Source organism: Aptenodytes patagonicus, chromosome 11 (assembly GCF_965638725.1).
Source record: "Aptenodytes patagonicus chromosome 11, bAptPat1.pri.cur, whole genome shotgun sequence".
In the NCBI taxonomy this organism is placed as follows: Eukaryota; Metazoa; Chordata; class Aves; order Sphenisciformes; family Spheniscidae; genus Aptenodytes; species Aptenodytes patagonicus.
The window spans coordinates 1,927,083-2,201,842 of NC_134959.1; the positions used below are offsets into that span (position 1 = coordinate 1,927,083).

At 58.3% G+C, this 274,760-nt stretch overlaps 13 protein-coding genes across 27 annotated transcripts; 7 read left to right on the plus strand and 6 right to left on the minus strand.

The window, feature by feature from the left end:
- The first annotated feature begins 4,788 nt into the window (after positions 1-4,788).
- On the plus strand, positions 4,789-8,704 carry APRT (adenine phosphoribosyltransferase). Of its 2 annotated transcripts, XM_076348922.1 has the most exons (6): positions 4,789-4,868; positions 5,079-5,182; positions 6,079-6,212; positions 7,058-7,136; positions 7,280-7,370; positions 7,722-8,704. In XM_076348922.1, the coding sequence occupies exons 1-6, from the start codon at positions 4,789-4,791 to the stop codon at positions 7,732-7,734; spliced, it is 501 nt and encodes a 166-aa protein (XP_076205037.1). In that variant the 3' UTR covers positions 7,735-8,704. The 2 variants fall into 2 exon arrangements, with proteins under 2 accessions (XP_076205037.1, XP_076205036.1); XM_076348921.1 differs by having other exon boundaries at positions 7,280-8,704.
- A 1,694-nt stretch (positions 8,705-10,398) lies between these two features.
- Positions 10,399-15,115, minus strand: CDT1 (chromatin licensing and DNA replication factor 1). Of its 2 annotated transcripts, none has more exons than XM_076348803.1 (10): positions 14,742-15,115; positions 14,218-14,382; positions 13,899-14,125; positions 13,191-13,385; positions 12,935-13,080; positions 12,509-12,612; positions 12,031-12,219; positions 11,482-11,616; positions 11,191-11,392; positions 10,399-11,079 (listed from the first exon to the last, which is right to left on the minus strand). In XM_076348803.1, exons 1-10 carry the CDS (start codon positions 15,102-15,104, stop codon positions 10,916-10,918), a joined length of 1,890 nt encoding a protein of 629 aa, XP_076204918.1. In that variant the 5' UTR covers positions 15,105-15,115; the 3' UTR covers positions 10,399-10,915. The 2 variants fall into 2 exon arrangements, with proteins under 2 accessions (XP_076204918.1, XP_076204917.1); XM_076348802.1 differs by having other exon boundaries at positions 13,191-13,388.
- A 2,727-nt stretch (positions 15,116-17,842) lies between these two features.
- PIEZO1 (piezo type mechanosensitive ion channel component 1 (Er blood group)) lies at positions 17,843-42,954 on the plus strand. The gene is given in 54 exon segments (XM_076348923.1): positions 17,843-17,939; positions 25,208-25,303; positions 26,581-26,703; positions 27,096-27,138; positions 27,228-27,390; positions 28,444-28,582; positions 28,759-28,972; positions 29,218-29,383; positions 29,603-29,707; positions 29,819-29,903; positions 29,988-30,079; positions 30,164-30,424; positions 30,495-30,606; positions 30,751-30,929; positions 31,007-31,155; positions 31,353-31,532; positions 31,619-31,707; positions 32,093-32,250; positions 32,325-32,501; positions 32,640-32,765; positions 32,870-33,070; positions 33,156-33,360; positions 33,497-33,601; positions 34,325-34,478; positions 35,122-35,365; positions 35,512-35,608; positions 35,685-35,853; positions 35,937-36,026; positions 36,185-36,273; positions 36,468-36,539; positions 37,053-37,156; positions 37,232-37,337; positions 37,671-37,757; positions 37,855-38,027; positions 38,106-38,227; positions 38,324-38,346; positions 38,349-38,487; positions 38,563-38,821; positions 38,899-39,087; positions 39,352-39,646; positions 39,784-39,901; positions 39,990-40,137; positions 40,228-40,442; positions 40,578-40,736; positions 40,818-40,965; positions 41,067-41,124; positions 41,127-41,254; positions 41,347-41,439; positions 41,600-41,772; positions 41,872-41,994; positions 42,111-42,190; positions 42,312-42,428; positions 42,431-42,509; positions 42,647-42,954. Coding segments are annotated over 54 exon segments (7,533 nt in total). The 5' UTR covers positions 17,843-17,875; the 3' UTR covers positions 42,897-42,954.
- Positions 42,955-43,350: 396 nt separating this feature from the next.
- CTU2 (cytosolic thiouridylase subunit 2) lies at positions 43,351-47,817 on the minus strand. The gene is made up of 15 exons (XM_076348924.1): positions 47,738-47,817; positions 47,064-47,138; positions 46,372-46,450; positions 46,232-46,291; positions 46,098-46,158; positions 45,590-45,699; positions 45,221-45,501; positions 45,008-45,143; positions 44,737-44,868; positions 44,537-44,628; positions 44,355-44,446; positions 44,178-44,265; positions 44,027-44,093; positions 43,892-43,950; positions 43,351-43,803 (listed from the first exon to the last, which is right to left on the minus strand). Exons 1-15 carry the CDS (start codon positions 47,815-47,817, stop codon positions 43,740-43,742), a joined length of 1,476 nt encoding a protein of 491 aa, XP_076205039.1. The 3' UTR covers positions 43,351-43,739.
- A 107-nt stretch (positions 47,818-47,924) lies between these two features.
- On the plus strand, positions 47,925-56,846 carry RNF166 (ring finger protein 166). Of its 3 annotated transcripts, none has more exons than XM_076348928.1 (6): positions 47,925-48,097; positions 50,598-50,754; positions 51,675-51,787; positions 52,159-52,273; positions 52,884-52,991; positions 54,018-56,846. In XM_076348928.1, the coding sequence occupies exons 1-6, from the start codon at positions 47,925-47,927 to the stop codon at positions 54,081-54,083; spliced, it is 732 nt and encodes a 243-aa protein (XP_076205043.1). In that variant the 3' UTR covers positions 54,084-56,846. The 3 variants fall into 3 exon arrangements, with proteins under 3 accessions (XP_076205043.1, XP_076205045.1, XP_076205044.1); XM_076348930.1 differs by lacking the exon at positions 47,925-48,097 and adding an exon at positions 51,012-51,117 and having other exon boundaries at positions 50,685-50,754; XM_076348929.1 differs by lacking the exon at positions 47,925-48,097 and adding an exon at positions 51,009-51,117 and having other exon boundaries at positions 50,686-50,754.
- Positions 56,847-58,148: 1,302 nt separating this feature from the next.
- On the plus strand, positions 58,149-60,433 carry SNAI3 (snail family transcriptional repressor 3). The gene is made up of 3 exons (XM_076349193.1): positions 58,149-58,260; positions 58,961-59,338; positions 59,724-60,433. Exons 1-3 carry the CDS (start codon positions 58,182-58,184, stop codon positions 59,903-59,905), a joined length of 639 nt encoding a protein of 212 aa, XP_076205308.1. The 5' UTR covers positions 58,149-58,181; the 3' UTR covers positions 59,906-60,433.
- Positions 60,434-62,188: 1,755 nt separating this feature from the next.
- On the plus strand, positions 62,189-65,421 carry MVD (mevalonate diphosphate decarboxylase). The gene is given in 11 exon segments (XM_076348804.1): positions 62,189-62,294; positions 62,906-62,976; positions 63,087-63,201; positions 63,291-63,437; positions 63,519-63,718; positions 63,912-63,986; positions 64,195-64,333; positions 64,336-64,412; positions 64,507-64,622; positions 64,714-64,822; positions 65,141-65,421. Coding segments are annotated over 11 exon segments (1,200 nt in total). The 5' UTR covers positions 62,189-62,224; the 3' UTR covers positions 65,222-65,421.
- An 841-nt stretch (positions 65,422-66,262) lies between these two features.
- On the plus strand, positions 66,263-68,917 carry CYBA (cytochrome b-245 alpha chain). Of its 2 annotated transcripts, XM_076348786.1 has the most exons (7): positions 66,314-66,332; positions 66,363-66,433; positions 67,201-67,270; positions 67,496-67,570; positions 67,786-67,869; positions 67,945-68,026; positions 68,122-68,917. In XM_076348786.1, the coding sequence occupies exons 2-7, from the start codon at positions 66,376-66,378 to the stop codon at positions 68,302-68,304; spliced, it is 552 nt and encodes a 183-aa protein (XP_076204901.1). In that variant the 5' UTR covers positions 66,314-66,332; positions 66,363-66,375; the 3' UTR covers positions 68,305-68,917. The 2 variants fall into 2 exon arrangements, with proteins under 2 accessions (XP_076204900.1, XP_076204901.1); XM_076348785.1 differs by having other exon boundaries at positions 66,263-66,433.
- Positions 68,918-70,335: 1,418 nt separating this feature from the next.
- Positions 70,336-73,158, minus strand: IL17C (interleukin 17C). Its single transcript, XM_076349194.1, has 4 exons — positions 72,989-73,158; positions 72,822-72,930; positions 70,808-71,136; positions 70,336-70,585 (listed from the first exon to the last, which is right to left on the minus strand). Exons 1-4 carry the CDS (start codon positions 73,156-73,158, stop codon positions 70,336-70,338), a joined length of 858 nt encoding a protein of 285 aa, XP_076205309.1.
- Positions 73,159-75,129: 1,971 nt separating this feature from the next.
- ZC3H18 (zinc finger CCCH-type containing 18) lies at positions 75,130-124,697 on the minus strand. Of its 8 annotated transcripts, none has more exons than XM_076348938.1 (19): positions 124,621-124,697; positions 115,536-116,140; positions 112,080-112,164; positions 109,199-109,347; positions 108,785-108,877; positions 107,978-108,135; positions 106,309-106,341; positions 104,599-104,716; positions 103,104-103,402; positions 91,089-91,289; positions 89,907-90,032; positions 88,233-88,334; positions 86,297-86,440; positions 84,354-84,506; positions 82,076-82,230; positions 81,287-81,483; positions 79,997-80,093; positions 77,564-77,660; positions 75,130-75,416 (listed from the first exon to the last, which is right to left on the minus strand). In XM_076348938.1, the coding sequence occupies exons 2-19, from the start codon at positions 116,124-116,126 to the stop codon at positions 75,218-75,220; spliced, it is 2,997 nt and encodes a 998-aa protein (XP_076205053.1). In that variant the 5' UTR covers positions 116,127-116,140; positions 124,621-124,697; the 3' UTR covers positions 75,130-75,217. The 8 variants fall into 8 exon arrangements, with proteins under 8 accessions (XP_076205053.1, XP_076205052.1, XP_076205055.1 ...); XM_076348937.1 differs by having other exon boundaries at positions 82,070-82,230; XM_076348940.1 differs by having other exon boundaries at positions 82,070-82,194; positions 104,590-104,716.
- On the plus strand, positions 124,377-132,016 carry CIDEC (cell death inducing DFFA like effector c). 3 transcript variants are annotated; one of them, XM_076348946.1, is made up of 6 exons: positions 124,377-124,431; positions 130,485-130,557; positions 130,733-130,874; positions 130,994-131,143; positions 131,312-131,496; positions 131,626-132,016. In XM_076348946.1, exons 2-6 carry the CDS (start codon positions 130,508-130,510, stop codon positions 131,810-131,812), a joined length of 714 nt encoding a protein of 237 aa, XP_076205061.1. In that variant the 5' UTR covers positions 124,377-124,431; positions 130,485-130,507; the 3' UTR covers positions 131,813-132,016. The 3 variants fall into 3 exon arrangements, with proteins under 3 accessions (XP_076205061.1, XP_076205060.1, XP_076205058.1); XM_076348943.1 differs by lacking the exon at positions 124,377-124,431 and adding an exon at positions 130,370-130,400; XM_076348945.1 differs by lacking the exon at positions 124,377-124,431 and having other exon boundaries at positions 130,356-130,557.
- A 1,436-nt stretch (positions 132,017-133,452) lies between these two features.
- Positions 133,453-168,191, minus strand: ZFPM1 (zinc finger protein, FOG family member 1). The gene is given in 11 exon segments (XM_076348933.1): positions 133,453-135,864; positions 136,058-136,207; positions 136,354-136,449; positions 136,787-137,011; positions 137,143-137,324; positions 137,326-137,350; positions 138,309-138,411; positions 140,813-140,946; positions 150,720-150,809; positions 152,837-152,968; positions 168,109-168,191. Coding segments are annotated over 11 exon segments (3,402 nt in total). The 5' UTR covers positions 168,149-168,191; the 3' UTR covers positions 133,453-133,639.
- An 8,187-nt stretch (positions 168,192-176,378) lies between these two features.
- On the minus strand, positions 176,379-189,191 carry ZNF469 (zinc finger protein 469). Its single transcript, XM_076348932.1, has one exon. The coding sequence runs from the start codon at positions 189,189-189,191 to the stop codon at positions 176,379-176,381; it is 12,813 nt and encodes a 4,270-aa protein (XP_076205047.1).
- Positions 189,192-274,760: the final 85,569 nt, after the last annotated feature.

Sequence of the window (274,760 nt, forward strand, 5' to 3'; positions counted from 1 at the left end):
ATGTGAGTTTTTCATATGTTATCAGCAAGCGACACGGCGGTGCCTCTTAAATTAAACTTAGTTTTTAAGAACAGTTGTAAGGGAAGAACTGAAATCTCATTTTAGGTTCTTTCTTTTCCTTTGGAAACTGGCTATTTTAAACACGGAGAAAAGACTCCATTTGCCTGTTTTCTTTATATCTCCTTCCACCGTTTATAGTTTTGCTGTTGCTCAAAGTCTCGCTCGGATTATATAAATCCTAAATAAAGGTGGATCCCTAGCCAAAAGCCTGTGGTCTCTTAGGAGTGTAAAAAACCCTCTGCCATCCAACTTTTCAAGAGAGCCAATCTGGCAGCTGGCATGTGATTCTCTATGCCTTTTTCCCTCCTGGAGTCACTTAATACCCTTCTGGGCGATACGTATGTGGGTAGCACGATTCCCATCTGAAAGGGATCGGGGCTGAAAAGCCCGTCGGCCCATTCGCCAGCAGCGAGGAATGCGTGCCAAATCCATTAGTTCTGGATCGGACTCAAAATCCCCTCCCGGCTCGGCCAGGCTGGCCAGAGGAGAGAGGGGTTTTGTGTCTTCTTCGAGGGCCTGATCCAACCTGCTGCAGCGGGCAGGAGGTGCTGGGTTCGGCTCCGTGCAAACAAGGATGCTGTGGAAGGGCAGAGCCGGTTCGCGATGCTTTCGCCTCTTTTAGAGGGGACAAAGCTAGCTCATTATTCAGTATGGAGGCTTCAGTCCCGAGCCCAGGGAGCTGGCTGGGGAACTGCATTCTTCTGCTGTTGAAATAAGATATTTCAAATTTGTTTTTAAAAAAAATGGTTTTAAAGTGCATGCGTTTCTAAAGCTGAAATTGAAACGAAACGTTCCAGCAGATTTGAAAGGAAATTTTAGTTCTCATTTCCCCTTGTGGGGTATGTTGAAATTTTGAGCATTTTGTTCCACTTCACACTGAAGTTTTAAAATCCTTAACGGAACAGAAACTTCCATACTCAGCACAGCTCTTCTAATCGCCTGGTTAAGCTGATTAGAGTTAGCTCGCAAGCTAACTCCCAGTTACCCCCAGTTTTTATGTTCACAGGTTAATAATATCTCTCGTATCAGGATCTCAAAGCACTTTTAAATCACTGGTTACCTCTGTGTCCAAAATAGAGGCAAAGCCAGTGTCCCCCTGCTACAGTACGCTCTGGGGGGTCCAGATCCGAGGCCGTGGTTCCTCCGCCAGGCACAGAACAGCCCTAAACCTCTCCGAGCCGCAAGCGGATGTCAAGACACCTCCCCGGTGATATTCCAGAGCCGAAGTCCTTTGACATCACATTTGGAAATTGGTCCTAGGAAAATTCTTTTCAGATGGAAACTGCAGTAGAAGTCAGCACTGTTGTTTGAAAGGTTGAACAATTACAGGGAAAACTAATTTACTTTGGATATTAAAAACCAGTCTGTACCGGTAGGTGCAATTCATCTCCTTTGAAATGGAGGATTAATGAGGTGAAGTTCTGAGAGATCTGAGAAATGTTGCTTTTTAAACCTGAGCTGGCACGTGGCATAATTTCTGGCAGCTGAATCATTGGAAGTCCGATTTGGTGTAACCTTTATGCTCTTCCTGGCAGAACTGACGGCGTCTGAGAGGCCTGATCCTGCACCAGAGGAGGAGAGATCCCCCCAGCTGCTTCTTCACCCGGCTGCTGGACGCGAAGGGACCGGTGGGAGCCCTCGGCAGCTCGTCCTGGTGAGAGCTGCTGGTTTGCCTGGGGTCGGTTGGCATGAGGGGCCTGGGAACCTCGCTTAGCCTCAAGAAGAATGTGGTGGTGTCTTCTACTAGTAACAGTGGTGATTGTGTAGGAGGGTCACAAACAAGAAAAGTGCGGTGAAGACCCCAGCTTACGGCTCCTCCATTGATGAGAGGCAGAAGGCAGGGACGCCTGGTGTTTGCACTGCAGGCAGGCTGCAGAAGAGCCCTTTCCCAGCTCCTGCTTATTTCCATGGGTAGACAGATAAATTCCATCACTTCCATCCGCCAGGAAGAAGAGGCGTTGCTGGAATAGCTCATTGTCCGGTATCGTGGTTGGTAAGGTTACAAGAGAAACCCTTCCAGCTCATCTGAGGGAGTGAGGGTGTTGTGAAGCCCCTGTTCCAGTGGAAGGCTACGTGCTTCGTCCGTGTTTGCTTCACTGGAACAGCTGCTAGAGAGGATTTTTCTGGTGCCAAAGAGATGATCTGACTTCAGGGAAAATCTTAGTCTGTAAGGGAATGGTTGTGAAAGGAGGCATGCTGACCTCCTGTGCGGGCTGTCTCTGGCAATAGAGAGCTTAACAAGAAAGGGAGCAACCTTTGCACTGGCCTTCAGCTTGTCTCGGTTTGCACCTCAGGCAGACATCCATTAAACAGGTGTCTTTTGCTGTCTGTAGATGAATTAGGAAGAAAATAGAGCAGTGGAGGATTCAGTGTGCGGCAAATGATTCCCAAGGGTTTGCACCAAGCGCTGGGAACTCTGCAACGACACAGGCCGTGTCGGATGCTGGGATGCGGGCAGAATTGGGTGTCTCGCGAGCCATGCTGTGGATATGAGCCCGTCACGGCGAAGTTGGAGAGGAGACCAGCTTCCCCTCCTGTCGGCTGCTCCTCCTCTGCGAGAGCCACCTCTTGTAGCAGGGAGGACCCGCCGGGCTGTTGGGAGCGACTGGTCCAGCAAGAGTAGGAGAAAGCAGCTCTGCGTTCATTAGCAGGCTGCTGCAGCCCTGAGCACCCAGCCCACGGGATCCGCACCAAATCACTGCAAAATACCTGGATAGCTGCTGGCACGCTGGCACACACCTCGAAGACAGGCCCTAACGGCTGTCTGGAGGGCGTGGAGCTGAGCTATCCCCATCGCAGCTATCAGCAGCAAGCACTGAGCTCGGCCAGGGGTGTTGCATGCTAGAACTGCCTTTGCTTTGTGCAGCGGGTTATACCCAGACGCATTTGGACCAGATCCAAGTCGTATTTGCTAATGTAAGAGGAGATCTGTACTCATTCAGCAGTACGTCTCCTGCCCACAATGGATTTTGCACGGACAAATATCTATTCACCCATCAGGCGATGGGAGATAGGAGCTGTGTGAGAGTGCCCTGACCTGCCGTACGAATGAGTGACACCAATAGCTGCTGAGCTGTTAGTCCCGGACCGAAGGCGCTCAGACCGGCTGTGTTATCATCCCCCATGAGTGTAATCCAAACCAACGGTTTTAACAAACACAAAATGCGATTCCAGGAGTTCACAAGAGGTGACGAGGGACAGAAAAGCAGGGAATAGTTTAGTCCTAACAAACTTGCTATCTATGCAAGACGCTGGGCAGGGGTGAAGCGGGGTGGAAATGTAAGCCCTGGGCATGGGACCCCTTTCCGAAGTTGGCTGGGGCAAGGCAGGGTCCCAGGGCTCCATGAGCTGGGGAAATACGGCTCCACATGCTGCATGTACCAGAGCACTCTTCAGGGGGGAAACTGGGGCTCCATACACTGGGGTGCCAGGGCTTCGTGCAGTGGGGGCACCCAGCCTCTGTGCGGCAGGGTACGGAGCACTGTGCACTGCCACAATCGAGGTACGGGGGCTCCCTGCTTTGAGGTGCTGGGGTGCTGCGCACTGGAGACACCTGGGCTCCATGCTCCAGGATACTGGAGCTCCATGCTCCGGGGAGGTAGGGGTTCTGTGCGTTGGGGTACCAGAGCTCCATGCAACGGGGCGGGGGGGGATTGGGGCTCCATGCCCCAAGGTACTGGAGCTCTGTGCACCTGGGTGTTGGGGCTCCGTGCACTGGGGTATCGGAACTCCATGCACCAAGGGGATTGGGTCTCTGTGGCTTGGGGTGCCGGAGCTCCATGCACTGGGGGAGGTTGGGGCTCCATGCACCTGGGCACTGGGGCTCCATGTACTGGGGTATCGGAACTCCATGCACCGAGGGGATCGGGTCTCTGTGGCCCGGGGTGCCAGAGCTCCGTGCACCGGGAAGGGGGGTGGGGGGTGGGGTGTCGGGGCTCCGTGCCCCAAGGTGCCAGAGCTCTGGGCACTGGGGCTCCGTGCACTGGGGTATCGGAACTCCATGCACTGAGGGGATCAGGTCCCTGTGGCCCGGGATGCCGGAGCTCCATGCACCAGGGGAGCTTGGGGCTCCGTGCACTGGGGTATTGGAACTCTATGCACTGAGGGGATTGGGTCTCTGTGGCCTGGGGTGCTGGAGCTCCGTGCACCGGGGGAGGTTGGGGCTCTGTGCACTGGGGTATCAGAACTCCATGCACCGAGGGGACTGGGTCTCTGTGGCTCGGGGTGCCAGAGCTCCATGCAGTGTGTGGGGGGGGAAGGTGTTGGGGCTCCATGCCCCAAGGTGCTGGGGCTCCGTGAGCCTGGGCACTGGGGCTCCGTGCACCGAGGGGATCGGGTCTCTGTGGCCCGGGGTGCCGGAGCTCCGTGCACCGGGAAGGGGGGTGGGGGTGTGTGTCGGGGCTCCGTGCCCCAAGGTGCCAGAGCTCCGTGCACCTGGGCACTGGGGCTCCGTGCACTGGGGTATCGGAACTCCGTGCACCGAGGGGATCGGGTCCCTGCGGCCCGGGGTGCCGGCGCTCCGTGCACCGGGGGAGTCTGGGGCTCCGTGCACTGGGGTATCGGAACTCCGTGCACCGAGGGGATCGGGTCCCTGCGGCCCGGGGTGCCGGCGCTCCGTGCAGGCCGCACCCGGAGGCGGCGCCGGGCCGGCCCGGCGCAGCCGCCCCCCGCGGCGAGCTCCTCCCGCCCGCCCGGTGCCGCGCGGCGGCTGCGCAGAGCGGGGCCGCCATGAGCGAGGAGCGGCTGGGGAGGGTGCGCGACCGGGTGCGGTCCTTCCCCGACTTCCCGGTGCCCGGCGTGCTCTTCCGGTGCGGGCGGGGCCGGGGCCGGGCCGGGGATGGAGCAGAGCCCGGGGCTCGGACGGGGGGCTTGCTGCCAGCTCCTCTCCTCGCTGCCCATCCTTCCCCTTGCCTGCTCCTGGCAGCACATGGCGGGACCCGCTTCCCCTGGGCTTCGGAGCTCGGTCGGGAGCCAGACCGGCCCCCGGAGGTAGCTAACCGCACTCCCTCTCTTTGCAGCGATATCAGCCCCTTGCTGAAGGATCCTGCGGCTTTCGGGACTTTGATTGATCTTCTGGAAGATCATTTGAGGGCATCTTTCCCCAAAATCGACTTTATTGCAGGTGGGTGTTGGTTGAAACATCTCTGAGGCCGGTGCAGAGCGCCGTGTCCTCGGGCTGGAGGCGTGGGGAGGCTCCTCTGCTAATGGGGCAGGAAATACTGTAGCCCTTGGACATTACAATCACCCGAATGTTGGCCTCTATCGTACGGTAACACCGGGACAGGTTATACCCTTAACTTACTTCTGTAGTTTCCTGAAATACTGGGTTTGGATGTGGCAGGCGCCATCTGATGATACTTCAGTGCCAATTTCGTAATTCATTGCTTTCATCATGAAAAAAAGAGTCGGGGAGTACTGAAAGTCTGTCATAAAGTCTTACAGGCATGCCTGTAAGGTCTCGCACAGTCCCCACGGCAGGCAGACCCTGTTCCAGCATGTTTTCCTTCTCGGGGGGCCTTTTCAAGCCAACAGAAACAGCCTTTGTGGTGATAACGCGTTGCAACACACCTATGAAAGAGGCTGAGGATGGAAGTGCTTAGGAAGGCAGTGCTTGGGCTGGGCGATAGCCCAAAGTTCAAGGAGTCTAGACGAAACGTGGTCCAAGTGCCTCATGATAACTGAAGTCTGTCTCCCGGTGGTACAAAGTCCCTGGCTGTGTGGCTGAACTGATACCGGAGCTTAGCTGAGCTTATCTCGAAGAAGAAGAGCTAGAAGGGAGGCAAAACGGGCTGATGGGGGGACCGATGCGGTGCCCCGAAGCCTGTCAGCAGCACATCTTGGCGAACACAGGCAGTGCAGGAGTGCGGTGTGTGTTTTCAACCCATAGAAATGACTGTAAGAGCAAATTGCTTCTAGAGACCCCCCTAAACACGGGAGGATAAACCTGGGGTATCGTGCAAAGACACCCCCAGTCGAATGGCTCTGTTCTGAGTATTCGTGCTGCTCTGCTCCCCCCAGGCCTGGACTCCCGCGGCTTCCTCATAGGCCCCTCCCTGGCTCAGAGACTGGGGATCGGCTTCGTGCTGATACGGAAAAAGGGGAAGCTTCCCGGTCCGACCGAGTCGGTCTCCTACGCCCTTGAGTATGGCAAGGTAATACCTGGGGAGGAGAAGAGAGTTTCCAGGCTGGTTGATGGAGGGCCGGGGGGGTGTCAGCGAGGGGACGGGGTGATAAAACCAGCGGGGTGGTCCCCAAGCTGGGTTTCGCAGCCCACGGACACGTGGCTTGTGTCAGTGAGCCACACTGTGATTTTTGTGGGAGGTGATAAGACTTGGTGCTAAATTATTTTCTTTGGCTTGAATTCAGGGGCATGAACGTGGAGTGTGTTTCCCACTCTACCAGTAAGTGCTATAAGTAAATGCCTTTATTGCATGGCTTCAAAACGGAGTGCTCACCTCGTAACACCGCAGCTTCTCTGATTAAAGAGCAGAGGTGTAAGCCTAATAACACGCTACCGCTGGCAACTAACGGCAGCCAGGGACTGGCAGCTGAAACACCAAACCTAGGCGTTATTTATGAGGATTGTTTGGGCCAACCCCTGCATGGGACGAGTTCATCCGACACAGGACGTGCCTGTGACGGTTTGGATCTGGCTTGGCGGCGCTCTCAAGGCAGAGTGCTCCAGCCCAGTGCATTACAGGAGATTTTCCCCACTGGAGAACTGCTTCGGGATAAGGTTTCACCACGGGACCATAACTCACTTGATGAATGTTCAGGATCTTGACATGCCAGAGGGTTGGCCCAGCAATCGCCTAACCCGCTGTGTAGTTCTGTGGCACTCCCCTGTAGCTGGAGTATGTGTTTCGGGGGTTTTAGCTGCTGAGTGTTAAGGTTGATCTTGCTGAAGACTCGTCTGCATTCCACCATGTGTTAGCAGTTTGTGAAGTGTTTCCCCGTAAGGCGAGACTAAAATGAAGCTACTCTTTCCACCCTGCAGGCTGAACTTGAAATCCAGAGCGACGCCGTGGAACCGGGACAAAAAGTAGTTATTGTAGATGACTTGCTTGCAACTGGAGGTGAGAGAAGCAGATGGTGTTAGGGCACGCGTAACCCCCGTACGCATGCATTGGTGACAGCAGGAGTGGCCGTGGGGTTTGAAGCTTGCCTCGGCACTGCTCCTCGAGTGACAATGTTTCTGCTCAACCTCTGTGTCGTGCAGGTACCATGTGGGCGGCCTGCGAGCTGATGAAGAGGCTGAGGGCTGAAGTCCTGGAGTGCCTGGTGATCATAGAGTTAAAACTCCTGAAAGGGTCAGAAAAGCTCAAGTCCATCCCTTTCTACTCCCTGCTGCAGTATGACTGAGGAGGAGCCGGGAGAAGGGAATGCGCGCCCTGAGCCGTGCACAAGTTCGGGCTTTATTCAGTGACTCTTTATTGATGTCATGAGGGGGTGGGCAGGGGGGGAACCTACAATTTTGATCCTGGCCAGATGCTATACAATTGTAAGTCCTATTTATTTTTCCAAGCCACAGATTAAGGTGTGTCGAGTGTAAGGATCCTTTTTGGAGTTCATCCTTTTGGGAGGAAGGAACAGCCTGATTGTTTTGGGGGATGGAGACCAAAATGCAGCTTCACCGAGTCTTTTTTTTTTTTTTTTTTTAGGAGACCAAAGTGAAAATACTGCTGCTGAGGCAGGAGAGGTCTGATAGCATAGGGGGCCCAGCATTCCCTTTCGGTTGAGCCGTGCCTGGTCAGCCTCCTAGGAATGCGTTAACAGTTTGCCAAAGGAACACAGAAGATGGGCAAAAAGTGATTAGTTGTCTAAGGGATAAATCCCTCTGTATTTGACCTCAGAGGATGGTCTGGTTGCTCTCTGCTGTCGCTCACACCAGAATAGGTTGCTCTTAAATTAAGGCAGTGCTTGTTAAGGAGAATTAAGTGCCTGCCCAGCCCTGGGTCCTGAAATCGGGAGGCAGCCGCTGCCAACGCAATGGAGGTTGCTGGCGTAGATGAGCTCCAACGCTGTGTCAGCTTGCAGCTTGGCTCGTGGTCTCCTTCCCTTGAGGCTGTGGGAAGCCGTCTGCCTTCCCTTGGTCCAGGGTAGTTCTCAGCAGTGGATTTTGCAAAACTAGGGGCAACCTACATCGTGAGAAGTAGCTCACAGCTGGGCCACAGGCGGTGAGGAAGGGGGCCGTGCACGTGCTCAGGGGTTGTTCACCTGCCTTCTGTCCAGCAGCAGTGGCACCAGGGCTGGCAGCTTTTGTTTAGCACAAATTCCCCATCAGCTGCAACGTACCTGCCTCCCCTCTGCTGTGTTCTTATTGGGGCATTGGGACGTCGAAAGGACGATGCCAGTCTGGAGCTCATTCTTGTTGGTATGTTTGGTGTTAGATAAGGCCACAGGAAAGAAAGGAAAGGTGTTATGCTTGTAGCCGAGCTCCGGCAGTCTCACTCAGGTTGTGTGATGGATGACGGGGGGTTTGGAGATGCTCCCGTAGCGGGGTTCAGTTTGGTCACAGGAGTCGCTGAAACCCAGCGCGCCAAAACTTTCACATGCCTGAAAACATTAGGGACTGTGTCCCTGTCCTAGCAGGGGCTGAACTCACTGGTAAAATAAATGTTGACTTATTTTTATTTTTCCTGAACTGTCTCAGAGCTGTTCTTGCAGTAGCTGAAGCTGTTAATTACCCTTGTGATTGTCTTCCTCCAAACCCAGGCTGTCGGCGGACAGCAAGGCTGTGGCGTGAGCTCCCCCTTGCCACCCCCGAATGCTCGGAAGGAATCGCTTGCCAGGACTGAGCAGTTCAGGCATCTTTTCTCCGTGCCCGGCACCGACCTCTAGCTGGAGGGGGGTACCCAGGCTGGTCCTGCTGGGTTGCAGTGGAAGTGCCCAGTGCTCATGGGAGCGTAGACCAAGCCCCCGCAGCTCAGCTCACCTTCCCCACCCAGTGCGCGGGGATGCTGCACGCCCTGCCCTTACACTTGTAAGGGCTATTACGGCTATTTTTATCACCGTTTCCTGAAAAGCCACTTCAGTGCTGCTCACTTTGCGCTGAGAAACGCCGTTCCCCCAGGAGAAACCTACCCCAGGGCACTTGTTTTCACAGCCAGCCCCTGCACGGAGCCAAGGGAGGCAGCGCCTCGCACGCATACTTGGCACAAGGAGAGGGTCCCTGCTGCGAGGTAGAGAAGGGAAAAATTAGTTCCACCCCAAAGAGCTGTGGAAAGCAGCTGCACGCTGTGGCAGCGAGCGTAAGCCCTGCCAGTGCCAGAGCTGGCTGCGTGCGGGGCCAAGGGCTGACATCAGGGAACCCGGCGACGGTACCTTCACGTTGGCCGGGCTGCGAGCGACCGCTGATGTAATTTGCTCGTAGAGACCAAGGCTGTGCAGGGGTGGTTTCCAGGCAGGAGGAAGGGGTTTTTTTGTCCCAGGCAGCGTAACGGGAGCTTGCTGCAAGCTCCCCTGGGGCACGCGCGTGCCTGCCAGGCTGTGGAAACCAGCTCCTCTCTACTGCCGTGAGGTCCGTTCAGCACAGCCGATAGCCCAGTCCTGCGCGTCCCTCCAGCCTCCGGGCTGGGTTTAAACCCTCCTCCCTGGAAACAGGGCTACCTCCTGCCAGCAGTGCCGGCCAACTGGCCTGCACGACAGCAAGCAGGGTCCTGGAGGACGAAGAGGAGGAGGAGGAGGGCCTGCCTGCTCCCTCAGCAGCTCTACGGGGATCACCGAGATCCAGCCTCGGAGTCTGGTCCATCAGGTGGGGAAGCTTCCCTGGACCAGTGTGGTCCCCCACCCAGAGGGATGAAGGACAGTCACCTTTCCGTGCCAATCCTTGATGCCCCATGCTAAAACCAGCCGAGTTTGGCTCAGGAAGGGGTGCGAGGCGTGCCCGACGTGGCACTGGGCGGGGGGGCAGCTCCCACCTCCTCCCCTGCGCCCACGCTGCCCCTCCTGCAGCAAGCGCTGACCTGACCCGGGCGCTGGGCCAGGCCAGCACCTCTGCAGCAGTCAGCACCCTCTTTGTCCCTCCTTCCCAAGCCACTTCAGCCGAGGGACCCAGGCTTTCCCCTGGGAAAAAGCCCGCCTGCGCCCACCCCCGGCCCTGCCTGCTCCTGTCCCCGCGGGAGCTGCTCCACAGTCCCTATTTACAAAAGCTGCATTCAGTTCCCTGCAAACCCACGCTCACTTTTTCCAGTACGTCTTTCTCCAGGAGCTGGATGACGACCCAGCCCTTCCCTGCGTGTGCCGGCTGGCGCCAATTGCCATGGTGAACCGCGGTGCTAACGCGGCGCACAGACAGGCAGCTCACGGAGGAAGAGCGCTGGGTTAACACAAATCAGCTATATTTAAAACATTTAATACAAGTTATGTTTTGACAAGTCCTGTAGTAGTTTCCAGCAAGTGCTGGAGATGCTTTTCCCTCCCTTAAAAACAGAACGAGGCCCAGAGCTCCAAAAACATCAATTTGTGACTTCTTCTCTCAGTCCTTCCTGCCTGTCACCTTCTCACCCTGCCCAGTCCTGCCTCCACCCCACCAGGGCCCAGTTAATGGAAGAAACCTCCTGCATCAAACCTTCAGGAGAACACAGCAAAGCCAAGAAGAGGTTACTAGCTCCTCTTCACCGCTTGCATCGTCTCCCCAGGACCCAGAGACCGCCTGCCTTCAGCTCGAGGGTTAGGGCAGCTACAGTCCTCATGGACCCTGGCAGAGGAAACGGTTAAATGAAGGCGTTTTGCTCTTCCTCAGACATCCCCGAGGATGAGCCTCCCGTCAGCCCACACCAGATCCCGGAGCGCAGTTGGGATTTGCTACATTTAAAGGAGATTGCACTGGGGAATCCTCGACCCTTGGGGGGGCTCAGAGGGCTTCTGCCTCCTTTGCCGCCCTGGTGAGCCTCTCCGTGACGAGGCCGAGGTCCTTCCCTTTGTCCAGTTTGATGTAGGTGTCCGTCCTGACGGCGTGGATCCCCACCCAGTCGGGCAGCAGCTCTGCGAAGAGGCGCAAGTGTTTTTCCATCTCGCCTGTGAAAAGGAGCAGCAGCCGCCGGGTCAGAGCTCAGCTCCCCAGCCCCTTCCTCCTGCAAAGACGCTCCCGCGCCGGCGAGGACCCCCCCCCCCCCCCAGCTTTCCTACCGGGAGGCATCTGCACGTCGTAGCTGTCGGCCATGCGGGCACAAGCCACCTCCATGGTCAGCGCCTGCTTCTTCTCGGCCACGAAGACGTTGCGCAGGATGCGGGCCATGGCTGGCAGCCGCCCCAGCATGGCGAGCCGCTCCTCCTGCTGCGGTTCCCGCGTCATCAGCGCCTGCAGCTTCTGCGCCTCCTTTGCCCGGATCTTGGGGAGCAAAGAAGATGGGGTGAGACACAGGCAGGTCCGTCCCCCCGCCCCGGCACCGGCATTACGGCCAGGACCGAATTACTCACCCTCTCGAGCAGGGCCTGGGACACCCCTTTCAGAGCACTGGAGGTGCTGGCAGGGGACGGTACTTTGGAAGCCACCGGTTCCCCCGCACCGGCTTCAGCGGTTCTTAAGGCCAGGTTGGCAAGAGCTTTTTCCATCTGCTCATGTGGAAGAGGGAGGAGGAGTTGGGTTACAGCTGGGAGCCGCTTGCACTGGAGGAAGGAGAATTTTCCCCTCCGCCGCCCCCGCCGCCACCCTGCAGCCCAGCGCTCCCACCCCAGCGCGTCCGACCCATCCCTGCCTGCGCAGAGGACAGTTTGAGGTGCTTCATCTCCTCTCCCAGCCCCAAAGTCAGTACTGACGGCTCCTCTAACCTGAAATCAGTCCTATGCCACAACCTGCAGCGGTAACAGCCAGGCTTGCGTTCCCACCTGCCTACATCTTACAGTGCTCTGGGTCCTGTGGCTCTGAAACGATCCTTCCCGACCCCTATCCGATAACATCTTCCCAGAGAGACGGCTGGTTTGAGGTCTGCCAGCCACAGACGGAGCCAGACCCCGGTCCTGACTCACCTTGGGGGTCAGCATCCCCCGAGCCGTGCTCAGCACCTCCTGGGCCGTGGTGAGCCTGTCCTCCTGGGGCGGCCGCGGCAGCTCTGCCGGGCTGATGTCCGGCACTTCGTCCACGTTGAAGCGGGGATGCCAGCGGGTCAGCTTCTCCTCCGGCACCACCATGGGAGGGCTGAGGGCGGCCAGGAATGCCTGGAGACGGGGGAGAGCTGCGTCACGGCACCTGCGGGCCAGGTACAGGGGAGCTGGCCATTGCCAGCACGGCTTGGCAACACACGGCAGCTGGCTTGGAGGCAATTCAGACCCAGGAAAGATTCTGGCTGCCATCCTCCCCACCCACACCTGCCTGCCAAGAGCATCCCACAGGAACCAGCGATGTCCTTCAGCCTGGATGCCAGCCCGCTCCTTCTACCCGCTTCTCTAGAGAGTGACCAGAGCAACCCCAGACCCCAAAAGCAGAGGGTGCTGGGGGGGCCCTCACCTTGTGGTGCTGCTTGACGATGTTCACCAGGTTGCGGTTGAACTCCTTCCTGCGTTCCAGCAAGCGCGACGCCGACAAGTGCGGGCGACCGTCCGCTTTCTCCTCTGCCAGGAGACACACGAGCATCACCCGTGGCATCTTGGCAAAGCGCGGCAACGCCGCGACGGGGCCCAAACCTCAAGAGCCTCGGGAAGGAGAGGATCAGAGCCCCGCTGTGGGGCTGAGTCGCTGCCAGAATCGCTGCCCTATCATCCTCCCACTCGCCCCAAAAGTGGTTTTTTTCCCCCCACTTCCAACACACTCAGGCCCCCATGCGTCAGGTGATTATCTAATGGACCAAGCAGAGAGCACCCCTGGGGATTCAGGGATCCCAGCCAGGACCGAGCACGCCCCAGCTCTTGGGGGCCCCCCCTGAGTTGTACATACCTTCCCCCAGCACTGGCTCCAGCGTGAGCTGGTAGTCAGACTTCTTCACGCCGTTGCCGAAGGTGGGGATGTTCTTCTCCTGGCGCAGCCTGTACGAGGTGGGGTATACTGCCTTGATCTGCCCCACGTGCCGCTCCTCAAACTGCCTGCAACAGCACCCGGAGAGGTCAGGAACCCCAAGGGCTGACACCAGGGCACTGGCCCCGACAGCTTCAGCTGGGACCCTGAAATGGGCTGCCCGCTGCTGCCAACTTACTTGCGCATCATGTCCTGCACCCCCTGCTTGACCTTCGCGAAGGTGATGGTCTCGGCACGGTTGAAGAGCATCCCGGCAATGGTGTCCATGCTGCGGAACATCTCCGCCAGCACCTTGAACTTGTAGGGCAGCGTGAGCCCTGGAGGCAGGTCCTGCGCGAGGGTGTGGAACCGCTGGTACGCGGGGGGCTTCTCACTGCTGGGAAAGGAGAGGGGTCAGGGTTCCCCAGCACACAACAGCCACCGAGCATGGTGAACGTGGCGCTGGGACAGCCCCGAGGGTGCAGCCGGGGACCGAGACCGGCCAGGACGGGGGCCCCACTTGCCGACAGGGCTGACCTCAGAGCCTAGAAGCTGCGTGCCCGCCCCGGTTAGGGGAGACCCCCCTCCTACCCCCGTCCCCAAACCCTTCTCTGAGCAACCTGTGCCAGTACCTGGGTCACATCACCCATCCTGGGGACGTGGATGCCCCAACGCTCATGGCAGAGTCAGGGTGGCCTGGACCATGCTTGAGCACTTCAGAGAAGCCCTTTGCATGCAGCAGGGCCACTCCAGCGCTCCTGCAGAGCCCCCACACCCCCCTCACGAGGGTGGGAAGACCCCTGCAAAACTGTTACGGGGCTGAGCAGCAGAAGAGGGCTGTAGCAGTCACCGGGACACCCCGATTTCCCCTCCAATCTGGGGCTGCATCCCCGAAGCCGCTCCTCACCCGGCCTCTGCTGCAGGAGCTGCCACCCCGGTGTCCCCGGATGGCCCCGCTCCCAGAGTGGCTCCACTTCCCGCTTTCTTCTCACGGATCCGCAGCTCCAGTTGCCGCGCTTGCTCCAGACGGCTCCGCAGGTTGTGGCTGGCCCCGGCGGGGACGGGTGGCAGCTGGGCCAGCTGGGCCAGCGCCTTCACCCTCCGCAGGCGGCACCGCAGCCCGGCCAGGTCCTCCTGGGTGGGGAGGGAGCACACGGTCAGAGCAGGGCTCACACACCGGCAAGAAACACAAAAAATTGGAGCGAAAAGCCAGGCTTGTCCCATACCCGCTGCAGGCGCCTGGTTGTCTCCGGGGGGGCTGTGCCGGGCTGTGTCCCCCCATCCTGGCCCTGGCCGGGGGAGCGGGTGGTGCCGGCCAGGGGATCCGCTGCCAGGTCCAGCGAGGGCGGCGTCGGGGGCCGAGCAGTGGCTGGAGGCGAGGGGCTGGCGGCCTGCAAGAGAACAGAGGAGCCTCAGAGGCTGCCTGGGGATGTGCAGGGAGCCCACCCGCCGGGAACCCTCCCCGGTGGGCCCCCCCCCGGCCTTGCACTGGGAGGGGGCGGGGGGGGGGCATAGGGGGGGTCTGAACTAGGGGCAGGAGGCAAGCCCTTGGGGGGGGTCTGCATCAGGCAGAAGGAGGGGCAAGCCCTGGGGGGGTGTCTGCACTAGGGGAGGGGGTCAAGCCTTTGGGGGACACTGCTCCGGAGACGGTGCCCCAGTTTTACGGTTCCCCCCACCCACCCCCCTCAACCCCATTTCAGGGCCGCAGCCCGGGGGGAGCGGCGCATCCCCGACCCCGGCAGCTCCCTACCGCGGTCGGCGGCCCCGGCTCCGCATCCCGGTGCAGCTGCAGCCTCTTCCGCGCCGAATTCCCGCTCGGCTCCTCGGGCCGGGCCCCGGTCGGCGGCTCCGCTTCCATCTCACGGCGGCCCCGCTTCCTGCCCGCCAGTCCCCGCACCGCCGGGGAGCCGCCGCGGGCCGGGGTGCGCGGCGAGCCGGGCAGCGGCGGCGGGTGGGCGCTGAGCCCCGCCGGGGCACCATCCTCCTCCGCCTCCCGGTGCACCGGGGGCCCGGCAAGGGCGGCCTTGAGCCGGCGGCCGCCGTCGCGTTTGGCCGGGGCTCCGGTGACCGCCTTCGTGCGGCCGAAGAAGTCGGTGAGGCGGAGCTGGGCCATGGCGATGGCGGGGGCGGTGGCGGTCCCGGTCCCGGTCCCGGTGGCGGTCCCGGCGCGCCGACACGTGCGCCCGCTCCCGCGCGCGCCAAAGCCTCCGCTCTTGGCGGGAACCGGCGCGGCTGCAGCACCGCCCACCGGGGGCGGGGCGGGGTCACGTGGGGCGGAATTGGCGCCACGGGGCTCTTAAAGGCGCCGTGCCTCCCCGTAGCGGTGCTACACGTGGGGGCCGGGAGGGGGCTGTCCGGCTGCGGGGGATCAGACCCGTTCCGGGGAGGGGGGCTCCGACCTCGCCCGGTGCCGCAGCGCCCGGTTCGGGGGATCGGCTGGTGCACCGTGTGCCCCTGCCTGCCGCGGGGAGGGAGGCTGCCTGGCCCTCGGCTGGCGCAGGGGGCGGGGGGGGGCCGCAAGCTGGGGGCCCCTGAGCAGGGGCAGAGTGGGGCAAAAGCAGGGCAAGCGGCATCTGAAACGGCGCTGGCCCGGCCAGCCCCTGGGCTGGTGGTCACCCCTCTTATCTGCTCGCCCCAGCGCGCTTGGGGCCGGGGAGCTGCTTGTTTCCAGCTCGCACGGGGCCAAGCCCTGCCCAGCTCCCAGCGAGAGCTCTGCGGTGGCTGTAAGGTCCCTCGAGGGACGCTGCCACTGCTGCCTTCCCCCGCATCCGCCGGGCAGTGGCCGGTGCTCCGGCTAGGGACAGCCATGGGAACAAGGGGCTCCAGAGGCACCCGCAGCACCCCCTGCCCCGGCACCCCCCTGCCCCGTGGCGTGGCCGCGTGCTAATGGCCTTCCCGGACGTGGGAGAAGCTTGCTCGCCCACAAAACGCCTTGCCGGGCACTCAGGCCGTGCCCGCAGCACATTACGGGGCCGTGCCGTTCTCCAGCATCTCTCTTAAAGCCTGAGCAAGGCCGGCAAAATCCACTCAGGGCCGGATTCGGCTGCGCGAGGCAGGGCTCTGGGGTGCCGTTCCCCACGCCCATTTACTTCCACAGCCTCTATTCCCAGCCCGGCTGCGGTGCGGTGGGTGCTCAGGACCAGGCTGGGAGTGAGATGCCAGTGTGGGTGCCGTGCACCGCCCTTTCTTGGATCCATTCTCAGTGGGGGGATGCAGCCCGGGGCTTTTGCAGCGGTAATTTCCATCCCTGGGTCTCACAGACATGGTGTTAATGCAGAGCCTCACGGCTTGGCGTTGACAAGCGTTCTATTTCTGCGAGTGAATCCCTCTGGGTCCCAGCGATGAGGGTCGATGCGGCCGGGCAGAGGGGCCGAGTCCCTGCTCTGAGGATGCTCGGGGACGGTTTGGGCACCCACAGCCCATCCCGGCTCCCTCGAGGGGCTGTGCCCAACAAAACTCATCTGGACACATATGTTTGGGGGCCCTCGGGCCCATCCTGCCCACAGTTCGGGCGCTATGGTGTGGGCAGCGGTGTCTTGAGTGGCTGCAGCTCCTGTGGCACATCTGGGGTCTGGGTCTGTGACGGGGGGAAGAGCCCCCAGAGCGCTGAAGGGAGCCCAGGGAAGAGAGCGGAGCCCGCCGAGGTGGGGAGCAGGTCGGCAGCGTGTCAGCTGGATGCCAGTTTATTAAGTGTGTTCGGAAAACAAACGCGGGGAAGCCAAAGAATGCGGAGAATGTCATGGGCCGATGCTTCCTGTTAGGGGCTGGCGGTTACCAGCACTGCCCCGGGTGCTGCCCGCTGCCCTGCGGCCACCGGCCATGCTGCCCTCGCCACCGTCTGTGCCCAGCGCCTTCCCAGCCAGGGCTCAGCTCGGGCTGCGGCGCTGAACGTGGCACCCAGCTCCTGGGGTGCGTGACCGTGCACCCAGCTCCCCTCATCTGGGCACCCAACCCCCTGGGTGCGTGGCCGTGCATCTGGCTCCCCGGGGCGTGCAGCGCGCACCCAGCTCCGGGGACACAGGACCGCGCACCCAGCTCCGGGGACACAGGACCCAGCCCGCAGGGTTGCACGGCTGCTCCCGGGGGAGCATGCCCGAGCGCCCCGCTCCCGTGCAGCGCGGTGGCTGTGCGCAGCGGCTCTCTGCCCTGTGCCGCGTTGCTGCCCCGGCTGCAGGGCTCTGCGCGGGCATTACCGAGCCCCGGGCCTGAGCGGAGCACTCAGCCTCAATTAGCTCCGGCCTCTTTTTTTTTTTTTTTTTTACGAAGCAAACAGGAAACACATCAGCTTTTTTTTTTTAATTATTTTTTTATATATATATATATTTTTTTTTTCCCTCTGCCGCAAATACCCTTGCTGCCGGCGGCGGGAAGCGGGGGGGGGGGCTGCGGGATCCGGGCTCGGCCCCCTCCTCGCCCCGGTCGCAGCGCTCTGCTCCCGGGGCCGCCTCCTTTGCCGTCGGGGCTGAGACCGGCCAACTCGTGGCAGCGGTGGCGGGGCTGCAGCGCCGGCGGGCGGCGCTAGGCGGGGCGGGGCGGGCCGGGCCGGGCCGAGCCGAGCCGAGCCGGGCCGAGCCGAGCCGAGCCGAGCCGAGCCGAGCCGAGCCGAGCCGAGCCGGGCCGAGCCGAGCCGGGCCGGGCCGAGCCGGGCCGGGCCGTCCCGCCGAGGGGGGCGGGCGGCGCCGCTTATAAAGGCGGCTGGAGCGGGGCGGGGGAAAGCGCGTCCGTTGGCTGCGCTCCGGGACCGGCCAGCGGGGCCTGCCCAGCCCCGGCGGGGCGGAACGGCACGGCACGGCACGGCACAACTCGGCTCGGCTCGGCTCGGCTCGGCTCGGCTCGGCTCGGCTCGGCGGGGCATGGGCCGGCCCGCCGCCGCCGCCTGAAGGGATGGAGCGGCGGGCGCTGTACGCGGGGCTGTACTGGCTGCTGCTGCCGCTCGCCCTGCTCGCCGGTGAGTGCGGCCGCACCTGGGGCGGTGGTTTTGGGGCGGGGGGGGGGGGGGAAAGTGCTGGGGTGCGCTGTGTCCCCCACGCGTGAGCCGGGTCGCGGTGCTCCCCCACCTCGGGACGAGCCGCCGGCGGCCCCGGGGGAGGCGGGTGGGTCGGTGGCGGGACGCGCGGCTGGTAGCGGGAGGTCCCCCCCCCCGTCCTTGTCCGTCCGTCCGTCCCCCCTGCCGCAGTCCCACGGGGTCCAGCCTGCACGCCCCCCCCCCCCAGCCCCACGCGGGACCTAGCCCGCTCTCGGGAAACGCTGCAGCTTCTCTGGGTCGGGTGTGGGGACAGCGCTCCGGGTGTGCGTGTCGTGTTCCGTGTGTCGTGTCGTCCCGTGTGTGTCCCCCCCCGGGCACAGCCAGCGGGCACCCGCACCCCTGTCACCGGGCACCTTGGGGGCCGGTTGGAGCCAAAACCGTCCCGATTCAGACACTGCCATGTCACCCCGCTCGCTCCCCTGCCTCTTGCAAGGTGGGGGGCAAAGAGGGTGCCGGGACAGCCCAGCTCCTGGTGATGCTCGGAGGGCAGCCCGGGATGAGTGATGCTCGGGGGAGGCAGCTGGCACCCACCCCAGCTCCGTGTCCGGGGACCTTCCTGGTGCTGCGGCGGGGAGCGGGGCACCCAGCTCGGCTGCAGCAGCCTCTGCAGGGCCGTGGCTCCCAAGCTGCTCCCAGCCCGTTTTAAGCAACGCTTTGAAGGCAGATGCACCACCCACCGAGGCAACCGTCTGGCTACCGGCCTGGAAAATACCCGTGTCCTGGGACACGCGGAACAAGAATCGGCTCTTTGAACCCCGGCTGCCCGGGGGAGCCTGCTCAGGGACTCTCCGTTTACCTTGCATAGACGCAAAGGAAAAACCTCTCCATAAACAGGATTGTTCAACGGGCTCCTTGTGCCCGGGCACGGGCAGGGTCCGGCCGCCACCTCCGGGCTCGCGCCGCCCGTGCCGGGGGGCGTCCGCTGCCCGGGGAAGCGGTGACATGACTTTTGGGGTAGCATCACCTGGAGAGGGGGACGTTGCGCCTGACCGGAGCTGCGTCCAGCCCAGCAGCCCCTGTCCCGGCTGCGTTTCAGGGAGCCGGGCTGGGGTGCGCGGTGCTGGCCGTGCCGCTGGCGCGGGGTGAGCCTCACTGGCAGAGGAAGTCGGTGACTGTTGAAAAAGCTTCTCTTTTATTTGCTCTGGTTTGCTCGAGGAGTGACTCAGTGCATCGCGCAGGATGTGAGGAGGTTAATTATAACCCTGCCTACAAACGGGGCTGGGAAGGGAAGGTGGCCGGGCGCTGCTTGCACAAGGCCTCCCCGGCTGGCGGGGTGGCAGCCGCCACTCCGGGGCGCAGGAGCTGCCGGGCGCATCCCAAGCGTGCGTGGGGTGACACGTGGCCTCTGGGCGCGGCCTCACGCATGGGGCCCTCGTGCTCCAATTATGCCGATTTGGCCCCAAATCGTGCTCAGGCTTGCTCGCTCGCTCGCTTGCCCTGCTCTGGCATGGGATGTTGTGCTTGGGGACCCGCCGTCTCCCACGGCCGGTGGTGCCGGTGACGTTGGCGTTCCCCACCCGGTGAGCTCGTAGGTGGCTTGTTTAAATTTGGGGCCCCGTTTGGGCGGTGGCTGTCCTGGGAGAGCAGCTCCGTCCTGCTCCAGCTGCTTGTCAAAATAGCCATGCGAGTGACTCAGCGGGGTCCGGGGGACCCTGGGGCCTCGCACCCGCACCGAGGGGGGAAACTGAGGCACGGGGGGATGTGGCTCATCCTGCTGCACCTTGGGGGGGAGGGAGAGCCCCAGAGCACGACCTGCCTGTGGCCCTTCCTTCCCCAGCAATTAAGCTCTTCCCAAACGTCCGGAGGATGTTTGCTTGTGGCTCCCAGCCAGCTCGGGGTGGGTGGAGGTGCAGGAGCTGAGCCCCACGGCACGGCTCAGGGCAGCCCCCCGCTTCCCACAGGCTGGCACAGGCACGGACCCCCTACAGTGCAGCTCCCAGCTGTGCCATGGGCCGTATCCCCACCCGGCGCAGGGAGATGCCTCGGCTCTATCCTGCCTGGCGGGGATGCTGGGGTGCACGGAGCTGGTGGGGGGCACGGCCCGCCATGCCTTCCCACCAGTGCACATACCACACGTGGGGTGACTGGGGTGGGGGGACCAGGCAGCTCTGCGCCGGGACCCCCTGGCTGGGTGACGGTCCTGGCTGCGCCGGCTCCCAGCTCCAGCGCAGCTCCGTGGTGCTCGGGTAGAAGCGATGGGTGAGGGCAGCAGCCCCCCTCCCTGGGGCTGTGGTGCCCCCCAAACCGGGGGGCCTGACCTGGGGTGAGGCAAACACACGGCCCCTCCTGGCTGAGCCCCTCTGCCCGGCCAGGAGGCGATGGGGTGCCTGGGGGGTTCCGGCCGGCCCTGGGTGCCGCGGGGGACCGGTGCCCAGCTGGGTGCTGGCGAGCGCGTGGGCTGCAGCCAACTGCCTCCTGTGGTCAGGTGCTTTTTATAAAATGAAGGGAAATAAAAAAGAAGAGGAAAAAAAAATTAAAAAAAAAAGAAAAGCCACCACTGTCTCCAAGAGCAATAACTCCCATTTCCTCCCCAGGCGCACAGGGGGATGGGAGGTGCAGGGCCGGCTTGCCTGCAGCTTGCCCGGACACTGCCCGGGCCCGGGGTGCCCATCTCCCTGGGACTGAGCCTTTTGCAAAGCCCCCCGCACGGCCCCATTGGGGTGGGTGACGCTGTGGAGGCTCCCTGGGGGTGCAGTGGGTCCCCACGCTGCCCCCGGGGCTCACCCCCCTAGCTGGGGAACAGCTCTGGCTCCCGGAGGGGTTGCTGCAGGCTGGGCTTGCAGGGGCTTTGCCCGGGCACGGCCGGGTTTAACCCTTTGCCTCCTCTCCACGCCAGTCACAGCAGATCCTGGGGTGCCCATCGGGGCCGGGCGAGGAGGAGGGGGGGTGTTTGGAGACTGCTCGACGCTGCCGTATGGCAGATACTGTCACGGTCCCGAGCTGCGCCTGGCAAATATTATGGTGGATCCGGGAATGCCCCCGTGCGATGGGAACGTGGGTCCTCGTGTGCAAGCAGGAGATGTGCACGGGCAACCCGGTGCTGAGCCTGTGGCTCTGGGGGCCCCAAGGGCTGCTCCAGCCCCTCGGCATGGGCTGTCCCCGTCCTGGTGTGTGCCCGATGTAGGGTCTGCAGCCCTGGGGCTGTGGGTGCCGGGGAAAGGGGTGTCCCCAGGCACTGGGGTGGCAGCGAGCACCCATCCCCAAAGCCACTGCGTTCCCCGTCCCGTTGCACAAGCCGCTGGCTGGCCGCTGGGGTTTCCCAGGCTGGCGGCCATGGCACCCGCTGGCACCCGGCCCGGTGCCCTCCTGGGGCAGCTCCTGCAGCATCCCTGGGGAGCAAGGGCCGACCGCTGCCTCGGCGCTGGCAGGAGCGGGATTAACTTTCCACAAAAACAGGATACGGCGGGTGAACCGGCCGGGCTGCTCCCTCTTCCCGGAAAGAGGAGCCGGGGCTGGGGCTGGGAACGTGCCGGGGGCTGGCTCTGCCGGCCCGGGGGCTCGCTGCTTTGGGGCTGACTGGATTTTGGGATGGGGAGAGCCTCTGTGGCCGGGATTCATTAGCCTGCCTCTGGTTTGCAGCCAGTGGGTGCAGAGTGCAGGATCCTGGGTGCAAAGTGACACCCTGGGGACACTGTCTGGGTCCCCTAGGGACCCCAGTTGGGGGCTGTTAGCCAGGAGGCAGGACCCGGCTGCGGGGAAGTGGCTTGGCAGATCTGCCCAGCTCCAGCAGCAGGTAACGGGCCTGTGTGAAAACAGCAGGGTGGGCAGGGAGTTCAGGAGCTCTGCTAATTAATCCTGAGCGGCCGCAGGTCCCCGCAAAACCAGCGGCTGCGCTGGTGCCAATCGGTGTATGGGCTGTGCACGGGCACAGGGCGGACGGTGCTGCGGGGCCGGTGCATGGGGCTCCCCCATCGCCGGTGGGGTCCGGGGGGCCCCCTTTCCCCATGCAGTTGGGTATGGATCCGTCCCTGGGAGCCGCCTGGGCACGGGATGGTGCCTGGTTTGCAGGGAGGGGGCTGTACCAGACCCTGACCCTCTCCTGCAGCCGCCCTTCCCACGCTTCCCCGGCCCGATTGCAGTGCGAGGGACCCTGGGCCGGCTATCCCTGGCCCCCCTCATCCTTGCTGCTGGGTCCCTGGGGTCCCCGATGACCCCCTTCCCCTCCCATGGGGAGATCTCAAGGGGAGATTAAAGGCCGGCGTTAAGGAAACCCGGCACATCTCACCCAGCTCCCCGGCGCTGCGATTTATCCTCCTCCCGGCACATTAACATCGTTAATATTTCAAGTGCTGCTGGCTGCCAGCGCCGGCCGTGATGGCAGTGAACTCTCCGGCAGCATGAGAGCTGGGCTGGCTGCTCCTGCCTCCCCAGAGTCACGGGGCTGGGGAAGGGGGGGTTTGGGGTGCGGATCTGGGATAACCTTGCTGGGAGTACAAGGGGGATGCTCAGCGCGGGCCAGATCCTGCCCCGTGCATGCAGTGGAGGCGAGACCGCGGGGCATCGTGGGCCATGGGTGCCGCCTGCATGGGGAGGGGGACGGTGGGTGCCACGGTGCTGCACCCACCCACTCGCCTGGCTCCTCGCGGGATGATGGGGTGTGGGAGGGCGGGTTTCGCCGCGGGGCTGCTTTCCCTACCACCGCTCTCCCCACACGCCAAACTCGTTTTTCTCCCCATGCCGGCGCTTTCTCCGCTGTCAGCACCGTGGGGAACCGGTTTCCTCAGACTGTGCAGGACGGAGCACCCATGGCACTGCTGGCACAGCACGCCCCGGTGCAGCCGACCCTGCTGAGGAGGCGTGGGTGCAAAGCCGGGCACCGTGGGTGCTCCCAAACTGGGCTGCGCCGTGCCGGGGGGGCTGCTCCCTGCCGGGCACACCATCAGCATCTCCCCCCCCCCCCCCCCTTTTCATACTCGAGCCCTTAAAAGCTGGTTGAAGCCGGCAAGCACTGACCACCCTGCTGGGAGCTTTCCCGGTGATGCCTCGAGCTGGGGTGGAGAGGGAGCTGCTGGCCAGAGGGTCCCATGGGTGCTGGTTCAGCCCCAGAGTGCAGCGGGGTGCTCTGCGTTTGCAGGCAGCTGCTGCCAGCCCTTCCTGGTGTCACAGGTGACCCCGAGCCACCGCCACCGGGATGCCTGCTCTGTTCTGGCCCCTGCCTGGGAGTAGCGTCCCCAATCCTGGGGGGCTGGTGCCATAAAATACGCGGGTCACGCTGGTGCTCTGGGCACAGGTGGTCTCTGCAGCACGCGTGTGCTCCCCGGTGCCCAGCGATGCCTCTGGGTCTCCCCACGGTGCCCACAATCCCCGTCCTCCCGGCAGCTCTCGGGCAGACCCCAGCCCAGGCGTTGCCAGTGGGGCTCCGGCACAGCCGGTCCCCTCTGTGCCACCAGCACCCACGGGGTGGCCGCGGCTGGGAGGGGGGCTCACGCTGGGGCTTGTTCACCCGAGGGACACTGCCCTGGCGCAGGGGTGGGCAGCGGGGTCGGTGGCTGAGGGGGGGGGGCTGGCTGGCTCCCACGTAAGCCAGAGCGGTGGCTCGCTCCTCTCGGCCCCGTCACCGCTGGCGCGGGAAGGGGAATATTTGCTTCATGAGATCATGGTTTGCCGAAACGTAGCCAGTAGCCAGCAACACTCGGCAGCGTGCGGGGAGGTGACGCGTCCTGGGGTCACCACAGAGAGGCGGCTGGTGGGACGATGGTCCCGGTCCCCCCACCCTGGGCTCCCCGTGCCCCCCACCTGTGCTGGGGGGCTGCCTGCGCTCCCTGGGGGAGGGAGGCAGCTGGGGACCCTGCTGCGGGGCCAGGGACCGGCTTTAGCCGCGACGAGTGCTGCATGGGACGTGCCCCAGGCTGCCGGGTGCATTCCTGGGTGCCTCCTCTCCCACCACCCCTGCACCCTCTGAGAATCCCCTGCTGTCCACGGGGTGCTGGGCTGCTCACGGGGGGCTGCACCGGCTCCCCCCCGGCCACGCCGTCCCTAAATCCAGGATGCGCCATCCCATTGAAACCTTGTAAACACAGGAAGGGCCGTGCCCGGCTGGCGGTGCTGAGCACGTCCCCTGAGGCCCAGCCTGCCCCCACCTCGCCCCCTCAGCCCCACAGGGCTGCACACTCCCTGCCCTGGCCACGCAGAGCCGGGGTCCCCTCCCCGGGCTGCCCCAGAGGGATCCCCCCTACCCAGAGCAGGGTCCCCCCAGCCTGCTGGGGGGAGCGCAGGGACGTGTCCCTCGGGTTTGCAGGGGAGGGGACGGAGCAGGGGCACAGTTAAAAAGCGAAGCCGCCGTGCTGCGCAGCCCCCCCCCCCGTGACTCCCTTTGTCTCTGGCCAGGCACTGATTTGGTGGGTGTCTTGCAGCAGCCATGCCTACCACCGTGTCCTCACGGCTGGGCAGCCGCAGGGCTGCACCGTGGCTGGTCCCAGCTCGCGCCGGTGCATGTGCCGGTGTCTGTCACTGCTCGCCTGGCGTGTGCATGCAGCCGTCGGGAACGCTGTGTCCCCAGCCACGGTGGCAGCTGCCCTGGGATGTCCCCGTCCCCACCTGTGGCAGCTCCGCGGGGTGCTGGCTCAGCCCTGCTCCCTGCCCAGCTCCTCCGACGGTTTCACGCCTGCAAACAAGCTGTAATTTAGGTCTAAAAATAAGCAAGGGGGAAGGTGGTGAGCTGGTGGCGCGCCCGGAGCAGGGCTGGGTGCAGGTGAGAGGCTGTGCCAGCCCCGGGACGGCAGCGGGTGGGTGTCCCAGCCTGGTCGTAGGGGTCCCAGCCCGGCCTCGGGGTCCCTGCAAACCTCAGCACGGTCTTGCAGGAACGATGTGGAAACGCGGCAGATTTTGCTCATTGCTCTCGTCCCCCTGCCACCCCACACGTCTGGGACCTCCGGTGTGTCCTCCTTGCCGTGCCACCCACGCGGGTCACTGGGACTGACCCAGCCCAGTCTCCTGCCCGCATCCCTCTCTTCCCACCGGCATCTCTGGGGGGCTTGAGCCCCTGTCTGGGACTGCCCCTCATTTTGGGGTGCCTGTCATTTTGGGGTGTCCCTTGCCTCCTGCTTGGGCGTCCCTCACCCTGCAGGTCGGGGTGCCATCCTTGTGGATCCCTGGGGCGGGGGGATGCAGCCGGGAGCCTGGTGGGCTCCCGTGCTGCCCTCCCCGTGCCGCATCCCTGACGCTAACCCTGCCTGTACCTCTGCCCCCAGCCTGCCTCTTCCGCTTCAACGTCCTCTCCCTGGTGTACCTGCTCTTCCTGCTGCTCCTGCCCTGGTTCCCGGGGCCCACCCAGCGCTCCGCCGGAGGTAAGGGGCTCAGCCTGGGGCGCGGGGGACCGGGCAAGGCATGGCAGGCAGCAGGGTGGGCAGCGCGCAGGCAGCTCTGGCCGGGGAGAGCTGGGCAGCGCGGGGGCTGCCAGCCGCTCTCCGGCAGGTACCTGCCCTCCTTCCCCTGCGGTTTCCCCCCGGCCGGGAAGCGTGGCTCCGCGTGGCAGCCTCACTCCTGTTAATTATAGCCCGGCGCGGCTATTAATATGCCTCCAGCTACAAAACGGCCAGTTTTGAGCCCCAGCCTTATTAACCAGAAACCTCAGGGCTGGGCTGTGCCCGCCGGGTGGGCAGGGATGTACCACGAGCAGCCCCTCCGCCCTGCCCGGGCACGTGGGGCACGTTCCCCACGGTGGGCATGCACGGGGGGTGCAGGGGATGCATCACCCATGGTGGGTGCATGGGTGCATACCCCCCCCCCCCCGGCGGGTGCACGGGACATGTCCCCCCCCACGGTGGGCACCGGGTGCCCGTATCCCTGCTGTCTCCCTGCCCTCTTGTGCCAGGCTGAGCCATGCTGTAACACAAGCCGGCAGCGCCTGGCACGGCCGCAGCTAAAAGCTCTGCCCTCTGAATATTTCATGGGCTCGCACGGCCCCGGAGCCTGGGCGCTGCTGAGAGCCTTCGCGCGGATTTACAGGAAAAAACAAGCGGAGGGAGATTTTTTGGCCTGGGGCCGCCCCCCGGGCCGGCGCACAGCTGTGGTGGGCGCACAGCTGCCTGTCCCGTGGCCAGGAAAACGGGCGTGCGGCCCAGGGAGCCGGGTGGGATGGGGGCACGGCTGCAGCTGGTGGAAGGTCTGACGGGGCTCGCGGTGCAGGAAACCCCCTGGCACCCACCCACACCCCCCCCCCGGACATTCCACCGGGGATCGGGATGGGGATGGTGAGCTGCATCCCGATGAGGGTCCCGGTGCAGTGGGGCCAGGAAGCCCACGGTGCTAGCTAGGTGGGAGGGTGCTGCAGGGGCAAGGGGAGGGAGTGTGGTCCTGGGGCCCTGGCTCCCTGCGTTGCCCCGTGCCTCAGTTTCTCCAGTAGTGCAGCAGAAAGGATGCTCTTAGGCTCTGCTGGGTGCACGGTGAGACATGCAAGGTCCTGGTGGGACCGTGTCCCTGAGGCGGACCCCTGGCATCTCTGGGCACAGCCGCAGTGCACCCCTTCCCAGCTCTTCCCGGGGGTGCTGGGTCCCCGCTGGGGATGCTGGCGCATCCTGGGGTCACCTTGGGCGATGGGTAATGGGGTGCCCGTGTCTCGCAGGTCACACCAGCCGCCTCCTCAAAGCTCTGCTGGGGACCAGCATCCTCTTCCTCCTCGCCCACTTTGTTTTCCAAATATGCCTGTACACGCTGCCCATCCTGGACCAGCTGCTGGGGCCCAGCTGTGAGTACGGGGTGCCAGGGCAGCCTGCCATGGGTGTGCCCACGCCTGCCCTCGCCCTCCTGCACCTCTGCTCTCCCAGGCTTCACCCCCTCCCTGCGGTGCCCCAGGGCTGGACCCCCAAGATGGTGACATGCGGGTGCGGGGATCCCATCCTTCTGGGTGCTGGAGGGCTGCTGAGGCTCTGTGGGGTCCCAGCCACGTGCCCAGCACCGGGGGCATGCTGTGCCATGCCAGGGTGCCCGCTCGGTGGCTGCCGCACCGGGCACAGACCCTGTCCTGGGCCCCCGTGGACGTGGGGCGTTCTCCCCATGGGGAAGCTGCCTGCTCTGGGTGGGCTCGGAGCCTGCCCGCGCGGGGTCTGCCAAACTCAGTGCCCCCCTGCTTCCCCGCAGGCAGCACCTGGGAGGTCCTTGCCCGGCACATCGGGGTCACCAGGTAAGATTATCCCGGCAGTGTGGGGCTGGGGGCTGGCAGTGGCGGGGAGGGCACCCCTGAGCCCTCCCCTGCCCCACTCTCTCCCCCAGGCTGGACTTGAGAGACATCCCCAACTCGGTGCGTCTTGTGGCGCCCGACGTCGGCATCCTGCTGGTCTCGTCCCTCTGCCTGTGCCTGTGCCGCCGCCTTGTCCCCAAGACCGGCACTGCCACCCGCGGCCGGAGACCGGAGTCCCTGGAGCCCCTTGAGCAGGTGAGAGCCAACCCCGGCGCCGTCGGCAGCATCCCTCCCGCCAAGCCTCTGCCAGCCTCCCCGGGGCACGGCGGCCCGTCCCCGTCCTCTCCTCAGGGAGGGCAGCCTGGGACACGAGGGCTTGCAATGGGGGCGTCCCCAGTGGCCGGGGACCCAGGTTGGGGCAGTTTTGGCCACCCGGCTGAGCGGGCAGTGGTGGAGGGCTGGGTCATCATCACGGCACCTCGTACAGGCCGGGGTGACTCAGCCGCGGAGGAGTGCCCGTGTTTGCTCCCGCGTTGCCATAGGGATCCCGGCAAACAGCCCGACCCCACGGCACCGCTTGATGCGGGGCTGCCCACCGGCAAGGGGAGCGTGGTGCCCGCACCCCCAGGCTCCGGCTGGCACCGCCACACCAAAACCCCTGGGCTCAGGAAGGGCAGCGGGGCGGGCGATCATGGGACGCTGGCACCCAGCTTGAGCTCGCTGACAGGGTGCAGGGCTGGGTGCCGTGCCATGCCATGCTGTGCCATGCTAGCCCTGCCTGGCAGTGCCAGCGGGGCACCAGGACGCTGTGCTCGTGGCACCGGGGTCACCCAGGCAGACACAAGCCCAAGCCGATGGCACCCCCCAGCTCAGCAAACACCCCTTGGGGCTCAGCCCCATTTTGGGGTGCTCCCCACTGATCCGGGCTGTCCTGGTGGGTGCTCGCTTGCCTGCCCAGCTCCGGCCATGGCCGGGCTGTAACCAGAGTGCCGGCTGATGCAAATGCCTTTGCTGTGAGCGCGGGGCCAGCGCGGGAGGCAGCCTGGAAAAAAGCTCGGTGCTGGGAACCCGGGTGCCAGCGCCAAGAAAAACAGCCGCCTTTCGGAGGCGCTTTCCAAGCGGCTAATGAGATAAACACGGCCAGGTGCCGGGCTGCGCGCCCGCACAGCGCTGGGCAGGACGCCCCGGCCGTCCACCCGTGCTCTCCCTCAAGTGGGGAAACTGAGGCACAGCCAGGAGCAGCCTGGAGCTGGTGGGCTGCCCGGGGTCGGGCCACGGGGCTCCCGCTGCGCTCTGCTTGCCTGGCAGGGGGAAGAGGAGGACGTGGAGCGGCACGGCAGCACGGCCGACGCGGACACGCCGCTGAGCGCCAGGCTGCGGGTGACGGCTCACTGGCTGCTCTGGGCGGCCGGGAAGGGCCTGGCCATCCTGCTGCTGGCCTTGGCTGGTGGGTATGGGACGTGGGGGGCATGCAGTGAGCTGGGGGGGGGGTACCCGTGCTGCCAGAGGGGATGCTCGGTGCAGGGGGGGGAATGCGCAGCCCAGGGGGATGCTCGGCCGGGGGCTGCATGGCCAGAGGCTGCTCGGCCGCGCACTGACCGCCCGCGGGGCGCTACTCCCCAGGGATCACCCTGCCCTCCGCCTCCTCCAGCGTCTACTACCTGCTCTTCGTGGGGCTGTGCACGTGGTGGGCCTGCCACCTCCCCGCCAGCCGCCTGGCCTTCGACACCCTCTGCGTCCTCGTCGGCGTCTACGCCGGTGGCCACCTCCTCTGCCTCTATGCCTACCAAGCGCCCTTCGTCCAGGGGGTCTTCCCGCCCCCCACCATCTGGGCACGGTGAGTCCCCGGGGAGGGAGCCGTGCCGTGGGTCCCCATGCCACCCCGGTTGAGCGGCCAGCCCGGCACCCCGCATGGCCCCCATTCCACTGCCAGCTGCGGCGGGTCCCCGGGGGGGGGGGGTGGGGGCAGCTGGAGGCTGCCTGGTGAAGCTGTGTGCCGTGCCAGCGCCGGGACGGGACCCTGGCTGGCAGTGGGGGTCCCGGCTTGGGCGGGTGATAACGCCACCCGCTCTGTCCCTGCAGGGTGTTCGGCTTCAAGGATATCATCCTGTACCACAACTGCTCCTGGCCCAACGCCCTGGTGCTCAACACCGGCCACCCCTGGCCTGTCTACGCCAACCCCGGCATCCTGCTCCTGCTCTACTACACCATGGCCACCCTGGTGAAGCTGCGCCGGCTGGACGCCAGGGTGAGGGGCTGCAGGGCTGAGCTGGACCCCGTGCCGATGCCCGGCGTGCCCTGCTGCTCTGACTGCCCCAGCCTTGGCACCGGTGGTGCCCGGTGGAGGGGAGGTGGGGGGCAGTGGGGTGCCCGTGGCAGGGGGTTGCCTCAGCAGGGGGACGGGGCATGATCCTGCTCCCCTGGCGGCTGCAGTGGGGTGCCCTGAGCTGGCTCCTGCCCCTCGCAGAGAACCGTGGCGCTGGCACAGTCGCCGGTGCGGTGCCCGAAGAGGGAGCTGGTGGAGCTGGAGAGCTGGCCCAAGGACACTGATGGTGTGGCTGAGGACACCAAGGTGGGTTTGGGGAGGCTGTGCCTCGCAAGTGATGCCCGAGCTGGGGGGAGAATGGGCGGGGGGTGCTCTGGGGATGCCAGGGTGGGCTCTGAGCCCTCTCTGCCCCCCCAGCCCATGCTGTCCCCCAGCACCGGGAAGCCAAGCAGCGGCACCGAGAACTGCACCGTCCACGTCATGGGCAACTTGCCGCAGCCAGGTAAGCCCGTCCCCGCCGCCTCCCCCTCCCCAAGCCCTGTCCGCAGTCCGAGGGGCGGCTCACGGTCCCCCTCCCCGTGGCCAGGCAGGAGGCGTCCGGTGGAGCGACTGCCCCTGCACGCCCTGGGCCACGTTGTCATGAAACAGAGCTACGTCTGCGCCCTCATCGCCATGATGGTAAGGGGCTGGGGAGGGGACGGACACGGGGGGGCACCTCCCGGACTGAGCCCGGGTGAGCGGCCGCATCCTGCCTGCCCGCAGGTGTGGAGCATCACCTACCACAGCTGGCTGACCTTCGTGCTGCTGCTCTGGGCATGCCTCATCTGGACGGTGCGGAGCCGGCATCACTTCGCCATGCTCTGCTCGCCCTTCCTCCTCCTCTACGGCATCGCTCTCTGCAGCCTGCAGTACGTCTGGGGCATGGATCTGGCCCCCGAGCTGCCCACCCGCGTCGGCTTCATGAGCCTCGAGCAGCTGGGGCTGGTGCACCCCAAATATCCCTGTTTGGACCTGGGGGCCAAGGTAAGCCCGGTGTCCCCATCCCTGTCCCCACTGGGACCCAGCTGTCCCTGCTCACCGCCTGTCCCCGCAGCTCCTGCTCACCCTCACCTTCTGGCTGCTGCTGCGGCAGTTCGTTAAGGAGAAGCTGCTAACGAGGAGGTGCCCGGCCACCCCGCTCCTGGAGGTGACCGTCTCGGACACAGGTGACGGCTCCCGGCATCGCCCACCCGGCGGGACCCTGCGCCAGGCTGAGCACCCCTGGGGCGCGAGTGCCCGGAGGCAGGGAGCGGGGGGGACACACGCGTGCCCTCCGCCCGGCTGCCTGCAGCCCCCTCCCTGCCTTGCAGAGCCCAGCCGGCAGCGGGACGTGCTGAAGGCACTGGGGGTTCTGGTGCGGGATTTCTATGCCAAATACTGGATCTGCGTCTGCGCCGGTATGTTCATCGTGGTGAGCTTCGCCGGGCGCCTCGTTGTCTACAAGATCGTCTACATGTTCCTCTTCCTCCTCTGCCTCACCCTCTTCCAGGTAGGGGGGGATGGGGACCCCTCCCTGTCCCCATCTCCGTCCCCGGCGTGGCCCCACTGATGTCCCCATCCCCGCAGGTGTACTACAGCCTGTGGCGCAAGGTGCTGAAGGGCTTCTGGTGGCTGGTGGTGGCGTACACCATGCTGGTGCTCATCGCCGTCTACACCTTCCAGTTCGAGGACTTCCCCATGTACTGGAGGAACCTGACGGGCCTCACCGATGAGCAGTGAGTGTCCCCGACCCACCGCGGGGTCCCTGCCACCGCCAGCCCCGTGGTGGCACCAGGGCATGGCCAAGGGATGCATTGCACTTGGGGAAACTGAGGCACGGGGGGAGTTGGGGTTGAACCCCGACGTGCCGGCTTGATGCCCGCGCAGGGTGGGATGGATGCGGCCCCACGCTGACCCTCCCCTCCCTGCCCAGGCTGGGCGACCTGGGCCTGGAGCAGTTCAGCGTCTCCGAGCTCTTCTCCAGCACCCTCATCCCGGGCTTCTTCCTCCTGGCCTGCATCCTCCAGCTCCATTACTTCCACCGTCCGTTCATGCACATCACTGACCTGGAGCACATCCCCGCTGCCACCCCGCCACCCTGCCACATCCCCAGGTACGGCCCCGTGCCGGGGTGACCCCCCCCCCCCCCCCCCGCACCCCGAGCCCCTCCGTCCCCACGCTGAGCCTTCCTCCCCGCAGGCCCGAGGAGCTGCACGGGAGCCGGCTGCTGCGGGATGCGGCCGCTGCCGAGAGCGCTGGGACGGGTGACTCCGACACGGCATCACAGGGTACCGGGGGGGGGGGGGAACGGGGTGCTGGGAAGGGGCTGGGAGGGGACGGGGATGCATCGGGGTGTCCTTTAAGCCAGGATGGGGTAGGGGGATGCAGGGATGGATTGGGGCACCCTCCAAGCCAGAAAGGGGCTCAGAGGGTAGAGGGATGGATTGGGGTGTCCTCTGAGCCTGGGAGGGTACGGAGATGGATTGGGGTGTCCTCCAAGTGTGGGAGGGTATGGGAATGGGTTGGGGCATCCTCCAAGCCAGGAAGGGGCTGGAGGAGTGTAGGGATGGATTGGGGTTGTCCTCCAAGCACGGGAGGATACAGGGATGGATTTGGGTGTCTTCCAAGCCAGAGTGGCTGCGGGGGTGTCCGTGACAGTCCGTGTCCCCACAGTGCCCACCAAATGGGGGCTGGTGCTGGAGCGCCTGATAGTGCTGGGCTGGACCTTCTCGGACATGCTGACCCGCGGGCAGGTCTTCGTGGGGCGCCTGCTGGAGCTCCACATCCTCAAGCTGGTGGCTCTCTACACCGTCTGGGTGGCCCTGCAGGAGGTACCGACCCCAGGACCCCGGGGTGGCAGGGCTCGGCCGGGCACCCTGGGGTGCTGATGTGGCCGCTGCCCCAGGTATCGCTGATGAACTTCTTGCTGGTGCTGCTGTGGGCCTTCGCCATGCCCTACTGCCGCTTCCGCCACATGGCCTCCTGCCTCTCCACCGTCTGGACCTGCATCATCATCGTCTGCAAGATGCTCTACCAGCTCAAGATCGTCGACCCCCGCGAGTACTCCAGCAACTGCACCCAGGTGCCCGGGCGGCCGTGCCGGGGGGACACCCGGTTCTTGGGGCGCTTGTGGCAGCACAGGGGGGGTTCCCTGGCTGGAGGTGGGGGTCTGGTTGCAGGGGCGAGGGGCGCTGATGCCCGGTGGTGCTCCCCTTTGCAGCCCCAGCTCAATGGCACCAATCTGAGCCCAGAGGAACTGGGCAACTCCACCCTGTACCGCGGCCCCGTGGACCCCGCCAACTGGTTCGGCATCCGCAAGGGCTACCCCAACCTGGGCTACATCCAGGTGGGTGCGGGGACACCCCCGGTCCGTGGGGAACCACGTGGGGGAATGCTCGGCAGCGTGCCGCGGTCCTGAGCACCCCCTCACCCCCCCGCCCCCTCCCCCAGAACCACCTCCTGGTGCTGCTGCTGCTGGTGTTCGAGGCGGTGGTGTACCGGCGCCAGGAGTACTACCGCAAGCAGCACCAGCTGGTGGCCCCCGCCACCGAGACCATCTTTGAGGACGTCTCCCGCGAGCACCTCGACCACGGCCTCGGCAGCTGCGCCAAATACTTCCTCAACTACTTCTACTACAAGTTTGGCTTGGAGGTGGGGAACGAGCGCCGCAGGGGGGGGGGGGGGGTCCCACCGCTCGCAGCACCCCGGAGCTGAGCCTCTGCACCCCCCCTCCCAGGTCTGCTTCCTGATGACGGTGAACGTGATCGGGCAGCGGATGAACTTCATGGTGATTCTGCACGGCTGCTGGCTGGTCATCATCCTGACGCGGCGCCGGCGGGCGGCCATCGCCTGCCTCTGGCCCAAGTACTGCCTCTTCCTCGTCGTCTTCCTCCTCTACCAGTACCTGCTGTGCATGGGCATGCCGCCCGCCCTCTGCGTGGGTAAGGGGCAGGGGGGGGCAGGGGGGGCACCCGTCCTTTGCAGGGGTCAGGGAGATGGAGGTCCATGTGTGGGCAGGCTGCCTGCCCTGGGTAAGGGGCTGGGGGGCCGGCATCGAGCGTGCCCACCGCCCCCCAGACTATCCATGGCGCTGGAGCCGGGCCCTCCCCATCAACTCGGCGCTCATCAAGTGGCTCTACCTGCCCGACTTCTTTGTGGCCCCCAAATCCACCAACCTCATCAGTGAGTACCCCCCCCCCCCCGCAACCCTGGCAGCCCCCTGCCCACAGGGCACCCCAGCCCCCAGCAGGCTCCTGCCCATGGGGTGCCCCGTCCCCCCACTCCAGCCGCTGGCAGCCCCCCTGCCCATGGGGTGCCCCGGCCCCCGGCAGCCCCCTGCCCATGGGGGGCCCTGTCCCCCCGCTCCAGCCACTGGCAGCTGCCCCCCTGCCCATGGGGTGCCCCAGCCCCTGGCACCCCCCCTGCCCACAGGGCACCCCAGCCCCAGCCGTGGGGGTCCCATCCTGCCCCCCCCAGGAGGGTGAGCAGAGGGGAGATGGGAGGGCAGGCAGGAGCTGTGGGAGGAGCTAAAAGAGCCACACCCCCTTTGGGGTGGGGCTTGGCAGGTGCCCACACCCTTTGGGTGGTCCTGGGGAAGAGCCCTCCCCCTTTGGGAGGAGCTTGGTTGAGGTCCCACCCTTTTCTGGGGGAAGGAGGGGCCTGGGAAGAGCCACACCCTTGGGAGGAGCTTGAGGAAAGCCACACCCCCAGAGGAGGAGGAGTCTGGGGAGGACCCTGGCCCTTGGGGGGAGCTTAATGAAACCCACATCCCAGGGGAGGAGCGGCCTGGGGTGCCCCACCCCTTGGGGGGGGGGGTGTGCTTGGTGGGAGCCACGCCCCTTTTAGAGGAGGGGGCGTGGCCTACCAGAGGTGGGGGGGGCCCTGGGCTGAGCCATGTGCCCGCAGACGACTTCGTGCTGCTGCTGTGCGTGGCCCAGCAGTGGCGGGTGTTCGAGGCCGAGCGCACCGAGGAGTGGCTGCGGGCGGCCGGCGAGAACGCCGACCGGCTCGACCTGGCGCGGGACCCCCGCAACCCCACGCCCAACTTCATCCACTGCCGGTGGGCGCCCGCCGCCGCGCGGCACGGCACCGCAACCCGGGGTTGGGTTGGGCTGGGGCACCCAGGGCCATGGGGGTGGGACCCCCCCCCCGTGGGCTGGGGCTGCCGTGGGCTGGGGATGGGACTCCCCTCTGGGATGGGACACCCCCCCCCCGAGATGGGACCCTTTGGGGTGTGGACAGGATGGGACCCCCAGTCAGTGGGACCTGCTGGGCTGGGATTCCCTAGGATGGGGATGGGACCACACCAGCGCTGGGACCCCTTTGGGCCAGGGAAGCCCTCCCCACCATGCTGGGCTGGGACAGGACCCGCCCCCCCATGTCTGGAACAGGACCCCCTGCCACTAGGATGGTACCCCCCACGTCTGGGACAGGAGCACCCTGAGGCTGTGCTGGGACCCCTGAGGGAGATGCAGTGGTCCAGGAGAGCCCTGGTGATGGTGCAGGACCGCCATGGGCACTGGGACCCCGTAGACTGGGACAAAGCACTTTGTCCCCCAGGACAGGGCTGATGCGGGGACTTGGGACCATGCTGGTTTGGCTGGGGTGTGGGGTAGCACCTTGCTGCACACCAGACCCTGGTGGTGCCAAGCGTGGGTGCTGGGAGGGGACGGGGACCCTGCTCTGAGTGGCCCATCCCGCAGGTCGTACCTGGACATGGCGAAGGTGGTGGTCTTCCGCTACCTCTTCTGGTTCGTCCTGGTGGTGGTCTTCATCACTGGGGCCACCCGCATCAGCCTCTTTGGCCTCGGCTACCTGCTGGCCTGCTTCTACCTCCTCCTCTTCGGCACCGCCATGCTGCGCAAGCCGGCGCGGGCACGCCTCGTGCTCTGGGACTGCCTCATCCTCTACAACATCACCGTCATCATCTCCAAAAACATGCTGTCGGTGAGGGCTGCCGGTCCCCGGCCATGCAACGGCCCCTGGGCTGCTCCCTGGGGCCACCCACCCCCTGGGCATCCCCTGGGGAGGGGACGGGTGGCAGCACTGTCCCCCTCTCGCCAAACCCCGCGCTTTGCCCTCTCTCCCCGCAGCTCCTCTCCTGCGTCTTCGTGCAGCAGATGCAGAGCAACTTCTGCTGGGTGATCCAGCTCTTCAGCCTGGTCTGCACCGTCAAGGGCTACTACGACCGTGAGTTGCTGGCCTCGGGGGTCTGAGGGTGCGTGTTTGGGCTGCTGCCTGACCTGCCTGCGTCTCTGCCTGCCAGCCAAGGAGATGGGCAAGGACCAGGACTGCTCGCTGCCCGTGGAGGAGGCGGGCATCATCTGGGACAGCATCTGCTTCTTCTTCCTCCTGCTCCAGCGCCGCGTCTTCCTCAGCTACTACTTCTTGCACGTCATGCTGGACCTCCAGGCCTCTGCCCTGCAGGCCTCCAGGTGGGGCTGGGGTCCCGGAGGGTCCCCGCAGATGCCGGGGTGCGGGTGCCCCCCTCACCCTCTTGCCATCCCTGTCCCCGCAGGGGCGTCGCACTGTTCAAGGCCAGCATCCTGAAGAGCATGCGCTCCCACCGGCAAGCCGAGAAGAAGTCGCTGGCCCAGCTGAAGCGGCAGTGAGTGGGTTTTGGGGGGGCACCTGGGACCTTCTCCCCCCCCCCCCCCCCTCCCCGCAGCCACCAGCCTATTGGGGCACCCCTGTGTGGGTGGGATGGATGGGGGTGCCCCCGGGGGGCTTGGGGGAGCGAGCTCTGCAGCAGCCTCTGCCTGGCAGGATGGAGCGGATCCGAGCCAAGCAGGAGAAGTACCACCAGGAGCGGCTGCCCCGTGGCACCGGTGAGGGGCATGATGAGGCCAGGCCAGGTGAGAGCCGGGGGGTCCCTCCCGTCCCCCCCCTCCCCATCCCTCTCCGGGCACAGCAAGGTGACCGTGACCCCTCGCCGACGCCTGTCCCGGTGGAGCCCCATGGAGCATTGCGGTGAACTGCCCTCCCTGCCCCTTTGGCTCGCCCCCACGCCAGGGGTGGGCGCACTGAGCGTGGCCGTGCTGTTCCACAGCGCCCGGCAGCCCGGCGGACCCTTCCCGGCAGAGGGAGCGGTGGTGGCGGCCATGGTTAGACCACGCCGCAGGTACTGCCCCAGCACGGGGCCATAACGGCGCGCAGCCCCTCGGCAAGGTCCCTCCGCTGGGGACCGCTAACACCTGTGGGGAGCGGTGGTGACGGTGCTTTCGGCAAGGTGACGCCCTGCATGTCCCCCGTCCCCGTGCTTGGCCACAGGGCACTAACCAGGGCTTCTCCGCTTCCCAACACTAACGGGGTGTTGGACTGGGCGTACCGGGCTGAGTTTGGGGTTGCCAGCATCAGTTGCCTCTGAACCCTGGTGCCGAAGGGACCCCGCTTTGGGGACATGGGAGTTCAAGTCGTTGACCCTGATGTCCCCAACGGGGATCCCCACGGGTGTCCTCAGCACCGGGCCAGCAGCGCCATGCCAGGCAGAGAGCCCTGGGGAGATGGCAGCGGGGCCAGCCTGGGCACCGGCTGTGCTGTGCCACCCCGTGCTGTGCCACCAGGCACCAGCCGTGCTGTGACACCCTGTGCCATGGCACCGGCTGTGCCGTGACACCCCATGCCACCCCGACAGTGCTGCATTCGGGGGAATACTTCCTTTTTGAGTCGGACAGCGAGGAAGAGGAGGAGGCGGCAGCGTTGGAGGAGCCGCGGCCAGGCAGGCAGAGCGCCTTCCAGGTGAGCATGGCTGGGGGGGTGGGGGGGGTGCTGGTGGTGCCCGCGGGGTGCTGACGGCCCCTCTCCCCCTGCCAGCTCGCCTACCAGGCCTGGGTGACCAACACCAGGACAGCGCTGCGGCAGCAGCAGCAGGAGCAGGAGCAGGAGCAGGAGGAGCCACCCGCTGCCGAAGTCGCTGCAGGTGGGTCTGGCTTACCCCAAAATGGGGCTGAGGGGGCCGGGAGGGGACGCAGCCCTGCCCCGTGCCTGCTGTTTGCCCTGGCAGCGGTCAGCATCCCGTAATGGGGCATTGCCTCTGTGGGGTTCCCGGGGTGTGTGTGGACTCTCTGATGGCTACGATGGGGTTGGGCACAAGCCGTGCAGCTCTCCTTTGGCGCCTGCGCTGGTTTTTAAGCAGGACGGGGGGAACGGGGGATGGGGCAATGAGCGGGAGAGCCCCAATGGGGGCCAGAAACGATGTCCATCCCCCTCTGAGCCGGTGCTACCCTTTCCTGCGGGGGTCTGACCCTTGCAGGGGACAGCGGAAGGAGGGAGGAGGAATTGGAGGCGCCCGAAGAGGCCGAAGGCCAGGAGGAAGAGGAAGAGGAGGAGGAAGGCTCCGGTAGGTGGGCGGCAGGACCACAGCACAAGGGGGTGCTGGGGGGGGTTCTGAGCGGGCGTGAAGTGACACCCCCGCCCCCCCCCCTTTGCCCCAGCAGAGCGGGGCAACGTGCTGCAGCGGGCGCTGAACACCCTGCGGTTCCTGTGGGTGCTGTGCCAGGCCATGGTGGACGGGCTGACCCAGTGGCTGGACGCCTGCACCCGGGAGCACGCCGACATGTCCACCGTCCTGCGCCTCGAGAGATACGTCCTCACGTGCCGGCTGGCCACGGTGAGCCTGGGGGGGACACCAGGGCACGGGGCAGAGGGTGGCAGCCCCGCGGTGGCACTGACCCCCTGCTCGCTGCAGGGAGAGGACGTGCACCGCGGGGTCCTGGATGAGCTCTACCTGCTGCCGCCGGAGGAGCCCCCCGAGGAGCCAAGCCCGCGGGGGGCTGGGGGTGCGGACCCCCAAAACGGCGTCGCTTCCAGGCAGGTGCATAGATACCCCCCGAGGGGGCAGCCGGCAGCGTCACGGGCAGGGGCGGGCGGGCAGGGGGCTCACCCCTGTCCCCGTGCCATCCCCAGCGGGCACCGAGGAGCCACCCCTGACCCGGGGGATGCCCGCTGCCCACCGGCAGCCAGGAGCAGGTGACGACCTGGGGGTCCCGGGAGGACGTGGCCGGGTCTCGGGAGCTCCTGGCCCTACCCCAGAACCGGAGCCGGACGGCCAGCGAGCTCCTCCTGAGCAGGTACGGGGATGTGGGGGGTGGTGGGGCTGGGGCTGGGGGGCGGCGGGGCTGGCTCACCCCCCCTGCACCCCGCAGGCAACTGTACTTCCCCGAGCTGGAAGAGTCGGAGCAGTTTTATCGGTCCCACAACCGGTTCCTGAAGCTGCTGCTGGCCGGGTACCGCTGCGTGGCCGCCCACTCCGAGCTGCTCTGCTACTTCATCATCATCCTCAACAACATGGTGACCGCCTCCGTCATCTCCCTCTTCCTGCCCATCCTCGTCTTCCTCTGGGCCATGCTCTCCATCCCCCGGCCCAGCAAGCGCTTCTGGATGACAGCCATCATCTTCACCGAGGTGGGCAGGGGTGGCCGGGGAGGGGACGATGCAACCCAGCCTCCGGCTGCCACCCACTGACCCCAACGTCCCCGCAGGTGATGGTGGTGGTGAAATACCTCTTCCAGTTTGGGTTCTTCCCCTGGAACGGCTATGCCATGCTGGTGCGCAATGAGGGCAAGCCCTTCTTCCCACCCCGCATCCTGGGCTTGGAGAAGACCGACCGCTACATCAAGTATGACCTCATCCAGCTCCTGGCGCTCTTCTTCCATCGCTCCCTGCTGCTGGTGAGCCCCGGGGCACGGGCACCACCGCGGGCGTTGCCTGGGTGGGTGTCCCCGGGAGCTGGAGGTGCTCCTGGCGGCGATGGGGCCTCTGGAGAGCAGCCAGTGGGTGTTTGGTGGCTCTGCCTTGGTTTCCACCCAGGGCACCCATTGCTGGTCGGGTCCCTGGGGTGCAACAGGGAGCCGATGCTGCGGGATGGGGGGGTGAGGTGTGTGGGGTGGGGGGAGCATCAGGAACCCTGTCCCCCTGACCGTGCTCCTTCCCAGTCCTACGGGCTGTGGGACCACGAGGAGGAACCCTTCCCCAAGAAGAAGGCGGAGGCGGAGCGGGTGGAGGAGGAGGAGGAGGAGGAGAGGCAGGAGGAAACAGCGTCCCCGCCGCTGGCGGTGGGTGAGGAAGGGATGGAGGTGCTGGCAGAGCCGGGGGCACCGGGCACAGCTGTGGGGCCGGAGCCGGAGGGTGATGCCGTGGGGCAGGAAGAAGGGGCTGGGGCCACGCAGCTCCGCTTCAGGAGGAAGAGGCGGCGGGGGAAGAAGCAGCTGGAGGCGGCTCCGGAGGAAGGTGAATGCCGGTTCCCGGCCCTCGCGCCCTGGCAAGGGGCAAGGCTGGCGTCCCCCGGGGCGGAGGGGTGCTGGGGCCAGGCAGGATGTGGCCCCGCAGGACCCCGGGCTGTCACCCATGCTGTGCCTCACTCGCAGGAGAAGGGGGGGAGGAGGAGGAAGAGGAGGAGGAGGAGGAGGAAGAGGCAAAACAGAGCCACGCTCAGAAGAAGCTGAAGGCGTTTGGGCTGCGGGTCAAACTCTTCTTCCTCACCATGTGAGTGCCCCGTGGCACTGGTTGGGGTGGGGGATGCGGGGTGTAGCCCCCCCGGTCACCTGTCCCCTCTGTCCCCTGTCCCCTCCAGGGCGCAGAACATGTACCGGCCGGTGCGCGGGTTCTTCTGGGACATCCTGCACACCCAGCACCGGGCGGCAACCGACGTCTATGCCTTCATGTTCCTGGCCGACGTGGTCGACTTCATCATCATCATCTTCGGCTTCTGGGCCTTCGGGGTGAGCAGGGGGTTCCCGCAGGGCACTGACCGGCCGGCTCCCGCCACGGGGTCAGGCCGGGCCGTATCCTGACCTCTCCTGCATCCCCAGAAACACTCGGCGGCCGCTGACATCACCTCCTCGCTGTCGGATGACCAAGTGCCGGAGGCCTTCCTGGTCATGCTGCTCATCCAGTTCACCACCATGGTCATCGACCGCGCGCTCTACCTCCGTAAGACCGTGCTGGGCAAGCTCATCTTCCAGGTCATCCTGGTCTTCAGCATCCACCTCTGGATGTTCTTCATCCTGCCGGCTGTCACCGAAAGGTACCAAGCATCCCCTGAGGATGTCCCCAAGGGCACGGTGTGGTCCTAGGGTGGGCACCTTTGTGTCCCCAAGCCCACGTGGTGGCCCAGCCTGGCTGGGGAGGTGGCCAGAAGGGTGACACCTCCCTCCCGCAGGTTGTTCAGCCTCAACACGGTGGCCCAGCTGTGGTACTTCGTGAAGTGCATCTACTTCTCGCTGTCAGCCTACCAGATCCGCTGCGGCTACCCAACCCGTATCCTGGGCAACTTCCTCACCAAGAAATACAACCACCTCAACCTCTTCCTCTTCCAGGGGTACGGCATGGGGCCGCATGGACCCCCGGGCGCCCGGAGGGTGCTGTACTAGCCCGCTCTCCCCATCTCCCCCCCCCGCAGGTTTCGCCTCGTGCCCTTCCTGGTGGAGCTGCGGGCCGTCATGGACTGGGTCTGGACAGACACCACGCTGTCCCTCTCCAACTGGATGTGCGTGGAGGACATCTATGCCAACATCTTCATCATCAAGTGCAGCCGCGAGACAGAGAAGGTACGGCCCTGCTGTGCTGGGAAGGGCCCCCCAGTGAGCCCCTTGTTGCTTGGTGTCCCCCCGAGCCCACCTGGCACCGTGTACTGTCTCCCCCCTCCCAGAAATACCCCCAGCCCAAGGGGCAGAAGAAGAAGAAGATCGTGAAGTACGGCATGGGGGGCTCATCATCCTCTTCCTCGTGGCCATCATCTGGTTCCCGCTCCTCTTCATGTCGCTGGTGCGCTCCGTGGTGGGCGTTGTGAACCACCCCATCGACGTCACCGTCACCCTCAAGCTGGGGGGGTACGAGGTGAGGATGGGGGACGGGACGGGACATGCTGGGGTGCCCAGCCCGGACGCCGGGGTCCCCTGCCTGGCTGACGGCACCCCGTCCCCCCGCAGCCGCTGTTCACCATGAGCGCCCAGCAGCAATCCATCCAGCCCTTCACCCCCCAGGACTACGAAGCCCTCACCAACCAGTTTGAGAGGCAGCCGGTAAATCCTTCCCCCCCCCCCCCCCGCCCCCCCAAACCCTCCCCTGCTCCATCCTGCTGGGTGCCTGGGGGGGGGGGGGGGGGGGGGGGGGGGGCGCTGGCAGAGCCGGGGGTGCCTGGTGTCCTTGGGTGGGGGCTGAGCTGTGCCCCTCCGGCGCCAGGTGGCCATGCAGTTCATCACGCTGTACGGCTACGAGGACATCGTGACGGCCCGCATCGAGGGCAGCTCGGGCTCGCTCTGGAGCATCAGCCCCCCCAGCCGGGAGCAGATGCGACGGGAGCTGCAGAACGGCTCCTCCGACATCACCCTCCGCCTCACCTGGACCTTCCAGAGGTACCACCAGCACGGGCTGGGGGGGGGGGGGGGCAGCCCTGCCTGCACCCCCACACACCCCCACACACACTCAGCCTCTGCTGCCTGCTCTGCCCGCAGGGACCTGGGCAAGGGGGGGACGGTGGAGCACACCTTCGACAAGCACACCACCGACCTGCAGCCCGGCGCGCCCCAGCGTGTGGAGCTGGCCCAGCTGCTGCAGGGCACGCGCGACACCCCCGTGTGAGTGTCCCCGGTGAGGGGATTGGGGGGGGGGGGGGGGGGGCTGGACCTCCCCCCCACTCCCCGCTCGTCGGGACGGTGACCCCCATCCCCCCACTCACTCCGCTCTCTTGCAGGCAAGTGCCCAAACTCTTTCCCAAATACATCCGGGCACCCAACGGCCCCGAAGCCAACCCGGTCAAGCAGCTGCTGCCAGGTGGGTCCCACCATGTTCCCCCCCGTGTGCCCCCCTCCCCCCCCCCCCCCCCCCAAAAAATCAGTGTTGGGGGCACACCGGTGGCCGGGCTGTGCCCTGACGGTGCCACCTCCCCCGGCAGACGGGGAGGACAGCTACCTGGACGTGGAGGTGCAGCTGAAACGGGAACGCGTGGGCGCCGGCCGAGGGGGCGACAGCTTCTTGGAGTGGTGGGTGGTGAGGCTGAAGGAGGCCCCCCCCGCGACGGCAACATCCTCCCCATGGTCATCTTCAACGATAAAGTCAGCCCCCCCAGCCTGGGCTTCTTGGCTGGCTACGGGTACGTGGAGGGGGTGCGTGGGGCTGTGGGGGGCACCAACCACCCGGCTGCACCCCAAAAGCACCCGAAAGGGGTGCGAAGCGAAGTGGGGAGTGGGATATAGGATGTGTGTGTGTGTGTGTGTGTGTCCCTTGCAGGATCATGGGGCTGTACGTCTCCATCGTGCTGGTGATCGGGAAGTTCGTGCGGGGTTTCTTCAGCGAGATCTCGCACTCCATCATGTTCGAGGAGCTGCCCTGCGTGGACCGCATCCTGAAGCTGTGCCAGGACATCTTCCTGGTGCGGGAGACGGGCGAGCTGGAGCTGGAGGAGGAGCTCTACGCCAAGCTCATCTTCCTCTACCGCTCCCCCGAGACCATGATCAAGTGGACGCGGGAGAAGGAGTAAGGGGAAGGGGTTCTGGGCCCCCCCCACCTCCGCTCCTGGGGACATCACCACCAATGCCTTAACCAGCCCCCCCCCCCCCCAAGCTGGGGCCGTATCCTGCCGGGGGAGGCAGTGGGACACAGGGTGCTCAGCACTCGCTTTTAGGGAGGATGTTTTTCTTACATTGCTTTGAAGCCATCCGACCTGCGGAGACCACGTCATGCCTTCCCGGGGAGGGGGACAGGAGCCGCCCCCCCCCACCCGCTAGGCACCCCTGGCTGCCGGGCGGGGGGTGGGGGGGGGTGGCAGGAGCCAGCCCGTACCCCCTCCCTGCTCTCCCCAGCCCTGCTCCAGAACCAGGTTGAACTCAAAAGCAATAGCCCCCCAGCCCCAGGGTGGGGGGCCCTGGGTTGTAGCCCCCCCAGCCAGGGGGGGCAGCTGGCAGCCCCAGCCGGACTCTAGACACTTGTTGTGACTTTGGTTTTGTTGGTTTGGTTTTTTTTTTTTTAATTAATTCAAATGGTTTATTTATACAGTATCTAATAAAACAAAGCTGAAGCCTCCCTGGCTGACACCCGGCTGGGATAGGGAGAGGGGGGTGCAGGGTGGGACCGGGGACCTGCTGCGCCCCGGGGGGGGGTACCAGCACCCCTGGCCCCTACCTAATGGGGGCTGGGGGCTCTCCCTGCCCCCTGGCTGTAACCAAAATGGAGCGTAAAAGCAGCTGCCTGGGCGCCAGGAGTCCCCAGGGGCTCTGGTCCCCCGCCATCCTATGGGGCATCCCTGGAGGGGGGGGGGTGTCACCCAGCCCCGCCGGTGCCCCAGAGAGATGGGGGTCTGGGTCCCCTGCAGTTCCCAGCCCCTTCAGCTCTTGCTGGGTTCCTCGTCCTCCAGCGGGACCTCCCGGCTCTGCTGCTTCATCTGCACCCTGCGAGGGATGGACACAGCACGGACAGATGGACGCGGCATCGGGGGCCGAGCCAGCAAGGAGGGGAGGGGACCCCCGTCCCCCCTACCTGTGGATCCTGCGCTGGGCCTCGGCGCGCACATAGGGCGGCAGTGTGGCGAGGGGGCCCTGCAAGAGAGGGGCCGTGGGGATGGGGACCCCCATCCCCGAGGAGAGCCGCCCCGCTGTGCCCCGAAAGCCTTACCAGTTCCTTGAAGGTGAGGCGGCAGCTGTAGCACAGCAGCGGGATGAAGGCAGCTCTGCTCTCAGCCCTGCGGGGACAGGGACCCTCAGCGGTGCCGGTGCGGTGGCCCCGATGCCGGCACAGCATCCATCCCCCCTGCCCACACGCTCACCCTGCTGCCAGGGCGTCCTGGCAGCACCCGTCCCCCGCTGGCTCTGGCTCCTCCGTGATCAGCGTGGGCTCCAGGGCCAGCTCCTCCTCTGCAAAAGCCGAAGGGCAGGAGTACGACTGGGGGTGCATGACTGCCCCCCCCTAATCCCCCGTGCCCCCCACCGCCCACCCCACTCACCCCCGGCGATGTCCAGGGCGCACAGGCAGAGCAGGCAGCGCTGGGACTCACTGCTCGCCTTGGCCGGAGCCGGACTCAGCTTCTCACCCGTCCTGCAGCCAATGTGGGGGGGTGGGGGGGTGAGCGGGTGCACCTCGCTCACCCCCAAACCCTCCTCATCCCCTGTGCAGGGGATGCCATACCGGTAGACGGTGCTGATGGTGGAGGGGAAATCCTCCTGCAGCCCCAGGAGGAAGCGCTCCATCAGGCGGTGGATGCTGGGCTTCTCCCGGCGCTGGGGGAGCGAGCAGAGAGGGCAGGGGCGGGATGGGGGGGTCCCGTCCCCGCTGTGGGGACGCGGAGCTTGGGATCCCCCCCCCCGGGGGACAGGGGACACCCCTACCTTGGTGGGGAGGGGCGGCGCGATGACGGTGGGGACGTCGAAGAAGTGGTTGTAGAAGGCAATTTCCTTGGCCATGTACTCCCGCATGGGACGCACCACCATCACGTCACCGTGGCGGTTGTCCACGAAGCCCTGTGGGTGCGCAGGCTGCCGAGGGACCACGCCGCCACCAAGCCGCAGACAGCCGCCCCCCCCCCCCAGCATCGTATCACCCCTCTGGGCGAGGACAGCCAGACCCAGCTTGGCGACAGGGTGCCGGCAGGCTGCTCACCGTGTCGACAGCGAGGAAGGCGCCGCGACCCAGCGCCAGGTTGGTGAGGAGCTTGACGGCCACGCGGGTGCAGCTCTCGCCCGTCATCACCTTGGCGTAGCCCCTGGTCCGGGCCGTCTGCAGGATGAGGTGGGTCCTGGGGGACAAGGTGACACCGGCTCAGAGCCATCGCGCCATGCCCGGTGCCGGCGCCAGCCAGAATCGGCCCCTCACCGCAGCATCTGCAGCAGCTCCTCTCTCGCCGTCGGCGTCTCCACGGCCTCAAAGAGCCGCAGCAGCTCCTGGGTCCGGGCAGTGGCGGGCAGGTGGGGGGCAGCCGGGGACCCTGCCGGTGTGTCCTGGGTGCCCAGGCCAGGCAGCGAGGTGCCACCGTCCCCGTCCCCCTCCTGCCGCTGCTGCTGGATGAAGCCCTCCACAGCCTCCTTGTAGGAGGGGCCGGGCTCGCTGGATCCCCCCAGCCCCGGCCGCAGGATGGATGCGGGCAGCTCCAGCGCCTGAGGTGCAGAGATAGGTACCAGGGGGAAGCTGGGGGCGGCCAGGCATGTCCCCCAACCCCGGCATGTCCCCCCCTCACCCCCGTACCTGCTCCAGGTGGGCCAGGTGGTAGGGGAAGCCGGTCACCTGCAGCAGGGTCTTCATGTGGGCCAGGCTCTGCTCCCGCTGTGCCGCGCTCTGCCCGCGCACCGCTCCCTCTGCAAGGCAGGTGGGCAGCGCCGGGGCCACCACCACGGTGAGGAGGGGGCACCCCCCCCATCCCCAGGGTGAGGGGGACACCCCGGGGTGGGCAGCCCCCAGCCCTGGCACGGCGCAGATGGATCCTGCCCTGGGAGCAGGCAGCGGGGCAGGGAACAGGCAGCGGGGCCGGGATGGGGCAGGGAACAGGCAGCGGGGCCGGGATGGGGCAGGGAACAGGCAGCGGGGCCGGGATGGGGCAGGGAACAGGCAGCGGGGCAGGGATGGGGCAGGGAACAGGCAGCGGGGCAGGGATGGGGCAGGGAACAGGCAGCGGGGCAGGGAACAGGCAGCAGGGCAGGGAACAGGCAGCGGGGCAGGGAACAGGCAGCAAATGGGCAGCAGGGCTAATTCTTACCGTCAACGTAGATGAGGCCAGGGACAAAGCGGAGCCTCTTGGCCGTCTCCCGGCTGAGCCCCTGGCAGATGTGCAGGATGAGGGTGGTGGGTGAGCCATGTCCCCCCAGACCTCCCCATCGCCCCCATTCTCACCTCCTGGACCTGCCGGAGCATGGCGCTGGAGGCCGGCCCCCCTGACAGCGCCAGCAGCACCTGCGGGGACAGGAGGGACGGTCATCGGCCCTGGCGGTGCCACCCGGGTCCCCCCTGCGTCCATGTGTCCCCCCCAGCACCTTCTCTCCCGGGAAGATGACGCGGTTCTTGCCCAGCATCGCGCGGAACTTGTGCACGAAGTACTCGCGGAAGCAGCCGCTGTGGGGACGCGGGGGCACGGCCCTGAGCCACGGCATGTCCCATGGCCCCCAGCCCCCATGGCCCCGAGCCCCAGTGCCCCTGAGCCCCGCATCTCCAAGCCTCGATGCCCCTGAGACCCATGTCCCCAAGCCGCAATATTCCTGTGCCCTGCTGTCCCCAAGCCCCCTGTCTCTAAGCCCTGCTATCCCCAAGCCTTGATGTCCCTGAGACCCTATGTCCCCAAGACCTGATGTCCTCAAGACCTGCTGTCCCAGAGACCCGATGTCCCCAAGCCTTGATGTCCCAGAGACCCAACGTCCCCAAGCCCCGATGTCCCCAGGCCCCAATGTCCCCAAGCCTTGATGTCCCAGAGACCCTATGTCCCAGAGACCCTATGTCCCCAAGCTGCGATGTCCCCAGGCCCCGATGTCCCAGAGATCCAACGTCCCCAAGCCCCAATGTCCCAGAGACCCAATGTCCCCAAGCCCTGATGTCCCCAGGCCCCGATGTCCCAGAGACCCAGTGTCCCCGAGACCCCGATGTCCCCAGGCCCCGACGTCCCCAGGCCCCGACGTCCCCAAGCCCCGCGTCCCCGCACATTGCAGCCCCGGTCCCTGTCCCGGTCCCTCACCGGCAGAAGGCGTCCCCGAGGCGGATGACGAGGGCGGCAGAGCCCTGCCCGCACTTCACGCAGGGCCGGGGGTGGCTGCGGGGGCACGGGCGGTCACCGGGCTGAACCGGGGGGCACCGGTCCCCGGCGCACCCCAGGGGGCCGTACCGAGCAGGGGGGGGCGGCGATCCCGGTCCCCGGGGCAGCACCAGGGGGTACCGGGGACAGTACCGGGAGGGGTACCGAAGGCAGCACCGGGAGATACCGGGGAGGTATCGGAGGAGTACCGGGGCGGATACCGGGGGTAGCACCGGAGGGGGATTGGAGGCGGCAACGGGGAGCAGCACCAGAGGCAGCACCGGGGGGTACCGGAGGGATAACGGGGACAGCACCGGGGGGCAATACCGGGGTCAGCAGCAGAGGCAGCTCCGGGGGGTACCGGAGGGATAACGGGGACAGCACCGGGGGGCAATACCGGCGTCAGCAGCAGAGACAGCTCCGGGGGATACCGGGGACAGTACCGGGGGGCTACCGGGGCGGTACCGGGGGGGTTACCGAGGGTAGCACTGGGGGGGTACTGGGGAGGTGCCGGAAGCAGCACGGGGGGAATACCTAGGGGGTACCGGGGACAGTCCCGGGGACAGTCCCGGGAGCGACCCCGGGGGGACAGCCCGGGTCCCGGGTCGGGCTCCCACCTGAGTGCCGGGGCGCGGCGGCGCCGTGCCGGTGCCGCGTCCGCCCCGCACCCTCCGTCGTCCTCCGCCGCCTCGCACATGCCGGCCCCGTCCCGCTCCGCTCCGCTCCGTTCGCGGCGCGCGGCGATGACGCGACGGCGCGCGGTGACGTCAGGGCACCGCCCCCGCCGCCGCCGCCGCCGCCGCCATGTTCCGGAGCCTGCTGGTGGCGGCGGCGCAGCGGCCTCAGGCCCCGGGCGGGCCCCCCCGGCCGCCGCCCACCGCCGGCCCCGCCGCCGAGGCGCTGGAGGCGCAGTTCAGCTGCCCCATCTGCCTGGAGGTCTTCCACCGCGCCGTCGGCATCGCGGGCTGCGGACACACGTGAGCCGGGGCCCGGGGCGGCGGGGACCCCCGGCCTGTCCCAACCCCCGGGGCCGGGCCCGCCGCGCTCGCTGGGCGCCCCCTTTGCACCAGGACCCCTCCGGGTCCTCCGCCCTCCCAGCCCGGTACCGGGACCCCCATCCCAGCCTGGTACCGGGACCCCCATCCCATCCCATCCCTCCCAGCCCGGTACCGGGACCCCCATCCCATCCCATCCCTCCCAGCCCGGTACCGGGACCCCCATCCCATCCCATCCCATCCCTCCCAGCCCGGTACCGGGACCCCCATCCCATCCCATCCCTCTCAGCCCGGTACCGGGACCCCCATCCCATCCCTCTCAGCCAGGTACCGGGACCCCCATCCCATCCCTCCCAGCCCGGTACCGGGACCCCCATCCCATCCCTCCCAGCCCGGTACCGGGACCCCCATCCCATCCCATCCCATCCCATCCCATCCCTCTCAGCCTGGTACCGGGACCCTCATCCCATCCCATCCCTCTCAGCCTGGTACCGGGACCCCCATCCCATCCCTCCCAGCCCGGTACCGGGACCCCCATCCCATCCCATCCCTCTCAGCCTGGTACCGGGACCCCCATCCCATCCCATCCCTCCCAGCCCGGTACCGAGACCCCCATCCCATCCCATCCCTCCCAGCCCGGTACCGGGACCCCCATCCCATCCCATCCCTCCCAGCCCGGTACCGGGACCCCCATCCCATCCCATCCCTCCCAGCCCGGTACCGGGACCCCCATCCCATCCCATCCCTCCCAGCCCGGTACCGGGACCCCCATCCCATCCCATCCCTCCCAGCCCGGTACCGGGACCCCCATCCCATCCCATCCCATCCCTCCCAGCCCGGTACCGGGACCCCCATCCCATCCCATCCCTCCCAGCCCGGTACCGGGACCCCCATCCCATCCCATCCCATCCCTCCCAGCCCGGTACCGGGACCCCCATCCCATCCCTCCCAGCCCGGTACCGGGACCCCCATCCCATCCCTCCCAGCCCGGTACCGGGACCCCCATCCCAGCCTGGTACTGGGACCCCCATCCCATCCCTCCCAGCCCGGTACTGGGACCCCCGTCCCACCCCTCAGCTGACCCGTGGGCTCCCCACACCTCCCAGCCTGGTGCCGGCACCCCCATTGTTCCCCCTCCCTTCAGCCCGGTACCGGGAGCCTCCATCTCACTCCTTCCCAGCCCGGTACCAGCTCTCCCATTCCGCAGCCCACTACCGGGACTCCCAGCCCGGCCCCGGGACCCCCATCCCACCCCTGGGTGATGCTTGGCCTCCCTCCCTGCTGCTCGGCCCCGGGACCCCCGTCCCACCCCCAGCTGCTCCACCAGCACCGGGCACCTTGCCCCCATCCAAACCCCTTCCCCTCCTGGAGAGCTGGGCGCTGCCCCGTCTCTCCCCCTCCCATGTCCCCCAGCCTGGACCCAGCGTGTGGTGCACCCGAGGGTCCTTCCCCTGCTGACCACCCTGACCCCAGCCCCCTTCTCCCCCAGGCCTGGTTCCTGCCCCCGGGATCTCCCCCAGACTCTGCTCCCAGCACCCCGGGGGGTCTCGCCTGGGTGGAAATCCTGCCCCTGACCCCTCCCAGTTTGGGCCGCCCGTGGGTGCTGTGTCCTGGTCCCCGGGGAGAGGCTGCCCGGGGCGCTGCCACGGGGAGCTGGGGTCCGCTTGTCCTCCCAGCATTTCGGTGACACCTTGGTCCCCTTTCACGGCCGGTTTGTGGGACACCTTGGTCTCCCGTTGAGGCCGTGACTTTGCTTGATGCTCCAGCGCAGTCTCGCTCTTCCCCCCGGCCCCTCCAGCTCGTTTGGGGCTGGGGGCACTTCATGGAGGTGATGCCGGGGAGCTGGGGCAAGGGGCACTATGACTTTGCCCCCCTCCCCCCCCCCCGTGCCCGCTCCCAGCGCGGCGGCGTTTCATTCCCCTGTTCTGGGTGACGTGAGCTGGGTAGGCAGGCGGAGGGGACGGGGATGCTGTGACAATTGACTTTGTGGGGACCCAGCCGGTTTGCCTCGTGCCCGGGGGGCACCTTCCTCCGCTTCCTCTCCACTGCTTTGATTTCTCATCCGCGCTCCTGCAGGCGTAGGGACCTTGAAAGGAGGTGAGCCGGGCTCTAATGCCCTCGCTCGCTTTATTCCTGCGTGGCCTGGATGCTCGGCACCGGTTTTTGTTTGGCTCCGTTCAAATCCGCTCCCAGCCGTGGGTCTCGGAGCAGCGGCGTTGTCTGAGCCCCAGCTGCGCGTGGATGGAGTTCCTTCGGGGCTTGGGCTGTGCCTGGCCTCCCCACACCCTCTCCCAAGCTCCCAGTTCTGTCCAGTTCCTCCCGGTGGGGATGCTGATCCCTGGGTTTTGGGGGCTGCCCTGCAGCCTGGGGTGTACAGGAGTCCCCGAGAGCAACTGTGTCCCGGGGCTGAGCTCCCGTTTCCCCTCCATCTCCCGGGCTGGGCCAGCACCGGGCCGCTCGACGCTGCTCTCTGTGCCCCCAGGTTTTGCGGGGAGTGCCTGCAGCCCTGCCTCCAAGTGCCGTCCCCGCTCTGCCCGCTCTGCCGCATGCCCTTCGACCCCAAGAAGGTGGAGAAGGCTTCCAGCGTGGAGAAACAGCTTTCGTCCTACAAAGCTCCCTGCAGAGGCTGCAGCAAGAAGGTAAAGCTCGCGGAGGAAGGCTGCCTGTCCCCGTCCCGTGCGGGCATGGCTTCGTTCGGCCGCCGATCCCGCGGCTGTGGCGCTGGGGGAGGGAGGTCGCTTGCTTTCCGCAGTTGGGTTTGCAGGGTCCCCTGTTCAGCGGGTCCCCAAACTGCACCTGCGAGGTGTGGTGTCCCCTGCGTGTCACGGCTGCTGCCGACACGGCTCGGAGCTCTGCGGAGATGAAAGTGCTCTCTCCTCGCTGCCTTTGTCAGCAGACTGGAGCTATTATTAGACAGTGGGGACCTTCAAAAGCAGGCTGAGGTTTTCCTGCAACACAGGAGAGGCTGAGACAAACCAGCTCTGCTGCTGCTCCTAACGAGGGTAAGGATTTAAGTCTTGCTTAAGGTGCCGTGATCCCAACGGCCGCGGGGAAGCTGAACTGGCAGCGTGGCCTGGCCCAGCCCGGGGCGGTCTGGTCTGGGACGCTTCAGGGACTGGCTGTAAAGCCGCGATTCATGGCGCGTCTGCGCTGATCCGTTTTCTGGCTTCCGTTAACTTTGGGGATCTTCTTGTAACTCCCTGGCGGCGGCCCAGGAACGATCCCGTACGGTGTCAGAGCAGTCTGGGGTTTTCCGCCTGTCGGCAGTTCCTCTTTTGCAAAGGAAAATGGAGCTAGTGCAACAAAATGCAGCCTGGGTGGCTTGTGTGTGACCTCTGGGGACACGTGCAGCGAGCACGCAGCCCCAAACCTCTGTCCTGTGAGGAAGGACAGGCTGGTGCAGCGTTTTCACGCTGGTGTGGGTCATCCCGCACAGACCGGTGTTCGCTCTGACATCGGTTGACCAAAACTGCTCTCCCGAGCTGTAGCGGAGGCACCAGCGCTGTGTCTGGAAGGTGTCGCAGCCTCCGGGAACGTTTCTTCTCTCCTTGTTCTCCAGGTGACCCTCGCGAAAATGCGCTCTCACGTCTCATCCTGCGCGAAGGTGCAGGAGCAGATGGCCAACTGCCCCAAGTTCGTTCCAGTTGTCCCCACGTCCCAGCCTATTCCCAGGTACTGCCGCGTGTCAGGTAGGGAAAACCTGTCCCTCCTTGCAGGCTGCACCGGCACTCCCCTCCCTTACAAACCCTAAAATCCAAGCACGTGTTTTACTTTCCCCTGGGCGATCACAGGGAGAAACATCAGCACCTTCTCCCTCCTGGTATCTGCAGCCGCTGCACTGCCCTGTGTTTCAGAGCGCGGTGTGGGAGGAAGGACCGACCAAAACCAGGGTGGTTCAGCCTGCGGCTGGGGTGGGAACGGGCTGGTCTGGTTTCTGCTATGGGTGGGTATCGCAAAGCTGAGCGGGGGGTGGCTGGGTTAGTTTGGAAGGAGTCGATCCAGTCCCTTCCCAGGGGATCTGAGCTCGTCCTTGCTCTCTTTAGCAATATTCCCAATCGCTCGACGTTCGTGTGCCCGTACTGCGGGGCCCGGAACCTGGACCAGCAGGAGCTGGTGAAGCACTGCATGGAGAACCACCGCAACGACCCCAACAAAGTGGTGAGCGACCCCGGGGCGCTGGGACGGGCTGCTTCTGTGTGGTGTAGCTCCTGGAAATCCAAATACACCGTAGCTGATGCCGCACCCGAGGCCACCGGCACACAGAGCTGCTGCTGCACATAAAGTACAGCTGTATTTCCAGCTCATTTAGTTTGTTTTACATCCCTCTGACGGGAGGTGGGGACCTGCCTCTGTTTGCTTCGCTAGAGGCTCTCTGGAACGAGCTGCCTACATCCCCCTGTGCCTGTGACCCGGGTGGTGCAGGATTTCCTCTCCCCATCCCCGTTGGCTTGACCGAGGTGGGGAACTTGCAGGTCTGGCACCGTCTCGGAGGCGCTTGTGCATGAGCGGGTAACTTGTCAGCAGGCTAAAAGCAGCCTCGGCCACATGCTAGAGGCTCTGTGCACTGAGGGGTCTGCTTGGGGGAGGGTGGGGGGACCCCTATTTAGCATGTCCTCTGCGGGAAATCCTCTGTGAGAGAGGGGGGACCGCTACTCGCCTCTCCCTCGTGTTGTGGCTGCACCAGCCCCCTCCCCCCCCCGGGGGAGATGGAGGCGGAGGGGGTCTGTGCCCACGAGTTACGGTTCCCCTTTGTCCCTGCCCGCTGCAGGTGTGCCCGGTCTGCTCAGCCATGCCCTGGGGGGACCCCAGCTACAAAAGCGCCAACTTCCTCCAGCACCTCCTCCACAGGCACAAGTTCTCCTACGACACCTTCGTGGTGAGTACGGCCCTGAGCCGAAACGGAGTTGTCTTCCCCGCGTCCCGCCCCGAGCGGCTGGGAGATGAAACCAGCCCTTCCCTTCCCGTGCCAGGACCAGCCCGTCCCGCTGTGCAGCCCCTCGGGAGGGGAAGGGGACGGTTCCTCCTTCACGGGCTTTGCGGGAGGCACGTGGCACACGCGTAGCCCCACTCGGGAGACCCCCACGGGTGTAGGGCTGGGCTCCCCGCCTGCCCCGGAGGGTGCTCGGGCTGGTCGTCATCAGACACACCAGGAAAACGTCTCTGAAGGAGGAGAGGGAAATGTTACCGCTCTCCGCGAAGATGGGTTGTTTCCTCCGTGTGTTCCATTAAGCTCTTCCTCTGAGGAATTGTAACACAAAAGCCCTTTTCTTTGAGGCTTCACAAGTAGTGGGAGGGGAGCAGCCCAGCCTCGCCGCCTGGGGGGTCTGGCTGCTGCACGTGGGGGGCGTCCATGGCCCCCCTCTCAGGGGGTTGCTGACCCCTCCTGTGTGGGGGTAAGGGTGTGATCGCCCAGCCTTGGCTGCAGGGACCGAGGGGAGGTTTAGGTAGCGTCCTGCTTTTATTGCAAGGGCGCTAGATTTCAGGGAAAGGAACCTTCAATTATTTACAGAGAAATATCCCCAGTTCGGGAGCGATCGCTGTGTTGCACAAACCCAAACCGGAGTGCTGGAGAAGCCCGCGGGCCTTGCGAGAAAGCTTTGCCCTTCGGCCGCAGCTTCTTGCATGGGCATGTTTCATCCCTGCCCGCTGCCAGGTCTCAGAGCAGGGCTGACGTTGGCAGATTCCAGGCAGGAAAGGGACCGTGGGCACAAAGGACACCCCAGAAAGCATGGCATTCCTGGGACCTGTTTGCCGGAGGAGGTGGAGGCTCGCGGCCTCGGGGGGGGGACACGATAGGAACAGGAAGGGCTGCTCGCCATGGCCGCCACCCCCTGCTTGATGGAGGCTGTGCGGCCCGGCCGTGCCAACTCTCCTGACCGCCCCTCTCTTTTTTTTTTTTTAGGACTATAACATCGACGAGGAGGCAGCGTTGCAGGCTGCCCTGGCACTGTCGCTCTCCGAGAACTGAGGGTGACTGCGGAGCATCGGTTCGGACCCCCGTCGCACCCCGTCTCCTTTTGCACACTCGGCCTTCCTGCCGGGGAGGCACGGAGCTCGTCAACCCCCCGGCACCCCCGGAGACCTGCTGCCACCTCTCTTCCCTCTCCTCTCTGGGCAAATGCCACCTCGTTTAAGAAGGTGGAGTCTCTTTAGCGTCGCACTGGACCGGTGAGTGAGGAGAAACGTCCGCTGCTGGGAGGAGAAGAGGAGTCGGCGCCGAAGGGCTGGGATCGTTCCTCGGTTAGGCATTTCATATCCGTATACGGAGCGTATACCTGTATCCAGATCTATTTATTATTAGATGCTTTTTGGCACCATCTGTCTTCATGCTCTCTGTTGCAATTGAATAGGTAGGTAAAACTATGATGCATTTTACGCAGAAACGCCCCAGTTTGAAACTGCAATCATCCACGTCCTTTTTGAAAAGGAAGAAAATGGCACGGAGCATCTTTTTTTTAAACCCTACGAGGCTATTTCCAGAGACGTCAGTCTGTCCCGTCCCCTGCGCTGCAGGCAGGAGCTGCCTCCTTTGCCTGCTACCGCGCAGGCCAGGCTGAATCCCGGGGCGAGACGGTTGCCCTCGTGTGCCCCGTGATGGCAGTGGGTTCGGAGGAGTCCGCGGGGACGGCGTCCGGCATCCAGTGAAACTCTCGCCTTCCTCGTTTTGTACCGGCTCTTGTGATACTGAGTTCTTGCATTTTTCTACATTAATCGGCGTGATGCCTTTTCCACGTTTTATAGAGCGGGAACAGAAGCTGTTAGTCTTCACACTGCAATATCCGTCACCGGGGACCAGAGTATTTTTATGGAACATTATTGAGAAAGTATATTTTTTAAAAATAACCCAAACAAACGAACATGCTGTGGATTTGAAATCGGGCGGGAGGCAGGAGCTGGACCCCGGGCCGGCGGGTGGGACTCTGCGGAGGCCGTGGGAATCATGTGGGTGTCCTCTTTGGTTATTTCTGGGCCGTTCCCTTCCCTTGTCGGCGTGTTTCTCCGCAGGCGGGTGGTGATGCAGGAGAGGCCGGGTCAGAGCAGCACCTTGTCGGCTGGAGGAGCGGGTGCCGAGCGGCTCGCCGGGCTGCCTTTTCGAGGAGCAGCAACACCGCTTGCGTTCTCCAACAGCTGCTTGGCCGGCCGTGCTCTCTGAGCTGCTGACCCTCTCCAGGATGCGTGGTCGGGCTCGGGATGGCTTAAGCCTTGCAGGCAGAACTCCATGGCAGTGCTGGATGTGGCCGTGGGCAGGGCGTAAGCTGGAGCGGTGGTTTTTCTGTCCGCGAGCGCGGGGTGAGGGAGCAGGCAGGCTAGTTGTGGCGTGCTGGCACTCGGGGCGGAGCAGCTGGGTTGTGTCAGGGCGATGGGTGTGCGGGAGGGACGTCTGCCCGTGCAGGATCCCATCCCCAACGCCGAGCATCTTGTCCCCCTGAAACAGGGGATTGCATCTCCCTTTCCCAGGTCTCTCCCTGGAAATAGGGCACGCCTGGGCAGATGTTGATCTGAGATGCTCCGTAGCATCCCGGTGACCTGTCCCCCATACCGGTCCCCTTCCTCTCTGTCCTGCCTGCTGCCGGTGGAGTTTGCTCGGCTGGGCTGGGCTGGGAGAGGGTGGAAGGGAGATCTCCTTCGCCAGGCCCTGGGCGGACTGCTGCCAGCCCGAGCACGGCCCCCCTGCGCAGCAGAAGTCGCGTCCCATCTGAAGGGGCGTCGCTGGTGCTGGGGGAGAGGAGCTTTGTGCTGGGACCCTGCCACCCTTTGGGGTCACGCCGGCGACGGGATCAGCCCAAGGCTCTCGGTGAAGGAACTGCGGCGAGGTGGTGATTCACGATACCTGCAGACCTGCCGTGCCGCCTTCCAGCAAGGGTTTGCAGAGAAGAGGTGTGGGAGAGCAATCCCTCTGCGTGTCCCTGCTCGGAGAAGTGCCCTTCCGTGGTTTATCCGAGACCTGGCTCCAGCTCCAGCTCTGCTCTAGCAATACCGTCTTGTTTTTTTACTTTTGATTTAAATAGTACTGGGTGTTTTTTGGGGCTGTGAGCTCCCCCGTGCCGCCGGCAGCCCTACGAGGAGCGTGCAGAGACCATCCGCTCCCCTGGCAGAAGGCAGGGAAGGGGCTGGAGCTGCTCCGCTCCCCTTCCTCGAGCCGGGCTAGAGAGGAGGGATGGGGTCTTCGCTTGCCAGCACAGCATTGCTGGCACCTGCCCAGCCCGGGGGATGTCCCTGGTGGGACGGAGAGCACTGGCGTCTCCCGAAAGGGACCCAGGAGGGTTTCCCTGTCCCGCAGCTGGGACCCTGGGGTCCCAGAGCAGCCTCCATCAGAGCTGTGACTTGCAGGGAGCTCCCTGCCTCTGGGACAGCGCTATTAACCTCTCTGTCCCCTTCTTTCTTTCCTCCTCCTCTTCCTTTTTGCCCCACAACGCCAGAGCAGGGGCAGCAACAGCTGCTTTAAGTAAAGCACTTTAAGGCCCAGGCTGTGAGGGCGCAGGCAGGCGCTGCGCTGCACGGGCAGCTCCTGCCTCTCCCTGCTTTGCACGGGGTCGGGTCTGGCTCTGCCCGCTGCCGGCCGGGCTGTGCCGAGGATCCCACCGCGCCGCCGGCCGTGCTCCTCAGTGTGTTACCCGCGACTTTTTGCATAACTAGAACTTTTAACGAGACGTACTGTTTTTTGAAGAAGAATCAAATCGATGACGTATTTGTAGCAAAGCGTTTTTCTCAATAAAGGCAGTTTCATCCACAGGTGGCCTCCTTGTGCAGTCTCTGCCGCGGCTCTGGGGCGCAGGACGTGGCTGGGGGTGGGTGCCCCCCACCCTGGCTTATCTGGGCTGCTCCTTCCCCAAACCCAGGGCTCGTCTTTACAGCTTTGTCCCCGACTTGTCAACTCCTCCCGTTAATGGCAGCGGTGCCGCCGTGGGGTTTGGCAACGCCATTTCATCACCCCGGCCCTCCTCCCTGCCCTGGGCTCCCCCCGCCACGCTCCACCGGCCCTTATCTTCCCCCAGATCGAGCACTTCGCAAACTGTTGTCCCGGTGCCGGGTGTTGCCAAACCTGCCGGGGGCCGGCGTGCTGCTGGGGGGATCCCCCCGCACCCTTCCTGGCACCCCCCTGGCTGCGTGTGCCGCTGCCAGCAGCCGTGCTCCCTGCCTGGCAGCCGGCTCCTGGCACTCGGATGGAGGACGCGGGGAGGACACTTGGCACCACCCGCTGTCCCTGAGGCCCCCCCACCCCGGGCGCTGGCCAGGGGAGCACAGCGGGTGTTTTCTTCTCCGGGTGTCCCTGGGAGGTGTCCTGGCTCCGAGCCCCTGTGCGGCTGTCGGGGTTCCCCAGGGACACAGGCTGGCAGCCGTTCCCTCCGACCCCGGGCATGGGCTGCACCCGCGTCCCCCTCCCTGGGGGACCGATCCTGGGAGCAGCCTCTGGTGTCCCCTGGGAGGGGTACGGGGGTTCATCCTCGTCCCGGCGCTGGCCAGAGCGTGGCTCCTGTCCCGGGGGCAGTAAAAGGTTTGGGGATAGAACGGCCAGGGCTGATCGCGTTGAGGAACTGCCTCATCTGCTTTCCGGCCCTCCCCAAACAGCCCCTGCCAGGCTTTCCAGGGCCGGGAGGGCACCGCGGCGGAGGGGACGGGCGTGTGTCCATGCAGCCCCACTGGTGGCTGCCTGTCCCCGCGGGGAGAAGGGGCCTCCGGGGGGGTCCCCGTGAGCCGAGGTGCCTGTTCCATCCTACCCCAGGCGGGTGTCGGGGGGGGGGGGGGGCGGTCACGCCGGGTGTGAGCCAGCCCAGCCGAGCAGGGGGATGCTGCGGGCAGTGGGAGCCTGTCTGCGGGGCGTGTGGGATGGCGGTGCCGGGGGACAGGGCTGTCCCCAACGCTGTCCCTTGCACCTGCGGCGGGGTGTGCTGGCGGCCAAGGCCAGCCCTCGGGCGGCGGTTGGCCCCGGGGCTCCCCGGGGGCTGCCCATGCTAATGAGCCCCAGGGCCTTATGGCACCTGCTGGCTCCGCGGGGACACGGCACGGGGACACGGCACGGGGACACGGCCCTGCCTGGCCTGCCCGTCGCCCTGCCTGTCCGGCCATGCCCCGCTCCTTCCTGGTGAAGAAAGCCTCCAGCACCCGCATCCCCAACTACGGCCGGCTCGACGCCCGCACTCGCGGTAAGGCTGCGCGGCTCTGCCTGCACCGGGGACCCCAGGACCCCCGGGACCCTCAGCTCCTGCTGCCACCCCATGCCCAGCGGTGGGCAGGGGCTCCCTGGCTGGGCTTGGGGTGATGCCCTGTGCCATGATGCCGGGGGACTCCCTTGGCTCCGTCCCCCCCGCTGTCAGCCCCATCCCGGGGTGGCTCGGCCAGCCAGGCAGAGATGCTGGTGATAGTGCCGGCGGGGGGGGGGGGGTGAGAATTGGGGTCACCCGGGGGCTTGCAAGAGCTAGGCATGTGGGACCCTCCCCTCCAACACACCCCCTCCTCCCCACCCATATGGGGGTCCCTGTGCTGCCCTGGGGCGGGGGGGGGGAGCGTGGAGCAGGTCAGTGGGTGCTTGCCAGCACGGTGCCTGCCCCCTCGGCCATGCTGCCCCAGGGGATGCCCAGATTTTGGGGTGTGTCCAGCCCCAGGCGAGCCGGCACCCGGGCACAGGCTGGGCTCCAGCAGGCGCTGGGGGTGTCTGTGACTCCCCTTTTGGCGGGGAAGGGCCGGTTTTGCTTTGTTTTGCAGTGGGTGCATCAGTTCTGCCGTGCACAGGGGTGGGAGCAGAGGGGGGACCTGGTGCGGATGAGCCCCCGCCGAGTGCGTGACCCCCGGGGGGCAGCCCGGCTGCCATCCCTCATCCCTTAACCCCCCTCCCCGCTCCCGCAGAGCTCGACGGCTTGTGTGACTGCGGGGGGCTGCTCCCCCCCGGCTGCCACCAGCCCCCTGCGCCCCCTGCTCCCCCCTACCTGCAGGACCGCGGCCGCCTCCTCGCCCGCTTCTCCCTCCCGCTGCCCCCCGCTGCCAAGGCTCCCCCCGTCCCCACGGGCACCCAGAGCCCAGGCACCCCTCTGAAGGACACCCAGACCCTCAACCTGCCCCCTCGGCGGCGGAGCTTCAGCTGCCGGCACTGCGCCCGGGCGTACGCCAGCCTGGGCGCCCTGAAGATGCACATCCACACCCACACCCTGCCCTGCCTCTGCCGCCTCTGCGGCAAAGCCTTCTCCCGGCCCTGGCTGCTCCAGGGCCACATCCGCACCCACACAGGTAAGGATGGGAGCCCCGGTTGCTGCTGGCCCCGCCGGCACCTCTGCTTTTTGGGGATGACGGGTGCAAAATCGCCATCTGCCCAGGCTTGGCATCGCTTGCTCTCTGGGAGGGACCTGCCCGGGGTGGGCACAGCCGTGGATCCCGGTGCTGGGGCTGGCTGGGGTGCTAGCACGCACCGTGAGTCCTGTGGGAGACCCCATGGCAGGTGCCACTGTAATATCGCCCACCGGGAAGGCACCGATGGGTTTCGGGAGCTCCTGGGAAGCACTGGGGGTCCAGGGGAGACACGGGGAAAAGTGATGAGAGCAGCACGGGAGGGGACGGGGCATGACGGTTTGGGGGGACCTTGGGTACAGGGGTGCCCTGACCGCATGTCCCGTAGGGGAGAAGCCATTTGCCTGCCCCCACTGTAGCCGGGCCTTCGCCGACCGCTCCAACCTCCGCGCCCACCTCCAGACCCATTCGGACGTCAAGAAGTACCGGTGCCGCGCCTGCGCCAGGACCTTCTCCCGCATGTCGCTGCTGGCCCGGCACGAGGATGGGGGATGCTGCGGGGCGTCCTGAGCCCCTCACTGTGCGCAGCCGCCCCGGAGAGGGCAGCGAGCCCCGCGCTGTGCCGTGCTGCGCCGTGTGGTGCCGTGCTGCACCGTGCTGTGCCATGCTGCACCGTGCAATGCTGCACTGTGCTGCGCTGCACCATGCTGTGCTGCATCAGTGTGCCATGCCGTGCTGTGCCGCGCCGTGCCGTGCCATGTCATGCTGCGCCATGCCGTGCTGCGCCGTGCTGTGCTGCGCCGTGCCGTGCTGCACTGTGCCGTACTGCACCGTGCCGTGCTGTGTAGTGCCATGCAATGCCGTGCTGCACCATGCCGTGCCATGCCGGTGCAACACCCCGAGAAGGGACACGAGACCATCGGACAGGACTACCTGGACTTTTGCAGTGGGTCGCCGAAGCCCCGAGGCAGCTCCCCGGTGGCTCTGGGGCCGGGGGACATGGTGCCTGGCCCGTTCCCCCACCGCTCTTGGCCACTGGGGAGGGTTCTTAGGCCTTACATCACGGGAGACATTAAAAGCGGAGCCGAGCACCGCGGGCGTGAGCAGAGAAAGTGTCCCTTATTGCTGCTGGGGCTGTCCCTGCTCGGCCAGCATCGTGTCCCGCCAGCCCCGGAGCAGGATCTGGCCGGAGTCCGGCTGCCAGCTCCTCTGTGTGTTTTGTAGAGCATCCTCCTCCCTCGCTTTCATCCCCGCAGCTCTCTGCCCGGAGAACGGGGACAGCGCTGCTGAGGGATGGAGCAGGGCTCCTGGCTGGCCTCGTGCCCCAAAAAAGGGACCTGGTGGCCTTTTGGGCCGGGGCTGCGTGACCCCAGTGCCGTGCTGGGGTCTGGCCTGGCCAAGTGAGGCTGGGATGGCAGAGACGGTGGGGACAAGGACACCCCGCAAGTGGCCTTGAGCATCCGCACGGCGCGACTCAGGGTGATGGCGGTGAGACCATCCCGGCCGCGGGGATCCCGGCGCTCTCCGCACGGCCCCGCGGTGGCAGGGACAGCCCCGTCCCCGCTGGTGTCACCCCAGGCGCTGAGGCACGAGGGGGAGGGGGGGACGGTTTGGGTGGGTGCCGGAGGAAGCTGCCGCGTGCACCCCGTGCTATTTGCAGCTCTGCCCGGCTAAATCAGGCCCTGCACCTGTGCCGGTGGCGGGGGGAAAGAATCCCACACCCCAAAATAGCCGCGTGCCGGCCCCTCCCCTCCCACCCATGGAAAATGCTTATAAATACCCGGGGGGGCACGGCTGGGGACACCCCACCCCGCCACCAAGGGGGTCCCCAAAGCTCCCCACTATGGAGAGGGGTGGGACTGGGGGGGGGGGGGGGATGCTGCTCTCCTCATCCCCCTGGGTGTTTATTCAGGGTGGGATGGGACCCGTGCCCCCCTGCCGGCGGTGACCCCGTGGGAGCGGGACTTTGCCGCCAGCCCCCACCGTGTCACCCACGTGCCCGGCCTGTGCCCCCTGCCACCCCCGGGCACCTGGATTTGTGGGATATTTTCCACTGCGAGCGAGCGACCGGAGGATAAAAATACCCTTGGGGGGGGGACGACACACAGCGGGGCCCGGCCAGGGGTGCCCGTGGGGGCGGGATGGGGCCACCCGGGGGGGGCTGGGGGTGGCTGCCAGTCCCTGGCATGCTGGGGAGACTGGGAGTACTGGGAGCACTGGGGTCCCTGCGAACACTGCGGGGGGGGGGGGCTGGGAGCACTGAAGGGACGCCAAGGGCACTGGGAGCACTGGAGGGGCGCCGGGATGTTGGGGTACGGGGCATACTGGGAACACTGGGGGCCCCGAAGGCTCTGGGAGCACTGGCGGAGTACTGGGGCTATTGGGAGCACTGGGGTGTGAGGGGTACGGGGGTCTTGGGGAGCACTGGGGGCGCTGGAGGGGTACTGGGGACACTAGGGCAGCACTGGGGTAACCGGGAGCAGGGGTGTATTGGGGGTACTGGGGTACTCGGGCACGGGGAGCACTGGGGTAACACTGGAGCACGGGATGTGGGGGATACGGGCGTGTTGGGGAGCACCGAGGACACCGGGACCAGCGGCTCGGCCCCGCCCCCGCCCGTCCGCAGCGGCGCATGCGCAGCTCCTTCCCGACTCGAAGATGGCGCCCCCGCATGCCCGTCCCGGCGCCGGCAGGGGGCGGGGAGGGGCGGGGCCGCTCCGTGGTCCGATCGCTGCCATTGGGCGCCGGGTGCCGGGCGCTGCGACGCTGACCAATGGCGAGGCGCGGACCCGCCACAGGCCACGGGCCACGTGGTTGCTGCGGGGGCGGGGCTTGAGGCCGCCCGCACCTTGCCGGGAGAGCCCCGGGAGCGGCGGCGGCGGCAGCGCGATGGCGGAGGAGCGGGCGCTCGCCATGGTCACCTGCACGGCCCCCGTCAACATCGCCGTCATCAAGTACTGTGAGTACCGGCGCCCCGCGGGCGAGTGGCGGCCGTCCCTGGGGCCGGGACCCCCCCCTCGGTCCTGGGGAGTCCCCGGGACGCGACCCCCGGGCGCAGCGGGGGCCAGGCGGGGCGGAGACCCCCGGGTGCGGGGCGGGCCGGTCTCGGGGACGGGTTTGGCACCTGCCTGGGGGTGGGAGTGAGCAAAGATGCCGTGACGGGCCGTGCCATGCTATGCCGAGCGTGCCGTGCCGTGCCATGCCAAGCTGTGCCAAGCCGTGCCGTGCCGTGCCATGCTATAGTGTGCCAAGCCAACCTATGACAAGCTGTGCCATGCTGTGCTTTGCCATCCTGTGCTGTGCCGCTCTGTGCCGTGCCGAGCTGTGCCGTGCCATGCCAAGCGATACTGTGCCGTGCCAAGCAGTGCTGTGCCACGCCAAGCTGTGCCACGCCAAGCTGTGCCGTGCCAAGCTGTGCCACGCCGAGCTGTGCCACGCCATGCTGTGCTGTGCCAAGCTGTGCCACGCTGTGCCAAGCCAAGCCAACCTACGACAAGCCGTGCCGTGCCAAGCCGTGCCGTGCCAAGCCGTGCCGTGCCAAGCTGTGCCATGCCGTGCCGTCTCTTGCAGGGGGCAAGCGGGACAATGACCTGATTCTGCCCATCAACTCCTCCCTGAGCGTGACGCTGCACCAGGACCAGGTTGGTGTGGGGTCAGGGTCAGGCCCCTCTGCCCCGCCTCTGTCCCCCAGCCCGTGCATGGGGGGTGCTGAGCCCCCCATCCGCTGCACTCACCCCCTTCTCCCCGGCAGCTGAAGACCACCACCACGGCCGCTGCCAGCCGGGACTTCACGGAGGACCGGCTGTGGCTGAACGGGGAGGAGGCTGACGTGGGGCACCCCCGGCTGCAGGCCTGCCTGCGGGAGGGTGAGTGTCCCCCCACCCCGGGCACCCCCGGGGGCCGGGCAGGGTGTCCCCCGTACCAACCCCCCCGCCTGGCTCCCATCCCCTCGCAGTGCGGCGCCTGGCCCGTAAGCGCCGGGGCGGCAGCGCCGAGGACGCAGCCCCGCTCAGCCTCTCCTACAAAATCCACATCGCCACCGAGAACAACTTCCCCACCGCCGCCGGCTTGGCGTCCTCCGCCGCCGGCTACGCCTGCCTGGGTGGGTGAGCAGGGACGTGGGGGGCAGCAGGAGGGGGGTGGCAGGGGTGTGCGTCCCCCTGACCCCGTCCCCTCCCCGCAGTGTCGGCGCTGGCGCGGCTGTACGGCGTGGAGGGCGAGCTGTCGGAGGTGGCGCGGCGCGGCTCGGGCAGCGCCTGCCGCAGTATGTTTGGGGGCTTCGTGCAGTGGCAGCGGGGCGAGCGGCCGGACGGCAGGGACAGCCTCGCCCACCAAGTGGCCCCCGAGACGCACTGGCCGGAGCTCAGGGTCCTCGTCCTGGTGGTGAGGGGCTGGGGAAGGGGCACGGCTGTATACTCCCCCCCCCCCTCCCCGTGGCTGGGTGGGATTTGGGGGTACGGTGCTGGGAGCACCCCAACCCCATGTGGGTGCATACCCTGGGGCTCAGGGGATCCCCCTCGGTGGGTCTGGGGGCTCGGGGGGGGGGGGTGACGTCCCACCGTCTGTGCCCCCCCAGGTCAGTGGGGAGAAGAAGCAGGTGGGCAGCACGGCGGGGATGCAGACCAGCGTGGCCACCAGCCCCTTGCTGAAGGTACAGGGCAACGGGCCTGATCCTTCCCCAGGCAGCTGCCTGCCTCCTGCAGGACCCCCCCCCGTTTGGGGTCCTGTTTCCCCTGGGCGGGGACATGGAGGGAGGGCAGGGGGGCTGTGCTCGCCACGCCACCCAAGCGAAGCCCAAAGGGTTGCGGTGCCGTGGGTGTCCCCGAACTGGGGTGACCTCGACCCGCCTGCCGCGGTAGCACCGGGCGGAGGCGGTGGTGCCGGAGCGCCTGGCCCTGATGATACGGCACATCCGTGAGCGGGACTTCGAGGGCTTTGGGCAGCTCGCCATGCAGGACAGCAACCAGTTCCACGCCACCTGCCTCGACACCTTCCCCCCATCTTCTACCTCAACGACCTCTCGCGGCACATCATCGCCCTGGCACACCGCTTCAACGCCCACCACGGACGCACCAAGGTACCGGCCGGCCCCGCCGGGCTCCCGGTTTGCTGCGGTGCCGTGGTCCCTCACCAGGTCCCCATGTGTCCCGTCCCCCCCCATCCCGCCGCAGGTAGCCTACACCTTCGATGCCGGCCCCAACGCCGTCATCTTCACGCTGGCCGACACCGTGGCCGAGTTCGTGGAGGTGGTGAGACGCAGCTTCCCCCCTGCCGCCAACGGGGACCAGTGAGGACGATCCCATCTCTTACTGGGGGGGAGTGGGACGGCGGGGGCTGCAGGCAGGGGGGCAGGGGCTAAGCGCTCGACCGTGCCGCAGGTTCGTGCGGGGGCTGCCTGTCGGCTCTGCCTCGCTGCCGGAGGAGCTGCTCGCGGCCGTGGTGACAGAGCCGGTGCCGGGGGCCGTCCGGTACATCCTGCACACCAAGGTACAGGGCTGGGGGGGCTGTGGGGGGAGCGGGGGACAGGGGGACCCGTCTGCCTGGCCTCTGTGGTGAGGCTCTGGCCGCGTCCCCATCCCCAGGGCTGTGTGTGGGACCCCATCCCCGTCCCCAGGGGTGTGCAGGACCCCGTCCCTAGACATGTTCCCACTGGCGTGACCAAGGGGGTGGCTTTTTGGGGTCCCTGGGCCCCAGAGCTGCCCCACAGCCCCGGGGTGTGTGGGGGGGGAGGTCCCTGCAGGGAGCGGGGCTCCCTGGTGCCGGGATCCGGCCGCCGCTGCCCTTAACCCGGCCCGTGCCCCGCAGCCCGGCCCCGGCCCCCAGCTCGTGGATGACCCCAGCCAGCACCTCCTGGGAGAGGACGGGCTGCCCCGCCGCTGCGCCTGAGCCCCGGTGACGCCGCCAGGGACAGCCGTGACGTGCCGGGAAGAGGGGGGGCTCTGCCAGCACCAACCGGGGGGCTCGGGGCGCTGAGTCCAGCCCGGTGCAAAGCTGTCCCAAGCCCCGGGGAGGGATGTGACACACCCCCCCCCCCCGAGCTGGTTTTTACTCTTTTGTAAGGAAATAGAGGATTTTTTCCGGCTGCAGCGCTGTTTTGGGGTGTATGGGCTCTGTGGGCGGTGCTGGGGGGGGAGGGGGGGGTACATTGTCAGCCAAAAGGTGGGGGGCAGGAAACAGGGCCGGTTCCTCCTAATGGCTGTGCCTGGCCCTGCTGGGACTGATCCTGTCCCCCATCACCCCAGATATCCCTGCTGGGACTGATCCTGTCCCCTTGTACAGTCGCTGTCACCCCACGTGTCCCCTGTCACCCCTGTGCGCCTTGAGGGGCTGGTCCTGTCCCCCGTCCCCCCAGTTGTCCCTGCTGGGACTGATCCTGTCCCCCCACATGGCCCCTCTCCCCCTGTGTCCCTTGCGGGGCTGATCCTGTCCCCCCGCACAGCCCCCATCACCCCACGTGGCCCCTGTCCCTTGCACGGCCCCTGTCCCCACCACGTCCCTTGCAGGACTGATCCTGTCCCCCGTCCCTCAGATGTCCCTGTTGGGGCTGATCCTGTCCCCCTGCAACACCCCTGTCACCCCCCATGGCCCCTGACCTCCCCCATGTCCCCTGGGGAGCTGATCCTGTCACCCCGGACCGGACTGATCCTGTCCCCCGGCACCACCCTTGTCACCCCGACATGTCCCCTGCCCCCCCCCGTGTCCCTTGCGGGGCTGGTCCTGTCCCCGCACGGTCCCTGGGCCCCGGTACGGCCCCGGGGGCTCCCCAGTCTGGCCCGGGGCCGGTGCTGTGTCCCCTTGGGGGGGGGGGGGCTGGAGCGGCTCCCCCGCGGGGGCGTGGCCTGTGGAATCAGGGCGTGGTCTACGGGGAGGGGGGGTGTTACCTCGGGCGAAGGGGGCGGGGCGGGAGCTTGGTTACATTGTAGCGTCGCATCCGCCTTCCGGGTCGGGCCGAACCGGGCCGAGCGGAGCCGAACAGGGCCGAGCGGAGCCGAACCGGGCCGAGCCGAGCGGAGCCGAACAGGGCCGAGCCGAGCCGAGCCATGGGGCAGATCGAGTGGGCCATGTGGGCTAACGAGCAGGCGCTGGCGGCCGGGCTCAGTGAGTGCGGGGGGGGGAGCGGAGAGGAGGGAGAGGGTCCGAGGGGTGCAGGGGCTGGGTGGGTGACGGGGACCTGGGTGCTGCAGGGGGTCCCGAGCGCCCCCGCTTCCCCCCCCCACCCCGGGCCGTGGGTGTCCCCGCACCGGCCCGGTGCATCCCGTGTTCCCCGGGCGCAGCCCGCGGCTGGAGGAAGTGAGCGCCCGGCGGCGGCGGGGGCTCGGGGGGACTGAGCCCCGGGGGGGGGGGGGGGGGGGGGAGCCGCAGGCACGACCCCGCTCAGGGGGGCGGCAGCCCCGGGGGAGGGGGGGCCCGGCCCCGCCGATCGAGGGGCGCTGGGGGCTTCTGGGGTGGCGCAAGCGGGAGGCGCCGGGGACGACCGGGAAGTCCCGGCCCCGCGGGGGATGCGCAGGGCTAGAGCCCCCTCGTCCCCCCTCGTCCCCCTCTCACCAGGTTTGGTGGCCGGAGGGGAGCAAAGCTCGTGACGGGTGGAGGTGGCATGTGGCCACGGGGCCAAAAACCTTCCCCCGGAGCCCCCCCCAGCCTGGAGCCCCCCCAGTTCCCCTCCCTGAATCCAGGGGGTCCCGCGTGTCGGGGCTCCCCGGGGCCGTAATCCCGGGTTTGGGGGGCTGTATCCCGGGTTTGGGGGGGCTGTATCCCGGGTTGGGGGTTTGTATCCCGGGTTTGGGGGGGGAGGGAAGGGCTGTATCCTGGCTTGGGGGGCCGTATCCCCAGGCAGGGACCCCACCAGCCCCGCTCTGTCCCCGCAGTCATGCTGACGGGCGGGATCGTGGCCGTGGCGGGGCAGTTCAAGGGCTGGTACTTCGCGGCGTACGCCATGTATCCTTGCGGAGAGGATGCCCGGGGCTGACCTGTGGGGAAAACCCTGCCCCAATTCGGGTGGGAGGCATGGACGGGGGGGCGGGGGGGAGACATCCTCCTCTTCCTCCCCAGTCTGGGCCCAAATCGCTCTTTCCCTGCCCCAAACAGCCCTTTTTTGGGGTGAGGGTTGTGCCTAGGGACTAATCCTGGCCCCGAGCACCCCTTTCCTTGACCCCCCCGCAGTGTGGCAGGCGTCTTGGTCTGCCTGCTCGAGTACCCCAGGAGCAAGCGGAAAAAGGGCTCCACCATGGAGAGGTGGTAAGTGGTGTCCCCCCCACCTCACCCCCGGGACTGGAGGGTCCTGGTACCCTCCCCCCCCCCCCCAGACACAGGGACATGCCATCGGGGTCGGGACCGGTGGGGTGGGTCCCACGGGTGGGTTCCCTGGGGTGCCCCATGCAGGGACAGCGTGGGGATGGGGGGTTCCTCGGGGCTGGGTGCCCCCTCTGACCCCCCTCAGTGTTGCTCTGCAGCGGCCAGAAGTACATGACGGCGGTGGTGAAGGTGTTTGGGCCCCTCACGAGGAATTACTACATCCGAGCCATCCTGCACGCTGCGTAAGTGGGGTGCGGGGTCAGGGCTGGGGTGCAGCCCTCCCCGGCCCCCCCCTGAACCCCCAATCTCTCGCACAGCCTGGCCGTACCCGCTGGTTTCCTCCTCTCCACCATCCTGGGCACCGTCTGCCTGGGCATCGCGAGCGGCATCTACCTGCTGGTGAGTGCAGAGCGGCTTTGGGGGTGGGTTTTTGGGGGGCTGGGGGCCCGGCCGGAGGAGGGGGCCCCCCCCTGACGGCCCCCATGGCTTTGCAGGCGGCGGTGCGGGGGGAAGAGTGGAGACCCATCGAGCAGAAACCCCGGGAGCGGCCGCACGTTGGGGACACCATCAAGCAGCCGCCCAGCAACCCCCCACCCCGGCCCCCCGCCGACGCACGCAAGAAGCAGCCGGCGGAGGTGGGGGGGCAGGTGAACCCCATCCCCGTCGAGGCTGAGTAACCGGGGGGGTCCTCTTGCCGCTGCCGTACCGCTCGCGCTCCCGCTTCCCAGCTGCACCCCGGCCCCTTGGGGGAAACCAGGGTGCTCTGCTCCTGGGGATCCCCAAGTCCCCAGGGATGCTCAGCTCCTTGGTGGGTCCCCAGCTCCTGGGGATGCCCAAATCCCTGGGGATGCTCAGCTCCCCAGGGGGTCTCCAGCTCCCGTGGGCTCCCCAGCTCCTGGGGATCCCCAAATCCCCAGGGATGCTTAGCTCCCTGAGGGGTCACCAGCTCCCAGGGGCTCCCTAGCTCCTGTTGGATCCCCAAGGATGCTCAGCTCTCTGGGGGGGTTCCCAGCTCCTGGGGATCCCCAAATCCCTGAGGATGCTCAGCTCCCCGAGAGGTTCCCAGCAACCCGAACGATCCCCAGCTCCTGAGCGGTCCCCAGCTCTCCAAGCAGTCCCCAGTTCCCTGGGAGAGCCCGAAATCCCTGGGGAACCCCAGCTCTCCGAGGGGTCCCCAGGCCCCGCAGCCCTGTGGGGACGGGGGGCATCAGGCAGCTCTGCTCCCTGCACCGGCTCTCGCTGTTTTTTGTCACTTCTGCAATTGCTGTTGCAATAAAAGGTGGGAAAGGCGCCGGCTCCCCCTGCCTCCCGCTCCCCTGGGTCGGGGGGGGGGGCTGCGGCTGCCAGGGCTGGGTTTGGGGGGGGGGGGGCGTTTAAGGACAAACGACCAACCCTGTTATGGGCAAACCCCATGGTGCAGTTGAAGCCGGGGTGGGGGCGCGCAGAGTGCGGCCGCTGCAGGGCCGTGTCCCTCCTGCCGGGGACAGGGACAGGGAGACGTCCTCAGGGGACATGTGGCGGGGGGGTGGGTGGGGTGGGGTGGGGGGGTGTCTTCCCCCGCCGCTGTGCCCTCCTGAAATCTTCCGTGGACACAACGGTGGGGTGAAGCTGGGGGGACGTGCGCGGTGGCACGTGGTTCCCCAGGGGTGAATCTGCACCGCAGCTGCGCAGCGTGTCCCAGGTGAGCCCCCAAAGGCTCGCGTCACCCCCGGCAGGGAAGGGGAGGACGTTTCCCTTCCCGCTTGTGGGTGCTGGAGGGCACCTGGGTGCCTGGGTGTGACGTGGGGGGACAAGGGACAGCCGCGGCCGTGCACTGCGTGGTGCTGACAAATCTTTGACCACCCCCTTGGGCAGCAGCAGCTGCTCTGGGCCCCCAGCGTGAACCCCGGTCCGGCGAGGGGTGCAGCCGCCCCAGGGCACCCATGGGTGCTGGCAGGGCATGTGGGGCGGCCCCAGCAGGTGGCGCTGGGCCCGTGGGACGTGGGTGCCCGGGGGCAGAGCCATGGGAAAGGTGTGGGTGGCGGGGTGCTGCGGGTGCTGGGGCTGGTCCCCCCCCCCGGGGCTGGGGGTGTGGGGCACCCCCCTGCCCTGCCACCCTCCTGCCCTGCCGTACTGGGTGCACTGGTGCTTTGCCCACCGTGCTGGGGCTAAGAGATGCCCCGCAGCCACGCATTGCCCCACGGGACACCCATGGACGTGCATCCATCCCCCTCCGCACCCCTTTGCCCCCCCCCCCCCCCCCCCAGTGCCGACCTCCCCACCACCCTGGCCAGGAACAGAGCAAGGATCGTGCCGGGGGGGTGTGTGTGTCGGCCTTTATTTGCAGGCTGCACGCTGCTGGCATTAAATAGCACATATAGAGGAGACAATAAATAGCTCTGCGGGGGAATAAATAACCAGCGAGCCCCTGGGCGGTGCTCGCAGGGTCTGGCCGCGGGGGCCTTGGGTACCGTGGGGTGATGCTGGACCCGGAGCTGCAGGCTTCGCGGGCGGCGGGGGGGGTGGTCAGCAATAAATACAGGGTAAAAAAAAAAAACAACTCCCCCAGCAGCAAGGCTCATAAATAACTCATAAATAACAAGGTGAGGGTCTGGAGGGGACACCCGGCTGCGGGGTGGGGTGGGCCGGGTGGGTGCTCTAAAACAAGCACGGGTGGGGGTGGATGCGGTGACACGGTCACGCTACGGGGCTCCACGGGAGCGGGGAGCTCAGCGCCCGGTGCGGGGCAGGACGCAGGTGCAGCCCACCGGCACCCTGATGTAGTCCACCTCGAAGGTGACGAGGCCGAGGCTGGCAGGACGCGGGCAGGGCTTGCGCCGCAGGACCATCATGGTCTGGTGGATGGCCACCGAGTTGAGCGACGTCGTCTCCCGACCCGTCTTGACGTCCACGCAGCCGCTGCAGAGGCACTCGGCGAAGGCCAGCTTGCGCGGGTAGCGGTTCTCGTCCTCGTCGATGCTGGGGGGGGGGGGGGCACGGTCAGTGAGCACCTTCCCCTGTGCCCCCCCCCCCCGCCCAAGTCACCCTGCGCTGGGATCAACCCCTCCGGGCAGGCAATGGGGATGCCCCCGGGAAGGGGCAGGTGAGGGATGCTCGGGGAAACTGAGGCACGGTGCAGCAGCTGGCATGGGGGGGGTGTGTGTGTGCGTGTGTGTGTGTGTCCCAGGCAGGGGCACTCACCGGTAGCGCCATGGGGAGATGGAGCGCTCGTTGAGCTCGCTGTGGAGGCCGGTGCGGAGCTGCAGCGTGGGGCAGGCGTGCTCGTGGTGACGGCGGTGGCGGCGGTGGCCGGTGGCCTCCTGCAAGCGCTCCAGCTGCGGCACCAGCTGCACGGGCACGTAGTGGTCCCAGCGCAGGCTGCGGCCCAGGAGGTGCGCGGGGGCCTCGCCGTCCCGCAGCTCGCCCGCGCTGTAGCAGTGGACGTGGGGGTGGTGCAGGGGGCTGCCGGGGCGGCGCAGGCCGCGGCACAGCACCAGGGCGCCCAGCAGCACCAGGGCACCGAGCCAGCCCTGTGCGAGAACCCGGGTCAGAGGGGGAGACCCGTGCCCCGCGCGGCACCCTCTACCCTGTCCTGGCACCCCACCCCCTGCCCTGGCACCCACCCCCCTGCCCTCCTGGGGCCACAGCCCGGCACAGGGACCCACAGGCCCCCCCCCCCCCCCGCCCCCCGGGGCTCCCTTAGGGGTGAGCTTGCAGCCCCCCCGCCCCCAGCCCCGGAGGGCTTTGACATGCAGAGCACCAGCACGTGTGTGCCTGCGCCCTCACCCCAAAAGCATGAGCACGTACCCACACATGCACCGGCACCCAGAGGCACCAGCACACACGTGTGTGCGCACACATTTACACAGCCAGAGTACCGGCACACATGTATCTACACACCCACCCCCAAAAGATGTAGCGTGCATATGTGCCCGTGTGCATGCACACACAGAACACACACACACACACACACACACACACACACACCCCCCTATACATACACGGAGAACACCTGTGTGCACACACAGAGTGCCAGCACACGTGTAGCTAGGCACAAAACATACACACGGTATCAGCCCGCACGCACAGGCACCCCGAGCGCCAGCACATGGGCACGCACGCGTAAAGAACACAAGCACATGTGTGTAACACACACGTTAGCACCAGTGCGCGCGTGCGCACACACACACGTGCACGCATATGTACAAGCACACATCTACACGTACACAGCCCCCCCACTGCCTTCCCATGCACATACACACAGGCGTGTGTGTGTGTGTGTGTGTGTGTGTGTGTCTACACGCACAGAGGCATCAGCCTCTGCTCATCTACACACCTACACAGAGGTAGCAGCACATATGCATAGATGCACATATGCATATGTGCAAACACACACTCTACCAGCGCACATGCCTACACCCAAACTACCCTTCCGTGTGCACAGACGCACACATATTGCCAGCATATGTGCACAGCCCCGGGCACACGTGCGCGTACAATACTGGCCAGCCCTCACACACACTGAGTGCTACGCTCTCCCCCCCCCCCCCCCCCCCCCCCACGTACCAGCGCACAGCCACATACACACGCGTGCAAAAAAAAAACACACCCCCGCGGCGTGCACATGTCGACATGCACCGCCGGCCTGACGCGTACAGACACATGCATCACCAGCACACGTGCATCCACACACACACACAGACACACACGCACGCACACACGCACACACACAGAGAGCAGCACCCGGCAGCCTTCACAATTCCATCCCTCCGGCTGGGGAGCCCTTATGGGCGCACACACACACACACATACACACACACACACGTGTGCGTGCACACACAAACACACACACACACACACACACATATATATACTCCCCCGCCCCGCCCGCACATGGCATGCAACCCCCCCCCCATGCATATATGTGCATGCACACACATGCGTTCTCACCCCATCCCAGCTGCCGCTGCTCCCCACCCACACCCCCCCCCCCCCTCGCCCCTGCAGCCCACCCAGGCCCGGCGTTACCATTAGGCGGGTGTCGAGGACGTGGGAGCGCGGCGACGGGGTCGGGGGGGGGTGTGTGTATATGTTGGGGTTGGGGGGGGGGGGGGCCCCCTCACGAACTGCTGTCCCGGGGATGCGGGCGGCCGAGTGGCAGCACCGCCGCCGCCGCCGCCTTTATATAGGGCTCGGGCAGGTGATGTACACACACCTGGAAACTCCAGCTCCGGCTGCCTTCCTCCTCCCCGCGGGCCGTCGTACTTCCTTCTCGAGCCAGCGTGTCCCAGTCCCGCGCCCGGAAATTGGCTCCCGACACCCCCCTAAAATTGGGGGCGGAGGGGGTGGGGGTGAGGGGGAGACACACACACACACACACACACACATACGACGGGACTGATGGGGATGGAGAGGCGCAGACTCGGAGGGATGGGGGCGTCCACCAGTTTGGATGCCCTGATGCCTTGGTGATGGGCGTAGAGCATCGTGGGACTGGTGTGGTCCAGGTCGCGGGAGGGCTCGGGGCGCCGGTGGATGGGTACCCAGGGCATCCCGTGCCCGCCGACGGCGGGCACGGGATGCCCTGGGTACCCATCCACCGGCGCCCCAAGCCCTCCCGTGACCCATGGGGACGGGATCCCCGTGCCCCAGACCACGGCCCCAGCCCTGGCCCCATTGCGTAAGCCCGACGGTGATATCACCATCACGTTCCCGGGGCTGCCGGAGCAGAAATCCCAAATTGGGCAACCCTGGAAAAGGGCTGAAGGGCTGCGTCTGTCCCCTCTGATGCTCCCCGGTCCAGCACCCAGGGAAAAAAAAAAAGGTCTTAAAGCCAGGACGATGGTGCTGAGCAGAGCGGGGAGGACGCGATGGGACCGGAGGAGCTGGTTCAGGGATGAGTAGATGAGGGTTTTGGTTCCCCCCCCCCCGCCCCCTCCCGCCTCTGCTCCGTATCCCGCAGGCAGATACGGAGCCCCGCGTCCTTCGACGAGCCCGCTTGCGCCCCAACTCGCCGCAGAGCCGGGCTTGGGCTCACCGGCCCTCCCGGCTCACCGCCTGGACGGCGGCACCCTGCCAGCGCCCTACGTGGCGCGCCGCCGGCTCAGCACCTTTGGATTCGGGGGTCTAGGGCTCAGGCTCCGTCCCCCGTAGAAAACCAGTGGTCCCAGTATAGCGGGAAGCACGGTACTGGGGGGCAGCACGCGGGAAAGGAGCTTTACGCAGCTGCAGGACCGGGCGCAGCCCCGCTTTGGTCTTTTACCGGAGAGACGGGACTTGCACCCGTTTCGGCGGTGACTTTATGGGGTGCCACACCCCCCAAGCAGGCAGGGACAAGGCGCGGAGAGCCTCCCACAGCAGCACACGAGAAGGAAGCGGGGACCCCATGCATCATCCCCCCCGAAGGCCTGGATGAGCCCAGAGGCACCCCCAGATTGTGCCAGGTGAAGCCAGCAGCAGGGGGGGGGAGGTGGGGGGGCTGCAGCCCCCTCCGCTCCCCTCCCCAGCAGGGACTCTGCCCCGCTAACGTTTAATACCAGTGAGATACTGGTTTAATACTGGGTCCAAGGAGCAAGGCGGGGGGCTGCAGGTTTGGAGGTTCCACAGCACTGGGGGCGCACGGGGAGGGGAGGGGGGCTCAGGGACACCAGGTACCCACAGCGAGGGGATGCGGCGCTCCCCCAAGAGATGCAGCAGCTCTTCCAGCTCCAGGCAGCCGCCCACGGCGGTGGCAGAGCCCGCGCGGCCACGGGGGCATCAGGAGAGCAAGAAAAATAAACTACACACCCCAAAGATTTTGGGGGGGAGGGGGGAGAGGGGGCACAGGCTCCCCAAGGCAAGGGAGAGGGAGGACAGGGGCAGGTAGAGAAGAGCAGAGAAAGGAAGAACTGGTTATCAAAATACTTTATTTCAGGGAGATCCCTCAAAAAAAAAAAAAAAAAAAAAGGAAGGGGAAAAAAAAAATAAAAGGAAAAAGGACCCTCCTTGTTAGACAGACACCCCCACAACACCTTCAGGGCTCCTTTTAAAACTAAAACAATCCGATGCTTAAAATAAAAGACAGATCATTTTCCCAATCAGACTTTAGTCAAGAATATATATATATTTTTGTTCCTGGGGGGGAGGGCAGGGGGAGAAGGTGGTGTTGCCAGTAGTTCACAGCAGTTTTCGGCTCTCTCGTTACACAGTATATAGAACTGCATTGCTGAAGACACTCAACACACAGCAGGGCTAACTAGGAGAATACAACTCAAGGCTAGCAAAGAGGAGAGGGCAGAGAGAAAGAGAGGAATAGTGAGAGCATCCGACGGGGCTGGAGTCCTCTGTGCATAATTTACATGGAACCGGCGCCGGCAGAGCCAGGGGCTGGCCCCGCTCGCCCTTCGGGAGCCGGAGCGAATCGTCGCGGGCGTCTCAGCTGACAAAACTTCCAATGGTTTTTTTTGGGTTTTTTTGGGTTTTTTTTTGTTTTTTGTGTGGTTTTTTTTTTTTTAAAAAGAATCGCAGCCAAAATAAGACAGAACTGCAAAATCCCAAAGTGGCCGCTTTTACACTATTTATAAAAACATGAACAGTCACTAAGGGGCGGAGCGGCGCTCCGCGCACGGCCCACTATACTTTCCCCGGGATTTTGGCCCGCTTGCGAGCGATGGCATCTTCCACCGCCTTGAGCTGCTTCAGGAGCTCCTCCCGTCGTGACAGGGTGCTGGACTTGCCCGCCTTGGCGCCCGTGGGGCCCGGCTCGGATGCTTTGCCCGGTATGCTCGTGACTTTGCTGGAGCTCTTGGACTGAGGCGAGAGCTGGCGTTTCCTGGCAGGGAGAGAGAGGAGAGGGTGGTGAGAGGGTGCTCGCCGGCAGCACGCCGCGCTGGAAACACACCCCTTCGGCATCTGCTCCGGCAGAAAGCGTCGCTCTAAGCGCCGGTGGAAGAAAACAGGTTCAAGACGCAAGGCCTGGGGTTGGAAAACCGGCTGAAACAGTAGAAGATCAGCTCCTCCGGGGGGATCCAAAATTTAAACTCGGCACCACGGCTGCCATGACAGCAACCCCCAAGGGCCGTGCCGGCTGTTGTGAGCCGCCCGCTGGGGGATGCACATGTGCAAGGGAGTTGACGGCCATACAAGCAAAGAGGGGAGAGCATCACGGGTAAACGCAGGGCAGCCCTGGAGAACCCCCACGGTCTCAAATCCTGACAGCCCCTGCGCCCTGCGATGCCGCTGGGTCTTGTGGTGCGGATCCGGCAGTTGTGGGGAGCTCGCAAACACCCAGCGCTGCGCTCCAGTTCTGCTCCAATGCTGCTTTGCTGCAGCCCGAAGCCGTTGCTGGGGGAGCAAAGCAAAGCCGGGGGAACGCTCCCCTCCCCTGCACGCGGGGAGCCTGGCCGGCCCTGCACGGGGAGGACAGGAGCCACCGGTCCCCGTGGCTTCTCCTGGATCGGGCTGCGACCGGGGCTGGAGGCAAGCGGCCTGCGGCTCTTCCCACGGCAGGCCACCACTTCCCCTTACAGTGGGGACAAGGATGACAGGACCGGGAAGCGGAGCGGCATCGCGAGCCTGCCAGGGTCTTGCAGCGCTGCTAGCTCAGTAACGCACCGAAGGCGCAGTCTGAACCTCGGCCGGCTCTTCCTAATGACTTGGACCATTCGGGAAAGCCCGCACCACTGCGGCTGCCAGCCTGCTGGCAGACGGCGGCGGCGGGAGTCACCGTCCCCTCTGTTAATGCCGCTTGCACCCTTTCGTGCTACGCTTAAGAGAAGCGGGGCTGTGCAAGCATGACCCAGACAACCCTAAGGAGTTCAAAACAGGACACAGACCTACCATTCGGCTGCCCCAGAGAAACCCGGTGTGTCCTTAACCACCCCCGTGCCAGGGCACATCGAACCCACCACGTGACGCTGCCAAACCAAACAGCAGTAGGCAGAAGAGGGTCAAGAACCAAGGATGCGGTCAACACCACCAGTCTGGAAAGGCTGAGGTTCCTCTTCACTGCTAGAAAATAGGACCTCAGGGCCTGAAGGAGGACAGGGCTGTGGCAGCTGGGGCTAGGTTTTGGTTTGGGAAGACTCTGACACACAGAAATTGAGGCTCGCTCGTGCCCCAGGCTGGGGAGAGGGGATGACACAAGTCCTGCCGGCCAACGAACGCAGGGGTGCGGGACAGGGAGGGCTGTGTCCGTTTGCTCACAGAGATCCTCGGAGAGATGACGCTAGAGAAGTGCAAAGCGGCGCTGGCTGGCTACGGGCAAGGAGGCCCGAGGAAGCTTTAGGTGTGCCGCGGAAGGTGCTCCACAACCCTTTAGCCAAAGGGCTCCGAGCGGAGCACAGCCCAAGGCCCCCGGAGCCACGCATCCAGTTCTGCAATGGGATTTTCCCAGCAGAGCAGCGGGTGCAGACTGCCAAGAAATCGGATGTGAGCTGGTCACCTGTCACCAGAGGGGATGGAAAAACGCAAAGCCGGGGCTAGTCGCCATTCAGTCTCACGCAGGGGCCACATTTTAACATCTCACAGCAGCAAAGCGAGCGGCTGAGCGTATGCCAGGCTATGAAGAAAGGGAATCGGGCACCCGAGCCAGATGCCACGAGGAGCTCGGCAGCGGGGTGAAGGGGTTGTACTTTCTTTCTCATTAGCACTACGCAGCGCTAGCGAGAAGCAGAGGCCCTGGCATGACTGAGCTTGCACCTAACCCAGTTGGCTCCTCTTCCTGGGACTGACCTCAGGAAAACCCCCAGGCTCCTGCTCGTTTCTGAGCTGGAACGGCTTAGCCGGTGGCTTCCGCATGAACCCCTGAGCACTTCTGGCTCCCGCCCAGGGAGCTTCGCGTCCTTCCTCTCGCTGTGCCTCCATGACAACTGGAAACTACGGCCTCAGAGCTGCTCCGAGAGGAGGGACTGAACCACTGGAGAAGTGTGAGCCCCAGCCTGGCCCACAAGAGACCCAGGAGAACAAGCAGGCACTGACCTGTCTGTCTGCGCGGGAGAAGGTTTCGGGTTCTGGCCCCTCTGTCGCTCTTGCTTGGGTGAAGAGAGTCTCCCGGTCGCCTTCCTGTCGCGAGAGCCTATCGGGAGAAGAAAAGGTGAGACGTTCTCGCTCATCTCCAAGGTACGGGTCGCTACCCTGCCTACCGTACCATCTCAGCAGTGTAAGGATGCTCTCTTCAGACCGACCAGATCTTGCCAGCAAAAAGCCAAGTCCAGCAGCAGCCAGAAAAGGAACCTTCTGTTGTGCACCCTGCCTTCAGGGGGAGCAGAAAAGCTGGTCGAGGCTGTGCCCCATGGTCAGCTGTACAAAACATCACCTGCGGGGAGCTGCACTGGCCCTCTCCTCACCCTCCGGCTGCTGGAACAAGGCTCCTCCGCTGCACTTTTAGGCCGTGCTTTGCTTGCAAACCTGCGGGGCAGGGCCGGCCCTCACGGACCGAGTCAGTGCCCCATTATCCCCTGGCAGATCATTCGGTTTGTGCGCAATGGGCACAGCGGCACCTGAGCTGGCTCCGCGCTGGCCAGATAACAGGGTGTATTTGCTTAAAGAGCGCTGTGCGAGTGCAGCTCTGCCGCTTTCGGAGCCAGCTGGGGCAAATGCACGGGCAGCATCACCCCCGTGTTTATTCAGCACAGACTGAACCATCGTGCCCTGCCGGAGCAAAGCTGCTGTGGGGACTCGCCGGTGGCGGGAAGCCCGCTGGGGTCCTGCAACAGCATTATCCAGCTTTCCTGCAGCGGGTTTCCCAACCGCTGTTATCCCAGCGCACAGAGAGGCAACTATAGCTGGAAGGCAGCCTGTGTGCCCGCAGGGCTGCCCGTGAGCCCCGGGGACGAGCCGAGCAGCACGCCCTGCTATACTGCACCGGGACAGTAACGCTGGCGGCTGCTGATCTCAACTTTCAGTAGCACTCCAGAGAGCAAAGGCACTCAGTTCCTTGGAGCAGCAGCCGCCTGCGTGTGTTAGGGCAGCCCTCTGCTCCTGAGGACTGACACCGTGGGAAGGACAAGGCTGCAGACACTGCAGATCTGATCGCGTGCAAGGCTACAGAACAGGGAAGCGAGACTCGGGGCACAAACACCAACCAGCTTTGCGCTGCGACACTGGAGCGCAAGCTGCACGCCGGAGGGTGCCCCTTGCTCAGTCCCAATTCAGTCAAGGGTACGCTTGCCACTGGGAGGTCAGGCTGAGTTGCCTTCAGGGCTTGTGTCCCATTTGCCACTGCTTAAAAATGCTTTATAACGTACAGACAACAAATAAAGTATATAATTACATCTACATCTATGTATCTACAAAATCAGCACAGTTTGCTAGGTCGGCCCATTCATTTGTCTGCAGCTCAGCAGCAGTTGTGAACTAGATCCTAGTGAACTTCAACCTCACCCAGTCCCTTCCATGCTGCCTTTGCTGGAGTTGAATGCAACCAGGCTATTAGCACAGAAATTTTTTCTGGCTGGCACCCAGAGTCAACAAGATACACCTACAGCCGAGACAACAGGGAAAACAACATCACGTGTCAATGCTGGCTTGTACGTCAAAACCAAGCACCTCTGGCTGACGACTCCCCCTCTTTGTTTTTCAGCAGCGACAGCAGAGGCTGGAGTGTGGCATTTAGGTCCCTCTCGATGCAGCGTGCCAGCTCTGTTTTCTGAGGTGCTCATACTGCTGCTGAGGATTCAGACACAGGAGAACACTTGGAAAGCCCGTGTCTTTCTAAACATACCGGGCAGATCAGATTGTGCCACACACAAGTGGGGAAATCGTCTCATTTCGCAGGACGGGTGATCTAGCCAATTATTGCATCCATCCCAGAGCCTTGGCAGCCCGTGTGCCCTTTCTAAGCACTGCCACAAACCTTTCTATCAGGAGAACTAAGATCCATTGCGATGCACTGAAACACAAGGCAGAGGAGACCCCGGGATACAGTAAGGGAAAACCCTATGACTTCCACAGCCACATCCAACGACGTTACTAGAGAACAGGAGGCCGCTATGGGACGGATGCGTATCTACAGCGGAGATGAGCACGCTGCGTCTTCAGAGCCAGGGCTTTTTTTTTTTTTTTTTGCAGTGGACTTACACAGACATAGTGGAGCCAAGGTACTCACAACGTGCACCACAAGACAGCTAGGCAAGGCCGGGTTCGGCCTGCCCAGGGCTGACCTCACCTCGCTTACTTCACAAACCGGAGCGTCTCACCTCCACCGTGTTTTTGCAGCAGGACAGCTAATACGCCCGCATTATCTGGTGACAATCGCACGCTCTGAAGGACACATGCCTGCAATTAACCTCTCCAGCGAGTGGACTCTTGCAGCAGAGACTTTCACGGGACATTTGTCGCTGGAGCGCCGCCTCGAGCGGCAGAGCAGGAACCCAGCCAGGCCAGGAGTCCCTGGGACGGCTGATGTCTCACCTCTGTCAGGTGACAGGTTCGCCCGTTTGGCTGGAGGAGAGGTCGGCCTGTCTTTGTCTGCTGGCTCGTATCTCTTCCTACTTCCTTTGTCAGCTGCCTGAAATGGAATTAAAACAGACAACGGAGCTGAGCAGCCACTTCCCTCTGGGGAGGGAAGCAGGCAGAGCTATTTCCTGTGACGGGCGCCCGTGATACGCTGGCTCGCTCACGCAAGCACGTCTCCTGTTAAACTCTTTGTGCATACCAGTCCCAACCATCACTGGCACCGTGTAATTCCCCTACCACCGTAAGCAAACAGCAACATCCTCCGGCACTGGGGCTAACGCTGCACTGTGTTTTACGGGCTATTTTCATAATTGCCAGAAACAGGAAAATAGCAGCATTTTGTAGAGGTTTTTTTTCGGCAGCACCAAGGATAGCAAATGTCAAGGAGGCATGTGGAGCCGTGCCTTCTTCCAGGATCCGACCGTGCCAGATGGTAGTTATGTGTAATTGCATACTCCTCCCCACGGAGCATGCTTCACAGACTTGATAAAGGCGCCTCACGTCATAGCACAGGGAAGTAGAGAAAACTGCGGCCTCAGACTGCAATGGGGAATTTGGACTGTCAGAAAAAAACATTAATGCTTCAAAAACAGGAACCTACCCACGTGACTGGGGCCAACACCCTGCTCCGGCACAAAACCCCACGAGGCTGAACTCTCCCACACGATCTGGATTGCAATCTCAGCCAAAGGCACCGAACTGGGGCATCAGGCTCAGTCGTAAAGGGGAAAGAGCCAGGCTCCCCGTGGAAAGCACGGCTGGTGTGGCAGGCACCCCAGAGAGGCGAGGCAATCACCACTTTTACCTCCTGACTCAGTTAGTGACTCGTCAGCAGTTCGCTCCAGAGCAGGCAGTGGGAGGAGAGCTTGCTCGGAAGCGTGCGGGGAGCATGCTTTCAGTGGGCAAGGCCCCAGCGCATGTGGGACTGCGCCGTGCACGCCTTCACCTCGGTGCTCCGGCTGCAGCCTTCGAGAAAGCGGGGAAGAGCCCTTGAAGCTGCAGCAGGAATGTGCCCCAGGGGAGCCGCCAACACAGCCCCAAACTCAAGCCACCACAGGGTGTGTGCTGTCAGACTGGTTCTGTCTGCCACCCTTCAATCCCAGCTGCAGACCTACCCGGCTGAGCTCATCCCGACAGCACGGAGCCTGGAGCTCCCCTTCCGCCAGCCCTGAGCCCCAGTATCCGTCCCATCCGCCCCTCGGACCCGCCCCGTGCGGAGGGAATCGCACCCACCCCACCTCTCACCTTATTCAAGAGCGTCAGTTTGATCTCTTTGTGAGCGCTGAAGCCCCCTTGCTGAGACTGGGGGGCTGAGGGCTGCTGGGTCTGGAGGAGCTGCTGAGATTTGCTCCCCTGGGTGGGCTTGGCCGATTTCAGGAGCTGAGCAGGCACGTCCCGTTTCCGCTTCTCCTCTTTAGCGCTATCTTCTTTTTTTGACTTTCCTGTTGAAACCAGAGAGCAGATGTAGTGATTTGCGACCGATTCCTTTCGCCTGCCCTCCCTTTGGAGGGCAGGGCAGGAGGATGCTGCTCCAGGGACCGAAAAAGCCCACACCAGTTAGCACAGCACGTGGCCCCAAGGTTAAAAGATTCAGGAAACCAGAGTTTCCGCAGAGAGGACACTTAACATAAAAGACAAAGAACAAAAGGCTCTTGCCGCCAACTCTGCTACGGTCTAAAAGAACAGAGGAGGAGCGACGTGATACTGGAGTTTTCCAGAAGATTTAGCATCACCTCGCAAGGGTGAAAGAGAACGAGGTAAGAGAGGGGGCATCAGGCAGAACTCCCAGGCAGGAAAAGGCATCTTTACAGCCAGAGACACATGGGTGGAAGTACGCAAACGTGTATTTGCTCCACAGCCTCTCTTCTCCATGGTCCCACCCTCCTCAGGCGAAGCCTCTGGGCTCCCCTAGTCTACGCCAGCCACAAGCGTCTGCCTCTGCTCAACAATTTTCCTGGAGCCCACAGATCTCTGCTCCCCCCTTCTTTTCCCAGGACCCCTTGGAGAAGAAAATACCAAACCAGGTACCTCTACCTTTCTTCTGCTGCGCTGGGGTTGGGGACCGGGAGCTGGCTGAGGAAACAGGACTGGCCAAGTCCGCGTACATGTCTTCGGAGTCGGCGCTGCGTACAGAGCTGCTGCTAGAGGAGGCACTAGAGACAGAAGAAACGCTGCTCACGCTCAGGGACCTGGAAAGAGCCAACAGCCCGTTACAGTCACGAATGCAACAAGAACCAGGCAGCGATGAGACAGACACCTTTGTTTTGATTGCCCTGCATGGCTGAGATGTCAGAAAGCTGCTAAGGCAGGCAATAACCAGGAAGAGACAAAGGCCGTGTCTCCTGGGGCGCAGACGATATGAAAAATCCCAAACATGTTAGATGCAAGTCTAGAAAGTACTGTTTATTTATAAACAGGATTAAGGCAACATGTAAACAGGTCACTGTTTCCCCAGGTAAACAAAAAGTGAGAGCAGCGTGTGCGCTATCATGTACAGGCCAGTGTTATGGCTCAGGTCAAGAGTTCCCTGGCAATGTTTTTGTTGTTTGGCACACATTTATTCATGGAGGCTTTAAAAGCCCTGGAGTCCCAAAGCCCACAGCTCCTGCCCAGCTCCCCAGGGTACAGGAGAGCCCAGCTGCCTGTTTTGAGGATGCACGTACTGTCACGACTGATAATGACAGGGAAGATGCCTATCATATGGCTGGCTACCTTCTAATAGTGCCTGTAAGATGGCTATCTTCTAATGGATTCACAACATTAAAAACGTCAGGCAATCAGTATATTAAGGATGACTTTCTACTTAGAAACGTATCAGACAAAAATACAGTGCTATGCATCAGACTCCCCTTCAGGGGCACACCACCACTGCAGCATCACTATACCGAAGCAGCTCCAAAAATCCCAGCTAGCTGGGGGCCGGCTGGCACCGCAGCCACTGCCACGCGGGACCAGGCGTACGCTAACTACATGAATATTTAGGCAGCCTCTCCAGCAGGTTCTGCAGGCCACACCGACTTTTGCGCTCCAGCGACTGCTCTGCCAGCAACGTCCAAGCTCACTCGCTGGAAGCTGGCTTGCCTGTGACTGAACGGCTGCGGCAGCCGCAGCACAGACAAGCCCTGGAACAAGCTGCAAAGTTGCCACCCGCTGGTATCCTGACAGAGGCGAGTTTTGAGAGGCCTCATCGACTGCTGCAATGGCGACCGGATGAGCCATAAACTCCTTCTCCAGGAAAGCTCTGGGCTACAAGGTTGTGACAGCAAATCTGGTTTGGGCACAGACTGTATTTCCTATGTTTCCTCCTTTTCCACACACCTGTAAAAGCAGCAAGCACGGCCCCGGTGCCACACAACACCTGCATTAAGTTTTCCCCATCTTCTCCTCTCAAGCCCCGTACGGCAGGGCAGTGCAGAGCCAGCGTGCCTGAGCGCTCTCTGAACCTCTTGCATCACCCCTGCCTGATCTGATGAATGCGACAAGCATGTAGTAAACAAGTTTGTATTTCCGTAAAATAATGCGGATGTTGAACCTTGGAGTTTCACAGAGTTCAGCTATGTGAATTACCGCTGATCAGAGCCAAGTCCTACTTAATCCACTAGTTTTACACTATTGGTCTACTTCTAAATCTGTTTCACAGGGAAGCGTCGTGTTTCAGGGCTGCTTGTGAGGTTTCAGGGATTCCTGTGTGCGAACAGATGCAAAAAAACAGAACAAAGGACTTGAAAGAGGTTTATTTCATGACTCTTTACTGGAGGGAGTTAGCTGTTTCCAAATCCCGCAGACTAACAGCCATATAACTATTCACTTGGGGATAAAGACAAAGGGAACTGGCCGTGCAACTTTACCAGCAAAGTAAAAATACCTACCGAAGCAAAAGGACCTACCCTCTCCTGACAGGCCAAGCATCTTCCCTAAGGACATTCAGTAGCCAGAGGTAGTAGAGGTTTACAAGAGCAAAGCTCCGTAGCCTAAAACTGTTACCTTGTAAATAAATTAGGATGTGGGATCACCCTGGCCATGAGGAGATGCTTTGGTCATAATTTAGGTAAGAACGGGCAGTTCGGCACACATAACAGATCGTCTCCTTGAATAAGCCACAAGGACACTACCAGCATTGTACTACTGTCACGATTCAGGACTCAGGATTCGTAACACCACACAAAGAAACAATCTTGTTTCACATCCTAATTACCTATAGCTTCTCACACTTGAAGCTAGAGAGAGTTTTAGCTGCAAGAAACCACAACGGTTAAGAATAGTTATAACCTCCTCCTACTTCAACAAAGGTTACGAAGGGTCGAGGCTGTACCTGGATTTCCTGGACCCAGACGGGGAGTGGGAGACTGAGGCAGACGATGATCTAGAATGAGATCTGGAGAGAGACCGAGACAAGGACCTAGATCGGGAACTGGAACCGCTGTAGCTGCTGGCACTGCCACTGATGCTGCCGCTGATAGTCCGCCTGCAAGACAGCAAACGACATCCTCACCTCGCTGCGCTCCGCCGTGAAACGGGGTTAGAAGAAACTGTTTAGGGACAGTTCGAGCATGATGCTGTTGTCCCGTACTGTATGCAAGATTGGTGCTTTGCAAATGTTTCAGATGTTCTTCTCAACCTTGCGTTCCCAGTCCTGAGGAAGCATCTGTGTTCTGCACAGTAGATGTTTTATGCAAGACTGAATAATGCTAATGAAAGTCAGGAAAAGAATGAGCTAAAGCACCTTAAACCTGTAGTGATACCAGAAGCAAATGCTTCCCGCAAAGAAAATTTGCTAACTGCGTAACACAGTGGGACTACCTTGTATTTCAGGCTATACAAATAATCATACACATTTTTTGTGACTAACACACCAGTACTAAAATAAATAGATCTGTTTTGTCATTTGCATGGCAGGGAGAGTGTAGGGCAGTGGGGTTTGTGTGGGTATAAGCATAAAAAAACCCCCCAAACCCCAAGATTGGAATAAAGAATAAGGGAAGGTGGCTAAAGACATCCAAGATTGTTATTAACTAGTTAAAGTGAAATGGAAATTAGAACTGATGGAGTTTCTGGGGAAAAGAAACTGTCATGATCAGTTTTCACCTATGGAGACATAACTGCTCAGCCCAGGCCTTTTCTTTAGCTACTGGGAAGAAACAGGAGATGTAATCCCTTGCAAAATTAAGAATTGACTCAGGATGCTTCTGAAAACCTGAACGGAAAACAGGCTTACAGCCATCTTCAAAACACACCGACAAAAAGCATCATTCAACGATCCGAGAAAACCACATATGCCTTACTGCAAGCATAAAATATTCTCAGTCTCCTTGTGTGCTCATAAAACAGACATTTCTAGTAAATACGTTTCTTAGGCACCAAACTACTGCTTCCACAGGCCAGACACATAGTTACCGTACTGCTATTTCAAAACTTCTAACCTAAGAAGGATGCAGGATGAGTTTCAGCTGTGCTTAGCTGCCTCTGTGTCCCCCCAAGAGCAGGCAAGGCTACCTGCATTTATCCTGTAAAGTTTTTAAACACAGTACAATGGATTAAGCCTGATAAACATATTTAAATACAGACAAATGCTCCTTGTTTGAAAACCGTCAGAAGCCTCTCATTTCAAATGCGAAGGGAAGAAACAAAAACAGTTAGGACAGACAGAACAAGTCACTTGAAATGTTCAAACTAGTCACACAGGATGACGCCAGGAAGAGAAAGTAGAGCAGGGGAGCCAGCAAGTTGTGTACTGGGGACAGCGAAAGTAGCGGAGTTTTTCCTCCTCTCCTCCAGTGGTACTGCTGGATGCTGACAAACCAGCTCCTGGGACCACACAGAAATACTCCCTCCATACTGGCACGTGTTTAGAGTAAACAGGGTCCAAACCCATCACCACACACCTCGACCCTCCAACACGTCAGATCCGCTCTCTGGACAAAACGCACCTCTGCCTCCTTGCTGCACGGCCTCCGCAACCAGCAGCTCTCAAACATGTCTTTTTTTGCACTGCAGACCCTGCCTTTTGACACATTTCATGTGTTCCACCTACTTCACCCCCCAACCAGCCTTCAGAGGCAGGAGCCACTTGCCGTGGCACGTCACTAGCATTCCCCCCCAACTCCTTCCCCCTCTTCCCGTTTCCCTCCTGCCCCAGGAAACAGATTTCTCCTTTAATACTGGAGAGCCCTTGTAGTTGGTACTCCCGAGAGAAACCCAGGATTTTGCTCTATCTTCCAGGAGACCGAGCCTCACTCCACCCCACAGCTTTCTTACCTCCTGGGTGGAGTCCTTGTCTGACGTTCCTTCCTTCTTGCTTCTCGATTATCCCCTGGTTTGGCTGGCTCCGGTGCAGCTGTTGTAATTTTAGTGAGTGGCTGAGGGACTGGAAGGGCACCTAGTTTCTTCACAGATTTTTCACTACAAAAATTAAAATTTTCATGTGCTTGATCAAACTCGGTAGATGCGGAACACAGACATTCTCACAAGCGATGAAATGCATTCATGTTTGTCATTGACTAAATATTACATAGATATGATTACCGTAGCTACAGACACTTGGCTATTTCACCAAAACACGCTCAAACAACACGGATTCCCCTAAAGGGATCTGTTTCCCACGTTCTAAATCAAGTCACCTTTTCAGAGACAAGTTACTATACAACAACCAATTTTGGAGACATTCGACTTGTAAATTAACCAACGAAGTAGGCTGCGTGGAATCGCTGTTTCTTACCCGTTTGATTCTGTGCATTTTTATCCAAAACACATCCACCTACTTAAAATCTGCCAGTCAGGCTTCAGAATCAAATGCACACAGTTTATGCAAAAATGCTCTTTTTCACTCCATCACATGGATTAGCAGGGTGCAAGAGAGCCCGCGCGTGCAAATGTCCCTTGGACCCGTCCCTTGGCTCGCGTTACCCTGCCGAACACTTGACGGGCTAACACCATCGCAGAGCACCGCTACGCAACGTTTTTGTGACTTTATCTAGCACCCACTAGGCGAGACGGGGATCGCTTTGGCTCTTCAGCGCTGCTCACTTCTGGGCTCAGAGCACTCCAACCTCTGCTCTAATAGCTGGCTACTGCTCAACATCCCCAGCACTGATGTCACGCTTACTATTAACTGGGGAGGAGGTGGCTGTCTGCGTACAAAAATAGAGACTGTTAATTCCAACTCTTGTGCTTAAGAATATCTGTATTCACCCCTTGCAGAACACAGGATTAGCTGCATGAGTTGTTATGCAGCGAAAACAATCCCCGTGCTAGCGCTAGTGCAGGCTGCTGGCTGGTGTCAAGTGTTACCAAACCAGCACTGCAATGTGCACTAGAAGGGTGTAAAGAGATCGCTGCAGGCGGAGAGCGTGTCCTTAAAGGGCTGAACCCTCTCAGTTGAGAAGAGGGAAAAAAAAAAAAGGCAAAAAAAAAGCAGGTCAATAAGGCACAAGAAGTGTGGCAAAGGGGATTGTCCCATATTCCGGAGAATTCAGGGGGATTCCCATGGTGTAATTTATTTGCAGGTCACCTTAAAAAAGGTGACATCACTACGGTGTTGTGTCACCCTCCAACGTATCCATAATTTACTATGTATTACAGGAGTTTGTGAAATAGCAACTTCAAGCATTTAAAAGAGCAGGAGCGCTGGCATAATCTGCTGAACCAACAGTTTCATAGCTATAGTACTGTTTCAATTTGTCTCCAATATTAAGAGTAGAGGAGGCTGAACCATTTCTTTATTCTAAGGCTGTGCATTAACTAAAGCTACAGTAGAGGAATGAATTAAACTTTCTTATAGCTCCTGTATAAACATATCTGCAAACACAGAATGTTTAAATAGTAAATTATGCACGTGTTTAAAATACTCGTGTACACGACAGGGGCCTTGACGTGGCACTTAGGGACGTGGTTTAGTGGTGGACTTGGTAGTGTTAGGTTAACACTTGGACTCGATCTTAAGGGTCTTTTCCAACCTAAATGATTCTATGAAATACTTAAGGACACCTGTACAGTTTAACTTGGATTTAGTAAGTGAAAGTGTCATCATTTAATTAAATACGCAAAGCTAAGCACTCTTCTATGCAGGTCATATTTTGCATCTTCCATTTCTTCCTTAAACTGTCAACCAGGTCAGAAGGGTCTGACTCAGGAATTAGGCTACTGTTTGGAGCCTCTCCTGCACCGTGTTATGAAAACAGAGATGGAGCCTTACCCTTTACCAGCAGGTGGTAATAACTCCCCTTTAGCCTTCGCAAGCGGCTTGTGCGGAGACGGTGTTGGAGAAGGAGAGGGCGAAGATGAGAAGGACCGTGACCTAGAACGGAAGGACACACCACTCAGCTCAGCCTCTGGGGCTGCAGAAGGGCTTTCCTGGCTTCCAGTCCATTTAGCCACCACTCCCTCCTTCGGCTAGTGACCGCATCCCAGGAACTAGTCCCCTTGGGTCTGAGCTTATCCCAGTTTTATATTTGGGTTCTGCTCAACAAAACCAACTTCTGTGACCTGACCAGTGGTAGACACAGAAAACAAAAGGAAAAAGTAGGGTTGGTTCCAAGAGAGGCACTCTCTCAGGCATTCCACACCAACACCTGAGGCTTTCTCCATACTCCCTGTATTCTCTCCTTAGGGAGAGTATGTCTACAAGAAAGTAAGTAGGATTTTGACTTGCAAGTTCAGCATGATCTGTTTCAACTCGCTTTACGTAACTCCTAGTGCAGTCCACAATCCTTTAAACAGCAGTAAAAAAAAAAAATCTTGGGAGAAAGACACAAAAAAAATACATCTAACTGGATATCTGCAATTTCTGGAACACAAGGAGAAAAATGAAGCAGAATATATCACAGCCAACAGATCAAAGGGCAAGAGCTGTTTCCTAAGATCAGGACTGACCAAAGAGGCAAGCCACTTGCACAGCACACCAGATGCTGGCGTTCAAGCGATTCACCCCACTGTCAAGACGGGAAGTACCCCTGTTGCAGCCTAGTACTTCAGAAAGGCAGACGCTTCGGCGACTTGCTTTCTGAAGAACTGTTAGGCACTTGGGTGTTCGTCACTCTCCTACCTTCAGAGAGAGGCATGCTAATCGAAGTGCATCACCTATGCCTGGCATTGTCCTGCAAGGAACAAAAGCCTGAAATGGGGCGGATGGGGGAAGGTCAGCCTGCTCCCCAGAAACACGTGTGCGCTTGCGTCGAGATCAACTCCCACCTGAGCCTTTCCTAGGAGAAACCACGTCTCCAAAAGTGACACTGTGCACTCCCATCAACTGCGTGATCCACTCTGGGTTTCTGTGTGATTTCAGCTCTGAAGAGGTGCCTATCTAGGGAGCCAGTTCTCCTACTATTCATATTCCAGACTCGGGAAACTGTCTGCAGGGGCAAGGAAGTGGCAGAGTAATAAACATGCCTCTGTTTAATCAGCATGGGACACTGAATTGCTACTTTGAAGTGTCAGGACTATCACAAGACACAACTGCTTTAATAAAGAAATGTGATTTGCCTCTTTAAATAGAAATCTCAGCGCAATAGAAAAGAGATGCCAGTAACTTCTTCCAATCATAAAATGCAAATGATGGAAACGTTAATCTCAGCCAGGCTCCTACAACCACTCAGCTACCACAGGCATGGCAAACAGCCCAGCCACGACAGCACGGTACTCATGGGTGGGAGTACTGGGGAGAGGAGGGGGTGGCTGACATATCTGCTTCATTCAACAACCAAACCGGCAGGCTGCCTTGCAGTCTATCTTATTTCCCTCACTCAGGAAAAGTGGTTTGAATGTTTTATTTCAAGAGTTGGCTATTTGCTTTTAAGTAGCAGCAAAAGTAGCTGTTAACAAGTGTTTGGAAAACAGTACACCATTACTTTCAAATCCAAGGAGCCATTACCTGGACCTGCTGCCTGAGAAAGAGCTGTGTCTTGAAGAGCGACTAGAGTAAGAGCTGTAAGAAGATGATCTGGAACGAGAGCGCGAGGAACCTGAACCAGAATAGGTGGATGAACGAGAAGAGGACCTGAAAGAAAAGTATTAAAATTCAGCACCTCTCGAAAAGTCCTCTGAGACCAAGGTCTTGCTTCCAGTACCTTCTTCCCAAGTTCTCAAACACTCCTCCAAAAATTACCTGCCTTCTCCTCGGTGGTCTGCTAGGACTACAGCCTCTCCCCGGTCTCCCCTTTTCTTTTAGGGAGGACCCCGTTGTTGCTACCCGCTTTGTGCCCTTGAATAGGCCTCCCCTCCTTTAGCTAATGACCTTCCATCCCTTTTTGAGAACTCCTTCCACACAATTTTACGCCTTTTCACCAGACAATCCCCCGATAGGTTGGGTCACACGCATATGAGAAAACAGAAAAATCTCAGGTGCAGTGATCCCAGCAAGAAAAGCTATCTACTTCAGGAGGTCTTTGGTTTTTAGATCCATATCTTCAATTCAGCGTGTTCCTCATTCCTCTCTGATACTTTTTCCCCCTCTTTTCAGGAGCTTCAAGTTCAAGCATTTAAAGAAAATGGATCCAGCTTATGCCTCAACTCCCCTAGATTCAGGGCGCTTCTTTCTGAAAAGTGTTTTTTATCTCGCACCCATTGGTTTCCAAGCTCCACTGCAGCCCTCTAGGGCTCTGTCAAGCCTCCGCAACCCCAGTTTTTCCCCAGTGGCATCAGCACGCTCTTCCTGGAGTGGGCTCACCTCATTCCTCCAGCACTCCTGGTGTGAAGAGGCTCCAATTCTTACAGCTCCCAGCTCCTTCTGCTCCCATTAAGGTCAGTTTTCATCTAGGCGAGCTACTAATCATCTGGACTGCTTCCAAGTCTAATTTCCCTGAAGAGTGACTTTTCCAAGGACCTGTCTTTTCTTAGTCTTCAACAGATCGCATCACAGCACCCACAGTTACGTGCCCCCTTTTAGCTTCCATCTCGCTACCTATATGCCAGTGTCCCTAGCTGTTACTGAGCAGCAAGCCTTGAACTGCTTTCCCAAACATCTCAACATCTTCCACTGACAAGAAAGAGTCATGCCGCATTCCCTGACACACTAACAAGGCTCGGATGCGACACGCTCTTCGCCTTCACTCACCTTGAAGAGCCAGAAGCAGATGCTGAAGAAGCAGAGGTTTTTCGGCGCCTACGTGCACGGCTGGGAGAGACAGAGACACCGAGTTTCTTTTTGGGGGACTTGGATCGGCGCCAGGGGTCCTTCCATTCATCTGCTCTCTTCGACTGAGTGGTGGTAATTGTGGTTGCCTCCTTCTCCTTCTTTGGTGGCTCAGGCTGACGGCTGGAAAACAAGAGGGGTTAAGTTGCTGGGACTTTTTTTATATAGTAAGGCTAATAGAAGCACAGGGCCAGGAAAAGATCTCAGAAATTCATCCTTTGTACCAGTTCTAGCTCTTAACCTCCACTGCAGGATATTCAGCATCATTTTGGGGTGACGAAGTGTTAGAACAGCTATCATTTTGTAAATCAGTGACTGCAAGCCCATCAAAACAGCAGTACCTGCAAGTTCTGTGAACTACTTTGTCGCACTGACCAAGCAGTGATCGACCAGCTAATTTCAGCTTTGGCTTTTGGCCTCCGAGGAGCAGACACAAGCACATGTAAGAGGGAAGGGAATGGGAAACCGGGTTCTTCCCGTGCCTACGCCATGTAGCTAGAGCTGGAGCAACCCAAACCTGGTAGGCAGCCCCCAGTGCGATGAAAATACTGAACAGAGCTAGACTAAGGACAGACTTTGAGCGTGCATCTGAAACGCCGTCTTGACACAGCAAACTGCTGGAAACAACCAGCAGGCACTAAGAGGAGAGATTCAGCCTGAATTACTCTCCTAGAGTTCCCTTATCAGAACATCACGTGGGACTGTCACAAGCCTTACCACAGCCAAGACACATTGATCTGTTTTTACCCTTACAAATGGGACGGTTAGGTCATCAGCTGAGCATAAAGCAGTTCATAACGGCTGTTTTATCACCGTATTATTCTCTAGGTGCTTATAAACACCGTCAAACGTGCTCTCCTGCTGTTGATAACCATGCAGATGTGATGAGTCAGGCTAGGTACCTCCATCTCCTCCCTTCCCTTTTAAGGGCTCTAGTTGCGTTTCCCTTTTTTCTTTGGTTCTCCGGGCTTCCCTTCTCCTCCACAACCCTCTGAAAATAATTCAGGGCTAACTTTTCCGCATCAGACAGTTCCTTAAGTACTCCAAGCTGAGTTTCTTCAGGCCTAGACTTTATTACCTCTCTTATCTATGGGTGATTTAACTTGTGATTTTTCCTCACCCTTACTCTCACCTGCCCACGACTGTTCCATTACCTGCTCATAACGTTCTCCCTCGAGTTTTAGGCAAAGTTTGTGCTTGCTTAAAGGTTTACAAAGTCTGCTGCGCTCATCAAATTACCAGTACAATGATGCGTTTATTCCTTTTCTCAAAATAATGAACCCTCTCGCTCTGAGAATTTGGGGGAGGAAAGGCACCTTCCATCGTTGGGTTCAGCCAGTACCACCCCATTAGTCACACGACTGAAGCAACCACTCCCCACGCAACTTCCTCTACCTTTTGAGATAAAAAAAAAGCAACCTCCAAGTTTACTAACAATTCTATGGACTGTGTTTCTTGCCACGCTTTTTCAACAGACAACAGGATAATTAAAGCTCTTCGTTAGCAGCCTGTTCTGCCTTTTGAGGGCTTCACTAGTCCCTAAGAAGTCTCATCTCCTCCTTGCTCAGCAGTATTAAAACAGTCTCAACAGAGTTAAAACTCCTACGGCCTCTCCCCTCTTCCCCGACTCCAGAACTTGTATATGCTGACTTTAAAGTCCAGTGCAGTATCCTACTCTTTCCCTATCTGTGCTGATAGAACTACAGCAATTTTACAATTTGTCCCACACCTATCTTGGTATATACAGGGTTTTATGGGAGCAGAAACTCTTCTTTCACGTTCACCTCTCTCACAAATCTCATTCCAGCTTCAGAAGAGGACGCTTACGTATTAGCACACAAAACTGCTGACTGCCTAGTAAGAGAGTCCCAAGCAGGGTTATGGCTCAGCATTATTCACCAGCATCTTCATCTAGCATCATCACCCCTTCCAGTGCTGCTCTAACACACGCTATTTAACACAGCACATGTTATTTGCGGTGGGTTGGTCTAGTTTTCCATATTATAGCCACAACTATATCTGAGTGTCTCATCAGGGAAGACGACCATGACTCTGAATACGGGGTTGAGATAGACTGGACGTATAATTTATACTCTGATAACACTAAATAGTCGTAGCCGGGGTCAAGCTCTCGTCCCAGCAGATGCCGTACAGACTCATTTTGAAGCCATCTTGACCTCTGGAGTATCTTCAAAGCAACTAAGTGCAAAGCAGGAAGAAAAAGAAGGTCGGGAACAGCCTACAAACCTTGTATCAAGCAGCAGGCTAAACAGCAGCAGACAGGACGAGGAGAACACCATGCGAGGGTGCTTGGGAATAACGCCAGACTACATCCTGGCCTGATGTCCCTTCCCGAGGGACCGCAGTCTGCATGCTCTGGGAGATGCAGGGGGAATATTCTGCTGGCACAGGTGGGCAGAGAGGCAGTATCCATCTCAAGACCTGGATAAAACCTGCCGAGAAGCTTTTCACTGCAGTGTCCAAGGTGACAAAGGTGAAAGCCAACAACTAATAGAATCATAGAATCATTAAGGTTGGAAAAGACCTCTAAGATCATCGAGTCCAACCGTCAACCCAACACCACCATGCCCACTAAACCATGTCCCTAAGCGCCTCATCTACTCGTCTTTTAAATACCTCTAGGGATGGGGACTCCACCACTGCCCTGGGCAGCCTGTTCCAATGTTTCACCACTCTTTCAGTAAAGACATTTTTCCTCACGTCCAATCTAAACCTCCCCTGGCGCAACTTGAGGCCGTTTCCTCTCGTCCTGTCGCTTGTTACTTGGGAGAAGAGACCGACCCCCACCTCACTACAACCTCCTTTCAGGGAGTTGTAGAGAGCGATGAGGTCTCCCCTCAGCCTCCTCTTCTCCAGACTAAACAGTCCCAGTTCCCTCAGCCGCTCCATCATAAGACTTGTTCTCCAGACCCTTCACCAGCTTCGTTGCCCTTCTCTGGACACGCTCCAGCACCTAATGAACGACCTCGCCGCTCTCCAGGCTCAACTCTCTCCTGCAATAGTTTTCAGAAAAAAAAGTCTCGTACAGAATTTATTCTCTGTCTCTCTCTCAAAAAAACCCAACTTGCCCACATTCACGTCCAACAACAGCACATCCTGGGAGCTGGACCTCAGCTCTGACCCCACGTGGGAACAACTTACGCTGAACTCCACAACTTGGGCGCGAGCTTGGAGCAAAGATGACTGTGAAAGCAAATCTCATTACTTGCACCTATTACCTGGTTTGATGCAATTCTCTCTCGATGAAGTCACTTTCTGGAGGAAAGGTTTTTTCCCCAGGAAAACCACAACAGAAAGCCTCATTCCTGGACATGCTTTGGCTTTTTGACTCAGCAGCAAATATGTTACCATACTACAGCCAAGAAAGAAAGATGATGCTCGTGTCAGGACATTTTCAAAGTCTTTCCTCAAGAGTTACCCGCGTGCCCAACATGTAGCATCACCAAATAAACGCGTTCAACTTAATACGAGGGACTGGTATCTGATGCCACTTGGCTCATCTCCTCCAGTGGAATTCAGGAGTCAGAATTGAAAGTAAGCCGGAGCAACTGCCAAGATCCTCACCATCTGCCTTAGACTAACATCTCAATTACAGCCTGTACGAGTTTTACCGAAGGGACTATTAGAAGCTAGCAGCCACGAAACGGTCGACGTTTCCATCAAATTTACTCCCACATACTGATACCGTGCAGTTGCTGGGATGAAAGCGGAGGAAGCCGTAAGGCTCGCAGAGGAAAGCCCGCTGAGAAGAGGCAGCGGGCAGCCGGCCTGTGGCTCCCAGCCCAGATCAGGCAGGAAGGCTGCCCAGAGCTACGCCGAATACGATAGCTGCTCCTGGTGCTGCACTGCTGGGTGGGTTGAGCTATGTATTTCACCTCGAGAAGGGGGAGGCTTTCTCCTCACTTTCACTCTTACAGCTGGGTAATTTTCACTTCCCGTCTTGTGCTGGATCTGGCGCCTGTTGGAGCTCTCCATGTGCCAACTCAACTCCTTAATTCGATAGGGAGAGGAAAAAAATAAAAGTAGTTTGCTGCTGGGTCAGCGAGTCCAACCAGCCCATGGTGGGGTTTGAACAACCGCGAGAGCTGACCCACAGTGAACAGAGGAGGGAAGGAGAGAAGCAGCCTGACTGCTTCGGGGTGGTGAGCCATGAGATCAGCTCACGGCACTTTACGCGAGTTCGTCCTCAGCCCAGCACAGTTACCCAGGCTGCTGCAGTCCACGCTGCAGGCAAACCTAACGCACTTTGGCACAGAGAGTGGCTGGCAAGAGAGTCATACGCTACCAAAGCACACGTGTGAATCCCTGTCTCCTTTTTCCACCAAATTCCAATTTTTAGGAAACATTTGAGAATTAACTCCCTAATTAGGTAAGCCTATGCCACGAGGTTTTTTAACAAAAAAAAAAAAAAAAAATTACAGAGGGAGTAAAAGAGACTGACAAGACGGACTGATCAAAAGCAGCTTAATTTCCTTCCAGAGCCCTGAGGAGCAGCATCCTGCGTCACCAGGGCACGAGCGAGGTCTGCAGAGCTTAGCTATTTCCGAAGCCCATTTTAACCTTAAAATAACTAAATGCTTTATTTTCCAGAACGAACACGTTAATGCATATTTGGCTGGAATTTAATTACAGCAATCAAGCGGAGAACTGAAGCTGAACGTGGCTTTGGCAATGAGAGGAGGAACAAAGGCAGCTCCAGCTGGCAATGCAAACCACAGCGTAGGTCAGCCAGCTCCCAACTGCACACGCTCCGGCTCCCAAATAAACCCCGTTTGAAGCACGTCACTGAATTCGACAAGAATTTGGAGGGGGAAAAGCGGAGCCGCACGGCTCAAGTTTTCCTCCTCATGTATTACGCAAATGATGCCGAAGCATTTCTAATCTTACGAGGGGAAAATAAGCTTCCCGGGGAAAAGTGCTTCCTTCCTTCCCCCTCCCCGTGGGACACGGCTCCCACAGGTAACGCAAACCTTATCACCCATGGTCACCAGTGACGTCAGCCTGGCTCCAGGGCTACTGTTTTGGCTGGCAGTTACAGCTCAATTTTCTGAAAGAGGAAAGTCCACCGATGATTTAAAACCCTTTTCGTTTCTTGCAGGAAAGCAAGAGTTGCGTCAGCAGCACCGGCACGAGTTTTCCTTCAGTGTCAGTGGAATATTCCAGAGGAAACGGACTCGAGGAATGACTGGAGCCATGTGCCAAGGCAGTTGTGAATGGACCTGCAATTGCTGCAAAATAAACTCCAGCAGCGTGCACGCACACGGGAAGATTTTTCCCATCTCGGCACAATAAAGTCGCTCGTGTGGCTGGAGAGGGACAACAGCTCCCAAAAGCCACCTACGTGCGGCTATGACGGGAAGTGCTGAACCTTGGAGCTGGTGCTAATTGATCCTGGTGCAATAGTAGCAAAGAATATGCTTTTCTCAAGATGTTTCGATCTAAAGCAGAGTTATCAGTTGCTTTAAAAAAAAAAAAAAAAAAGATTTCTTCAAAGCCTGATGGGGAGAGGCTTGGAAATTAAATAGTGGAGATACAATCTGAACCTACAGTATGAAATCATCACAGCAGGTAGATAAACATATCTGAGATGTGATCTACCCTAAGGGCTGAGCATTTGACGCCTTGAGAGCCTCCTCTAAATGAGAGGCACCCGCGTGCAGCGATTCTGCCCCAGTCTTTGCAATGTTTTAATAAAATCCAGTCTGGGAGATCTCTCCAGTAATGCCATCTCTGAAATGCCAAAGAAAAACATTCCTTGAGATCCACATCTGAGTCACTTGATGCCCTTCATCTTGATTTACGGTTACGAAACCCTTCTCCTTTTACTGTGGAAGCAGAGGCAGAACCTCAAGAACCATGAAGACTAACGAAAACTCCAGCCAACAGAAATCCTTTGTGGAAAACTTTGAAAAGTTTTGCTGATTTGCTTCGCGGAGAGATTTTATTATCGCTAACTTCCCAAATGAACTGGGAGCATAAATGAAAGCGAAGCCGTCTAACCAGGTTCCATTGCTCCAGCTGGAAGCTGCACCACAAAAAAATAGGGATGTAAACAAGTTGTTGTAATGTTTATCACCGCGGTGTTACCATACAGGGCACTCGACTATGAGTCCTAAGAACTGCATAGCAGCACGGGGCATGTTCTGTACCTGGGGAGGAGGGAAATCCTCTTCTGGGCGACGCTGCACCGTGTGGCACTGAAGGCAGCATGGCAGACCCGCTGTGTGCGGGAGGAACAGGGGTCCGGCTCAAGCCTCGACTCAGCCTGGGAAACCCAACAGCCTGGGGCCATTTGCTTCTCTTAACTCACTGCGCTCCAAGAAGCTGCCCAGGGAAGGTGCAGACACCTGGAGAGCAAATCTATGCCTCTTGACAGAGGCTGCTTTTCCCCCCTCAGTAACTTTTTATGGGTGTTAAGACTAATTCAGAGCGCTCCAGGATCTTATCGATGCCTGACCCGAAACCAGGAAGAGCACACCGTTGTCTATCCTGCCTGCTCTTCCTCCTGTGGCAGGACAAACGGGAACAAATGAAGGATTTCTAATAAGAAACAGCCGACACCTCCACAGGGAAAACTAAGAGAAGACAAAATCCACCAGCCTACCGCACCATCTTTATACAACAGGATGAGATGCTATTACTAAGCCCACCAAAACACCTAGCTCTATTTGAGCAACGGCTCCTTTCGTACAGAGCCCCCACACTCAAAAAATAGGGAGGAGATCCAGCTGGCGGCATGGGGAGACCACCAAAAGCTGTCGGGAAAGATGATGACGACCCAGGGACACTTAGAATTACAGATTCTTCTGAAAAACGAGTTCAGTCAGTTTGTGATCACACACATACACACACACTATCATGAATCACTCCATTTACATGCCCTTACTTTTGCCACTCCTTTATCTAATCAACGTCATTCCAACACTTTCTAACTTGCGAGCCCTGGGTAACCTGCATACATCGATTTTAGACTCCAGGTTATCGTGTTCATTAACGTGCTCACCCCAGAGATTAACAACGACCTATTACAAAGACAACTTGAACTAGCTTGAAAAAATAATGCAAGGGTGAGCTCTGCCAAGAGAACACGTAACCTTTTGTCCCAGGGGCTGCAGCATTATATAGCATCTCACAATTGAGGGCTACTGCCACCTCAACAGAAGCTGGAAAGAAGCACAACACTCCTTGCTGGAAGGGTTTGACGAAGGATTTATGATTTGCTACAGGACAGCTGCCCTTTCTGACATTGCTTTAAATTTTACAGTGTCCCTACTCACAGGTGTTATTTTTACTTTTTAATGGCTGCATAAGTGCATTCCATCAATAATCTCTAGCCCAGCTGAAGAAAGCTTCCTTCCAAAAAACTGTTGTGTGCGCGATAATCACAGGACAGTTGACCGGGACCCTGCTCCTTCCTGGCAGCTTCGGAGCTGCTGTCACCTCCTGTCCGGACTCTGGAACATGTCCAAGGACAACAGCCTCCTCCTCCTCACCCGACTTGGCACCAGCATTCCACAGAATTTGGGGTCCGTATCACGGGCCCTGACCAAACTCGTCTGCGTGGAAATAGCTTTTAGGTCAGACTTCAGGACAAACTTCCTCAAGAACTGGAGATGACATTTCTCACCCAAAGGTTCATTTTGCCACGCTGCTTCTCACCAGGGCCCACAGCATCCCCTGCAGAGGAAACCCAGGTGGGAAAGAAACCAATGCCCATCTCACGGACCTGCAGCATGGGATTGCTGCTTCTTCTTCCTCCTCGCTCGGCTGACAACCACTTAGTGCAACCCCAGCCAACAACGCAGCGATACCGAGGCTGCTGCCCTCGCCAGTGGGTCCAGCTCCTCAATGTCCCTCAGTATCCCTCAGTGCTTTGGAAATACAACCGCTAGCAGGTCCCACGACACGAACCGCATTGCTTAACGCGCTCCTGAAACAATCAGATTCGCTTGCATGATGGTGGGGATAAAGAGCTATGCAACAATAGAACGATTAAAGCAAATTACTCTTCCTGTGTGCAGGGCCTTCGCTCACAGCTAAAGACCAGCAGCCCGGGTAAGAACGTCTTGCACTGCTCTAAGTCTCTTCAAATAAAATATTTCATGCCACTTCTTTATCACTGAAGTGATTTGCACAACAGTGAGCTACACTGGCAAGACAGAGATACAAAGCAGAAATTTTGCACTCAGCAAAATCAGTCACAGCCTGGGGCATCAGAACTCGTTCTGGAGATGGGGAGCACAAGGACAGACAGCCAAGTTATCCTTCTAATTGATCATAAAGTGTCCTGGCTTGTTTAACTGTTCGATGCCTGAGGAGGAACAATTTTACCAGCATTGCAATCTCGGATTATAAACTTCTTGGAGTGCTCATCTTAAGCTTGGGGAAAAAAAAAAAACCAAACAACAAAACCAAAGCATAAAGCAGCAATTGCACACTCCTTCAAAACGTGACAAAATCTGACATGTGACAATCCTACCTGAAGCCCAAACACTGCAGTCTCTTCTTTTAAAAGGTTTAAGGAGAAACATTTGCCACCGAGTCCGTTAGGGTTTACAATCTTTGTTTGTTGTTAAATTCTAATCCTCCTCATCTGTAGCAAGCAGTGATGCCAGGAAGTCCTCTGGCTTCTCTGTGTTATTAGCCTTAACTGCTCCGCTGCTGTTTAGAGATCAGAGTAAACCTTTCTGCTTTCAATATAATGGAAAGGGAATTTGTTTTCATGTTCCTGGCTATTAGCTTTTCGAGTTTTCTTTCATCCCTTTCGACTCTGCATTCTGTATGTCAGTTTGTTCCTTCCTCCAGCCTCTACTTGAGGGAGCTCTTAGGCTGATGGACAGACCGGCATCTACCTGTAATTACAGACATCCTCAGCTCTGCCTTTGGCAAAGCTCCTCGCCACTTGCACAACCCCTGTGGAGCAGTTTTCCAATCTTCCCAGCTCGTTAGTAAGGGAAGAGCAGGGCCACGTGGGCTCCGGCTGGAAGCGGCGCTGCCTTTGGTGCAGGAATGTTAACGGGCAGCTGCCTGCAGCCCGGTGCGCGCCAGCCCCCATCGCCGCATGACGCCTGGGAAGGCCGGACTTGCCAAAAGCTGGGATCTAGTGATTAGGGAAAGCCCGGAGTCTATAAATAGACCCACAGGTGAGCGCTACGCCACTATCGTGCATCCTGCTGTCCAGGAAGGGCGAAGCAATCACAAGCATTTTACATATTAAACAAACTCGGGAGCTGTTTAATCCCAAGGTGCCAAACCCGACCCTCTGCAGCACGGCACGAAGGTATTTGGAGAAAAGGTGAGACGGCTCGAACGGTGGCACTGTCACGAGGAAGTTTGGAGCCTGTCAAAAAGGTTACGTGGGACAAAACAGCACTGCCCAGAGCCAAGTCACACCGTAAGCGTGACAGAGGCTTCTGGGGCATGCAGTGTAGGGAAGCACAAACTGCCGGATGACAGGTGTCTTCTCCAAGGGAAAAGAAGTTGAATTATGCTTTCTGTTTGCTAAAAAGCTTTTTCAAAACTTATTTCTGCAGTTTTATTTTCTCTGCAAACAAACATCCATACACCTGTAAACATTGCAGTAAGAGTGTTCATGTTGACACAGGTTTCAACAGCGGGAGCTGAAGTCCCATTAAGAGTACTTGGAGAGCTGCCTTCAACAGCGTAGGACTTTTGGGTTTACTGGTAAGTACTCCCATTAATTCCACTCTCCTCCAAGAGGAGATACTGTATGTAGGTGCTGACCTAAGATTTTTTCTGGAGATTTTAAAGCTTTCTGCTCAGTATTAGCTCCCTATTCAACACAAAAATTACAAAACGGTTCTTGCCACCAGCTTTTAAAGCCCCGCAGAAATGAAGCCAAAGGCAAGCCCTGCTTGCTGTCCCTCTCTCCCAGCTCTCTGCCTGGCCCTACAGTCATCAGCACTTGCGTTACAGGACAAGGCCAAGGACGCTTCCAACAGTAGATTCTCTACGATTCGCTTCTAGAAAGAATAGCAGACTTAAAAAAAAGCAAAAGAGGCATATCAAGGACTATTGTTAATTTACCAAGACTCGTCTTAAGAAGCCTGTTTTGGAGATCCAAGAGGCATCCACAGCTCCCTTAAGCGGTGCTTATGTCAGGAGGGGGACGGGAGGGAATCAGGGGACCTGTATCCACAAAGCACGTAACGTCACGAACACTGTAAATCCTGCCTCTCGGCTCACACAGATGGTTACACGGGGCGAGATGGATCTAAGATTGGCGAACACGGCCATCGCTCCTACCCAGCAAACCTTGGGCAGCACTAATAGCGAAAGCTCTCCCACAAAGCCCTGCCCCATGACCCAGCACGAGCGTCAAGGGAAGGAGCAACCAGCAGCCTCAGCCTTGCGTGCAGTGATCCCGGTCAGGGTGACTGTTAATGACTAACAACCTGAGCTGCCCATCAGCTGATGTCACTTTCATCATCGTCATCATCATCACATGGTTCTGGAGAGCGAGATCTCTTCCATCACTAGCCCAACGAGAGCACAAACCAACAGCAAATGTGGCAATTAAGGTGCACAAATTATGGTTGTAAGTGAAGATTATAATTAAACATAGCATATAATTAAATGTATTCCTATAACCACTCTGACACTGCTACCGCACCAGAGTGCTCACAAGACACCTTCAAACTGTTCTGAAACTGTGACTTCCTCTTGGAAAAAAGGGTCATCATCAAAAATTAGCTTTCCTTCTAGTAATGCAAATAAAAACTCTGGGTCAGATTCAAGACTAAACCCTGCTCCCACCTGAAACCACACAATTCCACGTGGTACCTCATTCCAGGCCTTCTTAGCCCTGTTCTTCGTTAAAACACACTCTTCCTCACACTCACGATGTTTCACACCTTCCTCTAGTGCTCGAGAAACAACACAGACATCAGGCAGAAGGAGAAGCTCCAATATGTCTTGGGAAACAGCTCCCCTGCACCCCTCTTTGCCCCAACACACACATACACACGCTTGTGTGTCCACATGTTCCTCAACACGCTGTCGGAAGACTCCATCTGCCACTAGTTTCCGAGACACTGACGCTGCTAATCAGCTTTCCTGGAGATGTCCTTCAGCAGGAAATTTGATACTTTTCTCCGATTCTGAACCGAAAGATGTTGCGACATTAGAAATTCCCATAAGACAAGTTCTATATTCAGCTGTGATATTTATACAGTGCTTTACAAAATATGCCTAATACACAGTACGCTGGTAAACCACGGTACTTAAATAATTGACAGAGAAACAAAATAGGATTCGCTTTTGAAATTCCTAGACTTTTAGTCTGTCTGGTTCAATTTTCTCTTTCACACAGGTCAGAACCAGGACTTTCAGAAAAAATGGGCAGAGGCAAAAAACCTGACTCCACACTGCAATTCCACCGTAACACCTAGCAGAGACTCATTTCAAGGCATACAATGCCTTCATCTTTTCTAGCCTCTTTTAGGAGTTTTACTTAATAAATCTCCAGCTGCTTTTGCTATCCACAAACTCCCAAACCAGCCCTGGTTCTTCTCAAAGGACATTTGTCAAGGCCTCAAAGGGAGTCGCCACCATCTGCAGGACTCCCTCAGCACTGGGGACTCAGCCAACCTCCCAAGACGTACTCTAGCCTCAAGGGAACAGGGACACGCCGAACATCTCCATACCTACAGGACAGATGCTCTCCTCCTTTCAGAGTCAGGTTAGGCACACTCCGTTCTTACCGATGTTTTAGCTCCACTTAGTGGCCAGCAAAGCTCATTTAAAGCGTTGCCTTCCTCTTGAAACTACCGCTTTACTCAAGAGTGGCGGACAACAGGGACCTTCTGCACTGTGATCAGCGTGAGCCTGGTTCGTGATCCACAGCTAAAACAACGTCAACTAAAATAGCAAGTCTGAATTCCAGCAAACACTTACCTCGGTAGCAGTGGGGACCGGGGCTTTGGTTTTTCTTTCTCCTTCTCACGGTCCCTGTCCCTGTCCCGGTCTCGGTCCCTGTCCCGGTCCCTGTGCTGCCTGTCTTTTTCATCTCTCTTCACTCGCTCCCTCTCACGTTCCCACTCTTCTTTCCGCCGCTGGCGCTCCTTGTCACGCTCCCGTTCCCTTTCTCGTTCTCGCTCCCGCTGGCGCCGCTCTCGCTCCCGTTCTCGCTCCCTCTCGCGTTCCCTTTCTCGTTGTCTGTTCTCTCTTTCCCTTTCCCGCTCTCGCTCTCTTTCCTTTAAAAAGAAAAAGAGAAATCATCGTGATGATTTCTTGTTAGGTAACATCTCCCAACGAAGTGGGCAGCAAAATTTCAAAGTCTTGGACCACAAACAATTACATACACCCTCCCATGTTAGAGCAAAGTATTGAGATAAATAATCTGGAGCTTGCTGGCCATCACTGTTTGCTGAGCGGGCAGAAAGTGGAGAGGAACAAGACACCGCATCGTATTCATCACAGTTGTAATTTTCAAAGGCAGCAGTCAAAGATTAATTTGACTTATTATGCTTATTAAATAAATGTATTGATGTTTACAAGTATTTACTCTCATTGCTAATCATGTTTATAACAAGCTAATTAACTTTACAAGCAAGCACCATGAAAATAATTGATAATGCATCATGTGCAACAATAGTGAGGACAGGCTCCTGTTCATGCACTGCTTCTGTAGAACAGCAAGGTCTTGTAGCACAGGGAAAGCCACTTTTTAAGGGATGTGACGAATACCACTGAAAAGCTCCCCACCGAGCAGGATTTATTATTTTTGCCACTACCCTCGAGGCACAACAGTTTGCATGAGGGCAAAAGCAAGCGGAGGGAAAGGGTTCACAGCCTTATTTTCACTGAGCTTTACACCTTACAGCAGTGCAACACCAGCCAACTGCATCTGGGATTTTAGCAACTGGCTGGGCGCTTTCCTCTTCTGACTCAAAGCAAGCAAGGTGCAACTCCACCAGTGGTGGACAGTCATGCTGGAGCCTCCATCCGTACACAAATCATGCCTGTCCAAATCTAATCCTTTCCGTCTGTCCCAATAACCAACAAGCGAACCGGTCCTCAGTCAGGTTATTTCCTGGACGCTCCCTCCCCTCTCCCAACATTTCCAAGAACGGCTGCAGATGCGGCCGTAAGCGCCGCACCACTGCCTGGTACGCGGAGGGGCAGCCAGCGCGCATGAAGAGGAACCACCTTCCCATCTCAGACATGTTTTTGCCTTCATCACGCTGAAACAGAATATCCTCCCATCCCTGCACCTAGAGCGTGTTCTGTGCAGTAATTAAGTCACGATTTAATTATTTGTAAGATTAAGCATCTTGAACATACGTGAAAAGTCCCGTTTCAACCACTGCACTGGAAACATGACAAGCACCAGAAGCACCTGGAAGAAAGTTGAAAGGAAAAGTGCGGGAAGGGGTATTACCTTACTTACTCTGTAGTTACGGTATGGATCTGGGTCTGTGTACTGAACCCTGAAATTCTCATACTGCCCACCACGCCAGAACCGTTCTATTTCATAGTCATAATAGGGGTCTGTATAGGGATCAAGCCTACAATGAAAAACAGGGAAGGTTAGAAAGGGAAATATCACCTTGTCGCCACACAGAAACTCTATGTATTCTAGGCCAGGTCTTAGTCACTGTGCACTGACGAGAAAAAACATCTTCAACGGAGTATGACCGTACAAAGTGGTTTATTTTCTACATATCCCAAACAGACAGTCTTTTTTAAGTGAAGCTTATCAGAGAAAAGCACAAACCTTTCTTGATAAACACAAAAAGAGAAACACTACAAACCAAATTCAGCCTTCAAATCAATGTGGTAAAAAATGCAGAAACACCGATTGCTTTTTATAGCCACTTCAAATGTATGCAAACGTAACAGAACACGTTTTGCCTCATTGATTTAGAGCTGCGTTTTCTGTCCATGCACACAGAGCTAAATCTCAAGCACCCTCACATCCGAAGTGGAACGGATCGTGATCTCCTACTCCCCTGCCACCGGAGGCGATGGGTGTATTCCCAGTGCCGCCAGCACAGGACACGAGCTGTTGCTGAGCTTTCCACTGGGAGAAGCTAAGCTTCGGGGGCAGGCCAGCAACGCTCTGTCCCTACGCCTGGAATTACTCCATGCAATGAAGGTAACCACATCTGCAGCTGATATTCTCCAGTGGAAAACAGGTGCTGGCCCTCCAGCACACAAATGAACTGGCAAGCACACCCTGCTCAACTGCAAAACCGTAATTACTTTTGGGGAGGAAAAGGATCTAAAAACCACCCTCCTTCAATCTGTAATGTTTCCTCCATTGGATGATTTCTGTTAACGTTATTTGATGTTTTTAATTCACATACTCAACGCTATCCGATCCCTGCCAGCCACCTGGAGTGAAAATATCAGATCCGTTGTAGAGATGGGGAGGTGGGTACAGGAAACAAGAAACTTCCAGGGCCACAGAGGAGTCAGTGGCAGAACTAAGATCATAAAGCAAGTGCTCCCAAATTCCAGATTATCCGTAATGAGACTCTGACTTGTAAGTAAGAGGAATAAAGGGCCCACTTTTGCATTTGAAAAAGTGCCAAATAATCTAAAACAGGCGAAGATGTAAGTGCTGCCCTGCAAGTCAAGCGGCTACCTAGATTTCTTTCAGTGCTTTTAAATGGTTTAAGATTTCTATTTTTGCCTGAAACGATAAGCCAAGGGAAAGAGTACCAGGGAATCTTGAATACTGATGCTTAATTCAGCAACAAACTCCTGATGCCAACCAGACAACAGTCTGGATTTGGTGACATCAGGTGTTCAAAGAGACACCAAAAAATCTCTAGCTACACCAAAAAGGAAACTCTTTACTTTTCAACCCAACCTCAAATCCAAATCTCCCCGTTCCCTTCCTGTAACATTTGTGGACTTTTTATTCATTTAAACACGCATCACTGCTGTGCATTTAGATAATTCAGTGCTTAAATCCTTAGGCAAATAATTGGTATCACCCAAAAAAATCAAATACGTCCATTCGGTTAATAAACTGCCCACCACACCTGATGGGACAGCGGTCTGTGGCCTAGGAAGTTTTAAGTACAATGGAGAAAGGAAAGGGAATATTTTCTTACAGTTGCAACAGTACTGGAATCAAAGACCTGCTTACCCATAGTTAATGTTTTCTTTGATGTCCACCTCCCTATAGTTTTTCAAAAAAGAAAAAGGTATTCATGAACTATTTAGACATCTTCATATGTCACAAGACAGTCCTGAAAGCATTTATCAACATCCCAGCTGCACCACCAGTGGTTAGTTTGCTGCAAGGTGTCAACCTGTGCAGTAAGTGTGTGCGTGTGTGAGAAAAATCACCATTTTCTAGAGTTTACAAGCAGCAGCAACCTCATGACTTTTGCCTTCACACACAATGAAGATATTTTAATGCCACAGTATGGTTATGCACAAAGGTGCTTGAATTTTCAGGAATGCCATTTGTTCGATTACTTCCATTTAACACTGGCTACATGCAATAAATTTTTTTCCTGACTATATGAAAAACCCAGAGAAGTCCTGTACCTAACACAACAGTTCTTACATCAGTGAGGCAGTGGCATAAAACAACTAGAATGCTGATGCTAGTTTTCGTATACAATCATAAAATAAAGACACTATATGGTCAACCCACAGAGCACTGGTGATAGTGTGTCCCAGGTGCAACTGAAAGCCTTCTCAGAGGAAGAGAAGACCAATTTCTACACAGGAAAAAATTAATATGGGGCAACCGTTTTGTTACAGTCTGCAGAACTGAGTAGATAGCTTCTTTTTAAGACGGGGAAAGGAATTGCAAATTCCAGAGCAAATCAAAGACTATCAAACAACAGCCTAACCTGCTCCTTTTCAGACTTTTTTTTTTGCAGTTCATTCACTCTAAAGTAGACAGAGCCACGCCTTGCAAACACTTTCTCTGCGAGTGAGCAGAAATAATCCATAATCTGCACATGTAGGAAGAACAGTGGATGTGTAAGCAAGAGAGAAACAGAGATCCACCTGTATTTGTGCAGAATACAAGCCTCTCAGTAATTGTTTTTCCATTCCATTTCTTGGCTCAAGAACTACTAAGCAAGTCTCTCAGAGCTGACTTACTCATCCTTGCACCTTCTTCTGCCTGCTCTCAGTCGTGACAGGAGTGTGTCCGAGGTCTCCAACATCTTACGTTTTACCTCCTTAAAAAAACCAATCACCTAAACACTTCAGTTTAGGGTGTTTGGTTTGGCCCAGGCCATGCCCTGACAGCTAACAGGTTTGCTTTCTGACCAGTGTCTTACTGAATAGTTTATCTGGGACTGGTCAAGATGCTTGTTAAGACCAGCTGCTGTGCCAATGCCCTTGCAAATAAACACCCAGCTGGTCGAGACAGTACAACCGCTGCCTTGAAGCTCTTGGATGTTGAGCATACTCCAACTTTGCAGCCCCAGCTTTAGCATTTTAAAACTCTCAAGGGTTGGAATAGGAAAAACAAGAGGAAAAAAAGTCGGAAGAATGCACTGGCGTGAGGTAGGCAATGCACAGCTAGATAGTGTCCTTGAGGGACCAGTATGCCAATGACACTGAAGGCGGAAAGGTTTAAAGATGACTGTAAAGGAGGGTAGTGTTGAACTGGAGCGAGCGGAGGCAGCTCAAGTTTTTAACGGGTGTACATACTGCTTAATGGAAGTTGTTTCCACTTCTTGAGGTGAGCATTCCTCCCACTTGGAGGAACAAGTTTACTGAAGACTGCCATACTGCACTACATTTCCCACCCATCTACTCCACATAGCAAAAACAAGACTGCGTCTTACGCTGGATCTCTGACGTCTCTGGTGATGCGATAATTCCAGTCACGGAAAAACTCGTTTTCTTTGTCAAATTCACGCTCGTCTTCTCCAATAGTCACAGTGAACCTCTTCTCCTCAAAGTCAGGCTCCTGTTCTTTTCTCATAGTTGCCTTTTTTAATACCTGCCATAACATAAAAAAAACACTGTAAAGAGAGAACGTTTCTGAGGCACAGAGAAATTATTAAAATAATTAAATAGTAATTAACAATATTAATTTAATATTAATGCAATATTAAAAATCCTTCACTTGGGAGAAACCTGCTCTTCAACTAAAACATCCTTCTTCTGCCCAAGTCTTATGAATGTGCAGGACACGGGAGTTTTCTTGACACAGAAAGTGTAATTCACAATTCCACCAGCTCAGAACAGCAGCAGACAGGCAATAAAAGTTTCACACGTGCTGACCCCATTTTCTGAAACGATCAGATGCATGGACCCTATAGGTGCTAGAGAAACAGGTACTGAAGTAAGGGAAACTGGATCAGCTTCAAAAGTTTTGCTTTGTGGAGGGCTTGACTTCAGGGCCACAAACTTTCCCTAGCTCATGTTAATATAAAAAAACCAAACCTGGATGCCAGCTCCTCTTGACCGTATAACAACTGTGATATACAGCAAGATGCAGTTAATAGGTTGAAAGGCAAAAGGAAGGCTCCTTAAAAAGAGCAAGACACTAGATGCTCCAAAAAGAGCTCTTCCAGCATCCTGCTCTCAGCGAAACAGGCCAGTGGATTCTGGAGACAGTCAGCATATTTCCCGAGGATGCCATTTACCTCTTTAGCGTGGCGGAGTCCTCTCTCCCAGGCACTTTCTGTTGGAGGGTCTGGAGGGGGTGGAGGTAAGATTTCATCAACAACTGGCCCTCCCTGTTAGAAAGGTGAGAAGAGGAAAGAGACAGACACTTGACATTAGTTTTAAGTAGCAAACTCATGCTTTGTAAACAAGTTACCCCAGAGTACCTCCGGATGCTCCGGAGATGTATCAGCAGGACATAAGCTGGGACACACATGGAAAATTATTCATCTCTACTAGCAACTTCAAGACCACCTTTTAAAAAATCACGTATCCAATAGATGTATTGAATTTTGCTAAAGTACTAGTAGCTCAAATAAAATCTTCACTTCTCCTAGAGCAGGAGACAAAAGCTATGTGCAGAAGCCATAGATTCACAGAAAAGATGTCCATACCCAAGGGTTGGCTGGCATCAGTGGGTGAGGGCCGATAGGAGGAGCGCCATTTGGGGAGAAGGGCTCAGGCTTGGAGATCAGGGAGTAGTTTCCTTTGTCATTCACGCCAGGGTGAATAAATCGACAGTTCATGCCCCAAGTACAGTGACCTGCGGAAATACAGTTCTGTTAGACCCCTGTTTGCCTACAGCAAGCATTTGTTCAGCCCCACAACCATTTAAGCGCCATCAAGGAATAATGCTGTTTCAGACAATGAGGCTTTTCTTCTCTCCAATTTTGTTGAGATTTACCCGTTTTCATACACATGGAAAGACACTTGCCACTCCCCCACCTTCCCAGAGAGGACAAATAGATCCAGCCACAGATGGATGAACATACAAGAACCTTATTATGGCAGGGAGAAGGGAGGGATGGATGCATACACACCATCAAGCAAATGCAGTAATAAGGCTATGAGCTCTTCAAGTCTTATTAACGACAAACACTTCAAGTCAGGAGCTTTACCTTTTACAGAAAACAATGAATATAACCTGACAACAAAAAGCATCACAGTGCATTCAAAACAAACAGCTTCCTGGTGAGGCACGAAGTACATCAAAGCTTTTCTCTCCAGCCGACTCCACAGGCTGGCCAGCACAAAGCAGGAAAGGAGACATCGCTACGGAGGGCAGCAGACGAATCTGAAGCTGCTCATTAGCTTTAGGTACCACCCTCAAAGAGATGGTAACACTCAGGGGTCTCTAACAGGATACAAAGCTAATGCCCAACTTTATTTTAGCTTGCCTTTGAAACAAAAGCCTTTTTTTTTCCTGGCAATCCACTCAACGTCAGGCAACAGACATTTTGCAGATTTCCCGGCAGACACCTGCATCACAAAGTCACTGTTAATTCAGCGCTAGCTCAGGCATTAGCACAGTGACTTTAGAGGCAATGGAGCATTTAACACTGCTGCGGCCCAAGGAGGAATCCCCAGTCAAGGCTGGCAGGGCAGCATGTCAGAAATTCACACTGCACCTGGGTCCCTGGAAATGCTCCTCATCAGTCCCAGATTAACCACGAGCTGGTGTTCTCTGTCAGAGGCAACGCTGGGCGCTTTTGTACTGTCAAACGTCGCGAGAGCACAAATCCCTTTGCACAGCAGCTCATGGAGCAACACATCCTTTCTCAATGCCTGAGCACCGGGTGTAGGGGCTGCCAGACACCTACGCAAACACTTACTATCCCTACTGAAGTGTCAAGGGGAATGATTACCCTGGCAAGTAAGGGGCCCTGCTACGTATGTCAAGGTGGCTACACATCAAGCTACTTCACTGGAAGGCTTTGCAAGCTAGTCAATTCATGCCACTGGAAAGACGCAGCCACACGAGTGCTCCTCAGACACAGCAAGGACAAAAATCTGAATGTCTTCAAGGTCGCACGTGAGCAGCGCCTGATCTCCCTGGTGGCAATAAAGCCTTTAAGGGGTGAGCAAGAGTGGATGTCAGCGTTACCTGAACCCACGCCAAATCAAAGAAAAACAACTGCGGCAGGAGATCCTGCAGCCTGAACTTTGACTCAGGCAAATATTTCCATGCTGCATAGAGGCGTACGTCACACTGAGGATTCAGGAACAAACAGCTCTCCTTGCCGAGGGACTTCCCTGTTCCACCATCTTCACCAACACGTTCGTGCCTCAGCACAGGCAGAAAATTTGATACCGGAAGACATTCAGGAAGCCAAGTACGCGATATCTGATGGTCACATCTCCGGAAACCCCCTAAGCAGTTCCCTACGTTGCATATGCCAGTGACGCAAGGAATAAGAGACTCCACCCTGTTCTCCACCCTTCTTTTAATTTCAGATTTTCATAAATTGTTTCATGGGAGATTGTAAATAAAACCAAGTAAATGAGCAAACATTAAGTGAGATGAAGCTGAAGGAAGTGGAAGACAGCTATGATCAGTTTAAATACGAAAACTTTTATAAAACCTATTCTCTACGCTAAAAAAAATTGCAGGACAGTCTAAGATAGCTGTTGTGCAGTTGCACAAACTTTGGGGAATGTCCTATCAAGAAGAATTAAAAAAAAGAAATACAATTGCTTAGATTTAAAAGTTTCAAGTCTTAGGTCTCATTCGCAGTAAGAAATACTTTTTATGATTTCCTACCCCCAATTCCTTCCGACTGAGACCGACAATCCCAATGATATTTCAGAAATGTGGTACGTGATACAGCGTGGAGCAATCTTCCGGCCTGAGGAAAAAGCTTCTATTTACATGAGGATTATTTTTCTCCAGCTGACCATTTCCTCTGCCCAGTGGAAGTACTGGCCACCACCACATCTCACCCTGTCAGGTCCAACGTCACCCCTCGAGCATGCCGTCTCGCTGGGGCTTCTGGGTTGCTTGCAAAAACAGCTATACGTGAGCTGCCAACACCTGACACCATTACGCAGGCAACGCAGGAACCTGGTCAACAGATGCATCTGCAGGGGCTGCAGCAGCTCGGGGGATGTCAGCATGATGTCACATCAATATTTCTCAGCAGGAAACAGTATTTCTAGCCCTACTTTTGATTTTAAAATTTCATCAAGTGTCTTTTAATAACTGGGGAAGTGAGATGGATATGGGATTGCAAGAAACAATTACGTTTTGGCAAGGCATGAGCTTGATAAGAAACAACGAGTATTTGCCATTTTTGTTTTCCACAGAACAACCTCTAAGCAACAGCTGATTGTTTGTTACATCAGCCCAAGCAGTTTTATTCCATGCTGTTTTAAAAACACTAGCAAGTTTTCCTTTATTTGCTTCTACTGGGCTCACCATACTTAGGGCAAAGCAATTTTTGCATATTGGCTCTATGTAAATTCAGCATCTGGCCACCAAGCCGTGCATGTCATTACCTTTCATGAAGAATCGGCAGGTGGGACGTGGCCTCACTTTTCTGTCGCTGGGGTCTTTAACTTCTCCTTCTTCTAAGTCATCATCCTGGAACAGACAGACAAGCTGACATTTCACGTGGTGCATTTTCTGCAGCGACTTGACATTTCACAATATGGTCAAATATCAGTCACTGAAAACACACCCTGGAGCAAAACACAAGAGAAAAGCAATATAAAGTTACAATAAATACCCATGGGCGTCCAATGCACTGCTACAAACAGGAAGACGCATCAACTTCAGTGCTTCAAAGGTGACTGCAAAACCCTTCAGGCGTTATGGACACCTTGGTGCCACAGCACAGACCAAGGTTTCAAGCTGCTCCATTTTACCCGATATACGCTTAAAGGCTCAAAATCAACGGTACAGTGGATTAAGCTCTTATACCTCAGCTGAACGGGGCTGGCTGTGCACTTTTAGCTGGTAGTACGTGCAAGGCAGTTAGAGGCAACTTCACACTCTTTTGAGGCAAACGAGCTAAATCGCGTTACCTTTCCTTCCCGCAGGCTAACAGCGTGTGCACCGACAGCTACCGCGGCTCCGCTGGTGCGGGCAATACCACTACCCTTCAGAGCCTTTAAACTGGACTGTCCCCTGCTCAGCACTCGTGTCATCCCTATTTAGCTCAAGCCAATTCCTTCTGTTCATTGATTTAAAATACACCGTGGTATTCCTGCATTAATGCAATAACCCAGTACAGACATCACACACCTATACATCAAGTTCTGAAGGATGGCTGCAATTACAATAACTAATTATAAAATGCTTCCCCACAATGCTGAGCGACAATCTCGCACACAAGCTTTTCAGGAAAAAAAAAGTCACACGTATTTCTTCCAGTCCTCTCTGGCAACAACTTGACACCTTCCCTTCTACTCCTCAGCTCCACACAGGAGTTGTGAATCAGCTCTAACAAAACTCTACGTTATCCCCAGGCACAGCAACCCCAGGAAGAAATTCTGGGAGACGGAGGTTGCTTCAAAGATCCAAGAACCACAAGGGACGAGCGTGAAATAACAGTCATGAAACACCTCCAGAAGAAAGTTGTTGAAACTTTAAAGTACCAGCCTTTGCCTTTGCTCTCCAGGGAAAAAAAAGCCTTCACTGGCTTCATTAGGCTGCATCCGAAAAGTCAAAAGGAGCTAAAAGGAGGTGGCGATGCAGAAGGCAAAGGCATACACGACCAGAGAGTTGTCAGAGGTATCTGGCAAGGAAGTCAGTTATTTATCCTAAAAGGCACCCTGGCCTTCCCTCGGCCTGCCTCCATTTCACCGCCACAGAAGTTGTCAGCGTATGAAACACATCTGAAGAGGGAGCATCTGGTGGAGGCCTTCCCTTTGCGTGGCAATCGCAGCAACCCTGTGGCAGCAACAGCGGTTGTCTACATGGAAAAGATTAAGAAAGTTACGTACTTTGATCAATTTAGCAGCTGGAAAGGAGGAAAACCATCACTCGGCTGTAGATAAACAAAGGATGTGCAGAGATGGGTTAACAGCCCATTCCTCTGAGGGCAATACAAGGAGAGCTCTCCTGAACAAGAGCGGATTTTAAAGACTACACATATATTCAAATTAAAATTTGCATTAATATCCCCCCCCCCCCCCCAGACAGAACTCTGAAAGCAGAATAAAATGCAGAGATTTAACAGTTTCCTCCAAAGCTGGGGATGGCATTCAACAACGCGTGAATGGTATAACCAGCTCAACTCTGCTTCTTTCAAAAGAACTGTGTGAAGTCTTTGCAAATGCTGTACTTGAACAAAAGGGAAAGTATTTATTTCTGTGAGGTCTCCTTGGAATCAGGCAGCTGGGAACCCTGTTATGAGTTAATGTATGAAAACCAGAGTACAGATTCATCTTGTGCTTTGTAAGGAGAGCGCTCTCAAGAATGCCTTAGACACTAAAGGAAAGCATTCATATTTTAATCAAGAAGCAGGCATGGAGTCAGGACTCCAGGATTTTTTTTTTTTTTCCTCCTGCCTGAACTCTCCCACAACACACCAAATTCCTTGTAACTGAATCAGAAATACATGGGAAATACGTGTTTAACAAAAATCACCTGCCAAAATGGGCGTGAAGAAGAAAAAAATAACATCACCTTTTTTTAAGCAACAGAACTTGTCAAAGCACCATTAGAGTGAAAAATACACAATATACCACTCTTCAATAAAAAGGGAGGAGGGTCTCTCCAGCAAGGCCCCGCGAGCTTCCCGAGCATGCGGCCAGGTCAGCTACACAGCAATGGGGACGGGAAGGCAACAGCATCTCCCAAGTCTGAACCCTCCCTTCCTTGGCTGAGAAGCCCCACCAGTGACCCCATCCGCAGTCCACTGGTCCCTTGCCTGGTCACCAGGATATTCTCGCAACACTGCCCCAACCTAGTCTAGTTGTGCAGGAGCACTTTTGGCATGGACAGCCAGGAGCAGAGCCAGCCAGGTCCTCTGGATGGGCGCCTTCTCTTTGCAGGACTTTGCACTCCCACTATTTGGATTCAAGTAAGGTGTCTACCAGACCAGGAACTCACAGAAGTAGAAACCCTCCTGGGGGTTCCTGGTCTGGTGGCCACCTTACTTGAATCCAAATAGTGGGAGTGCAAAGTCCTGTCATCTTTTGCCTGGAAGAGGGAAACTGGTATTAAGCTGTATTAAATACAACTGCTGTACTGCAGTGCTTCCTACCTAAACACAAACATGCATAAAAAGTGCTATTTGCCCTAATCTCCAAAACAATTAAAACCAGTTTTCGATTTTTCTAAATAGCTGCGTTTGTTCTCCGCTGTGAAACAGTAGCTACTGGGACTGCACATCCCTGAACACATCACCCAAACCATGCGCAGGGGCTGCCTGGTTAGGCACTTTCCAGAAAGCTCAGCACCCCGCGTTTCTCTTCCACGCGCCCAGATGCTGCTAGAGCCCAACAAAACAGCTCAGGGCCACGGGCTGCCCGCACACGCCTGATGCCTCAAGCACACGGCAGCCACTCTACAGCACCAGCCTCTCAACCTAAACTGATGAGACAGCTTATGAACGCCTAATCCATGGCTAAGTAATTTGCCGTCAGCATCATTCAAAAGTCCTCTGAGAGCTGAGGCAGAATAGTTTCTTAAAGCACTGGAGCCCTGCCATATTCAACGGGAACAAAGCTTATTTGTGACGGCTCTGACCATATTCGGCACAAAGTTCTTCTACAGTACGTGGCACTAGACATCCTGGCCACCGAGTTTAGGACTCGGTACACAGTATGCTCTCACCTCCAAAGAAAAAGTGTGTTACTCGCACACTGGGGAGGGACACAGCTAACACAGATACTCGCGTCAAGGAAGAAAGAAGGCTTGGCAGTCTAACAGCCAAACGGTTCTGAAACACAAGGATAGGTCTCTCCCTGTAGGACTTTGCCCACCTCGGACCAGCTCCTACTTACATCAATTTCTCCATCATCAATTTCTCCATCATCCTCTTCTTTCTTCTTCTCCTTGAGGGGATCCTGACTGTCCTTTTCATCATCACTTTTGCTGCTGGATTTTTTCTCATCTTCATGGGCATCATCTCCTTTCTCCTCTTCCTCATCATCCTCACCAGCAGCTTTCTCACCATCCTCCTCTGCAGCAGGAGCACTTGGCTCCTCAGGAACTTCCTCATCATAGTCCAACTCATGCTCATCTAGTTCACGGGTGACAGAGGACGCTTCATCACCAAGGTCATTTGTCCGGTCTTCCTCCTCTCCTTTGCGAGGCGGAGGGCTCTTCAGCTCCCCGCTTTGCTCGTTGTTGTCCGACTCCTGAGACTTGGTTTCGCTTAAGCGGTCCTCTTCATCCGAGTGGTTCTCCTCTTCACCATGACTCAGTCCCCTGGCTGCATCCTCCTCCTCCTCTCCCAGGACGCTGCCTTGCCCACCCTCTCCATCAAGTTCCCGGTCTGAACCACTCTCCTTCAGGACTTCGTCATCGGAAAGCTGCTGGTCCTCTTCGTCAGGAGAGCAGGGGTTTCGCTCAGGGCTGTCGGAAACGTCCATCAGTACCCAATAGTCTGCAGGGGGTAGAAAACAACACTCATTATGGGGAAACAAGCTGGGAGATCAAGAAAGGCTCACCTTGCAGAATTTGTACTCTCGTGTTTTCCCTCCTAAAGAAGAAAAGGTTGCTTGAATTCATGAACAGGGTTTGTCATAGTACCTTCAAGAAGAAAATACAGAGTTTAAACTGCATAAAGAACTGACTCCAGTGTTGTCCCAGACTAGATAAGAGTGTGCTACTCTTCACATACAACGATGGAGCTCGAGGTTGGAATTTCACCTACAAGCTCTAATAGGTGAGGCTGCACAAGCATTCCCACCAGATCGCTGTCAGAAATCCCAAGGTAGCCTCCTCACCCCAGGCACAATCAGCAGTGGCATTTCTTCTGTGAACAAGCGAGTGAGCTTCAGAACATAGGGCCAGGTTTTCAGGTGTGTTTTGTAACTATAAGCACATGGCACCGCGAATGGCACAGGCTCCTGAAGAGGCACAGGAGCACAACTTACAGTGGTTCTGGAAAAACAGCCTATATATTTACAGTACTTGTTACACTGCATCCAGAATAGATATTCATAGATATCCATGAAAACTCTTGGATTTTTAATCAGGTTTAATTTAGACAGTGCACGTATTGCCATCTAATCTCCACCCGCTTTATACAGTAAAGATTCAAAATTCCTTCAAAGAAGCAGATCAACTTCATAGCTGTCTGCATCACGCACTTCTGCTAGAAGCTCAGTATGAACGTGTGCTTGGTATGAGTAAGTTAAGAACTAGATGTCTGCTTAGAATAAGCATAATAAATGCAACAGAAAGGGACAAGATGTAAAGCAGGAAAAAACCCCAACCCATACATCTATTTATTTTACTCCAGAAAACAAAAAAAACATGAATTATAGCAGAACTGTCTGACCCAAGGAACTGGTTGAGCTGTCTCTTACTAGGAAGATTACTGTTTCACGTCTAGACAAAAGCTCTTGGTGATTAAAAACTCCTACCCTTCGGCTGCGGTCTCTTGCTGCAGCATGTCCTTAGCCCTATAAACAATGATGGCAACTCCTTCCTCGCCCCCCTCAACAATAACCAACAGTGCTTCAGCTGCCTCAGAAGAACCCAGGCTGAGAAAGGTGTCTTGGCGGGTTTTCCGGCACCGAGGCAGCCAATGCTCAGAGAGATCAAAGCACCCACTGTAGTTCTCTGGTTGTACCAGTGGAACAGTTCAACAGAGGCACTGGCTCTTCTCAAGGTGGCACCTTTCCAGAGGACTAAATTCACCGTTTGAGTATACGCCACCTCCTCCTCCTCCAGACCCAAAGGTTTGTACAGGAACAAGCTTGGGCGCCCATCAGACAGAAATGAAAAGCTAAAGACAAACCCAAGGCTTACAGAAGCACATTTAGGGCTAAAGAAAAGCCACGGGGTTACAAACCAACAGGATTCCTTCACCTTAATATGTATCGTGTTTTACTTCAGCTGTTCCTGGCTACAACCTCCCCACAAGCACATTTACTGCTGGTGTAACAAAAACATGGCATAAATTACCAGATTTTTATGTGCTATTTTTAAGACCTTTGGCGCAGAAATGCTACAAAAACAAGACTCTGGTAGCTCCTTTAAACACATCCAGCAATCCTTCCTGAAATAAAAGTTACTACCACTAGGCAGCTCTGCACTACTTAACCTTTTCCTGATCCACCCCGTCACTTTCCTCTGCTACGCTCTTCCGACTGGTTCTGCATAGTAAAGGTTATTATTTACTAAAGGTTCTTATTTACCATCAAAGAGCAAGAACAGACAGGCAGAAGGCACACCAAGCCACAGCATCCAAACAGACTGCCACGCGCTGTAAACGCGACCAAAGCAAATCCAAGCCTTCTCAGCATCCGAAACCCAAAACATTTTGGTAACGACAGAATTGGGGATCTCAGTCCCGAAATACGGCAGGGAGGTAAGCGCGGGGAACGTGCAGCATCTCTTCTGCGCGTTAAGAGCCCATGCCTGGAAATCGGGAAGGCGTTACAACTTTGTTACCCATGCTACTCGTCTGCTTCCTCATCAACTTTCCAGGACCAGGGTTGTTGTATTTATGTCTTGTATGCTGCCAGACTACTGTCATCACTGAGATAGCATCTCTCGCCTTCGCTGTAGTGAAGACATTATTAGCTGGTATTTGCAGCAAACTCTCAAGATGAAAGTCACACTCAAGAAAACGCTGCTCGTCGTACTACGGGAGGTCTGCAAAGAAGGAGCTAAGAACATTTCTCAAAAACGAAAAGGAAAAAGTGCTCCCAGAAGCAGTACAAGCCTATACGTTAGTACCCAGCGACTTCGCTCTACTTCATGTCTTCAAAGCCCTGCACAAACATCAGCTAATCGCTAAATGCGGGGATGATCTAAATATTCAACAGGGCCCCGAGCAGCAGAAGAGTCACATTTTGAGCTTCCTTACCGGCTACTCTTGTTTCTCCGCACATTTGAAGAAGCTGGCTCTTGCTCACAACCAAAGTCGTGATCTTACTGAAAAGTTAAAAGCCAAACTAAAAGACAGCAATTGCCTCCTGATGATAGTGGCTCTGGGCAGTTAAATAGGGTGTAATCTGAAACAAATTATATTCTTACAGAGTATATAAAGGTTGACGCTGAGTTCGTAAATGCTTGCACAGATTGTTACTGGCTTTAAGAGCAATTTTATGGCAGCAGTTTTAATCGCCTAAGTGCCTGAGAAGTTACGCTTTGCGCGCACGTAGAACAACTTAGCGTATTACACCCGAAAGGTCAGCCTGAAGAGGCCAGCAGAAATGTAAAAGCTGTCAAGTGCAGATGTATTCAGGAAATTTGTTTTCTGATTTCTTGCAAATAAGCAGCACCAAAGAAAAAGCGCTGAAGCGAACTAGATGCCTTTCTGCATTCGACATCGAGACCTTCAGAGGGGTGGGGGAAAACAAATACGAATTCATTCTCACCGCCAGCTAAGGCGATTAGTAGAAAACATTCACCTCCACTGGCAGCTATTGAAGTTATTATACAAATCCACTGCATCCGTCAGTTACAATAATTTCCTATTACTTTCCATCGGCAGAAATTATAAGAAACACGATGAATGACAGCCAAATTGAAAAGGGTTCACAAAAGCCAGGCAGCCCGTTTTTGGTGCCTATTTCCCTGGATTCAAGTAACAGCAAGTTCCCCTTCGGCAAGAGGCCTTATGTCCTCCCTGGTGCCTCTGTCTGCGCGGGCAGCGATGCAATGCACAGAAGGCACTTATAGTTCCTCCACCACCTCTTACGCAGAGCTATTTCGGTGAGAGCCACGGTTCAGCCGGTCTCCGAGGGCTGTTGCTCCAAGTTCACCAGTAGGCAAGAAAAGATACCCCAAAACCAATGAACCAGATTTTTGCTTCAATCTTAATGTGCAACAGCATGGAAATGCCCCAAAGCGAACCCATGACACGCAAGGGTAAAATCAGAAGCAGGAAAAGAATAGGGAGATGGAAATTAAAAGAAAACTGTCAGACTAATGATGGAACAGGACTAGATAGCATTTCTGCTGTATGACGGCAAGATTCTGCTCTAGCAGCCATCCAAAAGTTAGGCTAGCCTCTCACCCGCTCACTGCCACAGCGACTCCTCCTGCAACGGGGGAGATCAAGACGATAACGTGTCCTCCAGCCACTCCTTGGCCCTGTGCAGCCCCAAGGCTCTGAGCCCAGGAGGAGAGTGAGGGAAGGCGGCGGTGCATCCCAGTAACAAGCTTTCGGGCAACGTCAACGTCGCAGAAGCACGGTCCGAGATGGGAGAACGCCTTATCTCTGAGCTAGTCGGTATTACTTGTAGTCACTCGTTTGTAGAAAAAAAGAAATAATTGAATTTTATGAAAGGCAAAAGTACCAAAGTAAGAATTTTGTGAAGTGCTAGAGCACTTGTTAGAGTCACTCAAACTTCCTCGCAAGCTCCAATGGATTTATTCTTTGCATGGTAGCAAGTTTAACTCCAGTTTAAAGTGCATGCCCCAAGCGCTGTCTCAGAATAATCTGCAAATCACAGTTTATCCCAAATCTCTGGAATCCTGCAAGGTTGTTTTTTTTGAGGTGTTTTTTTTGGGGGGGGGTTGTTTGGGTTTTTTAATTTGTGGTTTTTTGCTTTCCACTCTCCTTTAGTTACACGCACAAGTGAATACCAGAAAAATCTAAGAAAAATGACTACACGGAAGTATTTCAAATTGAGCAATACTGACATAAGTGGTAGAGCAGAAATCCACAGGTTTCATCCCTCATCATAAGCTTGGAATTTCTGTGCCTTAAAACCAAGCCAGTTTCCTACTGTCTTCAAAACCAGTTATAAAAGCAAAAAATTAACTTCTAACCTACAGATAAGATTGTTTGACTCTTAGCTTAGGATGATGGGGCAAGAACCAGGTATATAATACTTCTCAGTTAGCAGTGTTTTATCTTCAGAGGTATCTTTAAAATTACAGGCAGTTCAGGCAAAGCCGACTTTGGTCAAAGCTGCACAACCCCTTCTATGACAAAACTGACTTCATTTGCTCAAAGCATGTCAAATTTTCATTTTCTGCATGTCTGAAGCAGACTAGTTCAGAACAGGTCGCCAAGTCTTTCAGACGAGGTTTACAAAACCCTCACTTTGCCAGGCTAAACAAGTTGGTACAGCCTTTCCATCGAGAGGCTTTGGAGCAAACGCTCCGAAGCGGGGTGCGCTTGCAGCCAAAATTGTCTTTTACTGCCTCTAGAATCACTCGTGCGTGCCTCATCGAGTCGAAAGCCCCTTAAAAGCAGCTCACACGTTCTCAGTAGAGAAACTGAGGATTTGACAGCTAAACTTTCCAGCCGTCCCACCTGAAGTAAGCATGTGCCATCCTCCCAGGCGTGAGCCAGGTGGCACTTGCCGTCCCCACAGATAACGCTCAGGTTGAGCAAGATTTTCGCTCCAGGTGTTCCTCCTGGATTCTCATGCCTCCAGCCAGTCCCTGTTGGCTTGCAGTGCCCCTGCCAGCGCTGGGAGGCAGCAGCATTAGAGACAGCCTACCAAAAATATAAAGTGAAGAAAGCACCTAAACAAGAGGCCTGGGGTTTTTTTGACCTTGTTTTCAGTAGCCGTACCTTTGCATCGTGCTCAGCAGCCCAAGCGGAACCCCGCTGCACTCAGCTACAACCGAGAACACCTGGCAGTTTTTGCAAACCTATGTTTGGCCCTTTCGGTCACGGGCTGTCCAGAAACGACGGAAAGTGCTCTGAAGAGACATACCTAGCATCATCTAGGAGCAGGATGAAAAAGGCTAGACCAGCCTGGTGTCGTAGGGGACATTCAGCTGCAATGACCTGCAGCTTTCTTTGGCACAAACCCGCCTTCTCTCCCTGCAGCCCCTCGCCTCACTCCCTGTACGCGCACAGGCTGCTGGAAGAGGCACAGGCAGCACCCTCGCTCAGCGCCCAGCCCTGACTTGCCTCCAAGGCAGCCGGTTCACACACAGAATCAGGTCTGGTGGAAGAGAGCAGCTTTTACTTACACAATACATACACAACAGGAGGCAATGCTGAAGTTTCACAGACTGAGCTCTGGAATTTTTCAAATTAGGGAATGAAGCATTAACTACGCCTTAACTTTGTCAGTGTTTCACGGCCTGCATATGGTGGAATAGAGATGCTCCTCCTAAGCTAGGCATTCACGTGGCCGTCCTCACCTGCAAGGACTTGGGTGCAGTAATGAAGGGGCTTGTCTTGTTCTCTGTTCCCATTTAAGTCTCACAGCCTTACTGGAAAACATTTAAAATTACACAGATTCCCCCCCACCCCTCTCACAGAGGTAAAAAGGCACTGTACATTGAGAAGGTGTTAGGGAAATTAAAATTCATCTGCTTCAGCCACATTATATTTTTTCCAAAGCTTAAAGATATCGAAGACTTTTTCTAACTTAAAATACAGCATTGAGATTAAGAAGCCTTGACACAGCACTAAAGGCAGTAAGAAAAAAGCCCTTTGCTATGCAAGTTGCTTTTTAAAACTCAACTTCAATATTGCCAGGTAATCCCAGGATACGCTTTAAATAACAGTTTTAACCTTACACTTTTGTTAGGTGATTTGCCCAAGGCAAGAGGTAAACGAGTCAGAGCACTGGAATTCTTCGCAGCAGGTCTGTTTTCAAGAACAAGCTCAACTTCTACTCTGTTAAATGAAGAGCACCAAAAGGCACAAAACTAGAAGGAAGAAATGGCAACCAGGTTTTAGTCTGTGGTCACACGTGTACCTCGTACGCCGCTCTAAGGCGGTGCAGCGTTTCACAGACGCACATTCTGGATCCGTGGCTCTCGACAGTGCCTATTGCTGGCAGGAGGCTCAAATTCTGTTTCTTATTGCTCCATGCTGTGCTGTTTTCAATTAGAACTCATGAAAAGTTTGAGCAGCATCTCCAGTTAAGCCGACAAAGTGAAGCTTTGTGTACAACTAACTGACTTGCTGCTGCAGGTAGTGTCTTGGCAGCAGATGAACTGGAACTAGTATGGAAAGGACTACCTCAGGATGGCAGCTTACCCGAACCCGCTGCTGCACCTATAGGTTTATCCTGTGAGTTAAGATGGGACTTGAAACAGCCACCGAGGAAAAAAATACTCCTGGCAAGCATTATTTCCATTCATTAAATTCCTCCCTCCAAGGCTGAGCCTTTATATGGCGCCACAAAAAGCTTTTTCCGAGTGAACACGGAATACATCTTGGATAGAGTATGGGAACCAACAGTTCAGACGGTTCCAGCACCTCCAGCAGCAGGAAGGCACCGAGCACCCTATAGAAAACTGGAGCTTGAAGCTTGACAGAGCCATCAGCTTCAATCCTGAAATCCTACAAATCGTCAGTCAGAAGAACCAAGCGCATACCCAACTTCTGTACCCCCCCAGCAGCGACCTCACAGCTTCCGGGGCGGTCAAGGGACAGACGCGAAGGAAAGCAGCAAGGAGCCTCTTTGCTTCAGGCAGAAATCTTTGTGATAGAAAGGAGAAAAACCACTTTCTAACAGCCAAACAGCTTGATGCAAAAATCAAAACGTTTCCATTAATCAGATACATGAAAACCAGGGGTTAACGCAGAACAGAAAGGTTCTGGAACATGGACTAAGTCAAGCCACGAGGATGGGTGAAGAACGATGGGTGAGGTGACGAGAATGAATGGGAAATAGTGCTGACAGGACAGGCGAGAAGAGAAACCACCAAAAGATTTTGGGAACAAAGAATTGGAAAACAGAAGCAAAACAGAAGCAATGGGCAGGAACCACAACGGGGAAAAAACATGGAAGAGTAGCGACAACAGGAGGAGAAGGAAATAAAATGCCTCGTGATCCAGGAAAGGAGCATCACATAAAACTGAAAAGACATGTAGAACAAAAGGAAAGCACCCCGTCCTTTGCTTTGAATGAAACTACGGTTGTTAACAAGGTTAATTAACTAAAATACACACTTATCTGCCATCCTTAGAGAAGCACTGACTTTGAAGATGCATAGCAAACTTCAATTACCCAGCAGCTGTCAGGAAAGCTTTTAATGCAGAAAACTGAGCTGCCTTTCGGTGTTAATTTAAGAGAACTGCCTGGTGACAGCCATTTTCAGCGAGCTGATTTTTAAAGAAGAGCTCAGAGAGCTCCGATCCGGAATGTTAACCGCTGCTTTCTGTCAGGCAGACTTTGGGACCGAAACCTGAAGAGAAAGCGGCGCCGTAAGCAGTTGGGAGTTTGTTTTCACAGCGTAACTGATTTTTCTATTGCTGGAGCACACACGGCTCTTCCTGCAGCTTTCCGCTGGCAAATGCTTATTTTGAATTATCAGCGCCTCGGTCCCACGACAGAAAACAAGTACGATTATACCTGCATTCTGTAGGATTCATGGATAATCACACTCAGGAGGCTAACTTTACTCAGAACGTTGGATCAGCAGTCTTGCAAAGAGTTGTCTTGATTAGACTGTGACCCTTTTCTTTAGTCTAGACAAACCTTAGGAAGATCAGAAGAAAGAATTCACACCTCGGAGGTGCTGCTCTTGCTACAGCCAAAGCAGCACCGTTAACAGTTGTTTCAGAAGAGCTGAGCTACCCGCGGCAGTAAAAGAAAATATTGTTAACGTGGATGCCGAAAGGAGAGCTCTGAGAAGAGACAATCCTGCTGAGACGACTCGTGGAGGGAATCTGAACCACCTGCAGCAGCTACGCGTTACGGCACTTGCAAAGACAACGGCAGCTCTGAGCAGAGAGGAGCGCCTCACAGCTCCCGCTGCACTGGGCAGACGACACAAACCAGCGCTGCGCGGGTGATGCACCCACCCATCGCAGGATGGGCCCCCACCTGTGACGTACCCACCCGTCTGTCGCAGGATGGACACCCCCCCCCCCCCCTCACGTGCAGCCAGTACCGCTGCGGGTTCCCGACCCTTCTCCCCGCCCTGGCCCCCAGCTCCCCCCCTGCCCCCCCCCCCCCCCCCCCCCCCCGCCTCCCTTACCTCACAGGGCCTCCTGCCAGGCTGAGGTCCTCCTGCTGTGCCCCCCGGGGCCAAGGCTGCTGGAGCTCTCCCTCTTCCCACCTGCCTGGGGAGGGAGGGGCAGTCAGAGCTGCCTACACCCCTGGGGTCCGACCACCCCCCATGCTGCCGCCCCCCCCCCCCCCCCCCCGAAGGCGAGCTGCCCCGCCACGGCACCCCTAGTTGAGGCCATCCCCTTCCATAACATCCACCCAAAACTAAAGCTCCCTCCCCAAGCTGGCGCTGCCCCCTTCCCACACCCAGCATCCCCCCATCTAGCTGGGGGCTCCCCCCCGCAACATCCCCCCCCCCAAAGTAAGGTTGCACCCCCGCCAAATGAGGCGGCCCTCCCCAAATCCCCCCACAAACTAAGGACTCCCCACCCCAAGTACCCCCGTCCCCATCCCAACACCCCCCGGGGCTGCCCTCCCCACCCCACCCCCACTCCAAACCGGGGCTGCCGCCTTTCCATCAGCCTCCAACCGGCGCTTCCCTCCCCAGATCCCCCCTCCCAAACCGCCACCCCCCCACCCCCCCCCCGCGCTGAGCCCGCCCCCCCCATTCCCAGCCAGAGCCGCCCCTCCCTTCCCAGCACCCCCACCGCGGGCTCCCGCCCCCCGGGGGGTGCCCCCGTTCCCCAGCATCCCCCGCCGGGGCTGCCCCCCACCTTAGGCCGCCACCCCCCCCGCCCCGGTTCCGCCGGCGCCCGGGCCCGCCCCCCCCCTCCCCGGCGCTAGGCCGCAGCCGGCGCCCGCCGAGCGCGGCCGTGCGGGCAGCGGCTCACCTGGGCGGGCGGGCGCGGCGGGCCGGGCCGGGGCGGCGGGGGCGGACGGGCCGGGGGGAGGCGCGGGGGTGGGGGTGGGGGGGGTGGGGGGAGGCGAAGCGGCGGCGGCGGCGCGGGACGGGACGGGGCCTCTACTCGCGGCGGCGCAGGGCGGCCATGGCGTGACGTCATCCAGGCGCGACGGCCCTCGCGCCGGGGGGAGGGGCGGGGCGGGCGGGCGCGCTCCCCGCTCCGCTCTCCTTCCCGCGCGCGCGCGCGCGCGTGCGCCGCCGCCCCGGCCGCGCCTTAAAGGGGACGCGCGCTCGGGAGGGGGGGGGGGGGGCGGGTGTGCACGGGCGGGGAGTGCGCACGCGTGCGCACACGTGGAGGGGTGCGCACCCGCGAGGAGGGGTGCACACGTGCGTGTCACCCGCGAGGAGGGCTGCGCGCGGGCGTGCGCACACCCGGGGAGGGTTGCACACACGTGCGTGCACGGGTACGGGCGCACGCACGAGGAGGGGCGCAGGCGTGCACGCGCACACGTGGAGGCACATGCACACGCGTGGAGGGGTGGACGTGCACACGGGGGGGGACGTGTGCGCGTGCACACGCGTGGCGGTGCCCGCACGTGCCGGTGGGCGCACGCGGCTAGACACGCGCGCGCGTGCGCGCACGTGCCGTACACGCGTGAACGTGGGGGCAGGCGTGCGGGCGTGGTGAGCGTTACGTACGTGAGCGCGTGTGCGCGTGTGGAGGCGTGCACGCGTGCACACACGGGTAGAACATGCATGCGCACGGGGACAGGCGTGCGCAGGGAGGTGCACGACCACGAATGCACGCGTGTGGAAGCATGCGCGCGTGCGTGCGTGCGCGCAGAGGGGTACACGCATGTACGTGCGACGGTGGGTACAGGCACGCGGACCCGCACGTGGGTCTGCGCCTGCATGCGGGTGCGCTCGCGGAGCTGCAGGTGTGAACGCGCAGCTGGCCAGGCCTGCGCGCAGGCCCACGGAGGCGGGCGCGCACGCGTGCGCTCACATTAACACGTGCCTCCCCGCACGCCCGCGTGCAGGGATACAGGAACACACGTGCGTACGCGTGGATGTGCGCGTCAATGTATGTACGTAGACACACGCGGAGGTACCGATGCATGCAAGTGCACGTCTGGATACGGACACGCGTGGAGGCAGACACGCACCCACGTGGAGCTACGCCTGCACGCGTGGAGGGATAGATAACGTGCACACACGAGTGTGCCGCGCACGTGCACACTCACGCAATGCACACGCACATGCCAGAGGCGACGGCTCGTGGCCGTGGGGTGCAGACCTCCCGGGCAGCCCCGCACCCCGCTTTCACATCCCCAACCCAGCCTGGATGGCGCTGCGGGCGCTGCTCCGGCTCTCCCCCGTGCCGATGGGAGCGAGCGCCAGCGGCCGGAGCGCGGTTGCGGGTCCCTGCCAGCCTGCTCAGCACCCCGTCCCCTCCCCTCGGCAGTGCTCCCGGCTGCCAGGCTGCCTGGGCTTCTCCCTCCCCAGGGGGCCGCTGCCCATGCTGGGTGCGTGCCCGCGGGGCTTTAGCCGTGCCCGCTTTCCTGGTCCTCTACCCGATCTGGGCCGGGGCTAGCTGCTTTTGCGGGATCCGGAAGCCCGCGGCTCCTCCTTGCCCAGCCCAGGATGTGGCCCCACACCCTGGGGCTGCTCAGCACCTTTGTGGCCCGGCCGACCCGGGCCCTGGCTCAGCATCCTTCGCAGCATTCCTGAGCCCCAAGGTCCCGGGCCATCAGCCCCTCCAGCCGCCCCATGGCAGCCCCCTCTCCTGCAGCTTGTCTGGGAGCCGTGGCCGCTCCTTCCCCTCCGGCCGGCCGGCTCCAACCGTGCTTTGGCAACCCCAAGGCACCAAACGCCGTGCCCCGTGCCCTGTGCCCCGTGCCCCGTGCCCCGGCTGCTGCAACAACCCCACGGACCCCTCACCCTTCCCAGCCCTCCAACCGGGGGCCAAATTCAGCCCTGGGTGGCGCAGGAGAAGACGTCCCAGAGATGCAAAACGCCCAGGAGGCTGCTCGCTGGGGGCACGGGGAGAGGGCTTACTGGGAGCACTGGGAGGGGGCTCGCTGGGGGCACAGGGAGAGGGCTCGCTGGGGGCACTGGGAGGGGGCTCACTGGGGGCACTGGGAGGGGGCTCGCTGGGGGCACTGGGAGGGGGCTTACTGGGGGCACGGGGTGGGGGCTCACTGGGGGCACTGGGAGGCTGTTCACTGGGGGCACTGGGAGGGGGCTTGCTGGGAGCACTGGGAGGGGGCTTACTGGGGGTATGGGGAGAGGGCTTACTGGGGGCACTGGGAGGGGGCTCGCTGGGGGCACAGGGAGAGGGCTTACTGGGGGCACTGGGAGGGGGCTCGCTGGGGGCACAGGGAGAGGGCTCGCTGGGGGCACTGGGAGGGGGCTCACTGGGGGCACTGGGAGGGGGCTCGCTGGGGGCACTGGGAGGGGGCTTACTGGGGGCACGGGGTGGGGGCTCACTGGGGGCACTGGGAGGCTGTTCACTGGGGGCACTGGGAGGGGGCTTGCTGGGAGCACTGGGAGGGGGCTTACTGGGGGTATGGGGAGAGGGCTTACTGGGGGCACTGGGAGGGGGCTCGCTGGGGGCACAGGGAGAGGGCTTACTGGGGGCACTGGGAGGGGGCTCGCTGGGGGCACAGGGAGAGGGCTTACTGGGGGCACTGGGAGGGGGCTCGCTGGGGGCACTGGGAGGGGGCTTACTGGGGGCACTGGGAGGGGGCTCGCTGGGGGCACTGGGAGGGGGCTTACTGGGGGCACTGGGAGGGGGCTCGCTGGGGGCACTGGGAGGGGGCTTACTGGGGGCACGGGGAGGCTTGCTGGGGGCACTGGGAGGGGGCTCGCTGGGGGCACTGGGAGGGGGCTTACTGGGGGCACTGGGAGGGGGCTCGCTGGGGGCACTGGGAGGGGGCTTACTGGGGGCACTGGGAGGGGGCTCGCTGGGGGCACTGGGAGGGGGCTCGCTGGGGGCACGGGGAGAGGGCTTACTGGGGGCACGGGGTGGGGGCTCACTGGGGGCACTGGGAGGCTGTTCACTGGGGGCACTGGGAGGGGGCTTGCTGGGAGCACTGGGAGGGGGCTTACTGGGGGTATGGGGAGAGGGCTTACTGGGGGCACTGGGAGGGGGCTCGCTGGGGGCACAGGGAGAGGGCTTACTGGGGGCACTGGGAGGGGGCTCGCTGGGGGCACAGGGAGAGGGCTTACTGGGGGCACTGGGAGGGGGCTCGCTGGGGGCACAGGGAGAGGGCTTACTGGGGGCACTGGGAGGGGGCTTGCTGGGGGCACTGGGAGGGGGCTCGCTGGGGGCACTGGGAGGGGGCTTACTGGGGGCACTGGGAGGGGGCTCGCTGGGGGCACTGGGAGGGGGCTCACTGGGGGCACTGGGAGGGGGCTCGCTGGGGGCACTGGGAGGGGGCTTACTGGGGGCACGGGGAGGCTTGCTGGGGGCACTGGGAGGGGGCTTACTGGGGGCACTGGGAGGGGGCTCGCTGGGGGCACTGGGAGGGGGCTCGCTGGGGGCACTGGGAGGGGGCTTACTGGGGGCACGGGGAGGCTTGCTGGGGGCACTGGGAGGGGGCTCGCTGGGGGCACGGGGAGGGGGCTTACTGGGGGCACTGGGAGGGGGCTCGCTGGGGGCACTGGGAGGGGGCTTACTGGGGGCACTGGGAGGGGGCTCGCTGGGGGCACTGGGAGGGGGCTCGCTGGGGGCACGGGGAGAGGGCTTACTGGGGGCACGGGGTGGGGGCTCACTGGGGGCACTGGGAGGCTGTTCACTGGGGGCACTGGGAGGGGGCTTGCTGGGAGCACTGGGAGGGGGCTTACTGGGGGTATGGGGAGAGGGCTTACTGGGGGCACTGGGAGGGGGCTCGCTGGGGGCACAGGGAGAGGGCTTACTGGGGGCACTGGGAGGGGGCTCGCTGGGGGCACAGGGAGAGGGCTTACTGGGGGCACTGGGAGGGGGCTCGCTGGGGGCACTGGGAGGGGGCTCGCTGGGGGCACTGGGAGGGGGCTTACTGGGGGCACTGGGAGGGGGCTCGCTGGGGGCACTGGGAGGGGGCTTACTGGGGGCACTGGGAGGGGGCTCGCTGGGGGCACTGGGAGGGGGCTTACTGGGGGCACTGGGAGGGGGCTCGCTGGGGGCACTGGGAGGGGGCTTACTGGGGGCACTGGGAGGGGGCTCGCTGGGGGCAGCCCGTGGGATGCTGGCGGGTCTGGGCTGGAGGATGGTCCCCCGGAGCAGCCCCGGGGACGCTCCTTCATCACCCCGCCGCAGCAGTCCGGGCGGCGGTGCCAGGCTGGCCCCGTCCCCTGCACTGGCCCCACCCCTTGTGCCAGCAGGCCGGGAGGGGATTGGCTCAGGCAGGAGGGGCGGGGCTGGGTGGGCGGAGTCTTTGGGTGACAGGTATATAAGGTGAGGTGGGGTGGCTGGGAAGGATCCACTGCAGAGGTGCTGGTGTCTGCTGGAGGTGAGCGGGGATGGGGATGGGGATGGGGATGGGGATGGGGATGGGGATGGGGATGGGGATGGGGATGGGGATGGGGATGGGGATGGGGATGGGGATGGTCATGGTCATGGTCATGGTCATGGTCATGGTCCAGGTCCAGGTCCACAGGACCCCACCAGTAGGGTCCTGGCTGGAGATGTCTCTGGAGCAACAGGGTTGGGGTTGCCACCATGGGTGCCCCTGCCTCCCCAAAGCCTCTGTTGCCCCCCTAAAGGGCCGGGGTGAGGGCGCAGCCCCGTGCCTGTGTCTCACCTTTGCTCCAGCGCTGACTCAATGCCCCACGCGCCGCTTTGCGCAAGAGCCGTGCTGGCAGGCAGACTCTGCCCGGGCGGCCGCCGCCGCCCCGGTCCCGGCCAAAGAGCAGGCACAGCCCCTGCGTAAAGGCAGCCGTGCCGGGGCGCTGGCTCACTGCTGTGCCGGGGCCGAGCGCAGGAGGTGCTGGTGGGAAGGGGTCTCCTGGAGTGGAGAGGAGCTGGAGAGACCGCCCCTGCCCGGGGCTGAATCCTTCCTCCCTGGCAGGCTGGACCGTGCCCCTTGCGAAGATGGATTACGCCAAGTCCCTGAGCCTGCGCCTGGCTGCCCCTGTCTCCAAGTAAGTGCCTGGGGGCCGCTGTCCCCAGGGTGGGGGACATCGGAGCCCTCCCTGCTTTGGCACCTCTCGGCTACTTGAGTGGATGTGCTGCTCCCCACTGAGTTTTGGGGGGCTGGTGCTGCCTGGGGCTGGCAGTGGGTCTCGGGACACCCCAATCCCTCCAATCCCTCCCCAGATGTGTCTCGGCAAGTGCCTCCATGACCCAGCAGCTGCTGTCGAGCCCAGCCCCGCGGCCCCGACCCTACCGCATCTGCAACTGGGACCGCAGCCTGCGCAAGGGCATCATGGCGCAGAGCCTCGCTGAGCTGCTGCGCCAGGTGAGCTGGGGGCTGTCTGTCTGTCTGTCTGCTGGGGGACTGTCCATCTGCCCAGGTGGGTGGTGGGCTGGCCACCCCCCCCCCCCCCCCAGCCCCGCTCACCCCCAGCACCCTTGCAGGCTCAGAGCGCCCTGCTCGCCCCGGGTCCTGTCTCGCTGGTGCTGGATGAGGACGGCACCGCGGTGGAGACGGAGGCTTTCTTCCGGACGCTGGAGGAGGGCACGGTGCTGATGGCCCTGAGCAAGGGGCAGGCCTGGGCTGCCTCCAAGGTGAGCGCACCCCTGGGGGGGGGGGGGGGGGGGGGCAGCAGCCTGGTTTGTCCAACTTGCATCCCACGCTGAGATCAGCAGGGAGATGATGCTGGGCTGGGAGGTACCTGGGATGCTGGGTGAGGTGGGACCGGGAGGGTGGGTAACCCTGGTCCCACTCTCCCCTAGACGCCTGGCTACCAGCTGAGCCTGTCCCGCAAGCCCCCTCGGAGGATCGATGTTGCTTGTGTCACCTTTGACCTCTATAAGACCAACCCGCGGGACCTGGGCTGCCTCAATGTCAAAGCCACGCTCTACGGCACCTACAGCATGTCCTACGACCTGCGCTGCTATGGGGCCAAGCGGCTGGTGAAGTGAGTGCTGGGGGGGGGGGGCTGGAGATGGCGCCGGGAGTGGGAATGCTGCAGTGGGGGACCAGCCCTGCCGCCCGTACCCTCTGTGGGGTGCAAGGAGAGATGCTCACCCCCTTCCTCCCTCTCCAGGGAAGCCCTGCGCTGGATGCTCTTCAGCATGCAGGCTACCGGCCATGTCCTGCTCGGCACCTCCTGCTACATGCAGCAGCTCCTGGATGCCACGGAGGAGCCAAAGGAGGCAGAGAACAGCCCAGCGCTGCAGAGCCTCTTGCCCTGCAGCCTCCCACCCGTGCCCTGCAGGAAGACGCTGCAGTGAGGGTTGGGTGCCCTGTCATTCCCCCCCCCCCCCCCCATCCCTTGGGGGTCCCAGCACCCCACTAGGTCAATGCCCGGGGGGGAGGCTGCTGTGATGCCTGGCACAGCCTCTCCTTGCATTGTGCTGGCTGAACGTGGCCAGCTCTTCGCTGCACTATCTGCTACTCTGTAAATATATTTATTTAAGTAAAGCTCTGCTGACTCCAGCTGCATCTCAGCTCACTTTTACTGGGTTGGGGGGGGGGGGGACGACGTGGCCACTTGCCCCACTTGGCACGCTGGGGCTGTGCTGAGCAGTGGTGCAAGAGCGTGCGAGGAGGGGACCTGTTGCAAGCACTCCCCAAGGGAGCTGCCGCCTTTGTCCTCCTCCCTGCCACCCCAGCACCCTGGCTGGCACGCAAGGCCTGGCCCCCATGCGCTGGCACGGAGTCGAGACTCCCTCCTGGCACTGCAGGCAAGCCATGAGGAGGAGAGGGTACGCCGCTCTTGCCCTGGGGTGGGTGGTTTAGCCCCTGGGGTCCGCAGCCCCGTGCAGGGGGAGCTACCACGGCCCCAGAGGGACTGCAACCACCCCACAGCTCCAGGGATCCCAGACTGGGAAACAAAACAGAACCTGGGGTGACACTGGGTTCTGTCAACCTGGCAGGCACGTCCCTCGCTGGGAAGAGTGGGAGACGGGGAGCCCAGACTGGGTCCCTGAAGCACAAGCCTGCCAGCCAGGCTGGGCAAGCTGGGAGGGAGGGGAACGACCCACAGCCCACCTATGCTATACTGGGAAGCGCTGCGGGGAGGCAAGAGAGGCTGTGCTTGGGGGGCATCCTCCCCCCCCCTGTGATGCACTGCAGGGGACACAGGACCTGAGCCCCGCTCACCTGGGGACTTCACCGCAGGGGTCTGGGGCTCCAGTGTGGGACTGACCGACGTGGCAGAGACCAGAGCTGGGCTCGGGGCAGCACAGCCCACCTGCGGCTGTGGGGCCTTCATTAGCCTGATAATTAACGAGCCATCAGCCTGGGGGCTGGCGGCTGCATCGCCCCGTGGCACAGATGTGTGACACCCAGGGGTGCCAGGGACGGCACAGGGACGCTGTGCTCTGCCCCACTGTTGCAGGCTGTCCCTGCCACCCTGTGGTTATATGTGCCCCATGTCCCCCTGCCCAGCCCGATGCCCCTGACCCCACGGGGAGACGGTGGCCGTGCCAGCCCCCGCGGCATCCCCCACTTGCATGCGGGCGGCAGCCTGGCTTTATTAGACATATTTATTTCTGTACACACTTATACACACGGTTCCCAGGGTTGCTTCATCCTCGGCTTCAGTGCTGTCTCACTGCAGGGTCTGGTCCGCAGCGGGGGCCACACACACGCTTCTTAGGGTGCCCAGGGCCAAGCCCAGCTGCGCCGTGCCCCCTCCCCATCCCTGTAGTGTCTACATGGGAGCAGAGCCCCCCCGCAACCCCCGGCTTGGGCAGGGCCATGCGCCTTTCCCTGCCTCAGTTTCCCTGCAGCATCGGGCCCCGACTGCGGCAGGGGCAGAGGTAGGGGTGCTGCACGCACCACGGGCCGGGGGGGGGGCCAGCCCCCCCCTGCCAGCACCGTGCTCCCCCCCCCCGCGGGGTCCTTGGCCCAGGACGCGTGGGACCCCCAACCCGGGACGAAGTTGGGGGATACTGGAAGGACCTCCGGATGCTGAAGCCACCCCGGCGGAGCCTCCTGGGGGTCCTCCATCACCCCGACCCCTGCAAGGGGAGGGTGCTGGGTGTTGGTTCCTGGTCCCCCAGCCCCTGCAGCCCCCCCGAGCAGTGGGGGGGGGCAGTGGGGGGGGGGGGGCTTTACTTGACGTGCTCGGCGGCATGGGAGGAGCAGTAATACTTCTTGTGGGCGATGAAGGTGGAGAGGCTGCTGAACTTGATGTTGCAGAGGCGACAGTACCTGTGGTTGCCGTTGGGCACAGGGCCGGGCACAGCCTTGGCCGGGGGGGTCTGCACCCCCCTGTCCGTGTAGGCGGGGGACGTGGGGGGTTTGCGGGCGGCTTCCCGCAGTCCCTCGGGGGCTCCGGGCGAAGCGGGGGGCCGAGGCGAGGCGGGGGGTCGAGGGCTGCCGTTGCCGTCCCGACCCTCCTTGCCGTTGAAGCTGTCCCGGCGGAGGCGGGGGGCGGGAGGGCGGGGGGGTGACGCCGTGGGCAGTGGGGGCTCGGGTGTCCTGCCGGCACCGGGCACCGGGGCGTCGGGGAGCCCCTGCCCGGCTAGCACCGGCTTGGCCACGAAGAGCCCGTGGGCGTTACGGAAGTGCTCGAGGAGATCGCCCTTGATGGCCCCATTGAGGGGACAGTAGGGACAGGCGGAAAGGGGTCCCTTTGCCCCCGGGGGCGGCAGGGGACCCTTGGGGTGACGCTGCAGTGAGTCCGCCCCAGATGCGCCAGGGTAGGGGATGCCGGGGCTCCCCGCCGGAGCTGCCCTCACCCGCACGCCTTCGGGGTCCCCCTCGCCGGGGCTGCCGGGGCTGCGCCGACCCTTGAGGGGGCCGGGCATAGCCCCCTTCATCTTCTGGAGGTGCTCGAGGGTGCGGGGCTGCAGCGGGGTGGCCGGGCACTGGTACTTCTTGTGGGCCAGGTAGCTGTCGAGGTTGTTGAAGCTGATGCGGCAGGCGGTGCATTCGTGGTAGTCGGCCAAGGGTAGCAGCGGTGCCGCCGCCGGTTCGCCCTGCCGCCGCGGCTTCTTGCTCAGGTCGATGGGACCGTCGGTATCTGGGCTGGAGCGGGGCGAGGGGGTGGCCCCCGGAGGGTCGGGGGCCGGCGGCTGGTCGGGGGCCGGTGGGGGTTCGGCGGGGCGGTGAGCGGCCCCGTGGATCTCGTAGAGCTTGCGGCGCTTGCGGGTGCGGAGGGGCTGGGGCAGGAAGGGGACTTTGGGGGCACTGGGGCGGCGGAGGGGGGGGTCGTGGCGGGAGGCGCAGTAGAAACGCTTGTGCACCACGTAGGTCTCGTGGCGGCTGAAGCGGATGTTGCACGCCTCGCACAGCGTCTTGCTGGGGTCCTCGTCCCCCTCGTCCCCCGCCGAGCTGCCGGGGCTCTGGCTGTCCTCGCTGCACCGCCCCGACCCCCCCTCCGCCTCGGGGGACCCCGCTTTGCCGCCCCCCTCCTCCGCTTTCACCTCCGGCGGGGCGGCCGGCGGTGTGGCATCCCGGCTGGCGTCCCCATCCCCTGCCGGCGTCCCCTGCCCGTCGCCCGCCAGGGGGGACAGCAGCGTCCCCGGGGTGGGGGGACCCTTGGGTGCCCCGGGGGGGGCTTTGAGCTTGCGCGCCCCGGGGGGGCTGTCCTCTGCGAGGTGCCGACTGGAGCAGTAGAGGCGCTTGTGCACGTAGTAGTTGTTGATGTTGTTGAAGGTGATCTCGCACTCGAAGCATGTGGCACCCTTGGGCACCGGCGTGCCGGTGTAGATGGCAGGTGGCACCGTGCTGCCGTGGCCCTGCTTCAGCCGGCTGTGCACCAGCTCCGACATCTTTGCCAGGATCTCCGATGCCTGCGGCACCACCGCGGCTTCGTGGCCGAACACGTACTGGGGTAGGAAGACGGTGCCGCCGGCTGTGCCCATCCCCGGCTCGCTGGGCACTGGGCTGGAGCCCGGCGTGGGGCTGGCGAGCTCTGACTTGACCTTTGCTGAGGGCAGGCTGCGGGGGGATGAGGTCCGGGAGCAGGTGTCAGGGCTGCCGCCCCCCTCCCCGGGGCCGCCACTTTTTGGCACCTCTGCCTCGCTCACCGGGCTGCCGGCGGGCTCCTCCTTGACGCGGACAGCCTCGCCAGAGGAGGAGGAAGAAGAGGAGGAGGAGGAGGATGATGGACCTTCCCCATTCTGCGGCTGGGCTGGTGGCGAGAGCTTGCCAGCCCTGGCGTTGGGGGATGAGGCGGGTGGTGCCGGGGGGGGCGCGGCGTCGGGGCCGGGCGGTGGGGCGGGCAGGGGGCTGTGCAGCACCACGTGCTGCGGCAGTGCCGGCAGCCCCTCGGGCAGGAACGCTGGCAGGCTGCACTTCCGCAGGGGCGCGTTGTTTGTCTGGCTCAGCCCTGCCGAGGGGAGAGAGGCACTGGCGTTACCCAACATCCCCGACACAGGGATGCTCGCCCCGTCCCCCCCCACCTCCTTCCCTGTGGCCGGAGCCGTTTGGGGCCGCAGCCCTCCGCGGCAATGCCAGGCTCTGTGCGGGGCGCTGGGATGCGTGTGTCCGTCCCCCCCCCCCGCCGCAGCTGCAGTACCCACCGGGGGCGAGGGGTTTGGCAGCAGGTAGGGCCGGCCCTGGCGAGTACACCTCTCCCTTGGAGCCCGGCTGGCAGATCATGTGGTTGGTGACCAGGTGGCTGTAGAGGATGTCCCTCGTGGTGGAGATGAAGCCGCAGCTGTGGCAGACACCTGCGGGGAACACGGCGTGGGGCTGAGCGGGCACGACGGCACCCGGCAGTGCAGGCAGAGACCCGTGGGGAGCGGGTCCCTGTCCCCAGGCTGTGCTGGAGGGGACAGGGCTGTCCCTGCGGGGACGCTGGGCAGCGCTCACTCACCGTTCAGGGTGTCCGTGTGCACCTTCAGGTGACGCTCGCAGTTGGCTTTCGTGGTGAAGGCGGACAGGCAGATCAGGCAGACGAACGGCCGCTCTCCTGCAGGACAGACAGGCGGACGCCTCAGCGCCGAGAGAAGGGGGACGGGGACCATGGCAACACCCCATGGGGCCAGCTGTGCTGGCCGGGAGGGCGCCGGCTGCGGGAAGCAGGATGCCCCCTACAATTTTACAGGTCTGAGATGGGGCAAGACCTACAAGCGAGCGGCCCCAAACCAGTAACCCAACTGGGGGGAGAACCTCATCTAACTGGTCACTGTGCTGCAGCCCCGCAGCCTCCCTGCCCCTCCACCCTGCCGGCTCCTGGGGGTCCTTGCATGTGGCTTGGTGCCCCCAGGCTGCAGCAGCGTGCCGTGCCGTGCCGTGCCGTGCCGTACCGCTGTGGCTCCGCATGTGGATCTCCAGGGAGCTCGCGCTGGGGCAGCTCTTCTTGCACTGGGGGAAGGGGCAGACGCGCTCGTTGGGGTAGGTCTCCTTGGGCTTCTCCTCCAAGGCGGGCGAGCCGGCGCTCTGCCGGCTGGCACAGTAGTACATCAGGTGGGCTTGCAGGTTGCGCTCGCTCCGGTACCAGATTCCGCAGTCCTTGCATGGGAAGACGTCCTCTGTGGAGGGGAAGGGGCAAGGAAGGGACATACATCACTTGTGTGATGGGCTGGGGACCCCTGGCATGGTCCCGGCCCCGCGGGCTGCACCACGTCTCTCCCCGCCACGCTCTCCGTCCCCGGGGACTCACTGTTAACCACGGCGGTGGCCAGGATGGCGGCCATGCCGGCTTGCTGCGGCAGCAACTGGATGTCCGAGTGCAGCGCGGCCGGGTACGGCGAGTCGCCGGGCTCCGCTTTCACCGCGTGGTGATTGGGGATGGCCGGAGGCTCCGCCACCACGAAGGCGCAAACGGCCTCGTCCTCCCGCAGGGGTCGTCCGGCACCACAGGGCTTCGTCTGGGGGGGGGGGGCATGGAGGATGGGGGGGGGGGGGCAGCGGTCAGCACGGGACAACCCCCCCCCCCCGCAGACCCGGGTCCTGCTGCTGTGCTGCTGCCTGCATGGCTCTGGGCCCCCTCTCATCCCCCCCCCCCGTGCCCCCCACCTCTGCCCATGTCCCCGCTCCCCCGGCAGCGCCCGGTGCTTCCTCCCGGTCGTGGCTGAGCCCCGGCCTGCCTGGAGATGGCGGTGTCCGCCCGCGCCTGAGCGCTGCCTGGCACGGCCCTGCCTGCCAGGAGGCTCCCCCCCCCCCGTTCCCCCCGGGCTCGGTCTTGCACCAACGCTTGCACCCACGCTTGCAGTAACGCTTGCACGGAGCCTTGCACCGACGCTTGCACCGAGTCTTACAGCAATGCAGGCAGTAATGCTCGCACCAACGCTTGTGCTGAGCCCCGCACCGGTGCTTGCACCAACGCTTGCACCAACGCTCGCAGTCATGCTCGCACTGTCTTACACCATTCCGTGCAGTAATGCTTGCGTTGAGTCTTGCACCAACGCTTACACCGAGTCTTGCCCCAGCTGCACGCAGTAATGCTTGCACTAACGCTTGCAGCAATCTTTGCACCGGCCGCTGCATGCCGGGACCCTCCTCATATCTCCCGGCAGCCGGACAGCCGGGGAGGGCTGGGTCGGGGGACAAGCCCCAGGGATGGCCAGCGGTGGGTCACGGAGGAGGTGGAGGAGCAGACGCTGCCCCAGTGGGCGTGGAGGGGCCACAGGCACCGGCTGGGGTGGGCAGGCGCCGGCAGCGGGCTGGGGACACAACCGGTGCTGGGATGGATGGGGGACAGGGACCCCATCCCTCCGTGGCAGCACCCCTTCCCTCACCCAAGTGCCAGGGCAGCCATACCCGGACCCCCAGGACACCCCCCCCACCCCCGCCGTGGGCGCGGGGACACGTGGCACAGGTACCAACCCTTCCTGTAGATGACGGCGTTGGCGTCGGGCTCTCCAGGCACGAGGGGCAGCCGGGACAGCCAGCAGCTCTCGTCCCCCAGCACCAGCGTCACGGGCGGGCTCTGCCAAGGGCAGGGAGAGGGGGATGAGCACCGCTCCCCGAAACAGGCTGGGGTCAGGGTGGGGGGGCTAGCGGCGGGGGGCCACGGCGCTCCCCGCTCAGCCTGTGCCCGGCTCTGCCTTCCTGCATCCCTAATGAATATTAATGAGCAGAAAGGCGGGGGGGGGGGGGATTAATCTGCCTGATCCTCTGATGGCTGCCGCGGTAACGATATGAAATCTAATTATTCGTCCCAATATTTCTAAACCCTCCAACTCAGCCTGACAGTCGCAGCCGGTTGAGGCCTTATCGCCGCCAGGAGCCAAGTGCCGGCAGCGTGATAAACCCCACGCACATGCGCTTGCACACGCGTGTGCACGCCCCGTGGGTGCACAGACAGCGCCCGCACGCTGCTGTTGCTGCGGGAGCCCGCCTGCCCCTGCGGAGAGCGGGTGGGAAATGGGGCTGGGGGCTTAGGGATACCCCTGCATAAGACGTGCTGGTGGCACATGGGCTGAGCTCCCTCGGGGACCGCAGTGGCCCCCTCCATGTCCCGTGCCGGGGCTGGGAGGGAGAGGAGGGTCTCTGCGGAGCTTTTGCAGATTTGCTCCGTTCATGGGGGGACCTGTGGGTGCCCCCTGACGGAAGGAGGCCCTTGCGGTGCCCAGGAGCCCTGCAGCACCCCAGGGTGCTCCCAGCACCCCAAGGGCTCTCCCAGCACCCCAGGGCGCCCGCCCTGGCTCCCCTCAGCGGCCCCAGCCCCCATGGTGAGCCCTTCCTTGTTCTCCCTGGAACAAAGAGGTCAGTGTCTCCGCTCTGCACCGGCCTGATAACCATCGGAAACCCTATCTGCTCCGCATCCGCCAGGACAGTGTTATTGGGGGTGGCCCTGTGCCCTCGCTGTCCCCCCCGCCCCCCCGTGGGCACCACCCCGGGGCCGGGCGGCTGGGGGAGACATGGGGCAGGGATGGAGTGGGGGGACAGCCACAGGGCGAGCCAGCACGTGGGGCTCCCCGGTCCCTTGGCACCCCTGGGCTGGTGCTGCCGGAGGGTCTGCACACCCTCCCGAGCAAGGCTGTTTTGGGGGAGCCCCATGGGACCAGCTGGGGGGGGGAGGCAGGCATCTTCCTCCTCCTCCTTCTTCTCCTTCTCCTCCATCAGTGCAGTGATGGGCACGCGCGATGCTCCATGCCACAGAGGCATTAAAGCCACCCAGTGTTCTCATTTCCCACTAAAACCCCAGGATGGGATAATGTCCCATGTGAAGACGAAGAGCAGAGCTGGGCAGGATTTGGGGGAGACCCCCTGCATGCCCCCGCCCTCCCCCCCCCCCCCACCGCCGCCAGCAACAAAGACGAAGGGACCCGAGGGCGACAGCCCGTATCAGGGATGGGGCTGCGATTCCTTCCTCGCTTCCCTGAGCAGAGATAGGGAGGGAGGCGAGCAGTGGAGGAGAGCAGGGCTGGGAATCATCAGCCGGGCTCGATAAGGGAGCTGCTGAAATGGGAGCAAAAATATTTAGACAATAAATGAAGTATCAGAAAAAAGCTGCGCATATCTTTAAGAAATCAATCATCCTGTACCGGGTGTCTGGACACACGGCGCCAACCGGGAGATAGGGAGCCAAACTGGGCAGATAAGGGTTAATCAAGGATTTAATTCGGCAAAGATAAACGGGTCTGAGCTAAAAAAAAAAAAAAAAAAGAAAAAAAAAAAGAAAAAAAAAGAAAAAAGAGCGAGGGAGGGAGGAGGAGGAGGAGGTGGGGATGGAGCCCGGGCGAGATTCTCCGGCCTCAAAGACCCTGGCCTGGAGCTGCCTGCGTGCGGCTCCAGGGGGGATGCAGGGGGAAGGATGCGCCTGGAATGCGAGGCTCCAGCGCCTACAACACCCCCATGTGCACACGCACCCCCCGCCATGTGCACACCCATGGACACGTATGCCCCGATGCTCACCCCGGCACATCGTGCGGCCGATGGCGTGCTCCTGCCACCGAGAGCCACCAGCCCCGCAGTGCCCCGTGCTGCCTCCTCTCCCACCCCTTCACCACGGGCTGCGGAGCCCTGGCGCTTTCCAGGCACAACCGGAGTCCCCTGGGAGCAAATTTGGGGTGGGAAACCCAGATCCCATCTCCTCTGCAAGGACACACGTGCCACCGAGCAGCCTGCTTGCCCGCAGCCACGTGCAGGAGGGGACAGGAGGGGATGGCCAGCATCCTGTCCCCCCTGCGATGCTCCGATCTTGGGGCAGTGGGCAGCGTATGGCAGGGAGACCTCCTGGGCACCCAAACTGGGCGATTCCCGGGGGGTCGGGAGCTCAGGCAGGGAAAATCCCTCCCAAACCGACTCCTCTCCCCAAACAACTCGTTTTCTTGGGACTTTCCTCGCCAGTGTCCCCAGCAGCCCGTGGCAGCACTGCTCCTTACCATCTCGCTGTGCCCTGGCGATGCCGGCTCGCTGTGGATGCTGCCCTGGAAGGGTCCCCAGGAGAAGCCCTCGGGGAGGCTCCTGCGGGTTCGCACCCGCCTCTCCCCCTCCTGCACAGCCAGATCCAGCTCATCTGCGGGGAGACAGGCACAGCATCAGCATGACGCCCCCCCAGCCAGACCCCTGGCCCGTGGCAGCCCTAGGTCCTCAGGGACGCGGGCACCCACTTGGAGCTGCCGGCGGGTGCCCCGGGCCTGCGTGCCCACGGTGGGTGGGTGGGATCCGGCCGCTCGCCGGGGGGTCCGAGCACGGCACGGGGGGTCTGGGCACGGCACGGCGGCGGAGCGGAAGGAGCATTTCCCATCCCCGCACCCAAAGTCGCAGCAGCTTCAGGGCTTAATGGCTTTGATTATCTGATAAGCCTCTGGTTTAATGGGTTAGATAACATGTTAATACACTATGAAGGCTGCTCTAAAATGTTTTAACTGTGCCTTTGTCTTTCGGAGCGCAGATAAGATGGCAGGTAACCAATACGCAGATGGATGTGCGCTGGCTGCCCCTCGGCCACGTGGTGGGAAGGGGCCGGATGCTGCACCCCAAAAACCAAGATGCTCCTTGAAGACAGCAAGCAACCCACCAGGCCACCGGCGGGGCAGGGTGCCTAGGGCACCCGGCTGGGTCTGGGAGGGCTCCCAGCATCCTGGGGTGCTCCGGGGCAGTGGTAGCGTCCCCTTCCCGGGACCCTCCCATCGGAAAGAGCCCCCCTAAAGCCACGTGCCCGGAGCCCCGTCCTTCGAGGGCATTGTGGAAGATGCAGCCGGTGCCCGGGTCCTGTGGGTGGGGAGGAGGCTGCGCTCGTTTGAAGGCAAAATTGCTTTCAGAGCTGGAAGCGCGGGGAGGATAAAGCGATCCCATGGCTGCGGAGATTGAAATCTGATGTGTTTATTAGCCGGGCTGACATCTGGATCCTCTCGGCGCTGGGGTGAGTTAAGGTGAGCGACTGGAAGCGCTGGGTGGTGAGCGCGAGTTGGCGGCACCCGCCATCGCCTGGGTCCCACTGTCACCCGCGGGTCCCCTCCGTCCGCCGAGGAAGCCCTGTGCCTCCGGAGACACGGCTCCGAGCGCATCCCAGGCAGCAGCCGGTGCCCCTCGGCAAAACCCGCCGCCCACCGGGAGGTGGGCTGGAGAAAAGGTCTGCGAAGGTGACGAAGGTCCCCGAGGTCTTTGGGGTCACCAGGCTGGTCCCTGTGCTTAGGCATGTGCCACCCTCCTCCCACGTGCCAGCGAACGGAGAGATGCGCTCTGCCCGAAGCTCCTTTGCCCTGCCAGGGTGCAGGCAGGGCTGCCTGCCTTCCCCTTCCCACGGCACCTCCTGCCCGCAGCGCCGCGGTGCCTTTGACCCCGAAGCCCTCAGCGCTGGCATGGAGCCGGCACGCTCAGAAAGCCGCCCTGGCCGCGGGGATCCCGGCTCCGTTTCTAGCCGGGATTTCATCCCCAGCAAAGTGGTTTTGGGAGTGAGCACGGTGCTGGCTCTGCCCGCCCCGCATCCCCGGCATCCCCCCGCCCTGCGTCCCCGGCACCCCCCTGCCCGTGCCCCCACCAGCTCCATCTCGGGACAGGAAGGAGGAGGAGGGCAGAGGGCTGGGACCTTTGAGGAGCCGATGGGATTTATTTCCTGGCACGAACCCATGCCAAGGAGGCGCAGCAGCAGCAGCCCCTCGTCCAGCTGGTCCCTCCCGTGAAGGACCCGGGGGGGCGGGCAGGGAGCAGAGCCGCCGAGCAGGATGCGGCCATCAGCGGGGCCTCAGGGCTGAGTGGGGCAGTCGGACCCTTGCACGGTGCATGTTGCTCCGCGTTTCCAACGCCCGGCTCCCGGCTGACTCCCGACATGCTGCCGGGGTGCTGGACTCCCTCCAGCCCCTCCATCGCGGTCCCAGCATCCCCAGGCCACCGGTCCTCACCCTACCCCGGCTCCGGGGAGGGGACAGCAAACCCCCGTATCCCCAGGAGAGCCCCAACGGTGGTGGCTCACCTCTGGCTTTGCCACCCCGTATAGCCTGGCTGCTTTTGGGGAATGGAGCCCAACTGCCACCTCCCCCCCCTCCGTGCCCCCCCCTTTTTGCCCCCCCTTCCCCCGTCTCACTGGTAATCAGCGGCGTTTGGGTCAGGAGACCATGTCTCCGAGATAAGAGCGTTCGCCTGACACTTCCCATGTCAGAGCACTTCATCTTCTGTGTATCAATCCCCAGCAGAGAAAACACGCGGGCGCTGATAAAGAGAAAACCGTTCCAGACAGGGGGACAAAAATAGTGTTGCTGGAGCCGGCCCCGCTCCCCGCCAGCGCCCGATGGCCACGGCACCGGCCGGTGGCCCAATCCACCAGTGTCTCCCCGAAAACGGGGCGGTGGCAAACCCCGGCCAGCGGTGCCGAGCGGTTCTCCATCTGGACGGGTGTCCCTGTGCCCAGCCGGGGATGCTGCCGGAGCCCCTGCGGAACCCACCTGCACCCACATTGATACAGCCAGAAAAAAGAGGAGGAAAAAGGTGATTCCAGGTGATTTCCAAATCACCTCCAAGAAGCATCGCTGTGCTTCTTCCCTGGCACGGGGGAAACGATGCCGAGCCGGGATGGGGCAAACTGGGAGATGCTGCGCGTTCACGTTGTCTGCACTTTGGGAACAAAGCCCAAAGCGAGCGAGCAAGCCGTGTCCCCACGCAGGGACGACCACGCAGCAGGGAGCGAGCCCCGTCCCTGTGCTCTGATGGCGCCGGATTCAGCCACATCACCCTGCCCGCAACCCGGGGAGGTTGGGAAGAGCTGGTGCCAGCCCGTGGGGTGCCCCAGGTGACCCCCAGCAGCCTCCCCAGCGAACGGCGAGGAGCAAAGTCCACAGGCGCGGGCCCTGCTCCGGTGCTGCCCTCCCTGTGGGATTCTGCCCCCCCCCCCGGCAGGTGAACACCACCCCGGGTATCTCATCTGGCCATCGGTCCGCGGCCAGGCGGTGCCCCGCCGTTATCGCAGGAGGGTTTATCTCCCAGATCATTAACCAAATTGGGCAGGGGCCTGGCTGTTTGCTTTGGGTCACAAAGAAAAGCGGCAGAAAGGAAGGAAGGAGGGGAAAAAGCCCCCGGCGAGCTAGGTGCACCTGCTCGGCGCGGGACGGACCCTGGTGTTCTGCCCACTGCCGAAACACGGGGCGCCGGGGCTGCTCCCTGCCCCCCTCGGGGGTCACAGCGCCTGCTCGCCTGACGCTGCGCCTTGGCTTATCTCCCCATCGAGAGATTTCGAAGAAATAGACTGAACTGTGCTGGAGAGCAAAGATTAATCCTGTCATCACACCACGGCCACGCATTGGGTGATCAATGGCTGAGAAGGCACGGCTGGCACCCAAGTCCCCAGGGACCTGGGGGTCCTGGGTGGGCACACGGGGAGGGACGAAGCCTGCGGGGTTGCACGGTGCCGGTGAGGCATCACCGTGCGACACGGCTGCATCTTCCTCCGGCCCGGGGTGAACGCAGGCCCGGGGTGTGATGAAGACGAACATCTGCAAGAGCCCATCTGCAAGGCGATCCCCACAGGGTCCTTATGGCCGGGGAAATAAATAGCACCGCCGGGTGAGGATGCACCGCCGGGAGCGGCACCGAGCCGGGCCAGCTCCTGCGGCCACCTGCGTTTGCTCCTGGATGCTCTGGAGGTGCAGCCGCATCCATGCACCCACATTGGCTTTCCCTGTGGGAGCGAGCAGGAGGGAAGGGCAGAGGGTGCCCAGCTGGCCCCGGGCAAACCCACCCATCCCATCCCAGCTGGCTCCTGCATCCCCTCGCCCCAACCGTATCCGCACGATTATAATCGAATCCGAATGAACCGGTTCTGCCCCTCGGTGGGGATCCGGGCTTGGAGGTCCCCGCAGTGTTTGCAGCTGCCTGGATACTATCTGGATAAATACTGCTATCGGGGCGTCACGGGACCGCGTCCCAGCATCAGCTGCGCCGCGCCGCTCCTATTAATACAGCGCTTTGCGCCCGGCCCCGGGGCTGCCAGCCCTGGGGGGCCGCAACGCCGGGTATGGCCCCCAAACGAGCCCCAGTGATGCAGAGTCTGGGGGAATGGGGACGAACTGGCGGTCACCGCTCCCATCCCAGCACGTGCGGCATGGGAACCCCCAAGGGGGAGGGAGGACGGATCCATCCATCCATCATCCATCCATCCATCCATCCGTCCGTCCGTCGGTACCCAAGCTCCCGTGGCTCTCCCGCTGCCGCCCGGGGAAAGCCGAGCTGGAGAAGCCCCGGCTCCCCCGGCCCGGCCCCGCCGCGCACCCCAGCTGCCGTTTTTAGAAGCGGCAAGTGTGCGGCGGAAGGAATAAATCCTGACAACTCAACTAGCGAAATGATGTGATGGCACCGCTCCGATAAGATGGAGGGAGCCGATTGGGAAGAGTCTTAAGCTGTGAACACGCAGCATCTCCACTCTTCACCTCCGCTCACAAAGGGAAATCTCTCCAAAGGGGCTAAGGAGATTATCCCGGCTTTGCCGTCCCGGGTGCTCGAGTAATCAGGGCAGCCTTGGGGACGACAAAGGAGCGAGGAGGGTTTAAATTTGAGCCTTGCTGGGCTGCGCCTGCTTGAGCTCAGCCCGGGGTTGCTCTGGCCAAGCTGCCGCGGACTAGGGGGGGGGGGGGGGGGATGACACACGGTTGCGGGAGACCTGGGCTGCTGCCAGCTTTGCCCCCTCAGCTTTGGGGTGCAGGGGGGCACCCCGCTGCCCAGGGAGGGGCGGGAGCCGAGGGGAGATTTCTGCCTTTATCGCTCCCGCCCATCGCTTGCAATTTATTGATTTTTTTTTTTTTTTTTTTTTTTTTTGACAGAGTACAAAAGCAAATCTTTATCGGGCTGAACCCTGCCCCCGGTTAATGGAGGAGCTGTGACCTACCCGGGAGAGCAGAGCGGGCACCTCCCAGCACCTGGGAGGGCCAGGGAGGGGGCGAGGGGAAGGGGCGATGGCACCCGGGAGGCGCTGCACCCCCAAAAGGGCCGGGCACCCCGCTCGCCAGCTGTGGTGCACAGCTGGCAGGCACCGGCAGCGGGGCGGGCACCGGTCGTGCCACGTGTCGCCCGGGGATCGCCCTTCCCTTCTGCCCCAGGTAAGCCGGGGTGCCCTGCCCCAGCAGGATGTGTCCCGATAAGCCTCCACAGGACGTTTGCGTTCGGGGTGTTGCTGTGTCCTGCCGGGATGTGGCCCCGAGGGGGTCCCCGTCCCCAGGGGGTCCCCATCCCAAGGGGGTCCCCATCCCGGGAAATAAATGGGAGCTGTGCCCGCAGGGAGGGGGACAGGAATAAACGGCGGGAATAATGTCAGAAAGCGCTCAGGGAGGATGGGAAGGAGGAAAACCTCCCGGCTCCCCCGGGGCTGCCAGGGGTGGCCGGACTGCTGTGCCAGGGACCCCCCTGCCCCTGCTCTGTCCCCGCTCGTGGGGCTGCTGGGACCCCCCAGCTCTGCCCAGGCTGGTGCCAGGCAGCGGGTAGGGGTGCACTGGGGGGGGGGGGGGGGGAGCAGGAAGCCGAGGGCGGGGGGGAGGAAGGGGAGCGAAGGGGCCCCCGGAGCCGATGCAGAGGGCAGATATCCCCTCCGGAAAGGAGAGGGGACCGCATGGGGGGGGTCGCTGCAGCCCTGCTGGGCAGGGCCTGCCTGTGGGAGGGGGGGGAAGGACCCCCGGCGGGTCAGCACCCAGATGGAGGCGGGGGGTGGGAGCTTGGCTTTGCACCAAGCCCAGAACCAACCGGTCCTCAGATCCAGTCCAGGACAGAGCGGCAAGGCAGCAGTGATTGACAGCTGTCAGTCACCGTCAGCCAGGCAGCATCGCCCTCAGGGCTCTCACCCCAAGTACGCAAGACATTTTTCTCCTTCCCAAGGGAAAATGGAGGGGAGGATGGGGACAGAGAGGGGGACACTGCCTGCACATCTCAACAGCCCCCCGTGCTGCCCGACGCAGGGGTGTCCCTCCACTCCAGCAGTGTCCCCAAACCGGCCCGAGCCTCCCTCCACACCGGCAGCGTCCTCAAACTGGTCTGAGCATCCCTCCACCCCAGCAGTGTCCCCAAACTGGCCCAACTATCCTTCCACCCCAGCAGTGTCCCCCAAACGGGTCTGAGCATCCTTCTACTCCTCAGCAATGTTCCCAAACAAATCTGAGCATCTCTTCACCCCATCAGAGTCCCCAAATCGTCATGAGCATCCCTCCACCCTGCAGTGTCCCCAGACAGAGGCTGAACTGATGGCAGGGACCTGCAGGCACAGACCCCAGCAGGGACAGGGTCCCCTTTGACGTCCCCAATCCAGGACAGGTGTCACCGCCCCTCCTGGGGCCATCCCCAGCCTGATGCCAAACATCCCGCTGCCTTCAAGCACCAGCACGTGGCTTTGCCGGACAGAAGCCAGGCAGGGGGGGTTCAGGACCCCGGGGAAGCCCCCAACTCGGGGGGCTACTGCCCCGAACCCCAACTTCTCCCCACCCCCCAGCAATCTAACACAAACACAACTATCTGCTGCTCAGCCCAGCTCCCAGCGATAAAAAGAAATAGCTGGAATAATTTTTCCCACCCACACATACCAGGGCGGAGGGGAAGGGGGAGCGATGGGGCAGATGCGGCGCGGTGCCGGCCATCCGGACGAGCCATCCCTCCTCGCCGTGCCCTGCTCACCCCGATAATAAACCTTGAGGTTTGCAGACAAACTCCGGGCAGCCGGAGATTATTCAGGCAGGAGTCGCGGCGCAGATAAACACAACCGAAGGCGAGCGGGAGGCGAAGGGGAAGGGGGGGGAGGAGGAGGGGGAAAGGGGGGGAAAAAAAGTTTGCAGTTTTAATTAGATGCACCAAAAAAAGAAGAAGTTGCTCTGTCCCATCCCGATACCCCGCATGCAGGACTGGTGGCGAGGATGGATTTGGGGTTCGCGGCTGGTCCTGGGAGAGGGGGACCTGTGCTGTGCTCTGTGATCAACCCAGAGCCATCGTTACCGCCCGGGAGCGATGAAATAAACCCCGAACAGACGAGCCGGCAGTGGGGGGGTTAGGGGCTCAGCGAGGTGGAAATCTTGGTGGGGACCCAAATAGCGAAGCTGATGTAGGAAAGGGGGCGAGGAACCCCCTGGGAGCGACCGCTGCTCTTTTGGGGAGGGTGGTGGGACATGGCCAGGGGGGACAAGGCAAAAAGCACCCCAGGTTTGGCCCCGTCTGCTCCATCCCTTCCCTACTGGTGGCCCGGCAGTGTCCCCACAGGGACAAAAGCAAACAGCTTCATCCCACCTTGCAGAAAGGCAAGCGCCGGCCGGGCTTCCCAGGGGCTGCAGCCTCCCGGCAGCTCCCGGTGGGGATTCTCCAGTGTCTCGTAATGCGGTTGAGAAGCCTGTCCCCCAGCGGAGCTCTGCTCTCCTCCATTCCCCTGTCCCAACGCCACGTTCGTGAAATTTGTTGGAGCTTTTCACCTTATCCTTCTGGGACAATTGGCTGGGCTTGGTGAGGTTGGCTGGGCAGCGATGGGGCGGGAGGGGACAGCCCCGGGAGGGGACAGTCCCGGGAGGGGAGCTGGAGGCTGCGGGTGCTCCCGAAAGTCTCCACTACCGGCCCCGCTCCAGAGCGAAAACGAGTGGGAAAGATGGAAACCTGAGGCGTGGCAGAGAGCTGCCGGCGGGGCCACGGGGAAGGGTTTGGGGGAATTTCGGGTGGTTTGGGGGAACTGGGGAGGATGCGCATCCCCTCCCCGGGGTCCACCAGAGGATAAAGTGGCTGGCACGAGTGGGCACGAAGCATGGCCACGCTCCATCCTGGGATCCCGTCGGGAAGCAGAACCGAGTCGGGGTGACCCAGCGCTCCGGCCGAAGGGGCGGCACGTCTGTAAAGGCTCCCAAGTTGAGGATTACAGCCTCCAGCTCCCAGGGATTTGCATATCAGCCGGGCGAGCGGCAGCCCCCTCCGGCGAACAAGGTCATTTCAAAGATAAAACAAAATACTCTTTCTCCCTCGCTGGCACGCGGGCCAAGGAGCCCCACGGTGAGGTCCCGGCACACCGTGTCCCCGCGCTGCCGAGCCTCCGGCGCAGCGGTGCACCCAGCGGGCAGCAGTTTTGGAGACCCAGAGGGCAAAGCCATAGGGGAGGCGACCCCGTAGCCCCCCCAAAAAATGCCAAGGGAAGGCGAGACCCCGCAGGGCGTGAACAAAGGCACCCGGAGCAGCCCGCTTGCCCCCCCCCGCTGCGCCGCATCTTCGCGGCTGCCATTGCTGACATACGGCGGATCCTGCTAGATAAAAAAGAAAATTCAGGCTGCTCAGAGTTTCCCTTTTCGCCAGCTCCATCCCTGATAAGTGCAGAGCCTGCAGAGCGCCTGATAGACGGGCTATCGCGGCGGTTGGTGCGAAAGGAACACCCTATCGCTGCAGCATCGCCGGACCGCCATCAACTCCCAGCCACACAGAAATTAATACCACTCCAATTACCAGAATAGAGATGGGCTGGGAGAAGGCGATAATAAAATCTCTTTTACATAAAGAATGCAAATAACCCGTGCCGGCGAGGGAAGGGGGGAAGGGGAGGCATGGCCAGAGCTGAGGCTTCGTGGTTCGTTTTGGGGAGCCTGCGGTTGACGGTGCTGCCGGGATATGGGGCTGCGCGGTGCCGTGACCCCTGGGATATGGGGACACCCGTGGGTTTGGCGTTGCAGCCCCCTCCTGCCCCGCACTGGGATGCCAGCGCAGGAGCGGGGAGCCTGGCGGTGCCGGGGGCAAAGGGCCGGGGAGCAGATAAGGAGGAGCCGGGGGTGGCCTCGCAGCTCCTTCCTGCCCGGCACGCAGGAAGGGCCGGGATATCAGCGGGACCGGCGAGCGCTTCCCCTTGGATGGGGCGGGAAGGGGGAGCGGGCCCACGGCTCCTTGCCGAGCCGTGGGGATTTCGGCAGCTGCAGGAGCACATGCGCTGGCAGCTGGCATTTCCCAGGGCTTCTCCATCGCCCAGCCCACGCGGGAGGCTGGTGGCCTTGGGGACACACCGGGACACCCCCCCCCGTTGCATCCACCACCGAAGGGCGATGGCTGTCCCGCATCAGGGTCACCCCTTCCCATCACACGCTGCTCCACGGGGCTGCTCCAAAACCAGATCCACTGGCATCGCCCGGCCGGGAGCTCCCCTGCGAGGAGGGGGTGTGGGCAGGGGGCTGGCAGCACGAATGGGGCCCGAAACGTGGCACATCCACCCTCGGGGGTCTCGGCTCCCCCCGGTCCCATCCCCGTCTGCCTGCTGGGTGCCGTCTCCAGCGGACGCGTGCCCGCAAACCCAATCTGCGTGGAGGAGCCCTGACTGTAACCCCATCAGCGCGTCGGTTTGGAGATAGCAGGGCGATAGGGCGCGGGGTACCCACATGGCATGCCTGGCCTCGCAGGGCTGCCACGGCCCCGGCGGCCCCGGCGCGGAGATGCCGAAAGGGAGATAGACGACTGTATTCGTTCTTTGGGGTTTTGATAACCATCGCAAAACCGCTTGAGCGTCACTTTTGTGGTTGCCAGGATGTTTGCAAAGTGCCCTCGCGAGCGCGGGGCGATGCAGGATGGGGTCCAAACCCTCCCTGCACTGGGGAGCGCGATGTGAGCCACGGGGCGGGCATCCCCGCCGCTCCTGGATCATTTTTTATGGTCCCAACAGCAGCCTGGGGACGTGGGGGACCACAACCATCATCTCGTACCTCCCCTCCCAGCAGAAGTGCTGGTATTTGCAGCCTGCCCAGTCCCCAGTGCTCCCAGTCCTCCTCATACTGATTTTTGCAAGAGGAGGCAAATGCCTGGGGGCTGCCCCGGCTGCTCCAGCCCGTGGTCCAGCCGGGATGGAGCGGGATGACCGGCTGCACGGCGGGGACTCACCTGGCCCATTCCAGGCGTCTGGCTCCCGCTGGTTTTCTCCGGGATCCGGCTTCTCTGGCTCCTTCGGACTCTCCGGGGCATCTCTGGACTCTGCAGCAGGAGAGGGAAGGCAGCAGGTCATGCACAAGGAATTTCAGAGGCAGCATCCTCCAGGGGTCAGGACCACCGGACCGGCGACACCCCGGGGCCAGGATGCGTGTGGGTTCACCCTCGAGGATGTGCATGTGCATGGGGGGGGGGTTCCCCTCGAAATCCCTGTGTCCAAAACCCCCCCGTCGCCCAGCCCGGGGGGGGGGGGTGTCCTTCGTGCCCCACAGGATGACCCATAAGGACAGCCAAGCCCACCCGCGCATCCTCTCTGGGGATTTCTCGAGCCACCCCTGGGTGGGCACCCACCTCCCAGCCCCAAACCCCCGCCGCATCTCTCCCATCCCACCGCGGGCCCCACATCACCCGGTTCAGCCCCGCTCCCGTCACGGCTCTATTTGTGGCATATTCACAGCAACTTGATAACAATTATTTTCTCCATTAACTGCTGCTGGAGATGCAGCTGATAAAGCCTATCTGCATATGACAGTGTGGACGATTAGCGCCCAAAGTACATGTTTGCCTTGGCGTCCCGGGCGGATAACCAGCGCGGAGCCCAATCGATCGGCGCCAGAGCGAACACCCAGGGGTGACGTCACCGGCATTGGAGATTATTAATACAGGTGATAAGCGGAATGATTAACATCAAATAAATCAATCACTGGGTATAAAAGTCCTATTATTTTTGGCTATAAATCAAAGTGCCTGGCATATCGATTTTTATCCATCGCGCTGAAAGCTTTAGTGGCCGTTATTGCTGCTCGGCGTTATCTCTGCTATCACCTTTTTATCGAGGCAGGCTAGTGCCAGGTGCAGCTCCGCGCCCGGGCTCCCGGCTCCCTCACCCCCAGCCTGGCTCCCCCATCAGATAAGAGCCGCTCGCTTCTCCCTGCTGCCGAGCAAAGTTTGCCGGCGAGCCCTCCCTGCCCCGGCCGTCGGGGTGCCGGTGCGGATCACCCCCTTTCCCGGTGCATCACGGGTTGGCTCCCGTGGTTTTGGGGGGACGCTTTGCTCCCTGGTCGCCGGTGGATGAAGGCAGTGGGCGCTTGCCGGGGACTGGCCGGCTCCATTAGCCGGTGCAGCCTTGCCCTGCTGCGGTTATCACGAAGGGCACTGCAAACATTAACTGATTAGGATTTGCCCCCGCCTCCACAGGAAGGAACTTAAAGGATATCTGGGGACTGTTTCAGCCCGGCCCTGAAACGCAGCCACCTCTGGGGTGGGGCACGGCACGGCACGGCACGGCGCGGCGCGGCGCGGCGGCAGGCAGGCGGCGGCGTGGGCAGGAAGCAGGCAGCAATGGCCCTGTCCTCCCATCCCTGTCCGCGGCGCTGCCGGTGCCAGCACCCGCGGCCTCAGCGGCTGCTTTGCACCCTGGGGGGGTCACTTTGCACCCCAAGGGGTCACTTCGCATCCCAAGGGGGGGGGGGGTGTCACTTTGCGCCCCGGGGGGGGGTCACTTTGAGCCCTGGGGGGGGGGGTGGGGTGTCACTTTGCACCCCCACATCCCTCCACTGCCGCCGGCAGCTCAGCGCTGGGGCGGGTGAAAGGCGCTGAAACGGATACAGGGTGACGGTGCTCATTAGCAGCCATCGCTGCGAGCAACCCGCCTCCGGTTTCCAGCAGCCTGGCTTGTGCCCCCGCCCCGGCACGCCGCTGCCCCCGGCCAAGCCTAGATTGGGCCTGCCTGCGCTGGCCGCGGGGAGCCCCTCCGTGCCGGAGAGCACCCTCGCTCCCGGCCGGTTGCTCGCCATCACCCCGGGGCCAGGCTGCCCCCAGCGTGTCCTGCTGCCGGCTGGAGGGTGCCCGGAGGGATGGAGCACCCCAGGGAGACTGGGGGTCTCGCTTAACCAACAGCCCACCCCTCGATGGGCAGGCAGGTTGCTTCGTTTGCTAATTAACACCACGCACCAACAGCAGAGATGATGCCCAGGATGCCAGCGTGCCCGGCAGGTTGCTCCGGTGGCAGAGCCCGTCCCCATGGCGGGGGGACACCGCGGGCAGCCCCCTGCCATCGCGGCGAGGCTCACCTTCGCTGCCGGGGGGGCTGGAGGCGTCGCATTCGGCAGAGCCCTCGCGGTCCGAAGCGGCCCCCTCCCTCTCCGAGGGGCTTTTCTCCCCCGCCGGGGCGTCCTCGCCTTCCTCCATCGCTGCCAGGGAACCTGCCGAAACACAGAGGGGGCGGTTAGGGGGGGGTAAACCTGAGGAATAAAAACCCCAGTGGGTTTTCCCGGTTGGGAAACGAAGCAGCCGATGCCTTGGGGTCTGGCAAAGGGCCCTTCCCTGACCCACCACGGGCACGGGGCCCGGAGGAGATGCCCTGCAGCTCCGCACGCCACGGGAAGGGAAAACCCTGTCCCCGGCCAGCCCCGCGGTCCGGCATCTCCCTGGGGTCGTTCGTCCCCTTGCAGAGGGGGGTTTATACAGCCACCGCCTTGCTCCGGGGTGTCCCCCGAGGGATGCCCGGTTCCCCCGCAGACATCATTGGGAATGAGCCTCACACTCTCCTGGGAAGCAAGTGGGGTCCCCACGTACCATGGGCACACGGCTGCGGCGCGGCGAGGTGCCCAGCCTGCTGCACCGCTCACCCGCGCTTCCCACCCGAACTGCGCCCCCCCCCCCCCCCCCCCAGCACCTGCTCCGAACGGGGTGAGGGAACCCAGGGACCGTCCCCCACGGTCCCCAGCACCCCTTGCCTGGGGGGGGACCCACGACACAGCCCCGGACAAAGGGGGATACTGTGGGTGCCCGGTGGGGCCATGCTGGAGGAGACTGCGGTGGGGACACAGGGTGCGAGAAGGATGCATGGAGGGTGCAAATGGGGTGCACGTGGGGGACACCCCAGCAGCCCCCTCTCCCCCCGAACAGCCCAGCCGGCCCATGCTGCTGTTTCCACGGCAACGCAGCATCCCCATCCGCGCCGAAATCAAGAAAGAAAGAAAGAAACAGCGGTGCACGCGCCTCGTGCCGCGCGAAGCCGTGCCGGGGGCTGCCCGGTGCCCCATCCGGCACCACCCCGCCAAGCCCGGCACACGGGCAAGGGGAACGGCACGGTGACAAACCGTCTGCAGACCTCAGCTGCTCTCTGTGACTCCAGGCATGTATATTTACAGCGGGAGAACAAAGAGCCCATAATCTATACAAAGCAGACAACAATGAGCGTGAATAAAGAGGCTGCCGGAGAAGGGAAGGCAATTTATTCTAATTCTGCTAATTTCAGTTCCAGCACAATTAAAAAGGCTCTGATAATATTCAGAAACAATCGCCAGCTAACAAATCGTTTCTCTCGCTGTAAATGAAACATTGTTGGGCTAATTTCTTCTTTCACGCCTTCACGGCTCTTGGGCTTCTGATAAAGTTAACCCGACTCCCGCCTGCTCTACGGCTCGGCACCTCCAGCCTGGCCGGGGAGGGATGGACAGAGCCAGGGAGGGACGGACGGGGCCGGGGAGGGACGGACGGGGCCGGGACTGCGTGTGGCACCCACCCAGGGGTGCCCAGACCACCCGCATCCTACCCCGAAACACCAAGCCCCGGCCAAGAGAGAGACCGGGATGCCCCGTATAAATGCAATTGTATAAAACCCGGGGTTTGGGTACCGCGGTGTCACCGAGTGCCTACGGGGATGATGGGTGGCCGGCAGCATCCCGGCACCGCGGTCCCTGGATGCATCCCTGCACCCAGCCTGCCCCCGCTGCCGCATCCCGCTCCCAGCGTGCCCGTCCAGCCCCAGGGGATGCTCTGGCCCCGGCGCTCCCGGCCGCACGGGTTAAATGAACTGCTGGGTAGCTTAAAAAAAAAAATTAAAAAAAAAAAAAAAGGAAAAAAAAGAGGGGAAAAAAAAAAAAGGCAAGCGAGGGAGAGGGAGTGCAGAGCAGGGAGCGGAGCGTCACTTCTCCGGGATTGCTGGAAGCCCTGCACAGTTATCACCGCACACAGCCTCCCTCGGCTTGCCTGATCTGTCTATTCTTCATTAAGCAAATACGCTGAAATGGAAATGAAAACATAATAGCTATTTGATTTTCGGCGAGATATTTTGCATATTGGTTCAGTGCTGATAGTGGAATTTCATCAACTCCCTTTTTTCATGCTTTAAAACTGAATTACTGAGGCTGGCTTTACAGAGAGGGGAAGAGCCAAAAAATGCCCCCTTCCAAGATACTCCGCTTCGACGATTAACTCTTCTCCCTCCCTCCTTCTCCCTCCTTTTTTTTTTTTTGATAACAAGGAAGGATTTCTTTTTTTTTTTCCCCCCTCTTCTTTTTTTTTTTTTTTTTAAATTACAGCGATTGTAAAAACTTGCAGGAAGCGGAGGCGATGTGCCCGTGTCACCCGTGCGCAGGCTGGGGATGCGGGTCCGGGCGGGCGCCGGGGTTGGCATTCCTGGGGCTTTTCCAGCGGTAGGAAAACCCATCGTTACCCAGGTAATGGTTTGATCATTTCACTCAAATTAAGGTTCTCCCGGTGCAGGAACAATAAAGCTTTTCTTGATTCTTTGTGCTTATCGGATAAATTAAATAAAAGGAAAAATAATACAGAAAATAAGAAAGGAGGGGGGACTTCACCAGGCTGCCAAGAGCGAGACCCTGGACGCTCCAAAAGCCGGCACGCAGACAAGAGCAAAGCGATAAGAGGCCTTGATAACAGATAGAAAATAGCAACAGCCCCAGACTTTCCCACCGGCTCCGGAGCGGGGAAGAGAAGGAGGAGGAGGAGGAGGAGGAGGAGGAGGAGGAGGAGGAGGAGGAGGAGGAGGAGGAGTCCCCGTGGTGGAAAGCGGGTCCCGGACCGAAAACACGTGCAGGCTGGGGGCAACCTGCCTTCACTGTCTGGCATTCATCGGCTCGCATCCAACTCCAAAAACTTATTACTATTAAAAATATAAAGGTTGGGTAGGTGGTGAGCCCAAGGGGGGGCTCCAGGAGCCAGGGACCGAGGGCGAGAGCCCGGAACCAGGCAGCCTCACGCCCCAAACCTCACCTACAGGCACCTCAAAGCTCGTGGTGCAGCGAGTCCCCAGGGTGCTCGGCTCCGGGGTGTCACCCCCTGCCACCCCCCCACCCCCCCCACCCCAGCGCCGGGGGGACCCGGGGGACGTCCCCAGCTCCACCGGGCTCAGCAGGACCATGCGGGCAGCACGATGGAGGCTCTCTTCTTCATCCTTCCAGCTCCTCCTTATCCCCGTGCTGGCCCTGAATCCATCTTCCAATTAAAAATACACCAAAATATTAATAATAATAATAATAATAATAATAATAATAATAACCCAATAAACCCCAAAGCAGCCGGGTGAGGCTCCCCACTGGGTCTCGGGGTACATGAAGCACTGCCACGATGCTCATCCATCACCTTGCAATCGAGATGCGGGGAATCCAGCTCAGGCATCGCCGCCTCGGGGCAGCGCCGCTGCCCCTAAACCTCCTTATTTTCCCCCAGATTTTGCAGCCATGAGCCAAGGGCTGCAGGAGCGGGCACAGGGGCTGGTATTCCCCAGGGAAAGCCGCTGTCGGAGAGGGTTGCAGCCGCTCCTGATCCTTCCTTGCACCGGCTGCAAAACCATCTCCGGTCATTCGGTGGAGTCCGGCACAGCCCGAGGATTCCCTGGGGTCTCGTAGGAGGGTTGTGCCATGTCCGCCCCGCAGCAAGCAACACCCAGACAACAACCTGGGCTGCAAATCCAAAAACCACCGGTATCTGATGGGACACCAGCCCGCTTCTTCTCACCCAATTTTTCCCCAGTCCGTATTAATGTTCGCTTCTACCGACGACCTCGGGTGCCCCCGAGCCCGTTCCCCGGGGATCGGGGATGCCAAGCGTCGCGGCCGAGGGCAAATGAGGTTTCGGTGGCCAGGAAATGACGCCGGTCCTCAAAGGTCACATTATCCGGCGGGTTATTTTTTCCCTCCCCTTGGTTGATGCTGCTGGGATCCAGCATTAAATTGCAATGCTCTCCAAAAACAGGGGTCCTGGGGGGCGGCTCTCACCCGCCACCACCGTCCCCCGGGAACCCGGGGACAACGGCGGTGGGTGACACCCCTCCCGCCCAGGACCCCCGTTTTGGAGGAAAACGGACCTTTTTGAGCACAAATCAACCCTCTCCTCTATCAGCCCGGCTGCAGCATCCCAGGGCCAGGCTCCCCTGGCGGATATCGGCACATTAAATATCAGCCCCGTGCATGGAGCCGATAGCGGTTGGGGCCAGCCCAGCCCCAGCGGTACCTATCTCTAATTAGGGGCCCTTCTCCATCGCCCCCAGATAAAACTCGCCCCGATTCTTCCCGCGGTGCCCTGTGTTAAAAGGGCAAGGGGAAAAAAAAAAATGTTTGGGGAGCTGGTAGGTGCAGGGGGGATTTATAATGTATTTATAATAATTTATTACTAACTTATGCCTAATTTATCCCGGAGGGGAATGAAGGATAGTGGGGGAATGGAGGTGGTGGGGGATGCCACGACTGCTGGCGGGATGCTGCAATTGCTCGTGGGAGGGGATGCTGCGATTGCTTGGGGGGGGGGGGGAGGAATTATAGTAATTTATAATTAAATTTATAAAGTATTTAGTCCTAATTTATCCAGGAGGGGAGCAAAGGATAGCAGGGGAACGGAGGTGGTGGGTGATGCTGCGATTGCTCATGGGGGGTATTTACAATAATTTATTATTAAATTTATAAAGTATTTAGGCCTAATTTATCCAGGAGGGGAATGACGGATAGTGGGGGAATGGAGGTGGTGGGGGGTGCTGTGATTTCTCATGGGGGGGAGGACGCTGTGAATGCTCACAGAGAGATGCTACAATTACTGATGGGGGGGATGCTCACGTCCGCAACCCGCAGCATCCCAACCACCGCAAAAAAAGCGCACCCGGGCTGGCACCCCCATCCCGGCGATGCAAAACACCCCATCGATCCACCCATGGGGTGCGGCACCCCGAGCATCCCTCCCCGATCGGGGGCAGCGCTGCCCCGGGAGAGCCCCCAGCCGCAGCCGTCGGGGAAGAAAAGAGCCGGGGAGAGGCAGAGCCTGAGAAAAAGCAGCCCTGCTGATAGGGGAGAGATTGGTTTCAGCCGGAGCTGCTCCCCCTGCCAAGTCCATATCCTATCTGCGCGGGGTGCAGTTACTTAACATTCATCACCGCCTGAACTCTGTAACTTTATCAGCGGCCGAGCATGGCGCCATCGCCGAGCCCAGCCATTCCCGGCGCTCAGATAGGGCCGATAAACCGCTGATAGATTACAGGAGATTGTTTCACTTCAGGGGCCGCGATTACTAATACTAATAGCGAGAGAACCCGCATCATATCAAACAGCAGCCGGTGGGGCGGGGGGGTGGAGCGGGCCGCGGGGGGGCACGGGAAAATAATGAGAAAGAAAATACAGGGACAATGACAATGAAGTGACTTTACGTTTCAGATGGGGTTGATAACGCCCTGGTAGGTTTTAAGAGAGGAGAGAGTCTAATAGAGCCGTCCCCGGCCCCGGCACATCAGATGGATGGGAGCAGATTGCTCCGTGAGAAGGGGATGCGATGCTTAACGCGGTCCTGCCTTCCCGGCTGGCGGCAGGGCCGGGGCGAGGAAGAGATGTTCAAAGCACAGGAGGGAAACTGAGGCAGCTGGCGGGGCCCTTCCGCAGCTGGCGGAGAGGGACCGGTCCTTAGCGGGGGGACCCGGGGGTGTCCTCCATCCCAATCCCCATCTAAGAGCAGCTTGAGATGATTAACCCCATGCCGACCTGGGCAGGATTTGGGCAGCCCGGTGCGAGCCCGCGGCTGGGGAGCAGCTGGATACCCCGATAATATGGAAGAAAACTCCATCCATGAAGATCAGGCTCCAAACGCGCCTGGGCGTGCAAGGCGGCACGGGTGTGCAAGGCGGCACGGGCGTGCAAGGCCACCTTGCCACCGCTGCTCCTGCACCAGGTGCCTTCGCTGCTGCTGGCCAAAGGGAATTTTTCCGGGTGAAAAAATCCTCAGTTCTGGTACTTTTTCTCCCACCTGGACTAAAGCCGTTCCAGTCCGGAATGGTTGGGGGTGGGATGCTCTCACCCGGCGGCACGGCCCCGCGGAGCCCATCAATACCAGGTGACGGCAAGGCCAGAGGTCAAGCTCTTTGCTAATCTAGCGACAAATTACCCCAGAGATGCCGTGCTGGAGCCATCCCCCTCCCCGTGGGAAGCGGTTTCAGGTCCTGCCGGGTCCATCCTGCTGCCAAAAGCCGCTGGGAGGGGAACGGGGACAGATTTCAGCCACCACCCCAAGACTTTCAGTCCATGATAGCACCAGGCGAGGACAAGGATGGAGGGATGGGGACAAGGACGATGGTGGACGTAGCCCAGAAGGCCACCAGCCCCATCACTGAAGATGCTCTGGCTGGGGTGTCCCTGCTGCTCCCAGCCCCCCAGTGCCATCCCGGACCACTTCGGGGTCTCCAGCCAACGCTGCAGCAGCGAGCAGGGGCCGGGGGGGCTCCAGGAGCAGAAAAGGACCCTAAGAGGGTACAACACGGGGGGGTGGCCCATCTGGAAGAAGCAGGGAGGGCTGCTGGCACCGAGCCTGGCAGGTGAAGGTCACCAGGGGCTGCCGGGACAGTGCTGTCCCCAAAACCACTACTGCTATGGCCCCCCCCCCCTCGCAGCCCTCGCTGGACCAGCACAAGCGCCCGCCGTGGCGCAGCCCCTCCATCGCCAGCACCTTCACCCGGCACCCCCAACCCTCCTCCTCTTCCTCCAACTCCAAGCGGCGTGGCCGTTCATGCCCGGCTCCGCGGATGCCGAGTTTGCCTCCGTGCAAACATGAGTGCCTGCGCTGCCTCTTTTTTTTTTTTTTTAATTTTTTTTTTTTTTTTTCCTGTTCTTGGCATTTTGGTGGAGCGAGATAAGAGTAAAAAACAACAGAGCTGCTCGGAGAGTGAAAAAGGGAGATAGATAACACAGATACCGACTCCTACACAAAACAGTCCTGGCTTTATCGCTGCTTTTTATCACAGTTCCTCTAAAAAAAATAAAGAGAGCAGCCCAACTGGAATGGGGCAGCACATTAAAAAATGAACTTTATACTGTTTGGTCTTTAGTTTTATATTTAGATGAAACAAACTTGGGATTCTTGCGGTCGATACCTTTTCCAGTGCAAAGAACCAAAAAGTCTGGAAGCCCCATTTGCTCCAGTGGGGACAAATGAGGAAACTCAAGTATAATTTCGAAAAGCAGATGCCAAGGGAACGGTGCCTGCTCCCATCAGCCGGCCTTGTTCGAGGCCACGGGGTACGATGGTTCGAGCATCTTTAAACCCGGATGGGCCAGCGGGATGAGGCTGGTCCCAAAGCATCCCGCTGGACCGGGCAGCATCCCGCTGGACCGGGCAGCATCCCGCAGCAGAACCAGTGAGACTCAGGCTGGAAATGCGTATAGAAAGGCAGACGCTTCCCGGGCATCCCCGGGCCCCGCCAGCTGGCTGCCGGTCCCCGGGGACAGCCGGAACCCACCCGAGATACCGCAGCCAGCACCGGGATCCCGGCCATGTGCCGCAGCCACGTGGCATCGCTGCAGCCGGCAAAGCCAAACATCCCCACGACGCGAGCGGGTCCCTGGCATCCAAGGACAGCATCTCCAGCCCGGTACGGTGACGTGACCGCACGTACAATACACCCCGTCCACGCGGCTCCCAAAAATTCTTTGCCCACCGCGACCCCCCCCCGCCCCCGAGGGCACTGCACAGGGCTCTGCCCTCAGGCTGCCAACCCCAGGCACAGGCTGGGGAAAGCATTTTGGAGCAGAAAAACCCCAACCCACAGGGCACGGCCAGAAAGAGGGAAGGGGGAAGAAAAAAAAAAAAAATAATAAAAATGGACTGAAGGTTTTTCCCTCCCCTCGCACTCCCTTCCCTACCTTCTTTTTGAAAAACATAATTTATCTGTGTATTATCAAGAAATCCAGACACTTTAATCAGTGAGCTATGAAGTCAGTATTTCCATTCTTATCTAGCGGAGGAGTGGAAATGGAGAGCAGATAGGCAGCTCCGAGCCGGTCCGTGGTGGGGAATGTTAATGGGAGGAGCGGCAGAGCCATTGGCTACCGAGCTGCCGCTATCGCTGCCATTATCGGGGCGTTATCGAGGCAACCATCGCAGCGCAGTAATGGGGCCAGTTCAACTTTCTGCATTATCATAGGAGCTGGAAGTAGCATGAGAGGCCTCAGCTGGGAGATGGAGAAGCGAGCGAGCGGACAAACTTCCCGGCGGAGCAAGGCGGGGGGGAGCTAAAAGCAGCTTTTTCCTCCCCGCGGTCCCCTGAGCTGGCAATGCACAGGGCGATGCTCTCCTGCTCGGGTATCCTCCTGTGCATCCTGGGTACTGACCCCGCCGAGCATCCCCAAAGCCCCGGACAGCGACCCCGCCGCGCATCACCAGAGCCCCGGACAGCGACCCTGCCGAGCATCCCCAAATCCCTGGACACTGACCCCACCGTGCATCCCCAAATCCCTGGACACCGACCCCACCGTGCATCCCCAAATCCCTGGACACCGACCCCGCCACGCATCCCCAGAGCCCCGGACACCGACCCCCGGTTTGCCAAGGACAAGAGAAAACAATGCATCTATATTTCATCAGATGAACAAATTAGAGGAGCACATTTCCTCCACGCGCTATCGAATAGGAGATGTCAAGAAAATATGTTGATGTGAGAAAGAGGAGATAAAGAATTATTTTGGAGGAAAAAAGCCGTGGAAGGCTCTTATCTGGAGTGACTCACAGGCACACACTCCTTAACCCCACTGCAGCCCAAGGTCAGCAGTTACATTCCTTTCGGCATTTCATCCCTTCCAAAAAAACATGTTGCTGCAGGAACAATGCGGAGCCTTTGCCGGGCAGCCATCGGAAGAGGGAACTGTATTACCCCCGAAACACTTGAACTTTCCTGATAAAATAAGCAGCGGGACAGCAGCCTGGCCAAGCTGGAGCATCCAAAAGCCCTGAGTCAGGCAACAAAAACAGTCATGGGACATGTCACAGGAAAAAAAAAAAAAAACACCAACCAGATATTGGCCTCCTGCTCCATTCCCGCTCTCCTCCAACAAGGGGGGGAGCTGATTTCTGCTCCTCCCAGGAAGAAAAAAAAAAATCCATGCCCCCAGCGCAGCCGTAGGACTCGCAGAGCCAGAGCGCAATGCGGGGCTGGCAGAGAGGCGTTTTCCACTTTTTCTTCTTAAGTAAAGAAATCTTAAAAGCACAAGGCTTCTCTGCTCCTGCCGTTCCCCCCCCACAAGTTGCTCCGACCAGTGCTCGGGGCTGCTCACATCCCTCTCGCCAGGCAGCCTCGGGTCCCAGCGCCCAGCTGCGCCACCGCGGAAGATCCGGGCTGGTTTTGTCTCCTCAGCATCGCCCCAGCCAGCATTTTCCAAGGCAAATCATGGGGTTTTTTTTTTTTTTTGCAGTAGGATGCAGAGCATGCATGGAAAACATCCTCTTCCCTTCCCCAGAATGGGTGTATCTGACCCCAAATGCACCAATGCCAAGCAGGGCACAGCGGCTCCGTCCCCAGGCTGCGTCAGCCCTGCTGTTCCCGGTTTGGGCAGTGTTGTCCCTTCCTTTCCCAGGGATGCGGGTGACATCAACCCCATGGCCGGCACGGGGTTGGGAGCGTCACAGGGCAGGGAGCGTCACAGGGCACGGGGTGCTCCAGGGATGCTGCGGACAGTGGACGTGGACTCGGTGACACCGGAGGACTTGGCTCCCCGGTGACTTCACACCATGTTGTCTTTGGGATGCTGCCATCGCTGGGTGGCTCCGCTGGGTCCCCAGGGAGGGACGGGGCTGCCCCTCTCCAGGAACTGTGGATCACCTGCGCCGTGGCACTATCTCCTTGTGCAGTCTGCTGCAACACCCGTAGGGAAAGGATTGCTTTCTTCCCAAGCCCTGATTGCTGAGCTGGCCGGCTCGCAACTTGGCGAAAGGGGAACCTGCAGCTTGTTAGGTGGCCTCGTGATTCACAACGGAAAATAAGACCTTGCCCAACCACGCAAGTTCGGAGCCAGAGCCATAAATCCCAGCCAGAGGTGGCTTTCCCGCTCCGGTGTGGGATGTCAGGGACGGTCCCCACGGTGCGGGCATCGCCGCGGCTCCGCGCCTGCTCGGGGTGCCCAGGGAGGGGGCAGCGCGGGGGTGTCCCCCGGGGGCACGGGAGGCAGAAGAGCAGCAGCAGACACAACCCAACCCAACCCCAGCGCCCACGGGCCCTGGAAGCGGCCGCCTGCCAAAGCTGCTGCAGCCTCCCTTGCCGGTGCGGCTGCCAGAGCCGCCTTCCCACCCTGCGGCCGCCGGCAGCCGGCAGGGATGTGCACCGGGCCTCTCGGCAGAACAGGTTTTGCCGTGCTGCCGGGTGCTCCACGCATGGCCGTGGCCAGCCTGGCTCTGGCACTTGCCCTCCGAGCATCTTGCACGCATCCTCCCTGCCCGATACGGAGATGGGGATGGCCGGGAAGGGCCATCCTGGGGATATACCCCGAGCAGGGTCCAAAAATGGGCTCACAGGGTGCCCCGGCACTGAAGGAAGCATCTGCGTGGGACAGCCACGACACGTCCCATGGTCGGCAGAGCATGGGGCCGGTGGCACAGGGCAGCCCAGAGCCCTGTAAATGGATATATTGCTCCGGAGAGAGGCAGAGGCAAGCTGTCCCCCCGGTCACCAGCCACCAAGCACGGTGCTGACCCCTCTCCCAGATGCGGGGCCCGCAGGGATGCTCATACCGGGACCACTGGCCATGGAAGAGGAGCGAAACTTCTTCCAGCTGGTCCTAACCCCGCACCGAGCAGGAGCTCGGCTTCCCCGCGACGCTGCCGAGTTACCGGCGGGAAGTGGCTGGCGATGGCTGGGAGAGCTCACCGCGGCAGGCTGCGGGCTCTGTCGGACGCATCCCACCAGCACCGCAGCATCGCCAGCCCAGCCTGGGCCACCCCCTCTGCCCCATCCCACCCTGCGGGCACCATGATGGGTCCTTGCCTCCGGGAGCCCCCGATGCCGCCCACGGCGCATCCCAAGAGGCCGGCAGCAGCTGGGACGGGCAGAGCCTCTGCGGGGGCAGATGTGCCACGGGGCTTTGCTGCCTGCAGCCCTGCCAGCACCGAGGAGCCGTCACTTCGGGATGCCAGTGAGTCAGGGCTGGCAAATGCCTCTGGGGGGTTTGCACAAGAGGGGAGGAGTTGGCAGGCGGGCAAGCAGGCAGCGCCCGTGGGAGTAGCAGACATGTGGGACACGGGGTTGCCGCCCCCGGGACGCCAGGAGCGGGGCACGGGGAGCTGCAACGCTGAGGCAGCCCCCGGTGAGGCACAGAAAATACCGGTTTCGGGAGCGGAACCAGGAGGCCCTGCCTGCACCCAGCTCATCCCCTGGGTCCTCCCCGGGGACCAGGCAGCAAACCCTCCCCACCCCGCAGAGCAACCCCGGGGTAACGTGCCTCCCCAGACACCTCGCCGCCCACCCCGGCCCGGAGCATCCCTCCTCAGCAGGCGTGGATGGGGAAACTGAGGCACACAGGCTGGCGGTGATGGAAAAGTGCAGCAGCATCAGAGCAGCGGGGGGGTGGTGGGGAAGCAAGCGGAGGCAGTTAGTCACCTGCACAGACCGAAAGGAAAGGAGCGACTCAGCAAGCAAAGGGAGCGGGAGAGGAGCGGACAGGAGGCGTGCCGGGAGCGTCCCACGCCACCGGCTCACCACGCCGCCGCTAAAAATAGACGCTGGGTTGGCCACTGTCATCTTTACAAGAAATGCAATTTTCCAAGCTCCTGGGAAGGATGGCTCCCACAGTCCGGCCGGCACCGCAACCCCCCATCCGGCACCACAACCCCCTGCCCGGCATCACCGCAGAGCCCATGCGGGACCGGGGAGCAGCTGAGCTTGCAAAAGAGGGGGGGGGGGGAAACCACCCACACAACAAAACAATAAAACCAACCCAAACCACCCCATCAAGAGGTGGTGGGGTTTAACAGCGCAGATCGCATTCACTATCTAACACCATCTAACAGCAATTAAAGAAAATCCACTCACAAAAATATGACGGTGCTTTCGCCTCCCCCCCCCCCCAGCCCATGCGTTTGCTCCGCAGAGCAGAATGGGAGGTAACGATCGAAAAAGAAAGTCAAAGCTCTCATCAAACTAATGCAACATCTGCAGCTGATAACAGGCACTGGGGAGAGCTCGGCTTCTCAACCCAGCTTGTTTCGCAGAGCACACGGCGGGGGGGGGGGGGGAAACACCTTGAGAAATAAAAAAGTATATGCAGCTGCCCCCCCATCAGATAATTAAAGCGCCTGCGTTAATCACATTTGCAATGGAACAAATTGTTGGAGCCCTTTTGCCCCTCTTCGCTGTGTTTGTTGTTGTAGCGAATCCTGCTCCGGTCTGGTGGGGAGAGATAAGTGGTCCTTATCTCCCGGGGCAATCTCTATCAGGATGGAGATCGGGCCTCGGCGCTTATCGGGAGCTCAGATCTACTGTAGCTGAAAGCAGAATAGAAAGGGAAAAGGAAAAAAAAAAAAAAAGAAAAGAAAAAAACCACAAACAGGCCCCTGCAACTACTACAAAAATGTTCGCTTCCAGTTAATTTCGGAAGGAAAAAAAAATATATATATATTAGAACAACAACAGAAGGAGAGGCACATCAGCAAGACGAGATCAATCTCCCGCTTATCAGCTTCCCCCATCGGAAGACCCGGCGCTGCGAGTGCACGCACAGGCAGCTGCCAGCAGCCTCGCTCATCAGCTGTGTGCCCGCGCTCCCATGTTTGAAGTTAATAAATATAACAGGCTATCTGGGTTGGAGATCAGCTCCTGCTCTCTATCAGCCCCGCACATCTATCTACCAGCAGAACAAAAGACAGGAAAAAAAAAAATAAAATAAATAAAGAGGGGGAAAAAAAAAAAGCCAACCTATAGAGCAGCAGCAGCTGCAGGGAGGTTGCTGGTTTTACAGCCGTGGATGGAGTGGGGGGCGAAAAGCAACTGCGTGTCCCGTCCCCCCCCCAGCTCCGGGCAGGTACCTCGCAAAATTAAATAAATAAACGCTCCGGGTGTTTTCTCCGCTATCGGAAGCCACCATCTAGATGCAATCGGCTTCCAAAGCCTCACCACCGCGTGCCACCGGGCAGAGAGGGTGCTCCCGGGGGGGCTCGGAGGGACCCCACGTTGCTGGTACCCCCGTCCCCCTCCATCGCTGCATCGCTCCAGCCCAAAAAGCGAAGAAGAAGAAGGAGGAGGAGGAGGTTAAAGCAGCCGGTTAAATATAGTCCGGTGTCTGATCTTTGTCTTATCGCTCTTGGCGATCGCCCGCCCTCCTGGCGATCTCCCCTGCGAGCTTATCTGCGCATTGCATCGAGCTTTAAAAAAACAACAAAACCCAAACCCCAGAAGACATGAAGCCAGAGCGAGAACATAGCGTCACCCAGGAAAATAAAATCAGCAGATACCAATCTGGAGGAGGTTTTTTTTTTAATCCTCCAGCCGAGATGATAAAAAGGATAGACTTTGTGGAAACAGGTCCGGTCTGTACATGAGAGGAGTCTGGTTACCGGAGCCCTGATTCATGCACACTCGGCGGGGAGAGCCGTCGGAGGCAGCAGCAAGGCGCTCTCGCCGCGTTCACCGGCTCTAATGACTGTTTTCATGTTGACACATACAGGAAGGGTTCCAAGCTTTCAGCTTTTAATCAGTTTTGGCCATCGCTGGCGGCCTGAGATCAGCCTCCCACTTTATCATTTCTTCACATCTCTGCAGAAAAGCAGCAGAGGAAGGAGATACGAGCCGCCTTTGCCCGGCCAAGCTGTCACGGCCTCATCCAGCCCTATTTTTTCCCCCCACCAAGGTCCACGCCGGTGGGTGCTGGGACCGGACGGGCGTCCTGCCGTCGGCATGTCCCCCACGCACGCAGCTATCGCCCACATCGGCGTTGTTATTTCAACGGCTGCGACGCTACCGCTCGCTTCGGTCTTAAGGCTCCCGGTTTAGTGAGCTGGAGTTACCCAGGGAGGGATCGCTGGGCAGCCGGGCTTTTTGCCGAAATAAAGCCGCGGAAGTTGGATAAAGCTAAAGGAGAAAATGATCACACACACACAAAAAAAAAAAAAAAAGGAGGCAGCTGGGACTAGTTTTAACTCTACCCGGGTAAAAGTCTAGCTGAGCTTTATCACCAGAGCAATCACCCCAGGCAGGGAAACAGGTAGGTGCAACTCAGCCTTGCAATTATTTCAAGAGAAAGATAAAGCTAGATTATCACATGGTGGCCAGCCTTCCCTATCCTCCCATCTCCCTCTTATCGCCAGCTTCCATCGACTTGAGGGGGAAAGAAAAAAAACACACACACACACACACACCAGAGAGGAAGGGAGAAAAGCCGAGCGAAGCCCGTCACCAAAAAACTTCCAGCACTTTGCAGAATTTCTCAGCGCAGCCGGCACATCCCCACCGGACCGAAACCAGATCCCGGCCGATGGGTTGGATCGTGGGGAACACGACCCTCCGGAGACGGGGAGACGCGGACGGTGGCTGGAGTCCCGTGGGACCCCCACGGTGGTCTCTCCCGTTGTCAGCCCGGGGTGTTATCACCCCATCCTTGCCCGGGCTGGGGTGCAAAGTGGGAGCAGGGCGGGGGGGGGGGGGGGCCACCGGGCAGGGTGAAAGGTCGAGGCCAGCGCCGTCAGGGGGGACGATGGCGGTCAGCGGGGACGATGGCACGTCGCATCCGGTGGCACCGGTGGTGAATGGGGGGTCCCCGTGCGGAAAGGGGAGCCCCTGGCAGGGCGAGGGTGCCGTACCCGGAGCGAGGAGCTGCTGGCAGGGCTGGGGTGCCCCAGAGGGGGTTTGAGGAGCCCGGGGTTGGGGGGGGGGGGGGGGGGGGTCGGGAAGCCCCTCACCCCGGCTCACGGCGCTGGATGGGCGGCAGGCGGGGGAGATAAGATCACAATTTCAGGCCGTCCCGACAGAGCGATGTTATCAGGACGGGACTTGCAGAACGGAATATTTTAAAGCCTTATCGGGGCCCCCATCGGGAGCCGGTACCGGAGCCACCGCGCTGGCGGGGGGGAGGCGGCCGGGAAGGCGAGGCGGCGGGGTCGGAGCTCAAAGCGGGCGCCCGGTAGCGGGAGTGGGCACCCACCGCGGCCGTCCCGGGTGGGTACCGGGGGTGAGGGAGTACCGGGGGGGTGGGGGGGGGCCGCTGCCGCCGAGGGGGTGGTGCAAAACAATAAGGGGGGGGGGGGGGGCAGTAGAGAAGGGGGGAGCTGGCTGCAGCGGGGGGTGCCGGTACCGGTAGTGGGAACTCACGTTTGATCTGCCGGGGGTTGCTCTGTTTCCTCCTGGACATCGCTCGGCGGGGGGCGAGCCCGGCGCCCCGGCTGGCGGCTGGGCGGGCGGCAGGTGGGTGGCGGCGGGCGGGCCCCCGGCTGCTCGCATGCCCGCCCGCCCGCCCGCGCTGCCGGGCCGGGGCCGGGGCCGGGGCCGGGGCCGGGCCGGGCCGTGCGCGGCGGAGCGGAGCCGCCGCCGCCGCCGCGGGATTTTCTCAATGGGGCGCCGCGGCCGATCAAACCCGCGGAACGTTCCACGGGGGCGGGGCCTGCCCCCGCCACGCACCGCCGCGGCCTCCCATAGGCCGCCGCCCCTCCCGACGGCCCCGCCCACCGGATGGCGTAGCCGGCTGCCGCTGCCGCCGCGGCGCGGGGCGGGGCGGGGCGGAGCGGGGCGGGGCGGGGCGCGGCGGCCGCCGGCGGTGGGGGGGGGCCGCCGGGGCGAGGGAGGGGGCGGTGCCCCCCCGGGGGGCCCGATCCATGCGGGGGCTCCGTGGCCGTCGTCCCCCCCCCGCGGTTCCCAAAGCCTCCCGCGTGTCCCCAGCCTCCCTTTCGGGTCCCCGCGCCCCCCCGTGAGGCCCCAAGCCCCCTGCCTTGGGACCCTGACCCCCACCCCTTTGGGCTCCTACCACCCCCTTGGGGTCCCCAACCCACTCCTTTGGGACTCCAGTCCCCCCTTGGGGTCCCCAAACCCCTCCCTTGGGTCCCCAACCGCCCTTAAGGGTTCCTAAGCCCCTCCTTTGGGACCCCAACCCCTCCTTTGGGGTCCCCAAACACCCCTTTGGGGTCCCAATCGCCCTTTGCACTCTCACCCCCCCTCTGGAAGGTCCTAAACTCCCACGGGGCTACCAGTCCCCCCTTCTGGGACCTCAGTCCCCCCCATTGGGGTCCCAACCCATCCTTTGGAGGTCCTCAAAGCCTCCTGTGTGACCCTCAAGCCCTCCTGTGGGCCCCCCCCCAACCTTTCTGTGGGGTGCCCAGGGCCTCTCTTTGGGATCCCAAACCCCTCTTAAAATCCCGCTCATTTGTAGATGGACGGTCCAAAAAGTCCCACTTGTGACTTCCAGGGTCACCGTGACCCCGGCTCGGGGACGGGGCGGGGGGGGACACACGACACACCCCAGGGTGCACGGGGGACAGCGTAGGGGCGCTGGGGTCCCCCTCGGCATCATCCTGGCCACGTGAGCCAGTCCTCACCACGAGCATGCAGCCAGGCGGCGATTTTGGGGCTAACTGGGGGGTAAACAGGAGCCGCTTATATTTTGGGTCTGTGATGGGAATATTCTTCTGTGAAAAATAACCGTTTCTGCCAAACCCGGCCCTCGGCCGTGGCCGATCTTGGCTCAGGGGGGGTTTGCCAGCGGTGACGGCCGGTGCTCCCCAATTAGTGATGCAATTTTTGGATCAGTGGGGGAGCAGGGGGCTGGTGGGCTGCGGGGACACGGCACGGTGCAGCACAGCCCGGCACGGCACAGCCGGCACGGCACAGCACAGTGACTTGGCCGTATCCCCTCTCCATCTATCCCTGGACATGGGGTGTGCTTTTTCGCCCCCCCCCCCCCCTTTTCTTTTTTTAAAGGGTTTTTAATTAACTTCCTGTTCCATTGGTGGGATAATGAGTTTTAAGCAGCACATGATTCCAGTAAAGAGGTCAAGCCGGCAATGAGGATGTCAAAAGAAATTAAGTTAGGAATTAAGAAGAGTTCCAGGGGAGAAAAAAAAACCAACCCATCGAGGGAGGGAGATGCTGTTGAGGACAAGGCTTTGCTCTCCCCCCCACTCGGCCGGCCGCCCCCCAAAATGATCCTGACGGCGTTTTTCACCTCGTTTGGCCCCGAATCGCAGCCTTCCTGGAGACCATCTCACCCCAGGGCAGGCAGCTCTGCTTCCAGAGCCTTTCCCTTCCCCGCCGCGACTCACGTGTGTGATAAAATCAAGCGCCCGCCCGCGACGGCTTTGCAGGGTCCGGCCCAAGGAGACTTGAGTGGCCTCTGCTTTGCATCAGCCGTGATGGGCGCTGATTCCATCAGGGCCCGCGTCGTGGGGAGCCGAGGCTCCACCCTGCTGCTTTTGGGGGGGTTCTCCATACCACCACCCCCCCCCCCCGGGATGACCACGGGCGTTTTGGGGTTGGGGGCCGGTGCAGCGCTGCAGACCCAGCCGGCTCCTCCGGCACATCCGTGGCATCACCCGCTGACACCGCTCACGGCACCCGTGTTATTTACTCCGCACGTTTGCTTACGCCGAGACAATTAGACCAACCATTTAATTAAATGCAGCACCAATAATTGCAAGGACCTGGGGGGCTGGGGGTGAGCGGATACAAATAGGGCGCCCAAATTTCCTCTCCCCAGAACAGAGCAGGGGGATGTTGGCTATTCCCGGCTCTTTATGCTAGAAGCAGCAGTGACAGCATCCTTCGAGGGGCCGAGGGGACAGACCCCGGTTGCTGTCACACCCTCAGGGGGCTGCATCTCACCCCTGCCGTAAGAAGCCAAAAAAGCCTCGACCGAGCCGGCGGGTGCCCAACACCGGCGTGCAACCGTGCCCTGGGGAGGGGAGCCCAGCTACGGGGGGGAAACAGGTTGCAGTCCTTCCCCTTGCACATTCCTTGCCAGCGTCCTTTTAATTAGCTTTTTGGCACCATCTCAAAGCCTCTTAGATCCCCCCAGGCCTGAGAATTTGCAGTCGCGTCAAACAACGCCGGGCCAAGGGCCGGATCCCCAGCGTGGGGACGTCCCTGAGCCCCGCATCTCCCTGCCCCATCAACCCGCGCATCCCACCCCGCCGTGCGGGGGATCCATGGGTGCCCCTGCGTGGGGACAACCGGCACGGTGCCGGTGACAGCGGCATGGCCGCGTGTTTTTTTTCCCGCCCCCACCGATCCCGTTGTGTTTGCAGAGAGATTGTTATAGGGTAACAGAATAAATAGCGTGTTTTCCTGAGGAGTGAATTACACGCCTGCAGAGCAGAGATAATGTGCGAGCAGCCGTTTCCCCCATTGTGAGCGAGGTGACATCTTTTTATGGAGCTGTGTACATTCGTATTAGTGCCAATTAATCTGGGGTGATATTATTAGAGACGCAGTGAGAGGAGGTGTCGGCGGAGGAATGTAAATGGGAAAAGCTAAGGCGCTGCCTCGGCCATATTTCACGGGTGGGTGGCGGTGATGCTGGGTGCTGCGCTGAGCACCCCGAAGGGGTCTGGGTGCCCACGGGACCACGGGCTGCCCCAGCCGGTGGCACCGTCCGCTGGCACGGCTCTGCCAAGGCTGCAGAAACAGCTATTTCCAGCTGCAGAAAGTCATGTTTTAGGGCTTTTTTTTTTTTTCTCCTTTTGTCCCAAGAGGGAGGAATGGTATCTCGGTGCCCCTGCCTGCGGGCAGGCCAGCACCCGCCGGGCTGGGTGCTGGGTGTGCTGCAGAGGGGCCCTGCCACCTACCGGCAGGAGAACCTGGCCCCGGGTGCCACTTGTCACCTGCCTGTGGCTCAGCCCCAGGCAGCTGCCACCAACCCCGGGGCCCTCTGCGGTTTGGGCACGGCTTGGGCACGGCTTGGGCACATTTGGGCATGTCCTTCTGCTGCTTGGGCACGGCTTGGGCACGGCTTGGGCACGGCTTGGGCATGTCCTGCGCAGGGGTGCTGCTGCGGGATTCGGGGCTCCTGGGAGCTGCGGTGGCAGCAGGAAGGTTTTTGGGTTAAAATAAGTGATGCAAAATGATGCTGGATGCTACTGAAGCCCAGTGGGAGTGTGTGGATGAGCGGCCCCCGTGCCCCAAATTCAAGGCTGGGATTTCTCAGTGCTTATTTCGCCCCCCCCTCCCCTTGATCTCCCGCTATAGGGACGATGCTCTAACTCACAAAAGGACTGATCCCCCCCGTTCCTGGGGGTCAGGCAGCGAAGCCGGGCTGCAGCTCGAGGGGCATCGCTGCTGGCAGGACGGCAGCCCCCGGGTGGGTGCATCGCTCCTGCGTTATCTCCCTGGCTCCCGCAGCGCTCCCGTCCCCACACCCCGCAGCCGCCCCGGCTCGGGATTTCCCCGCCTGAAGGCAATTCAGCATCAGGGATGCAGGAGCCCGTGGGTGCGTGTGGTCCCCATCATGCACATACAGCCAGGGGGATGTGGGAGCCAGGGTTTAAATTCCTGCTGTGCAGGGAACGGCCAGATTTGACTCAAGAGCAAGGGGGAAAAAAAAAAAACCTTTAGCCCCTGCTAGCAGCATGACAACCATGGTGGATCCTGTTATCCTCCGGGCTTTACAGAGCGGCTTAAAGCACCTCCAGCTCAGAAACTTGGGTGTGCGGCTGAGAAAAAAGGCCAGCTGGATTTGGGAGGCGCTTGAAGAGCAAACAGCAGCTGGAGGAAAATTTAGGGTGGTGGCAAGATGCCAAGAAATCCCCTAAGGGACTCCGTGCAACGCCAGGCACCCTCCGTTCAAACCCAGCCACCCTGCAACCCCCCCGGGGCCACCTGCGGGGTTGTCCCCATCCGCAGAGGCTGTGGATCGGGGCCGAGGATGGTGCAGATGAGCCGTGCATCCCGGTGGGGTGCAGCCCTGAGACCCCCAGACGTGCCGGGTCCCGTGGGTGCCCCCCCGTGCCGCTGGCACCCGCCGAGCAGCGAGTTAATCCACAGCCAGGAGAAGCCGCCCGGCTTTGCCTTCCTCGCTGGAATTACGTTGACGGGGGCCCGCAATCTTCCAAGTGACAAGCGCTGCCGGATAACGCAGGACTCGGCAAACCCAGGGGCTTTAGGGAGCTGAGGGGAGCTGATGGCCGGGGTGGGGGGGTCGCCTGCCCAGCAGGCGCTGAGACCGCGGGAGGGGGATGCGGGTGAGTGCAGGCGGGAGAGGACGGGGGGGAAAAAACAAAAAGCCCCACTCTCACTTAGAGGGGAAAGGGAAGAAGTAAATATTTCAGCCTTAAAAGCTTTAAGAGCTGCGGGGATGACGCCAGCGTCCCCCTGGGCAGCAGCGTTCGGGAGGAAGCGGTACCCGAGGCGAGCATCGCTCGTGGGCCGTGCTGCAATAAGGTGGGTGCTGCTTTAGGATGGCGTCCCCGCACCCTGCCCAGGGCCCCAGGGCCGGGTCCCGTCCCCCGCAGCAAAACCCCTGCCAGAACTTCATTTCCAGGTGCCCAGGTTATGAATCTGGGGGTGCGGGAGAGCTACAGTAACACCCAGGCATGAAATACTCCTCTGCCCCGTAGGTTTGCTGCTCTGGTGAAATATAGTAGAGGGAAAACATAAAAGTCCCATTTCCAGCTCCATAATATTTCCTGCCAAAACAAAGTAAAATGTGCTGCCTTAAATTTTCTGCAAAATTCTTCTGAGGTTATTTTTTTTCCCTAAATTAAGCCATACTAATTATTTTCAGCCACTTTATCTCCACTCTGCAACACACCAGGAGGGTGCAGACAGCAAGCATTTTAAGCCTCCATAAACAAAAGAGTAGTTTGGAAAATAATTCTATCAATTAATCAAATTAATCCTGCAGTTTTAGTTACAAGCCCCAAGTGGCAAGGATTCTAGCCTGCAGTTAGGAGCTATCTCTCATTGACAGCGTTTAAATGTTATGATTGCAACAGTAATTAAAGAATATAATATGCTTGGCTTTGTGTCAGCCTCCTACCTTCAGACCTCAGCGCCGTGCCGGCAGAGGTCAGCTTGAGGACAAATTGGTGATGACCAGACTGGGCCATCACCATCACCATCACCAATTGGTGACCACCAAACTGGGCCACCACCATCACCAATTGGTGACCACCAAACTGGGCCACTACCATCACCATCACCAGTTGGTGACGACCAAACTGGGCCACCGCCATCACCATCACCAATTGGTGATGACCAAACTGGACCATCACCACCACCATCACCATCACCAGTTGGTGATGACCAAACTAGGCCACCACCATCACCAATTGGTGACCACCAAACTGGGCCACTACCATCACCATCACCAATTGGTGATGACCAAACTGGACCATCACCACCACCATCACCATCACCAATTGGTGATGATCAAACTAGGCCATCACCATCACCAATTGGTGACGACCAAACTGGGCCTTCACCATCACCATCACCAGCTGGTGATGACCAAACTGGGCCACCGCCATCACCATCACCAATTGGTGATGACCAAACTGGGCCACCGCCATCACCATCACCAATTGGTGACGACCAAACTGGGCCACCACCATCATCAGTTGGTGATGACCAAACTGGGCCACGGCCATCGCCATCACCATCACCAATTGGTGATGACCAAGCAGGGCCATCACCATCACCATCATGTTGGGCTTTTCCCCCCCAGGACAAGACACCCGTGTCGTGAGCAGGACTCGGGCAAGATGCAGTGGGGAAGAGGAGATGCACAAGCATCTTCACCACTGAGAAGCTCCAAAACCAAATGATTGCAAAGGTGCTGGCAGCGGCACCAACGTCCTCCTGTGGCCACTTTGCAGAGGACACCACGAAGACGTACAGAGCATCCAACTGTCAATTAGAAATATCATCGTTTGGTTAGAGACGTGCGCGGGAGGAGTGGACTGCGGGGTACGGGACACAGCCAGGGAGGAACATCCCACAAACATCACGCAGACAGGAGATTTCTGTGAAAATATTGGAATATATTTGAAAAGATTAATCATGTATGATTTTACAGTACCACCCCATATTTTCATCTCATACTTTATTTAACAATATTAAAGAGGCACTTTAAAAGCACACATACAACATCATAAAACGGCGTTTCCTGCTCTCTCTCTGCTTCTCTGACAAAATATCAAAATAAAAACTTTTGACAGAACACATTGCACCCAAGGTAAATTACCTACAATATTTTTATACAATACAAAGAATTGTAAAGATACATATTAACAGAATAAAGCATCTTTTTTTTCCTTTTAAATCTAAAACAAAACAAAAAATAATTGCAGGACAGACGCAAAGTACTCTGACTGTTCATATCACATCAGTGCATTACTTCACCTCCTTGACTTGGGAGTATTTCAATAGTATTTTTAATTATCTTTCATGTCCTCGTTTGCACCTGAGATTTCTTTCCGGATTCAAAAGTTCGGTTGTATAACGTGCTCGTTTAACATGACGTAACCTTTTCGACACTACGGAGTACCAGCATACAGGATTTTTTCCCCTAAAGTTGGATTTTTAAATTTTTTTTTTTCCTGCTTCGTTTTCTTTTACAGGTAATGGCTACTTCCTAACGGTTCCCTTTTATTTTTCAATCAAGGAAGTCTGTATTCACATTAAAAAAGAAGAATAGCACCAGTAACTGCATAGTAAAAAGCGGATACCTATATAGCCACTAACTCAATACAGTAAGATAGTTTAGAAGTGATACTGTTGAGGGCACTCGGACAGTACCGTTTCGGTGCGGTAAATTGGCACAGTTTTGTTGTTGCGCAAACCCCCTCCCCCCCCAAACAAAAAGAAAACACACACACACACACACGCACACACACAAAAACCCCTAAAAAATCAGAGTTTGTCACAAGTGTCAAGGTGCAGTTTGCTCGCGGTGGCAGCTCTCCTCCGGTTACAACGTCTACAGTGGTCAAAGAGTGGCAGCATCCTCTGAAGGGCCCCGACAGCCCCGGCAGCCCCAGAGCCGGTTCGTTATTCTCTTGACGATGTAGAAACAAATTCATAGGGATGGCTGTCAAAATATAGGACACCCAATTCTTAATTTAATTTTTTTTTTTTTTTTTTTTTGTTAATTGTATCATCTCTTAGGCCAGCTCCCAATTAAATGAATTGTACGGGATTATTTGTGCAAAATCTTCAAAAAAAAAATTTGCTTTCTACAGTGTACTGCACCTTATGAATAAGACGTCTATGGAATGAAGTTCATCTCTTCAAGTACTTTGTACAAAGATAACACAGACACAGTCTCAAAAGGGTCTGAGATTTGCAAGTATCCTTATAACCTCAGCACTTCTGCAATAAAGCAATTGCTCTCGACGATTCAGTCTGCCCAAAGCGATTACAATTTCAGTTCATGAAAATCATCAGCAACATCAAAGTTCTAGCATTTGCATGATAAATCAGGTGAATTAAAGTAGATTAGTAGACACAAAGCAAACTATTTCACAGAGGCTGCAGTGCAAGTTCATTTAAGCTAGACAGAGAAATCATGCTACACAAACGAATTTAATGCTTTGATAATTTTTCCCTTGCAAACCCCATGAAAGCAGCTGAGGATCACCATAAGTCACTTCCATAAATTACTCTGAAGTATCTCTTCTTAAAGGAATTTTAAAGCTAGTTAATTTTTGCCCAAAGAGTTGGCTTAGCAGGTTGTTCTGGGACTCGGCGGTGCGGTAGCTGGCCGAGCCGGCCGGCTTGGCACCCCGGGCGGCGCGCGGGCTGTGCAAGGAGCCACGCGGGGATGGCGCCGGCCCCTTGGCCAACACTTGGTGGAGGCTCTTCCCCAGAATGGCCTTCCTGCGTTTCACATCCCCGTTGGCGTGACGGAGCTCACCCTTCTTCTGGTTGTAAGTGTCCAGGACCATCTTCTTCAGTTGGGCGCCCGTTTTGGGCTTGGGTACCAGTTTGTTGCAGTGCGTCTCCCTCCTCCCGGGGGAGAGGGCAGATGCTTCGGCGTTGCTCCAGCCAGCGCGTTTGAGCTCGCCGGCGCTCTCGCTCCTGCCCGGGCATGGGGTCCGGGCTTTTTTCTTTTTCCCATCTCCTTCCATGTTCTCCCGGGAGCCGGAGCTGCTCCGGTGGCTCAAGGACTTGTGCTCTTTCCGCCTCTTGGGGTGAAGCTTGCCGGCGGCTTTGCTTGGCTCCACGTGGCCGTGTCTCACGGCGTTGCTGGCTGCCTCGCCTCTGGGCTGGTGGCTGGTGGATTTGCTCGGGTTGCCGCCTTGGTCCTTGGTGTTAGCGCTGCTGTCCTTAGCCTCGGGCACGGCTTTCTCCTTCCCCGAGATGGGTTGCTGACCCTCCTCGGTGCTGCCGCCGGGGCTGCCCGCATCAGGAGCCGCCTCACTGCCGGGCTGGCTACCCGCGGTCTTCTTCTGAAGGGTTGAATCTCTGGCAGCTCTGTTCAGCGTGGGCGATGCCGTCTTGTCCTTCAGGGGCAGGGGGTGGTGGGCAGCCTCTAGAGATGCGGTCTTAGATGCACCTTCCCAAGAAGAGGCGTCGCTGGCACTGGGGTTGCCCCACCTGTGGGTCTCCTTGGCTGGTGGAGCCTCTGCCTGCGGGGAAGGAAGCTCCGAGGCTTTCTTGGCAAGCTGGAGAAATGGGATCTCATCCACGGCATCGGTGGCTGCACTGGGATTTTCCAGGACACCCGCTATATATTCGTCTTTGTTGCCTACGCTTGTTCTTTTATGGGCATCGGTGTAGCCACGTTTCTCGGTCAGGTGTGGAGGAGAGAGCTTTTGGTCTGTGGCCTGGTTACAAGCCAAGCCAGCAAGTTCAATGGTAAACTCGGGCGAGTCCAAGAAAGGAAGTGATTTCCCATCAAACGCTCCTTTCTCCAGCTCCTCGATGGACAGGGCAGCGATATGGCCAAGCTCTGGACTGCTCGCCGCAGCCTGTGGCAAAGACGGGGAGAGGCAGGGTGGTGGAGGCAGGGTGTCAAACTGGGATTTCTCCATCTCCGCCAGGAGGTCGGAGAAGTCACCCACCAGGTCTTCTGTTTTCACGGAGGGTTGGGGCAGAGGTGCTCCTGGGTCACCGGGTGCTGTAGGGAAGGAGTCAGTGGGAGCCTGCAGGCTGGGGCTTGCAGCCTCTACCAGCTGAAGGTCACTAGTGTGGTCCAGGTGGACCGGCGAGCTGCGCGGGAGTGAGCTGCTGTGGTGAGCAACCTTCCTCTTCTTGCTCGGCGGCATGCCCTCCCGGAGAGAACTGTCCTCTTTCACCTTCTCCCTGCCCTCTCTGGAGGCAACGCCAGGCCTCATGACCCCTCTGAATTTGAAAGTCTTGTTGCTTCCCACCAGGTGCTTCTCCATGTGCCGGTCGTACTGCTCTTTCTTGGAGAAGGTGTAGTTGCACATGCTGCAGATGAAGGACTTCTTGATAACGTGCATGACGTCTGCGCAGAGCTCACAGGCGTACAGGGTGGTGTGCTTGATCTCCTGCTCCTCCACTATCCCATGTTCCTGGCTGAGGTGGTTTCGAAGCTCTTTGGTCTCCTGGTAGAACATTGGACACTTGTGGCACAAATAAATCTTCTGTAAACTGTGCACGACTAAGTGCCGCTGGAGCTTGAAGGGTTTGGGAAACTGTTTGCCACAGTGATGACAGTCCCTGGAAGGATCCTTGCAGTCCGGGTGCATGGGGACAGATTTTGGGGTGCCTTCGCTTTTTGCCACGTGCTCTGGAGACGGACTGGCGGATGCTTTAGAGGAGCTGGGTGCAGGTGGCTTCACCTTGATGTGGCTTTCCAAGGGGTCTTTCATCGCCTTGGCCTCCTGCTCGAGGGGCAGCTCCTTGGGGCTCTTGCTCTCCCTGCTAACTGCGTGCTTGCTGCTGGGGTCGACGTGCCGGGAGGACCTGCTGGGCTTCCGATACATGATGGTGTTGAGGAAGTGGGTGACAGCGGCATTGTCCTCACTGAAGCAGGCTGGCAGGCCCATCACGGATTTCTGCGCTTGCCCCTTGCGAGCGAACTGGGTGGCATGCTCCCGGAGATGCTCGTTGTACATCCAGACGTCGGAGATCTCCTTCAGGCACATTCCACAAGCCCACAGACCGGCTTTGTTTTTGGCGTGCTTCTCCTTCAGATGGTCCCTCAGCTGCTCCCGGGAGCTGAATTTGCGCTGGACACACATGTAGCAGGTAGGCGGAGGGGAAGGGTTATGGGAGAGCTTGTGGAAGTCCAGCTCCCCTAACGTCAGGAACCACTGGAAGCAGACTTTGCATTTGTACTGCTTGTCTTTGGCCTTGATGGTTATCTCACTGCGGTTTTTCCCCACCTTCCCATCTTCTAGCTTACTTCTGTGCTTGCTGTGCTGGCCCGGCTTCGGACTGAAACTCACAGCGTTGTCCTCCCCGTGGCCAGGAAGATCTTCGCAAGGGCCGAAGAAGCACATGTCTCTCATTTTCAGCTTTGCGTTCAGCATCTCGATGTCGATGGTATGAAATTCGGGAGAGTCTGAATCTTCGTTAGCCTTGCCATCGTAGGGCTCCTCTGCCAGGTCAGGGGGCTCGGAGCTCACTTCTCTGAGCGAGTGCTCATCCTCAAGTTCCATCAGAGGCTCAAACATGTCCTCGGCAGAGAGGCTTTCTCCCTCCTTCTCCAGACTCCCCCAGATGTTCAAGCTGGGGACGTTGTCCACTTGGCTGTTTTGGCACAAGAAGGTTAGCATGTTGTCTTCCAGGTCAATGTCCTCCTTCCCTTGGTCGGTCTTCTCGCAGTCTGACCTCGGCGCAATGCTTTTAGATCCGCTGGGAGCAGCATCTCCGCTCTTCGCCTTGCTGCCGTGACACATGTTTAGCATTAAGGCGTCGTCGACAGAGATGGTTTCATATTCGCAAGGGTCCTCCCTGGTGACACAGAAAGAGCTGGTTTTGCTGAGGTCAGAAGCTAATCGGATCGTGAAGAGGTCGATGGCACCCGCTGGCCGGAGGTTTACCTCCGTGACGGGCTTGGGTTTCTTGCTGCGCTTCCCATACACCCGTGTGCACTTTCTCCGGATGAACTGGTCGTCCCGGGGGAACAGCTGGGAGAACGTGGAGTCATCATCAAACAAGCTCTGGAGGTCTGAGACAGCCGCGCTCTCCACGCAGTGCTCTCTGCCCAGTGGCACGTCTGCCTTCGCCCATTGCTTTGGGTCTGCAGGAGGAGGGCTTGTCCCCGGCGTGGTCTGCAGAGCGCCTTGCCCGGGAGCCTTTTGGGTTGTTTCTGAATCACACGTCTCCAGCGGCAGCCCCTCTTCAGCAGGAGCCATGGGACCCTGCGGGGCACCGCTCCGGTTCCCAGCACCGCTGCCTGCTGCAGGACCGTCTCCTGCCTCAGCATCGATCTCCTCCACGCCATCGGCACCACAATGCTGCTCTTCGCCTAACTTGCCCAATCCCTTCTCCACTTGCTTCACAAACCTGCTAACCCATTTTTTGCAAGCCTGCGTGTCTTCCACTCCATTTGGATCTTCCACCTCCCCGGGACAGGCAACTGTGCCCGTTACTGACTCCTTGCTGTCCATCTCCTTTGAAGACACCATCCCGTCGCCCAGGTCCTCTGCAAACTCAGCTGCACAAGGGGACTGTTTAGCTTTTTGAGAGTGCTGGGTTGAGTTGGACCTATTTTGCTCCTCTGTGGAGATGCAACCACCCGGCTCATGCAAGCCCTCCATGATCCTGGGCAGACTGGAGCTGAGGACAGCAGGGGGAAGACCTGCGTTCTTCTCCAGCTCACATGGACCATCGGGCTCATTTCTGCTGGGAAATACCTTTGCTTTCCTTCGTCTCACTTTCCTGTTGAGCTTCTTCTCAGAATTGCTGTTCACCTCTCCAGGATCTTTGCTTTGGCTCCTTCTGCCCTTTTCTCCCTTCCTGGCTTGCCGTCCCTGGTACAGCTTCCCAGCTGCTGCCTCGCCTGCTCCCCTCGTCTCCAAGCGCGGTCCCTTTGCCTTCATCTCCCTCTGCAGAACACGTGTGCGGTGCAGCTCCTGGGACATCTCAAAGGAGATCACGCTGAGGTCGCTGAGCACTCTGCTGACCACTTCTTGCATCTGCGTGCTGGGCTCTTTCTCCAGGTCTGGGCATATTTTCTTGGGGACGTGTTCAATGTTGGTGGTCGGCATCTGTGAGCTGCAGGTTTTGTCTTTGACCGAAGCCTTCAGGCTCCTCCTGGGCACCTTTTGGGTTGCTTTCGATGTCTTGTCTGCAGGAATCAAAGTGGACCTGGGAGTCTTGCTGGGCTGTGGTACGCCACCGTTCTTCACCTGGTGCTTGACAGCTTTGTGCCTGGTCAAGCCAGGCTTGGACCGGAAAGTGGCTGAACAAATGTCGCAGGTCACCGGGAACCCATTTGGCTTCTTTTCTTTGTGAAGTTCATTTTGGGAAGGGTTTGGAGTACTGTTGGGCGCGTTGCCCTCTCCTTGGCCCATACTGTTTAACACACAACTCCCAGCTTCTCCAGCCCCACGGCTTTTGGGTTTCTCCCCTTTTAAACTCTTTCCTCCACTCTCTGTGGTTTTGGAAAGACCAAGTCTCACCTCTGCTGCCTCTGAAAACTCGTGGCCATTTAATTCAGCAGGACCAAGATCTCCAATCCTTGTAAGACCTCTACTGACAGTAGCTGGCACCTGCTGAACAACAAAACCATTGGACAAAGCCTCTGGTTCACTTTGATGCTTATTTCCATCATCAGAGCAACTTTCAAGCTTGTTCTCTTGATTCGGGTTTACCTCTCTTTCTCTGATAGGCAGAAGATCCATTGTGGGCTGGGTTGGGTAATCTTGGGTTTCTGGAGGAATGGAGTTAACGACCATATCTGTGACGGTGCGTGCTTGGTTTTTTTGAAAATGAGAGCTTGGCAGCACAGCACCGGCACTTTCAGGTACCTCTTTCCCAACACCCTCTTGGTTGAAAGGCGGCGAGCAGGGAAGAGAGCAGTCCTTCCTATGCGGTTTCTGGGGACCATCCATCTCCAAAGCAGAGCCCACCAGACCATCAGCGTGCAGCAGAGCGCAGGGTCTCGCCGTCTCTTCTCTTTCAGGTGGTCCGTAGTTACCCAAAACACTGTCGGGGAGGTGACGGTGACCGTTCTCGACCGCCTCCATGGGCACGGCCCCGCAGTGGTGCAGCGAGGGAGGAAAGGTGGGTGCCCTTTTCCATGTCCCTTGCTCTACCGGGCCCACGGTGGGGTGATGGACACAATGGCTGTTGGCCTCGGGAGGACACCTCTTCATGACAAAAGAACTCGATGTGTTAAGCAGGGACGTGCTGTATTTCTTCTCATCTGAGAGATGAGTGCCGAAGCTGGGGACCTCTCCTCCCTCGGCCCCACCGCTTTGCAAGCATTTGGGGTGCGAAAAATTGGTCGGCAAGGGCAGGCTGGCTGGAGATTCGCCCGTGTAGTGACAGCCATTGAGAGACTTCTTCTTGCCATTTCCTTCTCTGAGAACCTTTGCACTGGCTGCGCCGGCTTTTGTCTCCGGCACCAAGGGGTGATCCTGGTGGAGATCCTCCTCAGAGGGACCGGGGGGGCTGGTGGGACTCGCGGGAGCACTGCGCGGGGGCTGTACCCCCTGCCCCACCTGATTCCTCTCCAGCCTCTCTGCTGCTGCACTGCCCAGCGTTTCTTTCTCAAGCAAACTACAGCTTAAATGGGATTGCTCGTGTTTTTTAAATGCCAAGGTCGCTTTGTTTTTATCTTGCTCCTGCTCTTCCATGAGCTGATCAGCTTTCTTTCCTTGCCCTGGCAGTGGGGTCACCGCTGTGTTTTTGAGTGGCGAGAGGTCTTTACACTCTCGGGAAACACCATCTGCACAGATATTAATGTCATTTGGCTCCGCATGTTCATTTGCTAAGTGCTGCAGCTCCGTTTTATTATTTTGCAGCTCTGGCTTCGCAATCGTGGATTGTTTTGCACGGTAAGAGCCCATTGCACTGAATGACTCCAGCTGCTCGCATGCGCCGGAGAAAAGCACAGCCTCTTTTGCTGGGGCAGCAATATTTTCAGCGTTGCCTCCAATGGGGACGGTCCCCTCCCCTTGGGCAGGGCAATATGTCTGATTTTCCCCTTCCGAGGCACCACCACTCTCCTCTTTCTGCTCCGGCTGGACGCGGGCGGTAGCAGAGGGGTGGCTAGGAGCAAGCAGCATGGGGAAGCACGGCATCAACAGCTCCTCTTCGTTGCTCTTCACCGTTCGGGCAACGAAGAGCTGGAGCTGCTGCAGAGGGTTGGCAACCGTCTCCTGGCATGCCAACATCTTCTGGGAGCCGCAGTCGCTCTCCTTGGGCAGACTCAGCATATCGAACAGCAGCACTTTTTGCTTGCTGGCTTTGTCGCCTGGTCCGGGGGCTGGATAGGGGGTGGGGCTCTTCCTCTCCTCCGTTTCTTCCACCAACGCAGCCCCACCACCATCCCCTTTGAAGTCCACGGCGCTTTTTGCCACTTTGGGTGACTCGGGCTTGCTTAAGGGTCTTTCTTCTGCGTCTGGGACCTCTTTGATGTGGGGCGAAAAGGCGAGATCCAAGGCTGGGGTGGGACCTTGCTGAAAGCCAAATTCAGGTTTACGGTTTGGAAGATGTGCATCAAACTTCTCCAGCTCTGCAGCATCAGCGAAGCTTTCATCTGCTTTCCCTGGCAGAGAGGAGCTCTCGGCACCACGCTGGCATGGTAGGGATGGCAGGGGATCTTTGGTCGCTTCAGCTGCCGCCAGGGCCTTGGGGAACACGGAGTCGGTGACAACAGGAGGGCTTTTTGTCATGGGGTCTGTGTAGACGGGAGCCTCTGTTTGGTCTGGCGTGCGTAAGCCAGGTAGACTTTTGGAGGAAGACCCCTTTTCCATCTTTCCAGGGTCACTTTCCTCGGCAGCCGCAGCTTCCCGGAGCTGCTCGCCACTGTCTTTGGAGCAGAAATGGTCCACGGCGAGCGGGGCTGGTGTGCACATCCCTGCCTCCAGCGAGCCCAGCTCCACCGGGCAGGGCCAGGGCTCCCTGGGTCTCTCGTAGTCCCCACGGGTGCTCACGATGGCCGGCTTCTCGCCCTCCAGCCTCTCCCCAACACAGAGGCTTGAACTGCCCAGCTCGTCTGCCAAAAACAGTCCTTTCTCCTGGCCCGCCTCCTGCTCGACTGGCAGCGGTGGGAACTGCTCAGCCGCCTGTCCTCGCAGATGGGCAGCGACGTGTTGCTCAGGTTTCTGAAGGGCGACGGATGCCTCGCTATCCAGCTTGCTGGTTTGCAGTTGACTTTCCAGCTCTGTGACTAATCGCTTAATCTCCAGCTCATCGTCTGATATGTTGTTCATAAAAGTCACGTTATAATCCGTTATCCTGTCCGGCAGCGGCAGGGAGAGTTGGCTGGTGGGGACAGGTCCTTCCTCGGGGAATTTCTTGGCTAGTGGCTTCTCCACTGAAAGGCTGTGGAACTGAGTCATGTCTTCTGGCAGCATCGGAGCCACCTCCTCCATGAGGGACCAGTCTTTCTCTGGCATGAATGGCGGGTACGGTTGCTCAAATGGCAGCGGCTTGCTGGGGGGATTGCCGGGGCAGGCAAATGTTGTCACATAACTGTCCTTGCTCGTAGAAACGCTCTCGTACAGCGGCGGATCAAACTCGGTGACGGGAAGCTCTCCAAATATTGAAGAGGAATCGAAGCTGAGAGGGGAGGAGACCTTGCCCTGTGGTGTTTCTGCGGCGTAGGGGGAAATGCTGGCGTGCTTCTGCTCGAAGGAGCTGGCGTTGATGTCGTCCCGGCATAAGTACATGTCATCCATATGCGAGGAGCCCAAGGCTGGGGGCTTTGAGAAGAGGTTGTCATCGTAGGGACCGGGAAGGCCTTTGGGATCAAAAAACGTGTTGTTGCTGCTGATGTATGGATCGGGCGCCTTGGCAGTGAGCATCATCCCCACTGCATCTCCCCCATACGGGGCAACCGGCGCGGGATAGTCCTTCCGACCGTCACAGAGCCCGTGTGCCTTCAAGTATTTGATGCCCGCTTCCGAGTAGGCAGCACTCACATTGCCAGGACTAGCTTCGTTACTGCCGTGGGATGGAGCAATTACTTCTTCTGCGTGGTACTTCAGCCCATCACTCGTGAAAGGGGCAAACTGATGCCTCTGGTTGACCATGGTCAGCTCGGGTGAGTCCTGAGCCTCCAGGGTGGGTTCTCCTGCCTCACCCGTGTGCTTTGCTGCTCCTTTGGGCTCTTCTGCCCCCTCCTTACCCGAGAGCCCGACAGGGCTCCTGCCCGAGGTGGCCGTGCTGGGCAGCTGCCTTTCCTGGGGCTGCGGTAACGGCTCCTCCTTTGCACAGTCCATCGCAGCAACATCTGGTTCAGTACTCAGACGTGTCCTGGAGCCTGCTAGCAAAGGTTTGGCTGAGCCAAACCGCCTGCTCACCCTGGAAAAGTCCTCTTTGCTCTTCTGGCTCTTCTTCGGGCTCCTGTCCGCGGGAAGGCTGAGAGGAGTCCTTGGCGTGCGTGCTGGGCTGCCTGAGCGCCTCCTCCTCTGCGTGCCTCCCTTCTCGCTGCCTGAGCTGGCCCCATCAGCACGGGGTGGGTTGGGGCCCATCTCGCCGGGCACGCTACCGCTGTGGTTGCTGCCAGTAGATGACTGGCTGCTCCGTCTTCGGACTCTGGCCGCACAATCCTCTTTCTCGGCATCCTCCTGGCTCGGGACCCCCCTGCGCTCCTGTGCCTCCCTTTTCTGACCATCCCTTTTCTGGTTATAGCTCCAGGCTGGGTCTTTCTCTTTGCCTCTCTCGCTTCTTCCCAGGCGTTTCTTGCTAAAGCTGTACTTGGTCCTCCCGATGAATCCCGTGCCATGCTTCTTCCTCCCCCGGAGCTTGCTGCACTCTGCCCCATCATCATCCGAGTCGGAGACGTAGTCATACTCCCGAAACCTGCCCTCCTTGGCGGCTGGCAGCAGCCTCTCGGTGACCTGGGGGAACTGCACCTGCTTGCTGCTCTTCACCTGCAGTTTGTGGAGCTTGTTCTTCTGCTGCACGATCTTGTGAATGAGCTCCTTGCTCCACGTCCCGCTTCGGGGCTTCCGCTTCTTCATGTCCTTCATGGAGAACCGGGGTGGCTTGGAGCTCTTGGTGGCAACACCCGGCCCCACCTCGCTCTTCGTCGGAGGCTCCTGGCTGAGCTTCCTGGGATGCTTTTGGCTGGAGGTGGACTTGGAGGAGGTGGTGGCTGGTGGGACGCTGCTATTCCTGCCTGCCCGCAGCCTGGCCGTCCTCTCTGCTCCCGCTGCCCCGGGATCTGGCTCCTGGGCTGCCAACCTCCGTGCCGCCCTCCCCTTGTGAAGGTGCTGCTTTCCCGCCCCTCTCTTCACCTGCTCCCCACCTGGGTGGCCGTCCTCGTAAAAATAGCCAGCCTTGGGCTGGCCCGCTGCCTTCTCCTCCACTCCTGCCTGCTTTGATTTGCTCTCTGAGGCCAGGGCTTCCTTCGCCTTGTGGGACATCCCACCACTGGCTGCCTTCATGCCCGTCAGCTCCTCATCGGCAAACACGTCTATGAAGCTGCTGTCGATCTCTGGGTTATCTGACTGGTACCCCAGGCCGTTGAGGGCTTCGGTGATCAGGCTGTCCAGCTTGGCATCGTCAATGTCCAGGTCCGAGGCGGTGAGTGGCAGGGAGCTGGCGGCAAGGCCGTTGAAGAGGCCACCCTTCAGAGCATCTTCCTTGCCCTCGCTTTTGCTTTCCCCATCCAGCAAGAAGTCATCGCTCTTGTTTAACGCCAACAAATGCGCCTGGGGGTCCGGAGAGAGCCCCAGGCTGGGGGCCTTGTGGGGCTCCGGGGGGAGCGCTTTCCGCCCCTCGGCTACCCGGGGAGCATCCTTGCCCTCTCCCTGGGGAGCAGGATGGGAGGCGCAGAACTGGCGGTGCTGCAGGAAGGAGGAGAGGTTGCTGTAGTTCTGGTCGCACTGCTTGCAGGTCAGGAGCACGTCCAGCTGATCCAGGCTGGCGCTGCTGAGTGAGCTGGCCAGCAAGTGATGGGAGGAGTACGGCGGCGGAGGCTGCTCCCCATCCAGCCCATCTGAGCATCCTTTGGCCACCTCCACGCCGGGTTTGTGGAACGGGCTTGCCGGGGCGCATTTCAGGAGGTTGTCGTCTTTCAGGGCATCGGGAGGGAAGTGGAAGGTCTTCATGGAGTCCGGGGGGTGGTAATGAAGCGAGCTGGAGCTCAGGACATCGGAGGGGTGGAAGGGTTTGTTGCCGTCCTTGGGATGGCAGGGGTGCTGGAAGAAGGGAGAGGGTGTCAGCGCTCCGGACATCTGGCTGTCTTCAAAGCTGGGGTTGAGCGGGCTGCTGGACGTGGGGGAGAGCGACGAGCAGGTGCTGCCACAGGTGGGGTTGGGGACAGGGGACGGCAGCGGGGACTCACAAGGCGAGGCAGCCACCAAGGCTGACGGCGGCAGGACCAGCGTTGAGCCCGACGAGCTCCTGGAGGGAGGAGGACCTGCTTGACCGATGCTGTAGAAGAAGGCTTTGCTTCTCGAATCGCAGGCGGGAGACCCCGGCTCCTTCCCACTCTCGAAAGAGAAAGCACCCGTCGAGTTGGGGTCCCCCCTCTGGACCCCGAGGCTCTCTCCCGACAAGAGCTTTTTACCGTGGTACCCCGGAGAGTTACTTACGGGGGACCCTTTCTGGGCTTTCCCGCTCCCCTGCCACTCCGACGTGCCCAGAGGGAAGGGGAGCTTCTGGCTGGTGATCTGTCTCGACAGCTCTAGCCTGTTTTGACCGGGCATTGCAGAAGTGAGGTGTATTTGCTGCCAAGGCATCCTGGCATTTTTCTGCCTGTGCTGCCTCTGCTCGGGGCCAGACTGGCACTCGAATGAGAACTGGTTTCCAACAGGGTTTGAATAAGGTGCTGAATTCTGATCCATGGGAGAAAACGCCTTAGTGGCACCTTCCCAAGCTTGCACAAGCCTGGGGTGGGTGGGTGCCGTAGTGGGAATGCTTGTCTCGAAAGGCACGGATCCTGCACTGGCGCTGCCCGCGGGGGAACTGTAATAGGCTTTGCTCTGAAAGTGCACTTGGGGGAGAGAGTTTGGTGGCATGTTCCTTCTCAGAGGGCTGCTCTGGACCAGCAGCCGCGGGCTGGCGACACTGTCTTTCGCTGAGGCTTGCCTCTTACCGACTGGCTTTGGCATACTAGGCGAGTGTAAACTAGACGGAAAAACAGCTTGGTTTTCTTGGAAAGTGCTTGGGTTTTGGTCGATAGCACCAGACGACGAGAGAGCACCATTGGGGTCGGCGGGATGCTCGCTCCTGCCCTTGCAGCATGGCAGCGGGCCGTGGTGCGGGGCCGGCGGCGGAGGCGGCGGCGGGTGCAGGAACGGTGGCAGCGGTGGCGGTGGCGGGGCGGGCAAGCCGTACAGCCTGCCCTCGGGGGACATGGTCTCGTAGGAGCCGCCACTCAGCGCCTCCTCTTGCCACTCTCTGGAGGATGAGTGGAAGGCGAAGGTGCCGTGAGCCAGCTGGCCGGCGGCGAGCCCCACGTCCAGGTACTCCTGGCTCCCCGCATCGCTGCGGTACGGCTCCTTCCCCGAGTCGTGCAGCAGTTGGAAGGGGTACTGGCATGGCAAAGCCCCCAGACCGTGGGCTCCGGCTTTGCCGCCCTCGGGGAAAGAGCTGGGCTTCTGCACCGAGACCCCGTAGCTAGCACCGGCAAAGCTCTTCTCCGGGGAAGGCCAGGAGTCAGCCCCGTTTGCCTGAAACTCTAAATAATGTAGCTGCCCATTGGTGACGGGGCTCTTGAGGGGGATGCCGGTGGCGGGGGGCTGCCCTTTGGGGCCGTGGCGGGGAGCGGGCTGTGAGGTATAGTTGGCGGAGGTACGGCCGGTGGCGGCATCAGGAAAGCAGCGGCCGAAGCTGAGGTCTTCTTGCCGGAGCTCGGCCTCGCGCTGGGGGATGCTGGGCACGTGGAAGCGGTAGCTGCCGGCCACTGGGCCACGATTCGCCTCCGGCTTCTTCGGGGGGGTCACCTTCTGCTGGGGGTAGGCGATGCCGATGGTGGGGTTCGGCCGGGTGCCGGCGATGCTGAGCCGGTAAAGCTGATGGTGGCCCCGCTCGCCCTTCCCCGAGCGCCGGCTGCGCTCACGGGCTCGACCTTTCCCCGGGGGGGACTGGGGGCTGCCCTTGACCTCTCCCCAGGCGCCGTCGTTCCCAAACTTGGGTTTGCGGTGGAGGGATTTGAAGTCGATCTTTCCCGCTTGCTGCGGCCGGATCACGGCTTCCCGCTGGCTGTGGGGCTCCTTGTCCTTGGGGCCAGGGAAGGGGGACGTGCCCTCCCCGCCGAGCGCCCTCCCATCCTTCTCCCCGCAGCCTTCAAAGCCAAAGTCCTTGTCGGGGTCTTTGGGGCCGGCCTCAGTATCGCCGATGGTGTAAACATGCTGGGTCTCTCCAGTCATGATACCGAGGGGCGGGGAAAGGCTAGAAAGCCCCGTTTTCCCGTCCCACTGCGAGCTGCCGTCCCTCCGTCACGGGCATGGTCCTCCGCCGATGGGCACCGGGGCGGTGAGAGGAGCAGCGGCTCCCCGGGGCCGGGGCGGCGCGGGGTCCCAAGCGCCGGTGGGGCTCTGCCGCATCGTTTCAGACCTGGAGAGGAGAAAAGAGAGAACGAGCGGCCGTCAGCCGGCGAGGGGGCCAGCGGAGGGAGGGGAGATATTTTGGCCCCTTTTCACGGCGCTGCGGTAGGGAGGGGGACAGAGGAAGGGGCAGCGCACCCGCCTCGAGCAGCCCTGGGGCGAAGCCCTCCAGCTTTGGCTCTTCAAAGGATGCTCGGAGCATTGCACCTTTGGCAAAAGCTGCTGAGGGAGGCACTTTTTTCCTCCCGGGGAAGCTATTTCTGGGTACTACTTAGCAACATAAGCAGAAAAAGATGACAGAAGAGCTCCACCTACGGATTAGCGGGAAGGGCTGTCAGGCCAGGCTGGGAGAGGTGTCCTGGGAAGGACGCCTCTGTCGCCGTGTCCCCGTTTCCCTGTGTCCCCATGTCCCCATCTCCCAGGTCCCGCGGCCAGAGGGATGATGTGGTCGGGCTGTGCGGCAAAAGGCTTTTGCTCCACCCCGATTCCCCGCCTCCAGCGCATCCCTTCGACCTCGCTGCCCCTCCACCAAACCATTGCTCTGAAACCCCCGGAGAAAGGACTTGAGCTTCTGCTGCCTCTGCCTTAACTTTAACACCACCCGCAAATTGCCCTCGCAATTTTAGACACTGTTACGTAGCCAAAAGCATAAAAACCGAGTCCCAAATTTACCAGCTGATTTTACAATACAGGACCTCAGGGCATTAGACATGAAGCACAAGTCAAGCGCGGCCTTTTAAAAGGTACCACCAGGATTTTAGCCCCAGACACAGGTTGTATTAAAAAGAAGAGTAAACCCCTGTTGTAAAGAGTCTCTTTTTAAAAGTCTATTGGAAACAGAAAGGGTTTCTTTCTCCTCCCTCACTCCCTCTTCACTGTCTGCCGCAGGGGGCAAAGGCATGATACTGCTGCGAGCTGGGGAAGGGGCGACCTGGCTGCAAAGAAGCGTGAAATTCAGCTTATTAGTCTTCTCCTGGGCGTAATTCTTGCAGCTCCCCAGGCCCATTCGGCGGCCACCCCGCGCTGCATAGCCTCGCCATCCCTGCCCAGCAGCGATCTGAGCAGAAAATGAGAATTTCTGCAAGAAATGGGGAGCAACCTGCATCTATTTGGGGGCTCTGCAGCATGCACGGGTCATCTCTCAGTTCACACTTGATGCTTTGCATGCGCACAGCAGCCAGGGTGAGCACCCAGCGCTCCGCGATGCTGCTACAGCACATATGCATTAATAATATTATCGTGTATACACAGAGATAGCAGAGGCACAGCTGCATCCCCGCCGCTCCTGCAAAGATGCTGCGAGCCCTTGCAGGGAGGGGAAGGCAACGCAGCGGGGAGAGCCCAGGGGGGTTCCCTGGGGTCCCCCGCTCTGAATCGAGCTGCCGGGCTCAAAATTCCTCCACAATTTCACACCCCACTAAGTGAAATGAATCCCGGGCTGATTCGGCCAGACCCTATGTGCTCGCCCCCCGCGTGCCGGCCAAAGCTTACACGCGGCCCTTTGGCACGCAAGGGTTTTGCTTGCAAAACAATGCGCCACTTATGCCGCTTCCAGCCACAACTGCAAAGCCTGTTTGCTGCTGTTTAAATTTGCAAAGGCTCCTTGCCAAGATAAAATACCCAAGGCCAGCGCTCGCTACATTATCACAGTTGTGCTCTTTCAGCCATATAAAGGAGCCCTTTTTTTTTTTTTTTTTTTGAAGGAAAGGCTCGTTTGTGTATCCGTAAAGCTGCAGGATTTGCATGGCAAGGGCTGGGGTTTGCTGGTGCATTAGTGCTGAGTGCCAGGAGAAACAAACACCGCGCTCCCTGCGCTGGCAGAGTGATGGAGATGGGGAAAGCAGAGCCGGTGGCATGCAGGACTGTCCCGCTGATGAAGGGGAGCCATGTGCCGTGCCGGGATGCCCGGGGGTGGTGGCAGGGCCTGAGCAGGAGATGGGCATGAATTTATCCCGTGCAAATGATAGACGGCACATGGGGATAAGGGCAAGGTGTAAATTAGGGCTTTGTTCCCCAAAACCCTGATGCTTGTCCCTACGCCGGGGCTTGGGGGTCCCCTGTCCCTGCGGGGGGGTCCCTCCTGTTGGCTGCGGCCCCGGTGCATCACCGTCTGCAAACGCAGTGGTGGACTGCGATGGCACGGCAGCCCTGGGAGCAGCGCGGCGGAGAAATCTGGGGCCTCTCGGCGAGGCTCAGCCAGTGCTGCTCCCGATGGGGCGTTTGATAAGGAGGGCTGGGTGCGTTAATTTAAAGTGATATTCCCCAGGCAGCTGCCTGCAGCCATCACCCGAGGGTTTATGGATCCAGCCCAACCACAGCTTGCTCCTTGCGGGATGGGAAACCCAGAATAAAATGAAAATAGGGACCATTTCATCTCTTTTTTCCTGGGCTCTCAGGCCGCTCCTTAGCCTGTCCCCAGGACCAAGCTCCTCTTTGGGTTACTGCTGGCATCGCTTCCCGGGTTTTTATGTTTCAGCTCCTGGAAGAGGAGGTGGGAAGGGATGGGATGGGAGCAAAGGAAAGCTATGCTTTATAAAAAGGCATGTGATATTTATTAACAGGCTGCCTGGCCACAGGGAGAGCTCTCCCCGCCTGCGGTCGTGTGCCCTGCCTGACGCTCAGCCCTTTTGCCCATCCCTGGAGCATCCTCTCACATTGGGGCCACCATGGGGCCACCTACAGCTTCCTGCAGCCCCGCTGTGGCTCGGGGACACAGGGACAAGCCAAGCAGCGATGGCAGGAGCCCGGCCGGCAAGGCAGAGCCCAGCCTGCTGCTCTGCGGGGCAGGTCCCATCCTGCCGGGAGCCCCGACGTGCCAGACGGGTTGTGATTCACCGCTCCGGCTCTCCAGCACCTGGAGGCAAGTGGCTCGGCTCCTCGCGCCCCGAGAGCTGGTTGTGCCCAAGGGGCAGAGCCGAGGGTCCCCTGGGGCTGCCCGTGCTTCCCGACCACCTTAGCACTTCCCCATCCCTTTAGCACTTATTCCTGCAGGGCTGTCCCAGCACGTACGTCCTGGGGGACTGCGTCACCCCCAGCCCTGATAGCGTCTCCTTCCCAAGAGAGAAGAGCTGTGAATCCCACCAGCGGGATGCTGAATCTTTGCATCTCAGCTGGGACACCGCATGGGGACCACACTGCGAAGACCGAGGGGACCACCGCGTCCCCACCGCGGGCAGGGCAGCAGCAGGTGAAGCATTTCCCCGGGTCTCAACCCCGCTCTGGAGGAAACAGTGGCGAGGGAACGAAACGGTTGTGTGAACAGCAAAAAAACCCCAACGCCCAGCAGGAAAACCCCGCCAGCTGCTGAAGCAAAGCACGAAGAAAAGGTTGAAACGGCGGCGCTGCCTGCGGAGAGGCAGGTTCAGCCCCGCTGCCCAACCCCGGGCTCAGCCAAGCATCGCTCCGGGCGGAAGGAAAAACTCCTTCCCCGTGGCAGGGAGAGGAGGGACGGCCTCGCTGGGGGACTCGGGAGAGCCGGGTTCAGCGCTCGGTTCGGCCTCTCCCTTGCATGACCTTGGGTAAGTCAGTTAATCACGGTGACTCAGCCCTCCATCTGTAAATCAGGCCCGATAATGCTTCCCCTCGCCTATCTGCTCTTTGTATCCTCTATTGAGATTAGCAAGGCAGGGACTGTTCTTGCTATTTGTATGTACAGTGCCTGGTCCAGCGAAGCCCTGATGGGGCTGGGAGACGTGCAGGGCTGGGTGTAAGGGGCTCCGGTCGGGGTGGGGGTCCCGGGGCCGCGGCTCCGGTCGGGGTTTGGCAGGGGCGAGCTCGCAGGCTGCTCCTGCAAGGCGAATAAACAACCATCCCAGGATGGGGCTGCTGTTATCTGGGTGGGTATCGCGGCTGGAGGCACTGCGGTTTCGGCAACGGCGGCTCAGGGACGGGCGTGGGAGTGGGTGGAAGGAAAAAAAAAAAAATCAAGATGCCAGCTGGGTGGCATCACCCAGGCAAATGCCCTTCGCTGCGGCTGGCGGGAGGGAGATGGGCAGGGGGCACGTGGGGGTCCCAAAATGAACCCCCCCGGCTCTGCGGGCTTTCACCGGCTCCACGATACGCGAGGGTGACTCTGAACACGCTTTGGTTTTTTGCCCCCCAAAAAGGGGCATTTAACCACTGCCTAAAGGATTTAAACCCTACCCAGGCGGGTCGATCCTATCCAGGCACGGCTTTGGCTGGGGCTGTGAAAAATCCCTTCCCCTTGTGAACTGGCCCCTTCTCAAAGCCCGGCGCCTCTTTAAACTTTCTGCCTCTCGCAGCCGGGCTGCTGCGGGGCCAGAAAAGCAGCCGGGGAGGTCCCCGAACATCCCTGCAGCCGGGGCTCGGGGGGGGCCGGGGGCATCCCCCGAGCCTGTCGGGGATGAGGAGGAGAGTGTCTGGCTCCCAAAAATAGCATCTGACCCCGCGCTGTCAGCTGGCCCGTACCTTGGCACCCTCCGCCGCTCAGCTACTGCCGGGAATCACTTTCACCTCCCATGAAATATGAATTTCTTGGCTGCAAAGGAAAGAGAAAAATATGTCAGGAATCTGTGTTTGGCTTGGCTGCCGGCACCGCGGCGCGCAGGGAGCGCTCGGCCGCCAAAAAGAGGGGTTTCCACCCCAAAATGCCCCGTCACGGCCACCCCCAGCTGGGTCCCCACGGGCGGGTGGCTTTGGCTGGGTGCGTGGTCATAGGGTGCTGTGGGAGTGAGGAAACTGAGGCACGGATGGAGACGGGGTCCCGCCTCCCCCTCTCCTGCGCCCCAGCTCCATCCCCTGCATCCCGGCCACCGCCTCTGCCCATTGGGGTCCTGCAGACCCGAAGCCTTGCAGGGGCTCATGGTAACCATGGTCAGGATACGGCCCCGAGCGGCCAGAAATGACCTTGCCAGTGTGAGGAGGAGGAGGAGGAAGGGGAGACCGAGGACGGCCAAAGCCCAAACCACAGCCCCGGACGTGCTCAGGGCACCGGCCAGCCTCCGGCAGGTGCTGAGAGCAGCCGTGGGGCAGCTGCCAACCTGCTGCCAGCCAGGCCTGATCCTGCACCCTGCACCCAGCGACGAGCCCAGGTCCCCCTCGCCGTCCCCGACCCTCAATGCCCCCCAACTGGGCGGTGATGCGCCAGTCCCCGCGATGCCCAGCCCCGAGCGGGCAGGCGGTGGAGGAGCAGCCCACCTCCCGCCCGTCTCCATCCCGTACCGCGCCGGATCAGGCCACACTCCCGAAACGGCACTCGCCTACATTACACCTTGGGAGTGAGCTGGGAAAAGGGCGCTTTTTCCTAAGTTTGGGAAAAAGAGGGGGATTTTAAGGGATCGCTGTTATGTCCCTGCCAGCCCCAGGTCCAGCCTGGAGTTAACCCACGCTCGCTGCTCCCCAAGAGCGTGTGGGGACATATCCAGAAACATCAAACCCTGCTCTGATATTAACCCATTTCCCCATTAAAGAAAGAGAAAAGCAGGATGGAGGGTCTGGTTCCTGCCCGGGCACGACGCAGCCGGTGGGAGCATCTCACCAGGAGGGATGTGACACCTCCCTTGCCAGCCCTGGTCCCTGCTCGTCCCCGAGGAGGGAAGCTGGTACCGGGGATCGGGGCTGGCCCCGTGCCCAGGCGCTGCTCGGGACCAAAGGGGCAGGTTTGGGGCTGGACAGAGGCTCTTTCTGAGACAGGCTGGGGGGAGGCCGGAGCATCCCTTGGGCAGAAACCGCAGCAGGAAGGAGCTGAGCCCTGGTGTCGACAGCTTGAAAAGGGCCTTGTAAGAGGGGCTGGGAAAGATGCTGGGGGTGTGTACACACACATGCACTCCTGGATGGTCTGGTCTGGCTGTGTCGGGGCGAGGAGCACTGCGAGAAGTTGCTTCCAGCAGATTTTTCTGGCCCAAGGAGAAGTTGGAAGGTGATTCAGAAAGTTTTTTTCTTGCTCATGATGATCCAAAATTGATTTTCTGGATCTGAACAGGTTTGAATTTCCAAGCTGGTGAGAATCCAGCTTTCGCTCGGGATCCAGATTTTGCAAACAGTCCTAATCCTTCCTCGGCTTATAACGTAAAACAGTGGAGGAGGGCAGGTCCCTGGGCGGGCACGGCCGAGCCCGGCAGCTCCCTGGGCACCCCGTGAGATGTGAGGGTGTTGCAAGCCGGCGTCCCAGCGCCGTGCCCGGGGTGCCTCCCGAATCTTTGCGCCGCCCGACCCGGAGGCGCTGCGAGAGGAGGTTACACGTCGTCTGGCGGAAGGGACGCCCCGGGGGACACGGCACAGAGGAGGTGGCTGGGGTGGGGGGGGAGAGGAGAAGACATGAGATACGGCTCAGCCCAGGCTGGAGGTCACCCCAGTCCGATGTCTGTGTGAAAAGAGGCGGATGGATCAGGGTGACCTGGCAAAGCAAATCCCCTAATTCCCTGGCCGGGCGGTCGTGGGAGCTGGGTGTCAATCATCTACGGACACTCGCCCTGGTCCCACCCCCAGCCACGGCCAACAGCCTCCGAGTCTTTTCCAAAGGAAATAAGATGGCTGGTGATAGCGAGCGGCGAGGCTCTCCCGAGGTTTAGCTCAGCCTCTCCTCCATCGCGGAGCAGGAAAGGCAGCTGGGATGTGCCAAGCGGGGCCGGGAGCTGCCGGAGCGAATGGGAATGGGAATGGCTTGGAGCAAGGTCAGGGTCAGCTCCCAAACTGCCCCTCCCCACCCCCCGCCCCCAAAGCAAGGGGCTGGCCTGGTTGTGGTGTGTTTTGGCATGGGTGAGCAGAGTCCTTCATAGCGTCTGTTTCCCTAAAAAACCAGAGGCATCGGACATCTGAGACCTCCTCCCCTCCTGCTCGCCGAGCCCCGAGACTGCTGCGGGTTTAATCTCCCCCCGAGAATCAGCAGGGGGCTGGGCCTGACAGCAACATCTTCGTAGGGCTGTAATAAAGAATGACTTATTTTGACATTTATTTAAGAAATATTAATCTTTCATTTTCCTTCTAAATGCTCCTGTTTGCTAAGGAACTATCTGTTACCTAAGTGCTCCGATAAATCTTCTAAGGTAAAATTACATGTTAGATGCTGCCAGAAGGGTACATTTAAGAATACTTCCTAAATTATCAACTGCATTAATCTTAATTACTTCGGTAAAAGTAGAGTCTGGCATTAGGGTGAACTAAATTGAACGGGTGTTTGTTTGTCTTTATCATATCACATATTTGAGATCATTTAACAGAACGCAGATAAAAGGCGCGTGGGGCAGCGAGGTACAGAGCAGCTGCCTAATGAAAATGATGGCTCCGGATGACAAAGAGCAGGCAGGAGGGGACCGCAGGAACCCCTGGGGTCTCCGACGCAGCAGGACCTGCCTGGAGCAGGGTGGTACACGGGCAGAGGAGCAAAAAAATAAAACAAATCAAAATTAACTCCTTAGACACCATTTTGAGTGATTAAAGGAGAAGATCGGAAGGATAAAAGCAGGTCGGTGTCCCGCCGGGTGCTGGGGGAGGCGAAGGGCTCTGGATACCAGCGCGTCCCGCATCACCCCACGGGTGCCCTGGCAACCGGCCCGCATCCTGCCGGGGTGCAAGCGGACAGAGTGGGATGGACCGCAGCATGTACTCAATTATTTTGCCGAAATTTGGCTTCTGTCCTGCTTATTTGGAGAACCACGGCATGCCTGAGTGGGCCCAGGCCCTCGCTTCGAGATGAGTGCATTGCTCAGTATTTTAAGGCACAGAAATGAAATTAAGCGTGGGATTAAGTGCTCTCTTTCACTGGGGCCTTGGAGAGGTATTAAATATTGCTGCGACGAAATCTGACCATCTCCCCAGGTCTGTGTGACCTGGGCAGATTCGTTATCAAAGTGGAGTGAATTTGCATAAGCCAAAAGGGAGGATTTTCCTCTCTCTTGCTCGCTTTTGTTTTAAATTTAACAAAAATTTGTCCATCGACACCCCTGTGCATGGGATGCTGAAGGGGAGATGGTGGAAGAAGGGGAGAAATGATTCTGCACGCTGCTGGAGATGCGGATAAAGGATGGATTTTGGGGAAGGGGAGCCCAGCGGCAACACCTTGACCATCCCCAGCCCTGCCTGACCCCCTTGGGCATCGCCACAGCACGGCACGCCCGTGTCCCACATTGCCGCATCCCCCCTCGCCCCACTTTCCCGAGGTAGGGCCCCGCTCCTCATTTCTCTCCCAGCTTTCCACGACCCCAAAAAAAGGAAGAAAAAAGCAAAAAAGCAAAGGCAATGACACCATTCCCAGGCCAATATCACGTTTCCTTCCTCCCGGCGGAGCCTGGGTCTGCTCCAAGCTGCCTTCCCCTCCGCTCCCGCTCCCAGCCCTGGTCAAACGGGGACAGGAAACCCGAGAGCAATGAGCACATCGCCGGTATTTTCACCCAAGCCTCATTTAGCTCGTTGTCCTTTTGGCATCCTTCTCCTCCCCTTCGCTCGGTGGCACGGCTGCCGGAGCGGCTGCTCGGGGATGGGGGAGGCCACAGCAGATCAGAATCTGCCCCACGTTCGTTTGGCCAGTTCTGCCTTTGGGCAGACACACGCACGCACACGCGTATCTCCGAGTGAAATTAATTGGCTCATTGCAATTAACGCAGTCACAGACTTCAATTGGGGTTGGCTGGACGCATGTCAGCAAGCGCACGAATCCAGCCTTCACCCACCGGGGTGCTGTGAGCCCCCCATCCATGGGCGAGTGACCGAGGAAGGCCACTTTCCTGCAGGTCTCATCCTGCTGATGACGGTGATCCCCAGTGACACCAGCCTTACCGAGCCCCAGCAGACAGACTGACAGACCGACACCTCCCCGGCGGAGGCTGGTCTCTGCGAGAGCAGCGAAATCCCATTATTCCTCCCCGAGCTGCTCTGGCTTAAAGGGCGCAACGGCCCCAGAGCCCCACGCACAGCCGGGTTTCGGCAGGCGGAGAGCGCCGCGCTTCACGCCGGCACTTAGATGGACCACGGGCAGCACAAGGAGGACGGGTGGCACGAGGAGCATCGCGGCACCGGCCAGCAGCCCCAGCACGGATGCTCTGAGCGCACCCACCAAGCTGGTTCAGATGATCTTGTCACCCCCCACCCCCCCCTCCATCCCCCGGGCTTCTCCCCGAGCTCAGGCAGGAGGGATCGCCTGCGGCGGGAGCCCTCCCAAGCCCATCCCTGGTGACACAGACCCCTCATCCCCTGCAGCCTACCTGGCACCGTCCCGGGGAGTCCCACCCATCCCTGGTGGTACCCGACGGCCGCGGCGGCCACCCTAGCCCGGAGAGCAGAGATGCTCCTGTCCAGGCTGAGCTAGTTACCCCAGGATCTGATAGGAGGAGACTCCTCCTAGATTTGGGGGCTTTTAAGCTGTCAACTTTCCTATAATTATTAGCAATGTTTTAAATAAGCTCTCTTCTGAAATTTGCTTCTGAAAGACAAGATTAACGAGCATTTCCTTTGGGGATTTATTGCACTGTTAATTATTCTCTTCCAGAAATTTGGTTCAGAATATTATCAGCTTTTTTTTTTTCAATTAAAAGTGATTATAATTTGCTCTGTATAAAAGAAAAGTGGATTTTTAAAAAAAAAATTATAATATCCCCCCTTTCCGATTAAGTATAATAGTCAACTGATGGAGATAAAAGTAGCCAGTGGCTCTGGCAGGCCATGCCGTGCAGACATGAACTTGGCGTGTCCCCCCCGCCCCCCCCCCCCAGCAGCTCCATCCCTGGTGGGGTCCAGCTCTCGGGATAACGCGATGCATAGAGGCCGACTTGCAATTTATGGAGATTTCCTGCAGAGGGAAGCAAAGGTGTCTGCAAGCAGCCGCCCGGCGCGGTGCCAACTTTGGACGGGGGGTTCGGGGAGGAGAAGGCTGGGGATGGTGAGACCCAGCGGTGCTGCTCCCGCAGGCACCTTCTCCCAGATCATGTTTGGCTGCAATTTCAGGGCTTGAGGCGGAGGCCAGGAGATGCTCCGTGGGAGACCGATCCTGTCGGGAGCGTGCAGCGGGAAGGTGTTAGTAGAAACGGTGGTTTCTCTTTTCACTGAAAAAAAAACGCCTTTTTTGCACCAGGAAAGCTGCGGGGTTTGAAGCGGGACCCGAGCAGGGACAGCCCTGGAGAAGGGACTCGGGTCCCCGAAAGGCAGCCCGGGCCAGGCACCAGTGCCTCGCCGGTTCACACGCCGTTTGCCCTCCCCAGCAGACATTCCTCGTGTGTCTCCCAAATGCAAAACATTCAGAAAATGCTCCGAATACAAATGCTTGCTTGGTGGGGGATGGATCTGATTACACCCAGGGCACAGGGGAGAGCAGCCCCACGCATGGCTGTGCTGGAAAACGCCCTGCAGACTGCACAAGAACCCGAGACCACGTCCGCTGCAAGGTTTGCTTTAACCCCGCACTGTCCCCGCAAAAGCCCCGCTGCTTGGCTTGGCTGGTAGAAAGCAAACAAGATGTGGAGCTAAATGCAAAGGCTGGCCGAGAAATGCCCCGTACCGGCATGTCTCTCACCAGGACAGGCAGATTTGGCTGGTCCCTCATGGGGTCGTGGCTGGGGTGACCCATGGGTGCTGTCCCGTCCCTGTTCCCTAGCACACAGACCTCCGGCGGTGACGGGATGCTCCGGGCTACGTGAATGTGCTTTGGGTGCCACCTGCCCTGAGGAGCCGAGGCGCTTGTGTTGCTGCCTTGGAGGGCTTCAAGCGGCAAGCTGGAATCACGTACCCACGCCCAGAGACCCGGGTGAGGGGCACGTCACAGATCGAGTGGGATCACAGGGGCGTGCAGCCCGGTCTCTGCAAGCGCGGTGTGCATTGCCTATCTCCCAGTGCACCTTCCCTCTGCCTACCCAAACATGCCAGCCCGGGGCACCGGGACCTCCGACTGCAATGCCGTGGGTATCCCCCCTCATCCAGCCCCCATGAGCTGGCACACCGGCGCGGCCATGCTGGCACCACTGGCTTGCCTCCTCCGTGAGCTCACACACACACTGGCGACGTCCCTGCGAAATCCCTGCCACTCTCGGGAGCGACGCCGGCTCCGTCCCCTCCCGCAGGAGACCCGGCGCTTGCAGCTGGCGCCGTGCAGCCATCCTCGGCTGCCTGCGACCTGCAGCTGTGGCACAGACGCTGCTGCAAAACCCGCACGGCCGCATCCCTCCCCGTCGCTGCCGGAGAGCGGGGACCCCGCCAGTCCCTGCAGCAAGAGAGGATTTTAATACTATCCCCTTAATTTACTGCCTATTTACTCCTTTCTGTACCTGATGTCCTTTGCTCGGCCACAGAAAACCCAGCCGGGAGCAGGTCCTTGCTGCCCACCCCTTGGTTTATGTCTGCTCCAGAGCGTTTCCCCATTGCTTGGCCAGCGGCGTGCGTCAGCGCCTTGCTATCCTCCCCACGCCAAAGGGGAAGCAGATGGCTCGTGGGCCGGGGGGGGGGGGGAAGGGGAGCACCTGCGAGGAGGGAATCACATCCCAGAGAGCAGGGAGGGCGGCTCGGGAATTTTGGGGTGTCCCTCCCTTTAGGCTCCCTCTCCCATCCGTGGGGTTGGGATGCACCCGTGGGTAGTGCATCGCCACGGGGAGCTGCACCCACGGGAGGCGGGAGCGGGGCCGCGGTGATTTTGATGGAGAATGACCCAGTTTGGTTTCCTCTGGATGGGGCTGCTGCCCGAAGCCAAGCCTGCCATCGCCTCCAGCGCCTTGCACAGCATTTCCCCGGGATTCACGGCCCTTCGGAGGCAGGAGGAATGTGCTACATGGGAAACCGCAGCGCAGGGTTGGGGGTTTAGGAAAGGGCTTGATGCTCAGACTCCAGCATCACCGCAGCTCCTCACCAGGATGGTCCTCGAGCTCTGTCGTGTCTGAGCTGCAAAACACACTGGCCGCCCCAATGCCGAGCTTTTAGCCCACGCTGGGGCATAGGCACGCCGGGAATGCTGCATTTCAGGCAGCGGGACCCCGAAAAATGAGCTGCCCTGGTGCAGCCCCCTCCCAGCCCGGCTGGCTGCGGACGCCGGTGCTGAGAGATGCTCTCTGTTCTCAACGGGAGCAGAAACGCTCGGGGGCCAAGAAAAACGCGCGGAGTTATAAAAAGGCTGGCGAACAGAGGGACATTCATGGTGAACTTCAATCGGCCGCTTCGTAAAGATGCTGGTCGCAGTCGGGCGGGTTACATGGCCCTGGCAGCCCCAGCCGGGGAGCAGCGGATGGCTGCCAGCAGCGGGCAGCGCCCAGGATGGCGAGCGGCTCGGTCCTCCCTCTGCCCGCCAACGTGATGTGGACGTGTCAAAGCACCGGTGAGATAAAAGTGGGACGGATTTGCACGCCCCACCGGCGCATTCATGGTTTGTGGGGTGAGGAGGAACTGGACCAAAATCTAGCCATGCTTTCCGTCATCCCTCCCGGGTGTCCGGTCCCCTCCGGCCCCTCTCCAGGAGGGTGACGGCAGCCTGTGGCCACGGAGACCCTCCCGCACCACAAAACATGAAAGCTGGGTGGCCGCTCGGGTCAGGTTTGTTTGCAGGTGCCGAACACAAGTCCGGCACATGCCTAGAACTTCAAAGGGTGAGTAATGAAAAGCGTTTTGCCGATGGGTTTCCAGGCACACGCAGCCCTTCCCGCTGGACCAGCTGCTGGGTCGCAGATGTGGGGACACATCCCTGTGCCCCAGCCACGGCAGGAGAGGGCACGAGCCAGGCGATACCGAGGTGGAGAAAATCCACCGAGAGGCTCCGTGCTCTTTCTTCTGCTTTTTTTTTTTCTTCTTTTCTTTTTCACCAGGCACCATCCATGAGCAAGCGCAGCCGAATAATGCCAATATTCATCGCCTGGACAAGCCCAGGCTCTGTTTGCTCGGGAGGCACATTTTCTCCAGAGACGTGCCGAGCGACAGAATCCCCTTCCTCACGCCGGTGTATTTTCCTTTCATCGGTCAAAAAAATTAGCAGAGGATATTTCAGAGGGCTGAAGAATGGCATCCTGCAAATATTTTCCTTTTGCTGGTGCTGCGTGAGGTGGAAAAGCATTTGGGGTCCAAGCCCATCCCTGCTGCGCTGGTCCGGGTACCGGTCCAGGACAACATCCCTGCTTAGCGCTGGCTTGCAAGATGCGAAGTGAGGACTGGGAAGTTCCCTTCTGCTTCGGGGTATGGTTTTCAGGCAGAGCAGGGAGATTTTAAGACGTTGTCTCAGGGAGACCGGGTCTGAGGAAAGGATGCTGCTGCCCTTCCCGCAGGGAAAACGCAGATGCAGCCGCTCCCGGGGTTGAATCCCAGCGGTGAGGTGATGCTGCAAGCAAAAAGTGGCTGGAAAGCAGAGAAATGGGGTGGGGATCTGGCCATTGCCCCCGGCCCGGGGCGGGCAGCATCGTCGGGTTCCGTGCTTTCCCACGTCTCATCCCTTTCCTCATCTTCGGCCACTGAAGGAGGAATGAAGGAATGACCCCCCCCACCCCGACCCTCTGGGAGTCTGGAAAAAACAAATGTGTATTTTTATATCCTGGCTGGAAAACCGAATTCTTCCAAACAGCGACAATTTTAAAAAAAAAAAAAAAAAAAAATCTTGCTTCTGAAAAACGGGTGAAACCCGCTCATTAGTGGTTTCTCTCCGGACCCCAGTGGCGGGCAGATGCAGGTAGGAGAGGGCAGGGGGTCGGCGTATCGCTCCCCGTCTGACGGGCCACGCTCATCCCGGGATTCATTTTCCTCCCCGCAGAAAGCATCCCAGACAATACCTAATGCGATGGACACCGGAAACTATTTATTTCCCTCAGCTATTTAGCAACGACCGAAGCAGTGCTAATGCAATATTACTAAATCCTGCATACTTTTACAGTGAATTCACAGACCATGAGGTTTTTTTTTCCTTCACCTGGAGATTTAATGCTGCTGGGAGCGGACAGGAGATATTTGCAGGGGGAAGCCGGGCAGGATATTTGTGCCGGCGTAGGGACGGGGCTGTGGAGCAAATAACTTCGTGCATCTCTCATCTGCCCCACTCCTTTTCCTCCGTTTTCCAGCAAAACGTTGCAACTAATAATTTTCGCACATGGTGCAAGAGCTGCCGTAAAGTGGCTGCTTATTTCATTAACAGCCGCCGGCTGCTATCGGGTTTAGGGAAAGGGGGTGTTGGAGAAGGGCCGCCCGCGCCCCGCGGGGTATCGCTTTACCCCGCCGCTTCCTGCCCAGGTGAACCCACACAAACCCGCCTGTGTGATGGAAAACATTCGGGACCCGAGACACGTTTCCAACCGAAAACACAGGCTGCGATTCAGCTTCCCTCCCCTGCCTTCCAAGACGTCCTCCTCTTAACACAGAAAGTGGCATTTATCTCAGGATTCCTCAAACCCGCAGTATAAAAAAAAATATATATATATACAAAAATTAAATATAGGTCTGGGAGTCTGCCTGCGCCCCGCTGGCCATCGCCGTGCCCACGCTGCCCGTCGCCTCGGGGCGGGCAGCGCTGCCTGCAACGCACCTGCCCCCCGGGGTGGTTGGTGCCCCTCGTGTGCGTGGGGATGCTCCCAAAACAAACCACCCCACGCAAGCAACCCCACGATAAAAAGCCGGCGCCGGGATCGGCAAGAGGGAAAGGGGTTCACCACCCCAGGTCCTCCCGAAAAAGAGCCGAGCTGGGGAGATGGAGGCACGGCGAGAGGACAACTCCCTCGCGCCCGCGTCCGCTGCCGGTACGTCCCAGCAGCCTGACACCCAGCCTGCCTTCCCCCGGGCCACCCTTTAATCTTCCTCGCCGCGTGTTTCTAAACTGAGAGTTACAATGATCGGCCAGAGCAAGACTTTGTTTTCTTTTTTAAAGCTGGTTTGCAAAAACACTTTATAAAGAGGAAAATGTGCTGCCTGCCTCTGCCCCAGGACAGGGCCAGCGAGCACAGCGGGGGCTGCAGGGGACGCGAGGACTTTGCCCGTCGTGCCTCACCGGGGCCAAGCCAAGGCAGAGCTTGGGGGTTACTTTTCCCTTTCATCAGATGCCAGGTTTCAGCCCAGGATTTATACGGTCAAATCCAAAATCCCTGGAAGGCAGGGCTTGCCGCGGTGGGAACACAGATGCTGCCTTTACCCTGCTGCTGTAATTATGCCACCAAACTTAGAAAGCAGCGGAAGAGCCGTATGTAGCGCTACAATTAGGAGGCTGTTTAATTGCAGTGCAATTCCGTATTGTTTTCCTCTCCCTGGCTCCAGTTGCCAACAACCAGCTGAGCATCAGGAGCCGCATTGCAAACCCAGGCGCGCCGGCTCCCCGGCGCTCCCTGCTCGTGCATCCTCTGAGCATCACTGCCGTGGTGATGCATGTGGCTGGACAGCTCTGGGGACAACAGGCTTGGCACCCCAAAGGTTACCCATCAGACGCGTACGGCCCCGTTGGGTCAAGAGCAGCAGGAGACCTGGCCAGTGCATCCAGGTGGGGAAGGAGCCACCAAAATATGTATCTGCTTGATGAAAGATGATTTCTTCGAGCAACAGACATCGTTTCCCTCTCCGTGGGACTTCCCTTCTCCTGTCCAAGGCACGCTCAGGAGCCGCCAGGAATGATTTCTCGCTGTCAGCCCGGAGATTAAAATGGATATATGCATGGGAACCAGCAGCAGCAATGGAGATGACATGGGAGAGCAGCTGATTTATATCGCATTGCCCCTGCAAACGCTGCACATAAATCTGCTGCTTTTCAAGGCAAAGCGTGAATCAGAACAGCTCCGCTCGACTCCGCTTTATCTCCTCGCTGCGTGACTCATCCTCGGAGCGTTGAGTTGGGCTTCCTATGGAAAAGTGACGGATGTACGTGGCCAGCAGACTGGCTTTGCATTGGGCATTTCACAGCGCCTGGCAGGAACGGTGCCACCGCCGACTCCATCGTTGTATATGAAGAAAGTGAGGGTCCGCGAGAAAAAACCCAGTTGGTCCCACCATGACACAGGCAGGGACACACCGGTTTGGGCAGAGCCAACTCGGGTCCCCTGCTCTTGCCCGCAGACATTGCCACAACCCTGGGGTTTAAGCTGGAGCAAAGCCTCCCGAGATGGTCACCAGCCCCGAGGCTGCAAGATGCTTCCATGGATTTATCCAGCCGCGGCACCAGGAGGAAGGACGTGTGAGGAGACCCGGAGCACGTCCCCGGTGTCGGCAGCCCGGCCGGGGCTACGCAACTCCGACAGAGGTGTAAAACACGAGCCGGGTCTGGCATCTTCTGCAGGACAGCTCTAAGTTGACGGCACTGCTGAAAGGTGAGATGATGCTCAAATACCAGGTTTAAAGCGTTCTGAAAGCGGGAGCAGATCTGGGGAGAAAGATGGGGGGAACTTTGTGTTCCCACCAGCGCTGGGGTCTCCTCCAAGCCTCTCCCAGCCGTTCTCAGGCAAGGCCCTTTAAAATGAACAGACATGGTGGCTTAACTCTCACATTTCATCGTTTCAATCCTAGAAGCGTATAGAATGTTTAGCACTTGGCAAACAGGGCCAGGCATCCTCCCGTTGCAAAGGCTGAGATGCCCAGCGCACCCAAAGCTGTGAGTCCTCTGCTCCCCACGCCGCGGCGGTGGCAGAGGCTTTGCCGGAGGAGCCGGACACATCTCCTGCACCGTGCAGGAAGGCGGCTCCTCTTGTTTTCACAGCTGATGTCAGCTCTGGAGAGGCTGCCGCGGAGCTGTGCCGGGGAGGAAACGCGGCAGAGGGTCAGCCGGCAGCTGTGGCCGCCGCTGCCTGCACCTGGGCTTCTCTTGGACCCACGCCGATGGGGAGGCTCCTGGATCTGCGGCCCAGGGGGGTGCAAGAGGAGGCTTTCCAGGGATGAGCTGCTGCTCCAAAGCCCCGCCGGACTCTGCGCGCTCGGGAGCACGGGAGGAACGGCAGCATCGCCGGGCGATGCTCTAGCGAGGTATCAACATGGAGAGCCACCCATGTCTTGCAAAGCACTCCAGAAGCTGCCTGCAGGATCGCTCACTGGAAGGCGCTGGGGGAGCATAGAGGACTGACCAGACCCTGGTCTCGTTCCCGTGATGTCCTCAGTCCTTCTTCCCCTGGGCTGTGTTGCACGCTCAGCCTGCGAGGGAGGTTACTTGGAGGTGGGGAGCCTGGGTGCAGCCGGCAGCGTGGACACGGTGAGAGCTGCGTGGACAGCCATGAAGAGCGAGATGTCCCAGCAAAGCCCAGGGATGTGCCACCACCCTAGGCCCTGGTGACAGCAAGGACACTGCTCGGGGAAAAACCCTGTCTGAGCCACACTCCAGAGAAAGGCCAGAGAGCCCCTTCCCTTCCTTCCTTTAATGATCTGCTCTCGATAAAGTCACAGGCAAAAGGAAATATATCTATAAATATATATATAAGCAGACCCTCTGGGTTTCCCTTCATTGCACCCTGCTGTCGAACGTTTCCCAGAAGGCTGCGGAGAGCTCGGCCGAGCCCAACACACGCCTGTCCCCAGCAGCCAGTGTCACAGTGCAACTGCCATCGGCTTGTCCCCCCCTGTAAAAACAACAGGCAAAGAAAGAGCACTTTTGTTTCTTCCTCCTCTATTGACACAGCTGGGAGGGCTGGAGCCGGGGGAGGTTCCTCCTCTGGAGGGCCAAGAACCTCCGCACACTCGCTATGTAGCTCAGGCGGCGCTGGAAGAGGCAAAGCTCCTTCGCCCACCTCACACGGGCTTGCTGGGCGCAGCCAGAGCATCCCTTGGCCCGTGCCAGGGCCCCGAGCGAGGTGGCAATGGGGAAAGACGTTCACCCCAGCTGCTCCTGGTGGGTCCCCTCAGAGCTGGCAGCCCCAGGAAGAATCGTTCCTGGGATGACAGTGATGTGCAACCCTAAAGCTGCGGCTGCCAGTGCCGTGCTGTGCAAACCGAGCCTAGCCAAGCTGCCAATCACTCCTCCCGCACCCATCCGCATCCAAGCCAGGGATGCTCCTATAATCCCGGGGGATTTGCACCAGGGGCCGTGCCGTGCCAAACTCCCCGCACGCACAAGCCGCTGGCCTTCGCCTTCCTCTGCCCGGCAGCATCATCCCGGCTCAGTTGGACGCGGCACGACGCCGGCACAGACGGACCCAGCGGCCGAGCCGGCGTGTGCCCGCAAGCGAGCCCGACTCCTCGGGCAGCCTGTGCCACTCTGCTTTTAACATGAAGGCGCCAACCCCGCCTCTCCCTTCCGTTTCTGTTGAAGAATTTACTGCGCTGGCTGTCGCAGATGTCCACTGCAGCCATTTTATTGCCATTTATTCTAAGCTCCCCAATCAGCGCTGTAACGACACGGGGAAGAGATTAATTAATAAACCGTAGAGAGGAACTATATGTTTCCCCATAAATAAACCCTTAGGTGGTGGTGTGCGGGTGTTCGCAGAGTGCCGTGATTAGCTGGGATTTCGGGAGGAATCCGGTTCAACCTCTCAGGGCAGAACGTGCCCTCCAAGACAAACTCGGGGCCTCATCCAGCCAACATTTAAGAGCACGAAGCATCCTGCTTCACAGCCCCCTGCGAGCATCACCTCCAAGCACCCCTCTCCCGGGGTTTTGCCATTGACTTGCGTGGAGCCGGAACCGAACCCGGCCGCCCGGCCATTGCGTGATTGGTGGGTTTGCTCCTCTTTGCCTCCGGCCTCCGAGGCAAGAGACAAATGCAAAGCATTCCTTTATCTCCCTGCCTCTACCGAACGACAGGCAAAGCAATAAAATGCATTTTTTTAAGGAGCTGTAAATTTAATTTCCTTTTAAACCATTTGCTTCCACTTATAACTCAATGGAAATCCTGGGCTGCTGGCAAAGCTGCAGCATCCCTGTCCTGCCATCAATGTATAGAAGCAGAGGGCTGCAGTTTTTGGATGAGCTTAAAAGTTGATGGAAGGGAAGATGGGGTGGGGGAAGAGAGGAAAATTCTTAGGGTATTAAGGGCCTATTTTTCATCTTCCTCGTGAAGCTTCCTCAAGGGAAGAGCTTGAGCTGCTTTATGGGGGCACAATTAAAGACGTTTCTGTCTGCAGGACAAAAGTTCAGCCCCAGCCTTCGCTGTGAAGCTGAGGACACTGGTTGTGAGGGGGAGAAAAATAATGATTTTCTGGCCTGAAAAACCGCATGAGGCTTTAGATTTGGTGCTAAGAAGCAAGAAGAAGCGCCGTGGGCTCATGCACATGTCCAGCATCCTTACAGCATCAGGAAACCAGAGGGGATTTTCCCAGTGAGTGAGGCAGCGGTGCCGAGATCACCCGCCCTCGGCACGGGAGATCAACCTTGGCGTGAAGCGGCGGGTGGCGGGTGTTGGGTTGATCCTCTGGAGCAGACCCTTCCTTCAGCAGGACATCGATCAGGGCAGAGCCCGCTGCTCCGCCGCCCCTCCTGGGAGCTCCTCGTTAGCGTGTCCCTTGATGGGGCTGATGGGAAGCAAACGAACGGCTGCTATGGCATGATGGCCCCCGGCGAGGGATGCACGGTGTCCCTGGAAGTCTAGGGCACCCGTCGCTCGCTCGGTTGTGGGTCTACCATGCCAGGGACCTGGATCCGGACCACTTCTCTCCTCCAAACCCCCTCCAGCCTTTGCACAGGAGGCGTTTGCAGTCTGCACCTGCATCAGCTGCTGTCCCGGGAAGGAGCGGGACTGACGGATGGTGCTTGGCGCTGTACAAGGGTGCCCGACCCACGCACCTCACCCCAAGGCTGTGTGCACCCTCCACCAGCGCCTGGAGCTGGTGCCGAGCTGTGGGCATGCTCTGGACACCCGTTTTGCGTCTCCTGCCCAAAGAGGGTGGCCGTGTCCCCATCACCTAGCTGGCACCTGAGGACTCCTCTGTCCTACTTGGGCTCCTCGTGAGCTCCGGATGTGTGGAGCTCCTCAGCATGGCAAATCCCAAAGGCTGGAGAGGCCATTCCCGCTCATCCCGGGCGGATCCTCCTGCGCTCGTGCTTGTCCTGTGCCACTCGAAGGTGGCAGGCTGCTTACCAGATGCTGGATCTGCGGGAGAAGGGAGCAACCTGGCTGAGCGGGGAACGACTGCATGGGGATGCTGGAGATGGGCTCCAAGCCACCGCTGCAGGGGCATCGTCCTGCCACCCTGGGGGATCAAGTCCAAAGTACAGGAGCTATCTGGGAGAAGCTCTGATGGAGAAGCTGTTCCGGAAAGCCAGCGCAGAGATTTTGGAAGAGCCCCCAGGCCCGGCTGGGAGGGGGATGCTGCGGTGGGGTTCGCAGGGGGCTCCCACCAAAGCTCCGCAGTGCTGCCCCTGCCAAAGCCAGCACCCCTGCCAGGGGAGAGCAAGGGGAAAGCAAGCACCCGCGCATGCTGCCATCCCTCCTGCCTACAGTCTGCCCTCCTTGCTGCCGCTGCCGCCAGGCCCTGCCAGGCTGGGGAGGGCTGGGTGCTCTGGCTGCCAAAACGCGAGAGGTGCCGTGTGCCGAGGGATGCAGGCCACTCTCTCCCTGCCTTACAGCCTATTGATCTTTGAGCTCTACCTTTTACCCTGCTTTTTTAATTGAGTGATGAGGAACGAGGATAAAAAGGCTCAAGACAGATCCACTGGGGCCACCGCTGTCTCTGCTGCTGCCTGTACCAGCCTTCACGTCCAAGCCTTCCCCTCATGCCCATCACCTCCCCCGGGGATGCTCACCAGGCTGGCACAGGCTCTCCGGCCGCACTTTGGGATACCTGCCTGCAGCCCAACACCCAGCGCCCTCCTCGCCCCACGCTGGTGGAAGAGCTGCTTGCAAACACCTTCAAATCCCTCCTCCCTGCTCTCCGAACCTGCAACATTTCAGCTAATATTCAGGTTGTTTTGGGGGACAGAGTCCCCCCTCCTGCTCTGTGCCTGTGCAGCACCCCAGCACGACAAGCCCTGGACCATCAAAAAATACAAGGCTATAAACAAGCAATAGCAGTTACACATTAAGTCCAGCTTAAGGCATTGTACGAATCAAGCTCAATTCATCCCCACGTCCCGGGAGGAGGCTGTGTGACCCACGGCTCGTGGATGCTGCTTGTTAGCAACGTGGGACTCGTTTGCAAACCTAACTGAGCCCGTCCATGTCCCCATTAATCCGCTACAGGTGAGCAGAGCTCCCAGCACTGGCTGCTCGAGGCCGGTCCCATTCCGGAGTCGTCTGAGGCTGCTTTGGGGAAGCTTTGTGCTGTTGCTTCCAGCTGCATCCATGGCACCTCTGAAACAAGACATGAGGGTGCCTCTTCAGGGTGAAGTTTTGGGCAGGCAGCCACAGAAGCAAAGCAGAAAGGAGTTTTACAATGACCCAGATGGGTGCAACCCTGAAAACATCATCCCAATGTCCACGCTGTGCAGCTCCTTTGGAATCAGGACGTGACCCGTTTCCACCGCCCCAGGTCACAGCAGCAAGACCAGATGTTCAAAAGAGCAGCGGAGCACCCGAATCTACCCAGGCCACAGTCCTGGGCTCCCTGAAGCATTAAATCTCCCCAAGCAGGCTGCGAGATCTCATAGCTGCAAGCTACGTCTCTTCTGCAAGCTGCCAACCTGGGGTGCGAGCGGTCCCAGCTGAGCCCTTGGATACCCCTCGGTGGCCACGGTCCTCGGGTCTGAAGTCGGGGTGATCTGTACCAAAGCTGCACCCGGTGCCGAAGGTTTAAAACCCCCAGAAGTTTAAAGCGCGACGTGAAGCCCACTTCAAAGAGCTGCAGCTTCCTACTTGATAACATCAGGAGTCTGGATCAAAGGCTGCCTCCTAGAAAATCCAGCAAGGGAAGGGAAAATAAAATCGCTTCCTCTAGAGCATTCCTCGCTGCTGAACATCAGCTGCTGGTTTAGGAAAATTAGACCATCGCATTAAAATTATAGATGATGCCGAAGCATGCTTCTCTAATGGCTTTACGGGGTTTGAAAGTGGCTTGCTAGCAGAGGGAAGGGGTGGCAGTGAGTCTCCGGTGCTGTTTGAACCCGGTCTTGCACATCAGGGTACATCCAGCTCTGCCCCGTGCGGGGACGTGGCTCCCGGCTTCTCCCATCCCGAAGGGGACAGGAGCGAAGGGGAAGGCTGCGAGCACAGCCTGGGATGGAGCAGGCAGCTGGGGACAAATGGGCACTCAGCCACGCACGGGGACCCATGACCCAGCACGGGATGTCCCTGGCAGGTCTCGGGTTCGGGAGCATCCCGTGCCCCTGGGGCCTCTCGGCAGCCGGAGGCAGATATTCCTCTTTTTAAGGTTGCTTCTGTGCCAGCTACAGGCACAGCCGTGGGCTTTGCAATCCTCCCTGCTTTTAAGTGTTCCCAGTTGGCCGGTCCCTGCTGGGTTTGATATCAGCACTCTGGTATGCCGGCGCCGGGATCTGGACTTTGCTGGAAGCCACCCCGGAGAACAGCTTCATCTCGTCTTCCAGCTCCGATAATAAGGTGAGAGCGAGCGAACCTCACCCCGCTGGGAGTTCCTTGCCCGGGGCAGCCCGCGAGGTTGGGCTTTCTGGGCTGGGGGATGCCCGAAAGCCACTGCCATGTGCGGATGGAGAACAAGCTGTCACCTCGGGATGTCCTCGTCCCTGCTCGCCCGGCGCTAGCCCTTGCAGGACAACGCAGTGTGTGGGGAACTCTGCCCACGGCTCCTCCGAAAGCACGTGGTCCCACGCGGCTGCTGAGGGAAAGGGACGTGGTGCTGCCTCCTCTGCGGCTCTCACATGGCCAGTCTGGCATTTCCTAATGCATTTTGCAGGACAGTGACCGTCTGGGTCCGCTGGGAATCTCAAAGTCCCAAGAAACAGCAGCAAAATGGCCACGTGCAATAAAAAGCCAAAGCCAACCAACACAAGAAGAAGCCATGGGCAGTGCTGGTGCCCTGAGCTGACTCCGGGCAGAGGTTTTCCTCCTGGCTTTGCAAACACCATCGCTAAGAGTCAGGGTAAAAGCAGACCGCCCGTTTCACAAAGAAGGCTCTGACCACACCACCTTGAAACAATCCCATTTCACCCCCCAGCAAAACCCCAAAGACCCTGCAAAAGCCTGCGAATGCTCCGAGCCCTGTGCCACGTGGGTGGGCTTTGCACCGGCCGGTTGGAGCAGACCCCATGGCACCAGCAACCATGTGCAACACCGGAGGTGTTTGGGATGCTCAGACCCACCCTGTGCCACCCGATGCTGCCAAGAGCATGGAGGAAGGGTGCTGGGGACAAATCGGGGGGCAGACGTACCACAAAAGCACGTGCCATGCACACATACCATCAATCACTGCCGAAACCCCTCCTGCAAACCCATCCTTTCCTCTGCCCTAACGTTCTGGGATGCATTTGCCAGACCCCCGTCCCGAGCGCAGGCAGGGGCTGCGGCAGAGCCTGGACCTGGGTGGGCTACAGCTCCTCCTCGCCCTCCTGCCCCTCATTTCGCATCCCGCAGCACGCAGGGACAGCGGATCCTTTCTCTGCCCTCCGCCTCCGCAATGATTAGTGCCTTTCAGGAATGGGGTTGTGTTTTTTTTTTTTTGGCTCGCCGACCCCAGATGAATAGCTCTGGGCAGAAGCGAGCAGACAGCATCCCCTGTATTCCACCCTTCATATGAAAACCAGATGCCACGAGTACGGTTACAAATCAAAGCTGACAGGGGGACGAGAGGTTTACTTAGGAATTGAGAGAGGGCATGAAACCTTTCAAAAGGGGGCTACCGTGCAGCCCCCCGACGCACAAACCCCGAATTGTACCAACCCTCCCTCCGCCCCGTGCCACGGAGCCTGAAAAATGCCGATAATCATCCCCTTTCGCATTATCCATGCTTTCCATTGGCTTTTCTAGAAATGATAACTGGATAAGGAGTTGTTACCTGGGGAGCCTTTTATTTTTGTTAGTTTTAACTTATCGCTGTTTGCATTTATACAGCTGGTTGGGATGGCACGAGGCACGGCCGAGCCTGGCAGAAAAGCCGTGCTCAGAGGGCGAGGCGGTGGCAGCATCCTGACGGGTACCGCGCTCTAATGAACTGTCAGCTTGCAGAGGGAGAGCTGATGAAACAGCCGGGCTAATGTTTAGTGACAGCCGCGATTTACTAATCCATCCGAGAAATAAATAGGAGCCGTGTGGAATAAAAGCGGAGTTCAAGCCCGGCCCTTGCCGGGGCGTTCGCAATGAAACAAAACGTCAGGTTTTATAAATGACCTTTTCATGTAAGTCCCCGGCGAGGCCCGGGAGGAAGCGGGGGGTGGCTGCCCGGGGAAACACTTCGAAAGCTGCAAAGTCAGGAGGCTGGTGCTGGATGCGGCTGAGGCCATGGCAGGGTGGGATCGGGGCAGGGAGGAGTGGCAGGGAGATGATCTCCAGCCTGCCCGGCCAGAGGACCCTACCGTCGGGGTGTGCATCTCCCCACGTCTGCGGCACGCATCGGGGTGTGCATCTCCCCACGTCTGCGGCACGCATCGGGGTGTGCATCTCCCCACGTCTGCGGCACGCATCGGGCCGTGCAGCTCCCGTTTAACCCCAGAGCTGCGGACAGAAGGTCCCAGCTTAGACCTGTCATGGGCGAACAGGGCTGAGATCTCGATTTCCGATGCTGAGTAATGCTCAGATGTGCCGTTCCTGGCCTCGAGGGTTATCCAGCCCCACTGAGAAGCCATCCCGGCCGGGATGCAGGGCTGCATTGAAACACTCCACAAGCCGAGCCCTTGTGTCGCTGGTGGCACCGTCTCGGGGCTGCTCGTGCAAAGCGTGGTGGCTTTTGATGCCGCAAAATTTCCCAGCTTGCTCCTCCTGTGAGCCAGGGCTGCCGGCAGCGACACCCTGACAGCCATGGGAGGGATGTTATACTGCAAAATCCGTCGGGATGCAGACCGGATCCGCGGCGTGCGAGCCCTTCAACCCTCCCAAGGACCTCGCTGTGAACTCAGGGTTGTGAAACTCTCCCCAGCCGACATTCCCCTCCGGGGAGCTCCATCCGCCCAGCCTGTGCATCTCCCAGGAAGGATTTCTCTCTACTGGAAAAAGAGATTTTTCAGAGCAACCTGCCTCTGCCTCCCCACAGCCCTCGCTGCCGTCACAGCCCAGGAAACATTTCAGCTCGGGTAGTTGAAAGGATTGCTGCAACCAGTTGGCAGCAAAGATCGCTCGGACTGTGGAAGTGCTCTGGGATGAAAAGTATGTGATAAATTAAGATTACTACTCTTCCCTCTGATCAGCCAGTCACTGGTTTCCAGCACGGCGCTGGCCAGAAAAGTCTCACCGAGGGATTCTGGCCTCGCCCCGAGAGCTTGCGGTTGAATGAAAGCAGATATTTTACACCAGCGTCCAGAGTCTGCTTTGGGCTCTCAAAGTGACAGAGAATTCACCACAGCTTTCGTAATCTCTTCCAAAATTAATTATCCCCACTTCTCAAAACCTTCCTGCTTGAATTGCTCAGCCTGCAGCTTTGGCGGCAGAGCCAGTGATGCCGCAGCGTGTGCGATGGGAGAGTCTCTGCCACCAGCTACCTTCCCTCCGGGTGGTATTTTGGGCTGTAATCAATCCCCTTTTAGCCTGCTCTTCAACAAGCTGAACAGATTGAACTGGATTCTCATTTTTTTTGCACTAAAACCAGACTTAAAGCTCGTCCCTAAGCTCTCGGCATCATCGCGCCCGGCTCCCGGGGGAGCGCCATGACAAGCCCCGGGCTCATTGCTCCGGCTCACATGCGACCCGGGTGCTTCGCTGTTGGAGATCTGCTGCGGGTTACTGCTGCGCCAACCTGCATAGCATCTGCAGGCAGCCGCAGCGTCGCTTTACGCTGCTTCCAAATTAAAAAAAAATAATCCTGAAGAGTGAAAAGCAGCGAGCTGAAGGAAGGGATCCCTCCAGGATGCTCCGGGAAACACCCACCTTGCTCGCAATTCCTTGCTGGCGGTTGCCTTGGTTGCAATTCCTTCCTCGCGATTGCCTTGCTTGCAATTCCTTGCTTGCAATTCCTTGCTTGCAATTGCATTGCTTGCGATTGCCTTGCTTGCAATTCCTTGCTTGCAATTGCATTGCTTGCAATTCCTTGCTTGCAATTGAGGCGGAGGCAGGCAGAGGCTGGCAGGAAAGGGGCTTCGGACTTCCAGCCGGAGGGTGACGAAGCATCGGGGCGAGAAGCCATGCCCCTTGTGCGGCGGCGGGCAAGGACCCGGCACTGCTCCCCGGCGTGCAGCGAGGTCGGGATCGCAGCTCACCTGCTCTTGCCCTGAGCAGGTTTCAAGGCAACGAAAAGCCAGTGCTTGACCCAAACACTCCCAGCGAAAGCTAGAGCAGGTTTTCATTAAAACCTTTACCTCCTTGGGAGGAGATTCTCCAGCTGCGGTGTGCACAGGGCTTGAATTAATATAAATAATACGGCAGATGCAAAACGCGGTGACGAGCTCTGCAAGGCCATGTGGGTTGGTGCCTCTCGGTATACCCATGTCCCCATCGTGTGCTGAGCTGATGGAAAAGCAACGCGTATGAGATCTGCCAGGCACCGTACGTGCACCCACCGCACGCCCTGCCGCTGGCTGGGGCGGCCGGTCCCCTCCGCTGCGGCACGATAAATGGCGATGAAATGCTTCCCCAGCCCGGAGGGAGAAGAGGCCACCGAAACATGTTCAGAAGGACTTTATATGAAATAAAACACTGGTCTTAGTGAAAATGCTCTTGGGAAGCACATCACTTGCTGCACTGCTAGAGCTGGGGGAAATATTATGGAAAAAAGATTTATTACCCCAAAATGCATATGTGAGCCGCTGGAGCTATTCAGTGACTAGTGTCAGCTGAGAAGAGAGACAAAAAAAGCCCAAATTTTCCACTTCAAGAGCAATGCTCCACCACTAAGTTTAGGTGGTTGGTTTTTTTTTTAAATTTCCAAAAGAATGCCGGTGGGATGGATGAAACAGAGACCCTGCGCACACAGATACTGGTGCTGGTTCCTCCGCCGGTAGCATCTCGTGCCGTGCTCGGCTGCGCTGCCCGTCTCACCCCCCTCCCTGCACCCTTCGGAGAGAGCCAGCACGGCAGGGTCGCACCACCAAGGATGGGCTCCGCGGCACATCCCGGCAGCACAACGCCACGGTGTTGGGCAGTTTCACCGGGGGAGACGTGGGAATCCTCCCTGTCACCATCTCCCTCCCGCGCCTCTGAACGCCAGCCAAGGAAAACACCATTGTGTTGGGAGCAGACAAGGAGCCAGTGCCAGGCAGGTCCGAACAGCCAGCTCATTGTGTCCCTCCGGCTGCCGGCGTAGCTCGGGGTTAGGTCAGCCTAAGTGCGCAGCTTTTCACTTCGAGCCTTCATTAATGTATAGAGGAAATGAGAAACATTACACGGTAGGGCTGGTTTGCATGGAGGGCAAACGTGGAGCCGGAGAATAATCCTCCTTCCACGACACAATGCTCCGGCAGCAAGCAACGGCCCAAAACCGGAGCAGGGCTGCTGCGAAACATGGGGCTCAGCGGGATGGGAGCGATGCCATGGCCACCGGTCTCGCCCGCACTCAGTCCAGCTCCTTCCAGCCCATCCCCTCCATCCGCATCCCATCCCCCAGATCACCGGGATGCACAGGCAGGGTTTGGGGGTGCTCCCACCCCAGCGTGCTCCTTCCCCTCCCCTTTACTAATCCATTTGCTGAAGAACAGGCATCCCACACCGGACGATGAACCCGGCCCCTTTGGTGTGTCCTCTGGGGGCTTTTCCAGCTTTGGAGGGGCGGAAAGGGACACCCGAGGCGCAGGCTGGGACACTGGGACTGTGGTGGGCGAGGGCAGAGGGGACAGTTCCTGACGGGCTCCCCTTTCAGCTTCATTTCACAAATCACCTGAAATAAGGTCATTTTAGTTCAGCTGCTCAGGGCAGCGCGAACTCCCCATCCGACCCCGAAACCTCCTCCAACAGCTTCGTAAGCTTTCCCAGCCCAGGTTGCCTCCTGGGTATCTCCTGCAGATTTTACAAGGTCTGTTAGAGATAAGAGCGAGTGCATCCTTGGCATCCTCATGCCTCTCTCCTGTCAGGTTAGACACCGGGCTTTTAGTGAAACCCACGGTCTGGAGGTTTGAAACACCCACCTCTCCCCACTTCCACTCTCGGAGCCCTGTGGGCTCTCCGGAGGCCGCTCCGAGGTGCCCGAATCCCCGCTCCGGCTGGGAGAAGCTTGGCCTTGCACCCGACCAGCCTCGGCTGGGCTCGTTCTGCTCCATTCAGCATCCTTTTCCCATTCCCCTCGGCAGCTGTGACAGCCCCAGCCCCTCGGCACGGAGGCCTGCGCCGGCTTCTCCCATTCCCCCCGTTCCCGTTGCCCCGGCTGGGTTAGGTGTGGGGCACAGGGAGCCCGGCATTTTCACATGCGTGTGAAGCACCACGCGTGCCAATGGCAGGCTGTCAACAAGCAGCATCGCCCTCTCTGGTCCAAGAACTTCCCGGGCCCTTGTTTTGGTTTCAGCAAAGATAAAACATCAACATTTTTAGGCACAGAGGGACGGCCGGATAGCCTGACCTGTCAACATCTAGAATGGAAAACACGCTCGTCAAGTACTGGGGATGAGGTTCTAATTAGTCCCCACATACCAGCTTGCATAAATACAGCGGAGCGGTCCAAGAAAAGCACGCTTCTGACACAAAGAGCTTTTCCCGGAGTTACACGCCGTCTCCTTTGCCCTGGGAGCCGGGTTTCATCTCCAGTAGGTAGCAGTTTGCTTCTGCTGGGTTTGCAGGGCTTCATGGAGGAGCCCCAGCCCAGGCGGCATTTCTCCGCGGAGGAAAGGAGCAGCCCCCTCCGCGGTGATGGGAACGGCGATGCTGCGGGACACAACCCGGGGTGGGAGCGTCTGAGCGGCGCTGGCGTGGCCCTGGGGGCCTTGGGGACATCGGCCACACTGATTCCAAAGCACAGGAGGATGCGGCGGGATGCTGACATCTCACCAGATCTCATCCTCCCTGACTTTGCTTCTGGGAAAGACAAATGGGGAAGAGATCTGATGCCTTGTTTCATGGCACGGGTCAAACCCCTTCATCTTCATCAACAGCTTCCAGGCTCCCACACAGCTGTCGGGCATCGCAGGCAAAGAGATGCTACCTCAGAAAAATGCAACAAATTTGCTTGAAGCAAATCCTCAGCTCCCGGCCCCATGACCCAGCTCCTCAGAGATGCGGTTTCTGCTTCCTCGCAGTAAGAAACCCCCTCTTGAAAACTTCCACCTTGACTTTGGACAACCTGCCCTCTCTGGGCTGGCTCCAGGCTCCGGCGAGGCAGCCCCTGCCTAAAACCCACGGTAAATAAATGCCTCCTGCCTTCCCGAACGTGGCAGCGGCGCTGCCGAGGAAGGACGGGGCAGGGACGAGGATGCTCCGAGCCAGGGCGTGTCAGTGCTGCTGGGTGGGTTTGTGTTTATCTACCTCAGTTAATCGCCGTGAGAACCGGGCTCTCTTTGCTGCAAACCCCCTCTTTCCCACTCCCCATGCGTTATGACTTCAGCATCACCAACGGGCAAGGGAGAAAATAAATTCTGTTGACGCTTAGAAAGACGTTCAGGGGAGCAGAATTCCTTGTTTTAGAGTAAAAAGACCCTAAACCACAACTGGCCCGGCCATCAGCTCTGAGGACACTTGACCACGAGCAGGACCAAGGTTGGGCTGAAGGAAGAGAAGACTCCTTGGAAGCCAGAAGGGTCCCAGCAGAGACTGGAATGGGGTGGGAGGACACCCAGACCTGAACCAGCGCTGCCTCATTTTCCCTTCCAGCCTTTTCCCTGCCGAGGATATTCCAGTTATAACTTCCCAGATGACAAACTGCTTGCCTCCCAAACAGCGCTGAAGGCCATGGGGGGTCTCAGCTCAGGTGGGCACCTCCACACCGCTCCCAAACACCCTCCAAGGGCTTTGCCTGGCAGCTGCAGCCTTGCCAGCTCCCAATTTGCAATGCCCATGAAGAAAAGCCCAAGAGAAGGAAAACGGAGCTGCAGCTTCATGCAACACACGGACCCTCTTCGGGAGGGTCTCGCGGGAGCGGCAGCAGTTGCAGGCAGCAGCAGAGCAGGCAGCGGCGCTGGCTGGGCTGTTTGAAGCCCCACGTGGGGGACCTGCCCTCTGCAATCCATTTAGCTCTTGGCACGGCTCAGAGGGCTATTTTTAAAAGGTATGCAACTGTCCCAGAAACCCAACTTTGAAGTGTGGTTCAAGGCTTTGTTGTTGTGAAAAGAAAGGGCTTTTTTACGTTTGTAATTTAATGCAAACACGAGTGAGTTATTGGACCGGAGCTGGCCAAGGCAGGTCAGCTCTGCTCTATCCATCGCGGCTGGATGTTGTCCCGCTCCGGTTTCACAGCACGCCTGATAGACCGCCGGCCTTCTCTCCGCTCTGTAAAATGCTGTGGTTTGCTGTCAATTAGAAAAATTTGTTTCTTGGCCACTGATAGCCAGGAGAGCACAGGGTTCCGTCCCATCCTCTGCAGCCCAGCACTGGCATATGATATCATCCCCCAGCCTGGGTGGGGCGGGCAGGGGACTCGATTAAAGGCAGTGCCAGTGGTGATCGCCGGCAGCGGCCGCCGCAGGCCCTGGGTGGGAGGGGAGGCTTCTCTGAACCCCCCCTCCATCCTCTCCATGTGCATCCCTGCTGCCAGCCTGCCTCCTCCTCCTCTTCCCCCGAAGAGCCCTGGCTTTTCAGGGTCCATGCTTTCGGCCAACTTTCTGCATCTGCCGGCCGTAGGTGATGCCCGATCCAGGGAGACCCTAGAACTGCCCGGAGAGGCAATACCAGCCAGCCGGTGCCAAATGAACGCGGCAGCATTGCCCAAACACCTCCGGGCTGGCAGGAGACGTCTATAGGAGCAGTTCGCATCTCTTGGCTGCGCGGTTTCAGATGTGGCAGGCAGAGCCACGAAGCTGCTTTAGCTTATCATCCCCCCGCGGCTGTACGGGACCGGAGAGCAGCCTTTCCTCCTTGCAGGGCTACCGAGTGTCTCCAACTCTGAGTCTGCAGCCAGTCCTTCATCCAGGGAGTCCCAACTGCAATGGCACGGTCCAGCTAAGAAGAAACATTAACGCATGGTGCAACGCTGGGAGAAACACGGGAGTCCCCTCACACTTCCCTCCCAGGGAGGTATTTTGGAGGTGTTGCTGAGCGGGAAGCCCCGGGCCAGCACCCGCTGTTATTGCAGCCTGGTTTTAACCTGGGCTGGGGCGGGAGGGTGCTAATTAAACATGACAGCTTGACAGGAAGGGGCGTTAAATAATTCCTGCCACCCCATTTGTCTGGGCAGCTCCGCGCGGCCAAGGGGAGGGGGCAGGCGGTTCCCCTTAATTAAAAAGCAGCAGATCCAAACCAAAAATAGATCAGGCTCTTTTTTTAAGGGGACACTGATGGTCGCCCGCGGCTGCATTTTTCACATGCCTTCTGAAGGAGATCTCTATCGATGCACAGGGAGGATGAGCTGGTTTGGGTCCTGCAGTTCGCCATGTGTTGCACCCGGGGACACGACCGTGCCCAGCTCCTTCCCGTGGGCTCCACCAGCCTGTCCCATGCACGGGGCACCGGGGCAGAGCTGGTGGGTAATGCGGGGATGGAAAAGACCTCGCCGGCGGGCAAAGCCACGAGAGGGGAAGGTGTCTGTGCCGGGAGGATTTCAGGACGCTGCCTGGAAGGCAGGTGGGCAGACAGCAAGGGTTGGCACGGGGGAAGCCGGGCTTGCAAGGAAGCCAAAACGCAGTGCAAATACCTGCCTGCCGCCCTGCCAGCGCCCGGCACTCGTGTGCCGCGCTCCCGACCCTGCTCCTCGCCAGCCGGCCCTGCCAGGTCAGGAACAGGTGACCATTAAATGTGTTTAAAAGCAAAGATAAAAAAAAACAGATTAAAACCCAAAAGAAAACACAGGGGACAGCACGAGCACTGGTCCTTCCCTGCTGGATTTCATTCCTACGTTGCGGGACCCCGGAGGAAGGAGGGATGTGCGGAGCAAAATGCACACTCCTGCGTCCTGCTGCGCGGTGGAGAGGGCTGATGCCAGCGACCCCGAGAGCATGGGAATGGTGAGAAAGGCTCAGACCTCAGGCCATTTTGTCTGTCCCTGTGTCTCTGAGAGCATCCCGTAGTGAAGGATGGGGGGACAGCCCCAAGCGGGACCCTGCCCAGGGGAATGCTGGCTCCGGTCATCATTAACTACAGCCCTAAAGCTCTGGGTTGAACATTCCCTTCTGAAACGGAGTTGTGATAAATCTGGATGGTTTTCTTAGATATAAATGTCCCATCCTTTTCTGAGATACGTCAAGTTCTTGGCTTCAGCCTCTTCCACCGGTGGCTTCGTCCACAGGCTCTTTGCTCCAACGTCTTTGAGGGCTATAAATAAGCAGAGATGCTGGATCCCAGTACCCTCAGGCGATGCTCCAAAGGGAGACCCCAGCTCTTGGACACCTGATGGGTGTCACCCTGGAAAACTCACGCCACGCGTGTGGCAGGTGGGAGTGCCCCAGCTGCCCAGGGTGCAGAGGGGCAGTCCACACGAGACCCAAATCTTCCCTCCCAGCTGTCCCACCGTCCCACAGGGGCCAGGTTTCCCTGAATCCTGGCTCTGGTTCACCAGACCTGGGGTTGGACGTTGCTTCCAGCTCCTCCAGGACGCAGAGAGCCCGTGGCAGCAGCAGCACGGGGATTCCTGGTGTCACGGGGGATGCTGCTAAATGGCTTGCGGACCATTGCCCTTCGCTGGGCTGCGGTGTGGGTGTTAAGGCTTTAAAACAAGCGGCACCTCGGCAATGATTGCCGTAGGGGCTCCGGCCAGCCAGCAGCTGGGATTCGTAGGGGACCAGGCAAACCCCAAGCAACTCCGTGGTGTCTCCCGGGGCGCAAGGCCGCGATGCGGTTTCTTCCGTGCAGCGCACAGCGCATCAATCTTCGCTTTGTTTGCGATAACAGAAAGGCAGGCTCAGACTTCCAGGGAAGCCACATCCACACAAGTGGGTGTTAAGCGATGAGGAACACCATCGGCCGTCCCCTCCGTGAGTCATCCAACTTCCCTTCCCCGGCCCTCTGCCCTTTGGCAGGAGGGAGAGGAGAGTCCCTTCCCATGCTGGAGCGGGAATTTAAACTGGTAAATCCTTTCACTTGATCCCAAGTGGACGATGGAGAGACCGAGGCAGGCGCAAATGTGTTGGCAAGCCAAGATCATGCTCCCTGCAAGTTATTCCTTGGAAGCCCAACTCCGATTTCGCTTACGTACGTGTAAATGAGACCTAACCCCACCAGGGCCGATGCTGTTGCTTCCCGTACGTCGGCGGATCTGGGTCGAGGAATTAAAAGCTGGATTGCAGCCTGAGGTGAGCTTCTGCAAAATGAATGCCCAGCAGTCAGGCGCAGATACCTTCAGGGGTTGATTCCCAGCTACATTAAGGCCCCTTTATGCTCCTCTAGCCATGTAAAGAGGTCTCTAAGTGAGTGTAAATTAAATTTAAGTTACTTTTGCTTCCTTTTTAAGGCCCCTTTATGCTTCCAATGAGGGGTAAAGGAGCCTTACTGTGACTGTGAGGCGGGCAGGCTTCCCTGCCAGGCGCAGGCAGGTGAGAGCCCCCCCTGTGCTGCCGGCACTCGCCCATAAAGCAGGCTCAGCGGCTTTACGGGGTGCTGGCTCCAGCCGTGCCGGCGCGGGGTGTGACGGGGGCCAACGTCCCGGGGACAGCGGGTCTCTGGGCAAAGGCACGGCAGGTCAGCAGGAACCACACCAAGGCATCCCACACCCACGCGTGGCCAAGGCCTCCTTTCCAAGGACGAGACAGGCTGGGACGTGAATTTTAAATGCCCAGGAGATTTTTTTTCCCCATACAGGTGAAGGTATGTCCCCACGTACCCTGGCTGACTTACAACACAGGTAACTATTCTGCCAGAGAGCATTTTTCCTGCACCAGCCTGGTTAGGATGTCTCTCTCCAAAGCTGTTGGCTGGTGGTGTTGTGCAGCCCGTTCTTGCACTTATCCCAAAATACGACTGTATTTTTACGGTGCCAAAAGCAATTCCTGCCATTACTGCTCGTACAACGTTTGCTGACCGCAAGAGCGGCGCGGTAGGGTACGGGATGGTACAGCACAGGCGTGACGTGCTGCGATGCCGGCACCTCGCCGCAAGCCAACCGCATCCTCGGCCTCTCCTCCCAGGCACGAGGACTCCTGACACATCCCGACCTTCTGCACAACCCCAAAAGTTGCTCTTTGACCCCGGTCCCGCGAGTCGCCCACCAACAACTATGACAAATATGCTCAACTCATCGCGAGGTCCGTCTGTCCCCAGGGCATCTCTCCGTCAGCGCACCTTGCGCAGGCGAACCCCCGGCCCGGTGAGGTCCCAGCTGGGGGAACCACCTCTCCCAAGCGCTCGGGTGCCAAAAACCTCCCTCCTTATGGGGTTGCTGGTTCGTTTTGCGCTGCCAGGCCCCGGTTCCCAAAGCCGCTCAGCCCCGAAGGAGTTAACGGAGCAGAGCGCGACTCAGATTCCTCCACCTAACCCTCCAAAGTCCCCGTATAACCAGACTTGGCACTTTGAGAAAGCTCCACAAATCCAGAGGCTAAAACGCGCTGCCTTCCGTTCGTCAAGAGAAGGCAAGCCCCAGCTAATTGAGGAAACAGAGCCTTCCCCCAGCCCCCTTCCAGGCTGCTTATTTATTTAGGGGCTTTTTTTTTTTCTCTCTTTTTCCTCTTTTTTTTTTTTTTTTTTTTGTTCTTCCCAGAGCAAACATTAGGAAAAGAAAGTGCAAATTAATTTGGTGGGGCACGGCTGCAATTTATGATGCTCCCCAGCTGGCGAGGGCCGTTAACCCCATCGGTGCCCGGCGCGGGTGGGTGCGGATACCCCACTACCCCCGGGGCGCAGCATCCTCCTGCCCCCCCCCCCCCGTGTCCCGCGGGGAGGCTTCCCCATCCGCCGCTGCCCCGTTCCTCCACTCCCCATGCAGGGAGAAGGGATCGGCAGCAGGAAGGCAAAGGGAAACGGTAGCAGATGACTTTTTTCCCCTAGATCTCAGGTTTTTCCCCAAATCTCTTTTTTTTCCCCTAAACCTCAGTTTTTTCCCTTTTTCCCTTGTCTTGCTGCTGCTGCAGGTTTCCCAAGTGTACAGTAGGGGGGTTTTTTGGGCGGTTTTTTTTTTTTTTTTTTTTTTTTTTTTTAAACTCCCTCTGACTACTGCACACAATTCAAAGGAAATCTGGGAAACCAAATTCTCAGCTCTCCAAAGCAGCAAATGGAAAGTCACTTAAAGGGACTTCTGCCTTAAAGCTGCAGCAGCGCTTTTCTTCGGCGGCGAAGAAAAGGGGTTAACACCCCCCCCCCCAGCCCCCCCCCCCAAAAAAAAAAAAAAACCAAAACCAAAAAGCGACGCGGCCGGGCTCAGCGCTCCGCACCGCCGTGCGGGGACGGTGCAGCGGGCTCGGGCCGCCCCAGGTGACAGCTCGTTCGCGACCCCGCTCCTCTGGCCACCGCTCCCCGCCGAGGTGTGTCGTGTCCCGTCCCCCCCCCCCCCCCGCCCCGTCCCCCGGGGCCGGCGGGAGCGCTCCCGGCGGGATGCGCATCCCGGGAGTGTGGGGGGGGAGCAAACGGGCGGGGAGATGCCAGCACCCCACGGTGTCCCTGCGTGTCCGCGACCCTCCGCCACGCACACGGTACTCCCCGGGGGAGGGGGGGGGGGGCTCCGTAAATCCAACCGGGAGGCAGCGAGCACCGGCAGAAGGGTTAAGGGGGGGGGGGGGGGAAGGAGGAGAAGGAGGAAGGGAAGGACCGACATCAAAGGCAACTTCTCTGCTCAGCAGATGAGCAGATCTATCCTCACTTCATATTTTTTGCAGCTGAAGTCGGGGGGTGGGGGGGGGGGTGGGGGGGGGTGGGAGCTGCATTAACTCTTTGTCTCCCGGGGGGTCACCCCGCCGGCGCAGAGGCGACACTTTCCCGGGAGAGGTGGGATCATCGCAGCCGATGACAGGAGGAAAGCGGAGCCCGGTTCTCGGGGGGGGGGGGTACCGGGAGCAGCCCCCAGCCCGGGGAAGGGGGGGGGGGGCGGTCCTGGCATGGCCAGCTGCAAACCGGGGGCAGCTTTAGCCTTGAGGAGGGGGGGAAAGGGGACGGCAATGATTTTCCTTTTAAAGTTCCGGGATGACACAAACAGCCCAAATACTTTGCAGCAAAGGAGCATCATTTTTTAACTCTGACAAACCTCGTTGAGTCATTGAATGAGCAAGACAGGGGAAGGGGGGGAGAAAAGTTGTGTTAAAGGGACTTTGCAGAGCAAAAACGCAGGAGCCTTCAGCAAGGCGGATTACCGAGGAGAACAAACCCTAGGAAATCACTGGAGCGGAGGTATTAAACCCCCAACACTGACATGTGGCAAACAGCACATTCTCCTTCCCCCCCCCCCCCCCCCCCCCCCGTCCTTAGACCAAACAAAAATAATATTTACATGACATCAGGGAGCAAGCCTTAAATGACAAAAAGGTGTTTACTCACCTCATTATAAGTCGGCCGGAGGGGAAGGCTGCATTCTCCTCGGCGAGGGCTGAAAAATTAAAAAGTCGGGAAATTAAGAGCTGCCGCCTGGCCCTGTGCAGTTCCTCCGTAATCTGTGTATAAAAAGAGAAGTCTTCATTACTGACCACAGGCACGGAGCTGCGCTGCTCACGCCCCCTCCGCGCCGCACCAGCCAGTAGCACGCAGAAGTTGGGCTACGGGAGAAGGAGACAAGCTGAGCGGAGACTATAATGATTTATCTGCACCTCTGGTGGGGGGGGGGGGAAAGGGATAGAAAGGGGAAAAGGAGAAAAAGAAGAAAAAAAAAAAAAAGGTTTAGCTCCGAATATGACACGGGAGGAAAAGCGAGTCTCGTAGGTGCAGAAGGGTGACAGGCGCGGGGATGTGCCAAGTCCCTAAGGACAAAAAACCCACACACCTCTTTAATCAGCCCGTTAGCCAAGGCCTTAATTAAAAAAGCTGCTACAAAATATCAGATAATGGATTGCATTTTCAGGCCTCTCTGGAAAACCAGCTCATATGGCAATGTTTCTAAACTCCTGCCAGAGCAGGGAAAGCTGCCAGTTTTAGGTTACAATATCAAAGGCACACATCCTCTGCACCAGCAGCCCGCTCCCAGTTACACCGGAGTAAATCCAGAGCCACCCCGCTGCCTTCGAGGCAAGCCGAGGCTGATTTGCAGCAGAGCAGGATCAGGCCCTGCCCTGGCAAACTGCTGGGCTGCTCCCGCCTGCAGCATCGCCGGTGGAAGGAGAATTTGGCCTCTTTTTCCCCCAATCTGTGATCAGGTCTGCTCATGTCTCGCGTTAAAAAAAAAAAAAAAAAAAAAAAAGCAGCGTTCTCCCAATTTGTAAGGATAAAAGGCCGAGAGGATTATCTGCTTTGCTCTCCTCTGACAGGAGCGGGTGTAATATTTGAAACCCCGCTCCGAGGTCAATACGACTTTCCATAGCAAGAGACCGATTGACATTTTTCACGTCGCGACGATTATTCCCGCGGCTCCGTAAGCGTAGAGAATGAGTTGTCATCTAATCTCGGCAATCAAGTGGAATTGCAATAAAACCCCTGGACTGGATGCCGTCCAAGCAGCTCCGAACGGAGCAGCCCCTGGAAGAGCACATGCTTATTTACAGCAACGACTGCAAACTGCCTTTGAAAAGTCAATCTGGCGTTCGCAGACACCAACTCTTGACATTGCAATAAAGCCCGCGCGGTTTTGAATTACTCATATTTAACATCTTTTCCTCTATTTATTTTTTTTTTTTTCTTTCGGCCCCAGGAGCGAACAAACATTTCTTGGCATCACTGGGTTACGGCTGTGCCCTGCACCGCTGTTTCGCGTGGCATGGACAACCTCCCATCCACGGTTTTGCTCTCATGACGTCCAATACCCTACGGAAACATGGTGTATAATAATATACACCGGTTTAGATCAAAAGCTCTCCAAAGGCCTGTGCAATTTCAGCAAAAGCCTATTTTGATGAAAACCAGAACTAAGGGGCTGAAAAACGCTGCTTTTGCCCGCCTTGCCTCCAGCCCGCCCCACCGAGCCCGATCCCAGCTCTACATGGGTGAACCGGTCCCGGCTGACGGCGCTGCCCGGTGCTGCCCGCTCCCGCCCAGCATCCCGGCTCCCCCCATCACCCTCCCAGCGCTGCCAAGGCTTCGGCACGGGCTCGGCTTTTGCTTTTTGAAGGCAAGCATATGCGTGGCTTTTTGCAGCAGCCCTTTCCTTGGGGAAAAACACCCCAAACCATCCTCTGAATAGCAGCTCACTTCCACGCATCCATAGCATGCGGTATTCCAGCAAGAAGGGTACCAGCGCGCCGGCCTTCAGCACCCATTTGGCAAATATCACCGCGAAACATTACACGCGGCCCCCAGTAGAGCACGCGCATCCAGGAGGAGGGATGGAGGAGGAAAAAGGCTCGTTTTAGCTAATGAGGTAAGTCCAGAGGAACTTCCCTGAAGCCAAGGGAGCTACTACGGACTGAACCCGGTCTAACAGCGAGCTGGCTCTGGCTCCCAGTCAGGGACTTTTTTCGAAGACTCGTTCACAGGGCAAAACAATGAATTTTAAAATACATGCTGTATTCATAGGTTTGTTTTGAACCCACTAACATGAAACCACTTATATAATTGTCACAGAGCAAACATCTCATTATGCACAATAAAAGAAAAAATTCGTTTGGGTCCCCCCCCCCTCCCCGGTTCTGTGCTTTTTGCCTTGGCCAAGACGTTTCTCATGTAACATAAATCAAACCCAGGTGCATCTTTCTGCATGAAGCACTTCGCTAATAAACATTGCTTAAAATACATATATGACTGCATTAAAATCAAGCCCAGCCCATCATTTGGAGGCCTCAGAATTCCCTTTCAGACCCAGAAATAGTGTTTTTTCCCCCAGGTGGTGATGACCCCATCAGCATTTGATGCGTTAGATATCAGGATCAAAGTGCCCTGTTCTTCCTCACACTGGATTTCTTCTGTGATATCTAACATCCAAATTTCCTAGAAATCAGGTGGGCTCGGAACTGTTCTCATCTCACACACAAAACAATGATGTTTTCAACCAAGTACAGCTGGCCGCACGCTTATTTTTAACGGTATGAGATTATAAGTGTATCTTAATTATATATTATTAATATGCTGCAGTGTTAGTTCATATAGAAGATTTTTCCCCTGCTTTGCTCCCTTTTAGCCAAAGGCTTTCAGCACCTTCCTGCTGCAGGCCAGGCAATTTGCAGGACCACTGCCGTGACCTGCTGCAACGAGCCGGGTCAGGATCCGGCTTCCTAACTCCTCTGCTCCGTCGGGACGTTCCTTACCACGCCAGCCTCCTTGCAAGCACGTGCCCCGTGTTTGCACGAGTGACGGGGTGAAAACAGACTTTGGTCTGACCGTAGCACGCATCAAGGATGTCTGATCCCGATCTGAATCCACAACTCCGATCTGCACAGCTTTGGAGCGCGCGGGCTGGCCAAGCACTTGCATGAGATGGTCCCAAGGAAGGCACTGAGGACCCAACCTCAGAGACAAGCCAGAAGCTGATTCATGGCCAGGAACTTTGCGGGCAGCATCGCTCATCTGTGCCATCTGCTTGTTCTTTATTTCAGGCTCCTCAAAAACACAATCCAAGCGACTACAGGCTAGAAATCAGAGACCAAGGTAAGGGAGAGTGTCCCTACACCAACACCGTTGGGAGTGCCAATGCAAAACCACGCTGCAGACCCGGCTGCGAGGACTCACGGGACATTTTTGAACGCTGGCTCCAGACTGGGCAATCCAGCCAGGCAGCAGCAAAGCACACGGGCTGCTCAATGGGAAGAGGAGGTTGAGTAGCCGCGAACGCTTTTGATTTCAAATCCAATGGGGTTTGCAAGGCAGATTTCAAACGCCCAGTCCACAGCAGTTACCGTCGTTGTTAAAAGCGTATTTGTGGGGACACGCTGCCTATGGGACAGAAGGAGCCAACACCGTTCCCACCACATCTGGGTTTGCAGGAGACGAGACAAGCCACGGGGAACATCTATGGGGTCCTGGACATCAGAAGGGGTCACCACTGCTAGCGAAGAGACGGCACCTCTCCAACCCCCTTTTCTACCTGGGGGCTCATCACCTGGAGTCCCCACCACAACCCTTCATATTTGCACCCTTCCACAGAGAGAAGACAACCACCAGCATTAGATGAAGGGAAAGAGTGATCCAAAGGCAGCAGCGCCGTGAGACTCGGGAACGATACCTCCAAAGAGCCTGGCTGGCCTCGAAGGGCTTTGGTCAAACACGATGGATCGCCCAGGACTCTGAGCTACTTGTGAGGCCTCCAAGAATGGCAACTGAAGATATAAACCAGTGATCAGGAAACTTAAATTCACCCCAGATGAGCGCCCACTACTAACAGAATAATTGCAAAGGGCCAAAAACCAACATCGCTGCGGACGATAGATGGTCAACGCAAAGCTAACATTTTGCTATCAATTTCTGTTGAAAAGCCCGTCCCTCTTCCGTTGAAAAACTCATCAAAAGTTAATTTGCTTCACCAGCTCATCCATAAAAGCAGCAGCTCAGTAAGAGAGCCGGGCCAGGGCCGTGGGCTGATCTCATCTGGAGGGTGGCAGAGGGGGCAGCGAAAGCCACGGCTGCTCCGCGGTGCCTTGCTCTCCCTTCCCAAAGCAAATTCCCTCATCGTAACCCTTCTGTGACCCTCCGCGTCCCAGCACGGATTTCCTAGAAACTCATTTTCTCGCTCTCCTCTAATCTTGCTCTGGTGAAGGCTTGCTGAATAGCTTGACTCCCAAAAGAAAAGCTGACATCAACCGAAACCGCTTTCTGCCTAGGGAGACCCGCTCCCGTCCAGCTCACGTCTGCGATGGGTTTCTTCTGCCCATCTCCCTTTTATAAAAGATTTGAACTGGCTGCTAAGACTGGGGTCAACATCCCCTGCTCATCGCACGCTCACACGGGCACGGAGGGCGAGGCTAGTGCAAGGACAGCCAAGCCCACGTGGCTTCAGCTATGGTACTTAAAACACGCAGGTATACTATGCTGCCGTCCTGACGTGCACCTGAGTGCTGCCACGGCTTGGATGCAGCCAAATAAGCACCAGAAGATCCCAAAGCACCTTCTGAGGGGTCCCCAGGGTGGGCAGTGCCTGTCCTGCCTGCAGCCCCCCTGCCAGCTTGCAGAAAGTGCTGCAACCTCATCGCTGCGGGGGGTGGAAACGGGATCTGCTCAGGGAAACTGAGGCACGGTGCAATCGGGCCAGCACTTAGAGTTGCTTTTATAGTAGCATTTTAGAAAAAAAAAAAACCCCAAACCCCAAAGATTTTGGCTTTCTTGCTCCGCAGACCTCATGGCAAACGGCAGGAGCGCGCGCGGGGCAGGTATTTGCACAGCCCTTACGCTAATAGGCTTGTAGCATCTCTTCCCAGCCCTTCGCAGCCATTCAATCTGGGAATCCTGCTAATGAAAGGAAAACAGAGAGGAGCTGCGGAGCAGAGGCCCAGGGTGTGGTAACTCTAGAAGGCAGCAGAGGAGGGATGAATGAAACCTTTCACTGTGGTCCAGAGGAGCCAGTGGCACACAGGCTTGAGGAATTCAAGAGCTCTGCACACCAAAGCAGGCGGCGAAGACGTTTCGTGGGACGTGGAGACACAACTTTCCTTTAATTAGCGGGCAGGGAGGACGATGGAGGAGCTGCGAGGGGGGGGACACGCCGTGCTGGATGCAGACACCCCACGGGGCGGGGGAAATAATATGTGTATCAGCAGTTAGAAAGGGGACGAAGGAGGCCGGCTTCCCAAACGCTGAAAAGCTGTCCTTATTTTTTCCTGTAATTATGTCTCTAAGGGATCACTAACATTTACATTTTTGTACGAGCTGTATAGTTTATTCACAGCCCTGCTCAGCAAAAGGCTCCGCTAATAAATAGACTTATTGATGCTTGCACTTCTATACATTATGCTACATCCACGCTCAGACAACCAGCCTATTTTACCCTGCTCTATATTGTGAACAAATTATTCTCCTCTCCGGCATGGTGTGCTCCCACCCAGCCACGCGCCCCGCACGCCCCCAGCTGAGCCATGAATGGCCGCAGTGTACAGAGCCGCTCGCTCCCCTGCCTCTCAAAACACTTGCAGAGGGGGGGAAGAAAAAAAAAAAAGCCAAAAAAGAAAAAGGACGGGGTATAAAGATTCCTTCACACTCTCTGCCCGGGATTATTTCACCTCCCCACCCCCCCTCCAGCCCCTTTTCCCACTCCAAAAATAAATATATAAGGAAAAAAGCAGAGGAAATGATTCCTTAATGCCTCTGCACAAAAATCCTGTGGCCTCGCTCCCCGTTGTCTTCCTCCTACGGCCAGAACAAACTCTTTTCTCCTGACCCTCATTGGGGGACATTACCACGGGGAAATGTTTTCCCTCCCACACTCTCAGCTGGCTTGAAATTATTTATATGAAACTTATCTGGAAGCTTCTCCCCGGCCCGAGCAGTGCTGGGTATCTCCGGGCCACGGGCGAAACCCTGGGCAAGGCTGGTAAGAGCCGTAACCTGCTCTCATGCATGAAACGAGTTGGGGAGGTCTCAGTCCTCTCCAACGTGGCCCCTGTCCATGCCATGAAACCACCCCGTGCACCGGAGGGTTTGGGGAGCAGGGCCGTCCCCGGCTCATCCCTGCGCTGTGCCCATCCCGCCGGCTGTGAAGGCAGGAATTAGCCCAGCTCTTCCATTTCTATGACTTTTTCTTAGAGCCAACATCTGGTTTTGACCTTTTTTTCCTCCCTGCCCTGTACATCCCTGCCCGCAGCCGCCGAGGCTGCCCAGGCACAGGGAGGCACCCCGGCACGAGCAGCACGCTGCACCGCAACAACCCATGCCCCAGCAAAGAGCTTTCCTTGCCCCAGATCCCTCTCCAAGGGGGAGAAAAGCATTTCTGGCAGACATCGGTATCGGGATTGCTCCCGGCATCCCTGCTCGCAGCCCAAGACCGCTCCGAAGGCAAATAGTACACCTCTGTGCCTCCGGCACACAGCACCACGGACACATAGATGGCATTATATTTAGCTGGCCCCAGATCTCGGGCATAATATTTTTTTTAGCAGTGGACTAAATATTTTTAACATATGCAAACATGCATGACTGAGGCAGCTACAGAGCCGGGGAGTTGGGATGCTGACGGCCTTCCAGGGCAGAACAATGTCACCTTTCTACTCCCCGGCGCTGCCTGTCCCCGAGATGATGACCGTGCAGCTTGAGAGGGATGGGGAGAAGGGGGTAAAGAAAAATGTGGAAGCTTTTTGGGATGAACTTTACAATGGTATCGCAGCGAAAGGGTCCGAATTCCTCCGAGGCGGAGAGCCGGGGATGCACAGAGCAGCGGTCTGTCTCTCGGGCAAACATACCTGCCTGCGCGCCCGACTTGGCCGAGAGGAAACATTCCTGGCTTTAAGCAAACAGAAAGGTGCCGGGTCAAATAAGTGGAGCAGAAAGTTCTGTCGTAGGTAAATAGGTCACTGTCAGCCCTAGGTTGAGCAGCGCGGCCAGTGACGTGCCAGCCATCCTGGGTATGTACCCCAGCACTCCTATCCCTGCTTTACAGGTGGGGAAACTGAGGCAGGAGTCTCCCAGGAGCCACGTGTGTTTGCCCACAGGAGGAACAAGGGATGCTGAGCTGGTACCTAACCCGGCGCTGATGTCCTGGACCCGTGGGCCAGCTCTGGATAAATGAATTTGGGTTAATGGCCTGTGCTTGTATAGCAGCTTTGCTCCATCCGTCTGTCCCCCTGCCACCGCCGTGCTCCCCACAAGCCACCCAGAAGGGTAGTGAAGCGGCAGGCACCGGCGCAGGGGGTTGGTGATGGAGCGGTTGCAGGAACAGGGCGAGGAATCCCAAACTGAGCCTTCATCCTGCATCGCGAGCAGCAGCAGCTTTGCCAGCTCAGCCCGCCGCCGGGCTGCACGAGATGTGCAGAAATTCCCCAGTTTTATTGCTTAGCTCTTTCCTTTTTGCATCATCGCTCTGGCAGGTGATCAGGTGTCAGCAAAGCAGGGTAGGAGCAGGGAAACTGAGGCAGGGAGAGGAAAGGGAGCTGCCTGCCGTGCCGGGCAGCGGGTCCGTGCCTGGGCAAGGAGCTGGGGCTGGTGGCCAGAGTCCTGCCACACTGTGTGGCAAACTGCAGAGCCTCTCTTGTGCTTCCCTGCACGCTGTGGCCATCAGGCCAGCCCCCCTCGCTGGTACTGGCTTCAGGAGGTTTGTGCAAGCCCACCCCTTGGGCTTCAGCAGCTTTTGAACAGCAAAGGAAGCTCATGAGGAACACGATGGGGTTTTTCCAGGGAGGAAAGTGGCTGCGGGGATGGGACTTTGCCCCATAGCAGCTCTCCCGGCCCCGCTGGGCACCCTCCCCACGTTGTCACCCCGTCACATGCATTTCTGGCTCCTTATCTCAAAGCATCTGAAATTTCTCCTTGCTAAACGTCTACCGCTCCCGTGTAGAAGACACTGGTCTCAGCGGTGTGTTATTGCTTCCAGGGGGCCAGAGGTAGACAGGAGGCACGTGCCGTCCCCCGCTGGGGCTTCGCATCCTCTTCTTTCCCTGCGAACAGGCACATTTGCACTGCCAAAAATTGCCTGATTGTTGAAAGCTGGCTCCAGAATACCTCTATCAACCAACAACATCCAACAAAATCTCCCTTACACCTGGGACGGGGTTGATATCACCCTGCCTGGGCGCAGGGTTGGGGTACATGAACCACATCTGTTTCCAACGGCTGCGAGCATAAGCTCAGCCCAGCGTGCGGAAGCGCACGATGAGGAACTTATAGGGGACTGTCACTTCCAAAAGCAAGAGCCAGATTAAATAGGAGCGTATTCCTGCTCTCCTTCCAAGTCACCGGACATTTGAAGCAGCTTGTGGTGACTGAAGGCACCAACCCAGGACAGTCCCAGCACCAGAATAACCATCTTCTAGCCCAGATGGGTGACGTCCCCCCAAGAGCTGGTGAAAGCAAAGGGATAAGCCCAAGGTTACATCAGCTTGAAGTGTCGCAGGCTCAACCCAGAAGCATTATGTGGGGTCTTGGCTCAGAGGACACATAGCTCTTTACCCTAAAGGAACAACACGAGGTCAACCTTGGACCTTTATTTCTTATATTTCTGCTAACAAAAGTGTATTTGCACCCAGAGCTGCCCCGGTGCCCCCGGCTGGTTTGGGGAGAGATGCCCTTAGAGTAGCAAAGCCCCGGTGCTGCCGAAGCTCCGCCAGCTTCGGCACGGGGCTGGGATTTGGCTGCTGGGCGACACCGGCTCTCTGCAGCCGGGACCTGATCGGCTGACGTGAGGATTTTGCTGCTTGGCTGTGCTGGCACGGCTGCGACGTGCCGACTAGGGACGCATAGGAACGTCTGCTTTAAAGCTTCCTTTTTAACTCTAATAAAAACAACCAAAGCTCGCCTTGCCTCTTCTCCTGCTGAGCCAAAAAACTGCAACCGTGTGCCCAGGGGCAAGAAACCGAGCAAAACCTGGCAATGGACAGGAGTGAAATGTCACCCTGAGGGACTGGTGGCACTGGCCAAGCCAGAGGGGACCGCTGCGGGGTGGCACCAGGCTGGCACGGGTCCCGCAGCCCTGCCTTGCCTGCTGGCAGCTTTGCGGCTCTGCCCCAGGGCTGCCCCCCGCTCCCTGCAGCGCTGAGCCGCGGGCAGGCTCGTATTTGATTTGGAAAGACATGCGATGCCGGCTAGAAGCACGATGTTCCCTCTCCGATGCAGTCCAGGAGGCAAGTGCCAGCACCGTGCCTGGGGAGCAGCCGAGGCAGCCGGTGCGTCCTCCCGTTCCCGGCTCCCGGGCTGCCGCCCCCTTCCCTGCATAAACACACCATTTATCCAGGGCTCCGGCACTGTTTTGACCTTGCAGATGTGAAACTCAAGGGCTCAATTTTCTGGCTATTTAGATGCAGAAAGATTGTGATTATGCCAAAATAGGCATCTCGGAGGTGGCTGCATGTTGCTAAACCCTTTGCTGTACTTTTTGGGTTGAACAGATGCTGCAGCGCATCCAGCTGGGACGGAGCTCAGTCAGACCCGGGATCCTCGCTCCCTTCCCTGTGTCACCAGCATCAGCCCTCGTGCATATCACGAGAGGCTGCTGGGATGCAGCATCCCGTGCCAGAGGCAGGACCCCGGCAAAGAGCAGGGAGGCAGAGGGCTGTGGCTGCGGGCAAGGTGAGCGGTGCAGAAAGCAGAGCTATAAACCATGCCCTTGGGTCGAAGGGGTGCGAGAGAGCCTGGGTGGCTGCAGGGGTGGCTGCTGGCATCGGCAGGAGGAGGATCCGTGTTTCCTGCGGGTTTAGCATTGATAGAGGCCACAGCATCCCTGCTGCGGCATTTCCATCCGTGCAACGGGATTCCTGATGTGGGCCCCTGGTTCAGGGTGTCCTCTGAAAAGAAGTGCTGGCAACGCTCCGGGAGTCAGGCAGCACCCTCCGCAGGGCACAGCCGTGGGGTGTTCTGGAGCCTGGCACCCAGCTCCTGCCACCACGGGCGGTCACCCGCCCAGAGGGTGTCACCACGTCTGCTTCTGCCGGTTCTTCTTGCTCTTTCACGGACCGTGCTCGATACTGCAACAGGACTAACTTTCATGTTCCATTTGCAATCAACTGAGTTAGTCTTGGATTTTCCAGTTTCATCATTTCAAAACAAAACTTCTGGGTGTTACCTGCAAAGGCAGGAGAACCGCTGAGCCCTTTCCTGCCTCCCAGCCGGCCACAAACCCAGCTGGAGTTTAATCCTTTTGCCTTTTTTTTTTTATTTGCATTTTGAATTGAACAAGAATAACGAAGGAGGGAACACCACCTTCTTCCTCTACCTGTCTTTGACCCAGACATCCTCCAGTCCTGCAGGCGTCATCCCAGAGTTACCGTGGTGTGTCTGGATGGACACGTGCCTGCTTGAGCCCTGCCACGGCTGGTGCAGAGCTGGCAGCAATGATGCACTGGGGACCTGGGGACGTGGGACCGGTCCTGGCATCAGGGCAACGCGTCTAGTCCCGCTGCATCCTCCAATGTCACCGCAGCCATAAGCTTTCCCAAATTTCTCTTAACGCCATCCAGGCTTTCCCCCTGCACCCCTCTCCGTCCCGGCTCCTTTTCACACCAAGCGGCACAGACCCTCTTTAAAGTCTTATTGTAGATGCAGCAGTTCAGCTTGAATTTTACTTGAGCGCGTGAATAAAAAGAAGCTTTTCACAGAGTTTCAAGCAGCATGTGCATTAAAAAAAATAATAAAAAGACTAGGGGGAGGACAAGACTGCTGCCCCATCTGTAGCCACCACTCCCAGCACCGGGTCCTCTCTCCGCTCGGCACAGAGGGCTGCAGTCTCACCCCGAGGTGAGCCGGCAGCTCCCCTGCGCGTCCAGATGAAAGGACACCTCACAATCACTGCTTAATGCCGGATAAGTGTTTTTCCTCAAAATTATGGGAGAGGAAATTCAATATTTTTTTAGGACTTGGCTTTGCATAATAACGACCGGCGTGGGGAGAACAATTCGGTATTCATGCTCAACACAAACAAGCACCTTCCAATAACCTCACACCTCTGACTCCAGCCCAGCCACGGGTCAGGCACCGACCTGTCCCTAGCCGTCACCTGTGGTGCCATGGTGCCAGCACACGCTCCCGAGGCCACCCATCTCCCTTGGAGGGTAGAAGGGTGACAGCGTTGTGTTGTGTCCACCTACTGCCGCAGATGCCCCCTGAGATGCTTCACAAGGCTGGGAGATGCAGGATGCAGAAATATATGTATATATTTTAATGCAGCATGGGGGTTGGGGAAAGAAAGAAGGTATCCTCTGGGAAGAGGAAGAAGGTCTCTCACCTTCGTGGTGGGAAGAGGAAGGGGCATGGCGGGAGTATGGCAGCTTTGCCCAGACATGCCCAATTTCTGCTGGCACAGAGACCCAAGCCTAGCAGAAACGTAGGGAGAGCCATCCGGAGCATGACGTTGGCCAACGCTCCCGAGAGGTTTCAAAACCACGGAGAACAAATCTAAGTCGCGTCAAATGAATGAAGACAAGGTTGTTTCAGCCACACAAAAACCACTCAGGGAGCTGAAGGTGGAGACTGGAGCCCTGCAGCCCCACATCGCACCAGACCCCACTTTTGGGCATCTGTCCCCAAACGTGTCTCACCACGTCCGTGCCCTCTCGTGAGCCCAACGTCCTCCACCATCGTGGCATCCAGCCTGGGTTATTCTGGACCAGCCCCAGAGGCTGTGACCCTTTTAACACGTGTTTCGGAAGAGGAGCAGGATAGTCCAGCACCTCCCCACCTCCTGGAGGAGAAGGACCTCCATCACTCAGCAGCTGGACCCATGGCGACGTTAGCTCTCCGCCGAGGGCAGCCAAGGCACAGACTGTTATTTACATTTTGATAAACACTGACACATCTTTTGGAGCAGAAGGCAGCTTTTGAAATACACAGCGAAGGGGAAAAAGAGTAGCGAGTTCACTAAACAAAACTTTTAGAGAGAAAATGTGCTCAATGGAGCGTAGGTAAGGGACCGGAGTCCCTGCCCCTGATCTCATTGCTTCCTTCACCAAATCCTGGTTCTTCTTGTCTCCATCTTTTGCCGTTTATTCCCTCTGCTCCTCTGCAGCCCTTTCTGAGCAGCTGCCCTTTGCTAGTAAACAGTCCACAGCCCCGGGGCCAGCTTTCCCAGCACTAAAAGCCCACTTATTTATGTTTGTCTTGACAAAACAGTAGCAGATTTGTGCTATAAAGCCCCATTAATGGAATAATCTACGTTGGCTTGTTCCCATTAGCACTTTCCAAACGAGAAGAGGTCTGTGTGCGTGCACATGCGTGTGAGTGTGTGCACACATCTCCCTCCTGCAAACAGCAGCCAGGGCTTTCGATTCAAGATCTTCCCATTAAATGTCAATATTCATAAGCAGAATCTAAATATTTCAAATCCTGACAAATTTAAACATACAAATGTCTTGTTGAGTCATTTCCTAGGAGGCTTCTTTCAAACAAAAGCCTGACACTTAATCCATGCACACGCTATTCATGGAAACGGGGGGGAGCACAGGAGCATTTGTCCAAAGTATGCGAATACCCCTTACGCCTTGTACAGGCACGAAAAGGATTTGAATAGCCCCTATGCATTGTACAGGCACAAAGTAGCTTTTAGCATCAAGGTGAAGGAGGATAAACCCAACATGTGACAAATCCTCAGTCCATTGCCAGATATCCTAAATATCCACCGAAAAACAATGAAATCCACCAAAACTAATGCAGTGAGATGTGTGAGCCCAGTGCCCCGGTGCTCAGCCCTAGCTCTTGCTCCAGCCGGCCCAAACCCTCAGCCTGCTCTTCTCCAAGGCATCTTCCCGAACAGAGACTTTGCCAGCAGAAGCAACTGGTTTTGGGGAACAGACCCTGCATTTCACAGCAGTCCGACTCCAATGCGATGCAGCGTGCACCTTGGCTTAACACAACTGCCCGCCCAGCCAGTCCCTGGTGAGTATTTTGGGAAGACGAAGCCCTCAAAGGAGTTTTGCTCAGGGGAGAGCGAGAAGCAGGGTGAACTCCTCAACAGCAGCTCAGCCCTGCTTGCTCCAGCTCTCTGCATTTTCTAGCTGCCGCCGCAGAGCAGATCTTCCAACAACCAAACAGGGGGATGTAGCAGCTACACCGGCTGCAAGGTAGTGCACGGATACGCTCAGCTCCCGACGGCTTGCAGGCCATCCCAGTCACACGCAGCTCTGCGATGTCCTGGTCTCACTGACTTAGCCTTGCCCATGTCAGGTTCCAGAGTCCTATTTAAACCTCTTGATGTGGATGGGGGAAAAAAGCACATTAAGAGCCTGGCAGCGAAGGGCTCCAGGGAAGCATGCACGGGTGCATGTAAAAGCAGGAGGTCCAACAGTCCAGAGCAGCAAAGGTGGTACCGGCACAGCAGTGCACTCTGCACTGCCCCACGGGCTGGGGAGCTCCTCTGCTCCGGCGGAAAACCACCGCTTACTCCTCTCTCTCCATCCCCTCCTCGTCCAGGCTTCGGCTGTGCAGCCTGTGCATGCTGCAGCCAGGAGCACCGCTGCAGGGCTGCCCGATGGGGTGCGTCTTGATGGGATGTATCCTGATGGGATGTATCCTGACAGGGTGTATCCTGACGGGGTGCATCCCGACGGGGTGCATCCTGATGGGATGTATCCCGACGGGGTGCATGCTGATGGAGGGCTGCCCGATGGGATGCATCCTGATGGGGTGCATCCTGATGGGGTTCATCCTGGTGGGATTTATCCTGCCGGGATTTATCCTGCTGTATGTTCGCCTATGGCAAACAGGTGGCGATGTTGTACTCCAGGACTTCAGCTTCCAGCCCCAAAAAGCTGGCTGCTGTCAGAAATCCGTGCTCGGAGTCTCCCTGGCCCATGTGCCCCCCAGGAGGCCTTTGAGAACCAACGAGAGAGGTGCCGTGACGAACCCAAGCTTTCTCCTTCACTTTAATTAAAATAAACGCAAGCCAAAGCCTCTCTTTCCACTCCTTTTTAATCAAGGCAAGGGATAAAAAGTCCATCCTTTGCAAGCGCATTTTTCCCTCGAGCTTTGAAGTAAAGAAGAAAGTTAGGCTTGCAAGGGGAGCGGAGAGGATGCTTTGGGGAAGGTGCATCATCCCGTGGTTGTGGGCACAGGAGCAGGGACCTGGGACATCGCAAGGGTATGTCTCAAGCAGAGGGAAAAATTCCTGCAGCAAAGCAGAGATCCGTCCTGTAAGATGACTTCCATCCGCAGCAGGTAACCGGCGCTGCCCGGGCTGGAGCATGAGGTCTGCAGGGACCTGTGTGCACCCAAGGGACCGGAGCAGCGGGGAAGATAACCGGGTTGCAGGGTTATCTTGCTTGTGCCTGCCGCTCGCAGGCACAAGCCCCCCAGAGCCAGCAGCCCGGGGTCTCACAGGAGACCGGCAGGACGGCGCCTCGCCGGAGCAATTCCTCGTCTCGGAGGGAACCAAGCGCCTGCGGTGTGCTGGGTGCTGTGCACACAGGGATGGCTTCATGTGTGTCCCCAAGGGATGCAGCACAGGGACCAGGGGCACAGAGGGGACCAGGGCCACGGGACTGGAGGTGGCAGTGCTGGGGCAGATGCCGGCACGGCAGCCCATGGCCACCGCCTGCCCCATGCCCTTGGCCACGTGCCCTCCGGAGCACCTGGAGCGATGCCACCCAACACCTCCACAAAAGCAGAAGCTGCCAAGGGCTTTGCATCGCTCCATCCCACTTTTCCAGAGAAGCAAATTTGAAGTCACTGGAGTCCTTCTCTGAGCCAAGACCCTGTCCCTGCGCTGGAGCCTGTCTCTCACACTCCTCATCCTTCAAAAGGAAAGGTGGAAGCTCAGGGAGAAGCTCCTTCGAGCCTGGCCCTTGCCACACCGCTGGGCAGGAGATGCCCGCAGTCCAGGACGTGTTGAGCAAGTCGCAGAGCACTGCCACGTTCCCGCAGACTGATGCCATTTCTTAGCAAAGCCCTTGCAGCTCTCAGCACGGCAGCCAGCCGGGCTCGTGGGTCACCGGCGATGCCAGACAATGGTGAGCAAGGGGACAAGGGCTCCAGATGGTACCAGGATGAAGGGCTCCATCCTCTTAACAACTGTCGCCTGTTCAGAAAAAGGTGAGTGTGCTATGGAGGTGACAGCCACAAAGTCAAGGGGATCCTCAGCAGATCTTGGGGCGGTGGAGGCTGGAAACACGAGGGAGCATCCACAGGCATGGCGAAAAGCGGCAAGATGAAAAATTATGGTAATTGCAGGCAAAGAAAGCAATTTCCAGGGTGAGGTGTGATGGGCCCTGTGCTGTAGGATGTGTTTAAAAGCAGGTTGGGAAAAGCAGCTGCATTTCTCTTCTTAGAGGGATTTCCCTGACTTTCTGCCTGTCTTCAGTGCCTCCCTTGCAAGGCGCTCTATTCTGCTGCCTAACCCACACCACACATCCCGAAAGACCCATCTTGCAGAGGGGACAGGAGTCATCTGAGGTCACAACCAAACCGCTGCAGAGCTCGGGAGACAGGTCCCCTCTACCAACCCCAAATCCCATCCTCATCTTTCCACAGCGACCAGCATCACTGAAAAGTCAGTCTGTGACGCAGCCCATGGGACGGCAAACCGGCCCTAGCAACGACTGCCTGGCTCAAACACACGCACTTTTCCTTGCAGCAAGACTTACTGTCCCCAAACCCTGATAGATTATGAGAGCACAACTTGCCAAGAGAGCTGGGGAACGCCTCTGCAGTTGAGCTCGGACAGACTGACATCTGCCCGTGGAGACAGGCTGCCTATACAGTTATTTATATAGTGCCAGAGAACAACAGCTCAGAGCCAAAATAAATCTACCTTCATATGTAAAATGCCTCTGCTCGAGCGATGGCTTCCAGCCCTTCCACCAGCAGCATGGCCACCCTGGGAAAGCCGCCGTGGAAACAGTGCACTGGATAAAACCACTTTTTTTTCAGAGGTTTGCAGAGTAAATGTTAGCTTTGTGCTTGCTTGGTATTCCCTTGTACCTCAGTGGTGGGACGGGCACCTCTGGAAGTGATTCCTGGTCTCCCACCTTTGGATGGAGCCACTTAGCCAGCCCCTGCGGGGGGACTTCCCTGAAATATTCCCTGAACAATTCAGATCTTGAGGATCTGCATAAAAACCCAGCATTAAACACCGCTGGGATAACACCCTCCCTTCACCAGCTGAATTTCCCTCTCTCTTAGCCGGCGCGTGGTCGAGGCTTGATGACCTGACCCGCAACGAGCTGCACTGGGGTGAAAGCTGCAGCCCCAAATGCACAGAGAAATAGCACACGACAGCTGAAATGCCCTGTAACTAAGCATTTAAAAAAAAAAAAAAAAAAGCCTTAAGGACAGAAACCCGTAAATCCCAGCTTCTCGCTCATGCTATCTAGCAGCCAGAGAAATGCATGTTATTTGAAACCATCGTAAATATTCGGGGATGTCTAATCTCCAAGGGCCGGCAGATTTGATGTGTGGATGCTGTCATCTAGGAACGAGCAAGGAGCAGCAGACATGCACTACTGACTCACACCGCAGAGATGCTGGGAATCAGCTGCAGTTCCCCTGTTTTCATAATCTCACATATTTTATTTGCTTAAGGTTGTTGGTAACTGTTGCTTAGTAGTGGGCCACGGGCTCTTTAACACCTTTCTCCTCCAAGGACAGCCAGCCAAAATGGACGGAGGAGGATCCAAGGGTGTTTAAAGCCCATGGGACCTGCGGGCAGCTCCTGCTAGGTGACTTCTGGGTCCCTGAGTGCTACAGTCCCCAAAAATCTGCAGCAAAAATCAGAACAGCACAACTAGTTACTAGTACATTTGCATTGGATGCACAACCAGCCGGTTATGGTGCAACTCGAGCTGAAACGGGGCTCGGGAGACTAACAAAATCCACGGCCTTGGTGGGACAAGGTGCGTTCCAGGTTCAGAAACACGCTCCCGTCTCCCTTTGAAGGCAGCCGGAGCCAGCCCGACGGCCAGGCTTTGCCACCCGCAGCTGGCATGGCCGCATCTGGACCTGATGCCGAGCGTGGAGCTCAAATCCTACCCACAAAGAAAAAGGGGAATTGGCAATTTTAGCTTTTTTCTTGGGCAGCTCGGTACAGCCACAAGCCCTGCTGGCAGTCGGCTGGGAGGGCGCACAAGGTGAATCTCCACCTCATCGTTTTAAGTGATTTGGGGCATATTAAGGAAAGGTTACCCCGAGAGCTTGGAGCAGCAAGTCAGGCTTGGGGATGCTGCACAGAAGCGGGTCACAGCACCCAGGAGACCTCGCCAAGGGTCACCTGGGCTTGTCCACCTCTGCCCGCGCCCAAGGTCCTTCCATGGGTCCTCTGCTTGCACCCACCACAGGCAGGACACAAGACGCTGGGGACAAGGAGCTGGGCAAGGGACTTAAGAAAGGAGGTAATCCTCCTTGAATTTTCTCTTATTTAATTAAAGCCGCACTTGCAACAGAAAAAAAGAAGCCGGTGTGATGTCCCCAGGTGCAGCAGGGATGCAGAGCTGGGTCCACCGCGAGGAGCTCGCCGAGATGGCACCCCGGCGTGCAATGCACGTGGACGAAGGTGCATTTCCCACGCGCAGAGAGCTCCTGCAAAAGGGAAAAACCTCCCAGGAAGGTGGTCCCGTGGGCACGGCAGGGGGGGACACCTACCTGTGCCCCGCCACCGCCCAGGGACGGGGGTTTGCAGGGGTCTGCTTTGGGCCGGGATGCAGCTGAACAGAGAGATGTTGCTTTTTGAGTAGCTCATTAAGGTTTTCTAGCTATAATGGGATACGAGGAAACAAGGTGCTTCTGAAGTAGGATTAACAAGGTAATCGTGTCGCCAATCTCGCTGGGAGTCCCTAGGCCCCAAAAATTCAGTTAATGGCGATATAATGTTAACCTCCATATGGATAAAATCAAGGGATTTTTTTTTAAGGACGTATTATTTGCAATGAGGAGCAGGGTATTGCGGGAGTTCACATAAACCCAGAAGCTGGGTGTCTGTCTCCCTCAAAACACACTCTCAGTGTCACAAGCTTGGACCCTCCTGCGATAGGAAAACTAAAACTACCGTGAGGCAGAAAATGCAAAACTTGGGGACAGACCTGAAGACAGGCTGAGGATCTGTACAAGCGCTAAGCTCGATGCAGTAGTTGAGTCGTCGGCTCATTTCTAACCGCTGTAAAGCAATATATGCTCATCTTATCCCAGGAAGAGTCCCAGGAACTCATCATCTTGAACGGGTTAATCGCATCTGGTTAGAAGCAAAACCTCTTCTGCATATTTTTCTTTCATTTACAATAAACAAAAATGCATATTTTCATGGTGCGACTTTTTATAAATTAAACAGCACTGTCGAGTCACCAGCTCCGGCATGGATTTGTCTGCATAAGAGTTACTGGGTTTAGCTTTAAGGCAACGGCTTAACTAAAACTTTGCTCTGTCCTAAGTTTCTAAATTGTTCCAAAAAAGCCATTTTATACAGAAAAGGTAGGACCTGAGCCTGTGAGCCACCGACGCTAATGCGCACAGGCTCTAAAAGAAAGGATGATAAAACCTTGACACAGTTTCTTTGCAAAGCCCCAGCAGAGGAGAACAATATTTTTTAATGCTATTAAAACTGCCCACGTATTTTTCAAAGGGGGACTAGAGGGTAAGGACTAAAGGCAGCTGGGTTCTGCTTTACTCGCCGTTCCCGAGAGCGGCTTTCCAGCCCTGCTCTCCCAGGAGGTCCGCACCTGGGCGCGGGGGCCAGGCAGGGCTCGCCGGGGCATCGCCGTCCCCGCACGCCACTCAGCAAACTTCCCAGCTGCAGAGGGAGCGCGGAACGTCGCCGTGTTTCCAGAAACATCCCCCTTTCCCCACCCCCAGCATTGCCACAACCCAACCACCGGCGATACAGAGAAACCCAAGGGATTTTCCAAGAGAATGCCCTCACCTTTCCCGCGGAGCCGGGAGCTGCCCTTTGCTGTCTTTCTAGTCTCTCACTGCACTATCTCCAGTCTTCCCGCAGCTCCCGCGGAGCTGGAAATATCATTAAGCTCCAGTGAAGCAAAAAAATATCCCAGGGAAAGCGTTGCAATATCCAAAGGGAGGGGAGTGAAGCCAGCGGGATGGCCGAGCCCCAGGTCCCTGCGAGCCCCGCTCCACCTGCACGCGCCTTGCTGGGATCCGACGATACCCGTCCGGCGTGGAGCAGGCATGAATACTTCTCTGGTGTCTGCTGATGACTTCACTTCATTAGCATGCTCCTGATAGTTCTCTCTGACTGTCTTTTTTACTGACTTTAAGGCTCTGCTAATCAAAATACTGTAGCATTTAACTATTTCCTGACTCCGGGGTTTTGAAAGACGAAGCTCCGCGGGGCAACAAAACCCAAACAGGAGCAGAAACGCGAGCCACGGCGTGCACCAGCCCCAGCCTCCATCCAAGAGCGATTCGTGCTGTTGGGGTTTGCAGGTCACGACTCCGAGTGCGTTCCAGTTTTATCTACTTAACGAGGGCAAAACGCTCCTCTGCTGTGTCGGACCTTTTAGCGCAGGCGGATGCAAAGGGGAAAGCACCCTTCCACCTTCGGGGATGAGATTTCCCCCCATAATTGTTTTATTTAAAGACAGCTCAGGCAGAGGGTGAAGCGGTTCATGCATTTATTAACCTGTGAAACCGCATCAAATGTCCCTTCAAGCTGGGGTGGTGCGACCCAGCCGGGTGCCAGGTGATGCCACCCTCCAGAAGTGCCACCGCTGCCTTCACCTTCTTGCTCTGTGCTTCCGGAGCAGAGCTGACTTTCGGAGGTGAAGAAAAGCTGCATATCCCCTGGGTTAGAAAAGGGGAAAGCAAAGCACAGAAAAATAAAGCAACTCCGCTGAGAGCACACCTGGAGCGGGTGGCAGGGACGAGGACTCTGCTCAGGGCTCTCAGGTGCCAGCCTCGTGCTTTCTCCTTAGGGTTTCTAGCTGGTTTGGAGTCCATGTCAGGTTTTACTTTAACAAAGAAAAAACAGGCGTGGATTTTGCAACAGTGGGATAGGAAAAAAAATTAAAAAGAGAGACTGCATTAAGCGTATGTGCAGTTTTCCCTGGGTGTGTGCGTCGGTACCTGGTTGCACGTACCCATGCATTGTACCCATGATCATGGACAACCGTGTTTCCGTGCGCACACACGCGTGCCCGTCAGCGTTTGCACACAGACGCGTGTCCGTGTTCACCCTGTGCAGTGCCGGTGCAGGCAGGCGCTGTGTCCCGGCACGCGTGGATGCCACGGCGAAGCACGCCTACCCGGTGCTGGCGCATGGTTGTGCACACGTGTGCGCACGCATGCGGGGTGGGAGCTCCGGGTTTAACCGTTGGGGGTCCCTGCTCTGAGCACCAGCACTGTGCCCGGGAAAAAAGCCATGCCTGCACTCTTACCCAGTTAACACCCTTTCGTTATAACTGAGAAAACTGGCCCCAAAAAGCCTTTAATAAAGGCCTGCTGTGGGGTTTAGGAACCGCGTCTGAAGCTGCCGTAGCACGAGCAGCTGTGGGGTCCGTCGGGCTGGAGGCCTGATTCATACCCAGCAAAATGAGGTCAGGAGCAGATGAGTCTCCGAACGTTCATTTCTTTGCACAGGAGGTGACCCACATTTTTTACTCCTGATTCACAGCTCAGCTGCAGACACGGCTATCTTTAGCCCCAGAGAGAGACACGGAGAGGCCGAGGGCCCCTCTGCAAAAGCCGTAAGGTCCAGGCTTCAGAGGGCTATGATTTTTTATGATTATATATATACCTTCCCCTGCTTTCTGTGGCGTTTCTCGGAGGAAAGCGGGACAAGCTCCGAGCGCAGGTTTGATGCGCTAACCAGAAGAAGTCCCGCACGGGATCCAGGAGGACGGGGGTCTCCCTGGGATGCACCCACTGGGTGCCCACCCAGCCAGAGACCATTACAACCCATGTTGGGACCCACTGGAAATGGGGCCAGCTGCAGAGGGTCAGGACATCAGGAGAGGGGGGTTTCCAAAACCATCTCGCTGATGGCGATACATGGGTTGATGGGACCAAGGAGCCGCCAGCACCCATCTTGCAGTCGCCCCCGAGATGGGGGCCGGTCTTTGTCTGGTCATCATGCCCCCGCAGAAGACGGGGACTCTGTTTATGCTCATAAGGGCAGAGGATGCTAAACAAATCTCTTCCCTGCTCCAGCTGGTCCCAGCAAAACTCCCAGACACTTTCCCGTGCCGTGGAAGAAACTCTTGCGGTCGTGGCCGTATCCAGCACCCAGAGCGCAGTTGCACTAGCGATAACATTTTAGCAATGTTTATGCTTCTCCTTCAGGGCAGGATTTTTTTAATCTGTTTTCAGAGCCCTAAAGCACATGTTTACTTTCGTGATGAGTAAAGTCTCCAGCGCTGGTGCGGGGGAGCCTCCAGTGCTGGTGTGAGGTTAAGCATGTGCTTAAAGGGCTTGGACTAAATATGGCTTTTCTTTTTTTTTTATTTTAAGCAAGGCCACAATGCAGCAAAAAAACCATCCCTGGGACTGCTACACGAGAGCAACGCACATAAACAAGAGGGTTGCTGCCTGCAACCACCACCCTCCTTAGGCAGAGGCTTTGGCAGAGGCTTGCAGAGAGAAATGGACTTTAAAACTGGCCCTAAATAGCCCCAATTCTGATCTGCAACCTGTCACTTGAAGACATTACTCAGTATCCAGAATCAGTGCCCAGCTTTGTGCCTTTTTGGCCAGACACTGGCACAAATTGCCTGTCTAACTACACTGACCTTCTCACAGACCAAGTGGTCTCCAGAAGAACTGAGTCAGGAACCTCAACAGGGTTTGCTGGACCCTCAAAATCACATCAAGCCATGCTCAGAAGAGATTAAGGAGCTAGGACAGATCTCCCGGCATCCTGAGATCCTATTCTACTGCCAAGCAGCAAACGGCCACTGGTGACACCTTATTTCATCCTACCAGGGCAGATGGGAGGGCGTTTGTCCACCAGCTTTTGCTGCAGGTGGGAACATCCCGTCAGGGACCACGCTGGCAGTCTCCCTTACAGCTTGCAAACCCATAAATATCCCCCTCTCGCAGCACCGAGGGCTCTGCTGAGATCACCACGTCAGGTGTATCTTCACCATAACCTTGACTTCTCTCACGGGTTTGGGTGGCCTCCCTTTGAAAGCACGTAGCTTCCAACAATTCCTTTCCTCATGTCAAGAAACATTGATTTAAAAGCCAGAAACCCCAAGCGATGCTGCTTAAACCAGCGGTGTCAGATCATAACCAGAGGGAGAAAGCCCACGCACGCATCCAGCTCGCACCTGTAGCGTAACCGCAAGAAAAAAAACAGGTCTGGCGTTTGTTCGAGAGCTAACGTGGGTTAGCAGAGAGAGTGAATTTAAAGCCCAGCAACTATTCCTGACTTGTCCCATGCATGGACACCAATCACACAAAGCTGACGCCCCGCCAGGTCCCCAGATGAGGCAGGTTGGGATGGGTGGGTGCTGTCCGTCCATCCCTCCCTTCCCCTCCCGGCTATACCATGAAATACGACTCAACTATTTCATAACAAACACAAGTTGGGTAAAACCAAGGAAAAAAAAAGCAGCAGCAGCAGCACATGCTTTCTTAAATAATAAACATAAAAATGTTAATTAAATCATGCTTTTCAACAGAGAACGATGGGAAAATACTTTCACACAATGCTGAAATCAACACAGCTTGGGTTTTTTTTATGTCTTCTTGCAGCCAAAGAGATGCAAAGACCAAGCTAGATGCGGGGCTCACACTATGCAAGCACTGCAAATCAAAGCGAGCCACTTTCTTCCGCAGGAAAGCATCTTCTGCGCTAACGGAGGATGCCAAATGACTTAACATGCCGTGAACGTCACTCTAAATGAGGCTGCGGTAAACAGAGATATAAGACCCAGTTGTTTGATACTGGCCTCTAACTCTGTGCGTCCACAACCTCCCGGTTGTGCTTGCAAATCATGGTGGCGAAGTTAAAAGCTTTGGGGCCTCCCACCTGGGAGCGTCACCCCTCCAAAGAGGGCACGGGCGAAAACCCAGCCTTGCAATTTGGGGCAAATAGCTCCACAAACCGTCAAGTAGACACCTGGGAGGGTGAAGGGCTCCTGCAGTGTCTGGTTGTTCCCTCGCAGGCGCGTGAGCTCAAGCAGTTCAGGGCAGGGGGGGAAGTCTGCAGGGGCTGAAATCCTTTTCAGCAATAGCAGGGTCTTGGTGCACCTCCATCCCTTTCAGTAACAAACCTCATTTGTCCTTCCTCGGGGATGATGCACTGTTTTAAGGACAACTGTCTTCCTGGGTCGCCCCGTGAGGTGAGCCCACCTTGCAGAGGGGTCTGCTCGGTCTCGTCTCTGCTTCCGCATACCCCCATCTCCCCCAGAGCTCTGCAATGGTGCCAGGACCAGCAAGTAAAAGAGGGGCTCGCGCCACGTGAAAATTTACGGAATAAACCCTGCCCGGCTGCAGGGGACATTGCACAGCTTGTTTTCCTTATGTCTCCTTTCAGATCCTGGAGACCACAGGTTCAAAATGGTTGGCTGCGGAGGAGCTATGAGCCCAGGCTGCCTCTGCTCATCTCTGCCCAAAGCTGGGTCCCTCCTGGACGCAACATCTGCCCCAGCAAGACCAATGCCCTATCTCCGAAGCAAGCAGACGGAGAGGGGCAGGCACGGGAGGGCAGAAGCAAACAAATTCCTCTGCAGCCGCTCGCCACCTGTAATGACTTTAAGGTCTAGTCATTCCTGCAGCTCTCCTTTCTGCGGCATTACTCATGCTGCTGCAAGCTTCTCAGGAGAGTTTTGGTGTCAGGCTTCCCCAATTGCCTTGCTTAGTATCATGCATGACCAAAATATCCTACCTCCTCCTCTAGAAGAACCCACTAATAGTTGATGTGCTTCTCCTACAGCCTCTGCAAGGGTCAAGTGTGGATGCTTGGTGACTATCAAGCCTATAGTTTTATAGCTGGTAAAGACCTGGTGGGGTGGGGAAGGCTTGATAGGCTTTGTGTGGCTCCTTGTTGGCTCTCCAGCAGCTCTGCCCTTCCTAAAGTGCTTCTGGTGGCAGTACGCCAGGGACACCCACAGGGCGTGCAGCCACGGAACGGGCTCGGTTATTGGTGGTAAGCTCCTTGCCAGCTGCTGGCTGGTACTGCATCGATTCAGGCTTTGCTATTTAAAGCCTTGAGCGTTTGTGGAAAAAAAAAAACACAGAGCGAGTGAAATGGCAAGGGAGATGGAGGTACACAGCAGAAAGAGGAGCAGAAACAGCATGTCTGGCATCGTTAACGGGCTCTAACGCTTTCAACAGCCACGTTGTGCTGATTTCCCGGGCTCCTCCGAATGCCTCCTTGGTGCTTACCAAGAGAACAGCCCTCGCTGAGCCAGCCCGAAAAGCAACAGACGACTTCTGTGAAACCTGCTTATGAAGTTGCCGAACAATAGACTAGCAAGATCCCATGGATGAGCTCCAGCCTGCACCAAAGGCAGAACGGTGACGAGAAGCCAAAGGAGAAGGGACATGGAAGCAACGGGCTTCCTAGAAACCCGACAGCCACTGTGCGCATCGCTTCTGTAGCGAGGAGGAGGCATTAATTTCTGGCCTCTGTGTTGTGGGGAGATGTTTTGACGTGGTATTGAAGTGGCCTGAGTCAGACAAAAGCGTTTTGACAATAATGTTCTGAGGCCAGAAATTAAATCTGAACAAAAAGTTGGAACTTGCCCAGCAGGGATAATACAGCATGTGTAAGAGCTCGCCGACTCCCAGCTGTTTGGAGAAAGCCATCCTTGCCACCATCCCCAGAGCTTTTCCTCCACCCTCTTGGAGGAAGTTCATCCCAGTTCTCATCCTCTCAACCCCACCAACTGATGCTGTCATTCCAGAGCAGAAAGAGTCTGGCTCTGCTGCCTCCACCCCTCGTCTGTTCTTCCTGCCCTCTGAGTGAGGGCAAGAGCCTCCTAAGCAATGCCATGGTGAGCTCTTGCAACACAGAGCTGCCTTCAAGAGCATGGCCACAGCACTCACAGTGATTTGTGCAGATGGAGCCAGAGCCTTGAACACGAACAGGAAGCCCATTACCAAGACGCTGCGCTTTGCTTCTGCAAGAAAACCCCTGCTGAAATGCACCAAGAGTTCAAACCCTCATCTGAGCAGAGACGTGCTCCTCCAGCAACGTGGTGCGGTTGGAGAAGAGTGGGTTGGAGCATCACACCACGCGCTCCCACGTACCCCAGGACCTCTGGCCCAAAGACAGGAGCTCCAGAGGCCAGACCTGACCTCAGATGCACGGTCCTCCCGTCCAGCCTCCTCCTCCCCGTCTCTAGAGAGACCTTCTTGAGGAACATCTCTGGCAGCAACTCCCTCCTCACCATATGTGACAGAGCCCTGATAAGGGGGTGCAGCCCCAGTTGCTGACCCCAGCTTCACATCAGCGTGATCCACCGAGCAGTGGGTCTCCCAGGCCGCCCCACTGTGCTTCCAAAACAAGCCTCCCTGTGAAACACTTGATAGCCAGCATGTGTCTCCAGCTATAACGCAGGCACGAGCCAGAAAAACCGTCAACATCAAAGACTAGATCCATACATCCAGTAACTTGGGACAGCAGGGGGGAAGAAACGGCCCCCAGAATTGGGCAGAAAACTGTCAAGCTGCATTCTTGGGAGCCGAGTTTTGTTGACACCATTTCTGCCAAGGGGAGAGGGACGAGTGAACGAGCAGAGGCCACCGAGACAGTGCAGAGGGTCACCAGGAAAAATGCAGATGCCATAAACAGCAGCCGTGCAAGCAAAGGACACGATGGGAAACGCTTCCAAACTGCTTCAGGAGCGAAGAGGCAGCGCTTCGCTCCAGACGAAAGTAAACAAGCCCCACGAAGGGACGGATCCAGCTCCTTCTCATAATGCTGCCGCTGCCCCGAGCATCTCCAAATGCCTCACTGGGGGCCGAGAAAGGAAAGCGATTTAACCGAGAACCAGCCAGATGGAGTCACCTTTCCCAGCCCCCACGATATGCACGTATCTCAGCAGTCACAGAACAATTTTCTTCAGATATTCATCACCCTTTGGAAGCTGGAAAACTCTTTTTTCCCCTCTCTCATGCCAGCGTTTGTTCTCCCCCATCACCTAAGACAGCAGCTTGTTGCTGTAGGGCTGCTGCTGAAGTTTGGCGGGAAGTTCACCAGTCTGTGATGGGGGAACGCTTGGAAAAGTTGTGTATTTTGTTTTGCACCATATAGTTATATATTTGTTTGGGTTTTTTTTATTTTTCGTTTTGCTGGAGTGATATTTTTGATGATTTGCAGCGGGGGAGTGAGGAGCAATACAGCAGCTATTTTTTTTGCCCAGTCTCAGACAGGAGTGAAGAGAGTTTGCAAACACTTGCAGCCAGATTATTTCCTACCCAGCAAAGCGGGCACGATCCCCCCTCCCGTCCTGCTTACCCGAACCTGCATTATGCTTACGAATGTCTTTATCAAGAAAATACCATCTCCGAGGGGCAACGCGGGAGCCTGGCACGGCAAGAGCAGCTCTGGGACCCAGCACAAGCCCTGGGAGCAGCCAGGGAGATGCCGATCCCCGGACAAAACCAGCACAGACCAATAAACCAACGGAGGTTTGCGGCTCACACCGATACCTGCTGAGAAGCCCCATTCCCATGGAGAAAGGTGACTTTTCCAGCACAAGAACCACCACTCGGCACTTCCCAAACCCCAACACCCAGTAAGTCAGCCCGGTCTCAGGTGGGGGCTGGAAAAATAACTGATTTGTTTGGTTCATTGCAAATTCCAGTCAACCTGGAGGGGGGAAGCACTCGGAGGTTAGCTCAGAGCGAAAATTTGAGACTTGATGAGCTGAAAAGCTGGGGGAAAAACCTGTTTCAGGGTGAGCACGGTACCTCATCCAGACCAAATCCATCTCAATTATTGTGGCATTTTGGCCTTCTCAAAGGAAACCGTGGGTGCCTCCATTCCCAAATGGGAATTTGAAATGTTTTAAAAAGTTCCAGGTATTTTAGGATGCGTTTCCCTTCGGTCCCCGAGGTAAGCGGCTCAGGGAAGCGGGGCAGGATCCGTGCAGCAGCCCGCTGCTGCGTCCTTCCTTTTCCCTTTCACAAAAGCTGTTCTGGCCGATATTTCCCTTCCATTTGCACTGCTTCGTTAAGGGACAGGCTGGATTTCCCAGGACTCTCGTCTTTGTTTTGTTTCCCTGGAGATTTCTCCATCGGCTGCCTCCCCTGTGGTGTGCTCCTGGTGTTTGGGCACAATAATAGCCTCCAGGCAGCTGGAGAGACGTGATCTTAAAAAAATAACATAGAGAGCACCTCGATTTTCATCGCCGGCCTCTAAGATCCATTTTCTTTGAAGTAAAAGGGACCCCGATGCCACACAGACCCAGCTTTGCGAAGCACTTAAGCCCAGCCGTAACACTAAACGGGTGCAAATTGCCTCCTGGAGTCAGCAGAGCCAGCGACGGGCTTAGAGCACCGTGGGCGCCGGAGCAAGGCTCCAGCATCAATACTTTGGGAAAAGCCACCTCTTCTGGCTCCTACATCCCAGCAAAGACCTGCACAGCATTAACAACCATTGCAACTCTTCATAACCACGATGCCCTGGGAAATAACCTGCCCTCCCCGGGTGGAAAATGCCACCGTCCAGGCAGGTGCTGCGGAGCCGGCTCTGGCCAAGGCATCATTCCTGCATCTCAGCGCATTGCGTCGCCGTCTGATAGACTCTGGATGGGTTCAGGCCTTGGAGAAAAGCCACCTCCCAGCATTTTCAAACCCCAAGAGCTGTGCTATCCCTCCCCTTCCTCTTTTTCTGGCAGCTTTTTAATGAACACTCCCATTAAAACAAAGGAAATTACATTAAAAAGGAGCGTGTTAAAATAGCTTTAAGGGCCTGACTTTAACTGACACCTACAGTTACAACACGTTTTGCCAGAGCGTGAATCATGCACAGATTATCGGCCAGCATGGGTGATTTCCATTATGCAGCCTGGAGTAGTTCGAGTCTGCTGGGCCGTTTGTACAGAGCTTGGCACAATCCGCTTGGCTCTTCTCCCACTGGTGGTATAATTTCATTTAAAAGCCTTCGACTATTGTAGCCCTCCAAAGCAATAGACACTAAGGGGAGGGGGGCAAGGGGGGGGGAGCATTTTTTGTGGCTGGCCCAAGCTGTAAAATAGAAATCTTCCAGCACAAAGCAGAGAAAATGCGTCTTTCGAAGACATTTGTCTTTGCTCGGCTCGCTGACTGTAGCAGGGAGAGGGATTTATTTATGGGCTTATTAACCACTAAGGCAAGAGGAATCTGATGATTTCTTAAGTGGCATCTTGGCCCACTGAATTTAGGAGCCTTCAGATTCATTTGGACCCCATGCAGAAGTCACTTTTCCCTCTATACATGACCCCAAAGAGCTGCTCTCCTCCAAGTATACCCAAACTTTGCAGGTCTTCTCCTTGCTCCGGCGCTCGCCCACATCCATACTTCTCAAGCAGATCCTCCCCGCCTTCCTGCCAGCTTGGACCAAGCTCGCGGGAGAAATCCAGCCAAGAAAAGCCATTTCTGGGATATTTTTTAAAGGTTTGGTTTGGAATTTTTGCTCCTTTTTGACACATACAACAGCCACACTGCCAAGGGAAAACTCGGTCCTTGAGAACAGTGCTAGGTCAGAACATTTGATTTCTAATAAAAACGTAGTTATTTTCCAATTTTACAAAGGAAATGAAAATTTAAACTTGGGTCAGATGAGGCGTTTTCACTTACAAATCCCACCTAGCCTGGCCTGAAGGGAAAGCGCCGGCGGGTTTTGTGGGGTGGGAGATGCGGGGTCCGTTCCCTCGTGTGGAAAGAGGACACCTCCCACCACGCAGGGCAAAGTCCCTATAGAAAATGCCAGGTTCAGAGGTGCTCCGGGCCCTCTTGGAAGCTGGGGCCAATTTTGCATCCTCTGCTGCCTGGTTATTTTTTTCCTAATAAATATTCTCCCCCTCCCAAGCCCTCCTCCTTTGCAAGAAGCCACATGCCATAAGGACCTGGCTGGGCTCAGGGACCCCCAGCCCTAAAGTGACTCCTTGTTCTTACAAGGCAGCAGCCAAATCCCAGGGCACTGCCCCAATTTGCTTTATTTTTTCCAGATATAAAGATGATTTGAACCATACAAAGACGAGACGTTCATCCCGCCCCACCATCCGACTGCTGCTGGATTGTCATCTTGTTTGGGGCGCTGCTGCTGTCGGCCGCGTCTCTGCGCGGGCATCGACCGCAGGCAGCTGGAAAATCCCACGCCCATTTCCCCAGGGGCAAAACAGTCCCAGTCACCACCAGAAATACCACCTGGGAAATATTTGGAAAAATATTCGTCTGCTAGGACACATGCCTGCCCCATCTGTGGACCAGGCAAAGGCTTCTGCGCTTCCTAGGATGAAGTGGAGAGGCAGAGCATGCTCCGGGCGCGCAGCCCGGAAAGCCAACGTCGGCTCTTCATCAGCATGCGGGTGAAAAACTGCAAAGGCTGAGCCGACAGGGCAGGTACCTCCATGGAGCTCGCGCGCGTCTGTCGGCGGTGGCTGGCTGCCAAACCCCTCCTTTTTAGTCTGCTACCGCTGAATTTTCTAACAGCCCGCGGCTCCGCGGTTTCACGTGAGCATCTTCTGCCTCAACCATTGTTTCCAGTCCCACCTGCTCCAGCTTCCCCCCCTGCCCCGAAGGCTTCGGCAACGAGTCGCGGCATGCGGGGTTTTTTTTTTTTAGCAGCCTGACACATGCCAAACCTGAGAAAGGAGCTTGATAAACCCAAGGTCAGGAAGGAATTTTAACTCAGCTTAATTGCTAGGAGGCAATTCAGATCCGTAAGTACCTAGACGGGCAATACAAAGAAGTGAGACAGACCGTGCGGGAGCAGATCGGTAAAAGCTACAGAAAATATAAAGGGATTAGGTTGATTTTTTGTTTGGTTTTTTTTTGGGAAATTACGTGTTCTGCCAGGCTTTCTTGGAGGCAAACATTTTTGTACCGCAGCCAGTCTTGCCAGCCTCAAGTATGCAAAAGTCCTTAGTCAGATTTGGAAAGGCAAAGCAATACTGACTTAAAAATAATTAGACTGAAAAAAATTACTTGATTTTCTATTCTAGTCTCTATCCTTGCTCTTACAGCATTCTTTTCAGGTTTCCAGTTACATCATTTTTATTCTAAATGAACCCGCGAACCTCCGTGAATCCCCTGCCTCCGGCAGCTGGGGCTTTGAGGGACCCAGCAAGTATCGCAGGATTCGGGGTATCACTGCCAAGGCTGGGGGAGCTGCATTTCTGCTGTGGAGGCTGCTTTCTGCGCTCATTCCTCTGCTCTGTCCCTTTCCCCATCCTGGGTCTGGATCCGGCCGCCGGTAAGGATGAGCTGCAGCGCCCGGCACTGCCGCTCCGGTGCTGTACCTGCGGCTGGAGGGGAATCCTCCTCCGGGGCGGTCCAGCCAGCACCTATCGCAACCGCGGCCTCTGTGCCAAAGCCTACAATCAGGAATAAATCCCCTTCCCTGCTTTCGGCTGCTGGATCCAGCGCTTCGGCCAGAAATCTGGCCGGCGGGTTCGAGCCCGTCGTGCCTCAGCCGTCGCCTCTCGCGCTGCCCTCCCTTCCAAGAAAAATGGAAACAGGAGACGAAGGAACTTTCCTACGCTGCATCCAGCTTTGCCCGCTGCCAGATTATCATCATGATATTATATTAACGTGCAAATCATGATTGCTCACAATAAAAAACATAAAAAGAACAGAACGCACGCGCCAGCGAGAAGCAAAGCAGAACGCGCATGAGCTCCAGCTCAGCCTTTGGCAGGACCTGCCGCAACGGCAAATTGCAGATGAACCGGCACGGCGTCACCGAAAGGGTCCGGCTCAGCCCCTCACAGGATTTGCCCCCTGAAAACATTTTTAGCAGCCGAGAGCCCCCTGTTTCCCACGGCCCTGTGCCGTGTTTTGCCCGAAGGGGCTCCCCGAGCTCCGTACGGGGATGCATCGTGCCGGGCATCTGTGCGTTGGGGTCATCAGGGCTTTGCCCCAGCGACACGGGGCATGTGAGAGATGTGAGATGGTTTTATGTGATTTGATTTGGGGGGATCAAGAACAAGTTGAGTCAGATACTTCTTTTTTTTCTTTCAAAGACACGGTTATCTCCAAACTGATCCCCCTTAAAACAGCAATGGTAGCCTCAGGAGGCAGGATTTCCACCCATAAACTGTTCATTTAAAGTGCTTATAGGTCCAGTCCTCTAACTTCTAGGTTTCTGCATGAAAAAATCTGAAAGCAGCAAACGCTACATCACCACTCACATTCATACAGGGCTTCCCACCCTCTGACAATCCCAAAGCTCGAGAGATTGATGCTGCTTTACAAACCATTGACTGCACAGACCCACATGAACACACAGCCAATGTTATTAAAGGAACATTAAAGTTGCAAAAGCAAAGTTAGGAAATTCCAGAATTGTCGTTTCCTGGGCAACCTCAAAAAGCCTCTTTGTGTCTTTGCATTTCCCTACCTGCTCTTTCTGCCGGCCCCCTCCCTCCCCCTGCAGCAATCCTGCTCTCGCCCATGCACGTCCCGGCCGTGGGCTCCCCCCAGCCTCCCCCGTGCCCAACGCTCCTGGGTTGGTTCACGAGGCAGCTGGTACCCCAGATGGATGGGTTATTTGGGGTAGGGAGCACTGGGGATGCCAGAGCCCCAGGCGGGAGGCTGAAGGAGGTCACAGGAGCATGGCATGGCTGGGATGGCTGCCTCCCAGCCTTGCCATCCCTCGGCATGCCGATAGCCACGATGGAGCACAGGCATGCACGCTCTGCAGCAGCGGAGTCCCCACTGATGTAAAATGAAGATGCCGGGTGGATTTCTGTGGTTTGGAGAAGCAGTGGAACTGAAATTGGGTCCCAAGCTAAGATTGCAGCTATTTTCCAGAGCTATTTTCAAGCAATATCAGTTCCACCCTGAAACGCAAAGGCTTTCCACAAATACCCCCACCCGCAACTCGCCAAAAATGCCAGCTTATCTCCTGAAAGCATCTGCACGGTGTCAGCGTGTGTAGATACAGACGGGCTGGGGAGGAACAGAATGGATGAGACCGGCTGAGAATTCAGATAAAACCCCATTGGGACTGTTTTGGGCAAAGCAGCGTTGCAGCTCCTCTCCCTGAACTCACACTTCTTTTTTTTCTGTCCATCACGTCACCATCGAACCTGAGGAGCCGGTACTGGAAAAGACTTGGGAAGCCAAAGGGAAAAGCAAAGAAACTGCTTTCAGGACCCACCTCGGGATCTTAGAGCAGAATAAAAGCAAAGCATAGCCTGAGCACACCACGACACGGCCTGGGCACATCAGCGCTGGGTCCTGATATCCCCAGGAAGGTTGTGTGGCATTTGTGTGCATGTGAAAACATCCATACACCCTTAGATAAGTGCAATAAACTCAGCAACGCAGAGCGCCAGCTTCCTTCAGCTCCGCAAGTCACAGCCTAAGCGAGCTCCAGGAAAATCAAAACAAGGCAATTAAGAGGAGATTTGGCCCTTAGCACTTTTTTGTATACAAAACGCTTTGGAAACTAATTAAACCACCATCCAAGGCAGTGCCGTTATGCATCCAGAATGCCATGAATTTACTGGCGAGCGCCTCTGCCTGAGGATGGGGAAAGCATCAGTAACCCCCAAACCGAGCGTGACGGAGCTGCCGCATCTGACATCCCCAACATCACGCAACCAGCCTTCAGAGGCAGGCGCTGGATTTACGAGGCGGCAGAGAGAGGAGGGGATGTCACTCGCAAAGGCTCATCCGTTTCCCCCCCCAACCCCAGGAACCACGCTGTGTCTTTTTAACCCAGCTCGAGCTGAAGGGAAACCTGGCTTTCTGCTGGCGGGGAGCTGGGCTGGGCTGGGAGGAACAAGTCACACCAGCACACTGCTACTGGGGAGAAAGCAATGCTGCGGCGAGGCTCCGGGGCAGAGCTGCCGGACCATAGTTTTATGCCTCTTACAGATACCAGAGCTTCTCAAACTATAAAACATTCTGATATATTAGAAGAGGGACAGGCGGCAGAAACCTCTTCTGCAGGAGTGGGCTGCGAGCTGGAGAAACCTCGGGACTGCTCTGGGGCACTGTCGGCTTTTTGGTGATTCTCACATTTGTTCATGTTTTTATTTAAGCACTGGAAACAGAAAAACGTTCCTTTCCTGAAAAGCCTAGCAAAGCTGCCTTCAAATGGGAGGCAGCAAAAACTGAAGCTGCAGGATGAGAGTCGGGCAAAGAACCATCGAGGGGCAAAAAACAAGGAGCCGCTGACGCTGCAGGACGGGGAGAGGAGGCGCAGCCCCATGCTGGTGCTTTGTGAGGGCTCCCTACGTGGGGTTTTGCAAAAACCAAGACATCTGGATGGAAGACAATATATATATATGCTGTGATGCACGTCAAATGCATGGAAAACATCTCACCTATGCGCTAGTACAAGACATCCAGAAAGGAGGAGCAGCCTCCAGCCACCGTCCTCATCTCATCTGCACCCCTCCGAGCAGCCTGCAGCAATGCGCTGGGTCAGTCAGCAGCTCATTTCCCCCAATTTACGATGAAGAAACAGCTTCTTTGCTCCTTCGTTCCCGTGCAAAAGCTTTGCCGGCGTTTTTGAGCTCTTTGGCAGCCCGTCTGCGGGACGGGCCAGCCTGCTCAGATAGCAAAACCCTGCGGAGGTCGTGCTGGCCCCAGGTGGGACCAAATTTGTCCTGCTGGTGACTATATCCCAGCAGCATCCCAGCGGAGATGGACGGAGTGGTACCCCAAAAGCCCGGCCGGGCTGATGGGCAACCACAAGGCTGCAAAGAGGAGTAACGAAAGACGAGTGAAAGCGCTGCTTGGCTGGGACGTGTGAAGAGGAGAAACAGAGAAGGAAGAAGAGGTGGCAGAAGGAGCGGGGCCGCATACGGAGGTAATTCTTGACACATATACAGATAATAGTGGATGCGGATGCTAATTCCCAGGGGCACAGCACGCCCCTCTCCTAGGGAAAACGAAGCATTGCAAAGAGGGTATTTCCAAAACGCCCCTTTATTTGTCCTCTAAGATTTTGGCATCCCGTCTTTCGGAGGCGGTCTGACACCCCAAAACTGCCCCGGACCCATATAAGAAGCGTTTCTTGGAGTTGGAGCCGCTCATGCTCTCTTTCCATTTTCAAAGTCTCTACAAATATTCAGCTTTGATGTAAAAACACAGGCAAAATACACGGTGGGGTGATAGGAAACAGAAATGCCCACTCTTTCTCTCCAATAAATAAAACCCCAACTGGGTTGAACTTTCCCTGGCTGTGTATTTTATTACTAATTCAAATTATTTATTCATGTCTTGAGATAGTCCCAATTGTGGCGTAAAGAGACTCAACCGTAGCCACATCCCAACATCTCCACCATGTATCTGAGCAAAGCGTTTGCTTTAGCTCGCATCTCCAGACAACAACAGATAAAAAGAATAAAACTGCAGGAAATTAAAAATGCATAGTACTTGTCACCACTTCTACGCCACAGTTTTCACCTTTTGCTTTTTGCTCAGCAAAACCAGACAGAAACCGTTTTCTCCGCCTGCTTATTCTTGGTCAACCCTTTGAAATTCAGACCTTCTTGGGAGGAAACCCAGCAAAGACTGACCTTTCTTGAAACACTCGTAAACCTTTTCTAATTTTTCCTTTTGCCTTAATGTTCTGTGTTTTTACTGGGACCCGAACGTAGAGTTATTCTCCCTTTTTATTTTACTCCCCTTTTTTTGCCACTGAACCTGACAGCAAACATCCCGGAGGAGGGGGAGTTTTCTACCCTTTCTGGTAGCAAATTCTTTATGTTTCATTTTAGCCTTTTGTGGCTTCAAAGAAACAGCTTGAAGTCCAGAAAGGGTCCAGATTGGCCAAGGAAATATGAAACATCGTAATATTTCTAATGTTAGGAGAATTTTTAAAAGGTTACATAGTGGAAAAACAAAGTATGAAAACCTTGTGGAAGCAAGGAGGTTCCTCGAATGCTCCTGCCAGCCCCCCTGCTACCGCAAAAAAGGGCAAAAGGGGGAGGGAAAATGGCAAAAATCCCCCTTAAAAGCAAATTTCACCAAACAGAAGGAAAAGCATTTTAAATCCTGCAAAGCAGAAAACGCTCCAAAATTGTAAAAAGCTTTTCTCAACGTTTCTCCCATAGCTGACCTATTCTCATCATCATTTTCGCTCCCTTTTTCTGGCACGCCAGCCCAAAGCCACTGTGCGCGTGTCCCTAAAGCTGCCTATGGACTTTCAAAACCTATTTTAATGGAAATGAAGCAGTAATGGAAACATTTTGATTTCCTATTAGCTTTCCTAAAGCCCTTGTACTACAAACCCCTAAACTTTGGGCTTAAGCCGTGCCGACAGATGCATCTCTTTAATTCCGTTTGCCGTTGGTTTGTAGGGCTGGCCTTACCCGAGCCCTGAGCGTGATGCTTTGGGTTGGCAGAAAAATACAGCTACCCATCACTGCTGGGTCCTGCAAGCCTCAGCGGGCAGGCGTTCACTTTGGGTATAGGAAAACAGCATTTCAGGGAATGTTTTATTTATGCAGAATAAAAAAACGCCAGCAAGAAGCCGAGGTATCGACCCTGCCCATCACGAGGAGCCCGAATCACCAAGCAACCTGCACCGGCGTTTTTGGGCACATCATTCCTAAACAGCTCTAATGGAAACCAGGCACCGGTTTATTCGCTTCTCCCTCTGGCTTATCAAATGAGCCGGACGCTGCCACTGCGTTCCCCAGCCAAGAAAAGCTCCCTTTCTTTCTCTTCTTTTTTCAGCTGTTCTTTCGCTTGAAGAATGAGGTGGTTTACGAGGATTTTCTTCACAGGGGGAAAAAAAACGCTCCAAACTATCAGCCCGTGCAGGCAGAGAATAAGCTGATTTTTCAACACTTCACCATTATGTCATAAAGGCCCAGAAGGAGGCTTTGGCGAATATATAAACACAGAATCCAATAGAAGACACAGGGTGATTAACTAAAACCAGTGTTTCCAGAGAAATAGTATCTACACAAAGAGCCACATGCTTTGTTTAGCTAAAGGAGTAGCAGCGCTTCGGCCGCCACCAAGTGTCTTTTCTTTTTAACTAAAAAACCCAAAGATTTGAGAAAGATTGGCTCTTTTATATAAAACGTAGCGTCGGAAGCAAAAGTCGTACCCGATGGGCTTGACCTTGAGAAGTTTTGCCTTTATGGGATATATTACTGCCACTTGGTCTGGGGGTCTGTGCCCATGAGCGTGGATGAGCCCAGCGCTAAATGCCCTCCCGTGCCCGGGAGCAGGCAGCTGCCCGCTCTGCCTGCACGGCTCGCCCGAGCTGCCCTCAGCTGCACGCAGAAGGAAGCACCGATTCGGGATGGGATGCTGAGAGGCGCGGTCCAAAGCTCACTTCTGGAAGGCGGGTGTGGAGGGAAGGGGAAGCTCCTCGTTACAAGCCCGTTAATCATGAGCGTGGTCCCGCTGGACGAGCGCCAGGACGGAGAGATTTGCTACCGGCTTCCCCAGCCACAGGCAGCGCTGAAACATCAGCATCTCGCGCATCGCACGCGTCTCCGACACCAACCGATTGCTTCGTGAGAGGCACTGTGCTTGGCTCGCCCATGGAGGTGAGAAAAGGGTGCAAAAACTGTTGATTTTTCACAGGTCAGCAGGTCCAAACCGGACTTTCAGCGATATAATATAGTAATAACTTTGCCCTGCCTCTCCCAGGGCAAGATTAACCCTTTGCAAACATCGGCCTAAGCCCTCGCAGCTGTGTGGAAAGGGGCAATGGGTGCATCGCACGCCCTCCCCGAGGGGATCCCCCCCGAGGGGAGCAATCGAGGGATGAGCCTGGCAGCACGGGGCAGCCGGGGGCACTGCCCATGTCCTCCCTATTTTACCCTCCAGCTCTCCTCACCCATGCTCGTATCTGCTTTTGCTCTTTTCCTGGGTGCTGGCTCCCTGCAAGCATGGCAGCACCCAGCGCTTCGGCCCCAGGGGCGGTGCCGTGCACAAGCCACCCCCCTCCGAAAGCGATGCTCCCCCCCTCCATCACCTCCACCCCCCGCAAGATGCTTCGCGCTGGCTTCCAGCAGCGTCTCGCCGGCGGAGCAGAGCCATCGTGGTGGGCCATGGACGGAGAGGCAGCCCCATGGCATAGCCAGCTTAGAGCCCCATTGGCGACGACTGCGATGTTGAACTAGAGCAGTTTGTTTAAAAGGAGGGGGGGAAATAAAATAAATAAATAAATAAATCCTCCCTTCTCATAACTGGAGGAGCAGCCCCCGGGTTGTGCAATCACAAAAAAATCAGAGCGAACGCTGGGCCCTGGAGGAAAGTTTCCTATGGAAAGATGTATAGCGCCGAGGGGCTGGAAAGGCTCCTGCTGCCCGGGTGCAGGCAGCAGCCCAACCAGGGGCTGTAACCAGACCTCGCCGGCTACGTGAATGGCTTTAGCAGGGCACTTTCCTTCGTACAGCATGTGCCTTCGGCCCCAAGTTGCCATGGTGAAGGGTGAATCTTTGAAGTAAATAGTCTGTGCAGTGACGTCCCACGTCAGGTTATAGACTTGCATCATCTGATTTGCATTTTATTCCCATTTCCCCGCTCCCTGCCGCCTCTTCTTTTAAGTAGAGACGAGCACAAAAATCCTCACGGCAAGGACCCCGCGTATTGCTCTGCAGCACCAACTGAGACTTCAGTTAGGCAGTTTTCCTGGAACAAAAGCAACGCAGAAATGGGAAAGAAACGCAGGCATACCAGATCAGAGGTTAGAAAACAGACTTTTAGCTTCAGCAGCCTCAGGATTCATAACCTAAACCCTCACCCAGGAGAATACTCGAGCGCTTAGCTGAAGTTAAGCAGATGCTTAACCTCACTCCCCTCCTTAAATATGCAAACTCATCACATAAGTCATCGCACTGACTTCGCGGACATGAGGGAGTTGCAGAGGGGGCTTGTGGCTGAGGAAGGTGTGGGGCAGTTTCTGGATGGGACAGAAACTTCCCCGGCCAGGCAGTTCAGGCAAGCAGCGGCCACGAGCAGATTTTGGGCATGGCACACATGGTCCAGGTCCAAAGCTCAGCACCTTGAATCCATAACCTACCCTTCAATAGCAGCCATAAACCAACTGCAAATGATACTTTTTGTAACGGTACATAAATGATAGGTTTGCACACTCTTATCACTTAAGACAATCACAAGTAGATGTGCGTCTTACTTCCCTGCCCTCTTTCCTCCCTGGAGCTGGGGGTGCAAAACAGGGACAGGAATAAGTGTTTGTGCGCAAGGTGAAGGATTCACAGGCTTGAAACCATCCCCATGAAAGCTTGCACAGAGGCAGCGGGGACCGTGCGAGAGAAAAGGCAGAAGCTTCTCTCAAAAGACGTTGAGAGGCAGGAAAGCTCTGGGGGAAACGCGCTCGTTGCCAGCAATGCAGAGGTGTGGAAATACGAAGCAATTAAGACAAATGGCAACTGTGAAACAAGAGTCTTCTGGACTGCGAGACATCGCTTACAACAAATAAATAAACTCAGAGCCTGATTGCAAAGACAGATATTCACGGGAGCCGCTTCTGCTCCGAGACCTGGAGCCTTTCTGCAGCCAGATCGCTGCGTGCCTTGTGAGCCCCCGGCCCTTTGCAAACCTCCTCCCCTGCTGAGCACAGCAGCCGCCGCCGGGAGATGCGGTGCGGCCTCAGGATGCGGTCCTTTTAACTGACAGGTTGTCATCAGATAGACAGCAAATAAATGAAGCCACAACAATGATGAAAGCAAATAACCTGATGGTGTGGAAGGAGGAGAAGAGCCGCGAGCGGCACGGGCTGCGGCGCGTATGAATATCTCGTTAGCGCAGCTGCAATTAGTAGCTGCTCTGGTTTAATTGTACAACACCCTTAACCACAGTACAGCAGGCGATTCCCTACCCTTTCCCTTCTGGCACCCACTTCTTCCTCCTTAAATTAACTGTGTGGAAACAGCTCATTAATGCACACATAAGCAAAGCTTGCTTAGGCCAGAAATAATTCGGCGCTATCTGTTTTGCTTATGTTGTTCTGGCTTTGGCCATCTCAAAGACTCGGACCTGAGCTCTGGAAGATCTCTTGGGACTGCAGAAATCCTCTGCAACCACCACGCACGGAGGAACCCTTTGAGCGCGCTCAGGAGTTCTCTGTTGATCTGAGAAATTTGCTGGGAGAAAGTGGGGAAGAAGTATGTATTTTAGCAGAGCAGGAGGCTGCGGTATGACAGAAAGGTGAGATGTTTTGCTGGGAGCTCACGTCGTGCACCAGGCAGCCGAGAAGCCAAAAACTCAGTGCAATCCTCGGCAGGTCCTCGGGGGTTACCCTTGGCTGCACCAGTCCCCAGGACCTGGCTCTTGCACGAGGAATTGCCGGCTCCCACCACGGCTGATGCTGCTGGAACCAGCCACTTGCTTAAAAATAAGCACAGTTTCAGATGCGATACGGAAAACCAGAGTTAAAGCTCATGATGAGAAGCGGTATCAAAGACAGATTAAGCAGAAAGGAGGAAGAGGTTTAAAATAAGAAGCAGCATTTAGATTAGAGCAGGTACTATAGCTGGATTAGGTTCAAGACGAACAAAACTGTTCAAGGAGCAAAACCCTTAAAGGAAAGATCTGCATAGGATAATGGAGTGTAAAAACGTAACACGTGCAGGCAAATTCCTAATAACTTCCCAGATTCAGTCAAGGGAATATTGGGATTACTTCTCGTTTTGGCAAAGAAATAATCCCTAGGATAATGGCAGAAAGGCTTTGAAGGTATAAACCAAGCAAATGGGCCGGCTGGAGAGCCACGCACTAGATAGATGTGCAGATAAGCTGGGGTAGATATTATCTTTTCAGCACTAGCTATGAGAAATGACTGTCTGTGCTCTTCACTTTCTAACAAACTTAATCGCTTCATGATGAACCAATGGCATTTCCACTTCCATATGCTTCTGATATTACTTAATAAACTTAATTAGAAAGCAGCCATCCTACTGGAAAAATAACATTTCAGAGGCATCCCTGGTTAGGAACAGGCCACGTTACATAACTGGATTTCTTTGCTGCTCCATATTATCACAATTGGGTTAAATTCCACTATTCATTTTTACAATACATGGTAAAGCTAATAACCGTAATCATTTTGCAAGTAGGTAATGAAATGCCTGTCTGCCCCAGCTCGCAGGTAATGCCTTAAAAGACACTGGGTATTATTAAAAAAGGATGTCCTGAGTCTGTGGCTCTTCCTACGCAGTTTATGAAATAAAGCCATGAACATCCTGTGTGCAGGTGGGGGAAAAAAAAGGGAAACAACTCAGGATAATCTGCAAAGGGGTGAGCAGCGTTACCCGTAGGGATGCTGAGACAAAACCTGCTCAGACAAATTTTTCTGGGGAGGAGACAGCAGTCAGGAGGAGACCCTTCCTTGAGACCGCTCCAAATTGAGTGGACCAAACGCTGGGGTGCGTTTCTCTTCCGACCTGCCTTGCGTCCCCCCATCCCGCAGAGCCCGGCTGCTCGGCATCTGTGTCCCCCGCGTGCTCCGGTGACGGGCACGCATGCCATTCCAGACGATTGGAACAGAAAGCAAAAACAGCTGTATTGGTTTGAGGGAGGATAAAAACAACTAACATACGTTTCACTCAATGTAAGGCGCATTGCTGCTATTAGGGTAAGGGCTTGCCTGCAGATAAATCTTGTCATCCGACCGGGACGAGCCTGCACCATGTGATGCACGGAAGCAGCAAAGCTCGCTCGCTGGTTCGGCATCCACAGCACGTTGTGCAAGCTTGCACGGGGAGTTCCTGGAACAACAGGATCTCTCTAGGCAAACCCCAGGGCTTGCTACTTCAACGGCTGAGGTACCCTGCTCCTTGTGAGCTGTGTCCCCGCCAGGATCCGCTCGTACGCTATAATACGCATCCTTCACACCATCGTGCTCTGGTCCTTCCTCTTCTTCCCTGCAACGGACTCAGAGGTTTCAATTTTTTGAACTCACGGGACATTATCCAATGGTCTGTATTTCTTTAGTCACAACCAACCTCCTTACGGTTTGCAAATTATACTCCACGAGAAAGAAGCTGGCGCGTTCAACCGGCCATTAAGGGTTTGTTCTCTTTCGAAATTAGTTGTTTCAACAGACGGAAAACTGGACCAGCTGTAGCAGCTCCTCCCCGATTTGGAGATATTTCAGAGGCAACATACATTTCAAGGCTTTTCTACAACGTGTAAGAAGAGTACACAAGCCTACAGGATCTGAAGGTGAGTCCCCCACCTCAGCCAGGATCTTTCCAGCTGCAATGGGAAGTCACCACACACGAGCAAGGGGATAGTAGGAAAGGTCTCTGGGCTACAAATGGAAGACAACCACAAGCAGAGCAGAGATGAGATTGGTTTTCAACCCTCAACCGATTTTTAAGACTAAAGATTTTCTTCCATCTTTGCTTTCATACAACAAATTGTCAAGCTTATTGCAATGCTCCATGAAAAATGTGATTAGCTTACAAGAAATGTGATGACCTTGTGATCGTTTTGGGAGCCTATATACTGCCTGTGAATTCTGTTTGGTCTCTGAGGACATTTTATGTCTATGCCTTATGACTGAAAACTTCTTGAATGTGGAGCTTATCTGTTTTTCCCATTGCCTTTTTCCACCGATGAGCCCCTGGAAGCTCAGCAGCCAGAAACACAGGTACCATTTAGGCAAACCATTTCTAAAATCTGAATTCCAGCGCTGAAATAATGAAGCAACAGACCTGGTGAGATGCCTGGATCATATGGTGGGGCTGAGCAAGGATCATCTGGAAAAGGATGGGAAGATTATGAAAGAGAAGATCTCTCAGCGGTCGTTTTTGGAAACCAGCTGCAAAAGCAAGAAGGGCTCTGGTGTGCTGGAGGAGAGCTCAGGTGCATCAGAGCAGGAGGAGGGAGGATATGGGATTATTTACAGGGCTTGGACTTGCATTCAAAGACCTTTCAAGAGGCATTAAAGAATAGAGGAAGGAAAACATACTTGGGCATTTATTATTTTGTCTAAATCTATGCGTTTCTTGGGTTAGCTAAAATAAAATGCCGGGGTTTCTTTGGAATTGCTGGTCTCCTCCAAGGCAAAGCTGGCACTGGGACAGTACGTGCTCCGATCACGCTGTACAGACTCTGCACTCGCTGCAGAGCACTCGAGTGACCTTGGATGAATCCCTTAATCCATTTCCACCCTTGGAGCCGAGTCTGCCACGGACCAGATGCTCGTAGCCACGGCTCTGCTCTCCTTGGGCAACTCCTGGTCGTACTACAGCACAGCAACAACTAGCAGAGCTGAGAGGAGGAAGATGGGGGTTAAGGATAAGTGACACTACGCACAATTTGGGGGTCATCGTAATACCTGGCTACAACATAAGCAATCAAAGGCAGCCTTTAACTCTGATTTTTCTGGCAGTCAAGTAATAACTACAATGTTGTTTTAATGTAACGTCGAATATTTAACTGGAGATTGCTGGCATGCTCACACAAGGATATGACTGGGAGACAGGATGCACTAATATTTGCCAGTGAGACAGAACAGAAGACAAGAGATAAAAACAGGATTATGCAGAACATACTACATACTCACACAATAAAGAGCATTATTTCATTGCTCTTGGGACCATCGTGCAAACTAATTAAAATGGTATTTCAGCATATTGAATTAATGACTCCACTGAGGGCAAGAAAGATCTTATCAACAGGCGTTTTGAAACCTCATTTGCTTTAAAAAATGTACCGGATTGGTAATAATCTCAACAGTGAACTGGCAGAGTCAAGTAGAAACACTCGTTTTGTCAAAGTTTGCGTGGGGATGAACACCGCCGCTTTGTAGCCCTACAGATGCCATCGGCCAGGACGAGCACTGAGCATCACTCTGCACTCTGTGCACGGATATTGCTCTCTTCGTGGGAACTCTTACCTTCTCTTTAGTTTAAGGAAAAGATTTCTGGCTGGAAGGAAAGGCTGCAAGGAGTGGGGTATTTTGCCCGGTTTGCCTCTCCTGAAGGAGATGCTGTGTTGTGTCCTTGCAGCCACGTAAAACGTCACCCACGCAACTCCTGGCTCAAAACCGGGGCTCTGCTTTGGGATGTTTTCTACCCACTGCAGTTCCCAAACTGGAGATGCTTCGTGTATGACTGATAGGGGCCTCCTGCATCATCTGCTAATGCTGAGAACTATGTCAGATAGCCCTCTTCACAGGCACGACCAAGCTCCAAGCCCAGAACCAGCCAGGGTTTTGCCCCCACTTCTCCCACGAGAAGGACATGCGTGACTTATGGCCACATGCTATGCCAAAGTATGAATTGGTGTGTCTGAAGAACAAAAAGAGAAATAAAATGCCTTGGCTCCCCCTCCCTGCTCCTCCCCAGGCTCCCGGCAGCCTGGATCAGACCCTTGCATGGTGCAGCCCACCATAGGTGACGACATGGGCTTCACCGCCTACATGGTCCTCACGCAGCCCAGGGTCTGCAGGGTGAGCGGTGTCTCTACTCAGACATATCACTGCTGCATCGCAGCCATAAAGTCTTTCCCATGGTCCTGAAGTCAAGTCTCAGAGCAAGAATCAGTGCAAAACCAACAAAGTCCTGGAGAGCGTGAACAGATGCCAAAAAGACAGATGGGAAAAACTTGCATTTCCAAGTGCCAGAGAAGACAATGAGACATAACAAAGCTCACTGTTTGAGAGAGGGTTTTCTTTGGGGAAGAGGGGAGAAGACTGGAGAGGGAACGGGCGGAATAGTAGTCCATCCCACACCCACTCCAATAGTTAAAAAATTCTATCAAAGCCAAAAATTTTTCATATCCAACCATCACATTTTGGGGCCAGAGAACTCCCCGTCCAGATAAGGTCCCTGAGAAGGGACGTGTCCTGGGTTGGTCTAGCTAGCTTTTCTTATTTTATATAAACCCCACCACCCTTTGGTTCAGCAGCTGTATAGCCGAGCTGGCAGCAGGGATGTGCTGGGTTCATTGTGTGTACACGCACAACAACCCCGTTCGGGTCCGACGGGGACTGGGACAGGCGCAGAGGACCAGCTGGAGGCTGAGCATTTGCATTGCAAGAGAGGACCGGCTGTGGGGAAAAGGCGATGTGTCCTGGGGAGGAGCAGGAAAGTGGGATGAGATGTCATCTCATCTAACATCTGAGAAGTTAGAGCTGAACCATGCAGCTGCTGCACATGGGTGTCGCTGCGGGGATGTCAGCACAGTCAATCCTGCCCCAGCTACTCGGAGATCCTGACCGGCAGCGACACGAAAGCCTCTGCTGGCTTTCGGCAGCTGATTCGGAGCGACTGGGAGCTTAAACCAGGAGCCTGATGGTGTTGCAACAGGGCTTCCATAAACCAACACAGGCATCTGGGTGTTTTAAAGCAGCTCTGTGTGCTTTCTGGACGGCTGTTGCACATCAAGAAAACACCCGTCACCGCTCAGAAGGATTCAGGTTACGCAAAGGTCTCTTTTTAAAAGGTGCCGGAGTCTATGCAAACCTTTGGGCTCTGCTTCCAAAGGAGGTTATACACTTATAAAGGCAAACACGTGAAAACCGGAGTACACGGCTTTCCCGTGGCGACCCTTCAGATCTCCCACCCCGGGGTCTCAAGGCGCATGGCTCGCCTGGGCTCGGTCTAACGGCGCAGCACGCCTTTCTGCAGCAAGCTCCGACCTTCCCCTCCAGCCTCACAGAGCTGCAATGCCTTGACCTTGGCCAGCGAGGAGAGGAAGCGGCCGCAGGAGCACCCAGGCGAGCACCCACAGTCCCTCGGAGCGGGATTCAGGATGTGTTAAATCCTCTGCCGAGCATCAGCTTGGCAGCCACAGCAGAGCAAAGCTCAAGATGTGCTCCGGGGTAATTTGAGGCAGAGGACGAGGACTTGCAGTCATAAAACCTCATCCTCAGCAGGCTGCTGATGCAAGTCCCCATAGACACCTGTTTTAGGACATGCCAGGTGCCTTTCTATGGCTATTAAGGGGGTGATTAGCACAGGCTTAGGTGTCTGAGCTTTAGATGCCTAAGGTAAGGCAGGTGAATCCACGCTTCATCTGCTAAGGAGTTACCACTCGAGAGAAAAGACAGGCTGAGTCAGAAAACTCCCCACCGTGACAGCAAAAAAAAAAAAAAAAAAGCCCCTCGAGTGCACTGACCTCCCAGTGAACTGCACGGGGAGAAAAAATAACCCGTCAGTTAGGAGTAGCTGCTATCTCACCCGTCATTGCCATTACCTGCGACGGCGGAGCTGACAGATCTCGCCTGACGGTGGGCACAGTGCTGTCCCCGGGACTGAAGCGCTTTCCTCTCCCCAGCCGGGCTGGGTTTCAAGGGAGCAGCTACCAGCATCGTCACCGGCTGTCACCGGCACCGGGTCTCCTGGGATGGGAGGATGAGGGGCTCCCAGGTAGAGGAGAGCTACGCCGGGGACCCCAAAAAGGAGCGGGGATTCTGCAAAGTAACAGCCACAAATGCTGGTATCTGAGGTGGTTACAACAGCAGTTCATAAGCACCCTTTTTTCCAGCCAGAATTTGCCAACAGCCAAGACAGTCTCCAGCACAGCTATTTAACGCCGAGGCCACCGCTGCCATTGTGCTGACTCACAGAATTCACAGACAAGGCTCCTTGTAGGCTTAAAACCCCCTTAATTTAGATGGACTGTTGATTACTGTCTGCTGCTTTGGTAAAGCGTGTTACCGGAGATCTCAGCCTCCAGCTGACAGCCCAGCCTTGCAGCGAGGACCCTCCTAGGACCTGCATCTCCTCCCTGCTTGGGTGGGGAGCTTGGAGATCGCCGATGCTCGCCCCATCATTGTGGCGTCAGGCTTTGCAACAGCAGGCCTTGAGAACAAAGGTCCCGCAGCATATAGCAAATCCCCGGCAGAAAACTACAAACATCAACATTTTTTTATGCTGTTTCCCATCCAGGAACAGGGAACAACACGGACCGTGCTGGGAACTGGGCCCAGGGAAGGGAAGAGGCCCGTGCGGAGCAGAGATGGCTCTCGCTTAATGGTTATTTGAATTTTTAAAATCTCCCTCCCTTATCAGCAGCTTGGTGCCTGGATTCTGAGAAAGCCTGAGTACGTTTCCCGACTCGCTCTTACGGTTTCCCACCGCTCTGTTTCTAGGAGAGAAACCACCACAGTAAAGAGGTAAAACAAAGTGCTTGAGCTTACTCGCAGCACGCGAATTGGGGCTTCAGCTTTTGCAAAAGCCCTTTGAAACACCTCGCTCTGCTGACTCAGGGACCCCCGGTTAAGTCCCAAGATACCCACAGCAAACCTCGCTGAGAAATGGCAGCGGCAGAAGGGCCGACACACCGGCAGAAACGCTTTGGGACGTCAACAGTGTGTGTTTGGCAGCCACTAGATGCGAAGGGGCTTTGCGAGGCACTCCGCTGCCCCGACCTTCGGGGAGCCCAACACCACAAAAAGGGACGTGCAGGTCCCTTACCCCTCTGAGCAGCAGCCGAGCTCCGTGCAGGGCAAGTCAGCTGCCTTTAAAAGAAAGAGCATCTTTTCCCTTCCAGACCATAAAACCTGTGGTCGTTATTATCTAGTATTCCCTACTGACTTGCTCTTGCGTTGGCATCTTCTCTTGCTAGAACAAGCCCTAAGGCGACTAAAATAATATGGTCAGAGCTGCCCTATCATGCTCCCTGGATGGGTGGACCTGGAGCTCAATAAACAGAAGCGCGTTCAACCTCCCAGTGTCTGCACCTCGCTCACTGCGACTCACCTATCCCAACGTAAAGCAGCACAAGCCTGCTGACATCCCTGAGGGCTAGCCAAAAAAAAAAAAAAAAAAAAAAAAAAAGGCAGCTCCATCATAGTTTCTATGGTGAAAAGTGCAAAGCAAATGATTTCAGCACCAAAAGGCTTCCCTGCCCTGGAGAGCAAGATATTAGCTGCTGGAAGAGCTTAACCCCACGCGCAGAGTCAAGGCGGCTCCGGCGCGCCCCGGCCACCCGAGCCCTGCCATTGCCAAAGCAACCCGCCCCGTTTGCATCGCCCACGCTGCTATTTCGGGGCTGTTCTCCGGCCTGCCAAGGGCAGTGCTTCGGTTGCTACGATAACAGGGATCTGTTTTCCACGCGTCCCCGTTCACACCTGACGCTGAAGGAGTTTGACCTTTCCTTCCCTCCCCTCCGACAGCTCATTACGGTCAGCAGGAGATGGCAAAGAGAATAAAGCCCGACGGCGGCGTGCGCTCCAGCAGAAGGAATTGGAGCCCAGCTTGAAAACACAGCTAATAAACTTGAAAGCCTGAGACTATCTGAAGCCAGTTCCTCCATTTTTACGATAACCCAAAGCATCGTTTGAAAAAAGCGCAGCCTCTCCGCAGCCGGGGCTGGCTGGCTGGGGCTTGGGGGCAGAAGCATCTTCCTCCACCAGCGCCAGGCAGAAGTGCCATTTACACCTCCAAACCCACCAGCTGGACCAGTTTGCTTCGAGCCATCGATATCTCCGCTCCAAAACCATGCTACGCCCTTGCAATGATAAATAATCACCTATCTAGAGGCTGCTGAATCCCATGAGGATCAAGTGCATTTTCCTAGCATCTTTTCTGCTCCCCATTTGTCCGACCGAACTTTGTGCTTCCCCCATAGTGGTAGGAATTTCCTGCTTCCTCAGACAGCAGTAAATACTATTTATAGTAAATGTATAGTAAATATGCTAAATGAGCCGCTGCGCTTTTACTCGTATTTTGGAGAACGGGTCCTTGGTTTGTGCAAGAGCTGCCCCGCGCTGCCCATCGCCCGCGGCACCTCTCCCAGCCCGCCCTCGGTCCTCACCCCGGCGCGGTGCATTTTTAAGTGAAGTCTTGGCAACAAGCTACCAGCATTTTTCTGGTACCAGCAAATATCGCTGCGTTGGAGAGAATTCCCAATTCAGCAGGATTTCACGGAGCTTGAGAACATAATCACTTTTCTTTTTTTTTTTTTTTTGAATAGAAATCTTTCTCCCTGTTGCTGCTCTACTTCTAATTCTTAATTGGATGAGGCAGGTTCTTTCCTATTTCCAATAGGGCTGTGCAAAATTACGAGATCCATTAGCTTTGCAAAGAAAAAAAGCCTTCTCAAATGATTTTCAAATTCTTCCTTGGAACACATGTGCTCTGTGGCAGGGTAATTTTGTTTAGGGTAATTCACTTGCGCTAATTTCCTGTAAGTCTTGCAAGATATATGACTATATTTTTTGGTTATTTTCCACATATATTCCGCACTAATTTCCCTTGGGGCAATATTTACGTGCAAAATATCCCCAGAGACGATGGAGGATTTTTTTGTTTGCAGGAACAGTGGAAATGCCCGGTGGATCAGATCACCGGCTCGTTCAATTCAGCGTTCATCTGAGCTAGCAGGGAGCTGTTATTCTAAAATACATAGATGCTGCCTCAAACACAGTCCCAACCTTCCCCAAGGTCCTGAGCTCTCAGAATTGTAGTTCTGATTAGTCTGGGTGACTTCATTTCAGTAAATTGCTCATAACTGAAAAATGCTGTTTCTGTAAACCGCAAGCTATTGGTGAGCAGGTTGAATGGTGAACATTAGCAGTTCAGTGGGATATTTAAGATGTATGTTTGAAACGAGTAAAATCTGATGAGGAGGCAGATGCTTAGTGCCCGGGAAAGAAGAGGCTTGCCCAGAGATGCAGAGGCAGGAGCAAAAAAGCTTCAGCCGCCGAGCTCAGAAGAAACCTGCGCCCCGGGAGGGGAGATCCCTTAATTCAAATCCTCGCTCCCAGCCCCAAAAAGCTCAGCGGTCTCACCCCACGACAGAGGCGGCAGGGCTGGAGACAGATGCTGGGAGAGACGCAGCCCGGCGCAGGAGCATCTCCTCCCGTGCACTGCCTCTCCATCACGCAGAACGGCTTTGCACACTTCCACATCGCTTTTCTTTTACATCATGGATTCTTTTCCTCAATATAACCTCGGTTTCAGGTCGCC

What these genes read in the sequence shown, in the direction of transcription:
- ZC3H18 (XM_076348935.1), bottom strand. Translation starts at nt 116,126, where the DNA reads ATGGACGTTTCCGACAGCCCTGAGCGAAACCCCTGCTCTCCTGACGAA. An exon ending in TCTGCTTCTGGCTCTTCAAG is followed by an intron (nt 90,033 to 91,088) that starts GTGAGTGAAGGC and finishes CTTTTCTTTCAG; the next exon opens with GTCCTCTTCTCGTTCATCCA. An exon ending in GCAGCAGAAGAAAGGTAGAG is followed by an intron (nt 81,484 to 82,069) that starts GTACCTGGTTTG and finishes TGGTTTCAACAG; the next exon opens with GAAAGTCAAAAAAAGAAGAT.
- CIDEC (XM_076348946.1), top strand. Translation starts at nt 130,508, where the DNA reads ATGGATTACGCCAAGTCCCTGAGCCTGCGCCTGGCTGCCCCTGTCTCC. An exon ending in CTGGCTGCCCCTGTCTCCAA is followed by an intron (nt 130,558 to 130,732) that starts GTAAGTGCCTGG and finishes ATCCCTCCCCAG; the next exon opens with ATGTGTCTCGGCAAGTGCCT. An exon ending in AGGCCTGGGCTGCCTCCAAG is followed by an intron (nt 131,144 to 131,311) that starts GTGAGCGCACCC and finishes ACTCTCCCCTAG; the next exon opens with ACGCCTGGCTACCAGCTGAG.
- RNF166 (XM_076348928.1), top strand. Translation starts at nt 47,925, where the DNA reads ATGTTCCGGAGCCTGCTGGTGGCGGCGGCGCAGCGGCCTCAGGCCCCG. An exon ending in ATCGCGGGCTGCGGACACAC is followed by an intron (nt 48,098 to 50,597) that starts GTGAGCCGGGGC and finishes CTGTGCCCCCAG; the next exon opens with GTTTTGCGGGGAGTGCCTGC. An exon ending in TCTCCTACGACACCTTCGTG is followed by an intron (nt 52,992 to 54,017) that starts GTGAGTACGGCC and finishes TTTTTTTTTTAG; the next exon opens with GACTATAACATCGACGAGGA.
- CDT1 (XM_076348802.1), bottom strand. Translation starts at nt 15,104, where the DNA reads ATGGCCCAGCTCCGCCTCACCGACTTCTTCGGCCGCACGAAGGCGGTC. An exon ending in GGGGGATGCTGACCCCCAAG is followed by an intron (nt 11,617 to 12,030) that starts GTGAGTCAGGAC and finishes CCACATGAGCAG; the next exon opens with ATGGAAAAAGCTCTTGCCAA. An exon ending in CGACGTGCAGATGCCTCCCG is followed by an intron (nt 11,080 to 11,190) that starts GTAGGAAAGCTG and finishes TCCTTTTCACAG; the next exon opens with GCGAGATGGAAAAACACTTG.
- APRT (XM_076348921.1), top strand. Translation starts at nt 4,789, where the DNA reads ATGAGCGAGGAGCGGCTGGGGAGGGTGCGCGACCGGGTGCGGTCCTTC. An exon ending in CAAAATCGACTTTATTGCAG is followed by an intron (nt 5,183 to 6,078) that starts GTGGGTGTTGGT and finishes TGCTCCCCCCAG; the next exon opens with GCCTGGACTCCCGCGGCTTC. An exon ending in TGACTTGCTTGCAACTGGAG is followed by an intron (nt 7,137 to 7,279) that starts GTGAGAGAAGCA and finishes TGTGTCGTGCAG; the next exon opens with GTACCATGTGGGCGGCCTGC.
- ZNF469 (XM_076348932.1), bottom strand. Translation starts at nt 189,191, where the DNA reads ATGACTGGAGAGACCCAGCATGTTTACACCATCGGCGATACTGAGGCC.
- CYBA (XM_076348785.1), top strand. Translation starts at nt 66,376, where the DNA reads ATGGGGCAGATCGAGTGGGCCATGTGGGCTAACGAGCAGGCGCTGGCG. An exon ending in TACTTCGCGGCGTACGCCAT is followed by an intron (nt 67,271 to 67,495) that starts GTATCCTTGCGG and finishes ACCCCCCCGCAG; the next exon opens with TGTGGCAGGCGTCTTGGTCT. An exon ending in CGAGCCATCCTGCACGCTGC is followed by an intron (nt 67,870 to 67,944) that starts GTAAGTGGGGTG and finishes TCTCTCGCACAG; the next exon opens with CCTGGCCGTACCCGCTGGTT.
- SNAI3 (XM_076349193.1), top strand. Translation starts at nt 58,182, where the DNA reads ATGCCCCGCTCCTTCCTGGTGAAGAAAGCCTCCAGCACCCGCATCCCC. An exon ending in GCTCGACGCCCGCACTCGCG is followed by an intron (nt 58,261 to 58,960) that starts GTAAGGCTGCGC and finishes CCGCTCCCGCAG; the next exon opens with AGCTCGACGGCTTGTGTGAC. An exon ending in CCACATCCGCACCCACACAG is followed by an intron (nt 59,339 to 59,723) that starts GTAAGGATGGGA and finishes CATGTCCCGTAG; the next exon opens with GGGAGAAGCCATTTGCCTGC.
- IL17C (XM_076349194.1), bottom strand. Translation starts at nt 73,158, where the DNA reads ATGCCCTGGGTACCCATCCACCGGCGCCCCGAGCCCTCCCGCGACCTG. An exon ending in ATCAGTCCCGTCGTATGTGT is followed by an intron (nt 72,931 to 72,988) that starts GTGTGTGTGTGT and finishes CCCCAATTTTAG; the next exon opens with GGGGGTGTCGGGAGCCAATT. An exon ending in ATCTCCCCATGGCGCTACCG is followed by an intron (nt 70,586 to 70,807) that starts GTGAGTGCCCCT and finishes CCCCCCCCCCAG; the next exon opens with CATCGACGAGGACGAGAACC.
- CTU2 (XM_076348924.1), bottom strand. Translation starts at nt 47,817, where the DNA reads ATGTGCGAGGCGGCGGAGGACGACGGAGGGTGCGGGGCGGACGCGGCA. An exon ending in ACCTGGCCCACCTGGAGCAG is followed by an intron (nt 45,502 to 45,589) that starts GTACGGGGGTGA and finishes TCTGCACCTCAG; the next exon opens with GCGCTGGAGCTGCCCGCATC. An exon ending in GCCCAGCGCAGGATCCACAG is followed by an intron (nt 43,804 to 43,891) that starts GTAGGGGGGACG and finishes CATCCCTCGCAG; the next exon opens with GGTGCAGATGAAGCAGCAGA.